Here is a 283,161-nt window from a genome sequence, read left to right as displayed (position 1 = left end):
CAAATGTAAAAAAAAAATTAATTTCAAAGATTACGTGTGTACCCAGAGGAGGCTGCCGAGACAGAAAAGTCTTATTTGGAAAGGCAGGCATCTGCCAGCTTCCTGGGCACTGCGAGGTCGGTGGGCTATGCCTGAAGGTCACCGGATAAGGGGAACTGAAATTCTCTGTGCCCTGTGTGCAGAGTCTCCCCGGTGAGGGTCAGGGAACACGTTTGTGGAGGTAGGCGCACATGCCCCCCAAGGCTTCCTAGGGAGAATGGAAGGGCACCAGGCAGGGTCCTGCCTCCTCTCCTCTGGTGGGCCGCGTCAGAGGGTGCAAAGCTCCTTTGGGACAGTGTGGGGCAGGGACGTATCTAGACCCAATCGTATCTAGACCCAATAAGTCCATTTTTGGAAATGTGCTGCTGGGGCTAATCCTATCCTGTGGGCCGTCCTGCTGTAGTGACCGGGACAGACCTCAGCCCGAGGCTCTATCCACCGTGCCCCAGGGGGTGGTCTTACAATGATCCCCGTTGAGGCTGAGCGCTGCGAGGCTTCCCCAGGTACCCCCTGCCTGCACGCACACCTGTCCCCTGCTGCGAGGCTTCCCCAGGTACCCCCTGCCTGCACGCACACCTGTCCCCTGCTGCGAGGCTTCCCCAGGCACCCCCTCCTGCACGCACACCTCAGGCACCCCCTCCTGCACGCACACCTCAGGTACCCCCTCCTGCACGCACACCTGTCCCCTGCTGCGAGGCTTCCCCAGGCACCCCCTGCCTGCATGCACACCTGTCCCCTGCTACGAGGCTTCCCCAGGCACCCCCTGCCTGCATGCACACCTGTCCCCTGCTGCGAGGCTTCCCCAGGTACCCCCTCCTGCACGCACCTGTCCCCTGCTGCGAGGCTTCCCCAGGCACCCCGTCCTGCACGCACACCTCAGGCACCCCCTCCTGCACGCACACCTCAGGTACCCCCTCCTGACGCACACCTGTCCCCTGCAGCCTGGCCTGGGCCGTGCTAGAGCAGGTCCAGGGATGGGCTTCGGCACCTGGAAAGGAGCGGCCCACGGCTCTGTCCCAGCAAGCTCCCTGGGGGTCTGGGCTGCGAGCCTCTACCTTCCACGTCCGGCCCGCCCGCCAGGGGCCGATCGAACCACCTCTCGAAGTTCTGCCGGAACCTGTGCGCCACCGCGCGGGCGCGGCCCGGTCTCGGGGCCTCGCTCCAGCTGCCCGCAGCTGTTCCGCACACGGCGGATTCCTCACCCGGACACGCGGGCACAGCTCAGGACGCAGCATGGTTGGCATTTACCGCAGCCGGGGCGAAGCGCTGCGGAGGCTGGCGGGTCTCCGTCGACCTTGTCGCCGAGAGCGTGGGAAAGACAAGGTCAGCGGGGTCGGCCGCGGGCAGCGGGACCGCACCCCGAGCGGGCGGCACCGGAGGCTTAGGGCGGGCGAGGGGGCTGCGGGAGGGCCGGGCATCCCTCCTGGTCTTCCTGCAAGGTGCTCCGGCCTCTTTCAAGGCTTTTGGGAGAACGAAGCCAGGTTCAGGTTCCTCTAAGTCGGACAAATTGGGTCGAGACAACGGTTTCCCCGCCCGGTTCCCAGGGGCGCGGTCGCGGGTCTGCATTGCCCTGCACGCGGCTGGCTTCCCGCCCCGGCCCCGCCCCTATCCTCGCCTAGGCCCCGCCCACACACCCTTCCAGCCCCGCCCACATCCTACTCACGAATCCGCCTTCTCCCCCGCCTAAGGCCCGCCCACACCTCCCCTTTCCGCACTAGTCCCCGCCCACGAGCTCTTCCAGCCCCGCCCCGTATGAGCCCCGCCCACACCACAGCCTATCACGAGTCCGCCTTCTCTCTCTCCGCCTAAGTCCCGCCCACGTTAGCCCCGCCCACACCTCCTTCCTGGCTCCGCGGGGCGGGCCGGCCTCACCCGGAATGAAAACCAACGGCGGCCGCCGCCGCATCCGGGGACTCGGCGGGTCGCGGTGGCGCAGCGGTGGCGCAGGTGAGGAGACCGCGGCCGAGCGGCCCGGCCCGGACCCTTCCTCAGCGCCGCCGCCCGGCGCCCCCGTCCGCGGGGCGACCCCGGCGCCTCCCCCGCCCGCGTCGGGCGCGGCCTCCGCGGCGGACGCCGCGCGTCCTGGGGGGAGGCCGGGCCGGGAGCCGGGGGCCGGGGGCCGGGGCCGGGAGCCGGGAGGCGGGGGCCGGGGGCCGGGCGGCGGCTGGGGCTCCGGGCGCTCCCGCCGCTCGCGGGGGCCCCGGGTTTGCGCGGCGCTGGGCGGGGCGGCGGGGCGTTTAAAAAAGATGGAGCGCTGCCCGGGGGCGGGGTGACGGGGCGATACGGATCCACGTGAAATTCGTCTGACTGAAGCCTGAAGGAGCTCGGGGCCCCTGGCTGGCGCTCCCGGGCGCCGTTTGGGATTTACCTGCAGCCGGAGCCAGGTGTCCTTCGCTAGCTGACGGGAGGGCGCGGCCGGTGTCCTCCGGCCTTCACCTCGCTCCTGTTAAATACCAGGAGTTGTTACTGTTATTATTACAGAGATACATAGACGCGTGTGTGTGTCTGAGAGGCTCAAAAGTTGCGCAGGTGAAAAGCGAAAGTGGAAATTTTAAGGGAGTTTCCCGGCGTTTCGCTTTCGTTTTTGAGCCGCCCCGCGAACGGGCCTCTGCTTTCGGGGGGCGGGGGCCGCAGCGGGGGACCTCGCTCGGCGCCCGCAGCGCCCGGGGCCGGGAGGGGCTGTCTCGGAGCCCCCGCCCCGGGCCGGGCTTGAGCCCTGCGCCCTCGCGTGTAACGGAAGCTTGGCTGAAGCTCCACCAAGCGGTTTCATCTTCCCCTGAACTTTGACGGGGGGCGGCCTGGGCCGTCCCTGGCTGCGTGTTTGCTCGTGGGTGGGGTGCGGGAAGGGAGAGGCCTTGGGCTTTGGGTCAGGCAGGCGGTGACCTGGGTGGGGTGGCCCTGGGCCCGGCGTTCAGTGCCTTCCGGAGGGCAGGAGGCGGCCGGGCTCCAGCGAGCAGCCCGCGGGATGACCCCTCCCCGGCGGCATGTTAGTCCCTGAGTTTCTGAAAGTGTTTCGAGTTAGGGAGCTGGCTCTTGGTCGGGTAAATCGTTGGCATTTGTAAAGCGAATGCACACGTGGGTGCTAATGCACGCTGCTTCCGTGGTGCGGGAGGCCTGGGGTCCTCTCCAGGTCACCTCGCTGGGCCCCACAGGGCCACCCCGGGGACCTGTCGGCTCCCCGCTCACCTGCCTCCTCCCTGTGCTGACCACCCTCCTTCTCGCCTCAGAACTGATACAAAGCCCATTTGCCGTTTCTTTGAAAATACTTGTTTATGGGATACGCTTAAAAATCAAACCTGATTGTAAAAATCAGGCACATTGGGGCCCTGGCCGGTGTGGCTCAGTGGGTTGGAGTGTCGCCCTGTGCACCAAAAGGTGGCGGGGTCGATTCCCACGCGCCTAGGCCGTGGGCTCCATCCGGGTTCTGAGGCCAGGGACTGAGGTTTCTCTCTCCCTTCCACCCTGCCCCTCCCTTCCACTTCCTCTCGCTCCCCCTTCTCCCCTCTCTAAAGTCGACAAAACAAATCGTTGGGTAAGGGTTAAATTAAAAAAAAAGAAATCAACCCTGGCCTGTGTGGCTCAGTTGGCTGGGCCTGGGGCTGGCCCTGGCCCTGGCCCTGGTCCTTGCCCTGGCCCTTGCCCTTGCCCTGGTCCTGGTCCCGGTCCTGGTCCTGGCCCTGGCCCTGGCCCTGTGCGTGGAGCGAGGAAAAGGAGAAGCTGCTGGTTCCGCCAGGCCAGGTGCCCAGATTGCAGGCTGACCCCCAGTAGGGGGTGCGGAGGAGGCAGCTGCTGATGTTCCGCTCTCACATCAGTGTTTCTCTTTTTCTCCCTCCTTCTCTAAAAATCAGTAAACTTAAAAAAAAAAAAAAAAAAAAATCAGGTGAATTGGGCTTTGGGGAGTGTGGGATACGGGCCGTGAACAGGAAAAAAAAGTTATTTATCTAGGTTACATTAACTCCTATTTTTTCACTCTGTGGAATTAGTCTTCATCCTCAGTACCTAATAGCTTTCTAGTTTCCTCACTGCTTTTCTTACCTGGCTGCACCACCCCTTTCAGCTGTCTCTCAGCCCCGGCAGCCTTGCCCACCCTCTGAACTGCCTTGTTCCTGAGGTCCCAGGAGCCAGCTCCCTTGCTGGCAGGTGCTTTGGGAGAGAGCAGGTTCGTACACAGGACAGAGAAGCAGCAAGGGATCTGCCCGATGTAGGCAGAAGTTCCGGTGCCAGCTGTGCTGCCTAGTTTTGTGGCGTTGGCTGGGCTGTTTTACAGACCTGGGGCCTGGGTTTTCTCAGTTGTAAAATGGTGGCCCAACCAGTCGGTGTTGACTGTGTAGATCTGCTATTATGTTGTCACAAAATATCGTGCCTTGCTTTTCCAGTATTGTAAGTACTGAATTTTTAATTTTTAATTCAGATATAGAGAATATTTATTATTGATAGTTCACAATTCAAGCTAATTTTTCTTTTTTTTTTCCCCTAAAATTAACCTTTTTAAAAAAAATTTTTTTTATATCTTCATTGATTTCAGAGAGAGGAAAGGAGAGGGAGAGAGAGAGAGAGAAACATCAATAATGAGAGAGTCACTGATGGGCTGCCTCCTGCACGCCCCCGACGGGATTGAGCCCGCAACCTGGGCATGTGCCCTGACCGAGAATCGAACCCCGATCGCCTGGATCCTAGGTCGATGCTCAACCACTGAGCCACGCCCAGCCAGGCCAAGCTAATTTTTCTTTATGTTTACCTACCAGGGTAGTTGGTATTTGTTTCGTGTTAAACTAGCCAAAATACAAGTGTCTTTTAAGTTCAGTGTTGAGTTTCTTAGAAAAGTTCACTACCTTGGGATTCATCTTTCTCTTATCTTTTTTCTTGGATCAGAGAATAATAGGTTAAATAGAAAAGTGTAATAAACCTTGCTACATATTAGCATCTTTGAAATACATATTTTAATGTAATACATAATATATAATTGACTATATAATATATATAACTATATGTGAATATATGGATACTGTTGTTGTTTTTAAGAGAAATCTGGAGCTAATTAAAACCTAAAAGTAATTTAGATTAAATTGGATTGGGGAAAGTGGAGAGGAGCTACCCTTGTGCTACAAAACACATCAGCACATTAGGTGGTTATAAAACTCTTGAGATATGGTGTGGGGTATCATTGCCGTACTGTTTTGCTTTCAAGGATGGCGCAAAAGAAGTATCTCCAAGCAAAACTGACCCAGTTTTTAAGGGAAGACAAAATTCAGCTTTGGAAACCTCCATATACAGATGACAATAAAGAAGTTGGTTTGGCATTGAAGGTATTTTTCTTTTAAGACATAGATAATTAGCAGTGTTATAAGTCTCCTTGGTGTCGACATACAAACGTCCAAACCTGTAGAAAATTAGAGTTTATTTGAGCCAAACAGAGGACAAGCCTGGAAGCAAGATCTCAACCGACTGAGAAAAAGGCTTCTCAGGAGGACAGTTTGCAGTTTCTTATGCACATTTGGAATTAAGGAGGGAATTTAAGGAAGATTACATGAAATCCAGGGAGAAAGCAGGTGGGGATGGAATTAATGGGTAGTTAACAAGAGTATGTGCTCCCTTGAGGGTGGTTGCATGCTCTCTTCTGAGGAGCCTGAAAGGGGCATTTCAAAAGGTGTGTTAACCTAGATGCATAGAAACAATGGACGAGGCTGGCGGAAGGCAAAGGGAACCTTTCAGTAAAGACATTTTATGCCTGGGGCGTGACTACTCAACATGACCTGTCCAGTTAGGAATTTATGATCAGATCACCCTGTGAGGTTACTTTTGGTTAAATTTTTTACAAAGTCCCTTTTTCGTCCACATTGGTAAGTAGAATTTCTGAAGTCACCAGAAATTGCCAGGCACAACCATGTTTGTAAACTTTGGGCATAACCAAAAGTCCTAGTGATAAGCAGGTGCCCACTTCTTACCAGGAGTTGACAAGCTTGCTTTTGTTTCATGAGATTTTATTCATATGAGAATGTTACCTGATTTCTGGGGCATATACTATTTTTAATACCTTCACGGCGTTAACCTGAAGTTACTAATCTGGAGACTACCTTTGACCTGCTAATGTGGCAGTACCAGTGCCCGTGAGTGTGTCATGTGTGCAGGGTGAGTGTCTTGGGTGGGCCTTAGCTCCCTTGCTAGCATTGTCTGCTAGAAAACACTTGTTCCCCTGTCCCAGTTTTTTTTGTTGTTGTTTTTTTTTTACACTATGGCTCTGTTCCTTTTTCCAAACTGCTGTGTTTCTAATAATTATGCCTCAGTTTTTCATGGCAGCAGAAATGGCCTTATTTTATATAAGTGAAGCCTCTAGAAATTGAAAATTTTCTGTTTTTCTAAGTTAATAGCTTTTGATAGGTATCTCTTCTATTGGAGTGTCCAGCACACACATGCTTTCTGCTTTCTCAGCGTGAGTATCTTGAGATAAATGATTAACATTTATCAGGGACCAAAGATTGTCATGAGGGCGTGAGACTGTCCCGTGTTGTGACACTGTTGCCCTTGGGAGGTGACAACTGTATCAGGGACCAAAGCAGAGTTTCCCTGTCTCTTGTTTCTGACAGGCCTGACTTTTTTTCTTTTTTTTTGCAGTCACCTTCTGACTTTTTTTCTGCATTTGCTGATTATAATCTCTTGGCTCCGAAGTTAGGTGTGGCGTCATAAGAAAGCTATTCAGTTCCTGGCACAGAACTCCTAAAGCCCTGGGAATTTCCCCCGTGGTGAGGGCCATAGGAGCATCTTTTGTTCTAAGGAGGCAGCTCTTGGCAACAGCTTCAGAATGGGGCTGGTCACCAAAAGTCCAAACTGATTAGAAGCTTGGGACTCCTAGCCCCACCCTACAACCTCTGGGAAGAGGGGAGGGGAGAGAGTTGGAGAGCCAGTTAATCACGGAGTGGCCAGTGATTTAATCAATCCTGCCCACATAATGGAACCTCCATAAAAACCCTTAAATGATGGGTTTTGGGGAGCTTCCAGATTGGCAAGCCTATCTACGTGCTGCACCCCAGACCCTTTCAGACTCTGCCTATGTTCCTCTTTATCTAGATGTTCACTTGTTTCCTTCATAATAAACCATAAAGGTAAGTGGAGCATTTCCTTGAGTTCTGTTGAGACATTCTAACAAATGATTATTTTACAAGCAGTTCCAGTGATTCAGAATTTTTTTTTTTTTATCCCCACCTGAGGATATTTTTTCCATTGATTTTCGGGGAGAGTGGAAGGGGGAGGGAGAGAGAGAAACATTGATGTGAAAGAGACACATCGATTGGTTGCCTCCTGCACAAGCTTCAACCAGGGCCAGGGATCGAGCCTGCAACCAAGGTATATGCCCTTGGCTGGAATCGAACCTGGGACTCTTCGGTCCCCGGGCCGACGCTTTAATCACTGAGCCCAACCGGCTTAGGCTGATTGAGAATTTTCCATTAAGAAAGTCATTTATGTCTACCCTGACTCGTTCTCACAAGTTAGAAACTTAGAGTGTTTTCTATGTTTTTCTTTTTCCCCCTCCAGTGGAGTTGATCAGTTTACTATTTCTTTTCTTTTTTTTAAACTTTTTATTTATTGATTTCAGAGAGGGAGAGGGAGAGAGAGAGAGAAACATTAATTTGCTGTTACACTTATTTATGATTCATTGGTTGCTTCTTGTATGTGCCCTGATCGAGGATCGAACCCGAACCTTGGCGTATGGGGATGACACTCCAACCAACTGAGCTACCCGACCAGGGCCATTGCTTAAAATAATTTTTATATATTACAGTCACATAAGTTATAGTCCACTTGTCTTTGCTCCCTAGAATAATCTGAATTATTTTCACTTTTTCTGTTGGATCTGTTTTCCTCTCCTTTATTTGTTTCTGTACCTCTCAAGATAGCAGGCCGGCCTGGATTTCACTATCGTGGGATGACCACCTCTCAGAGATTTTTGCCTTAGAGTCCTGCATGTGCTGTTCCGCATTTTGACCCCTCCCTGCCTTGTTTGGGGTTGCTACTACATGGATCTGTGTTCTCTGGTTTCGCTTCGTAGGACCTTGCTAAGAAGTACTCCAACAAGCTGGAGTGTTGTGAAAATGAAATAGAGAAGATAATAGAAGAAATACGTTGCAAAGCAATCGAGCGTGGCACAGGAAATGAAAAATACAGGACAACGGGGATTGCCACGATTGAGGTGTTTCTACCTGCACGACAAAGAAAAGTGAGTAATTTCCTCATTTACAGATGTACTAATGCCTAGTTAGCTTAGGTGATCAAATAAATTATTATTTTTTTTAAAAGCTCTAATCCAAAGTTATTTTCACTGTCTGATTTTTAAATAGGACAGGAAGAACCTCTTGGAAACCCGATTGCACATCACTGGCAGAGAACTGAGGTCTAAGTAAGTATCAGAGAGCCTGGTGCCCTGTGCCCCCAGCCCTTCTGCGTCGTGTCATTGGAGTCTGGTGGCCATCCTGGAAGAGAGAGCAGGCAGGTCTTAGTCTCCTCACTTTATGGAAGGGGAAACAGGCTCTGAGCCTGCAGGCCTTATTCAGGCTCACACTGGTAGTGAAGGACAAGTGAGAACTCCACTCGCATCACTCTCCTTCATTCCTGGTCAAACTTGAGCTCAGGTGGGAACTCCAGGTCCACCACCTAACAGTTACCTGGTACATGTGTGAATCAATGAATGAATGATAGAAATGGGAGACAGCCCGGTGGTCACCAGGTCACTGGCTTTGAGTTTTGTTCGTTAGTGCACTGATAACGTGCTGAGACGTTCAGCAAAGTGTTCTAGCTGATTTCAGGTCGTTGGCCCATCTGTAAAAAGGAAAAACACCTGCCTGTCCCATACTAGTGAAGCCCTAACTTCGGAGGCTGGCCGGTTGTTCCATTCACTGCTGTGTTTTGAGTGGTAGGTGTTTTGAGCACCTCCAGGGCCGGCCGGCCCTGTTTCTGGAGCTGATTTTCCTCATTGTCTTCTTTGGTCTGCAGCAGGGCTTTAGGGACGGGTTCAGGAGGCACCACTCGTTCAGCACACAGGGCAGGAGAGTGTGTGGAGCAGCCCCCATTGCAGCTCCTCCAGGAGGCCCGGGAGGTAGAATGAGCGGATTTTCTCCTGATGCACAGCTGGGGCCCCGCACACACGGCTCTCCCGCCCCAGAGGCCTCCACTTCATTTGGAAACAAGTAGCAAGACAGCTAGTTTAAAAAGGGACGTTGTCTCTTACACACTGTGAAGCGATGTTTGTGAGTCAGTAGATTGTAATACTGGGTGTTTCCAAGTCAAATGTATAAAATAGCCACCATGGTTAAACTCAGTTTAATGGAAAATAACCAGTTTGATTACTTACAGTTTTCACTGCTTTATTTTACAGAATAGCGGAAACGTTTGGATTTCAAGAAAATTATATCAAAATTGTCATAAATAAGAAACAACTTCAACTAGGTATGTTACGGCAGAGAAAGCAGAATTTCAAAATCAAGTCAGTATGGAAATAGTGACTTTCATCTTTGTTTCTTTCCCTGTTCACAAATTTCTAGTGATTTTATTGGGTATGACTCAGAACCAATTATTTTAGAGTTTACTAAGATAAAAAGGTGTAGCAGCAGGCAGCTTTTCTAGTAAATGCTTATTGTCTGCCCTGTGGTGGTGGTTTATTGGCATCTGTGACTTAGTCTTTGTTAGATTTGTATATTTGATTAATTTTCATAGAGCCGGCTTACGTGGGAGGAACCTGGGTCCTAGCAGATAAGTAGCTTCCTCAGGGCCTCCGAGTTAGGGGGGGGACAGAAGCCAAGGTCTCCGCCCTTAACCGCAACAGCGCGTGCCTTGGCCCGGCCAGGAATCGGGGTCACTCCCCTGCCAGGGCCAGGCAAACCCCTGTGTCATGCTTTCCGCTTTCCTTTCTGCTGCCTCGCGTAGTGCGCTCCCTTGGTGGCCTCGGGTATGTGTGGCTTCTGCTCGATCTCACAAGGAGAGTAAAGACCATGGGAAGGATGCGTTAGCTGTTCTCAGGGGTTGATCGACCCCTGACCCCTGCCCTGCACCCGGGTGGGCCTGGGGCTGGCAGGCGCCGAGGGGGCCATTACCCCGGGGAGGGCTCCTTCCACAGCCCTTCCCACTCACGCAGGGAAGACCCTGGAAGAGCAGGGGGTGACGCACAACGTGAAAGCCATGGTGCTGGAGCTGAAGCAGTCAGAGGAGGACGCCCGGAGGAGCTTCCAGGTCGAGGAGGAAGAACAGAGCGAGGCCGACCAGAAGGAGAAGAAGATCCAGAGGACCAAGAGGGGCCTGGAGATCCTGGCCGAGAGAGGTGCGGGCTCGGCTTCCCCGCGGAGCATCGCCTTTCTCACTGGCTCTTATCTCCCTTTCTTCCCCTCCCTCCCTCCCTCCCTCCCTCCTTCCTCCCTTCCTTTCTTGCTAAAAATATTTTTATTGATTTTTAGAAAGAGAGGAAGGGAGAGAGAGAGAGAAACATTGAGCCCACAACCGGGCCATGTGTCCTGACTGGGAATCGAACCTGCAGCCTTTCAATGCTGGGGATGACACCCAACCTCCTGAGCCGCATTGGCCAAGGCTCTCATTGGCCCTTCTTCCCAACAGTCTAGCGTTGTAAATGTCACGGTCATTGCTCTTTAACACTGATTTCATAAAGTTCCCTTTGGCCTTCTTGCAGGTGAGATGGTGGATTCAGAAACCACACCATACCTAGATATAGCTAACCAGACGGGCAGATCCATCAAAATTCCTCCAGCGGAACGAAAAGTGAGTACTTGAGAAATTTACAGCTTGTTCTTGGATTTGCTGTCGAAACAGAGCTGGTTTCCCAGTCATTTATCTTGGAATGCTACAAAGGATCAGAAACAGTTTTCTGTCTCCAGCTTCTAAACAGAGGCTGTAACCACACAATGCACGGTGCATACAGCAGGCTCACCCTGTGATTCCAGGGCAGTGCTGCAAACAGCATGGCCTCACTGTCCTGCAGCAGGGACTGTGAACATTCCTGAGGAATGGGACGCCCTGCCTTTGGCATTGGTTGTTCAGTGTAGTTTATTTTACTAGAGGGCCATGTCCCCTAAGGGATGTCTCAGAATGGGGGCTGGGGGAACTGTGTAGTTTGGGAAAAGAATGACAGGGGATTCCCTGTTCTAGAATTTGGAATAGGTAGGAGGTGGTTTTACCTTGGGACAGGTCCAAGGGGTTCTCTGTGTAGTGGTGCTGTGCAACCTGGACCCTGAGCCAGCCTCTGAGCTGGAGTGCAGTAGCTTTTTACAGCAAAGAGCTCTGGTGACTGTGGGTCCAGATAATTTTAACTTTTCTATCTTTAAAGGACAGTTTTGAGTAGGTTCATGATATAAATTCTTCTGTTAAAATTGAGGATTAAAGTTAAGCCTTATAAGAGAACTATGTAGTTGCCAGTGGATTGATGTTTGCTTTGTTTTTGTTTTTTAATGTTCGAATTATTTGTCCAGTGCTCTCTTATAGTAAATGATGACATCCAGGTCATTTTGGAAAACCTTTGCAAGACTGAATTATATAAAAATTCAGACCTAAAAATATTAGTGAACTTTAAAAATTTTTGGATCATCTTTTAAAAATTGGAAATATTAAAGTTGACAGATACTTCAGAAAAAACTTGATAAAGAATAGAAAGTAAAATGAATGTTCCTTTTTATTTTTCTTTTTTTCTTTTCGGTGTTTCCTCATTTTACTTTATTATTTTTTTAAATGGATCTTTATAGTGGAAAGTATTGCAGATGCCCCCCTTTTTCCCCCCATTGATCCCCTCCACCCTGCACCCCCCATCACTCCCAGGCCTTCACCGCACTATTTCTGTGTCCATGGGCTGTGCATATCTGCATAGAAGTTGAATGCTCCTTTTTTAAAAAGCTACAAAGGGCACGAGGATTATGGCTACTTTTTTGTATCTTGAGTCTTAGAGGACACTAGAAATGGATCTAGGTCAGCAGGTACTAAAATAAACTGATGAAAACAAAGGGGGACAGGTGCCAGTTGTGACCATATCAGCCACATTAAATTGAGTACTTGGTTTCAGAGTTTAAATGAAATAAAGCTTTAATTATATTTTCCTTAATTTGGGCTTTTAAATTAGTAGTGATCTTTTTTTTCCTACTTTGATTTCTTTAGACTTAATGTGCTTTTAATATAATATTTTATTATAGTATAAAGTGATGTTTTTAAGTCCCTATTTCTTTCCTAGGCCCTTATGTTAGCTATGGGGTATCATGAGAAGGGCAGAGCTTTCCTGAAAAGAAAAGAATACGAAATAGCCTTGCCTTGTCTTCTGGATGCTGACAGATATTTCTGGTAGGTATCTTTGCATTTGGTGAACATCAGGTTTAAGGAAGATTCCCCCCCCCCTTTTTTTAACTATCAATATATGAACTTACAGATTTTAACACATTTGATGTGTCTCTCCCCAGTGAGTGCTGCAGAGAGCTGCTGGACACGGTGGACAACTATGCTGTGCTCCAGCTGGACATAGTGTGGTGTTACTACCACTTGGGGCAGCTGGACTGCCTCGAAGATGCAGAAAAAAAACTAAACCTGGCCCAGAAATGCTTTAAAAATTGCTACGGAGAAAATCATCAGAGACTGGTTCACATAAAAGTATGTTACTGTAACTTGTTAGAGGTGTTATTGAGCCCTGTCCTAGAACTCAAGAGTTCACTCCTGTTACAGTGTTTAGGCTGCTCCCCAAAGGCAATTGGCTGTTACTTTGGTCTGTCCAGCGTCTAGCCCAGAGGAACATGGTTACCTAGTCGTAGAACCCACTGATCACCTGACCTAGGTAGGGGCAGGTGACTATTCATTCTAGTCTCCTGGGAGATTAAAATGCAGAAAATAGACGTTTTGAAGACTAAAAGTTCCTAAGAGTGAGTCACGGCTCAAGTGCTATGACTTGAATAAGGATTTTTGAACTCCGTTTGGGGCTGACAGGGCAGCGTCAGATATTCCTGGCTCGGGTTTTGTGTACTTCCCACTGCCCAGAGGGGCCACTGCCCTGGAGAGCTGGAGACAGGTGTCCTGACACCATTTTTGTGGGACAGAGGGTGTCACTGTCCTCTGGGGTCTTTACCTCGGCCATCAGCAATAGTGAAGATGCAGGCATTTTAGTAATTCTGTATTACCCCTGTGGAGATGGAGGGGTCACATGTGACTAACCCTGACCTGTAATTAGAAATAAGACAGTTTTATCTTTCCCCCCAATAATTTTAGGGAAACTGTGGGAAAGAGAAGGTGTTGTTTTTACGACTCTACTTGCTTCAAGGTGTCCGAAATTATCACAGTGGAAACGGCGAAGAGGCTCGTGAGTATCTCAATAAGGTAAGAAAATGAACCTCCAGGTTGTAACCATTTCACTTACTTTTTTTAGACCCTCACCTGAGGACAGGCTTTTTTTGATTTTAGAGAGAGAGGAAGGGAGGGAAACATTGATCAATCACCTCCCATACGTGTCCCGGTGCCCCAACTGGGGTTAAACCCACAACCTAGGTATGCGCCCTGATTAGGAATCGAACCCACAACCTCTTGGTGTCTGGACGACAGTCCAACCAACTGAGCCTGGGCCACCTACATTTTTTTTAAAATCCCTAGAAATTAAGTATTTTGTAAACTCAGTAGTTTGTGACTTGTGAGGATCATCTTTCTCTCCCCCACCCCCCGTCTCACATATACCATAAACATATTTGTATTTGTTAGGGCTCAGGTCAGATGTCACAATAAGGAAACCTTTAAAAGGCGCTGACTTTCATTGGCTAGAAGTTTCTGTGCGGCATCCAGTCGCCTGGAGGCGAGCAGGCTAGGGCAGGCAGGCCCTGCTGTGGCGTCCAAGGCTGCTCCCTGCAGTGCTTCTTCCAGCCAGCAGAGGGGGCAAGAGAGTCTTTAGAGAGGATCAGAAGTTGTGCCCCTCAATTCTGCTGCATGCTATGGCCTGGACTTAACCTGGTGGCTACTACCCCCAGCTCAGGAGAGGGTGAGAAATACCTGTGCACAGCCCAGATTCAGGGATTTATTGCAAAAAGGAGAGGATTTTAGTAATTCCATTTTACCCTTGTGGAGTAAAATGCCCCTCCCACACTACTTGTCCTATTTTCTCATGTTATGGATAAGTCTTGTGAGCAGAGTGTTTGTTGTCTGTCTGTATTTGTGTAGTTAATAACAGGTCGAGAGTTTTAATCTAAAACCCGACACACCCTAATTCGCAGTCTAATCTCCTCCTGGCTTAGCTCTGTGTTGAGCATTAATGTTGTGTTGGTTACATGACTCTTCTATTTTCCTGTCTCTAGGCTCATCAGCTCTTTAAAGAGCTCTCTATTGATCCATCAAAAGTTCACAATTTGCTGCAGTTGGGGTTCACTGCCCAGGAAGCCCGGCTTGGCCTCAGGGCCAGCGACGGGAACGTGGACCACGCAGCCATCCACATTACCAGCCGCAGAGAGGTACCTGCCCGTGGTGTCGGGACCCTGGGTCGCCACCTGTGCCTGTTAGGTGTGAAGCCTGAGGCATAGCCAGCTCACTGCTGAAGTGCCGTAGCTCTCGGATTGAAAGAGCAGGAAGAGATAATTCCCCAGTAGACATGAACAAGGAACCTCCGCCACTGTAGGCTGGAGTCTGAGGAGCTTGTCTTTTACCTGCTTTCCGTTTCAGACAGTGGTGTCCTTATTATTCCCAGCTGTGGTGGCAGGTGGCTCATAGGGACAGTTATCCAAACAACTTTCTCTCTCTCTTATTTTTATCATAGTATACTTCTGGAAACCATTGTAAGGGGGTCGTATTTTGCCATAGGGCCGTTGCTGTGGTTCGAGGTGGCATTACTGCCTAGAAACATGAGTCAGATCATAGGAATAATCAGTACTATGCTATGAAAGCCAAGGCACAAAATTATAATCACTTAAAATGGGTAGAAATAAGCACAGTAAAAGAACTGCAGGACTTTGGGTCGGAAGGAACATTGCACGTCTGATAAGCTAGTTTCACAGTAAAGGAGCTGAGGTCCAGAGAGCTAATGATGGGTCAGTGAGAAGTGGGGCCTTCTCTCTAAATCATGAAGTTGGCGCAGATGATCTTAGGTCGTTCCTAGCTCTACCCCCAACCACAGAAGCCTCTAGGTGATGGTGGAGACTCTGAAGAGCCCGGCTCTGTGTGTGCGCACTTTACGCAGTCTAGTTCAGTACTAATGGAAAGCAAACCCCGCAGATGCTGTCTTTATTACTATACTGTTACTCGATTATCTGTAAGATTTATTAGCATTTGGAAAGCCAATGTTTTAATGAGATCATTTGAAAAGTAATTCTCACTATTCTTCACACCTTATATACCCAGAGTGTAGTAGGGGGGTCAGCAGCTCTGGTGTCACCCACGACCCCCTCCCCCTTCAGAATCCACATTTTACTAGGAGCTAGTGATTCATCAAAACTGAGCACTCCCCTATCCCCCATGCAGAATGTTCTTCCAGCTCCTCCCTAGAAGGGAGTCCATCTACCTCTCTGGCACCCAGCAGTGAGCTTGCTGGTTCTGCATGGCCAGTTCTGGTGGTAACTGTGGGTGCTCCCTCCCTCCTGAGACTGAGGTCTCTAGCTCCTGCTGGCTGCACTAGGAGCCCCTTCATGGTCTCTGCCCTGGAGCCCTCATGCTGTTGACCCTCTGAGACCTGCAGAGGGTCACCTGCCCGTCACCTGCCCGTCAGTCCCACAGACCCTGCAGAGTATAGACTGAGAAGCCTTCTACAACACCTCAATCCCCAACTCAGAGAGATTCTGCTGTTTTCCTAAAGGAACTGGCCCAGATAAGGAGAGAGGAAAAAGACAAGAAAAGACGCCGCCTGGAGAATATCAACTCTTTGAAAGGAATGGGCTTCTCCACGCACGCAGCCAAGCAGGCCCTCCATCAGGCCAGCGGGGACCTAGACTCGGCCCTGAAGGTGACACCTCCCACCCCGCCGGCCCCATGGCCTGCCCCAGCAGCGAGATACTTGGCCCAGGCACCGCTTCCTCTACTTTTCCATTTGGGCTCCTCTCCAGTGTCCTTCCCCCTGCACAGAGCTCCCTCCTGTGGGCCCCTCATTCCTGTTTGGATTTGAGGGTCAGCACTCTTGTTCTCAAACCCGAGACAGATGGCATGAGGGGCCTTACCTCGTCCCTACCTTTGGCAGGATGCCTTTGAACTCCTGCCTGCCTGCCCAGCCCAGCCTGGATTGGGTCCCTTTCTCTGCTTCCACAGTACCTTTGCATAGTTCACACAACATCCCCCGTGTGTGTGAGCCCCGCGGAGTAGCCGCTCGGGCTGCATCAGTGCGCAGGAGTCCGCGCTGACTCAGGGCTGTTCCCGATGTGCTTTAGATTCTTTTCAGTAACCCTCACGTGTGGCTTAGTCACTCCGATCCTGAAACCCACAACCATCAAGAAAGCCCTTCCCAGGAAAACATTGACCAAGTGAGTGAGAGTCATCTGTCCCCTTCCACCTGTCCGGCCTTGGGTGGGATGGGCGGGGCTGAGTCCATCTTGGCTCCCTGGGCTCCTGGTGTGACGTAGGCCCGTCCCAGGGCCCAGCCACACACCGGCAGTTGCTGAAGGTGGAAGGGGAGCAGGAGGAACAAAGCACTGGAGCTTCTTGGTCCACATTTGTTCCCTTCACATGAGGACACCTAGTACCTTGTGGCCGTGTGGTCAGTGGCTCTGGTAACGAGGTTGGGAGAGCACTTTGCTGAGCCCAGGAGCCTGTCCCTTTCTGAGATGATGGGGCACTGGCACATTGGTGCCAGCCTTCCTCCGTGCTTCCCAGGCTAGTCATCTGCACATTGGTGCTGGCCAGTGGCGTGTACAGGAGGCCAGTGGTACATGAGTGCGGGGTTTTATAAACATGTTTCCTCGATGACGAGGCGTCCCTGCTGCTCACGGGGGGACAGGAGTGTTGAGTGTGTGCCAGCTCCGCAGCCCAGGCCTCTGCAGTGGCCGCCACCTCCCTGTGTTCTCCCCCAGCTGGTGTACATGGGCTTTGACCTGGTAGCAGCGGAAGCTGCCCTGAGAGTGTTTAAGGGAAACGTGCAGCTGGCAGCTCAGACCCTTGCTCACAACGGAGGCAGTCTCCCCCCTGACCTGCAGCCCGCGGCAGAAGACTCACCGACGCCAACCACGTCCCCTTCCGATTCTGCAGGTGGGTCTGCGGCCTTGGACACTGAGGAAGGAAGCTGACTGGGGGGGGGTGTGACTTCCATAGGCGTGGACATCCTCTGGGGCTCGGTGTGGCTGAGGCTGGTGAGGATCAGTGTGGTCTCTGTGGGTCTTTCTCCCTTGACTCACTTGTCACTACGTCACTGTTGCAGGTACCTCTAGTGTCTCCACAGATGAAGATATGGAGACAGAGGCCATCAATGAAATACTGGAAGACATTCCAGAACACGAAGAGGATTATCTGGACTCAACCCTGGAAGACGAAGAAATTATTATTGCAAAGTATTTATCCTATGTAGAAAACATAAAGTCAGACACAAAGAGAAACTAGTAATGAACAGAAGGCAGCACTGAGTTTCTGCTTATAAACCCTATTCTGAAAGTGTAACGCAGGCCTTCCTTTTTCCTTCTTACTGTCCATCTGATTTGCTCCTGGTGCTTCCTACTGGGTGGAGGGGGGTGGGCAGGGGACAGGGACGGGTAAGGGGGGTGGGCAGGGGACTTGGGGTGGGGGTGGGGTGCTGGTCCCTCCTGGTGACTTGGGGCAGGAGCTCCCTGCTGGGTTTCTCTCCGCCCAGGACTAGAATAGGGTGCCCTGGGGATGGTCTCAGGAGATGGTGGGGGGGTGCTCCACCTGTCTCCTCACTTGCCCTACTCTTGCCTCCTAAGCCCGCTGCTCCTCTCCTCCTTCCCATGATGCAGCTCTGCCTTCCTGCTTCACCCTCTCTGTCCCCCCTCCCCCCCGAATGTCTTTTAATCTCCAACCATTCCAAGTGCTTTGGGGGCATAAAGATGAGGTGTCGGCTTTAGCAGCCACCCCAAATTGTGCCAGACGCCTTCAGCCTGCAACATCAGTGTTTATGCTCTTAGTTTAGTAACATATGCTCTTAAAGTTCAAGGCTGAAATTCAGAATTTATATGTGTTCAAAATCCTTTACAAAAACAAAATCTTTTATTAAATAGAAAAGTCTTAAATGCTAACAAAATCCACTTATTTTTAATTAGCATTTTCAGAGCCTGCACTGCCACATTGAACTCACTGCTGGCTATGTTACCTGCAGAGATGAAGGTACATCTCTGCAGGTCTCACGGGATTTGGGGGGATATCTATTATAGAGGCCTATCGAAAGGTACATAGCCTCTTACAGCTCAGATGACCATTCTCATTGCGCCATGCGATCCTCTGTAAGTGGACAGTAAATGAAAACTCATTCCAGTACCAGGACACAGCTGGCGGCGGCCGGGCACTGAGTCAATGGCCAGATGTGTCCCCAGGTTGCCGGCAGCTCCCTGACTGTGGCAGGTGAGCGTTGCCACGTCCAGTCTAGAGGCTGGCAGAAATGCCGTCCCACTCACTCACCGTTCTCATAAAGCTTGGACAGTTGTCCAGTTGGAATGGGTGGAGATCTTTTCTTGTCATTCTTTTAAAATGGATGGTACAGAGGAAATAAAAGGTGGAAAATATATTCAAAGCTCATCAGCTGACTGCAGTAAGTTACTCAAACTCCTAAGCTGTTCTGAGTGTTGAAAACGCCCTGGTGGTCTCAAGCGACATTTACATTCTAGGCTTTTGCTTCCACTGAGTTCTGTAGGAAATCAAAACATCAGTGTCTGTTATGAAAAGCTGGATGTGAAGAGCAGGCCAGGGGTTGACGGTGGGGAGGACGACTAAGCGAGGGGAGAGGGGGCCGTGCGGGCGGCCAGGTGGGGACAGGTGATGCGACATCAGACTGCCAGGTCTTGGGCCCGAGTTGCAGCTTTGGGCTGACCGGCTGCTGTCCGGGGCTTGGGCGGGCAGGGCTGCAGCTTCCCCAGTGCTTTGTTAATGACCCTGGGAAAGGTGGGGGAAGCAGAGCCGCCAGCAGGTCTCTGACTTGGCTCCACTTTCTTGTGAAGAGACGCAGCGAAGCCGGTTCTCCAGTGAGGGACAGACCCAGGTTTACACTGTCCCCCCGAGGGGCTGCCACCCCTATGACCTGGGAGAGGGGTTCTGGTCCTGCCTCTGGCTGGCTGTGTGAAGCTGGACAGGCAGCGACCGCATGCCACGTCCTGCTCTGGTGGGCGAGGGAAGAGGCCAAGGACGTTTGTGATGGAAATGCTGTTAAACAGGAGGGAGCAGCCTGGAGGTCACAGAGGAGATGGCCTTGGAGGGGCTCTCCTTGGATAGGAGGAAAGAACATTCCAGACCTGGGACAAATGTCAGAGTGGGGGTGGGCCGAGCGTGCCATGTTCGGGGGTCGTGTGGCTGTTCTACACCCACCAGAGGGTGCGTGTTGGGGGAAGAGCGCGGTGGGAAGGGTCGCTGAGTCCCACTACAGAGCACCCTGGAAGGCAGGTGGGGTTCAGATTTGAGTGGCAGCAGACGGGGGCCATCCCAGGACTCCCAGCAGGAGGGCCCAGGTGTCTGTAAGGTGCGTCGGTCAGCACGAGGCTGTGGGAGGCTGTGGAGGGGCTGAGGGGCTGTGGGAGGCTGTGGGGGGCTGTGGGGGGCTGTGGGAGGCTGTGGGGGGCTGTGGGGGGCTGTGGAGGGGCTGTGAGAGGCTGTGGGGGCTGTGGCGGGCATGCCCACTCCATCAGACCTTATGCCCATCACTTTTCGTGTGAAGTCCGTCTGCTCTTGGCTCTGGTGACACTGCCATGTCCTGTCCTGTTTCCCTGCGCCTATGTCTTTTACTTCCTGCCCCTGTTCCCTTACCCAACTGAATATATTTATCAAAGGCAAGAAGATGTTATCCAAGGCAAAGGAACAGCGTCTGGCTGTCTGGTCTTTACATGTTCAGCCCGTAGCAAAGGCCTTGTGATGCTGAGGTGCCAGGTTCCCCAGCGCTAGGCTACATACAGGCCAAGTGCGGTTTTCCGGTCCCTCCTTGCTCTGGGAGGGGCGGCTGGAGACGCCAATGCACTAGCCCGACAGGACCTGCACCCGTGGGTGTCCCCAGGGTATGTGTAGCCTGTGTTGTGCGTGGATTATTCTCTGTTGTGCGTGGATGTGATGGGTGATCTAAGGTGACGTAAGAGCTGGGGAGGCAGGAACACAGCACCAGCTGGTAGCGTCCCCAGCGTCTGGTACTCAAGCTGTCCCCCTCTGCAAAGCAGTCTGAGGAGGTGGGTAAACATGGGGGCAGGTAGTCAAGGTGGTGCTCGCCTGCCCTCCCTGACGGGAACTCTGGCATCCTGGGAAGCCCCCTGGGGGGGTACGCCCAGACACAGCAGGTGGCACCTAGGGAACCCCAACCTGGACCCTGTGTTTGAGTCTCACCCACAGGATGCCGAGTGTGATGTGGCTTCTGCAGGTTCTCACCTGCAAGCCTGTTTTCCTGGGGAGGCCCCTGGGCTCCCAGCGTTGGGGGAGCGGCACCCCTTCCTACCACATGTGGTGCCAATACCACCCTGCTCATCCGGCCTGGACCTGGGCACCCGGGAGCAGGTGAGGCCTGTCCAGCAGTGCATCTTGCTAAGGAAACACCTGCATTAAGACTACGGAGCTCCCACGTCTCTGCATCAAGGGCCGCCTCTGGGCGGGGAGGCTTGGCCTTGGCCAGAGGCTGAGCTCTCCAGGGCAGACACTGCACCAGGCGCCGGCCAGGGCCCTGGCACTCGGGGCACCACCGGTGCAGAAAGCGCCACCTTCCGGTGATGGGAGGAGCTGCTGGGGAGGCGGCCTTCCAGCCTCTCCAGAGCCCAGCGCCCTTTCCCCACGAAGCCCCTCCCGCTGGGAGTCCCCGGCTGCTCCCGAGTGGGCGTCCCGCCTCGCCCACGCGGAGGGCAGGGCTGGGACCTGTGGTGGGGCCCGGGGGCTCCCTCCCCCGCCGAGATAAGAGGCCCTCCCCCATCCATGCAGAAATGGAGCTCCACAGCAGGGGTGAGGGGTCCCCGCTGTCACGGAGCAGGCTGGAGAGTCCAGGCTCCCTGGCTGCGCCCACGGCCACTCCCCGCACCGAGTGACACTGGAGGGGTGCTCAGGCCGCAGCCCCTCACTTCGCCCACCGGGAAGGGCAGGCGTGGGAGGCCCGGGTCCCCGGCACCCTCGCCCCTCATCCCTCAGAGCAGAAACTGAGGCTCAGTTTGCAGAACAAAAGAAACCCCAGGGCTCGTTTAAGGGCGTTTATTTCGCTTCTTTCACCAGTTTCCTCTGGACAATTTGCAAAAATAGTAACGATCTGCCGGCCGGGCGGTTCCTCTCGGCTCCGGGGCTCAGGGGCCTCCCCCTGGGGCCGCGGCTCTGCAGGGTCCCGGGTGGGCCGGTGCGGGGGCGGGCCTGGGGCGCAGGGGCGGGGCCGGGGCCCCGCGGGCGAGGACAGCCCCTCCCGTGGGCGGGTCCGCAGCGTCCACGAACACGCAGTTCAGGCAAAACCGCCGCCTCGCCCCCTCCGGCCACGGGGCGGCGGGCGCGCTCCCTCCGTGGGCCCCTGGGCTCAGGCGGGCTGCAGGGGCGCGGCGGCGGCGCACCCCACCTTGTTGCTGAAGAGGCGGGAGAGGCTGCGCGGCGGGGCGGCGGGGCGCGGCGGCGGGGCGCGCGGGAGCCCACGCACGTCCCAGAGGCGCAGCGCGCCGTCGTGCGAGGCGGTGTACAGCACCTGGCCGTGCACCTGCGGGCGCGGCGGGGGCGTGGCGTGGGGCGGGCGCTGCGGGATGGCCAGCTGCCCCGCCCCGCCCCCGCGCGTCACCGCCGCAGCCGCGACAGCTGCGGACCCACCGCGCACAGGCCCTGCCCTCCCGCAGGCCCGGGCATCCGCGCGACCGTCAACCACCGGACCTGCCAGCCCAGGGGGGCTCGGCCCGGGGAGGAGGTCCTGCGGGGGCGTGGGGACGCGCGCTCCCTCCCCTCCGCCCCCCGCGGGGCAGGGGCGCCCTGGCTCCGCCGTCGAGCCGGGCCCGGGGGCGCCTACCTGGATGCAGTTGATGACGAAGGCGTGGCCGCGGAACACCCTCTGCAGCGCCCCGGACTGGGCGTCGAAGGCGCGCGCGCGGGCGTCCCCGCTGCCCGTGAACACTGTGGACACACGTGCCACTGGGCCCCCCGCAGGGAACCACCTGCCCCTCCCCACGCCCCGCCCGCCCGCCTGCCTCGCAAGCACGTCGTAAGGTCCACCGTGGGGACAGAGGGCGCCCCGTGGCAGGAAGGGGGCAGCACCTCGGTTATCTGACTACACCCCGGCATCGGGGGGCGGGGCCGCCAGGGCCCGGGAGGCGCCCTCTGCCGGCTGCGGCGGGCTCTGCAGGACGGTGGCTCCTGAGCCGGCTTCCTCGGGCTCCGCTCGGCCTGCGCGGCCCTTCCAGGGGCTTCCACCCCCCGGCGCACCTGGGCCCACCCAGGCCGTGGGGTGCAGGCCGCTGGCGAAGCCTGGCTCCTCTGCCCAGTGTTCCCGCAGCTCTGAAGCCCCGGACTCAGGGGGCATCAGCCCCTCCCGCACCATCTGCGCCAGGCCAGCCAGCAAGGCGCCTGCCCTGGGTAATGACCTTGGCCTTCCCAGCAGAGCCCAACCCTCAGGGGCTCCCTAGAGCGCCCCCGCCCGACCTCTTGCAGGGGGGAAGCCAGTTTCCTTCGTGGAGAGAGGGACACTCAAAGCCCAGTGTCATTAGAATCACCTGCTGGTCTTGTGAAGCAGCCGATTGCCGGGCCCACTTGCATTTCTAACCAGTTCCAGGTGGTGCTGACACTGCCGGTCAGCGACCACACTGAGCACACTGACCCTCTGGTGCACTTATGGTCTAAGCCTGGGTTGGCCCAGAAGCCGCCCCCAACACCAAGATTTTAGTGCCAACAGTTCATCTGGCAGGACATTCTGGGAAGTGGGAGCGAAAAAGGCCTGGAGACGCCCATACAGGTGGGCTCGTGAGCCCCTGGGAGAAGGTGCCGGCCGCAGGTCAGAGCTGTCCCACCAGAGGGCAGCAATGCTGGGCTATTTATTCAGCAACTAGTCACCGGCCCAGGGCCTCTCCTGCGGGTGTCCACCCCCGGCCCTCCTCTGCCCTGCCCCTCACAGGAACACATATGCGCCCGAGGACTTCAGGTGCTGCCGCAAGAAGCACCGCTGAACATGGTACCCCCATATCCGCCACACCCACCCTGCGGCCCCAGCGAGGGAGCCACAGCAAGCACCCCCAGGGGGCTCCCTTCCTGACCGCACTGCCTGCCTATTCCCAGCCTGGCTGCTAAAGCTACCAGTGAATGTGGCCCCAGAGGGGTAGTTTCATATCTGGGTCTTCTCATCTCCTTTCCTGCTGGCCCCTCCCCACCAACTCAGCCAGGCTGCTGCACATCTCATGGGCGGGAGGGGGGGTCAGGAATTAAGTCTAATCATCTTGAAGCCTGCTGGCAAAGACCAAGGGCCAAGTTCTTTAACCACTGGCAACATCAGGTAGGGCGCCTGGGGATCAGATACAGTGGCAGCTTCCGACCCAGCTGCTGCCAGGGGGAGGCGCTCTAGGTGACATTCTTTTTAAATTAGAGGTAAGGACTTGGGAGCAGACCATAATCGCACTTACAGGTTTGGACACAGGAAGAAAAAAATAACTTGTCCGTGTCCTAAATCCCAAGGGCATCTCAGGCTCTATTTTTAGAGATCCGCATTCCGCCTTCATCTAACACCTATGCTGGGAAGCCAACGTGGATTTTCCACTGTGACTCTTCCCCCACCCAGCCTGCTCCCGGTCACTGCAGTGCTGGGAAGATGCCACTCAGGCTCAGTGCCGTGTGTGTGTGTGTGTGTGTGTACATGGCAGGAATGGCAAAACACAGCATTGGGGATCACTTTGGGAGAGACGTTCGGAACCTGGGGGCCCCCCTGCCCTGTAGATGTGGTAAGGTTGGGGGGTTGCTTCCCCAGAACAGTGTCTGTCTTCTGGGTGTGTCTGGGGTGTGAACACACGGCAAGCCAGTTGGACAGAGCCAGCAAAGCCCAGCTATGTGACAATTTGAGACCTGTGGGATAAGCCTACCCAATAAGCCATTCTGCTGTTCTTCCTTTACAAAATAACCCTGATTAATCCTGGGAGCTATGTCCCCAGATAGGAGATGTCAGTATTCAGCCTCTCCTGCAGGCAGTGGTCTAAGGAATGTACGCACAAGTCTTTGGGTGGGGCTTCCAGGGGAGAGCTTTAGAAGGGGCCTAGTCAGCTGGGAGACATTTCTTTCGCCCTTCCCTCATCTCCCTGCCTGCCTAAAACATGATGAGATGGCTGGAGCTTCAGCAGCTGCCTTGAACCATGAGTCCCCCCTTAAAGACCCTTAAAGACAGAAGATACTACGGATGCTAAGGATGATGAAGTGAAGTGACAGAAGGAATTGGGGTGCTGATAAAATTGACAGCCCCTAAAATTATTCTATCTGAGAGAAAAAAAACACACCACTGTCTCATTTAATTTAAGCCATTGCTCTCTGGGTTTTCTCTTATCTGTAGTCAAATCTAAATGCCAAGTGAAGCTGAACTCAGGTGGCCCTCAAGCCCAGCTGGACTAAGTGGTGTCACTTTGAGAATTAGAATGTGTCTTTGAGGCGTGCTCTTGACCCTAGGACCTCTGAACATTCAGGTCGATGGACCTTCTTGTGGGTAAAGTTAGGGAGGAGGGCCCCCCTTCTTCGGGCTTTCTTTGTAAATAACGCTGGAGGGACATGGGCATGGAGGTGGCCCGGTTGCTGTCCCTGGGCACTGACCATCCTGAATGGCAGCTGAGGCTCAAGGGGGGAACCTCAAGGGAGAAGCGGAGAAGCAGAGAGGAGGCGCTGAGCAGGGAGGACTTGGTGGGGGCGAGGAGTGATGGGGACAGGAGGTAACAAGGCGGGCGCGGCAGCTGGGGGGGCAGGGAGGGTCACTTACGGGTGCCCGCGTGGTACTTCAGGGCGCTCACGCTGTGTCTGTGGGCCGTGAACGTGCGCACTCGCTCCCCCGTGTCCGCCAGCCAGCACTTGACGGTCCTGTCGGCGCTGCCCGAGTACACGTGCCGGTTCGCGAGCTGAGGAGGAGGGACACGGGTACTGCTGGCCGCAGGAGGGACACAGGTGTCACTGGCCGCAGAGGGTGGCTCAGAGGCCCTCCCAGCCTCTCTGAGTGGAAGGGGAGGGGCACGGGCTGGTCTCAGTGCAGAAAGAAATGCCCCTGCCTGTGGGTCCCACCCGACCGCTGGCACCCAGGATCTCGCTGCTCCTCCCTGCTCCCCAGGAGTGTGGGGCCCGGCAGGCAGGCAGGCTCAGGCAGGCCCAGATTTGGGTCTTTTTTAAAAAATCCTCACTTGAGGATATTTTCCCATTGCTTTTCAGAGACAGTGGAAGGGTGAGAAGAGAGAGAGAAACACTGATGTGAGAGAGACTCATCGACTGGTTGCCTCCCGCATGTGCCCCAACTGGGGCCAGGGATCAAGTCTGCAACTGAGGTACGAATTCTTAGCTAGAATCGAACCCAGGACCTTTCAGTCCACAGGCAGACACTCTAACCACGGATCCAGACTGGCAAGGGCCCAGTTTCAGGTCTTGACTGTCACTTTGCCCTTGGCCAAGTCACTGGCTCTACCCCTCAGTAGCTTCACGGCAGACAAGGATGGTGCCAGCCCCTCCTCCCTCCTGGGGGGTCAGATATGACCCCTATGGTGCCAGCACCGGAAGAGCAAGGACCACCAATGTTCACGAGCACAGTGACTACTACTGCCAGGTGTCAATGGGGTGATTACTGCCCAATCCAGTAGGACCGGTGTCCTCCTGAGTCCGGTGGGGACCATCGGGCCCTGACCTATGAAATCATTTGGTCTGACCCTGCCAAGGCAACCGCAGGTGGGACTCAAAATTCAATAAATCTAGGAGCTTTTTTCATAGCCAATTTTTAAGTTGATCATTTTGTATGGCCTGCGAATGATGTTATAAATATCCAAATGGCCCTTGGCAGAAAAAAGGTTCCCCACCCCTGTTCTAGGGAGAGGAAATGTGGACACGGAGGGAGGAGAGAGGCCTCAGAAGTAGCCAACCCTGCAGACACCTTGTTCTTGGACTCGAGCCTCTAGAGCTGCGAGAGGATGGCTCTCTGCTGTTTCACCCCCGCCTGCAGCACCCTGTCACTCGGCCCAGCTGACTGCACCCTGGGGCAGGGCTGCACAAAGGAGGGCCCAGGGACCTCCTGGCAGACGGGGGGGGGCGGGGCGGGTCTCACCTCCAGGCAGATGACTGAGCCCTGGTGCTCCCGAAACACCCGCAGCTGCTCCCCACTCAGGATGTCCCAGGCGCGGATGGTGGTGTCTGTGCTGCCGGTGAAGGCCGTGTGGCTGGGCGTGTCCAGCACCAGGCACAGCACGGCACCTGTGTGGCCCCGCAGTGTCTGGTGGCAGCAGCCGCTGGCCACCTGCCACACCTTGGCCGTTCCATCCGTGCTGCCGGTCACCAGCAGCCCCCCGGCCACAGCCTCCTCCTCAAAGGGCGCCCCAGGGAGGTCCCAGGGGGCAGAGTAGGCGAGCGTCAGCACGCAGTTGCGGTGGCCCCGGAACTCCCGGGACACCTGCCCCTTGTCCACACTCCAGGCGCGGGCCGTCCGGTCGTAGGAGCTGCTGAAGAGCTGGTTGTTGGTGACCAGGATCCTGGTGGCAGAAGGGAAAGGTCAAGGGTCAGACATGCAGGGTGGCCCGGCAGGCTGTCCCCGGATCCCTTCGGCTGGTGTCTTCGTGTTCAGGGAGCCCAGGCGATGGGAGGCGTGAAGTGTTCCAGGAGAAAACCACGGGCTGACATCTGCTGGCCAGACTCGAGCCAAAGGCCCCATGGGGAAGAGAGGCCCCCCCCACAGTAAAAATTACGATTCTTATCTTCCTTCTGACAAATGCTAAGAACTTCTCCCCAGAAAAACACACATTTGTCTTTAGTAGAGAGCTTTGGATATGACTTAAAAGGGTCCGTTTAGCCCTGGCCGGTTCGGCTCAGTGGTTAGAGTGTCAGCCCACAGACCGAAGGATGGCAGGTTCGATTCCCAGTCAAGGGCACGTACCTCAGTGGCAGGTTCGACCCCGGCCCCAGTCGGGGCGCGTGCGGGAGGCGACCAGTCAATGTGTCTCTCTCACATCGATGTTTCTCTCTCTCTCCCTTCCATTCCCTCTACAGATCAACGGGGAAAAAAATATTCTCGGGTGAGGATTTAAAAAAAAGGGGAGTCCGTTTACACACCCTTAAGAAGCCTGAGCCCCCTGGAGGGCAGACCACAAAGGGCAGAGGCCCAGGCTGAGGTTGGAATGTGGGGACCGAGAGGGTCACGTCAGAGACACCTTGTGTTCCCTCTGGCCTGGAGGCTGGCGCGGGTGGGAAGAGATATGGACGGCTAGAGAGAACAGATCTGCCTGCACTGCGCCCAGGGCCCTCACCCCAGCACGGTTCTCGCCTCCTGAAGTAACTAAGGAAACAGACCCACTAAAACAAGGACTGTTTCTGACCGGCTCCTTCCCTGGCAGAGGCAGTTCTCACGGCGCGTGTACTTCCAAAGGAAAATGACAACCTGCTGCCAGGCGGCACTCACAGGTGATGTTCTGGGGGCCTGCATGCTGCCAGGTGTGGCCTGGCATGAGAGGGCAGGGAAGCCAGGCCTGGTTGGTGCCCCTAGGAGCTCACACACCTGGCCTGGCTCTGAAAGCAAAGGGGGAGGGGGGTGAATTCCATATCCTTTCCTAGGGGGGTGACAAATATTTGTGAGCACCGTTACTTAGTAATGCAAATACCTTCCCAGAGCTACGGCTTAAAAGTAGTGAGTGTGTGTGTGTGCACATGGGCAAGTCTGGCCCTGGCAGAGCCTAATTTCTAGCCCAATTGCCCAGATTTCCTCTTGGGGAGCAGCTGATAGTTTCCGGGCACAACCTGAGAGCAAGTTGGTCACCTGAGGCGTGGCCTCCTCCCACCTGTCAGCACCTGCAGCCACTCAAGCCTCACAAAAGGAGACTCCCCCTGGCCCACACTTTACCTCAATCACAGACGTCTTTCTCAAGAAAGTGTGCTGGGCCCTGGCTGGGAACTCAGGTGGTTAGAGCGTCACCCTGATACACCGAGGTTGTGGGTTCCACCCCCAGTCAGGGCACATACAAGAATCAACCAATGAATCATAAGTGAGTGGAACAGCAAATAGATGTTTCTCTCTCTCTCCCTCTCAAAACAAAACAAAACAAACAAAAACAAAAAAGGAAAGAACGAAAGTGCTGGGCAGAGGCCAGCAGGAGCCATGGAGCCATGAGTCCAGAGCCCTAATTCTAGCCCCTTCCCTACCACCTGTCTGCTTGGCCCTGGCCTCCCAGGTCTCCCTCAGGGTGAGGGACAAAGGCTGGGCTGGGCTACTGGAAGGCGGGGGGCCTGCCGTCTCCACTCAGAACCACCCTAAGCCAACACAACTCTTTACTGTCTTTCTGCTTAGGGGTATCGTTGAGTCCCTGCCCGGTGCGTGCGCCGTTCCGACTGCAGGCAGCTGGCACTCGGTCAGTTCATGGTCAGTCTGGCCATTTCCAGGCGCTTGACCATTAGGCCAGTCAGGTGTCACCAGGACCTCGACCCAAGGATGACCCAGGCATGACCCTGGCATGTGTAAGCCTGTGCTGGCAGCGTCCCTTCTGGCCGGGAACATTCTTCTTCACCAGCCCAGCCCTCCAACCCCCAAACTCCCGCCTGCACTGGGCCTTTCCTTACACAGTTTACCTCCCAGGCAGGTGCCCCTCCTGGTCAGCGAGGCAGCAGGAAGCCAGAGGCCGGTGCCCAGACTCCCGCTTACTCGGGGCAGTCCCTCGGGAGTCTGAAACGGCCGCAGTTACATAAACGGTGTCAAACTGATCTGATCAGCAAAGGCATTTCCATGGCTCAGCTCAGACCCAAATTCAATACAGAACAATTCGAACCGAGGCCTGGGGGGGCGGTGGTAAAGAGGGGAGGAGAGTTTCAAGTGCAACATGGAAAGGAGAGGTTTAAAAATACCCTGGGCTCCATCTTCAGAGCCATCCCCACGGCCGCTCCTGCAAGGCCCTGGTCCACCATCAGGTGCCAATTAAGCCACTTCCTCTGGAACCCCTCCCATCCTAGGAGTTGTGGGCTCCAATGGCTTTCCCCGTGCCCAGCAGGGGGCAGTAAGCAGCCAGGTCAACCTGCTGCTGGTGCCTCCCTTCCCCAGCTGGGCCTCCCCACCCCCACCTGCAGTCCTGAGCGGTCAGCACTTGTCACACCTGCGGACACTTCGGCCCTGAGCCTTCCGCCACCGTGTGCTCCTGATGCCCAACCCTCACGTCCACGCGTGGGCTTCCTGGGAGAAGCTACGCTCCTGCAGGGCCCACATCTCCGCCCGCTGGGGCCCCGCAGCCCGGGCCCCCTGGCCGCGCTGACCTGTTCACAATGGACGTGTGTCCCCGGAACACCTGCAGGCACTGCCCCGTCAGCACGTCCCACTTCCTGATGGTGCGGTCGGCGCTGCACGTGAAGGCCGCCTCGTCCTCCAGCTGGCAGAAGGTCACGTAGCTTTCGTGTCCTGCGGACAAGGGGAGGCCGACGTGAGCCCACGGGGCACAGCAGCTCGGGGGCTTTTCCTGTGGGAAGGATGCTCCAGACGGCGAGGGAGGGAGGAAAGCAGGGGGTAGGGGGCGTTGGAGACAAGCCCAGGGCTGACTGGCCCTTTGTTCTATGTCTTTATTGATTTCAGAGAGAGGAAGGGGGGGAGGAGAGAGAAACATCAATGATGAGAGTTGTTGATCGGCTGCCTCCTGCAGGCCCCCCACTGGGAACGGAGCCCGTAACCCGGGCCTGTGCCCTGACGGGGAATCGAACCCCAATCTCCTGGATCCTAGGTCGATGCTCAACTGCTGAGCCACGCCCGGTCGGGCTTAACTTGTCATTTCAAAGGGCTAGTCAGGCCCGGCTGGTGTGGCTCAGCGGCTGAGCATCGACCTAGGATCCAGGAGATCGCGGTTCGATTCCCCGTCAGGGCACAGGCCCGGGTGGCGGGCTAGGCAGCCGATCAATGACTCTCTCATGGTTGAAGTTTCTGTCTTTCTCTCTTTCCCTCCTTTCCTGTCTGAAATCAATAAAGATATGTTAAAAAAAAAAAAAAAAAAGAAATGACAAGTTAAGTCTGGGAGAGTCTGTGGGGTACCAGGAGAGCTCAGGGGGCACTTACCCTGCCCCCCAAATCCTTTTATTCCCCCTTTACCACCACCTTTCGGTCTTTTACACACTTTTCAGCTACTGGTTGGTATTTACTCAGTCATTCAACAAACCCAGTGGTAAGGGGCCAGGAAGCAGAGAGGCCAAGGGCATGACCTTCGGGGCCAGCACCCCGGAGCTGCTCCTGACCGCCCACTGGCCAGTTACCTCGCCTCTCCTTGCCTCGGTTTCCCTTCTGACACGGGGAGGGTAACAGCGCCCACCTCGTGGGGCTGTGGTGCAGACAGGAAAAAGCGCTGGGTTTAGCTGTCCCCACGCTCGGGGAGAAACACGGGGGGTGGCGGGACACCAGGTCCCAACTCCTGGGCGCTGGAAACGTTACCTGCCTTGGAAAAAGGCACATCTGCAGGCGCAGTTAAGGGGAGGCTCTTGAGACGAGGGGAGTATCCCGGGTCATCGGGCCGGGACTGAGACGCAACCACAGGTGTCCCCACAGGGCGGAGGCAGAGCCCCGCCGGCGTGCCCGGTGGTCAGAGCGTCGGTGAGCACACCGGCGGGGCGGGGGGCTGATTCCCTGTCAAGGGCACGTACCTGGGTTGCAGGTTCGATCCCTGGCCCTGGTCAGGGTGTGTGTGTGCAGGAGGCAACCAATGGATGTCTCTCTCTCACATCAATGTTTCTCTCCCCCCCTTCCACTCTCTCTAAAAATCAATAGAGAAAATATCCTCACGTGAGGATTAAAAAAAAAAAAAAAAGGGGGGAACCAGAGCCCTGGCTGGGTCGCTCAGTTGGTTAGAGCGTCGTCCTGAAATGCTAAGGTCGAGGGTTTGATCCTTGGTCAGGAGGCAGCCAATCAATGTTTCTCACATCACTGTTTCTCTCTTTTCCTACCCCCGCTCCTCTCTCTCTCTCAAGCAAATTTTTTAAAATGTTTAAAAGAAAGAAATGTTTTTCAGTCTTCTTGGATAGACCTCTAAGAAAATAATGTTTGTGCGAATTAAATAAACACTCGAAGAAACTGCAGATTATGTTTCCCTTAAAAAAACATGTCAGTTTAAAAGTCGAGGGCAAAGTGTGTTTGGCAAAACACAGCCCGGCTTTTTGCCAACCCCAAAGAGTTTATAAAATATGTTAAGATTATCAACAAACTTTCCCTGAGACCAGATCTATGGGTCGGAGGGCTTAGCAGTGTGAGGGGCTGGCTGGAAGGCAGCTGGGTGTCCTGAAGGCAGGTAGGTGCCACCAGGCTGGCCCCACACAGGCTCACACCCGGCAGTCCTCCATGGACCCCGTGTGGACTCACCCCGGCCGCCCCAGACAGGCTACATTGGGGGGGGCACTGTCCCCATTCAGACTGCTTCCTCCCATCTCACAGAAAGGCCAAGTACAAGTGTAAATTAGGCCAAGAAAAACACTGAGAAACACTAGTACCCCAGGTCACTTGTAGCCATGAAACCCAGGATGCTGAAGACCAAGAGATATGGGACCACTTTTATGACACACAGAAGCCAAAAAAAAGATATAAATGTTGATTAAGAATCAATAAAAATAGGACACATAAACGAAGACTTAAGAGGTGATAATAAAATAAGTTTTTCAGCTCTGGCCAGTGTGGCCCAGTGGTTAGAGCATTGGCTGAGCACTAGAGGGTCTCGGGTTCAATTCTCTGACAAGGGCATGTACCTGGGTTGCAGGTTCGATCCCAGGCCCCCATCAGGGTGCGTGGGGGAGGCAACCAATGGATGTGTCTCTCTCACGTCAATGTCTCTCTCCCCCCCTCCCCCTCCACTCTCTAAAAATCAAGGGGAAAAAAATTCTCTGGTGAGAATTAACAACAACAAAAAGGTTTTCCTTAATGTGAAAAAAAAAACTCATCCCTGAAGCTGGGCCAGGCTGACCCTCCGCCCTCTCAGGGACCTGGTCCTGAGCTGGCTGAGGCTCCCTGCGGAGGTCAAGGCTCCCCAGCGGACAAGCCCCTTCCTCTGTGCGCCAAGTACCCACCTCGAATCTGAAAACACAAGCCAGCTGAGTCCTGGCTCGGAGCCCGGCCAGCAGAGGGGCTCTGGGGGCTGCAGAGTGCGTCCCTGACCCCTGACCCTGATCCACAGACCAGGGGCAGGGGCTCCACTGCCCCAAGGCCTGCGGGGGGCCGCCAGGGGAGCAAGGCCTCGCCCCACCCTGGGGATGGATGAGGGAGGGCGAGGGTAAGGGAGGGCAAGGGGGGAGGGCCCATCACGTCTCCAGGGACCACAGCGCCTTGGCAGCCAGCTGCTGGAATTGTGCAGAATAAGCAAAAAAAGCCAAACTGAAAATATTTTTGAAGGGATGAACAGTGCAGATAAGATGCAGTTATTATGTTCAAAAGAACATGCTGAGGCTCAGGGGTTCCTGCCAAGGTCATGGCCCTCCCCGCCTCCCTGTCCCTGCGCCCTTGGACTGGCTGCAAGGTCGGGGTCAAAGTGCACCCCCTCCACCCCGTACAGGAGGGGCTCCGTGCAGGCGGTGGAGGGTCTGCAGTTGACAGGTGGCCGGAGTGGACCAAGCTGGACACACCTTTGACTCAGCATGAAGAGTGGTGCCTCCTTGCCCTGTGCTGTCCCAGGCCTGTCTTCTGTCTGTCCCTCCGGACACCTCTTCTCCAGCCTGCTCTCTGTATGACCCCCCCACCCCACAGGCTTCGGACAGCTGGGAGTCCCCCTAGACTTGATATGACCCGACAGGGACCCACGGTAAGAACTACACCCACCTCCGGTGAGTAAGGACACAACTAGAAACCAAGAGGTATGCGTAAAACTTTCATAAAATTCCTGCTGTTTCATCCAGTTTCCAAATACCCTAAACTGCAGATGAAACAGGGCAGCAGAGAGCCGGGCAGGGGGGTCAGACTTCAACTCTATGCCCCACCAGCTGTTACTTAACTCGTGCCTCAGTTTCCCTGTCTGCAGAAGTGGGATAACAGCAGCCTGAGGGCTGCGCCCCTGCAGGGCTCAGCACCAGGCCCCGGCTGCTACCCTAATGGCCCGAGGGAGGAGATGCCCAGCCAAAGGTGGCCCGGCCAGGGGGAGGCCAGAGAAGCGCGGCTCACCTGAAGGCCCGGAGGTGCCATTTCTTTCTGTTCGCTCACTGTTGGAACGGAAATGGTTTCACGCAGAGGGGCCTTCGCCCCGCAGAGGGCGCCCCTCCCCTGACCCCGCGCCGCAGCCCGCGCTGGCGCCCGCCGCACCCAGCACCCCAGCGCTCGTGCGCCCCGGGCGGGCCGGCGGTGGCCCGGGAGGCGCGCTTCCAGCAGCGCCCGGGGAGGGTCGGGGCTGGGCCCGGGGACGGGTCCGAGGCCGGCGAGCGGACGGGGGGGCGCGCGGCGCGTACCTTGCAGGAGGGCGCAGCACTGGCCGTCCGCCGTGCTCCAGAGCCGGGCCGTGCCGTCCTCGCTGCCCGTCAGCAGGCGCTGCCCGTCCGGGCTCAGGCTGAGCCAGTTGATGCCCCCACGGTGCTCAGAGCAGACCCTCAGGGCCGATCCGCCGCCCCCCATCCTGCCGGCCGGGCGGGGGGCGAGGGGAGGCAGCGCCCGCTAGGGAAGGGCGCCCCGGCATCCGCGCTCCGGGCGGCTTCGTCCCGCGGCCATCCCGGGGGGGGGGGTGCTCCAGGCTCCTGCAGGGGGGGCACCGGGCGCGGCGAGGTAAGAGGAGGACCCTCGCTCCCGCGCCGCCCACTCGGCTCCCAGCCTCTGCGTGGGCCGCCCACCTGGGACCCCCGACGGGGCGGCGGCAGCCCCACGGGCGCAGGGCGCCTCCCCTCTCCACGCCCCCTGGGGAGACCTGCGCCCCACCTGAGCAGGCCCTTCCTCCTGCCCGGGCGAGCTGGGCAGAGGCGCCTCGGGGGCTCTGGGGAGCCCGGGTCTCCTCGCGGGGCGCGGGCGGCGGCGGGAACGCCGGGCAGGGGAGCGCCCCACGTCCCGCACGCCCTCCCCGGCCGGCGCCGCGCGCTCGGGGCGGCGGCGTGCGGAACAATACAGTCGGGCCTGGCTCCTCCTCAGAGACCACCCCTCAACCTGTCCCCTCCCACTTCTCGGGCCCGCGCTCCGGCCGCCACCCCCCGCCCCGGTCCCTCGGGACCGACCTCAGCCCCCGCCCCGGCACCCGGGGGGAGCGCTCCACGTGCGACCCTCCAGGCTGCCCCGGCGGTGCCTCTGGGCTCCCGCCCTCTGCCACCCCCGTGGGGACCAAAGCCCGGGACGCGGCGGGGGGGGTAGACGGAGAGCCCGGGTCGGGGAGGCGCGCGCCCGGGAGCTCGCCGGGGCAGGGACTCGGCTGCGCGCCCCCACCCGCGAGCTGGCCGCTCCCAGGCTCCCAGCCCGAAGGACCCTGCCCGCGGGGCGCTAGCGCGCTTGGGGCGCCCCCTTGTTGGAGGGCGCCCGAGCCCGCCCTCCTGGGAAGTCACACGCACCTCAGCTCTAAAGAAGTCCAGCCTGGGCAGGGGAGGGACGGAGGGAGGGAGGGAGGACCGGTGGACGGCGCGGGGGTGCTTCCCGCAGAGGTCGGGGTCACTCCCCGGAGCAGCCACGAGGTGGGGGTGGGGGTGGGTCCTGGGCGCTGGGCTCCAGCCGCTCCTGTGCCCCGCCCACCTCGCCAGCAGCTCTCGGAGGCCACCGCCCCCGCCCCGCCCGCGCGCCCACTTGGCTGGGGCGCACGCCTCGGAGGGTCCCCCGAGGTCTCGGCAGGAACCCCCACCCCGGAGCGTCCGGCTGCTGGTTCCTATTAGAGCAGTTCCGGTGCCGGCTTCGCGGGGGGCGGGGAGGGGTGATTCCCCCAACTCGGATCCTCCAGGTCCTAAAGGCAACAGGATTTCCCCGGGACCCTCCGGGGCTCTTTGGAGAAGCTCCCGGGGCGCAAACCTCGGGTGGCGCATTTTGGGGTGGTGTGTCGGGGGCGGGGGTCGAGGTTGGTGAACAGGGTGGCTTTGGGAAAAGGCCAGCCCACGTCACGACCAGGGGACCTTCTTCTCCCAATGGTTGACCATCTCCAGGCCCCGAAAGGAAACTCCATAATGGGGTCCCACTTGGTTTGCTCCCCAAGTGGCCCAACCCGAGCCGCTCAGACTTGTGCGTCAGCAGCTTGCAGCTCCGCTTAAGGAGCAGGACCCTACTTTGTGGGCAGAGGGTGGGGGGTGGGGGTGGGGGTAGGGGGGTAGGGGTGGGGGGTGGGGGTAGGGGTGGGGACAGTGGGCTTTGAACTCTCTGAAGACACCGGTGGAGGCGGGTTAGTTAAAAGGAGGCAGGAGACAGGAAGGCAGAAAGCGGAGCCGATGCCACCGTGGGCCCCAGACACTGGACGTGTGCAGGGGGGAAGGGAAGACTCCGAGTCTCCACCGGGCTGTATTTTTTTTAAATATATTTTTATTGATTTTTAGAGAGAGAGAGAGAGAGAGGAAGAGAGACGGATAGATAGAAACATGGGTGAGAGAGAAACATCCATCGGCTGCCTCCTGCGCGCCCCCTACTGGGGATGGAGCCTGCAACCCGGGCACCTGCCCTGACCTCCTGGTTCTTAGGTCCATGCTCAACCACTGGGCCACACCGGCTGCGCTGTGCTGTATTTTTTTTTTTTTAACCAGGCAAAAGCACAAAACATATTGTGCCATTAAAATAATAATAATAATAATAGAAGAAGCCCAGCTGAGCATCGATGGACCTAGGATCCAGGAGATCGCGGTTCGATTCCTGGTCAGGGCACTTGCCTGGGTTGCAGGCTCCATCCCCAGTAAGAGGTGAGTCGGAGGCAGCCGATGGATGTTTCTCTCTATCTCCCTCTCTCTGAAATCAATAAAAAAAAAAAAAAAAAAAAAAAAAGGAGGCATTGAGAAGTTTCAGTATTATTAGTACTATCATTAATGTTTGGAGGACAATTATCAGAGAATTAAAATTATTGTTGGGAGGATAATACATGGCCACATATCCTGAGAACCCTGTATATACACGTGTCCCACACTGTCGGTGTTGCCAGGGTCCAGAGAGGGATGGGACCAGCACTGGACGCCAGAGTCCCCTTGTCCCTGTGTGAGGGTCCAGAGCCCGGCTGAGCTGGGCCACTGGGCTCAGGTCGGCCCCCTTCCCCACATCCCTGCAATCCCAGGGTGACACTCAGTCTGCTCCAAGGGGTCACTGTGCATTCCAATCAGCTTCAAGATGAAAAAGGAAACAGGCTTGACAATCAAATCCCCCTCTCGTGCCAAGACAGGCTTTGTGCTGGCGGCTGCCTCTCGCCGCAGGCCTCGGAAGTCAGAGGTCAGGCCCCCTGAGCAGGAGGGTGTTTGCTCGGAGCCTGGCCCGGAGGGAAGTGGGGAGCTGGACATGCAGATGGCTCTCTAAGATCACCCCACACTGGGGACTGGAATGCGTGGGCCTTTTCTGGGTGTCTGACCAGGGCTGTGTCAGGAAAGATGTGTAGCGTGCAAGCCAGCTGGTAAGCGTCCCATCCGCCCAGATTTTCACTTTATCTCCCCCACAGCCGCTTCCTGGCAGCCTCAGGGAAATGTCAGAGGCTAACTGGACAAAGGGAAGGCGTTTGGAAACAGCGTTCGGAATTCACCAGCTTCGACTCCCATCTCAGGCCAAGATGGAGTCATCAGATTTGGTTTCCCCTACGGCTTCCTACCTGAAGCAATAAAAAAACCGAGGCACAGCCTGGCCGGGCGTGGCTCAGGGGTTAAGCATCAACCTAGGACCCTAGGAGATCGAGGTTTGATTCCCGATCGATCAATTGATCGGAGCACATGCCGGGGTTGTGGGCTCAATCCCCGGTAGGGGGCGTGCAGGAGGCCGCTGATGGATGACTTATCGCTGATGTTTCTGTCTCTTTCTCTCCCTCTCCCTTCCTCTCTCTCAAATCAATAAAGACATATTTATAAAAACAAACAAAAAACACAACACACAAAATATATGAAACAATAGTTTACTAGACGATGGATGTCAGGCACTGGAAGAGCAATTCCCGCCCTGGGCGGCGTGGCTCAGTGGTTGGAGTGTGGGCCTGCGAACCTAAGCGTCACGGGTTCGATTCCCGGTCAAGGGCAAGTACCTGGGTTGCAGGTTCAATCACCAGCCTGGGTAAACAATTGATGTGTGTCTCTCACGTCGGTGTTTCTTTCCCTCTCCCTCTCCCTCCCTTCTTCCATCCCTCCCTCTCCCTCCCTCTCCCTTTAAAAAACAACTTATGAGAAGTTTAAAAAAAAGAAAGTGAAAACTCAGTCTGAATGGGAGAAAATATTTGCAAATTACATCCCTGATAAGAAGGGTTTCATATCCAGAATATACTTCATTTTTTTATTTTATTTTTAAATACGTTTTTATTGATTTTAGAAAGAGGAAGGGAGAGAGAGAGAAACATCAATGATGAGAGTCATTGACCGGCTGCCTCCCGCACGCCCCCGACTGGGGATCGAGCCCGCAACCTGGGCCTGTGCCCTGTCGGGGAATCGAACCCCGACCTCCTGGTTCATAGACTGACGCTCAGCCGCTGAGCCGCGCTGGCTGGGCCAGCATGGACTTGAGAAAAAAACCTCAAAACTCTTCCAGCTTAACAATAAAAAGACAAATAACCCAATTTAAAAAACGGGCAAGAGATTTGAATAGGCATTTCCCCAAAGAAGACATACAAATAACCAATCAGCACATGAAAAGATGCTCAGCATCACTAGCCATGAGGGAAAAGCAAATTGAAACCACACCGAGATACCAGACACACCTACGAGAGCAGCGCAGCGGAGAGGCCGGCTGCCCCAGGAACTCGCGCTGGCAGGGAGCGCGAGCCGCTGGAGCTCCCACGTAGGGCCGACGAGGATATAGAACGGCCCGGGCGCTGGGGAGAGCAGCTTGGCAGTTTCCTAAAGACTTCAGCACACCTACCCGATGACTCATCCATTCCTCTTCGCCCCAGAGACCCGAAAGCATATGTCCATATGAAGACTTGCACATGCAGTTTCGTAACAGTTTTATTTCCAATAGTCACAGACTGGAAGCGGCCCAAGCAGCCTGCCGAGTGCAGCCGAGCCGCTGCTCCCCTCGGAGCTGCCTCGCCGCGGTGTATGGGCCACGTGGCCCGCGGAGACCTTTCCCCGGTGGCTGCTGCGGGGCTCTGATTTCCTCTTAATTACTCAGCTCCCATCTGCCGTGACGGGACAACCACCAAGCCGTCTCCCAGATTCCAGATTCCAGCCTTTCTGAGGCCGCGGGAGGGAGACCCGGGCAGAGAGACCTGCCCGAGCCCCCCAACTTTCAGCAGCCTGGTTGCTTTATGGTTTCAGGCCAACCCCACGAGCTCCTCTTACAAGTAATTACCTGAAGCTAAGCCGTCATGAGCACCTGTCACCGGCATCCTGCCTGCGACAGACAGTGGAGAAAGGTAAAGCCGGATCCCCGTCCGCTACCTGATGGGAACACGGCGATGCACAAGGCTGGCAGAAGCTTTTCTACATATATTGTGCCCCATACCCAAACCAAACCAAACGCCTACGCCATTGGACTATTTTTATCATTTCACGATAATCAGCTGACAACTATAAGACAGTCACTGTGGTCAGCACATTGTGTAATAACTTTTATTTTTTTTGTTAATCTTCACCTGAGGATATTTTTTCCCCACTGATTTTTAGAGAGCGTGGAAGGGAAGGAGGGAGGGAGGGAGGGAGAGGGAGAAACACGGATGTGAGAGAGACACATCCATTGGTTGCCTCCCACGGGCACCCCCGCTGGGGCCGGGGATTGAACCTGCAACCCAGGTACCTGCCCTAGACGGGGAATTGAACCCGCGACCCTTTGGTGCGACGAAGGACGGCCCTCTAACCACTCAGCCACACCGGCCAGGGCATGTAATAACTTTTGACTTTCGTGACGACGTCTCAGGATACAGAGTATCTTCCTGATTTTACTGCTGGGGAAACTGAGGCCCAAAGAGGTTAAGTACACAAAGCCACCCGGCTAGTGAGTGGGAGAGCTCAGGCATATCCCCATCCAGGCCTGCATGAGGCTCTGCCACACGACAGGGAGCCGCGGCGCGAGGGGAGCAGGCCCGCGTCTCCGTGCCTGAGACACAGAAGGCTCCGGTCCTTCCCTTTTCTCCAATCCCACTGAACTCTCCTAGAGAGAGATTCTGGGCACAGGTCTCCAAGAGTGCCTCTCCCTGAACTGCAAGAGGAGGGAGGCAGGGGCCACCCCTCAGTGCGGCTCCCCGAGGACTGGGACACGGGAATGACAGGCGGTCTCTCGGTGGCTGCGGTCCCGTCAGGGGTCCCAGCCAGCCCGCACGTCCGCATCTCTCTCGGGAGCCGTGTTCACTCTCGCCCGGCACCGCGAGGCATGCGGGGGGGTGCGTGTGTGCCCGTGTGCACGTGCATGCCTGCGCGTGTGCGTGTGCCTGGCGGGGGGTGGGGGCGAGGCGGGACCGTCGGGGAGCCTGATGTAGCAGCATCTGTTTCCACTCATCCTAGAAGATTTCCAGCTGCCCACAAAGCGATGCAGTCGCTCGCTCTCCGCGGGGCTCCTGAAGCCAAGTTTAATTCGTAGGGGGGCTGTTAATCCCGCGCGGGGCATTTTACAGGAGGCGAGGTCCTTCCGAAGGGAAGCCGGGGCCCGCGGCGCCCCCTCTACACCTGCCTTCACTTTGTTGGGAACAGAACGGGGCAGTTAGCGGGGTCAGTGGGGATCTTCGGTTGTGGGGAAAAGAAAGTGAGTTTGGTGAGTTTAATCAAGAAAAGGGGATTTGCCCGGCCGGGCGTGGCTCAGCGGTTGAGCGTCGACCTAGGATCCAGGTGATCAGGGTTCGATTCCCGGTCAGGGCACAGGCCCGGGTTGCGGGCTCGATCAATGACTCTCTCATCATTGATGTTTCTGTCTCTCTCTCTCTCCCCTCCTTTCCTCTCTCTGAAATCAATAAAGATATATTTAAAAAAATAATAATAATAAAAAATAAAATAAAAAGTGTGGGCGGGGGGATTTAGGCCTGGCCAGGGCGGCTGAGTTGGTTGGATGTCGTCCTGTGCACTGAAAGGTTGCTAACCCGATTCCCGGTGGAGGCACATGCCCAGCTTTGGGGCTCAGGCCCAGGTAGGGGGAGTGCAGGAGGCAACCAATTGATGCTTTGCTCTCCCATCAATGTTTCTCTCTCTCCCTTTCTCTCTAAAAATTAATTAAAATATCTTTATTTTATTATTATTTTTTAAATATGTTTTTATTGATTTGAGAGAGAGAGAAACATCGATTGGCTGCCTCCTGCACGTCCCCCCCCGGGTATCAGCCCGCAACCCTGGCCAGTGCCCTGACCAGGAGTCACACCGGTGACCTCTCGGTGCATGGATGTTGCTCAACCAACTGAACCACACCAGCCAGGGCAATACAAATATTTTTTTAAAAGAAAAGGGGATTCCTGGGAAGAACATCAACCGAAGGAAGACATGAGCATCCAGGCTTAAAGCAGAATGGGAAGTAGGGAAAGGCCAGGGGCCTCAGCAGCCAGAACTGGTGGAATTTGTCTCTAGGATGCTATGAGTTGACCTGGCTCCAGCCACCCTCTCTTGGGTGCAATGTGGCACCAGATTTCATTGCAAGGAGAGAGAATTTAATTGCTCTGCTTTGAGTTTAATTTGGTTGGGAGCAGGACCCTGTCGCTGACTCGTCACAGTCACAGCCATCGCGGTGGGTGTCGCTCACTGCCGGCCGCCCTCTGGCTCCCCAGGGCCCACGCACAGTCGCCCCCTTTCCGTGGCTACAGCTCCCACAGCTCCCTGGTCCAGGGGCTGCCGGTGCACCGCTCCATTCCCAAAGGCAGTTCCCCAAAGAAGGGGGCTCTGAGCGAACAAGGGCTGCCCTCAGTCTTGGAGACGGAACGGACGAGTAACCACAAGCGAACCCCTTCATCCCTCAGGGCCTCAGTGTCTTGATGTGTCACCTGCGAAACACAACCCTTGTCCTGCCCTCCTGACACCTGGATGTGTTGCCGCCGGACGCCCTGCGCCTGTCCTCTCTCATCTAAGCAGCTGAGGTGCCTCGGTAGTTTCCATGGACTCATTTTGCCTTAGCTTTGGAAACCTTTCCCATTTTTTCCCCACGAGGAGCCACATTGAAGGTATTTGAAGTTATATAATAACCTTTCCAGGATCGGGATGTTTTTTCCATTGTTTTTTTTTAGAGAGAGCGTGGGGGGGGGGGGAGAAAGAGAGAGAGAGAAACATGGATGTGAGAGAGACACTTCGATTGGTTGCCTCCCACACAAGCCCCGACCGCAGCTGGGGATTGAACCTGCAACCCAGGTCCACGCCCTTGACCAGAATCGAACCCACGACCCTTCTGTGTGCGGGCCGAGGCTCTAACCACTGAGTGCACCAGCCAGGGCATCTACAATAACCTTTTAAGTCTATTTCTTCAACTGTCAAAGAGAGGGAGTAACACCCCCCCCCATCGTCTGTAAAAGTGGTTTAACACCGTGTTTGGGGCACAGTGACTGTTCAATAGACGTTGGCTGTGTTGCTGTTGCTGTTTGTATTTACTGACGACCAACTATGGCCAGGTCCTGCTTTGACAGCCCAATTAGCTTTGCTTAGAATTAGCTAAATGTTCCTCTGTAAACAAGGGATGTTCAATCTTCTCCACAGAAAGTTTACCTTGGCGTAAGGCCATCAGCCTGGCCCTACGGGATGTTATTAACAAAATTCCCAGGAAGCCCGTGACTTTCTCCGCGGGAGGGATCCGTTGAGGACGCAGCTCGTGAAATTCAGCAGGGGTCTGAGGGCGCAAAGGAGAATTTCTCTGGCCCGAGTCCCAGGAATTGCAGTGCTCCTCTTGGGAAACTGGTTTCTTTTTATCTTGTGGGCTCTGCATCATGGAACCGACTCTGTTTCCCTGCTAGGGGTCCCATGCTAGCAAAGATCCAGGCCTTGGTGCTGCGTATAATATTGGGGATACTAACCTTACCCCGGCTTCACTGTTTTTTCTTTTACCTTTTTCAAAGATTTCTTCACATACCTTCTCTATCCTGTTCTTTTTCTGTTTTTCTTTTTCCAGAGAGAGGAAGGGCGGGGGGGAGAGAGAGAAACATCAATCAGTTGCCTCCTGTGTATGGGCCCTGACCAGGGATTGAACAGGTGACCTTTACGGTGCCTGGGACGCCGCTCAACCAACTGAGCCACACAGGCCAGGGCTCTACCTTGTTTTTTGAGTAAGAAGGATACCCTCCCTGGCCTTGGCATCCAGCCCCTCCATGAGGCATAAAGTGGCACTTGAGCGCCCCCTCTCTGCGTGGAGGGCTGCTGCCATCTCTGGAGACTCCTCAGGAAAGGATTCCCCCGCAGCAGCGCCACATTGCGGGTGGCGGCCCATTCCCGTTATGGTTCAGGACTCCCGGGGGCCAGGGTAGCCTGGGCCCAGTTGTGAAATGAATGCATCTTCCCTGCTCCCAGTGTCTGAAACCCAGGGGCAGCCTCCCCTATCTTCTGTGGGAGAGGGACCCAGGAGACAACCATCTCAGCCCCAACTGCGGGTGCTGGGGGCCAGGCAGCGTGCGTGCAGAGGGTGTTGTTCGGCCTTCCCGCTCACTGTCCTAACTCTGATCCACCAACCTGAGCAGTCCTACGCAATCGCCAATCCCTCTCCGGTTGAATATGGACCCTCCCGAATGGTCGATGGCTCCCCACTCCTGCTCCCCCCAAGGGTGTTCAGTCCTGGGGGTCCTGGGCACCTAAGGACCAGGAGCAGGGGTGTCACCTCTGACCGCTCAGCCTGCACCCCCACATGCTGAGTCAGGGGCTGGTCTCAGTTCCAGAGAAACCCCTCCAGGGACACACAGCCGGCGGCCTGGCCCCTCCCAGGCAGAGCTCACACCAAGAAGCCGTGTTAGCTGGACTCTGCGGGGTGTTTTCAATCACTGATTCCTAACTGGGGCTTCTCTAGGGCAGCAGGGAGGCCACAGCCTGTTTACAAAGATGCTGGTCTTACAGGTCCAGGCCTCACACCTGCGATGTGGTCACTCCTTCCCGTGTCACCAGGCTGCCCCCAGACATCTGCGTGGCTGAGCAGGGTGTGGGGCTCAGGAAACCGGGGTTCAGCCAGGTCCTTACCCCAGCTCCCTGAGCCACCCTGCAGAAGGATGTCACCCTGTGCACTTGCAATTTCCTCAGTTGTCACCTCATGGCATTCGATGGGGAACCAAATGAGGTCAGTAAAAAGGGGACAGGTTCTTCAGGCAAGGGGAGGCGCAGGTAATCTATCAGCTGCCTCCTGCACGCCCCCTACTGGGGATGGAGCCCACAACCCGACTGGGAATTGAACCGGTGACCTCCTGGTTCATGGGTTGACGCTCAACCACTGAGCCACACCGGCCAGGCACGCAGAACATAGATTTGCCATCTGGGCCATTCACACTGTTGTCCAACTGTCACTCCCAGAAGTTTCTCATCTTTCCAAAGTGAAACTCTAGAGCAAAATTTTTAAAACTCTCTCATTCATCAGGTTTTCACTGAAAATCCATGTGGTTCCTTCAGGGGAACAAAGATATGTCGGACTTCCAAGAGCTTTCACCTGGTGGAGTGAAAGTGGAGACAGGAGGCCTCCAGAAGAAAATGTGGGGAGCCCCCCGGGGAGCAGGGGGCCAGCTGGGCTCACCTGGAGTGGGGGGAGGGGAGCAGAACATTTCTGGGCCAGCCCTCTGCTGCCCGGGGAACCTCTGGGGGTACCAGGGGGATGTTTTTCCTGTGGTCAGGCTGGGCCTGATAAAATCACACACGGGGGCCTTGGTCAGCAGATGCCCAGCGGGCAGGGGAACCGGGGGCTGAGGACCCGGCTCTCTGAGAGCCCAGCTTCCCAAACCACAGAGCGTAGACAAATATGTGGAGCATGTGACTCCTCGGAGGGCCTGGCCCTGGGTCTCCGACCCCCTGGACAGACTTCAGACAAATTACAGGCTGCCCACAAGCATTCTGGTGGGAATCTTGTTTGCCTTCTTTCAGACAAAAGCAGATTTGCTGACAGATTAGGGAGCCGGGGGCTGGGGTGACAGGGAGGTCATGGGAGCACAAACCTATCGGTGGAGCATTAAATCAGGGCTTAATGAGGTGCCGCTCTGCTCAGCCCTGGGCGCTGGAGGACAAGTTCAGGGAAACCTCTGGAATGCTCCTCAGGGCCGGGAGCCTGGCTCCTCCCCTGGCTACCGCCGGAGGAGCTCCCTGGCCAGTGGGAGGGCTGCCTTTAGCCACAGCTCTCATTTAATCCCCTAGGAGGGAGTGCTGCTGTTATCTCCACTGTACAGCTGGGGAAACTGAGGCACAGAGCAGCGCGTCCAAGGTCCAGTCAGAACCCAGATCCAGTGGTCGCTTTTTTTAAAAAAAAAAAATCTTTATTGATTTCAGGGAGAGAGAGAGAAACATCAGTGAGAGAGTCACTGACCGGCTGCCTCCTGAGCGCCCCCTGCTGGGGCTCGAGCTGTGCCCTGACCGGGAATCGAACCCTGACCTCCTGGTTCATAAGTTGACGCTCAACCACTGAGCCACACTGACCAGGCAACCCAGCACTTCTCTTGTTCTTGCGCATGAGATTTGGTTGGAGGAAAGGGGTCTGTTCCTTTAAAAAGCCACAGAGCCCCTGAACCAGTCCTGTCTCCTCTGCCTACAGCCAGAGGTGGAGAGGGGCCAGACCCCCCAGGGGACTGTGGCCGCTCAGGCCATGGCCAGGGGCACTGGTTCCTCCTGGTGCTCAGGCTGGGGGAGTCCTGCCCCAGCCACACCGACACATTCCTCTGTCCCTCACCCCCGCCCTGGGCCATAGGCCTCTAGAAAGCCTTCAAACGACAACATTTTACAAACTATAATACAGTGGTACCTCGGTTTTCCAACGTCTCCGTGGAGGAACATTTCGGGTTACCAACGCCGTAAACCCCGGGAGGAAATGCTTCGGTTCTGGAACTCGCCTCGGGAGGCGAACACGCCCCGCGGCTCCCACTGAGGGCAAGGCCCTGAGGCCCAGCTGTGGGCTGCGGATCCCTCGGCTTTCCAGCGTTTCAGAGCTCGAACCGTCTCCCGGAACGGATCACATTCGAGAACCGAGGCGCCACCGTAGAACCTTTGGTTAAAACGCGAAGCCAGGAGTGTAAAGCAAACACAGGGCTCTCCTCTGCCGAGATGCCTGCCGGGTCCCTTCTAAGGGTACCCGGTTCTGAGGGACAGAGGCGGGCCAGCTCCTGATTGGCAGGGCCGGGTCTGCGGCACAGCTGCCCCAGGACAGCTCTCAGGAGAAGATCGTTGGAAAGATACCTAAGATGTTTCACATACAAATAGCATCACCGGAGCTCCAGGGCCAACCGTGTGAACTCCTCCCCCACGCCCATGGCCTGGTGCTGATACTGAAAAGCCTCCTTACAGAGTCAGCTGCCAGAGCCCAGCTGGTTTTGCAACTGTGTAGAAAAGAGAGGGAGCCCGGCTGGTGTGGCTCAGTGGCTGAGCGTGGGTCCAGGAACTAAGAGGTGACCCGTTCACTTCCCAGTCGGGGCACAGGCCTGGGTTGCGGGTTCCATCCCCACCCAGTAGGGGGCGTGCAGGAGGCAGCCGATGGATGTTTCTATCTCTCCCTCTTCCTTCCTCTCTCTCTATAATCAATAAAAACATATTTTTAAAAAGAGGGGGGAACTCCACACAGGAGGCCCCTTCCCTGGGTTCCTCAGATGTCCACCAGCACCCCCGGCCCCGCAGGCTGCTCACTCTGGTCTCAGGAATCAGCCATTTCCCACAGGGCCACCGGGAAACTCCCAGCAGGACGTTTGAGAACTGGGATTTGGGAGAATCCTAAAGAACAGGAGCACCCAGTCCCCAAATCCCACGGTGGGGACAACTAGACACACGCAGTCCTTCGTCACGGGGAGTGACGATCCTCATTTGCTCCCTGCACACACCGGGCCACACTGTGCGACCGTAGCCACCTGTAGGCTCCTGCCCCCAAGTTCCCGCTCACTGGCCAGGGATGGAGCACCCCCACCCTCTTTCCCACCACCCAGCACCCAAGGGTCCTGGAAAATGCTGTTCACAACGGGATTTGCCTGATGGACACACCAGGCCCACCGCAGCCTCACTTTATAGCTCAGAGCTCCCCCATCTGGTGGCAAAGCCAAATTTCTAGAATTTCCAGCAGCAATTTAAGTGGAAAATTCAAGCAAGATTTTGGGGTCAGAAATTGGAAGTGTTTTCCTGAAACACGCTTGAAAATACAGGTATAAAAAGGTCCAGGGGCTGTCCCACTGGGTCCCCACGCATCTCACGCACACGGGAGAGGCTGGGTCTGTGTGGGACATCTCTCTGCCTCTTAAAGCTGACAGGGCCATGCGCCCTCATTACTGCCCCAGGTCGGGCCATGCCCCGGGGTGGAGTGGCCCACTCACCATCCCCACCGGCTGGCAGGAGCCCAGGTGGTCGTGTGGCCACTCCAGCGGAGGAAATCCGGGTAGTCCCCGCGCTCCAGGACAAACTGCTGGCCCTGGAAGTCGGGGTGGGCGAAGCAGACCCAGGCTCGGCTCTCCAAGCGGATGGAGTTTCCCGGGTTCATGAAGCCTCGGTCCTGGAAGTTGTCGCAGGCCCCAAGGACCTCCAGTGTCCGCCCTGTGAAGTGCTGGCCCTTGTAGAGAGTGATCTAGAAAGGCTGGGGGGGGGGGAAGAGCGTGGGTCACCAGCTTCTCTACCGTTCAGTGTGGGGAGCAGTCACCTGGGACCCAGCACCCTCGACTGAACCCTGGCTCCCGGGCCGCTCACAGTAGGTGCTCAGCTCCGTTTGCTGGCTGGGTGAAGGATGCATGGATGGATGGTCTGGTCAGACCCAGCGCCCCTGCCTCCTGGTCCAGGAGCTCATGTTGAGCAAATTCCAGAAGGTACCTGGGGTAGGGATTTCCCTTTGCCCAGGGGCCTGGTTGAAAATGGACTCTTCCCAAACTCCCACTGCATTTCTTAAACTCAATTTTTGTTTATTATTAAAACATCGCATCCAAGGAAATGTTTTCAAAAGTGGACATTTCCCCCAAAACCCACCATCATAACCCAGCACTCGGTATTCAGAAAGTCAGGTTCTGGGGGACCCTTCCCTGGAGAGACTGAACCCCAGGCGCCAAGGTAGGGCCCGACTCGGGATTAATGGCTCGAAAGGGCTTTTCAGTGTAACTGTCCCTTTGCTCACCAGGCCACTCCTTTGGATGACAGGCGTGTGTCGGAGCCTCGCCAGCCGAGCAGGCAGTGCAGACAGTGTCCTACGGCAATGTAGCCTTGACGAGTTCTTCTTGTCCTCAAACTAAACATGAACCCTCTCAACCCCCAAACTCACTTTCTGCCCAGAACTGAAAATTCCAGCCATTTAATAACTCCTTGGGTTTCAAAGACTGTGCTCCTAGAAGGGCCCTGGCAATGGACACGTGATGTTACCTGGGGCCCCATAACCGTTGCAGACATGGTGCCGTTACCCATCACCCATGGTAGCACCGTCCTTCTGCACCCCTGGAGTTAGGTGAGGCCATACGCTTCCACCAAAGGGATGAGTTGGGCGTGGAAGCTTTGAGAGCCAGGGCCCCGTTTCCCAGCTCTCCCTAGGGACACAGGGCATGCAGGCCATGGTGGATGTGGGCTCTTGGGGCTGTTTGTCACTGAAGCACAGCCTAGCCCATGCAGACTGATGCGGCAACCTCGAATGTAGCCCCTGGCCACCAAAGGCTGCGTCAGTTTAGCTAGGATGGGGAGCTAGAGAAGGGGCAGGGATCCAAATTTGCCACCTTCCTGCACAAGACAGGTCTGGTCAAGGCCTTCCCATAGATATTCAGGGAGAACTGGTCACCCACAGGCCTCAGAGGTCCCTCGAATCTCAACATTTTGCAGATAACCAAGTAGGAGCAGCTACACAGCCCAGCCTCAGGCAGGGAAGCAGGGCCCAGGGCTGCAGGACTAGTCGTCTCCCCCACCCCAGCCAAGGCCCCTCTCAGGCCTGACCACCCTCCCAGCTCTTGACTTGTGGGGTGGGGATGGGGCCCCGGAGCCAGCGCAGGAGGGGCTGGGGGCGGAGACCCTCCCACCTCCCACCCCAGACAGGCCCCCAGCCAGGGCCAGGTAGCCCCTTTTGTTAAGAAATTTAGTCAACTTTGCTGGGGTTTGTCAGACGCAGAGAGTGCCTCAAGCAACATTTTGCCTCCACCCTTCACCTCTGCCCCCAACGTCTGAGTACAAAGAGCAGTGGGGACGGAGGGGGGAATCCAGGCCTCCCCTCTGCGCCCCTCAGTTATTCGGGTTGCACTCACCTTCCCCAGCACTGCGCCATGGCGGCTGGCCCATTCCTGCCCCTGCCCCAGCCCTCCAGATGCAGCAGGCGGCGCCCTGCAGGGTCAGCGCTCCCCAACAGAAGGTTTGCGTGGCCAGCGCGTTAGAGCTTTCTGGCGTGAGCCGGAGGGGGGCCACCCAGCCTGGGGTCCAACCCTCCACTCCGAGCCCAGGCCTGGAGTCAGTCCGGTGCTCACGGAGGTGACTGCGCTGGGGAGCCCCCCCCCCCCCAAGGCCTCCTCTCTCTGAGCCCAGCCTGCTGCTGCTGACCCTGCTGCGTCAGGACCTCACACTCAGGGCCACTCGGCCCCTCTGCCCTGGGGCGGGGGGTCCCTAGCCCTCCCTTTTCCCAGAGGGCTCCCCCTCCCCCTCCACAAAGCCGGCCCAGACCTCCCCCCTTTCTCACCTGTTTACCCCGAGGGCAAAGAAAACTGCCCTTGGTCGCCCCTGCCCGCTGCTCTAATCTTAGCTCCCAGCCCCGCCTTTAATTTTTCGCTCCTACAGCCCCTGACAACTAGACGACCCCCACATCTCTTGCCAGGTTGCCCTCACCTGCCAGGTCTGATCCTGCAGAAGGCCATCCCTGTCCCTCTCCCCTCCCCCCCAGGGGTCAGTGCTCACCCCTGACCAGTTTTGGTGCCACCGGCCTCTGACCAGGACACCCTCCTGGTGGGCCACAGTGCTCTGTGCCCAGACCACCTGGTTGATGACCACGATGGGTTCAGGGGAACACCCCCCCCACTCCAGAGTGAGACTTTCTCAGGCCACGGCAGTTCTTGGCACATAACCGAGGCTCAAAGATTGTTTGTGGAGTGAACAGTCAACATTGAGGCCGCAAGATGTACAGCCCCAAACTGTGGGGAGATGAGATGTGTACACACAAAACAGTGGCTCCGTTGTTTGCCTGGGGCTGGGGCCAGCTCTGAGATCAAAGGAGAGAGAGCCCTGTTCAGCAGGAGTGACCCCAGGGGCCTTCCTGCAAGCACCTCGGGAGCCCACATGCAATGAAAAAAAATATTCTTGGGTGAGTTAAAAAAAAAAACAGTGGAAAAAGAAAACTGGCACAGATATTAGTGCCTTTCTCAGACTCTAGGGGGCGACAGAGCAAACCTGGTGGGTCTGAGCATAAGGTCCCCGTGGCTCTAAACTCCCTTCAGCTACGTTACTTCTACACAGTGACGTTGAACGTAAAAAGGGCGTACAACTCAGGGTTAAATCGCACTGACGGGGCTGCAGGTGCTACACATTTAAGAAAAATGGTGGGGGAAAAAACTCTAAAATTGAAAAAAAAATTTGGGGGGAGGGTGTAAAAATTGGGAAATTAACATTTTTGCATTGGAGCACCTTAATCCAGCTTGAGAAACATGCATAATTGGGAACAACCAATTTAGTTCAAATGCTCTTTTATTTTGTCGATGGAAAACAAAGGTGAACCCAGAAATGCGACTGTGGACCCCGTGGCAGGGCAAGGGTGAGAACATGGCCCCGTCCTCCCCAGCAGTCAGCCCAAGATCTCTTCTTATTTATTCCAGGGGTTGCATCTTTGGAGGGGGTCACATAATCGAGGCGGAGTGCCCCCCATCCAGCAGCACTGGCATCAGCTTGCACTTGTCAGAAATGCAAATTCTAGGATCTGTGTGGCCCAGACAGGCTGAGCCTGACTCTGCACTAAGTGGCCCCCTCCGGGTTGAAGGGCCGCTCCCACGTGCATACAAGTGTGCACACGTGTCTGCATTCACATGTGTGCAAATCAGTTGGGGGTCATGGTCAGCTCGCAGAAAGTGGATCTTACTCTTGGTCTCACGTAAACCCGCCAGCCCGGCCGGGCCTGGCTCAGCGGTTGAGCGTCGACCTAGGATCCAGGCGATTGGGGTTTGATTCCCGGTCAGGGCACATGCCCGGGCTGTGGGCTCAACCCCCAGTTGGGGGCGTGCAGGAGGCAGCCGATCAATAACTCTCTCATCATTGACATTTCTCTCTTTTCCTCTCTCTGAAATCAATAAAGATATATTAAAAAATAAACCCACAACTCGCTAGGTGGCCCTTGGCAGTTGCCATAGACTGAATGTTTGTGCGCCCCAAGTTCGTATTGTTGAAATCCCCTCCTCCAATGTAGTATCACGAGGTGGTGGGACCTTTGGGGGTGGCTTAGGTCATCAGGATGGAGCCCTGATGAACGAAATTAGTGCCCTCATAAAGGACCCCCCGAGATTTCCCTCGGCCTCTCCGCGATGTGAGGACCGTGTCTATGACGCAGGAAGCAGGACCTCACCAGACACTGAATCTGCGCCGCCTTGACCTTGGACTTCCAGCCTCGGACTGTGAGAAATAACTTTCTCTTGTAAGCTGCCCAGCCCGTGGTCCTGAGACAGCGGGTCACAACTTCTCTGAGCGCTGGGCTCCTCTCCCGTAAACGCGAGTGCTGGCCACGGGTCACTTAGGATGACCAGCGCCTTCCGGCTTGTCAGGCACTGTCCCGGTTTTAAGAGTGAAAGTCCCACACTGCAGGACCTCCTTGCATGTGCTTCCTGTCACCACCATCTACGTTTTGGGGAGGCCCGAGTCCGAAGCCCAGGTGCTGGCAGGCTCCGCTGGCTTCTTTGGGGGCTTGCAGGGAGGATCTGCCCTGTGCCTCTCCTGGCTTCTGGGGTTGCTGTCAGTCCTTGGTGTTCCTGGGCGCGTAGTGGGGTCACTCCAATCTCTGCCTCCAGCGCCACATGGCCTCCCTGGGTGCAGCAGTCTCTCTGGGTCCCAGTTTCCTCTTCTTGAGAGGGCAGGTCACTGGATGGGGGCTCATCTGACCCCAGTATGACCTCATCTTAACTCAATCACATCTGCAGAGACCCCGTTTCCAAATGAGGCCACTTCGCAGGCACTGGGGACTAAGGCTTCCACACAGCATTTTGGAAAACACAGTTCAACCTGGAAGGCCGCTCAGTCCCAGGCAAGCGGGGCGGTGCCACCCTCCCATAGTTGTCGCGGGCCCCGCAGCGCCCCTCATTCTCAGTTCAGTGCCGGAGTCTGGTTCTCAGATGTGGTCCCCGAACCACAGGGGGTCAGGAGCTGACTCAGCGGTGCCCCCCCCCCCCAGTTCACACAAGGCTCTGGTTACGGGCACAGAAAAGGTGGCCGTGGGAGTGATGCCCGCGGTGGGGTGATGACCCCGCACGTCAGGGCGGGAGAGGGGCCCGTCCAGCCTCTCGCTCCCGCGGCGGGCGCCAGGCGGGCCACTTACGCCTTTTAGGGTAAAGTTCAGGACACATCACCCACAGCCGAGACACACATGGAAGTCAGAGTGGGTAACAGTGGGGTCAGCAGGGGGTAACAATGATAAAGTGACACCCGGGAAGCCTTGGCTGACACGGCGGCTCCGTGGAGCGCCCAGCCTGCGGGTTGTTTTGTTTTGGTCGGTAATAAATCAAGGGGGGGCTCCCCCCCTTTCCTTGGGCAGCAGGAAAAACTGGGTGAAAGGTCTCAATTGCTGAGGCCATAAAGTTTCCAGAATCCTCTGCCATTTCTTGAGAAACTTCACACCTTAAAAGTAGAAGCTGCCCGGCTGGCGTGGCTAAGTGGTTAAGCATCGACCCATGAACCAGATCGGGTTCGATTCCTGATCGGGGCACAGGCCCGGGTTGCGGGCTCCATCCCCAGGGGGGGGCCTGCAGGAGGCAGCCGATCCATGACTCTCTCCCCCCCTCTCCCTTCCTCTCTCTGAAATCAATAAAAATATATTTTAAAAAAATTAAAAAACATTAAAAAAAAAGCAGCAGCCAAGGCTGTTTCCTACGTTGTGATAGAGTGGAAGCTGGAGGGACCGTCAGAGTCGGGTGGCGTCCTCAGATGAAGGACTGCGGTCCCTGCTTGGAGTCTGGGGGAACAGGCCGTCTGTCCCCGGGCCTGGGCGCACTCCCCTGCTCTGCAGCGGGGCTTGATGAGCAGGTGTGGACTGAGCTCCGGGGGCCCGGCCGTGACCTTCGGAGCATCTGGTGTGTGACTGTGGCAGACCTGCATTTTTTACTATCACGGCAGATCATCATGACAGAATGAAATATTTTTTTTGGGTTTGGTAAACTTGCTCGGAGGGCTAATTCTTGAATATGTTTTTCTTGAATTTTAGAGAAAGAGTAAAGGAGAGGGGTAGAGAAATAGAAACATCCATTAGAGAAACATCACTGACTGGCTGCCCCCTGCCCGCCCCCCTACTGGGGACCGAGCCTGCAACCCGGGCGTGTGCCCTGACCCGGAATCAAGCTGTGACTTCTCAGTTCCTAGGTCGATGCTCAACCGCTGAGCCGTGGCAGCCAGGCCGGAGAAGGAATTCTTGCGTCTCCATCTCGCCCCTTGGAGGTGTGGCCCAGGAATAACAGTGGCACCGCGGGATTCCAGCAGCAGCTGGGGACACACTGCGGGAGGTTCACTCCAGGAAGCGGCAGGGACCCTGCAGTTTACAGGGCTCTGGGGACGGGCAAGGCTGTCATACTTGTGGCTGTTACAACCACCCCTGGCACAGGGATCTCAGGCACGGAGGCCAGACCCGAGTCCAAGGGAGTTGCCCCAAGACACGCATTAGCTGCAGAGCTGGGGCCACAGCGGCTACGTTCTGGGTCTTTTTTTTTGGTGTTTTCCCCAAGGATAGTGTTTCTACTGATCTTTAGAGAGAGTGGAAGGGAGGGAGGGAAGGACACATCGATGTGAGGGAGACACATCGATTGGTTGCCTTCAGCATGTGCCCCAACCGGGACCAGGGATTGAACCTGCAACCCAGGTACGTGCCCTTGACCAGGAATCAAACATGTGACCCTCCAGTGCCTGTGTCAATGCTCCAACCACTGAGCCACACTGGCCAGGGCTTATGTTCTGAGTCTTAATCCGAGGCTCCATTTATTTGGGGTTCCCTGTGGATACCAGGGTGTCAGGCTCATGGGTTGTGTTCGCACATGGTGTAAACAACAGGCTAAGAGTTGGTAGATCTCTCTGGCCTCAGGTCCTTCCCCTGAGAACAGGGACATGACGTCCACTCTCAGCTTCTTCCCAGTTCTAACTCTGGAGCAGATGTCCCCTGGTCACCCTGGGATGGGTCACAGAAACTTTGCTCAATGTAAACGTTTTTTGCTTAATGTAGAATTTCCTTTCCTGGGGGAGGTGAAGGAGCGAGAGTGGGGCTGGAACTTTCAGAGCAACGCCTGGGAAGGCGCCGTGGTTTCCTGCTGGTCCGGCCTGGTGGCAGCCTCAGCTGGGGTCACCACGGCAGCCACGGCCTCTGCAAGCTCCCACGGCTCCTGGAAGCTGCGGGCAGTCCCGATGGGGGCAGGGAGCAAGGTGGCCGCCTGCACTCTTCAGGCATTTTCATGGGAGCCCAGCCCTGTCCAAGAATTGTTAAGCCTGTTTCCATTTAGACGACAATATGGGGGGTGGCGGCACATTCTGGTAACTGAGCATTGTTGCTGAGTCCCAGGCAGCTGGCAGTGGTAAGGGCAGGGGGCACCCAGTATCGCCTTCCTTGTTGAGCCCAGGACGGGTGCTCAAGGGTAAGTACACTTATTTCTAACCCTAATCCAACAGTCTCCATCTTTTAAACTACTGGAGCTTTGGGGACGGTGACAGGCAGGTCTATGTTCTAAATCAGATCCTGTCTGCCACGGGATGCCAAGTACAGCACAGGAATACAGTCTATGACCACGAACGGTGTCAGATGGGTACAAGATTTATCGGGATGATCGCTCAGTAAGCAGTGTAATGGGCAGTCATCATGGTGCACACCTCAAACGTAATAACGTACGTCACCTGTAATTGAAAAATAAAAGTGATTTAAACAGAAATCAGATCCTGTCTGCCATGGACATCAAGCCAAGCACAAAGAGGGACAGTAGGTGTCTCAACATCTCTTTCCTCCAAGTGCTGAGCAGACAAGCAGGAGGGCGATGGGGAGGTTCTCCTGGTAACCCGCACCCCGTCTGCATGAAGCAGTCCAGGCGAAGCGGGGCTCTGAGGATGGAGAGAACAGTCATTATTGGGAGTGACTCCCTCAGCCCCCCAAGGCCACTCAGCTTTAGTGAGCAGAGATGCCCCCCAATTCTGGCCCTCTACCCCCCACTGCCACTGCCACTGCCACCTTGGTGGGCCCCAGAGGTGGTCCAGGGGCCCTGCTTGCCTCTGCCTGGGGCCACACCCTCCACCAGCTCCCGGGGCCCAACCCGAGCCTTCCTGAGGGCCGGGGAGCACCCTCTGCAGACAAGGTTTCCTTCTCTAAAAGCCACGGAGTAGCGAGCGCGAGGGGTTAAGGTTTGCAACTATTTTATTTACAAGTATACATTTAACACAATGAAATAAACACTGATATATGGAAGCCTAGTTAATAGTGTAACAATATGCATCTTTTGATGATTACATTATTTTAAACAACAGACTACACTTAAAAATTAATGCCGATAAAATTCTTGGTCATAATATTATTAAGAAATACAATATATAAATTGAAAATATGATTGCTTAAAATTGAAAGTGGAAGTGAACTCAGGTAGGCAGAGTCAGAGTTCAACATAATCTGAAAGGGTGCGGGCGGGAAAAAGCTCTGACCCAAATGAAATCGTTCAGGTTAACAGAAGAGAAACGAAGCAGTTTATCTTCAAGGGTGACGGGTAGTCTGTGTCCTCAGGCAGACGGGCCCCAGTGTCCTTGGGTCCTGCAGGGAATCACATCACCGAGCAGGATGACTTTCCTTGTGAAGAGGCCCCATCAATTTTTTCTGCCTCCAAAATTATCCTCCTGAAAACATCCACAGCAGTCTGAAAAAGAAAGGAACCCGTGACTGTGTTGGCTTCACGCTGGAAGCCTGAGAACCATGCTCACCACTGGCTGCGGGACTGAAGAGAGCAGCCGCCTGCCCCGCAGGTGCAGGTGCAGAGGCCAAAGTCAACCCAGAGCCACGGAGACTGGCCTTCCTCCCTCCCCACTCCCGCCCCGTCCACCACCACCCGACCTGAGCCAGAACCAACCTATCAAGCTCCTGATCTCCTTTCAGTCACCACAGGGAGCCCACGGAGTCCTGCTCCCTCCACTCCCACCGAGCCTCTGGATTCTCAGTCCAGTATAAGCACAACCCCCTCACCTGAGGGCTCTCATTTCCCTCAGAACACCCCTTCCTGGGGGCCACACTCCCCTCTGCTACCCTGCACAGTGGGGCCTAGGGCAGGGCAGGCTCTTACTCTCATCACCCCTCCTCCTACCCATTTTCCTCGCACTCCCTTAAAACTCTTGGTTTTGCTGCTTATGCGATGAGCAGATACATGTCACCTTCGAGCCCCACACAGACCGAGTCCCTCTCCCTTTCCCCTTCCTTCGGGAATTGGAGCGGCATCTCTGCAGCACCCAGCGCCCTGGCCTCTCAGCGCCCCCCACGGGCAGCCCTGCTGGCCTTCACAGGAGAAGCACTCTCTTAAGCTGAACAAGGGTTACAATCGTCAGTCTGTCCTTTAGATGTGCTCCTTGTGATAACAGAAGGTCACCCCTGCTCTCCAGCGCCTCACAGGCAGTCCTAGATCCTGTCATCACCAATAGCCACTCGATGCCAAGTCTCCCCCCAACCCCCACCTTCCTTCCCTCATCTCGTTCAACAGCCCAACTGGACAGTCCTCAGCCCCACAGGGACCTGCCTCCTCGATCTGACCACTGTTCCCTGTCCCTCAACCACTCCTTGTTCACTTTCCTCCTGGGCCAGCAGAGATCCCAGGGCCCACCATCGCAGTCACATGCTTTTAACTCCCCCATATAGCCACTGCAGCCGGGGGATGCTGCGACGGCTCTCACCTCACCTCCAGGACCCTGAACGAGTGGACGCCTGGTGCCACCCACAGCCCAGCTCCACTTCCCATGTCCAGTTATTCCCCCACGAAAGTTCCATGCCCTTTCCTTTCACCAGACTTTCTAAAGCCTCCCCAATCCTCACGCTCAGCTGGTCACTGTGTTGACATTGCACCAGGAAAACAGGATCAACATTCAAGGCCATGCTCTGTCCCCCAAATCAACCCTGCCCGAGTCTGGCTCGTATACTCTGGTGACTGCTCTCCAGCTGGTCTGAGGACCACCCCTAACCCAGCCAAAGCCAGCCCAGGCCCAGCCTCCTCTATCGAGGTTACGTTCTGCAATCTTTCCCTCTTTATACTCTGCTAATCCCTCTCTTGTCCCAGGGCTACACAAACAAGTTACTTATTTCATCCTAAAAATAATGCACAGAAAAATGTTTGGAATGACACGTACCAAACTCTTACCAAGAAAACATGCCTGGGACCTGGCTTTCTATTTGGAGGTACGTCTTAGCACCCTCCTTAGTAACCTGTGTGATCTGTCAAAGTACGTTCTCTCTCATCGAATCACTGAAACGAAGCTGAAGGCTCCACAGTAAATAAACCCAAACCGCAAACCACCGTAGGCCACTCTCAGAAACATAAGCTAACCCGGGCAATGCTCCCTGCTCAGCAATCCCTCTTAACGTGCTGGAGGTGGGGGCCAAGGTACCCGCACCTCCGAGGTCCTGCAGGGAACAGTAACTGCCAGACCCACACAAACAGTCAACATGTGGCCGATGCCCATTAACTAGGAGGTAAGAACCTCAGGTTTTCACCAGAGAAAAACACAGTGACGCCAGCAAACAGGAGCAAAGGCAGCTTGGGGCAGCCGCTCAGCTGCACTCCTCCACCTCGAATTTTTATTATGCAAATTTTCAAGCATAAAGGAGAACAGAAAGGCCTGTACAATAATCACCCAGCCCCAAGTCTGGATTCAGCAAGTGCCAGCGTCTTTACTGCCCTTGTGCTCTGTTCTCTTTTTTCTGTCTGTCCGTCTGTCCACCCCACCCATCTCATTTGAAAGCAAGCTGCCGACATTATGGAACTTGACCCCTGAACACTTTGGTTTGCATTTCTAGGAACAGGATACTTTTTCCATCAGCCCAATACCATCACAGCTCCTAACAGAATTAACACCATTTCCCTACTATATCCAAAACACAGTCAGATGCCCCCAGCTAACCAAGACTATCTCGGACACGAGGGACTTTAGAACCGGATTCCAATCAGGTCCTCAGCCTCTCACCCAGAACAGTCTGTCTCCCCTACGCAGACTCGAGCCTCCACTACACTGTGGTCATCACGCGGCCCCTCTTCCCACCCACGTAAGCCTGGACTTACCTCTGTACCAGCCTTTCATGTAAAACAAATACGAGAACGTATGTTCACAAAGGTAGTGCTTCCTTTACAATTATCCTACAAACGTTCCAGGTCCCAGCACAAGCAGAACACTGGCTGCATTAAAACACAGATGCTGCCTTCCTGAGGCAACCCAGAGGCTGGCGTAAGGAACGGGGGAAGGTTCGAGACTGGATAGGAGTTGACACAGACAGTGTTGAACTGTGGACTAAGAAACACAGGCCTGTGACTGATGGGACGCAGAGCAAAGTGAGTTTATAAAGACCTACTTGATTCTCTTTAGCAGAAGATTCCAAAAACGCTGCATTCCAAGATTCGGCCAACGCCTTCCCTTCTTCGTAACTGATCACCCTAAGGGAAAAAGCATTCGACATACAGAGCCTTGCTCTTCATGACATAAAACATCTGCGTGGATTTCTGAGACAGGCTCCGTTATTTTATGAAGTTTTTCTCATGGAGACACTTGCCCCGCTCAGTGTCATCAGCCTTGGGTCACACAGAGAGCGCTGTATTTTATTTTTTTACACTGTACAAGCCCCTTCAGTGCTCACAGCCCACAGGTAAGGAGGCTGGGCAATGGTTCGAGGCTCACTTTACTCTGGCATGGGTCCACTATGAGAGGCCCACACAGAAGGGCCCCACATAAATCACGACCATGCTCCACTCATGCCGAGCTGGGGAACAGAGCAGACACACTGCCTTATGGGGTGACCCACACTCCGCAGCCCTCACAGCTCAGAGAGCAGGACTGCATTTCCCAACACCCAACACACGCTGAATGCACCCGAGAACAGGGGTGAACCCCAAAAGGTCCCCAGTTCAATGCTGTGCACAGGCTGCTGGCATCGGCCAGTGTCTCCACCCGCTGGGGATGGGGCATTGCCCTAATCCTAACCCGCCGACTAAATGTGCCACCCCTGTCTTTTTTGGAGTCTACTTTGCACAAAATGGTAGACGGAACTAAAGATAATTCTCTGAAGCGTTGCTCTCTTTTCTAGAGGAAACATTTTTCAAGGCAGGTGAGAGTTCGCTCCTGCCAAGCAGCAGTGCGGCTGCATTTCTGAAGAGAAACTCAGACACACGACAGCTGACCACTCCCGCCGTCGGACAACGGAACCGGGAACGTTGGTGACTAATGCAACGCAGGCTCAGCTCTGTAAAGAAACCCGCCGTCACACGGCAGCCACACACCTTTCCATGTGCAGGTCCTTCTTATTTCCGACCAACATAATGGGTATCCTGTTAACACAAAAAAGGGAGAATTTGTCAGTGCCGGACGCGGCTGTCCCCAGGCACTGCTGGAACGAGCGCAGCCAAAAAGAAACAAAACACTCCTACTCACTGTACTTTCCCCACCATGTCCAGCAGCTTGCCGTGGATAACTTTAATCACCTCAAAGCTGTAAGAGAAAGTACGAAATCAGATGTCAATCCTGTGTTCATGTTTTAAATGTTTATTATGTGAAGTTTTGGTGAGAAAAGTAGAAAATGTCAGAGGTTCACCATTTTAATAAAGTAAACGGAACACATAGAATTCCTTCATTTTCCCACCAACAGTTCCCACGCACATGTGCCTGACTCAGTGACCCCGAGAACGTTCAAAATGACACGGTCTGACACGTAACGAGAAGAGCCCGAGCGCCACAGCAACACGGTGGGACCGCAGGAGGAGGGCCCGGCGTGTACGCTCCCCGCTTCGTGAGGGGACAGGCTCCGCCGTCTATCTAGAGCATCTATCAGGGTGTTTCCCCCTTAACCACCTGTGCGCCCCACAGAACACTTAGCTTAGTGATTAAGGCTAATGGTAGCTACCACGGATCCCAGCACAGTCCTTTATGAGGATCAATGCATCTCTGGGCGGAAAATAAGCTCACGCAAGGAAGAGGAGCTGTCTTACCTTTTGATTGATGTAACAGAATACACAAGGATATAACCATTAATGTCTATGGAGTACGTCTGCGGGAAGATGGAATATTCATCCTGTGGAAGCAAAAGGATCACATTTGGCAAAACAAGCGACCTTCACCCAAGTCCTCCACATATTTCCTGGCCAAAGAAATCAAAGCAAACAAAAAGGGGATGATAACGTTATTCTAGAAACATAGCCCACACAGATTTATTTACGGCTGATCTGGGGGTGATAATGTGCTTTAAGCCAAATTCAGAAATGATTCCGGCTGTTCCAAGACTCTGAAAAGGCCAATGACCTCTGTAAATGCCGGGACAGGAGGAGGAAGGAATGAGAAGCGGCTGGTTCGTGATCTCTGTTACGGATGAAAAGTCTAGAATCTCTTAGACCTCACAGAAAATTCACAAGTGCACTGGTTTACTCCATACACCTGTACTCTCCTATGTAAAACTGTCATATTATCACCTGACCTGCTTCCTGCACGTGAGTCATGGCCTGAGCACCAGTCTACAGCCGTTGGCGGGTGACCACCAGCACTCGAGAGAGGGTAAGAGGAGGAAGAGAACCGAGACCCTCCACTCAATCAGGGTGAGTGCCCAGGCCCAGGAATGAAAAGCAAAGGTACACAGCACGCAGCAGTGTACTGCACCCAGTTCTATGAGGCTTTACGAAACTCTGCTTTAGATCTGGAATCATCAAAACAGAGGGTCCAATGTCAGAGCAGTTTCACCAGTGCACAGCCCTGCCTGGAACAAACGCTTCCTCTCAGCTGAAACAGGGCGGTCCAACCCCGCACATGCCCAGCGCTGTCACGGAAAAATCACGGCGAGTCACTATTATATAAGGTAACCGCCTCTGTTAATGTTGCAGTTCCACAGCATGGTTATAACTAGTGTTCATGATGCCCTTGAATTCTGTCCTATGGTAAAGTGTCTTTTAAAAACAAAAAGAAACATTTAGGTTTCCTATCAACTCTTTGACATCACAGTGGTCATTCATCAGAAAATAGCATTTCTATATCACAGAGCTTTGTTTTTGTTATTAGTACAACTTTTATTAAGCTGACTTCATTTTAGTGTTGATTTTTAAAAACAAATTGTCAATGGAATGACAGATATTTCTACCCAGATTAAAAACAAAATTCCAAATGATTTTAGTCACCAGCTCAGCTACAGTCGCTCCAAAGTTCAAACTATGTTTCCCCTGAAGGGAACATGTGGAAATAAAGAGTAATCGTACGTAAGAAGCAGGGTACAAGTAACAACTATTAAGAAAGCATAATGGAGGAAAAAGACCTTCAGCTGTTGCAGCGACCAAAAAGACAAAATTCCCAGTAATAAACTGAGGGAAACAAAAATACACAATTCATTTGAAGAAAGTCTTAAAATACTCCCAAGAGATAAAAGACTTAAATGGAACAGCGCGGCAGTCTTTACCAAGAATATGCAGAATCATAAGATATCCACTGATTAACCCTAAGTTAACACATAAATGTAAAAAGATCCTGGGTAAAAAGCACTCTTTCTGACAAAGAAAATCAACTGCGGAGGCAGGTGGGTGGGAACCAGAGCGCCTCAGTAATTAAAACAGTGCAGTACTGGCTCATGAATGGAGCTGACTGGAATTCTACAAAGCGTCAAGCAGACATGGGAATTAGGTACATGGTAATGCTGGCATTTCAAGGCAGCAGGGACAGGAGGGAACGCGCAGAGCGAGAGCGAGCCATCTGCGCGAACGGCTGGGCTGGGCGCTAGCTCACACCTCAGCAAACGTTCTGGAGGAATCAGGCTGAAAGGTGAAAACTGAAACTGGGGGAGAATTTAAAGGGAAAATAAAACCTTGCCGCTCAGCTCAAACACAAGAGTTTTCTTCCAACCAGTTTTCTTCCATCATCTAATAGAAAGAGGGAAGTACATGAAGACGGGGCCGTTCACAGAAAGGGGCGATGTCCTCAAACACGGGACACCATGATCTAACTCCTTCATAAGAAAGCCACCGATTAGAACGGCAGATACTAATTCTCACCTGGCAGATGGATGGATATAAAATCTGGAGACACGCTGTGTTGGTGACTCGCTGCTGGTGGGAATGTAAACCGTGCCCCGCGGCCAGCACCCCGCACCCAGGCGCTCGAACGCACCATCTGTCTGAAATGGCACAGGGTCTATGGCGGCACTGACGGTGGGAGACACTGGAGACAACCTAACTGCAGACCAACACTTGAACGATGAGAGCGCCCCTTATGCAGCCGGGGAGAAAAAAGAGGCCACACGCACTGATGTGGAATCAAACTGGAGACACAGAGCTATGTTACTTTTTGGGTAAAAACAAATCTTAAAGGCACATCTGTGTGTTCCTGTACAAAGTATCTCGGAAGCATATACTAGAAACTGCCAATGGGGGCTGCTGCTGGGTGGGGAGCTAAGCTGGCTGGAGTGGGAAAGATTTAACTTTTACTATTTGCCTTTTTGTGCCGCTTTATTTCTGTAACATAGGCATGTATTACTATTTGAAAAAAATAAACTTAAGTAATACTTTTTTGAAGGGGAATCTGACATTATAAACTGAGTGTCACTGACTCACTTGTCATCAAGTTTATTGAAATTAGACCAAAACAAAATATTCATGCAAACTAAAAGTAACCAATTTCTATGAACTACGCTCATCATCACCCCTGGGGACAGTGACACCAGCTACAGCACAGACTATTAGTAAACAGCACTTGCTGTCATATATTGCTACACAGCAATTCATTATGTGTAATTAATTTTCGTCCTAAAATGTACAAGCTAGTAACCAAACTGACTAGGGTGCTTTCAGTGATTTATTTCCATTATTATTATTTTTAACCCTCACCCGAGGGTATTTTTTCCACTGCTTTTCAGAGAGAGTGGAAGGGGGAGGGGGGAAGGGGAGAGAGAGAAACAGCAATGTGAGACAGACACATCAACTGGTTGCCTCCTGCACGCGCCCCGACTGGGGCTGGGTACCAAGCCTGCAACCGAGGTGCGTGTCCTTGGTCGGAAATGAACCTGTGACCCTTCAGTCTGCAGGGTGACACTCTTAACCACTGAGCCAAACCGGCTAGGACTGACTAGGTTGCTTTTAAAGAATTTGCCCCCCACTCACCTTTCCCTACTACTGGCAGTCTTAACCCCACATGAATCCAAGTTAAACACAGCCCCTGGAGCAGTAATCTGTGTTGTCCCATCAGTTTTACAGAACCAGGGTGGACCACACAGAAAGAAACGCCCAAGTCACCATCATGAGTGGTAAATACCAGAATGGCCTTTTATTTTCTGGTCTCCTAACTGAATATATCCTTTAAGAACTGTTAGATGCAGTGAGAATTATTCCAAGTAGCTAAATTTGGATATATTTTGTGCAAAATTCTCTGAATATTCTTATCTGGTAGTAACAGAACCCAAAAACAGCAAGCCAAGCAGAGCTGGAAATGGACCTCACTCGGCCTCCCTCACTTCTACAACTCACTCCCTGAGATCTTGGATCCTTCTGGGGTTATTCTTTGTAATATTCTATTCATTACGACAGTCACAGAAGTGTGACTGGCCAAGTGTACACTTATGTTTTAGAGCAAAACAGAACCTCAGAGAACACACCTTCCTTGGTGGTCAGGAGAGTCAATATAAAGAAACGTTCTCTCCAGGCAAATGTTTCCAAGGAACAGCTCTCCTCTAAGCACAAGACTCCTGCATCTCTCAACTCCGGCTGCTAACGTCAACCGGGCTGCAACTCGGGGCCGTGGCTCTAGACTCAGCAGCATCCAAGATCCACAAATAAGGCTCAAATCTCCTTCAAGCTCACAATCTACTCTAAACCCCACGACGACACTGGGAAGGCACCACAATTGTCACCATCTTACAGGTGAAAAATCTGAGGCCCAGTGATGGCCAAGAACTTTCTCAAGGTCACTAGTTAGTAAGAACAGCGAGGGCTGAACCCAGGCACTGTGACTGCAGAGTCCACCTCCAACCCTGCAGGGTTGGTTCTCCTGGCCAACTACGAAATGTGCTCTCACAGTAACGTTACAGGGATGTGACTGATCAATTCACGCCCTCACCCCACTTCCCATGAACTTAATGAATATCCAAAGCAGAGATAAAGGCAGCCCTGGCCAGGCGGCTCAGTTGGTGGAGTGCTGTCCCATACACCAAAAGGTTCCGGTTTGATTCCTGGCCAGGGCACATACCTAGGTCATGGGTTTGATCCCTGGTTGGGGGGCATATGGAAAGCAACCAATTAATGTTTCTCTCTCACATCTCTCTCCCCCGACCCCCGTTTCTCTGTCTCTAAAAAATCAATAAAGATATATCCTCAGGTGAGGATTAAAAAAAATATATAAAGGCAAACTGAAATCTTGATAATGTCAGCTCCACTATAAACAGCATGGCCACTTTTCTTTGCCCAAGACCCTCAGTTATGCCTGTTGCCCCAGCAATAATAACACCAGTGTCCTTCATTCTTAAATGTGTGTCATTTTAGGCAATAATTACACAGTCACCTTCACTGTAAGAGATACAAACCCTAAGAATCCCACTCCAGGTCCCACCAGAGGCTCCTCTATACTAGTTTCCAGGATGAGCTGTGTCCCCGGGGCCACCCCCCCTCATGGTGACTTCCTTGCTCCCCCCATTTCCAAGAACCCCCAGACACCCATTCTGCCTGTGGATGGACCTTGCACAGTAGGCCAAGGATGGCTCTGCTCTAGAAAATCATGAGCTCTAACGCTGCGAGCCTCTCATTCCTCCAGCAGGCGGAGCGTGCGGGGGGAACGAGGGTCACATGTCACAGCTGTGACACACGCCTGAATTATTCTATTCAAAGCTTCCGGAACTGAAGCCTCAGGGCTCTCTTGTGCCAAAACGGCTAAGACCGCTCTCTTCCTGCCTCACTCGGGGCTACGCTTTCCTTCCGTGTTCACTTCAAAACATAAAGCAGAGGGAGTTTATTCCAAACCTGACAGGATGGTCCATTCCGCAGGTTCCAGGAAAAAGGCTCCCTCAGCACAGCAGAGCAGATCACACTGCCCCCCCCCCCCCCCCCCCAAAACCGGTCCTTCGTGGTTAAGATGCCAGGTGAGGAGTTAGAGACCTGCATTGCAGGCCCTTCCCACTCCCGCCCTGCAGTGAACTGTAATAACCTCAGCCTACGGGATGGTTTCTGGAAGCTGGACCGGGTGCCCTGGGAAGGGGGAAATTAAGCAACAAAAAGGGGCTTCTTTGTTCCCTTCAAGTTCTCTTCATTTCTCTCACCCTTGCTTCCAATCTGTTCCCTAGGCAATTCAGTCCCCACATTAACCTGTGAACATCAGTTTTTTGTGACTTAACCTTTGGCAACTACCTACTGTTCAGCAAATCACATGGACACCCCTTGATTAAGTAATCATATCATTGATCTGTGACCAGCTTGTCTGCCCCGTACCTCTTATACCTTTCCCCTAGAAAGACTCACTTCTGTTTTTAATGTTGGGAACACACACCACAGAGGGAGATGAACTAACATGAGTCTGATATAAAAAGTTTAGAAGATAGAAAACCCTCTCCTGTAATAAACATGAATCTCACAATGTTATGAATGTATTTAAAACTATTCTAAAGTAGAAAACCAAGCTGATTCTTTGAAAAACTGCCGTGACTTAGAAAATACCAAGCAGATGGCCTGTTGTATTTGATGACACAGAAGTCACGAGGGATCTCCCTGGCCTTGCTGCTGAGGAGCATCAGTGCCAGGACGGGGACTGTCACACGCACCGTAGGAGAGCCAAGGAGGAGAGATACTTACTTGTCCAGCTGTGTCTACAAGTTGAAGATGATATTCTTGTCCATTTACTGTGATCAATTTTGTGAAAGCTATAAGGGAAAAGGGAAGTAACTATTAGTTAGCTAAACAATTAACTTTAGGTCACTTAAAGCTTGAGCAATGACAACCAAGTAAGCAGAGTCCCCAATAATCTCCTAAAAAGGTTCCATGAAACAAAAAAGACAAATCTCTTGAGTGCAGATTCTCCCCTACTTCCATCATTTAACTAAAAATCACCATCTGACTAAAATCAGCATTGGGCAAACCTTGAACTTTTTCAAAGAAATTGGGGTTGGACAGTAATTCATATCCTGTCAAAGTAATTTGACGCTCTGCCTGTGGAGTTTCTTCTCATGGGAGAAAGTGAAATAAATTACATCAAACTCAATGTCCAGAATAAAGCAAAGCACAAACCTGCCACTCGTCTACAGGAAGCCTGGGGGGGAGGGGGGGAGCACACAGAGCGAGTGTTAACTGAAATGCTCCGAACCCCCAGAACGTAAAAACATCACCACCTCACTGGCAGACAGAACAGCAATGGAACAGATGTTCTGTGTGAAGCCATCAGCCCCACTCAGCTTAAGGTTCCAAGCAATTTGTCACAACTTCTTTTCCCTACTGAGGGGGGAGAAATCAGACTCAAATAACTTCTGGAAAAGTCAATTCAGAATTTTAAGGAGACAGACTTCAAGCAAATACAGACAAAAGAGGAAAGGCTATTAATAGCAACTGACTATTACAAAGAACCATCTGGAACCCTGACAACCAAACGGAACAGGTCGCTGCGCCCGTCCAGCCTTCTTGGCTCCCGAGGAGCCTACGTCTCCTGGCTGCCCGTTGGACTTGATCAGAGCTGCCCCGCAGAGTCTACCCCACGCACCTCTGGCCCTCAGCCAAAAGGGAAAAAAAACAGACAGGTGACAGTTCTGGGAGAAACTGTAAGTGCTGGAGAGGAGAGGAGCAGAGATCCCAGGGAACCACACTAGCACCCAGCTCTCCTGGTGCCAGAGGAGCAGTGCGTGGGAAGTCAGACCGCACTGCGAAGGCAGCTGCCTCACTTGACAGCGGGAGTCCACACAGAGCGGGCAGGGGGCAGCGACGGAGGAGTGGGACATGCTGGAATCCTGGACAGACTTCGAAGGTGGAGCCAAAGGATTTTCCCACTGACTGAGCTAGGGTGTGAACAGTGGACAGGCAGTTAGACTCCAAAGTTTCTGGCCTGAGCAACTGGAGGCATGAGGTGCCATTTACCAACACAGGAAAGCCTGCGAGAGGGGCCCCGGGGACAGCAGAGGAGTGACTGAAGGGCTGGTTTAGGCATGCTCAGTCTGAGAAGCCTGTTCAATAGCCGGGGGGACACGAGGCAGCTCAATGAAAAAGCCCAGGGTTCAGGGGGAGGTTGGGGCGGGGTGCGGGAAGACAGCTAAATTCTCGAGGGAAGGTGACTGGAGAGCAAGGGCAGGCAGCGCCTGAGCCCGACACGCACACATGGGCACCCCGTGCTGCCAGGTCAGAAACTTGGGGAGAGCCTGGCCGGGCGTGGCGCAGCGGCTGAGCATCGACCTGGGATCCAGGAGATGGCGGTTCGATTCCCGGTCAGGGCTCATGCCCGGGTTGCAGGCTGGATCCCCAGTCGGGGGCGTGCAGGAGGCAGCCGATCAATGACTCTCATCATGGATGTCTCTCTCTCTCCCCCTCTCCCTTCCTCTCTCTGACATCAATAAAGATATATTAAAAAAAAACAAACTTGGGGAGATCCGGCCACGGAGACTGGGATGTACTGGCTGGGGAGGTAGGAGTAAAAAGGCAGGAGATAGAATTATACATAAGGCAGAAAAGAAATAAAACATTAACAACCGTTTAGCATATCCTTCACATGAAAAGGGTGTAAACCCTCCCACACAAAGCAGGAAGACGGAACTGAGGATCTCCCATCTGTCCTGGGAGAAGTGCCTCCTGCTGCCACCACAGGAAAAGGGAAGTGTCCCAAGAGATCAGCCTGTCGGTCCCACAGACGGGGTAAAACTCCACCACCACCTCACGGAGGAGAGGGATTCTGGCCTTCTCCTGACACCACTTTCCCTGTACCCTTTTCTCCCTCCCTTTTCCAATCCCTGGAGAAATTAACCCAATTTCCAGCTTAAAATCCTGAAATTCCTCTAAGCAGGCTAATCGCTACTTAGTAAAATCTAATAAGCAAGGTTCAGATGGAAGGCTTCTTAGATTTGGCGTCCATGAAATGAGATCCGAGTTACTAATGCGTCCGGCCAGCTCTTCGCCCACCATGCAATGCCTGGTGAAACTGGATTCCCACTTCCCAAGCTGCCAAGCAGCTTCATGAATTCATCACCAGTCCTACCCTGAGATGGCAGAGCTGCGAGCCGCTGCCATTCCTCTTCAAATGATAAGCTACCACCCACGTCACTGTGCCACTCCAGTGTGAGTTAGGTCACATGACAGTACATAAGAAAGCACACTTGCACAGGCAGTATTATGGTCCAAATGTGTCCCAAACACAAAAATATGTGTTTTTATTGATGTTTTCTCCTATACGTTTTAAAAGATAATGACACAGTCCCAGAGTTTTTGCTTCTGCAGTGATACTGCATATAAATGTGTCACCACTGAATGTTTGCTACAAACGCCCTGTTCTACATTAGAGTTAAGTATAAAGTAATCACTGGATCATTTCCAGACTTAGAGTACTGTGTTTTCTGGATCCATAAAACCATCCATTCATTTATGTCTCTAGCAACAGCTTTATGACGACCATTCCGTTCCTCTGATTCCCTATCATCACCGAGCAATGTTTTTCTACTAAACAGTGGGAAGGGTGGAGGAAGGGCTTCTGCCCTGTGTTGCTGTCAGAAGCACGAGAAACAGAATCGGATGTCTGGATGCGCTCATGAACTTTTAAGGGATTCGTATACTTTGATACTCATTTCTGCTCGTGCCTGAAGACTTTAAATGAATTCACTTCTGAGACTGAAAAAAAGTGTTATTAAACACTAAGTATTAGATAGGAAAACATTAAAAAGCACTACTAAAGCTGATGTCAACAGCCTTCAAAGCTGGGTGATTTCATTCTGTTTCTGAGACAGTATCAAGGTGAGGTGGTTGGACTTTTGTCTGATCCATTACTTACATATAAAGAAAATGCACTTATATGTAACACCATGACTTCCTTCCCACTCAGTTTTAAATGGTACAAAGATGCACAATTATAAAGACCACTTTTACCAGCAGAGCTTACCACGAGAACTATCTTCTACTGTTCTATCAATAAAATCCCCAACGAGCCTGATCTCCTTGAGGACACCACATTCGAAATTGCTGTGCACAGCGAACACCGAGGCCAAGAGCACGGTTTCCTTGTTCCTATTCCAACGATACTTGAACTTGTTCGCTTAGCACTCAAGTAGATCTGCCCTCACATGCACACTGCCCGGGAAAGCTAAGGAAATCAACAGGATGCCATCAGCGCTCCTCCTTCCAGATAAGGCGGAGGTTACTTTCAAACACGTGTCTTCCCACTTAGTTTTGCAACCAACATGTTTCCTTTCCTGCTACCAGCATACGGGGCACAAAGGACAGCTGGATATTTTAAGCCAGAGGTCAGCAAACTTTTCCTGGAAAGGGCCAGACAGTAAATATTTTAGGCTCTATGGGCCATATGGTCTCTGCTGCAACTGTCCATCAACTCTGCTGTTGTAGAGGCAGCCGCAGCCAGTATGTCCATGAACAAGTATGGCCGTGTTCCAATAAAACTTTATTTATGGAGGCTGAAATTTGAATTTCATATAACTTTCACATGTCACAAACACTCTTCTTCTTTTGACTCTTTTCAAATATTAAAAATGTAAAAACCATCCTTAGCTCATAGGCTGATTTGGCCTGTGGGCCGAAATTTGTCAACAGCCATGTTGAAACTTTTTAAGTCTTTCTTACAAGCTTGGGGCAGGTGAAGCCTATGAATCTAGCTGTTCAAGCTTGTGAGCCTGGCTGTTAGGCAGGCTTCCTGTCTAATGTGCCGATCAGGTTTTGATGAATCCTGTGTTTAAATTTGGATGTTCCTGGTGACAAATCCCGGGTAAGCCCTGGTGTCAACAGTCTGAGAAGACTAGTTCCAAGTGAGTTGGGGTTTGATGGCGTGAAACAAGACCAGCTTCTAATAAGCAACTTCCCTGGATTGAAGTGCCTCAGATTCTCCCCATGATCCCCAGAATCGAGACATGGCTCAGGGTCCTAGAATCCTTCAGGGAGATTCTGAAACCTGTACTGAAACTGGACAAGGTAAAGGTCGTGGCCGGTCTGGTCTTTGGTGCTTTTGCTGCACACGGCCCAATAGGCCAACAGGCCTTGTTCTAAGGCTGCAGCTGCTCAGTCCGACCCCAGAACAGCTCACTTTTCCTTGCCTTCCCTCCTTAGTCCTCATGACTGAAGGGTCAGGTGGCTGGTAATTCCACAAGAGGAAGGTACAAGGTACCAGGAGTGTTTGCATCTTTTCTGCTCCAGCTTAGAATCCCTAAAAAGGGCTACTGTTGAGAGGAAGGAGAAAGAAAAAAAGAACTCTCTCTTTCTGTCTTCCTAAAGCAGGGTCTGGAAAACGGGTTCCAACACAGGACTCTGATTCCTACAGAGTTGAACAATTTCTAACGGCAGGATCTGGATGCGGCATAAAAAAACCACTCACGAAAGTGGGTCACAGTTTTGGAAGCTGTTCTGGACCCGTTAGTGATCCATAGGTCTAACCAAATACCCTGCAATCAGAGCCTCCACACACACAATGGCTGCTTGTGTGCAGGAGGCAGGCTCCTCAGTTTATAAATCCTTGAAAACAATACTCACTGTTCTCTATAGTTGGGTCGTAGGAGTCAACAAATTGGCCTTCAACAAACTGAATCGTCAACGAGGATTTCCCTGTAAAAGAAAGCAAGAGCTCAGAATGCATCGGCATTATCAAGGTGAAAAGTTATAATTCTATTATTTTACAAAAAAAAATCCCCACTGTAACACATGAAGAAACTGAGGGTATTGGGATCAGAAAACACTCCTTTAATTAGCATTTAGGCAATTTCAAAATTCCTGTCAAAATATGGCGGGAATTTAAGCAAATAAGCTATTATGAATCAAATGCTTTTGTGACATTAACAAATATACTGAACCGCAAGCACATCGCACGTTCTGTTAAAGGTAAACAACTCTTAAATAAGGTCTAAGCTAAGCCAATTCCTCTGGAGCCCTTGAAATCTGGCTATTAATATGGAAATTATCAAAACATGATTAGTTTCTTTGGGTGTTTTCACATATGGCTGTTTAGAGAGAGTAATCTGAAAAAATAACAAAGTCTTTATTTTAAAAACTCAGTGAAGGCAGAAACCCCGTGTCAAAGGCCTCGCAGTGTCCTGCACAGAGACAGCTAGGAAATGTCCCGGACTCACAAAATCACTGTGAGAATGGAGCTTGTGTGCTACTAAGGACCGAGCCTTACGTTCTCACCCTGCTGTGTCACGTAAAATGTCTATTGCAGGACATCGGAGCCTGGCTCCTTGGGAAGAAATAGGGCAAGAACACGGTCCACACTATTTTGTCACTAGGAAGCGGTTCTTCCCTAATTCCACCCCAAGTCCTTCCCTCTCTAGTCCACCCTCAGACATGCCTCCCATCTCAGAGCCGGGGAGAGTGGTTGGAGTCCTAGAGTCCTGGGTTTCCGGCCCACATGTGTCCCCAAAACCACAGAGACGCGCAGTTCACAGAGGGCACAAGGCTTTCACAATAAAGGCAGTCCCTTTATACTTAGAAATGTATCAGTTAATAAGCTGGCTTAAAAATGGGCGCTGCTGGGAGACAATTAGAAGATGCCCCAGTTGGCAGGATTATTTACTCCTCAGAGCAGCTAACACCAAGTTCACGGTGTCTCCAGAATTACTGACAACTGAGATCACTCTCCACCAAGCAGCCTCTAAGAGCTTTGGTAAATCACACATTACTTCCCTGCTTAAAATCCTCACTGTGATTTAGGATGAATTCCCAACTCGGAACTGTGGCCTGCAATAGCAGGCCCCTCTCACCCACCTCCCTAACCTTATCTGCTCCCACTTCCCCACAGGCTCCTCCCAGGCTCCCGTCACAGCCTTCTGTCCCAGCCAAGTTCCTACTGCTTTAGTGACTTTGTTCTAACCGTCCCCAGATCTCTGAAGGTATGAGTCACTTTTGTCATTATTCTGGTCTGTGCTCAAATGTCCCTTCTTCAGAGAAGCCACTGCTAACACCACCCCATCTAATAAGGTGGCACCTACTCCCTAACGTCACTGGATCACACCATCCTGTTTTATTTCTTTTAGTGCTTGAAGTTATCTGAAATTACCTTCATTAATTAGTCTTTGGAGGCCCTGCAGACTGAACAAATGAATGAAATTCAAACTCAAACCCCAAAGGTGGCACTCATACATTCATATACCACATAAGATCTCAATTTTATAAATGTGACTAGGAAACAGTTCAATTGAAATTAAGAAACAACTGTTTAGTACTGATTGGTGGCCAAGCATGGGCCTGCCTGTGACACCGGATACAGCAGTTGTCCAGAAACTGTGTGCATTTCAAAAGAATCCTGCTCAAAAGAAACATGTTATATAAGCCAGCTCATAGAGGCATTGAACTCAAAATACAGAAAACTTTTATGTGATGAAAACAGCAATAAAAAAATCCTTTTTTATGTTAGCAAAACTGAAAGAATTGTAAAGACTAAGAAAATTCTTATTTACATCGAATGCAATTGCTTGAAGCAAAATGTTTAATTAGGAAGAAAAGAACTTTCTTTAGGCTTCTGAAGTATTTCCAGGCACTCTGGGGGGCTTTCAATTCCCTGAGATAGGATAAGAGTTTTTTGTTTTTGTCCCTGGGGGGGTGCTTACAAATGAAAAGAAGGAGGAACATTTTTTTCCTAAAGATAAATGGGCAAGAGTTACAAAGGTAAAAAGGGATTAAAAAGATTTTATAACTTTTTTGGAAGCAGAACTGGACTGACACTAGTAAAAGAAGGGGTTAAGTATGATGTATGTGGTAAACTCCCCCAAAGAGGAGGGAAATCAGTAGGAAACACCGGACTAGACGGTTCTCTGCACTGGCCCCAGGTGAGTCTCAACAGCCTTACCTGCAGGGGTAAGAGAGGGGAGAACAGCCCCAGGAGTTAGCCCACAAAAATTAAGAAGCCACAGCCAAATTGGAGAGAAAGTTGTACACATTAAAAAACCAGCATGAGATAAATGGTTATAGCTAACAAGTGGACCACATTTCATAAATACAATTATTGTTCATTTGTATCATGAAGGGCAGAAGTTATTTGACGGGTTAACTTCACATTTAACTTGAAAACATAGGCAATCATTCTGGCAAAAGCAGACAATGTAATCTAACCGAATCACAATGGAGGGTACAGCAAAGTCTCCTCCCCAGCAACTGGGACACCAGAAGCAAAACCTTGGGCCTCAGGGAGCAGCTGGATTTCTCAATCAGACGGTCCTGGGAGAAAGCGCTAATTCATTAGCAGAAGTGGGACTGAGGAAAAGCAAGGTTTCCCTTAGGTCTCTTCCACTGGACTCTCCCCTACAGGGAGATCATTAATTATTTAAATTAAGCAGGGACAGGAAGGCTACATTTGCTGACATGACAGCAGTTTTCTGCTGTTTCCATTAAACATAGAATTATTAGGCAACTGGTGTTGAAATCTTTACAAGTCAGCACTAAATGATAATTAATCTTAGTAAATGAATCCCACTGCTCAGTGCTCTCAGCCCGAGTCCTAGTAATTTCTGTTTTTAAGGGACGTCACTGTCCTCTGAAGCAGTAACTCGGCTCCTCTGCCAAGTTTTCCAATGCAGTCTGCCTGCAGCAACAAAAGCCCTGGTTAATCTACAGCAAATTATATTTTTGACTTGATCTCCTGTTACCTTCCCCCCTCATGATAACCTCCTACATCGACGTGGGCCCTTGTCCTTGTCCAATTCTCATTCTGGACACCAGTTATTTCCTGAAGATGTTTCAGCTCCGATCATGCTCTTGGAGGCCCACAGGTTTGTGACACGGGAGAATCTCAACTCCTGACCAGCTCCTGGAGCAACGTTGTGAGAGCAACACTGAGGAGCTGAAGTAAACAGACGGCAGCACACCCCGACTGTGCGCATCAACAGAGAGGCCACTCATCTGACGACAGGACACATTACTATGCAAGGTTTGAAAAGAATACATCCAGCAGCCCACATTAACTTCCCAATATTCTTCCTCCAAACTAAAACACCTCGATTTAAAAAAATCATAAAAACTATTTGTAAAAAGCTCCACCTAAACTTTTCCCAGGTAAAAAGTGCATGTTACACATATTTCACAATGACCATAAGGCACAGTCAGTTTTTCTCTACAGACTGTCAAGGTTGTTGACTAAATCTTACTTCATGACCATTGCAAAACAGGTACTGTTTATATAAAACACTTAATAGTTTTCAGATGAATTCTGAACTCGTTTTCATGCTTATGCTCTTAAAAAAAAGAAAAATGACTTGTACATTACTGTCCCTCCCCCTCAAACCCACACTCCTGGGAACAGCCCACACGTTCCCTGCTCACTGCGATATAATGGGGAGGAGCAGGTTTCAACCTAGCAACTAGTCCATGAGGTCACTGGGCAGGAGGGTCCAGGAGGACCATGTGATGTATCTGGGACACAGCGCATTCCAAGGGCTGTTTCATGTTCACCTCACATTCTTCACGTGACCTTAGAGAATTCTCATGTCCGACGGGCAAGCTGTCTGAACAGTTCAGCTTCAAAGCTCACTGGTCTTGCCACCACTAACTGTCTCAGCGCCACCTCAGGAGCACACCATCACGTGGTGACCACCCAGGTGATGCCACCTCTGATATCTGCACTGGGACATGCACCAATCAGTAAGCAGGGCAGCATCCTGACGGCAGCCCTTCGTCAGAACCCTCCCATTTCCTCTCTCTGGACCCCAGTAAATCCTGTGGTTTAATCTAGCCACTTGCTTCGGCAAGCCAGCTGGGCTCAGCTGCAGGCCAGTCCTACAACCAACCATGTGGGTTGGCGACCATGCTCGAGCTATGGTGCGTGCTGACACCCTCACCTGGCCTGTCTCCTCAGGCATCCTCTCTGTGCTTCCTTTCCTCCAACAGCAGTAAAGTGCCCCAGCAGAGTCACAGGGTAACTTATTACAGATTCTTGAGTCTCACCCAAACCTACAGGAGGGGAGTAATAACCACCCTCCACCCATTCTGCTGCACACTAAAGTTTAAGATCCACTGCCCTCAAGCAAACGTTCAAATTTAGCTATCAGCCTAACCTCTCCAGCCTCCAGGGTGATCCCAAATCCTCCAGTTCCTCCCAGCAGCTCAGACCATAAGCAGTGAAAGAACAGCTCATCTGGGCCAGAAACTAGGATGCAGCCATGATTAAGGAACGGTGCCCAACCTCGGAGGTCACCTGCTGTGACCACCTCTACCTCCCTCGCACCCTTGTCCGGTCTCCTTGCAGATCAGGCAATGTCAGCGTCCCTGGGTGTGTAGTGCAGCTCCCTCGGCCTGGTCCTCTTCCCACAATCCCAAGTGTCAAAGGAAGAGGTCAGCACACCCATCTTCTCACAAAAGCTGCTCTAGCCCCATGTCCTAGAGATCTCCATTCCCTCCCAGTCTCCTCTAAACCCTCCGGCCACCTGAAATAGTTATGAACACAGTTTCCCCATTGGTTTACCCCATTCATTGTGCTTTGCTAACAGTGCCTCTGAAATAGTTAAATAGCTTCAAAGTCCAAGGTGGATATACTGACTTCCCTTCCTCCTCTGCTCTCTGCACTACAGACAGGTCTCACTAGGTGCTGCAGCTGCTGGGTTCCATGCTTGACCATGAACGTGAGTGAGTGGGCTTGACAGAAATGATCTCAGTCACTTAAAGCTCCAGTCTACTAACCCAAGTTAAACGCTCCCACAAAGACGTATCTGACCCATGTGGCCCACAGTACTCAGACCATTACACATGAAAAGTGTGCAGACTCTGGTTTGAGGAGCCTTCAAGGAAATGTCAGGTAAGTACAGGGTGCAGGATTTTCCATTTTGACCAAGCTCCCCAGTGCTGGTTCTCAAATTCAGCTGCACTCTGGTATCACCTAGAAAATTCCCAAAACCACTGCCTGTGTCTCACCCCAGTAATTCTGACTTGATGACGACTAAATGGAACCATAAAATAAGGCACAGCACCTGGCACCTATCACGTGCTCACCAAATGGTTATTAAACTCTAGGACTGCATTCCCAAGTCAATAAAGCTTTTCCCAAATCATGATCCACACAGTTCACCGAGTCCACAGACGCCGACCGAAATCCTTCTCCATGGATGATTCTGAAAGAGACGTCAGCACAATACACCCAAATGCCACCTAGAGGGACCCTGTCACATTAACAGGGAAAAAGGAACTCGTGAAAACTCAAGCTTCACTATATGTAAATTATACCTCAATAAAGAAGTATAAAAAAGGAAGACTAGACATTTACCACTTTTTACTAAGCAGAACAGGTCGGTGATGATTAGTTAGCTAGGTGACTGCAGGCAGTTTTGAGTCTGTTTCCTCACTTGGAAAATGGAGGTAATGATGGCATCTACCTTACAGGTGGTTGTGAGGATTAAATGAAAATACATGTAGAATATCTGGTATGTAATAAGTCCTCAATAAATATCGTCATTAGTAATGCTCTTAAAACAAATATAATCTGCTAAGGAGAAAAATGCATCCTAATAATTATACCTAATAAACTAATCTGAAATCTAAGAAAATGACATACAGTAACAACTCCTTCAGCTTAAGTCTCAAAATACAAAAATCAATAAATATAAAAACACAACTCCCAGCAGAAAATCACAGTGTCAGTTTCTCCACTGATGTGTAACAAACCGCCCCAGACTCGGGCTGAGACCAACAGCCTCTTCACCTGTTCACGATTCTACAGCCAGGGCTGCGCTCGGCTGGGCCAGCTGCTCTCACAGTCACTCCTCGGCAGCCTTGGCTGATGGTGGCCAGGGCGAGACAGCTGGGCCAGCTGGGCCTTCTCCCTTCCCAGGGTCCTCTCCCAAGGTTTCTCCCGCATGTCACTGGGGGCTCCAGACAACACAAAAGCGGAAGCTGCCGACTGTACAGAGAGCAGCCTGGCACTGGCATGAGCCCTGCAGCATGCTGCAGTCCGGGTGTACCAAGGGCTGGCACGAGTGCAGGAAGGCGCTTCTCTGGGAGCCACCAACAGAAGGGACATGGATCAATGGACCAGGTTTGCGAATAGCAGACAGACTGCAGCACTGCCTGGGTTCTACGTGGACTGCGCCCTGAATATATCATCACTGATAAAGAGGCAGAGTAACACTGAGCTGCACGAAGGTCTCCCAATGCGTCCCGTACGTGGCAGCAACACCGACCACACGCGGGCCAAGGGCTGCCTCCACTCCAGCGAAAGCGTGTGCGCTGTCGACAGCATCAGTGGCTGCTGCTTCTGTGAGGGGCGGGGTGCTATGGACACACAAGGACATACACCAGTCACCACGGAGCCTTTCAAAACACACACTCACCTCAGCATTCTTATATAAAAGGGGTGCAGCCCTGGCCAGTGTGGCTCAGTGGTTGGAGCACCGTCCCATGTACCAAAGGGTTAAGGGTTCGATTCCTGGTCAGGAAGCATGCGTGGAGGCAGCCAATCAATGCCCCCGCCCCTCCCTAGAATTAATGAGGAACATGCCCTAGGTGAGGATTAAAAAAAGGGGTGTGTGCGTGCATAAGGAGTTCCTGTGTGCTCTCCAACAGCGCCCCCCCCCCCCCCCCATTCTAATACGCAGACCCACCCGCATCTCCACCACATACAGGGTCAGGTGAGGGCACTTGAGGCAGGTGATCCAAATTGTAACTGTTCACCACAACCTACAAGCGAGACACTGTTTTAAGAGTTTACAAATCACTTCCGCAGGAGTTATCTCACCTGTGCCTATGAGGGAAGCAGGGCTGACATCATCTCATTCTTTTTCACACCCCCTTCCCAACTTTTTAAAAATAGATGCTAGGAGAGGAAAAAAACTAAGGTGCAATTATTATGACAAAGACAAGACAGAGAATAACCAAGTAAAACTGGCTCATAAAATTATTACTCACTCAAATACTCGCTGGGAGCTTACTAATTATTACACCAAGCACTATGCTCCCAGACATATCCTACTGGGAAGGAGACATAAGTTTATAGCGCGAAGATCTGAGCTATACAAATAAAAAAATTTACTGTCAGGGTTATTAAACTAAAAGGAAAAACGTGCCGCCAAGAAAGGCCGCGAAACTCTTTTCCCAAAGACGATTAAAATAGAGTACAGTGGTGCCTCAGTTTTTGAACGTCTCCATGGACGAACATTTCGGGTTACGAACGCCATACGCCATAAACCCAAAGTAAACGCTTCCACTTTCGAACTCGCCTCGGAGGCGAACATGCCCCAAGGCTCCCGCTGAGGGCAAGGTCCTGAGGCCCAGCTGTCGGCTGTGGATCCCTCGGTTTTGGAACGTGTCAGAGATCAGATGGTCTCTGGAACGGATCACATTAGAAAACCGAGGGACCACTGTACACATCTACAGGATGTAAGAGATAAAGCTGAGTTGGAAAGCAAGGGGACAGGCCTGGAAACCTACAGGAAATTAAATATTTGGCACCAATAAAGAATGAATTTTGTGCCCGGCCAGCGTGGCTCAGCGGTTGAGCATCAACAGGATCTAGGAGGCTGTGGTTCGATTCCTGGTCAGGGCACAGGCCCGGGTTGTGGGCTCGATTCCCAGTCGGGGGCGTTCAGGAGGCAGCCGATCAATGACTCATCACTGATGTTTCTTTCTCCCTCTCCCTTCCTCTCTCTGAAATCAATAAGAACATATTTTAAAAAAAGAATGAATTTTGCTAGATTGGGGCCAAAACTGGGGAGAAGGTTGGGGGTTAGGGTGGGAAAGAGTTGGAGAAAAGCAAACAAGAGATAAATACTCAAATTTTTACACAATCTTTAACATATTACAGAGGATGAAGTTTAAGACTGATCAAAACTAGCAATAACAAAAAATTAGGACAATAAAGTGGTAAAATAATGCATATGCATTAGCCAGCACAAATGGTTATTTATAAAGATTATTTCCTCAAGAGATCTTCCAAATCTGCGTCGAGCCCTCTTACTAACACCCGGCACTCCTCACTGCACTTGGGCTGCCCACCAGCCACATGTGGAGAGCAAACACTTGAGATGCGTCACAGTGTAAAATATATATAAGACTCGAAACTCAGCATAAAAATGTAAAAGTATCGATATCCATTACATATTGAAGTAATATTTTGGATATGTTGGGCTAAATTATATCATTAAGTTAATCTCTCCTGTTTCTTTTTACTTGTTTAATGTGGTTGCTAGAACACTTTAAATTCCACACGTGGCCTGCGTTCTATTTCTACTGGACAGTGCCGCTCTATACCACAGCTGAAGGAAACAGGAACAAACTACTTGTATAAACTTAGCTGCCTACGAGAGAGACTTCCACAGAGGGCTAAGAAATGGAAGGTATGTCCATTTTGTCCAGTTTCTTAGGATAATGCTCATCCAGAAACATGGTCAGAGTAAGAAAATTTACTTCATTAAATATAATCACACATTTTGGTAGCAGAATGAAAAGGTGCAGACATGGAGCCCCACTTCCCCCTCCCCCAGCAGGAAACGGAAATATCCTGTAGTTGGACAGGAATCCTCAGCAGCCCTTCCTGGCTCAGGGAGCACTGTGTGTGGGGCCAAGTAGGTCTTGCAACCTCCTTTGTTTCCAAGGCAACCGGCAAACAACCCTGCAGTATGAGGTATTTTGGGGCAGATTCTCAGGCAGCCTGAGAACCTGGGGGGCAGCCCCCCACCCCGAACCCAGGTGCAGGAACAGCCACCTGTCTCTAGGACCACGGAATGGCAAGGCAAGTGTGTGGACCATCCCCCAAAATCCTGGTCCTTTCCTACCATTTCTCATTTCAGCCAGTGGTACCATTACCCATGCAGGCACTTGTGCTAACCACCTAAAGGTGATCCTCAACATCTCCCACATCACAAAGTCGGAATCTTCCTCTAGTTCCATCTCAGCCTGTCTCCTCCTCTTTATCTCACCCGCACTCCACCAGTCCACGACACCCTGATGGTGAACTTCAATATGCGGCTGCCTTCCCACTTCCATTCCGACTGTCCCCATCCCCCCCAGAGCTGTGGGAGCCATCCTCTTGAGGATATAAAACAGGATCAGCAAAATACAGGCCAGGGGCCAAATTTGCACATCCTATGCGCTAAGAATAAGAATGCTTTTTACGTCTTTAAATAGCTGAAAAGAGTCAATAATATTTCACATCATGTGAAAATTAGATGAAATTCAAACATCAGTGTCCATAAATAAAGTTTTATGGGCACACAGCCACGTCCATTTATTTATGTATTGTCTGCAACTGCTATGTGCTACAAAAGGCAGAAGGGAGTAGTTGTGACAGAGGCTATGTGGCCACAAAGCCTGACATATTTACCATTTGGCTTTTTACAGAAAACGTTTGCCAATCCTCGTATAGACGACCACCTTATTGTTGCTTACAACCTGTCAGTGACTCTCCACTGTTTCTAAAGAAAAGTCTAAAACTTTCGACAGGGCCTACAAGGCTGCTGGCACACAGGTTAGTCCCGCGTGACCTCCGCGCCACTCCCATCTTACTCTTCTCATTCACCAGTGAACACGTGGCCTGCTCTTTACTCTTCCCTAGTGCCAAACTCTTTCTCAACCCCAGGAGGTCTGCACGTGCTGTTCTTTCTACTGGAAGGTTCTGCCCTTCTGCTGCCCCAAGCTCCTCGCCCACTGCCCAGCTAACTCCAGCTTTAAGGGCAGTTTGCTCATGGCAATTCTCCCACCCCACCTATGGTTATGTTAGCTCTCCCTGAATTATTTCTCTCAAAGCATTTATCCTGATTGTTCTAAAATAATAGTTTGTGTTATTATTTAAAGAGTGCTGGCTCTGGACCCACACTGCTTAAGTTCAAATCCTGGCTCAGCCACTTGATAACTGACCTTGGCCAATCATTTCACCTTTCTGTAGCTCAGTTTCCAGATCTGCAAAACAGGCATAATAACAGTACCTGCCTCACAGAGCTCAAGGTTGCCCCACATCAGTAAATACTTTAAAAACACCCACCATTATCATTATTATTATTAGCAGTAACTGTTTACAGTGGCTCTGCACAGACCGAAGCTCCCTGAAGACATGGATCAGTCAGTCGGTCCTGGCTTTTGTGACTAAGCACACAGGGCCTGGTGCACAGTAATGAACACAGTAATTGAATAACATGTGACATTCAATCCACACACTGTCCTCTTCAACCAGTCATTTTAGCAATCCAGCGTTTTGGGGACTGAAATCCTCTGGATAGATGATGATAAAAGCCCTGGACTCTTTCCCAGAAAACACGCACATATCTCAGGGAAGCCCGTGAACTGCCAGCAGAGAAACGACTTTGAGCTGGCACTGCCCGCAGCACGCACCACCAGATGAGAGAACGCGCTGCCAGTGGGTCAGTGTCCACAGTGAAAGCACAGCCAGCAAAAATGCTCAGAAACCTCACCCAGGACTCAGCCTGTGTGCACACCGATTTCTTCGGAAATGCAAACAGGCTTTACATCTGAGGCTTGCCTGTTTGTGGTCCTCCTGCCTGCCAGCAGCAAGCTCAGTATCTCAGGGTCAGGCACTCCTGCCCCCTGGTGTGCTCAAGGCCACACAAACCAGGTGGGAGATTCACCATCCCGCATCGAAGTACTTTCCCGCAGACAGACCAGAAAACCATAGTGTGTCCCCACTTCCGCTCATGCAGGGAGTCATATTTGACTGTGGTGTGCCCAGTCTGCCAAGGCCATTCTGCACCCTCTTCCTGCTTGCTGTTAAGGCACCATGGTTGAATCTTGCCATTTATGTTTTATTCAGTCACTCATACAAGTTGTGAACAAGAATGAGAACCTGTATTTTAAAACATTCTTTTAAAATACATTCAGAATGTGATTGAGGTTTGAAGAAAAGCAAACGATCAGCCAGATGCATTTATATTTGGCACAAGTCTTAGAAAAACATTTCCATTTCAGAAAACTATTAACTATAAGTGCCAGTATCTGTGTTCCTGTGTTCCCAAATTATTTACTGTGCCACCACAAAGTTACTTTTAATCTTGCTAAAAGCAAGATCACACATCTTGTTAAAAAAATACCAGTTTGTTTAAAAATCCACTCCCCCAAGTCTTTCTGCAAGCAAGTAGGCACAACAAGAGAAATGGGGGCGGCGGGGAAGTCAATTATATAAGTTCCAACACCAACCAAGGACAGGTAGCAGTGAACTTTGTCAGGATCCTTAAATCGCCTACTTCCGCTTGTCCACGAGCCCGAGGCAAGGTTGCTAGCACATTTTGGCTAAGCCAGCACCAACTTAGACTTCACATTCCCACATCCTCCATGGAGCTCTCCTTTTTATCAGGAGCCCAATATACATTTGAGAATATTAAAAGACTCAAATAGTATTCCAAGACCTTTGTGCTTTGAGATATTAAGTCATATTTCTAAATCAAACAATCCACGTTGAAGGTTTTCAGCAGTTTGAGTTGAAGACAGAGAGTTCTCCAGCAACTGTTAAGACGTAATTTGGTGCCTCAGGATAAACCAGAAATGAGAATAAAAGTTCTCTCAAGTGTGATCACTACAGATTTCATAATGCTTTAACTTGCACAATCATGTCCAAGTTCAATTCTGATTTAGTCCAATAACAAAGTACAACCTACTCATGAACAATATTAAAATCACTCGCTCCTATTCTAAACCTACATTAAGGGAGGTGGTGTGCATTCTGACTTCATAATCATAGGCCGAGACGGCTGTTTCTCATTCTGTGATAGTGCCTATTTTTACTTTCACCCTGATACCAGTATTTTAATGATGTTAGTGTTAGTATACAGGCCCTGGGTACGCTGCTACCTTTGGTGATTTTTATTATTTTGGGGGAAGCCTCGCCTTTCCTAGGTCAAAAACACACCCCATATTGCACCACAATCGGAGGCCAAGACAGCTGGTACTAAGATACCCTAACTCTCCCCAGGCCAGGCCTTAGTAACTCCCTGCTTACTGCTCAGAATGATTCCTTTACGTTCCTGCCAGGCCTTGCAAATCCAGCTCCTCACTACCTTTCCAACTCCAAGTCCTACTCCCACCTCATTATGCTTGAGCCACCCCCGCTTCCTTCCGTGCTCACGCGAGGCAAGTCCTGCCTGCCTCCCACCTCGTCTCCGGCGGTGCCGAGGCTGCAGCCCGCGCAGCAGCTAGGATGCAGGTCTTGATCCGACTGCACATCAGCGAGCAGTCGGCAGGATCCAGCACTCCCTAGTTCAATGGCTCTCAAAGGCAGTCTGCAAAACTCTGGGGGGGTGTCCGAGACCTTTTGGGGGGGCTCATGAGGTCAAAGCTATTTTCATAAAAATGCCAAGATATTACCTGCTTTTCTCACTATGTTCACATTTGCATTAATGGTGCAAAAGCAATGGCGGTAACACTGCTAGCTTGGTAGCACTCAGCACAAATCGGGACACTGAGAACAAACTGTAGAAAGTCGCTGTATTCCTCACTACCATGTACCCACATTAAAAAAAAAAAAAAAAAAAAGCCACTTTCACTTAACAGTGTCCTTGAGGAAGCAGCAAAATTGTTAGTTTTATTAAATCTTGACCCTTAAGAGCCTCTCTTTTTAGTATTCTGCACGGCAAAACGGGACGTGTGCATGGAGAGCCCTCTGCATGCTGAGGGTGATGGTTGTCTCCGTGTGAAGCGCGGGCTGGGAAGCAATCTGAAGCAGCCACCGTGATTACAGAACACCACTTTTACTTTCAAGACTGACCAACAAACAATCATTATTTCAAATGTGGGTATCAGGCAGACATTTTCTTGAAAATGAAAGAAACGAGACTGTCACTCCAAGTAAAACTGTTTGCACTTTACCAAGTTAAAATGGAACTCCCAAGAGGAAATTAGGTTTGGAAAACTTGCATTACTCACAGTGAGTCGAACAGCTGCCCAATATCTAGATTTTTCTGAGACTGGTAGCGATATTAAAAAATGTGACTTTAAAAATATTTACATACTGAATACTACATAACAGTGGACCAATATTTTCCAAATGGCCAATGTATGATGTGACAAAAATCAGGTAAGGGCAGAAGATCCACTGAAGATGCAAAACAAACCAACAGAGTTCAATGTAACGGCAGAAAATTCATCCATATGATCGCAGACTGCACACTACGACTAACCTCTAAGAAATGACCACCTATGGAGTTTTGGTGAGTATCAAAGAACATCCACAATTATCCAAGAAAGCTTTAAAGTACTCCCCCCTTCCCAACTATGTACCCGTGCAAGGCTAGACTCTCTCCATATACTTCATTAGAGTATCACACTGCAATGAAATGAACTCAGAGCAGATATGAGAATCCAACCATTTTTTAAAACCATACATTTAAAGATACTTGCAAATCTGTAAAACACCTTATAAAAATCCCAGTTGCTTTTTTGTAGAAATTGATAAGCTAGTCCTTTAGGAACTTTAATCCATATGGAAACACAAGGGCCTCAGAAGAGCCAAAACCATCTTGAAAAAGAATAAAGTTAGAGGGCGCACACTTCTCTATTCTGGAGCTTACCACAAAACTACAGTAATCAAGACAGTGTGATACTGGCATACGGACAGACATCAGACCACAGGAATAGCGTACAGAAGTAAATGTACCCTCACATTTCTGCTCACTCAGTTTCTGACAAGGATGTCAAGCCAATTCAGTGAAGGAAGAATAGTCTTTAACAAAAGGGGCTGGGACAACTTGAAATCCACATGCAAAAGAATGAGGCTGTATCCCTATTTTCCATCATATACAAAAATTAACTCTGAATATATCGTAAACCCAAACGTAAGAGCTAAAAGTATAAAACACTGAGGAGAAAACGCAGTAGTAAAATCACAGGGCCTTGGATAAAGCAATGGTTTCTTAGATATGACACCAAAAGCACAAAAGAAAAAATATTTGCAGGTCGTGTATGGGACCACTTTGCACCCATAGGATGGCTAGAATAAAACAGGTGGAGAGGATGTGGAGAAATCGAAAGCGGTTTCAATTGTTGATGGGAATATAAAAATGGTACACTGCTTTGGGAAACAATTCGACAGCTCCTCAAAACGTTCCACATCAAGTTACTTCGTGTCCCATCAAGTCCACTTCTAGAAATACACCCAAGACAGGCGAAAACACACGTTTAACACAAAAATGTGTACAGGAATGTTCACAACAGCATTATTCACAGCAGCCAAAATGTAGAAACAACCTACATGTCCATTAGTTGATGAATGTTGAAATAAAACGTTATATTCAAATAAAGGACTATTACTTGGCAACAAAAAGGAATGAATTACTGATAAATGCTACAACATGGGTGAACCTTGAAAATACTTGCGTCAAATGAAAGATGCCAGCCACAAAAGACTGTGTGCGTATGATTCCACCTCTATGAAATGGCCAGAACAGGTAAATTCACAGAAATGGGAAGTAGATTAGTGGATCCCAGGGGCTGAGGAGAGGATGGGGAGTGGCTGCTAATGGGCAGTTTCTTTTTGGGGCGATGAGGGCGAGTATAGAGAAGCATATCCTACGCGGACGGACATTCAGCAACATTCGGCACTGAGAAGTCGTATCCATGAATGAAAGCTCTGGTTATTCTTTCGTGCGGAACAGTGAGTGATCCCCCCCAAAAGTTTATTTCAAGCTTGGACACAAGGTGACCACTACAGGAATACCTCTCCCCCCCAACAAGTACACAACCTCAAAGTTATTAAGTACTTGAACATACAATTTCACATACTAATAGATTTTCTACATGTCAATGTTTTACCTTTAAATTTTTAAATAAAATGTGTCTGAAAAGGATAATTTAAAAATAGTCAATGAGAACACAATTGGCTTGTATTGTATCTGAAACAAATTTGATGGTTTCTTTATGAAGTATGCAAACCAAAGGGCACATCTCCCTACTACCTGAAACAGCTGACAAGGCAGGAGCTGGAGTTACTTTCCCGAATTGCCTTTTATCAAACCAGAGTTGTTTCATTTTCTCTCGTATGATTGTCCACATTCCTGTGATCCCATCTCTCCTTAACCTCAGAGGCTCACACATGGCAACACCTTTTGATTATGCTCTGATAGTAAGCCAAATTATCAAAGCCCCTGTAGAAAATTCCAGTGAAAGAGGCACCAGATTTTATTTGAAGATAGTTACCCGACACTACAATTTTAACTTAATTAAGCCGAGTTACCTCCTGGACTACTTGTTTGCATTAGCAACAATGGGTGTAAGGGAGCTGGGACACTTGGCCACCCCTGAAACAATTAACACAAAGCACTCTCTGAAAGTCAGCCTGTGCTACAGGTGACGTGTCCTTAAAGGCTTAACATTGTAAACAACAGGAAAAGTACTTCAGGGGGAAAAAAGTTGTATAAATTACCTGAGAATTGTCTTTTCCTTACTGGTAGTTTCATCAGTGTTTAAAAAACCCCCCACATAATTTGAAAGCCAAGTAGTAAAACAATCATGACATTCAGTAGTTTTATCTGAAGGCAAATTTTAAAATAAAGTCTGTGGCATGACAAGTATTCAGTAGTCAAAATGGCGTAAGATATTTAATCAAGAGAACATTCTAAAAAAGGTATGGTTTCTAGTTGGGTCTTTTTCTACCCCTCTACCCGACAATACCACACAGCAGCTTAACATCACAAAGTAACACACTCTAGAAACACAATACTCAAATTTCTCTAGTATGGCACCATCTGGCAAACATGCCAGTAAACTCCTGGAGTCTGAACACTGAATCGTTCTGGGAAGAGTGGCCAGGACACCGAGTCAGGGAATTACTTCCTTTCTGGTGCTGGCAAACCACACAGAAGACCCCACAAACTACAGTGTCCTGGCTCATAACAAAGGTCAACAACTTCAAAATCAAATGCAAAGACGGGGTGGGGGGATGGGGGTGGGTGGGGGTGATTTAACCTCTCCAAAATACCTTTACTTCAACCACCACTCCACATGAAAACAAACGTGGAGGAAATGGAGAGTACAGTAATAACATGCTATCAAGGGCATAGAAAATAAGACTAGAACTTAAGTCTGTGTCCCACTGGAGGCACCGAGTAAGTTTATCCTAACAGCAGTTTATTATAAATGCGAAGAGAAGGCTAATAAGGGGGTGTCATCTGGGCCTACGAGAGGGGGATGATTAGAAGGAAGACAAGGATCTCCGCCGAACATCAGGAACTTCTTTAGCAAAAGAGGCAAAACCCTCGACTTGCTTACTGAAGCCCAGAACCACCATCTCCAGAACCTCGCGGGGTAAAGTGAGCCGGGATCTTTGCGGGCATCCTCTGAAGTTGCAATCAGGGGCCCCAGGTGCCGGGCACCTGTGAGCCGACTGCTCAGAGACACCCCCCCCCTTCAGCGGGTGGGCGCTGCCTGCGGGCTAGAGCTGGGCTCCCGCAGGGCCGAGGGAGCGGAGCCGGGGAGGGCGAGGGCGGGGGCTCGGGCTGCACGCGGGCCCCCGGGGAGCTGCGCCCTCCCCCCCGCGCTCACCTGGGCTCCGGCGCCCCTAGGACCCCTGGAAGCGCCTTGCCCCCCGGCCGGCTCGGGGGCGATGGAGAAGAGCGAGCAGCCGCGGCCCGGCCCGGGCGAAGAGCACAGGTCCCGGCGCCCGCGGCGGAAAGCGGGGCCGTGCGCTCTCCCGGGGCGCTGCGGGCCGCCGCCCCCCCTCCCTCCCGGCGGCCGAGCGCGCCCAGCCCCGCAGACAGTCGCTCCTCCGGAGCAGCCCGGAGAGCCGCCCTCCTGCCTCCCGGCCTCTGGCCGCCGGGGAGACGACAACCAGGGCCTCGCCCCGAAGCGCGGTTCCGTCCGACGGCTCCGCTTCCTCACTTTTTTTTTGGGGGGGGAAGAGGGGGGGTACCCTACCCCCCCTCGCCCCCCCCCCGGACCACCCCCAACTGCTAGGAAGTTTCACACAGACACCAACCTCTCTCGGGGGAAAACAAAGCAAACTTCCGAGGCGCTCGGACGGCGCGCTCGCGGGCACCTGACCTTTATTCCAGGAGGAAACTAGGGCGCCGAGCGCTCGGCACTCGCTCCCCGGCCTCCCCGCCGGGGTCGCGGGCGGCGCCGGCCGCACTCAGGCGTCCTCCGCGGGAGGGAAACGTCCTCCGAGCGCCCGGGTGTCCTCCACTCCGGCCCAGGCAGGGCCGCCCCGAGGTGCCGTTTCCTTTGTTAAAACCCCACGGCCCTGATTTCACGGGGGGCGGAGAGGAGGCTGGCAGCGACCGCCACCGCGCGCCGCGGAAAGGCGGGGAGACAGGTGCGACTCCCGCCCCCAGCCCCGGGGGTGCCCGCGGCGGCCGGGCGGCAGCGGACCCCTCCGGGCGCCACCCCGGGCCCGGGCGAACCCGACTCCCCCGGCGCCCGAGGCCTCCCGGTCGCGCCGCCGCCTCCGCTCAAAAATGGATATGGCGGCGGCGGCGGCCGGCTGGGTGGTTACGAAACGCGCGGCCGCCACATGGCCGCGCCGGCCCCAAACTTGGCCGGGCCCGCCGAGTCCCGGCGCCCGGGCGAGGCCAGGCCGGGCCGGGGCGCCAGGAGGCCGCGCGGCGCCCGTCACTCACCCACAGACCGGTAGCCCAGGATGGCGATCTTCCGGGACTTGGACTGCGGCATCTTGGCGGCCTCCTCAGCCCCAGGCCAACCACATCAACCGCGGCGGCGGCGCGGCTCGTGTGCGGCGATCGGCGGCGGCGGCGGCGGCGCCGGGGCAGAGCGGCATCCAGGGGCGGGGCGGGCGGGCGCGGCTGCCTCCGCTCCTCGCTCGCGCGCCCAACCGCCCGGAACCGCCGCGCGGCCCCGCCCCCAAACACGCCCACGTGACCGCCCGCGGCCGCCGGCCCCCCGCGCGCCGCCCGCGTCAGCGCCGCCCTCCCCGCCGCGGCGGCCGCTCCCGCCCCCGGACCGCGCGGGGGGTGGGGTGGGTCGGACGACGTTGGACTTGAAACGGGAAAAGAGGGGACGCGGCCGGGCCTCGGGTCAAGTCACGACTGAAACTCGCTGCGTCATGACCCGCCCACCGTCTTCCGCCGCGTTTAAATGACGCCAGCTCTCCCGGTTACGCTGATTGGGCGACGCCTGCCCGCCCGCGCGATGACGCGGCGGAAACTCCGGCCCCTATTGGGCGGTGAGGCTGAGCCGGAGGGCGGGGCTGCGAGTCCGAAATCTAAAAATAAAAACGGGCTTGGACCGCGCGGCTCTGCGCCAGTGAGATTTGAAAGCTCGGAACCTCGCGCGATGGGGGGTGGAGGGCTGGGGCGGGGGAGCGGGAGGAAAAAAATAAAAGGGAGCTAGCTTCTCCGTGATTGGTTAGTGCCGGGTGTGGGGCGGGGAAAACTGTGGCGGGCGCGGTCATTGGCCAGACGCTGAGCGATTGGCAGACTGGCCCCCGCGGCCGAGCCCTTAAAAGGCGCCAGCCGGGAGGCGCGTGGTCGCTGCCTGCTGGCCTTTGGTTTCCTGGATTTTCCTTTTTTAGCCCCTTTGCTGTATCGGTGTAAGTCTGGGTTTGAGGATGTAGTTGGGGATTAAACGTCATCCGCTAGTGATGTAGAAAACAAAATAAAAAAAGACATCCGCAGCGAAGGGCCGTGGGAAGAATAAAATCTGCGTTAATTCCAAAGGATTTGCATTTCATTCAAAAAGTTGGCGCCCCATCAGTCTGGTCTCAACTCGGAGGCATGCGGACCCCCGCCCACCTCACTGAGCAACACATCTTTAATTTTCAACACTTGCCTGGCTAATTTTTCTTTTTTAAAATATATATCTTTATTGATTTCAGAGAGAGGAAGGGAGAGAGAGAAACATCAATGATGAGTCATTGATCAGCTGCCTCCTGCACGCCCCCTACTGGGGATCGAGCCCACAACCCGGGCATGTTTTGATTCCTGGTCAGGGCACGTGCTGGGGTTGCGGGCTCCATCCCCAGTCGGGGGCGTGCGGGAGACAGCCGATCAATGACTCTCTCATTATTGATGCTTCTCTCTGCCGCTCCCTTCCACTTTCTGAAATCAATAAGAACATATTAAAATAAGTAAATAAATAAATATGTGATGAAGACTGGAGGAGAACCAGACTCCCCTTAATCTTGGCACAAGCCAGATCAGACGGATCTGTTATGCGTCACGTAGGGTATTGTTCAAACCAAAGGATGCGGGTTGGGGAAACGTGCCAAGGTCGTTTCATTGTGTGGTTATCTTGCTGGAGCCAAGGGGACAGGTTCTGCTCTCGTGGATGGGGGCTTAGTTTTCTTAGCAGGATCTTAATGGGCCTGCCCTCAGCATCCTAGCAGGAGGCCATCCTGGGGAAGGCAAGTCCCCAACTTACACTGGGATGAAAGAAAATCCTCTTGGAAGCCAGGGATCAGTGTGGCCTGAATCCTGAGGGATGGAGTTGCACGGAATGCTCCCAGAAGAGCGGATTGGAGTAAGCCAGCTCTAAGTCCATGGATGTAAGCCACCCGTGAGGGAGGAGGTCAGCTCAGCAAGGAGCTCTCTGGACAAGTCTGGGCCTATGCAGTCGTTGTAAATTGTTCTTAACTGTTAGGGTTGAATGTCCCCCCCCTCCCAAGATATATTGAAGTACTATCCCACTCAGAATGTGATCTTATTTGGAAATAGGGCTGTTGCAGAGGTCATTGGTTAAGATGGGGTCCTACTGGAGTAGACTGGGCCCTGATCCTATATGACTGGTGTCCTCATAAGAAAAGAAGGGACTCAGGCACCCAGACACAGAGGGAAGGTAAGAGGCAAGCCACGTGATGACAGAGGCAGAGATCAGGGGGATGTGGCCACAAGCCAAGGAACACTTGAGCCCACCAGAAGCTGGAATAGGCAGGAAAGATTCTTTCCTAGAGACTTCAGAGGGAGCACGGCCTTGCTGACTCCTTGATTTTGAACTTCTGGCCTCCAGAGCTGTGAGACAATAAATGTATGTTGTATTAAGTCCCCATTTTGTGTTATTTTGTTACAGTGGTCTCAGGAAACTAATGTATCAGCTATAAAATCATCAAAAAAGTTTCATTAAAAGTACAAGTCTAGTTTCTGCTGGGCTGTGGGTGACACTGGCCTTCTCCCCAAGCCCCCAAGCCAGAGTGCTCCTGACAGGAGCTTTGGCCCACAGAGGGCTGGAGCAGAAAACCTGCTCCTGAGAGCCTGTGACACACCTGGGGGATGCTCAGGAAGAGCCAGGTGGCTGATTCCTTGCAATAAAACAGGTGGTGGCTTGTGCCAGTAAGGCTTGGATGACATACGGCCTTCAGATGTGGCATTTAGTCACAATATTCATAAACCACCGACAGATGTAATTACCATTTGAGGGACATATTCACTATTGGTCCCTCCCCGTGTGAAGAGTTGTCAGTGTTGGAGTTTCTTCTACTGGTGTGCAGAAAAAAATAGAACTTCTATTTTTAGAACATTTTAATTTCAAAAATCAGAGAATTGAGCTTTGGTAATATGCAGTGTATGGATTGACCATGGCACCCTCATGCCTGCACGATATTTTCTTCCACTGAATTTTTAGAGAGTGGAAGGGAGGGGGGAGAGAGAGAGAAAGAGAGAAACATCAATGTGAGAGAGACACACATCAATTGGTTGCCTCTCACAGGGCTGGGGATCGAACCTGCAACCCAGGTATGTGCCCTTGGCTGGGAATTGAACCTGCAACCCTTTGGCCCATGGACTGACGCTCTAACCACTAAGCGAAGCTGGCCAGGGTGCTGGAGCCTTTCTTGCAGTCTCCTGGCAACAAATTTACAATAGATTTATCTGAAAATTGTCTTTATGTCTCCACTTTTTATTTTGAAGTACTTATAGATTAGCAGGTATTCAGAAATAGTAGAGTTCCCATGTACTGTTCTCTGGATGGTAACATCTTACTTAAATACAGCACAGTATCAAAACCAAGAGACTGAAATTAGTATTACCCACAGAGCTTGCTCAGATTGCACGTTTTACATGCATTCGTGTGTGACTCTACTCAATTTTATGACGTGTGTAGAACTGTGTAACTAAAACTACTATCAAAACAGATCTGTTCCTTCACCAAAAAGATCTCTCTCATGCTACCTCTTTATTTCTCATTTTTGAAAAATTCGTTTTTGCTGGATATAGGATTTTAGGTAGACTGTGTATTTTAGTCCATAAAGATGTTCCACTTTCTTCTGACCACTGTTTATTTCTGATGAGAAATCAGCTATCCTGTTATTGTTTCCCTTATGAAATATATTCCCTGCTCTGTCTGCTTTCAGATTTCATATTTGGTGTTCAGAGTCTGACTATGATGTGTTTGTGTGGGTAGTTTTCTTTGCTTTTATGCTGTTTAAGGTTTACTGAGTTTCTTAGATTTGTGAGTTACTGGTTTTTTTTTACCCAGTTTGGAAAAGTTCCCAACCAATATTTCTTTAAGCGTTTTCCTCTCTCCACTCATTCTGGGACTCCAATTTCACATATATTAATTGGTTTGATAGCTTTATACCAAAAAAGCCTTTGTTTATTCTTGTCTCTGTTTTCCCCTTTCTAGTTTCATGATTTTTTTTTTTAAGAAAGGGTAACATATTTTATAGTTCTAGGATTTCTATTTGGTTCCCTTTTAGTTTCCATCTCTCTCCTGAAATTCTCCCATCTCTATCCAGCACACCCATGTTTTCTGTAGGCTCTGTAACATTCTTATCATAGTTATTTTTAAATCTTTTTTGTACCAATGGTAACATCTGGATCATTCATAAGTCTGCTTTTATTGAATGATTTTTCTCTTGATTATAGGTAATATATTTTTGTTTCGTTTCACATCTAGTACTTTATAGTGGACTAATTATGGGTATGTTATAAAAATCCTGGATGATGTACCTTCTGAAAACTGTTGAGCTCTGTTTTAATATTTGTATGTGGTTAAAGGTATGTATCAAAGTTCTTCTTCTGCATATGAATACAGTTAAGTCCTCACTTAATGTCCCTGATAGGTTCTTGGGAACTGCGACTTTAAGCAAAATGACGTATAATGAACTCAATTTTACCCTAGGCTAATTGACATAAACAAGAGTTAAGTTCCTGGGGCATATTTCTGGTCGTAAACACATCACCCAAACAAAAACATAAAGACCCAAAACACTTCTAATGTTGAACATTAAAATAAATGTGAGCTATGCATACATTCAAGAGAGATGAATAAAAACAAGATAATTACAGTATTTACCCAAGTTTTGGTGACTCAGTGAGTGACATGACTATAGTGGTGCACGTGCATACGTGTGTGTGTGCACACACATACTCAGACTGGGTCGCTTCAGACACAAAAGTTCACCTTGCTGCACACCTTTAGGATGTGGGAAAAAAACAGAATCCCCAGAAAAAAACCCATGCAGATATAAGAACATGCCAACTCCACACAGACAGTTGCCTCGGCCAGGAATCCCCCCCACCCCATCGATGTTATAATGAAACGATGTTATTTGAGGACCTGCTGTCTCCAATTGTTCCAGCACCATTTGTTGAAAAGATCCTTTCTACACTGAATTGCCTTTGCATGTTTGCCCAAATTCAGTTGCCCATATACGGGTGGGCCTATTTCTGGACACTTGTCTGGTTCCTTGATGTAGTTGTCTGTTTTTACATCAACAGTATAGCATCGTGATTACTGTAGCTTTATATAGAATACATCATGAAATCAGGTAGTTTTATCCCTCCAACCTGGTTCTTTTTCAGAGTCACAGAGAATCTAAGTCCTTTGCATTTTCATTCGAATTTTAGAATCTGCTTGTCACTTTCTACAAAAAAGCCTGCTGGGATTTTTTTAAATTTTTTTTTTATGTATCTTCATTGATTTCAGAGAGGGGGAGAGGGAGAGAGAAACATCAATGCTGAGAGAGTCATGGATCGGCTGCCTCCCGCACGCCCCCTGTTGGCGATCGAGCCCACAACCCGGGCCTGTGCCCTCACCGGGAATCCAACCGTGACCTCCTGGTTCATTCATGCGTCAACGAACTACTGAGCCACGCCGGCTGGGCTTACCATTCTTTTATTTTTGGTTGCTTATTAGCATATAGAAATACAATTGATTTCTGATGACCTCTTATTCTAAAACTTTGCTAACTCGTTAGTTTTAGTGTGTTTTTTTGTGTGGAGTCCACTGGCTTTATGTATATGTGACGACTAGGAATGGAAAAACCGACAGCTAAGCACAAGAAAACCTGCCCGGCAGTTTAAAATCAAGTATCTTCTGTTTAATAACGGAGCAACGTAAAGTTGAGGAATCGAATCGTTACGGGTAATTTTCCTGACGATCGAAAAAGGGTACGGAAATTCATGTTCTCCTTTATTTGGGGAGAAATATCCGAGTGGGAGACTGCAAACAGAATTTTAATTACTATGTGCTGAAACCCCCCATATTTTAAAGAACTCCTTTAACAAAACAGTAGATAGTTAAGATTTATTTTCATTTTTCAATCTGAAAAAACAACAACAGACAAACCCCCAAACAAAAAAAAAACAAACTACACTCATATGTACAGTGTCAACATGTTCAGCGCACTTACACCAGGAAACCGTGTTTCTCTTCCATCGCATGGCAATACCGCAGGTGCCACAGTGAGATTTACACAAACAGCGGCCTCGGCCGTCACCCGGACAGCGCGATTTCACATTTCCACGCAACAAGGCAAAAACGGACGCCTCCCCGGCTCTTCGCTCACGTCCCCAGAACCGGTGCCCAAAGCGGGCTCCCACGCGTGCTTTTAGCACTTGGGCTTTTAAAACCCGACGGCGGCTGCTGGAGAAGCCGCGTCGCTTTCCGGACCCACGCTTCACGAGAAATCCGCCGTTTAAACACGACCACCGGCGGTGCATCGATGGGCACGGCGGTGACGTTTACCCGCCAAAGGAGGTGTAAAAAAATCGCAGGAAAGGAAAAATAAATAGAGCTGTTGTAAGTAGTCTTGCTTGCGCGATAGTTTGGAACACTTGCACACGGGCGTGCCCTTAAAGTCGGAGGGTTATTTAGGTTCAGATTACAGCCGTCCGACAAATCTAAGGAAAACAAGCTGATCTGGTAAGAAGGTTCAAAGACTCACTCTCCGGCGGTGTCACCTCACACACGTCCCTGCTCCAGCCGCCTCCAGCAGCCGCGACGGCCCGCGGCCGCCCGCCGAGGTCGACATAAGGCACTAGGTCTGAGAGTGCCACACACCCGCCTTACGTCCCGTGACCTGCGCCACACCAGTGAATGCTTTGAAATGAAAAATAATAAACTTTTCAGGACACAGTGCACTTTAATGACAGACAGCATCGGGAATCTCTCAGAGTCTGAAAACAGCCTCTCAGCCCAAGCCTGGCTCTTCGAACGCACGTCAAGTCTTTCTCTTTTTTTTGTTCAATGCGTCGTTTCAACATCGCTGGAAAAAAACACACCCGTCGCTAAACCCTGATAGACATCCTTGGCCGTTTTCGTCTCTTCCATGGCGGTCAGTGTTCATGAGGCAAAGCGTGACCCAGAGTCTTAGTTCAAGTCCTCAAGGGCTCCGTTCGCAGCGGTCATTCCGTCTCCGGCTCCTTCTGTTTGGCACCTGTCAGTAGAGGGAAAATGAAGTTTCAGAGGGACATCGAAATCCGTGGCAGCCGAGCGTGCCCTCCCCGACAGCGCGCGGTCCTCCACGTCGGAGGTCCCTGCGGACTCGCAGTGCCGCCTCGGGGGCAGGTTCGAGGCTGCAGGGGGCCGAGCAGGAGGGCCCCAGGCTCCCCACTCCCGCCCCCCACAACTGCAGCAGGCTTTTAATCTGTATCACATATTGTAAATCTAAACACGCCAGATTTAATTCGGAAAAGAAAGGGGTTCCGCTGCTAAAGAATTTAAAAAGAAACGAGTGTTTACGTTCCAGTGATGGTGCAAAGCACTTCCACTGTGCACATAAAAGTGTTTTAAAAAAAGTCTTAAACATGTTTAAGGATAATTGCACGTAACACCAACTTGAACTGGCCAGGATATTTCAAAAAGGGTTGGTGGGCCCGGCCGGCGTGGCTCAGTGGCTGAGCATCCACCTAGGATCCAGGAGATTGTGGTTCGATTCCCGGTCAGGGCACAGGCCCGGGGTTGGGGCCTCGATCTCCAGTCAGGGGCGTGCAGGAGGCAGCCGATCAATGACTCTCATCATTGATGTTTCTCTCTCTCTCTCTCCCTCTCCCTTCCTCTATCTGAAATCAATAAAGACATATTTTTTAAAAAAAGGAACTTGACTGTTTACTCTGAGTTTGCGACGCACAAAGAATCTCGGCCACAGGGACAGCTGGGAGCCTGACCCCACTGGGGAAACTGTGGGCCTTGGCGCAGGGCCAGTGCCCGGAGGAGCGAGCCTTTCTCTGAAGGTGCCAGGTTACATGCCCGCGTGGCTGACTCTGCCGGCAGAGGAGGCCTCTTCCCTACGCAGGAAGGGCTGTCCAGCTGTCTATGTGCGTAACCACCCTCTGGGTGGGTCCTGCTCCTCGGCTGGACGCTGTCTGGGGGGGTGGTCCATGTCCACAGAGCTGTGGTTCATCGTCAATGCCTGTGGCATCCCATGGGATGAACAGAAGAAATCTCTCCCTTCTTCTGCTCAAGGATACCTGGGTTGTTTTCCAGTTTTAGGTTATTACAAATGCCATGACCACTCTCACATTCACATTGTCCTTTTATCAGCCTTTCATGATTATAAAGATTACCGTGCCCGGCCGGGCGTGGCTCAGCGGTTGAGCGTGGACCTAGGATCCAGGCGATCAGGGTTCAGTTCCCGGTCAGGGCACAGGCCCGGGTTGCGGGCTCGATCCCCAGTCAGGGGATGCAGGAGGCAGCCGATCAATGACTCTCCCATCTTTGATGTTTCTACCTGCCTCTCGCCCTCTCCTTTCCTCTCTCTGAAATCAATAAAGACATATTTAAAAAAAAAATAAAAATTACCGTTTCACATTCTCTAATATCTGAAAAATTTTTTTTTTTTAAATCTTCACCCAAGGATATTTTTTCCATTGATTTTTAGAGAGAGTGTAAGGGAAGGGGAGAGGGAGTGAGAGACAGAGGGAGGGAGAGAAACATTGACGTGTGAGACACACATCGACTGGTTGCCTCCCATGTGCGCCCTATTGGGGCCCGGGGATCAAGCCTGCAACTCAGGTACGCGCCCTTGACTGGCAATCGAACCCGTGACCCTTGGTTCTCAGGCGTACGCTCTAACCAACCACTGAGCCAAACCAGCCGGGGTTCCAATATCTGAAAATTGAAAGCGACCGCGCCAGGCCCCATGTCTAGAGTTTCTGATTCAGGAGATGCGGGCGGGGCCCTGGGTGCACGTTTCTGAGGAGTCCCAGGTGCTGCTGCTGGGCCCCTGGGTGTCCCTGCTCGACTGGAATCACAGCCTTGGGGTCCCCCTCGGTGAGTGCGATGCCTTCTCACGGGTGGCAGGGATTCCTGAAGGGCGGGCACCTTTAGGTGAAGGGTCAATTGCAAAAGAAACGAGTCTCGGCTAGTTTGATTTTTGGACCAAAGAAAAATCAATACCGTAGTACTCGCACTTTAATGTGTAACTCGCAGGAGTTCAAAGTGCACGTCGCTTGGCCTCTGTCTTGGCCCAGATCTTGGACTTGGCCTGCGCAGCCCAAGGCCGGGTTGTTTGTATTTACTGGGGGCAGGGAGGGGAGGAGAGGAAAGGAGAAGGGGGGGCTGGCGCTTTTAGGATGTCTTCAGCCCACCCCCCTATTGACGGTGGGACACAGGAGGCCCCCCGACTCTTCCCCGAGGCCCCTCCCCCCTGCACGCTCCCGGCTGTGACCCGAGGGCTGGCTCAGCGTGAATCTGGCAAAATGAGGTTCTGCGGCGGTGCCGTCTGCTCGCTAACGTGATTTCCACACCCCCCTCATGGAAAAATGTCTGCGCTTACGCCTTCTGTTTTATAGACTCAACGCGCTAGAAAGTTATTTTCTTTTTGAAGTGTAGATGAAGGTTTCAACAGTTAGAACCCAAAGAATTTCCCTCCTGTTTTTCCAGTTAGCAATCCGAAACATAAAGCAAAACTGAAGAGGTCTTAGCTCCCCCCCACCCATCCTCATTCGAGGATATTTTTCCCATTGCTTCAGAAAGAGTGGGAGGGAGAGAGAAACATCGGTGTGAGAGACACACAGCGATGGGCTGCCTCGCGCACGCGCCCCACCAGGGGCTGGGGATCTAACCTGCCACCAAAGTAGGTGCCCTTGACCGGGAATTGAACCTGCGACCCTCCAGTCCGCAGGCCAACGCTCTAACCACTGAGCCAATCGGGCTAGGGCAGGTCTTAGATTTTTTTTTAACAGAAAGGCTGTGATGAACTTGGCAATGAGTCTATTATTCGGGCACCGCCGGGCAGAGAGAGGCTAAATCAGGACGATTTCTATAAACTTTTCTCTCTCACCCCAAGGAGAGGAGTGCGACTTCATAACCACAAAGGAAGTGAGAATGGTTTACAGAGGAACGAACAGAAAGCCACGCGGGGGGAGCAGCAGGGCCCGCGCCCGCCCCTCCATCTCCCGGCGCTTCGTACCCGGGGGCGTGAGGATCAGGGCCTGCAGGATATCCGACAGGGAGATGATCCCCACGATACTATCCGCCTCGTTCACCACCACCAGCCGATGCACCTGCGAACGAGAACAGCAGGCCGCTGAGCAAGTTTAAAGCAAACGTTTTAAAGTGGAACGTAGGAGAAAAACACTCTCACAGACTCCACCATGAACCCGTCCCACAAATGAGAGGCAGGGACAGTGTACAGGCCACGGAAAGGTCTCTGGCTCTAACGTTCAAATGCGATGCTGATTTGCTTGATGACTTTTTTTTTTAAAGATTTTAAAATTTGTGTTGATTTTTAGAGAGAGAGGAAGGGAGAGTGGGAGAGAGAAACATCAACGTGAGAGCATAACACCCGTCGACTGTCTCCTGCATGCCCCCTACTGGGGAGCGAGCCTGGAAACCCAGGCATGTGCCCTGACCGGGAACTGAACCAGCAGGGGGTATTATTTCCATTGCTTTTCAGAGAGTAGAAGTGAGAGAGAGAAACATCGATTGGTTGCCTCCCCCTCAAGTGCTGACCAGGGCTGGGGACTGAGCCCTTGGCCAGAACTGAACTCAGGACCTTTCAGTCCTCGGGTACTTTCAGATTCTCTTAAACAGTTTTTTTAAAAAGTATATCTTTATTGATTTCAGAGAGAGGAAAGGAGAGGGAGAGAGAGAGAGAGAAACATCAGTGATGAGAGAGTCACTGATCGGCTGCAGCCCGCAACCTGGGCCTGTGCCCTGCCTGGGAATCAAACCCTGACCTCCTGGTTCATAGTTCGATGCTCAACCGCTGAGCAACACTGGCCAGGGCTGTATGTCTTTTTTTAAACCGTAGGAGTATCTTACCAGTTCGCTTGATTCAACTATGATATAGGGACTTATAAATTCCGTTCAATGAACATTTACAGATGCCCTACTATGTGCCAGGGAACATGCTAGGTTCCGGAACAGGGACTGAACTTGAAGGTGACTCCACGGCCTGGGTCCTGAGATTCCCGATTCCCGAGGCACCGTTCACTGGTTGGTGCTTGTATGGCCTGAGGTCGGGGTGGGGGTGGGGAGGTGGGGGGGGATGAAGGAATCTGGAACAGCCCTCTCACCTCCGCTCTTACGATCCTGTCCACAATGGTCTCCAGTATTTCCAGCTTACTGCACTTGACGACGCCCTCGAAATACTGGGAGCGGTGCTGGAGTGCCTGGGTCACCGTGATATCTAGGTTATTGTATGTTTTTTCAGCAGCAAGGTTCTGTAATAAAGTCACACAATGAATTAACTTTCACTTCAGTTCACACCAATGCCCCAAATTAGTAAGTCTAAAGCCACCCGATTTTAAACACACGGCTTATTCAGCGCCAGCACACCAGCCCGCAATGTGCCGTCAGACCTGCTGTCGTCGTCATCTCGGGGATAATGAGAACTCACAGGGTGGGACCTTAATCGGGGAGCAGCCTTGTTAATGTGACGGGGCGTCCTTCTAAGGACCCCTCCCCGTCCCACCCATCCTCACGTTCAAGGCTCCCTACCTGCATAAACAGCCTTTTGAGAGGTAGACTAACCTAGGGTGAGAAGTGTTGATAGGCCCTTCCTGGGAACCCGTCTTGGGGTTCTCATTAATCTTAGCAGGTCCCACTCAACTGCATGCCAATGAGCCCATTTTTTGGTGTCTAGTATGCTAACCGGGGCAGGGCGGACAGAAGGCCTTGAGACAGCTGCCCAGGGCATTCAACGCTGGGGTCAACGTGATGGCCCCCGAACGGTGTGCCCGCGTGGGGCCACCCAAGTTGCAGTTCCCTTTCTCAGCAGCGGCGGAAGGCTTTAAGGACGTGCGTTTAATGAAAAATGAGTGAGGAAGAAAAGCATCGAGGGGAAAGATGTAGCCCCGAAGTCAACCCGGCAGATTTAAACCAGGGATGCAAGTGGGACTTGATGAGACTATTCGGTCCCCTTGCTGTCTTCTTTAGAACAGTTGTCCCCGGTCATCCAACAACGGGATGCACATGACCACAAGTTCATGTGCGCCGAGCGCGTGTCTGTTGGACTAATGTCCCCACATGGAACCAGGGCCGTTTAAAATACACGCACATGCTGTAGCGATGCATAAACCGCACACGCGCTGAAAAGGGACAAGAAATGCTACTAATGTGCTACCCGTTGCTAAACTAGTGAACAGTGAAAGCGCAATTACTACAGGGAGTCTACGGGATTCCCTGGTAAGATCTTTACACTCCGAAAAGCTAGACACGCATTAAGTGACGGAAAACCACAAAAGCACGTTATTTACTACGTATTAAATGCAGTCTAGATGGTGGGTTTAACGAAATTGAAAAATACTTACAATTACATCAAACTTGGAATAAATATCTACAACTTTCCCTAAAAACGAAAACATATGTTAGAAAAGTGTCTTAGAAACAAAAAAAAAAACCCATTTAAAATGAATCTGAACTAGGCCATGGTTAAAGAATTACGTATTGCTAAATAAAATACACGCGTCTTTTCAGAGAGAGTGGAAGGGAGGGAGGGACACAGCCATTGGCTGCCTCCTGCATGCGCCCCCGGGATCGAACCTGCAACCCCGGTATGTGCCTTTGATGGGAAATCGAACCCGAGGCGCCTCCGTGCGAGGGCTGATGCTCTAAACCACTTAGCCACACAGGCCAGGGCTACAGGTGTCTATTTTTAAATGAACATGAAATTGTATCTTAGCGGAACATGTGAAAATGAAGCCAATTTAAGATTCTTATTATCCAGAGTGCTCCTCGGGGTTGAATTTATTCGCCGGGTCTGAATGTTCACTTCCCCCACTCATCTCCTGCGCAAGGCTATTTGGTAGGAACGTTACGGGGACAAGTGTTTCAGTTTAGGGCCAAACACGCACCCGACTCGTCCACGACAGGCAAGGCGGACACCCGTCTCTCCACAAAGACATTCAGGGCCTTGATGATGGGCGTGTCCGGGTGGATGAAGGCGATGTTGTGGTAGGTCCCGATTCCCAGCGCGTCCAGGTTCTGCTTCATGAAGGCGGGCTTTGGCATGTCGGACATCTGCGGGGGACAGCGCAAACACTCTAGGGCCCGCACAAAAAGCGAGTGGACAGATTCAAGCGGGTCTTTTCTGACAGTCTACCCGGGTGTCCGAATTAACACGAACAATGAAACGTCTTTTGTTCAAACCAGTTTACGGGTCTAGTGTATTTAACTCCTTAGTAAGATATTGCAAAGCATTAACAATGTATTTAACTCCTTAGTAAGATATTGCAAAGCATTAACAATGTATTTAACTCCTTAGTAAGATATTGCAAAGCATTAACAATGTATTTAACTCCTTAGTAAGACATTGCAAAGCATTAACAATGTATTTAACTCCTTAGTAAGATATTGCAAAGCATTAACAATGTATTTAACGCCTTAGTAAGATATTGCAAAGCGTTAACAATGTACTTAACTACTTAGTAAGTTATTGCAAAGCATTAACAATGTAACGCTTCCCCCTTCTCTTTGCCTGCTGACAGGATAGAAGGGAACACAGGTCTGTTTGGAAATTAAGACCCAGAAACCACCAAGAAACCTTCACTCTTAAGTATTCCCGTGAACTCCCTGCTCCCTCGGCCCTCGCCAGGGAATTCTCATCAAGACCCCGCACATTTCCACACCCCAGTGTTTGACAGTGGCTGTCGGAGCCGCTAAGCTCGTCCTCACACCATCCTGCCTCCGTTCACGCCCTGAACTCTCCTCTGGACAATTTCTGCCCACTAGGAATCACGGACAAGCCAATTGAACAGAATTAAAAGAACCTTTAAAAGTTAACTTCTTTTTTTTTTCTTCCCACGGCTGTTTCAGAGGAGGAGGGAGAGTCGGAAGAGGTCAGTCTAGGATTGATGTTTGTCTAACACATGAAATAGGGTCTACGGTTTCAAAAATCCACCTTTTATAAAGGGTGCAGCTGATTCCCTCCTCCTGGTGTAACTTATACTTATCAGGAAAAGATGAACAATTAGGAGAAACAAAATGTTCAAGTCAAAGAGTTCATCAATATTCAAACCATGAATTTCTCTAGAAATTTAGAGAGAGAGAGAAAAAAAAAAGAGAGACCTATTAGGTGATCTAGCCCGTGGCCATGCAGGATAAATCCACACCGTGCGCCCAGGCTAACTGTCCACTGTCCCCCACGGGGAACGCTCCCTTTTCTCAGCAAACGAGCTCACAGTTTGGTAAAAATCAGGTTCTGAAACTTCTTTGAAATTCTGGATTTTGATCTGAAAAGCTCTAGCCATTCAGCCATCCTACTAGCATGATTCTAATCACCGTATTGGCCCAAATAGGGGGCAACCTCCTCTACTTCTTACAGGAGAGAAAACCACCAAAGGCCCGTCTTCAACTGCTGCTTCGTCTCTCTGGGCCGGGGCCGGGGCCGGGGCCGGGGCCGCGGGGAGGCGCTGGGCCCGACCACCGCGCACCTGGGAGGGGGGCGAGCTCGGCCTCGAGCCACGGGCCTCCGGCAGGGTGGGCACGGGGTGGGGCGAAGGGAGGCCGCTGGCCAGCCTGCCAGCAGTGACCGTGGCAGTCACTCAGCCTCTCCTGGTTTCATCACTTATAAAACGGGATTAATAAAAACACCTACCTGAGAGGGTAGATTTATCATGGGAAGTGCTCAGGACAGCGCCTGGCTTACTGTAAATGCTTCATAGTATTTAGCTGTCGTGATGAGTGTTGCTTTAAAACGCTGTCTCTGAGGCTTAACGGGTTCGAGCCTGGCCCCGTGGGCCCTGCATGCCCACCCCGCCCCGTCCCGTGAAAGCTCAGTGCTAAGGCGACTGTGTTCCCAGCCCGAGCGATGTCAGGAGTGCCCAACAACAGCCCCCTGTCCCTAATTCTTCCCTGGACTGCCCTTCTACCAAACCTCATGCCTTTTTGTAAACGTCTCTTCTCTTTCCTACCTACTTCCTTAGCATGAATTTTAACACGAAGGCTGTTATTTTTCCACACAAACTATTAAAATATGGGACTGGTTTGAGGGACGGGTTTCTCCCTGTAACGAAACCCTCCGTGACCAGAATGCCATTTCATCGCCTTATTTGAGGCTGTGGGGTAGGCAATGGGAGAGCTGATCTGATGCATATTTTAAAAAAAACATTTTTATTGATTTCTGAGAGAGGAAGGGAGAGGGAGAAAGACAGAAACATCCATCGGCTGCCTCCTGCATGCGCCCTATTGGGGATCAAGCCCGCAAACCAGGGCACATGCCCCGACCGGGAATTGAACGGGTGACCTCCTGGTGCACGGGTTGATTGATGCTCAACCAACTGAGCCACATCGGCTGGGCCTGACGCACATTTTTAATGTCTAGTATCTTCTTTAAAAAACCCCACAACTCTTCAAATGGTGTCTTCTGAACCGTGAGTGAGGCCACCTACTGGTCCTAGCTGACCAATTACCTGGAACCTCAAATTCAGAGCATGCCCTTAAAAGAAAAAAATCCAATTCAGTGCCTGCCATTAAGAGCAAAAATTCAAGCCCTCTTGTGGACACTCCAGTCCCTCTGAGCCTCTTTGAAACCTGCCGACCAAAAGGGTCTAAGTTTTTCAATTATGAAATCATCTCCTTTCAAATGCCGTTGAGAAACCTGACAGATGACACAGCCAGAATTTGGACCAACATGGTACTCTCTTGCCCAAATTTTACCTGCTTTGGGTTTTCCTCTCACAGTCGCCATTACTATAAGAAGTTAATTCTTATAGTAATGAAGATATGTTTTTGAACATATATGTTTTTTAAAACATCTTTTTTGAAGATATGTTTCCAAACCCATGATCCCCATAAAGCATCGCAAGGCAATTTGCTGTAATGACTGGCTCCACTTATCTTGCGTAGCAGCAGTTCCTTAATTAGACTGACTCGCAAATTAGAATATTTTAGACGGTAAAATATTCTAATTTAAATAGAGAATTCCAAGTGTTTTCATTATTTTGATGATAATAAAATAATTATTATTTTTGCCCTGAAAGGCGACTGCTTTTTAATCAGAATCAACTTTCGAGAAAGTACAAACAGCAGTTAAGCGGAGGGAACTGAAGCTTAGCCACGGAGGCCTCAACACTAATGATTTCTGCGACGGAGGGAAACAGGACCCCGTTCACTTGAAATAAATTCATTGAGAAAGCAGATGCAACTACGTGTTTAGAAACACTAAAAACTACTTACAAAAAGCTGGAGGAACTTGAGGATTCTTTTGTGCGTAAGGATATAAAGTGCATTCCCACTGAGAGGGTCAATAACGGGCAATCTGTGGATTTTATTTTTGATCAACGAGTTTACAGCATCGAAGAGGCTGCGGGAAAAGCCAGTGAAGTTGTTAGGAGGCTTTCAGGACAAATTAGAAAGCTCTGGACCATCCCTGCTTTCAAATCCTAAGAGGCTGACCGACTTAAAACAGGGCCTTGGAAAAGTTTTAAATTGGAGAACTCAGTAAATATTCAGATTTTCCCCCCCACAATCTGTGTTACTAAATCTCAAACGCAAGTGTGAGCTACACATCTCTGGAGGTTCTGTAGTGGCACATTTAATGCTTTTATTTTAGAAATGACAGACGTCAACTCCTAGGAAAGCTAATGGGCAGCACCCCCAGGGGCAGAGGCGGCTGTGTGTGTGTGGGGGGGGGACCCCGACTGGCCCCTGGCTGCTCCCTTGCTGGGCCGGCCACTTCTGGGCCTCTCTGGCCTCTTCTATGACCACCAACCAGGAGGCGTGGTGGGTGTATCTGTTTGTTGGGACTTGGAAATAAAATACGAAAAAAATCAATATTCCACTTTTTCTCGCTGGGGTTCTAGAGCTAAGAATGCTTTCATGCAAACGTGGAAAAGTCCCAGAGCCAACGGCTAATAGAGGCGGACTCTTCAACTTCAGGGTACGTGGAACCGCTGGGGGAGCTGTTCTAATGCACATTCCCAGGCACTACTCTCCACAGAGATTTCACAGGTCGGGGAGAGCCCAGGATTATGTGGCTTTAACGAGCTCCCTACAGGGTTTCTGCAATAGGTGCTCTGGATTTCAAAACTGCTTCGGATGACCATCTTCCCAGTCCACTATCAACCCCCTGCACCAACAACGGCTGTGCTTTCTATTGTCTCTACACTTACTGAATTTAATATCTGGAATTAAGGAGGCTGGCCCTTATCTAGTTTACAAAAAAAAAAAAAAAATCTATCAACCAATCAATCATGCTAATGAAACAGAAGAATCTGAACAAATGTTTCAAAGGAGAGACAGGGCCCCAGTTTACCTTGCGTCTGGAGAGATATTCACTAAAGGCTTAAATGTTTCTTGTAAATAAAGCTCTGTGGTTATGGAAAGAAAAGATGTAATTAGTAACACATTTGCTGTTTGCAATTATTACATAAATTAAAATACGCTTCAGTTTATAGATGATAATTGGATTAAAAACCCAAATCGAATTTAACCTACTGAAACCTATCTTGTTCATGACAGTTATGGCTATTTTAAACAACTCCCAAACTGCTCTCAGGATGTCGCCTTTGTGGAAAAGTGAAATATTTAAAAATAGTATTGCAAGAGACACCGTAAAAATGAGAAGCCAGGGAATCTGATAAAAAGCAACAACGCCCGCCAGCAGAGGGCGCTAGGTGCCACCACGTTACTACCACCCTCAGGAGAGGGAGCATTAATGAAGCCCTTGGAAACTAATTTTTATAAGTTAAAAGAAATAAAAGTTGTAACCAACTTTGTTCTTGAAATGTTCTTATGTTTGATTTTACCAAACCAATGCTCAAAAGTCGCCGTATCCTGGGGAATCTTTCTAGTATGTGGAAATTATCTTTGTATACAGGTCCACTAATTGATTTACTGATGACGTTTCCCTACAGGAGGCATTCAAGGGTGTGCTGACGTTAGTAGTATTATTACTGCTGAACAACCACGTGATGCCAAAATGTAAATACACTTAAACCTGGTCTAACGACACTTATACAGTAGACGTTGGTAAGGGGTAAATGTCTTGTTAATTTACACGTATTTTCACGTCCCAATGGGCAGGGCTCAGATACAGACCCCACGCCGACTCTGTTTAGTTTGAACTGACAAAGCCATCGTAAATCAAGTCTATGGCCCCACGAAACTTCTAGATCGCACTGAACGAACGGTCCCCTAGCCCTTGAGGGAATTCTAATGGAGGTTCAGGTTTCACGGGCAGTCGCAAAGGCGGATTATCTCACCAAGCGGATTACGGGAAGTACAAAGTTAAACTTCGATTTTAAATTCAAAAGCTTCCTTCAGCTGGAAGGAAGATTCTCCGTTTCTCTCCAGCTCCCCCTCCCAACACCTGCAAAGGCCCCCTCCGCCGTGAAGCCCGCCAGGCCTGTGTGTGCGGGCTCCTGCTGACAGTCCCTGCCCCTCCCGCCCCCCAACCCAGGACGGTGGATGCAGCTCATCAACACAACCGTTTCGCAATCGAGCAACGTGAACTAAAAAAACCCGGCTCCAATAAAATGCATTGGTTTCATGTTTATCTCTCGGAAAAATAAAAATTAAATACTAATAAATAAAATAAAATAATAAAATAAAATTAAAAAAGGCTCCATTTCAGAAAGGCTACCGCGACTATAAAGGGGGAACTTTACTGTTACCAACAGAAGGGAGCAACGCTGACATTAATTTCATGTTATCTGATCCCATCTCATTCAAGGTTCACTTGTTTCTCCACAATAGGTAAAGAAATAATTATTAACTTTAAATAAGAACAGGGCCTTGCTTTTGCTAGTCTTAGGCACGTCTCTGGTGCATCTTCTATACAAAGGCAAAGTTTTTGGGGGGCAACACTTCATACTGAAGCGGGGGCTCCGGGCTCCCTGGGGGCAGAGCCCTGGGCGCTGGGCGCCTTACTCCCTCGCATTCCCCGCCTCTACAGGCTCTCGGTGCGTTTCCATTAAACAAAACGGGTAGTCCGCACAGCCGGGCGGCATACTATCAAAACGAAGACGGAAACAAACGTTTTAATCAATGTGCTTTGTCATTACGCGGAGAGGGAAGGGTCTCTGAAATGAAAACGTATTTCGTATGCCAAGTTTAACTTTTCTTCTGATGTTAGAAAATTTTAAACGCCCAAGAGGACTTACCCCTCCACGTTTCAATCTTATGTTCCTCTAATTCATAAATCTGTACCTGAAAGTCAGAAAAAATTCTGATTTACAAATGTTAATACAACAGGAGAAGAACTATTTTGTTGCTCCTGCTGACTCCTACAATTCAGCGGATGCAAACAATCAAGATAGTTCAACACTGGACATTTACACACACACACGCACACGCACACGTGTATGTACGTTAATGCTCACCTGAGGATATTTTTTTCATTGGTTTTTAGAGAGAGTGGAAGGGAGGGAGGGGAGAGAGAGAGAAACATCGACGAGAGAGACAGACATCGATTGGCTGCCTCCCACACGCACCCCAACCAGGGCCAGGATCAAACCTGCAACCCGGGGACGTGCCCTTGACCGGAACCGAACCGGAGGCCCTTCGGTCCGCGGGCCGACGCTCTAACCACTGAGCCACACAGGCAGGGCAGTATTGGAAATATAAATGCGAAACAGGACGCGCTAACATTTCTTTGAAGAGAAATATTCCATCAATTTTAAACGCAACAAACCAGCCTCATATATTTTCATTAAACACTTCTGGCACGCTTTCACACACACGGCCAGGCACACTCGTTCCTTCTTTCTGAGGCTACGGGAGGTCCCTAGCATCTCTCACTCGACTGGTTAGATCCTGAGCTGAGGCGTCGCTGTGAGATCGGCCGCTGTGTGGCCACCTCGGGCCACCCTGGCGAAGGCAGAGGGTGCGGGCCTGGGGGCCTCAAGGGCAGGCTGCAGTCACCCCGGAGCCCCCGGCTCTGTTTCAGATCCCCGCCTGCCTTACCACGTCGAGCGGCTGTTCCGGGCCCCACTATGTGGCCTCTGCGAATGCGCTTCCCCTCCCGAGCAGCCGGCCGGAGACGCCTCCCAGGGTCAGCGTCCGAGACCTCGGGAGCGGGCCCGCTCCTCGACGCCCGTGTCACCGCTTCCGCGGCCCCGTCCGGCTCAGCCTTGGACAAGACGACCAGGCCTCGCCCAGCACCCTATGGGGGCCGTGGGGCGCCTGCAGTAGGAACCTGGCCTCTTCCTGAAGCCTCCAACCTAGCGGGCGGCCAACAGTCCTATAGAAAAGTGCCACTGACCGAAGAAAGAATATACGGGGTGTCCCCCCAAAATGCATACACACTTGAACAGCTGAGAGCTCAATTTTGAAAATGAAATATATTTGCATAAACACTGCCTTTAATAATTATTCGAAGTGTGTGTATACATTTTTGGGGGGACACCCTATATATCAGGTCACACTCTAAGAGGCTCCGTATGGCCCGGCCAGTGTGGCTCAGTGGTTCAGCATCAACCTATGAACCAGGAGGTCAGGGTTCGATTCCCGGTCAGGGCACAGGCCTGGGTTGTGGGCTCGATCCCCAGGAGGGGGCGTGCAGAAGGCAGCTGATCAATAACTGTCATCATTGGTGTTTCTCTCTCTCTCCGTCTCCCTTCCTCTCTTTGGAATCAATGAAAACATTAAAAAAAATAAAAATAAAAGGCTCAGTACGGGGCTGCAGAGAGAGCAGAGGGGAAGAGAGGCCAGGTAAGGAACCCGTGGGCCCGGATTCCAGCCAGACCCCACGTGACGGGCGGGTTTCACAGAAACGGACGCTCGGCGAAGACTGGAGGGCGATAAGGCTTCCTCGCGACCCGGAGCACGGAAAGGGGACAGGAGCCGGGGATGCGGGGACCAAGGACACGCGTGGTGGGAGGGGCCTCAGCACAGGAACGAGCTGTTCAAGGTCATGCGCTTAGCGACACCTACGGACGTCTAGGCAGTAAGTAGGGACACGAACGCCACGGCCCGGGAGTTCCCCAAGCCGAATACAGAAGCTATTGCCTCTCATCTCTCCCGAGGCCGCCTTGAAGCTCCAAACATAAGAGCGATTCACACGGAGGTTCCCTGCACATTGTATATATTTCGAAAATTCAACCGCCAGCAGGGCCCCTGTACCCGAAAAAACAACCTCTCAGAGGATCTTAAAATGCACGCACACAACCCCTGTACACGTACATAGTACACGGCCCCAGTCACGGACGTAAGGGTTTCTGGTACTTACCATGGGCGATTTATAGTATCTATGTAGTATATTTATGAAATCTGTAATTGTGAGCATTCCTGCAACAGAGAATTACGCATGTTACACAGGGAACTGTGAAAACATAAAGAGAAAAATTTCAAATGACAGGCAAACCTGGAAGAGCGGCTCAGACAGCTTCTAAAGTATATATAGCAAGCACAGTTTAACGTGTTTATTTCCAGCTATTAATCCGTTAATTGTCCACAGCAAGCCGAGATACCCAAATTTAGCCGAAATTGAACCCGAAATTGGTCGCGGGAATGAATCGCAGTACTTGGCAAGTCCACGAGAGAAAACTCGACGACTGCGATAAAACATCACAGACGGCTTGCCGCCCCACGTAAATAATTTAAAATACTTTAGCATAAGATCAGGTATGGCAGAGCTCTAGAGACATGATGCTTCTGGGGGCACTTAGATGGTTTCCTGAGAAGCATCCTGGAAACAGTGGTTTTATCCGTCCGGTGTGTGGAAAGTGCCTACTATGGGCCAGATGCCAGGACCGCAAGAGGAACCGGTAACCTCTTCACAGCAGTGAGTCGGGCTCCGGCGGGGGCCACGCCCAGGGTCTGCTCTGACCTCCAGGATGTGACTTACGGAGTTTAGATATTGTAAGTGACACGAGGTGTTAATAGGATAACAGTGATTCAGCAAAGGCCCTGATCACTTTTATATGGTTTCGTTTGCCCTGTAAAGGTGCCCCCCCCCCCCCCCCTCCCGCGAGGAAGCTGGGAGGGGCCGCAGGCGTGGAAACCTGAGCCCGGGTGGCGGACAGACAGTCGTCTGCCCACAGCCTGCCCCTCAGGCCCTGTCCCCGGGCCCAAGGGACCAGGCACCTCGGATCCTCCAGACACACCAGGTGCTGAATCAAGGGAAACGCAGTAAAAGCAGGCGAGCGACTGTGAATTTACGAGCGGATGTCAAAGCGAGGAAGCCCTTCCATTTGCTGGCGTTTACAGGGTGCATTCCGCCGGCACCTCTGGAAACGCCGCGGGCCTCCGTGTGAGGGTCCCCACCACAGCTTCTCCCGGGCCCGGCCCCGCTTACCTACAAAACTTTGTTTTTTACTCTCCCACAGCGGCGCCGCTCGCACACCATTGGCTACTAGGGCGAAGAAGGCCTTTTTAACCTGAGCGAAAGCGGGAGAGACAAGAGTCAGAGGAGAAACGCTTCACCAGAAACACCCAACCAGAGCGCACCGGTCACCGGCGCCGTTAGGTTTTCTAAGCTTGAAAAATGAAAAAAACAACTGAATTAACTAACATCAGCAAAACCGATTGTGTGTTATATTTAAAGGCACATCGGGGTTGGAGATTATTTTTTGAAACAATACAATGAACTTCAAAAACAATTTTTCTTAATGCATCTAAAGGCTCTCGCATACAGGGACTTTATATAGTAATTAAAACCATAGAAAAGAATTAAACCGCAGAGTTTAATTCCTCCTAGATCTGGTTCTTGGTTTATTTGCAAACACCGACGTTACATCGAATTCCTTGAAATGAAAATTTTTCTGTGTGTTCAGTAATAAAACAAACAAGCACATGTTCTCGGGTCCCTGAGGGTGAGAAAGAAAAGGTCTGACCGACGGAATTTGTTGGCGCTTTTGTATCTTTTAGGGACACAGCGTCCCTGTGCCCGCTGTGGGTCGGCCCCTGTTCAGGCTACACTCCCACGTCGTATCTCGCTGAATCCTCACGACGACACCCTTGGGAACCAGGGCGGGTGAAGAAGGCACGAGAGGTGATGGTTTATGAAAAGCCAAAAGTCCAGCCGGTGTGGCTCAGTGGCTGAGCATCGGCCTATGACCCAGAGGTCCCTGGTTCGAATCCCGGTCAGGGCACAGGCCCGGGTGCCGGGCCGGATCCCCAGTCGGGGGCGGGCAGGAGGCAGCCGATGGATGTTTCTCTCTCATCGATGTTTCTCTCTCTCCCTCTCCCTTCCTCTCTCTACGCAATAAAAACATATTAAAAAAAAAACCAAAAAAAGGCAAAAGTCCAGGGCTGCAAATGATCCTGTAAATACACTCAGCAAACCGGAAAAATGGTTCAACTTCATTAATTGCCGAAAAACCAAAAATGAAATGAAAGCAAGTTGAAAGGATCACTCAGAGCTGCTAAACAAGCCAATGCCTTTTAGTCAGAGCGCCTCATCCAAGTGCAGCTGTAAAACTACCGGTGGCGCCAAAATTCGTTAGGTTTGGTTTTTTTGAGCCACAGCCTGTATCAGGGATCACTGAGATTTTCCCACTGTCTGAACGCTTGCTTTCCCTCTGCTGAGTTATTTACGCGGACTAAAATTTTAGGAGTAGGGTTCCTGAATCCAAGATGTTAATGTGGCCCTGGCCGGTGCTGTTCAGTGGTTAGAGCGTGGGCCTGGGCACCGGAGGGTCGCGGGTTCAATTCCTGGTCAAGGGCACAAGACCTGGGTTGCAGGTTTTATCCCCGGGCCCGGCTGGGGCCTGTGCAGGAGGCAACCAATCGATGTGTCTCCCTCACATCCATGTTTCTCCCCCCTGACCCCTTCCCTCTTTCCCCGCTCCCTCTAAAAAAAAAGGTCAATGGGAAAAATATCCTTGGGTGAAGATTAACAAAATACAAAATAAATAAAATAAAATAATAAAAAAAAATAAAAATAAAATAAAATAATAAAATAAATAAAACAAAATATTAAATTTGTAAAAAAAAACCCAAAACAGATGCTCGATGTGGCATTATTCCTAATACTGAAAACAGAAAATCTCCATCCCCCACGAAAGCTAACTTGTTTAATACTTTTACCAACGACTGCCCAACAATATGATGATGAAAGCTATGTTGCAGTAAAAAGAAAGGTTTATGGCAGTGAAAAAATGCAGACTATATATTATAATCATATAAAATATATGCTGAAATGGAAAAGATCAAAGAGAAATAAGCGAAATAATAAACTTCTATGTCAAGGAGCTGGGGCAGGGAAGAATATTCCTTTAAAAAGTTCTTTACGGTTTTCTTTTTAATTAAGAAAATGAGTCTTTTTCTCCCTTGCTGTTTTCTAAAACCCCTGTTAACTTAATAACAAAAAGAAATGAGCGAATTACAGGAACCTGCAGCTTCGAATCAGAGCCTCTCTGTACCTTTAACGTGACAGATTCTGCCCCGGCCCAGAGTGACTCATACAGGCGCCCGGCGGGTTCGGGAACCTCATTAACTCGCCTCCGCCCGGCCGGCACCGGCCCATCTATCAGCTGGGCGCACTGGCAGGGACCCGGGGAGCGGGCGGGACTCAGAGCCCATCCGTACCCTGGACAGAAACGGGACTGAGTGGCGCCGGAAACTGACGGCATCGCTGGGAACCGCGGCCGGCATCGAGAGCTGCAAAAATATCCATCTTGCTTGTGTAACCAGCAGTTACGGCACCCGGGGACAGCGTGCCAGTTCGAGTGGGCTGCTATTTCTTTTATTTTTATTTATTGATTTTAGAGAGAGGAAGGGAGACAGAGGTGGAGAGAGAGACAGAGAGAGACACAGAGAGACACAGAGAGACACAGAGAGAGACAGAGTCGTCGATTTGTTGCTCCACGTATTGATGATTCATTGGCTGATTCTTGCATGTGCCCCGACCAGGGATAGAACCCGCAACCTTGGCATATTGGACGACACTCTAACCAACTGAGCTACCCGGCCAGGGCACCGGGCTGCTATTTCTACCTGGATGCTACTCTGGGGACCCTTGATTGTGGTCCTAGGAAGTATAAGAAAAATATACACAGTGGAGAAGTTTTAAAACACACAGGTTTTAAAACACATGAGACAGTCCTGCCCGGTGTGGCTCAGTGGTTAGAGCGTCTGCCCTTGAACCGAAGGGTCATGGGTTCAACTCCCGGTCAAGGGCATGTACCTGGGTTGCAGGTTCGGTCTTGGCCAGGTCAGGGCTCGTGGGGGCGGCAACCAGTCCATGCGTCTCTCTCACATCCATGGTTCTCTCTCTGCCCCCCCAACACTCTCTCTCTGAAAAGCAATGGAAAAAATATCCTCAGGTGAGGGTTATAAAAATAAAATAAAAAATAAAACACATGAAATATCTACTTAGCTGGTCTTTCTAAACTGGCTGGAGTAGGAAGGGGGTAGGGGCATCTTCTAGCAGAGGAAACCAGCATTAAAACCATCCATCGGAATCACCCGTGAAAGCTCCTGCCGTGCCCAAAGCTGCGGAGAGGCCGCCCCCTGCGGGCTCTGAAGACCGATGTCGGCCACCAGGAAAAACCATGACACAAGGCGGGCGAGACGCGCGAGTCACTACCTGAAAGCACCGCACGCACGGCACAGGCAGGGTCAAGGAGCTACCACTCTTGAGAGAAAAATTAAAAAAATGACTCGAGCGCCACAGGGGCTGTGGGGGTTTTTTTCTGAGTAATTCTCCAAACCGTCTTCCAATAGGCGGAGGCCAACCGAAAACTGGGACCTATCAAAGGAGCCGAGTCCAAGGCCGGATAAACACAAAGCAAACTGCGCCTCCGCACGGCCCGGACCAGATGCTGAAAACCGGAGCCCAAGAGAGGATCAGCCCGAGGGGAAAAGACATCAGCTCTCCAAGGGGCAGCCACGGGACCGGCAGGGGCCCCAGCGGAAGCAGGGGGCTCGTGTTCACGTTCAAATACGACGACCCTGGCCACGCCGCTCGGCTGGTCGGAGCATCAGTCCCATACGCCAAGGCTGCAGGTTCGATCCCCGGTCAGGGCACATGCAAGAATCAACCAGTGAATTTATAAATAAGGGGAACAATAAATTGATGTCTCTCATAAAAAAATAAAAAATAAAAAATAAAAAATAAATGACTGTTTTTTCAGAAACCAAAAAAAATAAATAAAAAAATCCTGCTTCCCCACAAGCACGTCTCTAACCTGCTCCGTAAAAGCTCTCCGCAGCCCCGAAACGCTGCACTCAGTGAGTCCCACGGCCAGGGTACGAGACACGAAGCCAAGGTTCTCACTGAGGCAGAGGCACCCGCTGCGGGCACTAGGCCGGTAACCTGGGTGTTAGGCGCCGATCGCGAGCGTTGCCCGGTTATTTCCGAGACAGAAGCCCCCCGGGGAGGGGCCGTCGGAAGGCCAGGGACCTGTAAGCATTTAAGGCGAGACGTGCCCTCGCTTGGGCAGGAAAAGGTAAAACAGGCAAACGCCAAGGAGGACGCCTGGGGGCTCTCCCTGGCTCAGGCTCTAACCCCCTCCGGGCCTCGACGTTCTGAGGGATGCAACGGGACCGGCGGGCTTGGGCGAGGAGACGTGCAGCCTGGTGTCGGCACTCGGAGGCACAGAGGATGAATGCTCTCATTTTCTGCCCTGTGCCGACGCAACCGGGAGCAGGCAGGGGAAGATTGACCGCTTTAATTTCCCCCGCACGCGGCGCTGACACGAACACACATCACGGAGGGAGTCACGACTCCGCCCTCGAAAGACCTACTGGGATATTCCACAGTGGATGCGACACACGCGCACCGTCCAGGCTCAAGGACCAGCTGCCTGCTTTGGCGGCCCGGCCGTTTGCAAGAAGGAAGCCACCCCTGGCTTTTTAAACACTTGCATGGAGTTGTTTGAGGAGCAATTTAAAGCTATAATTACAGAGCTCTTCACAGCTACAGAAGGCCCGGGCTGTTACAATTCACCCATGGACAGGATTCATCAAAGGACTGAAGCCCTGGCCGGTTTGGCTCAGCGGTTAGAGCATCGGCCGGCGGGCTGAAGGGTCCCGGGTTCGATTCCAGACAAGGGCATGCACCTTGGTTGCAGGCCGGATCCCCAGCTCCCGTTGGCAAGATGCCTTCAAAATTCCAAATGAAAGTGACTTTCATTACGCCAGCGTCTACACGGGGTATAAGGCCAGGGGTTCAGCCCCACCGTCTTCGCCCCCAGTTTTATACTTTTCTGGAATATTGAGAGGTTATCATTTTATCTATTTTTTATTTTTTAAATCTTCACCAGATATTTTTTCCATTGCTTTTTAGAGAGAATGGGAGGGAGGGAGGAGGGGAGAGAGAGAGAGACATCGCTTGGTTGCCCTCCACAGGGATCGAACCTGCAACCCAGACAGGTGCCCTTGACCAGGAATCGAACCCACGAACCTTCTGCGCTGGGGCCGCCGCTCCAGCCACTGAACCACATCCTCCAGGGCCCAGTTTTATTTCATTTTTTGGAATATTGAGAGGCTGTCATTTCATCTACTTATTAATTGGTCCTAAGAACGATTTAGCTTGTGGGGGAATCTCTCTGGATATCGATTATCATCAGCTTTCTCTCCTGGTTTCAAGTCGCTTGTTAATTAGATGACCTGACAGTGAAAGACCCTGTGGCGTCCGACTGCGTCTCAGCTGGAGCCCCCGGGAGGCGAGCCTGGCCCGCGCACGGCTCCTTGGGAACCTGACCCCAGGAGCGGGCCTGGAGGGCGGAAGGGCTGACCCGCCGCAGGTGCCCGGGTGAGGGGGGCGACCGAGCCGGCCGCAGGTGCAGTGGGACGGACGCACTCCACTCGGGTCTCCCAGGGCTGCCCACCCGCCTGCGCCCTCCGCTGGTTAAGGCAGCCGGAGGCGCCCGTGCTGCGCTGAGGGCGGTGGCTGCAGGGACGGGTGACGGGAAATGCCCACAAGAGGCATCCGACCCGACCAGCAACCTCGAGCCAGGCTGACCGAGGTTTAATCGCCCTTCTCTTCGGGTCCAGATGAGCCGGTAATTCCCTCACTGGGCCGGGCACTCCGTATCCTACCCACCAGGCCATCGCGCAGGCTCTGCCAACCGTCTAGCTGGCACCCAGACACGCCTGGCCTGGCGTCCAGGGTGCACCTCCCGTGACTTTCATTTTCGGTCCCTTTGCGATACGTTCCGAGAGATGACCGCTTCTCTTATTTTTTTTTGGTTAATAATTCATTCAAATACCGTACCTGGCCGGATGCCACCTTTCCCGCCTGCTGCCTTGGGCACCGGACCTTTCTCCGCAACTGCTCCAACACCTAGGAGCCTGGCGACCCGCCCCATTATACTCAGGGAAACCTGATTCAGTGCAGGGGGCCTCCTGGGGTCGCCACCCGTCTCGGGCTTTCACTCCCTCGAATCGACACTTAGATGCTTTGTCCACGTTGAAGACCATTCGTCTTGAGAGGGAGCTGCAGAGGGTCAGTGCCCCCTGGTCAGCGCCTGCAGGGAGAATCCCGAGCCGCAGGCCCCGCCCCGCCCAGTGGGCCTTATCCAATCCCAAGCGAGGTCACCGGCGCCCCGCGCCCGGGTCAGCCCTTCTCTGAGGTCACCCTGGACTCTGCTCCCCATCTACATTTTCTACATTTTCTCCAAAACCCTGTGCTTGGCAAACAGGCCCTTATTTGGATAGTTGCCTGTGCTCCCTTTCACTGGCACAGCAAACAATCCTATATTTAAAAAAAAATTTTAAAATGCTTTTATTGATTTTTAGAGAGAGAGGGAGGAAGGGAGAGGGACGGACAGAAACATCAATGAGAGACATCACGGACCGTCCGCCTCCTGCACGCCCCCCGCTGGGGATCAGGCCCTCAACCCAGGCACGTGCCCTGACCGGGAATCGAACTCAAGACCCTTTGGTACATGGGCCGACACTCTAACCACTGAACCACACCGGCCAGGGCCAGGTTCTTATTTTCCGAGATACAGTTCCTGGTTTCCCGCTGGGCCCTGGCAGAGACTGAACGACTGACGGGGAGATGCCAAGTGACCGTGTGGCTGGAGTCCCCGTAAATGGGGTGTGACCTGACCCCCGAAGCCAAACGGCTGGGCACCACCACAGCCGCATGGTCAGGGGCCCGTGGTGTCAGGGGTGGGCAGAGCTGGCGCAGGCCCGGGGAGGAGGGACACTGCCCCGGCAACACCTCCCCTGCCTGCGGCCGGCGTCACCTCCTGTCCTGCCCACACCCACAGCCTGGGCGGGGGGGACGCCTGTGACCCGCTGACCAGCAAGGGAACGCGGGGCTTGCTGCGCAGACATTCCTCGGGGCAGGCTGGCCCCGCATTTTTCACGTATTACTCACTCCGGCTAAATTCTAAATTCAGAAGAAAATCCATTTCCTGGCCGAGGAGAAGCCGAGAGAGGGAGACCCGGGTGGCAGCAGCTGTCCTTCTCCGGCGGTGGGGAGCCGGCGGCCAGGGTGCCGGGTTCTTGAGACGTGAGCCTCGGGGGGGGGGGGGGGGGCTGCGGGGAGGTAGGCCGGACCCAGCAGCACGTTTGGGGAATTCAGACTTTCTAGTGCTTTCTTAAAAAATATGTTTTTATTGATTTCAGAGAGAAAGAGAGAAACATCAATGATGAGAGTCACTGATCGGCTGCCTCCTGCCCCCCCCGACTGGGGATCGAGCCCACAACCCGGGCATGAGCCCCGGCCGGGAATCGAACCCTGACCTCCTGGTTCGCTGGTCAAGGCCCAACCACCGAGCCACGCCAGCCGTGCTTTCTAGCTGTTTCACTACCGAAATCTGTAGTTACAGTGGCAAAGGCTGCATCTCTTAGTGTTACTATCTGTCACCTCCCTACTGTAACATTGTATTCGGAGGCTTCCCTCTCCTCTGTGTCGAAGGATCAGAGGCTCCTCGGGTTTCAGAGGGACCTTGAAGGGTACCTGGTCCGGAGTGAATTTAGCAAAGCTCTAAGATACAAATAACCTGCAAAACCCAGTTGCATTTCTTTTCTTCTTTTTTTTAATCGTCACCCAAGGAGTGAGGATATTTTTTTCCCCATTGATTTTTAGAGGAAGTGGAAGGGAGGGAGGAAAGGGGGAGAGGGAGAGGGGGAGGGAGAGAGAAACACTGATGTGAGAGACACACTGACTGGCTGCCTCCCGCACGCACCCCGATCAGAGCCGGGAATTGAACCTGCAACCCAGGTACGTGCCGCTGACCGGAACTGAACCCGCAACCCTCTGGGGTGGAGGCCGACGCTCTAACCACGAAGGCACACCGGCCAGGCCAGCTGTATTTTCTGCACGCTAACGAAACACTGGACAATAAAACTGGAAATGAACAAGACTTGTTTTTACATTCCTGAGAAATGCAGGCAGAGTGGCCCTCAGGGCCCAGGTGTCATCCTCCGAAGAGCTATGGGGCGGGGCAGGCTGCTGGGAGCGACACAGGCCAGGCTGGGGGAGGGCGGGGAACGGTCCCAGAGCACTGGGCAGGGCTGGCAGGGCCGGGGCACCTCTCCCAGGGTGGCTGAGGGCACCTGACCCCCACCCTTCACCTTCTGCGGAGCGATGGGCACAGCCGCCCTCCGTGGGCCTTGGTCAGATCCGAACCCGCAGGGCTCCTGCCCTTCTGAGTCCCTCCCAGTCCCTCAGGGGTTCTCCTGGGAACGACCCTAAGAAAGTGCTGATTCCCATAAATACCTGGCTCTGCCACTACTTCTGGGGAGAACACAACTGAGGACAATCCTGCTTGGCGAAGACTTATGTATAAGACGCTAAACGCAGACACGCACATACGGGTGACACTTGCTGTCACACTGAATGTGTTATTTAGCACTTTTTACATACAATTATAAGTCATATCGGTATAAAATGAGCTGCAGTAAGCACGGGTTTAATCCCAAAAGGGTCAGGTTCAAATTTTCTGCTAAAATTTAAGATCAATAAAGTTCTCTCAAGAGATTATCCACCGTAGTAATTTTTTTTTTTTCTTTGTAACCGGTGTTATTTCAGATTAGTTTATGACATATTCTACTAAATAAAACAAAACAAAATAAAACAAAACAGCAGGACCCACCGAGGGAGGGAGCAGTTTCATGTTAATAGCTCAGACTTCGGTCTGGACCCCACCTCTCACCCACTCTGTGGATTAAGACCTTAAGTTCTAGAATCTGTGGTTTCGGCTCCGTGATTTAAGCTCCTTAACACTAGGCGTTGAGTTTTTTTATCTGTAGAAAGAGGACAGTGATAGCACGTTCCCCATAGGCTGCCACAAAGATCATGAATTCGGACAAGACCTCGGCGCAGTGCCTGCTGCGTGGACAGGCCCCGATACGCGTCCGCTGGTATTTCCGGACTGGTCTGACCTCGCCAGGTAGCCATCCAAATAACACACTGAGGATACACAAGAACCCGGCACGCTTACTTGTAATGTTGTATCGAAGACGACAAGCTTGGAGCTGGTTGGCACGATGTCGTAACACTTGTGTGACCTCATGAATCGCATGTAAACGCCACTTTCTGAGTCTTCTGCTAAGAAGAGAAAAAAAAAAAAAAGGCAAATATCAGTAATAACGGAGAACTCCCTCAACTGAAGTATACGTATGAAAAACCTACCGCCGACGGACTTAACCGAAAATATGAAATGTTTTCTCTGCACGCACGAGGAGAAGACACAGGCATCTACTCTTGCTAACGCAACACTGGGCTACAGGTCGTCGCTGGTGCAATAAGGCAAGAAAAAAAAATGAAGCAGACAGGTTGAAAAAGAAAAAGCGAAACTTTGTATCTGCAGACTACATGATTTCCTACATAGAAAATACCAAAGGATCTACAAAAAAGTTTCCAGATCTAAAAAAAAAAAAAAGGTTAGCAAGGTCACAGAAGGCAGAGTTAATAAACTAAAAACATGCTACTGTATCTCTATACACTGTTGATGAACAACCGGGCAGTAAAATTTTTTTAACATGAAGGTTTTGTTGGGAGCAGAGACGCCGATCACGTTCTGTTGACCGTGATTGTTAGCTAGTTAGAAGAAATAGTGATCATGTTCTGTTAACTGTGATTGTTCTGTTCTCATTAGAAAAATCGCTTTCTAACCTGGCTGGGAGTTGTACTCCCCGGGACATGGGAGTTGACCTTGGAGCTCGGTCCATTCTCTTTATCATGGAAAGATAACACACTTGTTCCCGAAACAAAGGGGTACCAGGGGCGCCCCGCCCTTTTGCAAACCCCCAGCCTGCGTTTCCTGTAACCTGTAAACCATTCTATCCGTGCTTATTCCTTTTTGCCCCCTTCTACCCAGGATAAGCAACGGGCTTATGGGGGGGGGGGCGGTAGAGCTGATTTTATGTGGACAAATCCTGCTGCTCTCCCATGTTGCTGGCATTATTGCAATAAACGCTCATATATGATTCAACCTTTTCTCTGCTTAATTGGCTGAAGCAGCGACAGGCAGTCTGGACCCGCTGTGCCCGGTTCCAGCACCGTTTACATAAATATCTTTAGGAAATAATAGACCTACACAAAAGCACACCCAAACGGTAACCACGTGGACAAGTGTACGTCTTTCTGATCGTTTAAATCTCTGTAAGAATTAACTGACAATTGGCAAAACTGACAATTAACTGACAGTGCACAGTGGGGTTTGGAGCACGTTTACTAGTAGGCTGAGTGGCACCACCGTCCGACCAATGATACAGAAATCCAGGAATCCTCCTTGTCACGTCGCCTCCTTCGTCCTAACCAATTTATCACAACGCGCTATTGAGTTTACACCCAATTCTCTCTTAAACCCATCCGTTCCCCTCTGCCTCCGGGGTCACCGCCCGCGATCTAATAAACACCCTGACTTCCTAACTGGCCTCTTGCTTCCCACCCTGTTCCCTTTCCAGCTGCCCACGTGGCATCCAGAATGGTGTTGCCAGACATAAATCTAACCCCGTCACCCCTCTGCAGCCAACACTCAATGGCTTCTAAGGACTTTAGAAAAGAAAAAAATGACAAAATCCTTGACCCTGCCTTGAAAGGTCTGGTTCCCCCTCTGGCCTCCCCGGGGCTTCCTCCAGTCACCACGTCTTCTCTTAGTCCCTCCGAAATGCTATGGTCTCTCTTCCCACAGAGCCTTCGACGGCTGGGTCCTCGGCCTGGAATACCTTCTCCATCTCTTCTTGGCCCAGTTAATTCCTCCCTCCTTCGCTAGGCCAGCTCATGGACGTGACTGAGAAGTTGTGGAACCAAGAATTTGAACCCAGATGCCTTTTTTAATCTTAATCTTCCCCTGAGGATATTTTCCCGTTGATTTTAGATAAGAGTGAAAGGGAGGGAGAGGGAGAGAGAAACATCAATGATGAGAGGTCACTGATCGGCTGCCTCCTGACTGGGGATTGAGCCCAAACCCGGGCATGGGCCCTGACCCGGAGTTGAACTGTCAACCTTTTAGTGCATGGGACTGGAACCACCTGAGCCACACCAGCCAGGGCTGTTGGACCTTGTTTTTGACGACCTTGACCGTTTGGAGGGGGTGCTGGGCAGGCAGCCTGTAGAATGGCTCTCAGCTCAGATGTGTATGATGTTTCTCTCGTGATCTTAACCTTGGGGCTGTGTTCCGGGAGGAAGACCGTAAGGTAAGACGCCGCCTCGTCCCACCACATCGAGGGTACCTTCTGGCCCACCTGGCTCAGGGGGCAGCTGTCAGTTGCCCCACTGTACTCTCTCCCTCCTTCTCGAGGAGGTCACCCCGTGGGGTCCACGCCTGAAGGGTCCGGGGTGACGCTCCACCTCCTCGAGGGCGGAGCAGCGACGGAAGAATTCGGAACGGGAGAGCTGTCTGTCTGTCTGCCTCTCTCAGTACAGACTCCGGACGTCTACGTCATACTCGGAGTTCCACTCCAATGCTACGTTAGGACTGGTCAGAGCTTGTGCCCGGGCCGGCAGGGTGCTCCCCGGCGTGAAGGGTCTGGGTGTAAGTGTGGAGCACACTCCAAGGTCCCTCAAGTCTGCCCTGACCCTGACTCCTCCCCGGACTCCCCCACTCACACCTGCAGCCTCCACATCGGCGGGGACCTGAGGGGAGCTGGATGGGCCTCTGGGGTCCTCTGTGTGCGTGTCCTCAGGAGGCAGTGACAGTGAGGGCGCCGTGGGGCTCCCTGGGTTCTTTCCGGAGCACCCGCCAGCCCCCCCGACAATGACAGCCGGGTTCCCTCCATCACCGACGACTCGCATTGTACACGTGTTACAACCAATGGACCGAAAAAATGGTAATGAACAAATTATTCACAGAAATCCATGGGTTACTCAGATTCCCTTAGTTTTTCTCTCTCCGGGATAGTGTGTTAAGTTCGACCATGTCTCCCCTGAGCAGCTCCTCGTGGGCGGGACGGTTTCTCAGACGGTCCTGGTTCTGGTGGCCTGGGTCGCTCTGAAGAGGGCTGGGGGGACGCCCCTCGACTGGAATGTCTGATGTTTTTCTCCTGATTAGACTGGGGTTTGAGGAAGATAGAGAATGCTTTTTTTTTTTTAAAATTCTCATCTGAGGATATTTTTTCCATTGCTTTTGTGAGAGAGTGGAAAAGAGAGAGAGAAAGAGAGGGGGAGAGAAACACCAATGTGAAAGAGACACATCGACTGGTTGCCTCCTGCACGCACCCCAACTGGGGCCAGGGATCGAGCCTGCAACCGAGGTGCACCCCCCTTGGCCAGAATTGAACCTGGGGGGCCCTTTAGTCCACGCAGGCCGATGCTCTAACCACCGAGCCAAACCAGCCAGGGCTAGACAATGTTTTTTTTTGTTTTTGTTAAATGTAAAAAGCCTGACCCAAGAAAGCAAACAAATTGCGACAAAATTCATTTTGGTTCGCCGTAGAAACAGATGACTATTGATGGAATAAAATAACATCAACAATGCAAGTGTCTGCACTTAAGTTAGGAAAAGAAAGTAAAATGTTCTAAAATGTCATCGCTTCTCCACACGCAGGGTAAAGCTTCCTGACGTCAGGTGGCCTCACCTGCGTTACTGACATTAAGATGAAACCTCAAAAGGCACTTGCAGGGAAAAATGCACCAAAACAGAGAAAACTAGAGCGATCTGGAGTTAAACCCAAAAGAAAAAAAAACAAAACCACAAAAAACAACAAAACCACCCGACACTAACAGGGTGCTTGGAATGCATTATTAAAATTCCTGAGCACGCATGAGGTTCAAACTCTCATTACCGCCCAGGTAGCTGGGGTTAGATAGTATCGCAGTGTTCCATTCTTTTGTTATTTTGTATCTCCCTGCGTAGCCGCATAGTTACAGTGTTACACTGGCACCCGAGCTACTGCTCAACCAGAGGAGGCCGTTTGTGGACGGACGGGAAACCTCAGCGCCCTCCCAGTGATACGCTAACCCAGCATCGTCGTCCCAGGGAGTTGCCGGAATGCTGCCGGGAAGCAGAAAGCACACGGTCAAGTGTTTAATTTGTGATGGTCAACGAAACAATTCGAAAACGCCGCATCTATGTTTCAAAGGGAAGCGATCAGACACACCAACCAGGAAACCCGAGGAAGCAAGCATTTCTCTTCCTAAAAGGTCTGACTACAGTTCTAGCCAGTCTGGCTCCATGGTTAGAGTGTCGGCCTTTGGACTGAAGGGTCCCAGGCTGATTCGGGCCAAGGGCACGTGCCTCGGTTGCGGGCTCGATACCCGGCCAGGTCGGTTGGGGTATGAGTGGGAGGCAACCAACGGATGTCTCTCACACATTGATGTTTCTCTCTCCTTCCCACTCTTTCCGAAAAGCCATGGAAAAATATCTTCCAGTGAGGGTTAAAATAAAAAATAAATAAAAGATCTGACTACATACCACCCTTGGCTCAATACCCCACCCCCCATCTTTCCACATTTCTAGCCATAGGACTCTAGCTCACCACATCCCCTAGGGACCTGACACTCGAGGGTCCCACAGATGCTTCCTTTGGGAACGTGATCCTTGTTTCCGCGTCTTCTCTGTGCATGTTCTCTGTTCCAAATGGTGCCTTCCCATCGCCCCTCCCTTTCTGTAACGGGTTGAATAGCGGGCCCCCCAAAGATACCCTTCCTGGCACAATGGAAGACCTTATTTGGAATAAAGGTCTTCTCTGATGTAATGAAAGGAAGGATCTTGAGATGAGATCATCCTGGATTAGGGTGGGCCCTCAATCCAATGACCAGGAGAGAGAATTGGAGACACATAGATGACCATGGGAAGACGGAGGCAGAGATCAGAGCGACACAGCCACAAGCCCAGGACACCAAGGGCGGTGGCAAACCACGAACGCTGAGGGCGAGGGGCCTGGGGGAGACTCTCCCTCAGAGCCTCCAGAAGGAGCCAGCCCTGCCGACACCTGGATTTCAGACTTCGGGCCTCCAGGCTGCGAGAGAACAAAGCTCCGTCGTTCTAAGGCACCAAGTGTGTGAGAGGAGGCCTCAGGAAACGAAGGCACCTTCAAAGTTCAGTTCAAAGGCCCGTAACACCTTCCCGAAGACCCTCAAGTCAGAAGGAATCGCTCCAGCTTCGACACTCCCATTCGAGTTTTGTCACTTTTTTTTTTTAATCCTCAGAGAAATTAAAATATTTTTTAAGTATCAGAGGATATTTTTTCCATTGTTTTTCAGAGAGAGACTGGAAGAGGGCAGGGGGAGGTGAGAGAGAGAAACATGGATCTGCAGGAGACACACTGATTGGTTGCCTCCTGCCCACGCCCCAACCGGGGGTCGAGCCTGCAACCCAGGGACGTGCCCTTGGCTGGAATCGAACCCGGGATCCTTCAGGCCTCCGCCAACACGCTAACCGCTGAACCAACTGGCCAGGGCGGTCACTCGCTTTTGGAGCTGCACGCCTTGCACCGTTAGGCGTCTGCATTTCCCTTAGACCGTAGCTTTCTGAGGCCGTGGACACGCGCCCGGCAAGTTCCTCTGGGTGTCAGGACAGGCCTCGGGCCTGCTGAATTACATGTCACCAGCAGACACACCAGTAAAACGCAGACGACCAAGGAGGAGTCTGAGGTTACGACGTGACATTTCTAACCTCAGAGAGAAAACCAACAACATACGTGAGTTTAAAAGACTACTGTTGATTCCAGATTTAGTGATCAGTAAGGTAACTTGATTTACAGGCCTTTATAAGATCGAGGGGTTGAAAAGGGATGTTTTCAGTCGCAGAAATAATGCACCTATGGAAATGCCCCATGGAACTTTTTTTTAAAGCAAAACTGGGTTGATCTAAAGCTTAAAAGTGTTTGCAGGGATATTTTACACTGAAGCTATTTTCTACGTGTATTGGACAAAAAAAAAAGCAATAGAATTGAGTAAAACTGCTGAAGCCCTGAAAACGTTCACAGTATCGTAAACATTTAAAAAAAAACCCAAAATACAGCAAAACAACTTTACAGTCATAAACGACTTTTTCTCAAAACTATTTACACAGGATTTTAATTTAGAATGTGTAAAAAAAGCATATCCTACGATGGTGTGAATTTATGACATTTCCAGCCTCAACTGTATGAAAATGAACAGACTGCACTGTCATCGGTCATTTGTTCGCCTGAGAAAGACGAGGCCGAGGGAGGGGACAGAGAGGACGAGAGGAGGAGGTGACGGTGGGTGCCGCCCCCAAGCACCGGCCGAGGCAAGTGTCCCCCAGGACGCCGAGGGACACAACTCACCCAAGGGAGGTGACAAAAAATATCAAAGGCCGGTTTCAATGAACTTGACTCGGGAACGGTATCGCCAAACCTTGGGCAGCACAGAGAATTAATTCCGCTCGCTCTGGGCCACACGCTCCAGTGAACTGCTCGGACCCCGGAGACTTCGAGTCAAAGAACATAACGAAAGCCTTTGAGTACGGAACAGTAACTGCTCACTGTGACCAGCTCCTGTCGCTCTGCTGCTGTTGCTAAATCCACAACTAGAAACACCGGCTCGCCGCGGGGCCTAAATTTCTTTTCTTTTTTTTTTTTTTTATAGTTTATTTTGATGGAGAGAGGAAGGAGAGGGAGAGAGAGAGAAACACTGATGTGAGAGTGAAACGCCGATCGGCCGCCTCCCGCACGCCCCCTGCTGGGGACCGAGCCAGCAACCAGGCGCGTGCCCTGACCGGGAATCGAACCGGCGACCTCTTGGTGCCAGGATGACACCCAACCAACCGAGCCACACTGGCCAGGGCCACAGGGTTTAATTTTAAAGTTAAAAAATGTTTACGATGATCAATGTTAGTTATTTTTAAATTTATCTTTTATATTTCTTCCCACATTTAGAAACTCAAGTTTACTACACGCCTATGGTATCTCTTCTCTTTAGAAAACCATTTCAGAGAGTCGAGCAAGAAATAGGCAAAAAAGGGGGGACACGGATGTTAAAAGCATACAGACAAGATTAAACTCATGTAAATTTCCCTCAAGTGCTTAGAAACAGGAATATGAACAAAGTCAAAGCTCAGATATAATTTTAAAGGACTTATCAGGTAGCAGAATAAATGAAACGAATTAGATTTTTTTTTTTCCTTTCCGTGCTTTTTGCGTTTGGTTTCGTATGTGTTGGGGGCCAAGCGTCCACTGAAGAGGGCAATGCGTGTACTTTTCTAGATTAGGGGCGAAGAGCTGTGAGGAAAGAAGGAACCTGTAGGCGCGTAAAGGCACAGAGTTTCCCTGATCAGGAACTTCGAGGAGCTCCAACAAACGCTCAGGGAATGTCTCAGAAGGACAAAGCAGTGACCTTGAAACTGTACGTGACTCCCGTCAGAGGTTTCAGATGGCTTCGTGGGGCCCGGCCGGAGTGGCTCAGCGACGGAGCCTCACCCCAAGAACCAGGGGGTCACCGGCTCGATTCCCGGTCGGGGCGCAGGGTCGGGGGGCAAGGTTGGGGCGCAGGGTCGGGGGGCAGGGTCGGGGCGCGTGCCCAGGCTGCGGGCTCCATCCCTGGGGGGGGCGTGCAGGAGGCAGCCCGGGGATGTTTCTCTCTCTCTCTCCCTCTCCCTTCCTCTCTCTCTCAAACCAATAAAAGACATATATATATAAAAATAAATAAAATGGCTTCGTGTGGAATTCTAGGAACCACGGCACTGAAGCATCTATCCCAGCCTGTTTCCTCTTTTTCAGGAAACAGACCCAATCACTGAGCTGCAACAACAGTGAGGACAAGGTCAGCCCACGGGGATGGAGCTCCCAGCACCCGACAGGTCAGGAGAGTAACCAGCACCTGGACCCGGACAATGCCCGGAACCGCCCGCCCCGCCCGGCACGCCCAACGGGCTTTCGGCGTTGGGAAGAAGCCGCCCCCTCTCGCCAGCTGATGAAGGACCGTTTTAAAGCAGCTACTCCAACGTCTCCTGGGATGCCCGCAGGTTTCTCTCCTCTCACCCGCTGGCATTACGTCCTCGGTGGGCGCCCGGGCACAATGCAGTCTTCTTGCGCTTCCAGGGCGAGCCTGGCTTGCTCGCGGCACATGACTCACGGCGCTGATGTTTACGTAGGAGCCCGGCCCATTATTTCAAATGCCAGGTTGATCATTTGTTTTCCTCTCTGGGCGCTGTCATCTGGTTCTGATGTCGGGGTCAAGCCAGCCTCGCGGGAGGCGCTGGGAAGCTCCATCCTCTCCCGCGCCCTAAAGCAATCCAAGCCACGGCCGCAGGAACCGGTCCTCGAAGGGCTGAGAGGACTCGCCCACCAACAGGCTGAGAATCAGGCCTCTGCGCAGGCAGAGCAAGGGTGAGGACTTTTTATTATTTTTATTTTTAAAAATTCTCATCTGAGGATGTGTTTTTATTGAGGTTAGAGGGAGAGGAAAGGAGAGCGGGAGAGAGAGAAAAAACGTCGATCGGTTGCCTCCTGTATATGCGCCATCTGGGGATCAAACCCGCAACCTGCGTATGGGGCGATGCTCTGAACACCCGAGCCACCGGCCAGGGCTGGGGGAGGCCTTTGAATTACTTTTGGTAAAAAGCAGCTTTATTAGCCCTGGTCGGGCAGCTCAGCTGGTCAGAGTCGTCCCGATGCGCCAAGGTCGCAGGATTGATCCCCGGTCAGGGCCCAGGCAAGAAGCATCACTAAATGGAACAAGAAATCCAGGTTTCTCTCTGTCCCACCCCTCAAATCAGTACATGAAACTACTTTTATTGAGATAGAGTCACATCCATACCGTTCACCCATTTCAAGTGTACAATTCAATTAAACACTTTTTAAATTCCTTTTATGCTGATTGACCAGAGAGATAATCCACTAACGAGAGAAAAAAAAATAATATTTATTCAAAAGTGATTGAAGGAAAAAGGTGATTTTAAAATTTATTGGTCAAGTTTGATACATACAGGTTTCTTTCAATGTTATTTTCTACATCTCCGCACTTGCGATGAAGAAGCCCCTTATTTCGAACGTGTCGCATTTTAACGCGAGCAGGCCCGGCCGCGGTTTATCCGCTGTACTGGTCTTTCCCGAGAACGAACCTTCCGTTTCCGTTGAGCGGGAGTACGCCTGGATTTGGTTTCACTGGCTGCCGTCAGGTCAGGACTTGGGGAGGGAAGGGAAATAAACTGATATATTCAGCAAACCATCCTGAGTCACACGTGGGGCGGCCCACAGCGGGCAGCCACCGGGGGCACCACCCAAGCCCCTACTGTGCCTTCGGATCCCGACGGGACACGCTCGCTCCCTCAGACGGACGCATCACAGGTGACCAGAGCCTAAACTCAGGCCCGTCATCGCCTGCGCATCTTTGGGGCTTAGCGATATGATAAAACCCTTCTGCTGTGGGCCCCTGGCTACCCAAAACACAGCACGTCACGGCCCTCCAATACGGGCACGCATGACGTGAGGAATGACGATTTGAGCCTGGCCAGGGCGGCTCAGTCGGTTGAGCGTCGACCTAGGATCCAGGAGACGCGGTTCGACTCCCACATCCCCGTCGCGGGCTTGCTCCCCGGTCGGGTGCATGCAGGAGGCAGCTGACCGACGCTTCCTTCTCGCCGGACGTCTCTCCCCCCCCAAAAAAAATCAATAAAAACATGAAAAAAAGAAATATAATATCAAGTCAAATTATGATAAAAGGGCCTGCAGAGTATAAGGCTCCGACGACTGGAGCTTCCTTTCCGCCCGAGGGCCTCGGGTCCTTTCCTCGGGCTGCAGGCAGGAGCCAGGCCCCTCCGGCGGGGACTCGGGCATCCAGGTTCCCGGGGGAGCGAGTGCAGAAGGAAAGCAGGCAGATCTAGACCGGACCTGCATCAGAGCCGCCACCGCCTTCTGTGACCGTGAGCCGGTTACGTAACCCCTTGGAGCCTGAAACGCATTTGTCAAGTGGGGATAACACCATCTTTCCTGCAGGTGATGCTGAGGAACAGGGACGGATAAACAGCTCATCACAAATGCTGCCGACTGGCCCAGGCGCCCGATGCTCACGTGGGCAAGTCCAGCCGTACAGACGGGGAACCTACCCCTGGATGGGCGGCTGTCGCCCGACGGGGGCACTAATGGTGACGTTGATTTTTAAAAAAATCCTCTCCCAAGGATATTTTTCCCATTGTTTTTCAGAGAGAGTGGAATGGAGAGAGAGAGAGAAACATCCATGTGAGAGAGACGCGTCGACTGGTTGCCTCCTGCATGCACCCTGACCAGGGCCGGGGGCTTGAGCCTGCAACTGAGGCACGTGCCCTTGGCCTGAATCGAACCCGGGACCCCACAATCCGTGGGCCAACGCTCTAGCCTCTGAGCAAAACCCGCCAGGGCTCTCACAGCTTTTAAGTGGAAGCAACGGGACTCCGGCCTGGGTCTGACTCACGATGGCTCTAATTATATACGCGACTTAAAGGGGGGGTGGGGGGGGCGCCCCAAAGTTGGAGACGTCAAGGTGGAAAGCGACAGCCACTCGGAGGGCATAAGCCGGCGCCCCGGGACGCGGGCGTGGGCGTCGCTGACGGGCCAGTGGCCTGAGTAAACACTGCATTTCAAGGAAAACCAGCCTGTGATCTACAAGATAACAGTTTCCTGGTAGCAGCCTCCTGTTTGTTACAAAGTTACAAAGGGCCAGGCGCGCACATGGAGCCAGGCCTGCGGGAACTCCGCGACCCTACCCGGGTTCAGGTACCCGGAAACAGCTCAGAGCGCCAGAGAGGCCGATGAAACAGACGAAAGAAGTGACCAAATTTAACCCAAGGGCTCCCAAGTCAGTTTCCTCCCCCAAAAGGCTCCCCCCCCCTTATTATCAGAGGCACCTTACGTTCTCTCCCCCCAACATCGGCATGAACGCAACCAGAGGAGGGAGACCCAAGGCTTCCCTGGGGTCCCAGGTTACCTAGGCCACTCGACACGCTTCCCCTGCTGTTCCTGCCTTTCAGGTGTCCCCTCCTGGGAGCAATAAACATATTCGGACTCCTATTTATAGGATATATATATATATATAATTTTTATATATAATATATATAAATATATATATATTTAGGTGGGAGACACACGAGCCATTGTCCTTCCCTCAGTCCCTCCACCGAGACACTGCTCTGTGATTACGACACGGTAACTCGGCGAATGGATGTCCTCCCAGCGCCTCTGACAGAAAGTCCTCCTTTTCTTAAATTATTATTAATATGTTTTCATTGATTTTTAGAGAGAGAGGAAGGGACAGGGAGAGAGAGACAGAAACAGCATTGAGAGAGAAACATTCATCGGCTGCCTCTGACTGGGGACGGAGCCCGCAACCCAGGCCTGTGCCCTGGCCGGGAATCGAACCCTGACCTCTTGGTTCCTGGGTCGACCCTCGACCGCTGAGCCACACCGGCCGGGCAAAGGCCTTAATTCTTCTTAAGGCGTGACCCGGACCCCTCGAAGTGCACTAAGTCTAACCGGCAGAGTAAAAGTTAAAGCTCATATATATATATATATATACACACACACACATACTCCAAACATTTACTAAAAACTAAGTCCCGCTCATCACAGGATCTCCGAGAGCGGGTAAATGTTAAGTTGTCGGTCCCTGCCCTCCTGGAGCTTACAAATCAATGGCAAAGAAACGTGGGTAACGCGTGTCTCCCTCCCAGCCCAGATCGACTGTGGGGCATCGTGAGACCCTGCGAGACGGTCAGATGTCCGGGGAGCGCAATATTTAGGCAGGAAAATTGGGAGGACCTGGTCGCTTGGGTGTGGGAGAGCGAGCGAGCCACGGCTAAGCACCATGCCTGTTAACAGGAAACACACTCAGCGGATGGGGTGCCACTTACTGACTCGGGCTCGCTTTAGAAAAAGGGGGGGAGGGGGCAGGAGGCTGAAGCAGACAGGCTGTGACGTGCACCAGGCAGAGACGCGAGCAGGTAACCAAATCCGCAGGTGAGGCCTGGCTGCAGGGATCTACCTGGGATCGCCCGTTACTAAAGCATCGGGGTAACTAAATCCATGGGATTAAGACACTGGGCAACAGGTGTCACGGTAACCGGAGCCCGGGAAGGACATCGGAGGGTCTCGGATGAGGGTGTGGAAAGAGAAGGGACCTAGGACAGGGCCGCGAGGATGCCCAGCGTCTGATGCTCGAGAAAGAAGAGCGACGTGAGGTACGCAATGACCTCACCAAGCCTGTTACCAAACCGGGAAAAAAAAGTAAGAAACGAACAGGCAGACACGTCGGAGGAATGCTGTGTGGGAGACGGGACAGACATTTCTGCGGACTGTTACTCAGAGGCCTGGGGCGTGTCCCCTGGCGTCTGCAAAAAGGAGCCACGGGCGAGCACCTCAGGGAGCTTGGGCGGAGCCGTGAAAATGGGCCAAAGAAAGAAGAGGGGAGAAGACAGAACGAGGGCTTCCCAGTAAAGGATTATTTCCTATCGGTTATGCAGACAGGCTCGGGGCTCGGACTTGCAAAGTCTGTGCTTGTAACCTGCTCCCCCCATGTTCCCCCGAAGTAATTTATTTAACCTCTTCTTTTTTTTTTTTAAAGCGTGTTTTTAAAAAAACAAATTTTTATTGATTTCAGAGAGAGGAAGGGAGAGGGAGAGACAGACAGAAACATCAATGACAGAGAAACATCGATCGGCTGCCCTCTGCACGGCCCCTGCTGGGGATCGAGCCTGCGACCCGGGCACCTGCCCCGACCTGGATCGAACCTCGACCTCCTGGTTCATGGGGTCGACGCTCAACCGCTGAGCCACACTGGCTGGGCTAACCTCTCACTTTCAGGACATCTTCTTCTATAAAACGGGGGACGCTAAACATATGTCCCCCTTAAGGCTGTCCTGAGGATTAGAGGAGATACACGTAAGGGGCTTGGAACAGGGCCAGCTATTACCATCATCATAAAAAATATAAAAATCCTCCAATTTTTTTTCAAGTAAACGCCAAATGCTTTGTAGCACCAACTGTTTTCCGACTTTAAAATTCACAGGTAAGCCTGGCCAGGCGTGGCTCAGTGGTTGAGCGTCGACCTAGGATCCAGGCGATCGGGGTTCGATTCCCGGTCGGGCCACATGCCCGGGTTGCGGGCTCGATCAGTGACTCATCATTGATGTTTCTATCTCTCTCTCCCTCTCCTTTCCTCTCACTGAAATCAATGGAGATATATTAAAAAAATAATAATAATAAATAAAATAAAATTCACAGGGAAGATGGGAAGTCACAGGGGCGCTGGTTTAACAACCTTCCAGGGTTTGCCCGCCCTGCACAGAGTTGCAGGCGGGGACCACCCAGGCCACTGGACAGGCGTCTGGACCCCCGGGGTCCACAAGACAACTCCTGTCGGACGTAAGCTCATCAATGCGCAGCTGGGTCCTGACTTCAGAGACAGGGAAAGCGCACCTGGGAAATGACTGCATGTGGTAAGCTAGAGGAGAAACAGTTCGTTAGAAACGTTTGGTAAAACTGCAACAATGTCTACAATCGGAAACAATGTCTCCTGTGTAAGGGGAGTGTGCGAACTCAGACGGGAAGGTGGAGGCCGGGGACAGACGACCAGAGCGGCCTCTGCTCCGTCACGTGGCCGAGGAGCCCCCCAGCTGTGCTGTCCCCGCAAACCTGACACTTGACGTCTCTGCCACCAGAGGTCAGCACCTGTCACACTATCGTCAAGAAGCCTCCAAGTGCACTCGGGAGCCTCCAGCAGCTGCTCCGAGCTCAGGGGTCCTTTCTCGGGTCACCACAAACGGGCAGAGATAATTCGTCCTTAAGCAAGTCCGAGTAGCGTTTCTCAACCTTCTTGTCACTGCCCATCTCCCCTCTTTTTGTACACTTCCCCTTAACTGTCCTATCCCCGTGAAGCTAAAACCACAGACACACAGGGTGTCCCCCAAAATGTATATGTGCTTTGAACGGTCATAAAGTCCGTGTTTATTGACATACAGCTCAATTTCAAAATTCAAAAGAATCTATAGAAATGAATGATTTATTTTTATTTTTTTTTTTTGGTCAGCGCCTGTTTTCAAACTGATGACCGTTCCGGTGCAGGCCCTGCTGGTCACGGGAAGCAGTGGACTCGCAAACATCAAGATCATTTTGTGCTGTATTTGTGGGCCCTCGATGCCTCGACTGTTGCTGGGTTTGCACCGTGAACTTTATCTTTTACGTGTCCCCATTAAAAAAAAGTCTAGTGGCCCTTTAGGATAAGTTTTCTTTGGTCAGAGCTTAGTCTGGTTTCACCCATTCTTTCGAATCAGTTAAACCTGAAAAGGAGTGAAAATTAAGTGAGTTACCAGCTGTGAAAGTGCGTGTACATTTTTGGGGGGACGCCCTGTATGTATACCGCCTACCTGTCCGCGTCCCGTGGCCCTCTGGATGGCCACAGACCCCTCTGAATGACCAGGCTGACCAGTCTTGCTATGAATCTGAGTTTGGGGGCATGTTCTGAACAGGCTACGCCTGGGAAAATGTCCTGCAGGTGGCGGAGGAACAGCCCGGACAGAGGGACCCGCCGCCTGGGGGGAAGGAAGGAGGCGGGCGGGCGGGTGGGGGGAGGCCGCTGGCGGGGCGGGGAGCCGAACTGACCACAGCGCGGCAGGGAAAACCTGCTCGCCGGAGTCCCTGCCGGCTGACACAGCAGGAGGGCAGCCAGGGCCCACGACAGAGGAGATTCTCCAAGTGCCGGGATGACAGAGTATTCATCACGAGGACCTGCCGGGGCCTCACCTCCTTCACGGAGCGCGCACGGGTCATGTTTCGGCAATAGAAGTGCTCGCGCCCGGTCCTGCCGCTAAGCACGTTCCAGACACTCAGTCCTGACACACACGCACACAGATGTGACCGGCCGGACCCGAAAAGACTTGAAAAGCAAACACACAACCACGGGCACTGTTCTGGCCAGTGTGCATGTCGCGAACCCAACGTTCTCCCAGAGTAACCACAGCTGTCTCCCCCCTATCCGTGGGTCTGCTTTCCGCGGTTTCAGTCACCCGCGGTCAACTGCGGCCCGAAAATACGAAATGGAAAATCCCTGAGCTAAATAACTCGCACGTTTTTAACCTGCGCGTCGCCCCGAGCGGAGAGCGTGGCGGAGCCTCGCGCGTCCTGCCCCGTCCTGCCCGGGATGGGCCCCTCCCCGGCCAGTGTCCCCCTTCCCCGGACGCTCCCGCCCGTCAGTCACTTAGACGCCTCCGTTATCAGGTTCACTGGGGCGGGGTCGCAGTGCTCGGGTTCCAGTCACCCTCACTTCACTTCATAATGACCCCAAAGCGCAAGCAATTCGGATCCGCCAAAGACAAGCCATAAAGTGCTTCTTTTAAGTGAAAAGAAAAACAGGAAAAAACAGCACACACAGGGCCCGGGCCTGTCCACGGTTTCAGGCATCCACCGGGGGGGTGTGTGTCTTGGAACGTATTCCCTGTGGATGAGGGACGAATGTATAAACATCCACTGTATGCACTGAGCACCTACTATGTGCCAGCCACATCAGACGTTGGGAAGAGAAAGATGAATTGTTAGAGAAGAACAGGAGGGATCTGGGGCCCGGCCTCAGGCAGAGAGAGACTGGGGTGAGCCATGATGTGCTGGTAAGACTGGCAGGGTGCAGGAAGGGAACAGAGAAGGTCTTACCCTCAAAGGATGTGACATCTGAAGGCACAGAGACACGAGGGCCCCACTGAGACCGTGAGGGACACACAGAGCAAACCACGCCCGTGGGCCTAATCCGGCCCGTTTTTGTAAATACAGCTTCTGGAACAGCCGCCCGCTGGACGGGCTTGGCCGCCGGCCGCCTCCCGCCGTGCCTCGGGGCAGGCAAGCCCAGTGGTCGCCGCGGAGAGGGAGGCCGGCTGGCCCTTCCCAGAAGCTGGGGGCCGCCTGCTCTAGGGCCTGTTACTCAGAGAGGGGTCTGTGAGCCAGGGGCACCTGGGGGTTTGGCAGAAAATGCAGGCGCTCGGGCCCCATCGCAGACTCACGGAACTAGAACCTGCCTCCTAAAAAGATCTCTGGCGACTCTCGGGCCCAGAAAGCTCTCCTGTCACTGGCGTGTGTGGCCGGGAGGAGGTGAGGCTGCAGGTGAAGGACATGCACCCGTCCTATAGATAGTCGGAGGAAAGCGGTCAAGGTTTCCCCATAAAGGAGGGGTGCCATCAGTCCATGCTGCAGACAGGTCCCCCCGTCAGCGTGTGACGGTCGGAGGAGCTGATAGCAGAAAGCAGGTGGGCAGCGGGTGTCAGAACCCAGGCAAAGCGCCGGGTGACGCGGGGTCTTCTTCCTTCCCAGCTGAAAATGACATTCTGAGGGATTACTCCCATTTCGCCAGTGCCTCCGACCTGCTTCTGACAAATATAGCATCAGTTATAATTTATTAGGAAACAGAAAAATACTTAGTAACAGAATATTAGTAATCATGTGTTCCCCTGTACACCAAATGTATCTCCATCTAAGTAATGCTTCCGGACCGCGATGCATAAATTATGACATTAGCTGGAGAGGGAGGAAGTTTCAAGATGAAACGAGGCTCACTCATCAGCTATTATGCAGGCTGCTAACACATCAGTTCACAGGATATTTAGGGGTGTAATGTCTTACGGGAGGAATTCCCTCCCCCCGAAAAATAAATGCATGATTCTGGCTTGATATTCAGTTTTTCCATTTTTTGGATAAATAAGCAATCTAAAGTTAAAAAAAAAAAAAAAAACCCGACAAAAAACCAAAGCAGCATTTTAGAGGGCACGCCAACACCACTCCTTCTAGCTCAGCTAACGGCTTCCGAGCAACTGCTTAACATTCAGCCTCCTTAGAGATCTAGAGACGTTTGACAGGGTTATTTGTGGGACTCGGCGCGCTCGAACCTAGCGCGAGCAATCCGGATAAAAATAGGTGAGCGAAAATGGGAAACTCCCCTCCTTAGGTGCTTAGGTTTCATAGTTTACATGCATTCCATGGGCAGAAACGACGCAAAGGAAATAGGGCTTGTATGTCTGCTCTGAGAAATGAAACATAATTAAATCAATAAATCTCAGATAAGAAAAGAACCCATCAGACTGGCGTTGAGAAGAATCTCTATGTTAAGGTTCATTGATGAGGGCCGTAGGGAAGTCCACGAATTCAGTACCGCGGTTAATGGCACTTAAGAGATTTTTAATTAACATTATTATTAACGTTGACGATTAGTTAACAATGTTATTAACTATGTCTTTCCTCTGGGTTTACACTCTACCAACTACCAAGGCATGGACTAATTCATTTCATCCTCAAAATTCCCTGATGTTAGCTGCATCTTATACATGGGGAAACTAAGGCACAGAGAGGTTAAGTTACTTGCCCAAGGTCACACAGCTCAATCAAAAGTGGAGCTAAGATCTGAGGCTGTGCCTGTGTGCTTGACCGTAACCATGGTACCTCTCTAACGGCATCTGCCCTCCACTCTCCTCTTGCCCCCGGGGTGGATCTGCAAAAAGTCTCAAGCCAGTGGACTGTCATTACCAATATCAGGGACAAAGAAAGCCCCTAGAATTCAGACATTCGGAGTCTTAATGGGAAGGGGGGGGGCCCACCAAGCCCTGTGGCCAGTGGCCAGAACCCGACTGGTGATATAATAAAACCCAAGAATAATGTAGATTCCTTCACCAGGGTAAAATGCAAAGGAAGTCCCAGTAAAAAACTCTGAAATGCATCCCGTAACCGCGCGTTAGTAATAAATGCGGATGCGGACTTTTAACGGTCGTTACTGTGAACGCATTATCTGGTAGCTGTTTTAATGATGTTTGTGAAATGCTGCAGAGACCCTAAGCCACACGGCAGACGCAGGCCACTGGCCCGGGGACCACCGGGGGACATTCTCACACCTGGGCTGTGCCTGTGTGTCACTTAAGGAACGGCCTGGCTGCGAGTGAACAGAAGTACATTGAAGCAAACTTGGCGCAAGGTGCAGCACCCACACGGCACATTCTTTGTTCCGGGAGCCTCACTCGATCAATACTCTTGGGGGAAAAAAGAGAAGCCGCTGAATAAATCATGCAGGTCCGCCGGGCAGTGCGCAGGGCTTTCCAATTCCTCAAACTGTCCAGCGTCTTAGACCGAGTTCTTTCCCCACTGTGAGCTCATTATATGCCGTTTAAAATACTAATTCTGCCCCCAAACCAAGCTACTCCCCCTTCACGTTTTAACAGTTTCCAAAGAAGACCCATCGCATCCCATTTCAAACGTCAATTGGGCTGAAGAACAAACTCATTCCCTTCACGTCTTAACAGCTTTAAAATAAGATCCAGGTAAGGAAGGAAAAAACAGAGCGGGGGGGGGGGACCCACAAAAATATCCCACGTGAGAGGACAAGAGGCGACAGGCACGACGGAGCGACAGTCACCTTAACTCCCCACCGATGCGCTCCGCCGGCCGCTCTTCCCATTTAACTTTCCCTATTTAGGACGAGAAGACACACCCTGGCGGTGGTTATTTTCACAAATACAAATAAGGGGACCGTCTGCGCTATTCACGCGGATGGACAGACGCACAGTTGGGGGGTTACCCCCGCGCGCGCGGCGTGGCCCGCAGCCGCCCCTGCCCGACCCCCGCGCTCCTGCGGGCTCGGCCGGTTCGGACAAAAGGAGGGACCGGCCTCGGCCCCGGCTCGGCTTCCCCGGCGGAGGCTCCGCGGGGCCACTGCAGACGCGCTCCGCTGGCCCCGCGCCCCAGCGCCCGCCGCCGGGCAGCCGGGCAGCCGGGGAGCCGGGGAGCCGGGCGCGCGGCGGGGCTGCGCGGCCTCCGGGGCGCGGGGACCCGGCTGCGGGTACCCCGGGGCGCCGGGGCGGAGGCGCGTCCCAGCGGGGGGCACTCACCTTCTTCCAACTCGAATTTCTCCAGCATGCCGGCTTCCGCGGGTCCCGGGGCCGCCGCCAGCGCCGCCTGAGGAGCAGGAGGACAGGGATCAGCATGCGCTCGGCGGCGCTCGTCCCCGCGCGGGGCGGGGGCGCGGGGACGCGGGAGCCGGGGCGGGGACGGGGCTGGGCTCCGCGGCCCCGCCGAGCCGAGCGCAGGGGCCTCGCTCCGCGCCGCCGCCGGGAGGAGGGGCCTCGGCGCGCACACCCGACGGAACGGAACGCGGCGCGGCCCAGCCCCCGGCCCGCCCCCGCCCCCGCCCCCGCCCCGCGCCGGCCCCGCGCGCCTCCCCGAGTGGAACGCTCCGCCTCCCCCCTCGCCGGCGGCTTTGGTACGGGCCGGCGGAGAAAGCGCGTGGGATGAGGGCCCCGGGGCGCCAGCGGCCGGCGCGCCCCCCTCCGGCCTGGTGCCCGGTCCCCGCCGGGCCGCGGGCGGCCACTAGCGGAGGAGGCCCGCGTGCCCATCGCCGCCGCGCCCTCGCCCCGCCCCGCCCCGCGCGCGCCTCCCCCGCACCCACTTCCCGCGCGTTCCCGCGGGGTAACCTGCGCAGGTGTGGTCTGAGCCAGCCCGGGGGTGGGGCCCAGCGGAGACGCCACCCTGGGCCAGGGGGACTGCATTTCTTAAATTTTAGGTTGAACTGCCCCTCCCCCTCCCGCGTTAAAGAGAATGGTTCCTGGGGTCACACGTTTTGCGCCTGCACGGGGTGGCTGTCGCTTTCCCCCAGCCACGGAAGACTTCACTCGCTTCCTCTCTTCACCCACGATTTCCCTTCTTCGGGCGAGCCGCTGCCAAAAGCTCACACAAATCTAAACCTGGCCCTGGCCGCTCCGTCGCCCTGGATCTGGGCATCTGAGACTCTCCTATCGCCAACTCGGGTTGGCAGGCGGCGCGGCTGGCAGCTCAGAGCAGCGCGGCCGCAGCCGGGGAGGGTGCAGGCGCCGCGCTCCGGGAGGCTCCCCGGTGCGACAGCCAGTTTCTGCACCATCTGCAGGGGGCCCCTTAGCTCACTCCCCAAGTGCCAGGGCCCTGATGATGAGCTCAGCCCTGCAGCGCTGGTTAGGGCTGCAGAGGGGCCCCAGCCTCTGGGTTTTATCACGCTTGGGAGCTTCGCCTCTAGGAGGAAGTACTGAAATCTCCTTTGCGCTTTCTTTTTGCTCTGTCATCTCAGCTGGGCCAGTCCCTAAGTCTTAAGCTTTTTCTCAAAAAAGGGGGGGGAGGGGGAGGGGGAAAAAAGACAAAATACATTTTGTAAGAGGATTGGGAGTAAAACACTGCAGCTGTGTCATGCTTAACAGCGGAAGACTAAATGTGTTCCCCCAAGTTCAGGAACAAAGCAAGGATGCCTACTTTCACACTATTCTTTTTCTTTTTTTTTAAATCGTCACCGGAGGATATTGTTCCCATTGCTTTTTCAGAGAGAGAGGAATGGGGGGGGGGGAGACAGAGAGAGAGAGAGACACACACACACACACACATCAGTGTGAGAGAGACACATCAATTGGTTGCTCCCAAGCCTGCGAATGAGGTACATTCCCTTGACTGGAATCAAACCTGAGGGCCGATGCTCTAACTACTGAGCAAAACCGGCTAGGGCCACACTATTCTTATTCAACACATTACTGAAAGTTCCAGCCACTGCAATAAGGCAAGAAAAATTATTAAAAAGCATACAAAATTGCAAAGAAAGACACAAAACCCATCCCTGTTTGCAGATGACATGCTTGTCTGCATGGAAGGTCCCAAGGAATCTGAAAACAAAGGAACAATCGCCCCCCCCAAAAAACACACACTAGAACTAGTGAGTTCAGCAAAGTCATAGGATATAAGATCGACAGGCAAATATCAACCTCATTTCTATATACTAACAATGAACACGTAGAAACTGACATTCAAAACACTATTTACAATCACTCTAGAGGCAATGAAATACTTAGGTATTCACCTAAGGAAACAGACAAGATCTGTATGCTGAAAATTACAAAATGTGGATGAGATGGGAGGAAACCTAAATAAGTGGAGAGGCATCCCGTGTTTGTGGACTGGAAGAACCAACATAATAAAGAGATGTCAGATCTCCACCAAACTGATCTGGAGGTTTAATGCAATTCCTATAAAAATTCCAGTACCCAGGGGAGGGGGACTGGGGGGCTGGGTGAAAAAGGTGAAGGGATTAAGAAGTACAGATTGGTAGTTACAAAGTAGTCATGGGGATGTAAAACAGAGCATAGGGAATGCAGTCAGTAATATTGTAACAATTATGTATGCTGCCAGGTGGGTACTGGAAATATTGTAACAACTATGGATGCTTCCAGGTAGGTACTGGAAATATTGTAACAACTATGTATGCTGCCAGGTGGGTACTGGGAACACTTTGTAAAGTATATGATTGTCTAACCACTATGCTGTACACCTGAAACTAATACAAAGTAATACTGAATGTCAACTGTAATTGAAATTTTTTTTTTTTTTTTAAAAAAGGACTGTAGTATTGGAGGCAGAGGGACAGATGCATAATCAATAGAAAGAGACTCTGACCCACATAAATGTGTCAAACTGATGTTTGATAAAGGTGCAAAAGCAATGGTGCCCCAGCAACTGGACATGGATAGGCAAAAAGTTAGCCTCACACCCCATACAAATGAGCTCATGGACTTAAAATGTAAAACATGAAGCTTTTAGGGGAAAAAAAAATAGGATAAAATCTTCAGGACCTATTGTTAGGAAAGGGTTAAACCTGACCTCAAAAGCATGACCCATAAAAGGAAAAATAAATAAATTGGACCTCATTAATATTAAAATGTTTGTTCTGTGACAGACACCGTTCAGGATGAAAAGATAAGCTACCGAGTGCAAGGAAATACTTGCAAACCACATAGTCGGCAAAGGCTAGTATCTGGAATCGCTAAAGAACTCTCAAAACTCAAGAGTAGAAAAAAGAAGATCCAGCTGGAATGCAGGCAAAAGGTATGAAGAGACGTTTCACTGAAAAAAAGATGTATAGATAGCAAACAAGCACCGGCAAAGATGCTCAGCATCCTTAGCCAGCGGGGACATGCAAGTTAAAGTCACACAAAGCGGTCACTGTACACCTGTGAGAATGGCCAAACTACAAACAGCAAATGCTGGCGAGGATGAAGGAAAACAATGAATTCTGCACCGCTGTGGGGACGCAAAATCGTACCGCCGCTCTGGAAAACAATTCCCCAGTTTCTTAAAAAACGACGCTTGCAACTGCCCCATGACACAGCAACCGCACTCTTGGGCATTTATCCCAGATAAACGAAAACTACGTTTACTCGAAAACCTGCGTACGAATGTTCACGGGAGTTTCATTTGTAACAGCCCAAACTGGAAGTGACAGATGTCATTCAGCGGGTCACTGATGAAACAAACCACAGTCATGCTCCGCTTAACCGTGGGGATGTGCTTTGAGAGATGTGTTCTAAGGCGATTTCATCGTTGCGTGAACATCGTAGCGGCCGCTTACACAGACCTAGATGGTGTCGCCTACTACGCGCCGAGGCTATACGGCACAGCCTTTTGCCCCTGAGCGACACGCCTGTACAGTAGGTTGCTGTACTGAATACTGTAAGTATTTGTGTATCTAAACAGAGAAAAGGTATAGTAAAAATATGGCACGAAAGGTAAAACATGGGACACTTGTATAGGGCACTTAGCATGAATGGAGCTTAACATTTGTTTTTTAAAAAAATATGATTTTATTGATTTCGGAGAGAGGAAGGGAGAGGAAAAGAGAGATAGAAACATCAATAATGAGAGAATCATTGATCGGCTGCCTCCCGCACACCCCTTTCTGGGGATCGAGCCCGAAACCCAGGCATGTGCCTTGACCGGGAATCGAACCCTGACCTCCTGGTTTGTGGGTTGAAACTCAACCACTGAGCCACGCCGGCTGGGCTGGAGCATACATTTTTGAAAGCTGCTCTAGGTGTCAGGGAGTGAGTGGTGAGTGAATGTGAAGGCCTAGGACATTACTGTCCACTACTGTAGACTTTATAAACATTGTAACTTAGGCTACACTAAATTTATAAAATAATATTTTTTTTCTTTCTTCAATAACAAATTAACCTTAGTTTACTGTAGCTTTTTTTACTTAATAAAAAATTTTTAAGACTTTTTGACTCTTGAAATAACACTTAGCTTAAAACACAAACATATTGTACAGCTGTACAAAAATATTTTTTCCTTTATATCCTTACAATAGGTTGTTTTCTATTTAAGATTTTCAACTTTTTTTGTTGTTTAATTTTTTAAAAATACGGTGGTACACAGTGGAAGTGTCAATCATTTTCATTTTTGAAAAGTCTACATTTTTAATTCCTTGCAGTAATTTTAGTATAATTTTAAAAAGAAATTCCCCATTGCTGTCTATTCATAGCACCATCCATTTCACGTGCAATCCTGATGAGCTGGTTTTTGGGAGCAGAAACCGGCTGCAGTCAGGCGTATGTATTTAGGGAGGCTGCCAAGTCTGCAAAAGTGGTCCTCACACTAAAAAGTCCCATTTCCATTATTGCAGAAGTTGGTAGTGAATAGAAATGGAAACGAGCCCAGGAGGTCACGGTTCGACTCCCCATCAGGGCACACGCCCGGGTTTCCCGCTGGATCCCCACTTGGGGGCCTGCAGGAGGCAGCCAATCAATGACTCTCTCATCAATGATGTTTCCATCTCCCTCTCCCTTCCTCTCTCTGAAATCAATAAAAACATTAAAAAAAAAAAAGGAAACAAAATCAGGTTAGTCTCTTTGGTTTGATTTCACTTGATAACAGGCACACAGGAGGCTAAGATAAAAACGTTTCTATGTCATGCTACTGAGGCCGAATTTATGTCCCTGGGTTGTTTTCACTTAGAAATCTCATGTCATCTTCCTTAGAAAGGAGCACAGCCCAGGACACTAGAAAAGGGCAGAAGGAACTTCTCCATAACCCACGAGGTCTGTTGCAGGAATCTGAGGCCCGCAAAGCTTAAAGTTGCGCACACAAATGCTGACAGGGTCGCGGGAGTGACGGATTGCTTAGTGCAAACCATTTAAAGTCGGTGGTGGTCGTCTGTTCCCCTTTCATGGGGATGTTTTCTTGAAGCCTCAGCAGACCTCTATGCCTCTCTTAATTTTAGCTCCTTCAGGTAGGCGGCAGGCCAGGAGAGGCCAGGGAAGGGCGGGGCCCGTTCTGCATGTGTGATGCCCACCTCGGGTGTCTCGGGTACTCCATGGGTTCTGAGTTGAACTTTATTGAGAGAATGCCTGAGAAACACGGAGCCATTGCAACTGTGACCTTCTGGTTGGTGAAAATGCTACGTGATTACGGTCTGTCTCACCCCATTTTGCCCGGGTGCCACAAAGTACGGTATTTTGAAGGCCTCTCGGGAGGGAAAAGTTCAGTCTGAAAACTTCATCACAAAACACCACCACAAAAGCTTTTCTTTGTTCCTTTGTGCACTGGGGTCGGATATGAGTTCGCTTGGCCTTTTGTAAAAAAAAAATCTTAAATAGCTATTGCAAGAAATATTCAACTTTTAAAAGGGGTTAATGGGGAAAAAAGGAGGCTTCTGTAATTCTTTCAACAATAAAGATAAATTAAAAAAAAAAAGAAATACAGTGGTACCTTGGTTTTTGAACGTCTCCTTTGCTGCACATTTCGGTTACCAACACCGTAAACCAGGAAAGAAAATGCTTCGGTTTTCGAACACGCCTCGGAAGTCGAACATACCCTACCGCTTCTGCTGAGGGCAAGATCCTGAGGCCTAGCTGTCGGCTGTGGATCCCTCAGGTTTTCCAGCGTTTCAGAGCTCGAACGGTCTCCCTGCACAGATCACGTTCGAAAACCGAGGTGCCACTGGATTCAACTTTAAATACTGGATGGGCGGCTCCTGAATGATTTAGGGATTGGAACCCACAGCTTTGATGCTTCCCCCGCTGTCTCTGAGCTCTGGCTCTGCTAAGACGTCCTCTGTGAGGTGAAGGCAGGCTGGGGACCTGCCACCAGGGCGAGGGCAGGAGCTGAGTGCGCTCTAAGCAGCTCTCACCCCCAGCTTGGGCAGGCCACGCCCACCTCTGGGACAGACACGCCCACCCTGTGCCAACCACGCCCCTTCTGTGTCGGCCACGCCCGCCCCGCCCCGACCACGCCCCCTTTGCCCGACCACGCCCAAGCCTCAATGTCAAGCTGACAGCTCTCTTGATCCAAGGCCATCTGCTGGTCATCGCCATGAGCTTTCTACAGACCCTTCAAGCTCATCCACCTATCTCAGTCCCCGCATCCTCTCACTTTGTCACCTGAGTGTCCCCTGAGGCAGCCCCTGTGTCTGCGCCTCCACCACAGCTCCTCCGGGAGGCTCCCCCCATCTCATGCTTGGGTTGCTGCATCAGCTCCGAGCCCTGTCTCGCCCTTTTCCACCCTGGAGTCAGGGTGACCTTTTAGAAACACAGGCTCATTCTTGCTTCTCCCCACGTGCAACCTCCCGACGGCTCTCAGGAGCCTGTAGGGGTGTCGGGCCAGCCCCCGGCTCGGCCGGGCTGGAGCATTTCCAGTCCCCACCTTCTCCCCGCTCTGTGTGCCCTGCACTTGAGCCTCAGGGTGGTCCCTGCTCACTGCGCTCAGGGCTTCCAACACTCTGGCCTGTCTCCCCACTGCCCCCCACGCTCGGCTGGTTCCTGTTCACTCCTTAAGGAGTCTTACACCCGGGCCGGTGTGGCCCAGTGGTTAGAGCTGCTGCCCACACACCAGAGGGTTGTGGGTTCGATTCCCAGTCAAAGGCATGCACCTGGGTTGCAGGTTCGATCCCTGGCCCTGGTTGGGGCACGTGCGGGGAGGTGACCCATCCATGTGTCTCCCTCACATCCATGTGTCTCTCCCCCTCCCTCCCACTCTCTCTAAAAATCAATGGGAAAAAATATCTTCTGGTGAGAATTAGCAACAACAGAATGAGTCTTACAAAGAAGGCTCGGTCTTCCCGATGCTCGGCCTCTTCCCACAACTTACCCGGTTAATCCCTCCTCTAACCCACACGCTTTTTCTGCTTTTGCAGGTATTTAGACTGAATTGCATGCCCTTATCAGCAACGTGGTCCCCTCTGGGTGTGTCATGTTGCACTCAGTTGTTGGGGATACTGTTGGTGACCCACTTGGCAGAATTTCTTCTCACCTTCTTTCCTAGAATAACCACCTTCTTTCCTAGAATAACCCCCTAATTTTGTCGCAGTGTACACCCTTTCCTTACGTGAGTCATGAGGGGGACAATCATTGTCAAGCTATCTAGGATTAAAGAGGAGGACTCTGGTTGGAGAGAGCCAGCGCCCACACGCCTGTGTGCACATCCCCTCCCCATCCTCTGTTCCTGCCATGGACAACACGGATCCCTGCTAGTGAGGACCAGCTCCCAGACGAAGCCAGTGTAGAGACAGACAGAGAGAATTGGGGTCCTCGCTGACATCACTGACCAGGCCTGGGGCCCGTCCTACCTCTGGACCTGTGATGTGAGACAATACCTGTCTTTGAGCCACTTGTAATTGGGAGTTTCCTGTTAGTTTGCAGCCCAAAACATCCCAAATGATATTTGGGCATTAATATTAGACGCAGGAGGTGATATTCTAAGTAGATGAAGGCCATATTTTAATTGGGGATATTGCTGCACATGTCACAATGCAAAAAGTTACAAGGTTTAAGTAAACAGCAACTGTAGCAACTGCACAGTGGACTCGATGCTAAGGGACCCTCAGAGGGACGCTCCCGTAGGAGACGCGACGAGGCCGATCCTGAAGGAAGGGAGGGAAGGAAGCGTTTCGGTGATGGCGAGGGCAGAGGAAGGGCGCCGGAGGCAAAGGTGTCTGCATGGTCTTTATCCGAGAGCGCGGTGGGTTTATTTGATTTTTAAAATTTTTACTTATTGATCAACTTTTAGAGAGAGAGAGAAACATTCTGCCCAGCCAGGGCGGAGTGGAGTGTTCCTGGGGAGAAGTTAAAGAAAGATAGTTAGAGTCTGGCCGGCGTGGCTCAGTGGGTGAGCATTGACCTGTGATGCAGGAGATCGGGGTTCGATTCCCGGTCAGGGCACATGCCCGGGTCTCAGGCTCGATCCCCAGTCGGGGGCCTGCAGGAGGCAGCTGATCGATGACTCTCTCATCACTGATGTTTCTCTCTCTCTCCCCCTCTCCCTCCTCTCTCTGAAATCAATAAATATATATATTAAAAAAAAGAAACATACAGAAAAGAAACGAGAGTAATAATTAGAAACAGGCGCATCAAAGGAGCCTTTAACTACAGCAAGGAAGACTTTGTGGAAGCAAAGAAAAGCCAATAAAGGGAAACGGGCGGGATCACAAAAGCTGCGCAGTGCGGCTGAAGTGTCACCCGCGAGCTCCTTGAAGTTACCGCTCATTTCTCGAAGGCCTCTGCCAACACCTTTTTATTGCCCTGGCTTCAAAAACGGTGGCTCGGTCTTAGCAGACTAGTACGTTTCATAACTCTCCTGACACGAACACAACTGGAAAATCAAGTTTAGATCAGTACGGCTTTCCTGCAGCGGTTCTAAATAGTGTATAAAGTTTTGTTTTGTTTTAAACAATCAATTATAAGAATTTATTTTAAAATATACTTTTTATTTATTTTATTTTAATTTTATTTTAAATATATCTTTATTGACTTCACAGAGAGAAAAGGAGAGGGAGACAGAGAGATAGAAACATCAATGATGAGAGAGTCATTGATCGGCTGCAGCCCACAACCCGGGCATGTGCCCTGACCGGGAATCGAACCCTAATCTCCTGGATCCTAGGTCGACGCTCAACCGCTGAGCCACGCCCGGCCGGGCTTTATTTATTTTAGAGAGAGGGAGAGAGAGAAACATCAATGTCGAGAGAGAATCATCGATCGGCTGCCTCCTGCACGCCCCCTACTGGGGACCCAGCCCACAACCCGGGCATGCGCCCTGACCGGGGACTGAACCGGCGACCTTTAGGTGCGTGGGCCGATGCTCACCCGCTGAGCCACACTGGCCAGACAGTGAGCCGGGAGGTTTACTTTTCTGCCGATCTGTTGTTTCCTTGGGCAATTCTGTCCGTAAAGAAGCCACGACAACTGGAAACATCATCTAAACCTGTCGCCTCAGCAGCACCACACGGCTGCGGTTAAATTAAAAAAGTTACAAGCACGCGGTTTCCCACGGCTCCACAGAGAAATACCAATGGGTCGTCCGGTGAGTCAAGAAAAACTGGAAATAACCCCACGTTGAAACACAAGCTACGCAAGACCACAGTTCATTTCCTGGGCAAGAATCTTAGTCCAACAGTGCATTTTGCTCGGCATCGATTTCTGCAGGATCCATTTATAGGGTCTGAGCAGAGGCCAGTGTCTGGGGCAGCACCTGGGAACAAGGCCAGTGTCGGTCTTTTCTTCCTGACTGAGGAAGGGCCGGTGGCTCGATTGTATTGGAGGATTGTGCTTTGATTCAAGTGACATCACGGAATTAAAAAGCCTACAGGGGTCAAAATCTCAAAGGGGTGTCATCAGTTGCTACTTTTTTTGTTGGTTTTTTTTTTGGTTAATTCTCACCTGAGGATATTTTTTTCCATTGATTTTTTAATTTTATTATTTTATTATTATTTTTAAAAATATATCTTTATTGATTTCAGAGAGAGGAAAGGAGGGGGAGAGAGAGAGATAGAAACACCAATGATGAGAGAGTCATTGATCGAGCCCACAACCCCGGCACGTGCCCTGACCGGGAATCGAACCCCAATAGCCTGGATCCTAGGTCGACGCTCAGCCGCTGAGCCACGCCCGGCCGGGCTCCATTGATTTTTTTAGAGAGAGAATGGAAGGGAGGGAGGGGGAGAGAGAGACACACTGACTGTTTGCCTCCTGCACGTGCCCAGACCAGGGTCAGGGATCGAACCCACAACCCTTCAGGGTGCAGGCCGATGCTCTAACCACGGAGATCACTGGCCAGGGCAGCTGCTCCCTCTTTTTATTAAGATCTCGGAGCGTAATCTCAAAGTCAACACGTGTGACTGGAGCACAGAAAAAAACGGAAAAAAACCAACAGTGCCGCTGAGAACAGGGCCTGTTCTGACTTCGTGGCTCAGACCCTTCCGCCCTCGACGGTCCTGGTTCTGAGTCCAGCTCGGCCACACGGGGCTGTGCGCCGGGCACGTGGCCTCTGAGCCTCATGCCCGTGTGTGCTGGGCGCCTGGCACCGTCCCCTGCTCAGGCCTGGTGCCCATAAACCATCGCCGCTCTCGACGTGGGGGCTGCCCTTCGGCAACATGGAAAGAACTCGGGGTTCAAAGGTAGGCCTTCGAATCATGTGTGTGCCTTTTACCAGCCATAGCCTCCAGCACACAAGCAAGTTTCTCTAAACCTGGATTCTTAACCAGCAAAACAGAGATAATAACATCTCCTGTGCAGGCCTGGCATGCAAAGTAAGAGAGGAACATCGACGCGAGAGAGAAACCAGTATTCTGGGGATCGAACCCACAACTCGGGTAGGCGCCCTGACTGGGAACCGGACCTGTGACCCCTCGGCGCATGGAACGATGCTCTAACCACCGGGCCACACCGGCCAGGGCTCAACCCAAAGAGTTTTAATCGAGTCCCTAATTTCATCACTTGGCAGCGAGGCAGGAGAGACTGGCAGCCTCCAATCGGGAGGACAGGATGTCCAAGAACCCGCGACTGCTGCAGGAAACGAAAAGTGCTGAAAGCTTGTTCTTCCTGGTAGGGAAAAAATGACAACTATATTCTATTCAAAGAATGGTGGGCAGGTTTGTTCCACAGACCCCGAAGCCTATTGTCCACCGCCTTCTCCGAGTCCACTGACGGTCACTTTAAGACTGGCAGTGACATTGTCATAAGTTACCTGGCACCAAGTGTACCCGATCTAAGTCAGTACTGGGCTGAGAGCAGACACAGGAACAGTGTCAAACAGGACTGTCCCAAACACATCGGCGAGGGGCATGTCACAAGAATATATATTTTTAAAAGCTCTCCCTTTTTTATTTTATTGTATTGACTTGAGAGAGAGGAAGGGAGAGAGAGAGAGAGAGAAACATTGATGTGAGAGAGAAGCATCCACCAAGGATTGAACCCGAAACCTACGCACGTGCCCTGATGGGAATCAAACCCGCGACCTTTTGGGGCCCAGGATGAGGCTCCAGCCAACGGGGCCACCCGGCCGGGGCTAATTTACCTTCTTCGCCACCCACGCGCAGGTCATTGGAAGCCAGCGCATTCACGCTGTCCCGCAACCGGTTTCCAAGACGCTCTCGTCTTAGAGAGACGCCGTCTTTATAGGAGGCGATCGAACATCTCTCCAGGTGAACCTAATTTTTAAAATCAAATAAATGCAAAGGCGGTAAGCGGGTCGGCTGTCAGGCTAGACCGAGAGAGCGGAGCAGGCCGCCCGGCTTGTGAACGCGCCCGTTACAAGCAACCGGGCCCAGAAACCGTGTCCTCTACGTGTGGGTCCCTAGAGCCGCCTGCCTCAAATTCCCTTTTCTGAATAAAATACACCTCTTCTTCAACCGTGCCCAAGATCACCAGGTGCCGTTCTTAAAACTCAGGACCCAGCCGGCCGGCGTGGCTCAGTGGTTGATAGTCCACCTGGGAACCTGGAGGTCACGGCTCGATTCCCGGTCGGGGCACAGGCCCGGGTTGTGGGCTCGATCCCCAGCAGGGGGCACACGGGAGGGAGCCGATCCGTGACTCTGTCACCGCTGATGTTTCTCTCTCTCCCTCTCCCTTCCTCGTTCTGAAATCAATAAAAATACTAAAAACAAACAAACAAACTCAGGACCCCAAATCACATCGGTCTCGGGGTCCGCGCCAAGCCTCCGAAATAGCGGGGAAAGCGCATAACCCCTCGCGGGCCCTGGAAACAGGCGCCCGGGCCGCCCGAGAAGCCGGCCGGCGGTCACTCATTAACAGGTCAGGCAGCTGTTCCCAGGCCGCCCCCGAGCGGGCTGGTTCTAAACTTTTCCACGGCTCCGACGGCTCATTCCTACCGAGTCGTTAACGCCGCTGTTAGGGTGTGTGTCGCACTTGTACCGGCGATACCCACGAGCTCCGGTTAATGCTTTTCTAAGGGCCGTGAGTGAGGGGGAGTCCCGGTTTGGAGCCGAAGGAATTTCCATCTAAATGCAAATCAGGACCAGCCCGGCCAGAACGAACGCATGAGTAGGTACAGTGATTTTTCCACCCTCCAACGGCCGCCCCCCCGGCCCCCCAGGTGCACTTTCGTACAACTGTGTTGGTGGGTAAATATTCCTTATGAGGTAAACCAGGCTTTTCCCGTCCCTGCGCCCGCAGGGACACAGGTGAAGGTGCTCAGAGTCTTGATTTCTTTGACTTAATATGTGGTCAGTGCAATGGGCAGAGAGGCCCTGCCGGGTGGCTCCGTCGGTTAGAGCGTCGCCCCCGATCCGCCAAGGCCGTGGGCTCCATCCCCGGTCAGGGCCCACATAAGAAGCAACCGATGGATCATAAATAAGTGGGGCAGCAAATAACGTTCCTCTCTTCCTCTCGCTTTCAAATCAATACCAAAAAAAATAAAAATGGGCGGAGAATCCTTATTCTAATGTCAGCTTTTCCACTCCGGGCTGATGTATCCGGGCCCCGTAAGTCTCTGTTCGATGTCCGGAGAGAACCGAAGAAAGTGTGCCCCAGATGGAACTTACCTGTCGTCCCCAGATCTACGGCCCCTCCCTAACCTAGTGACACTGCCATCCATCCTTTCGCACCCGAAACGGGTGGGCCACCCTAGAGTCCCCCTGCCACGGGCCACATCGCCAGGCTCACGCCGGGCCCATCCTCTAGCAGACGCGCCCTCTGCAGGGCCTCGCGGCCCGCCTCGCGCCCGGCCTCCTGGTGAAGCTGTCCCCTGTCCACACCTCACCTCGCACCCCCGCGGCGGCTTCCGCAAGCCGGCTTCTGCCCCCGCTTATCCAAGTCACGCTCACTTCCCGGGACAGAGACGCCTTCGGCCCGTGACATGCCTAATGACATCATTCACACCCCCGCCGCCTGCCCAAGTGGGGGGAAGGGATCCCCGCGGTGAGTCCCGCCTCCCACCGGGACCAACTCCCATGACCATCCCAATGCCAGGGGACACCAGCATTTTTTTTTTCCTGTTAAGCTTCACCCGAGGATATTTTTTCTGTTGATTTTTTTAGAGAGAGCGGAAGGGAGGGAGGGAGGGGGCCAGAGAGAGAGAGAGAAACATCGATGTGAGAGAGACACTTTGATTGGCTGCCTCCTGCATGTGCCCCGACTGGGGGCGGGGAGGGAACCTGCCAGCCAGGTGGGTGACCTTGCCCGGGAATGGAACCCACGGCCCTCCGTGCACAGCCTACGCTCTAGCCTGGGCCGCGCCGGCCAGGGCTCACACCAATACTTTAACCACGGCCTCTCCCAGGTGAAGGCAGGGCTGCTCCCCTCGGGGGAAAACATTCAGGTGAACCCTGACGTGGCCACTGTCCTGACGGCAGATTCAACCGCGAGAAGCAGTGGCTCCGTCACCCGAGACAGCACCGGAAACCGAGGTTTTTCCTGGAGTTTGTGTCCCTGTGATCCCAGCAATGCTGAGCCCATGGCCCTGGGACCTGCAGACCTTCAGAAGCGGGTCCCCCGTCTGTCAGGGTGGGATCTAGAAGTGACAAGGCGGACAGTGCACCTTGCCACGTAAACCCTGGGTCCTGGGGGGCTCTGGGGGGGGGGATTATCCCAATCCTGACTACTGAGGGCCTGGACAGTGCCAGGCACATAACAGGGTCTTAGGAAACTGCTGAACGACTGATTTCCCGGGAGGGGACAGAGGCAGGGCATTTAACGAGTTAAAAAAAAAGCCCGGCCGGGCGTGGCTCAGCGGTTGAGCGTCGACCTAGGATCCGGGCGATCGGGGTTTGATTCCCGGTCAGGGCACAGGCCCGGGTTGCGGGCTCGATCAATGACTCTCTCATCATTGATGTTTCTATCTCTCTCTCTCCCTCTCCTTTCCTCTCTCTGAAATCAATAAAGATATATTCAAAAAAAAACAAGTTAAAAAAAAAATAAAATCTTGAGCCCTGGCCAGTGTGGCTCAGTGATTGAGCGTCAACCCATTTACCAAGAGGTTCCCGGTTCGATTCCCAGTCGGGGCACATGCCCGGGTTGTGGGCTCGATCCCCAGCAGGGGCCGTGCAGGAGGCGCATCATCGATGCTTCTGTCTCTCTCTCCCTCTCTCTAAGATCAGTAAAAATGTATTTTTTTAAAAGAAAACAAAACAAAAATCTTGAGGCAAAAAGACCCAAGCCCCTTTCCCTGGAGCTCAGCTACCCGGGGAGCTGAATGAACAAGAGGCCTGAAAGGACACAGGCCCAGCTCTCAGGCCAGGACGCCTCTTGATTTGGGCTCTGCCTTCTCTCGGCCACCGAGTGACTCCTCCAGCAGGGCAGCAACACCGGAGAAACGCCAAATGTCATCCGTCTTCCTGACGGCGAGGAGCGCGGAGCCCCTCCGCCCGCCTCCTCCACTCGCGGGCAGCACTTGTCTGCGCCCGGCTGTCGCGATAACCAAGCCCCGCCGCTCCCACTCCCGGGCCCAATGCGAATCTCACCCCCCAAACTATTTTTAAAATATCTAATCTGCGGCAAGGAACAGGGTATGGGACTGTTACTTTGCCATTTCTGGGCAGACGGTGTGAGCGTCGAGACCTTATTAGGCTGTGACTTGATGTTTAAGACGCCGAGATGGAAACACAAAAACACAGTCGTGCGTGTGAGATCGTCAGCTGCTCCTTCACGTCAAGCAGCCTGAAATACGTTTCGACGTTTAAAGTGCTTTCCTGTGTTTATAAAAAGGTAAAAATTATTCCTAATAACAATCTGGAAAGATTGATTAGTGATTTCCTTCCAAATAGTCATACGAGGAAGCCTCGGAGTCTCGGAGGCGGAGTCAGGTTTAAGGAAAAACCAAAGTTCATGAATTTACCGAGTTACGTTACCTCCCCACGTATGTGATGAAACAAGTGTTAGTTACTATTATTTTTTACAGGTTTTTAAAAATATATGTTTTTATTGGTTTTGAGAGAGAGAGGAAGGGAGAGGAAGAGAGAAATAGAAACATCTGATGACGAGAGAGAAACGTCATCGATCGGCTGCCCCCCGCATGCTCCCTACGGGGGGTCGAGCCCGCAACCTGGGCGTGTGCCCTGACCGACCGGGAATTGAAACCACCACCTTTTGGCGTACAGGGGGCGATGCTCCAACAACTGAGCCACAACAGCCAGGGCAAGTGTTAGTTATTTTTTGATACATCACAAATCACCCCAAAACTTAAGATGACAATAATAATTTATAATCTATTATGGGCTGAATTGGATCCTTCCCCCAAATTTATATGTTGAAGCCTGAACCCCCAACGGGACTATATTTGGAGTAAAGAAGTTACTGAGGTTAAATGAGGTCATGAGGGGGGCCCTAAGCCAACAGGGCTGGCGTCCTAGTAAGAGGCGGAAGGGACACCGGGGATGGGTGGGGACACGGGGAGAGATGGCCGCCTGCGGCCCAGGAGAGCGGCCTCAGCAGAAACCGAGCCTGCCAGCACCTTGGGCTTGGACTTCCAGCCTCCAGGCCCATGAGAAATAAATACCTGGCCCGAGGTGTTTGCTCTTTGGACACTTCTGCTTGGATGCCCCACAGACACCTTAGTGCACCATCACCCCCTACACATACGTACAGCCACACACACACGCTCAAGCTCACATGCACACACACAAACACACACATGGAAGCGTCCACACACATATGTACATGCACACACATATGCACCCCCCACATGTACAACACACACATGCACCCCCCACATGTTCGATACACACAGGCACACATAAACACATGCATACACACATGCACACATGCACACATGCACACACACACATGCACACATAAACACATGCACACACACATGCATACACATAAATGTATAACACACCAACCCATGCAACACACACGCACATGCACATGTGCACAGCCCGCTCCTTATCCCAGGAAATGCAATGACATCCGTCTAGCTCCCAAGGCAAGGCCTCTGGAGCCCTCCTCTGATTCTGCTCTTTCCCCTGCAACTGGTCAGTCACTACCTTCCAGGTCCCTTCCACGCAACCTCTCGAATGGCTCTTTACTTGCGAACACCAGGCCGCTCCTTCCCCCTTCAGCTGCCACCAGACCCGCATCATTTCAGGCCGCCTCTCACTGAGCTCCCAAATGCCATCCGATTTCCATGCCCAGCCCCTGAGGGATCATCCTAACATGCAAAGCTGATTATTGCTTGCTGCTGCTGCTGGGAAAAAAAATTCCACATCCTTCCTCTGCGGTTGGCTCCTCCCCTCACGGAGACCAGGCTGGGCATTTTCTCCCATGATAACGACACGGGTTCCATAAAGCCCCACTGGACTTACTCACCTGTCTGTTCCTCCCAATGGACAAGAGCTCCCTTTGTTCAATTAGCTATTAGCTCTTTCTCGAAATCCTCCCATGTACAACGTGACACTAACCGAGTGGATAGAATGGACACCGTCCCTGCCTCATGCGGGTGATTCATTTGTCACCCATCACCCTTTCCTAGCACTGGCTCTGGCAAATAAATGATAAAATGAGAGCTGTCTGTTACATACTAATTAATTACTCTCACCCCTTTTCCAATTTTAGAACAACATTCATGGGAACAAGTTTTATGAGCATGATCTTCATGGTCAATGTTTACGGAAAGTATTTTTTGATTCCAAAAGGCAGGGATACATTATATTGAAATATTGTGTGGCAGACGGATGCCTGTAAGCAACTGACATTCCTCCATGAAGATTACGCCGGTAGCCAAATGAATTAAATCAACCAAGCTCTTAAGAAACGTAGCGCATAAATTAAAGACGTTCAACATGATGCAATTATTAAGAAAACCACTTTATGTGATCTTGAAACTATCGAGAAGGAAGGGAGAAGGCAGCCCCCGGAGGCCTTGGGTGATAAAATTTACAAATGGGATTAAGGCCTTGTTTCATGTCAGGGAGCCAGTGGCAACACTGTCTTCCAATTTTGAAACATATAATTTCACAACCTAAGGATTATCTGATGCCCAGACTATATGAACATTGTAGCTTTGACCATTTAAAAAATTGTGGTAAAATATACATAGGTTACCATTCTAACCATTTTTTTTTTTTAAAGAGGAAAACTCAGTGGCATTAAGTACACTCACGTTGTATAACCATCACCACCATCATCTCCAGAACTTTCGAAAATCTTGCAAAACTGAAACTCTATCCCTATTAAACAATAACCCCCATTCCTCCCCACCCAGCCCCTGGCACCCACCATCCTGCTATCTGTCTCTGTAAACCCGGGCATGTACCCTGACCGGGGATCGAACCATGATCTCTCCTGGTTCATAGGTCGATGCTCAACCACTGAGCCACACTGGCTGGGCCATCCCTCAGCACTTTAAACAAACAACACTCTGCGAAGCATGCAGCTGACACAGTCACCACCAAGGGGGCAAGAAGGGTCATAGGATGTTCTCCGCATGACAAACGACAAGCACATCTTCTTTCCCCCCAAAATAACAACTGTTCTGGTTGGACTGTGTCGTCCCCCCCCCCACCCCCCCCCACCCCCACCCCCCACCCCCCCCCCCGCGCAAAATGACGCTGAAGTCCTAACCTCCGACACCTGTGAATGTGACCGTATTTGGAAATCAAGTCTTTGGAGATGTCATCAGGTTGAGATGGGGTCACTCTGGACCGGGCTGGGCCCGAACCCAGGAGGACTGGCGTCCTGATAAGAAGAGGGAAATCCAGACACAGACAGACACACAGGGAAGACACACGGGAGAGGGAGGCAGAGGCGGGAGCGATGCAGCCCCAAGCCAAGGACAGCCTGGGGGCCCCGGGAGCCGGAGGAGACAAGGAAGGGTCCCTCCCCCGGAGACTTCGGAGGGCGCTCAGTCCTGCCAGCGCCCCGATCTCAGAGCTGAGAGACGCGGCTCCCTGCTGCTCTAAGGCCCCCAGTTGGTGCCACTCTGTTCCGCCAGCCCCAGGAAATGGGAACAGTGGAATCAAGTAGCTACATGCACATCGATCACTCTGGGCGATATGTCTTATGTCCTTGCTGGGCACAGACCTAATACTGAGGATCTGCGCGCCGTACAGAACACGGGCCAGGCGGGCAATGAGGGATAGAGTCCACGGGTCCACGCGTCCACGCGCAGGGCCCACCGCACGGAACAGTGGCCGGCTTCCCCCGTGAACCCTCCCCAGTCCTCGGACGGAGCAAGGACAGCTGCCCCACCCCCTCCACCGCAAGGCCCCCTCCTCCAGGACGCTTCCCAACTCAACCGATGCCAAGCTTCAAATCGGAAAACTCTAGAATCAAATTCCTATTTTTAAAAAGCTGTTTTCCTTTCTTTCTTTTTGTTTTGTTTTGCCTGTGACCTGTTCCTTTAGTCTCCCACTCAAGACAAATTCAAACAAAACTTTTAATGACTGATTTTTTTTCAATAGAAGCTGAGGGAACAAAAACCTGTTTCTGGTCGTGTTCCAGGTGTTAGCACTTGCCATGGGATTTCCACCTGCCCACCGGGCCCTCCCACTTTCTCTCGCAGCCCGAGATTCCCGATGAAATATCCCATGCACGTGGGGAGTGGACAGCCTCAGCTTTGAGGGAACACAATCAGACCCGGCCTGCCCTCGACGCCTGGTGGCGGCCCCCAGGTCAAGGCCCCCAGGTCAAGGCCCCCAGGTCAAGGGCCCCAGGTCAAGGCTCCCAGGTCAAGGCCCCCAGGTCAAGGCTTCCAGGTCAAGGCTCCCAGGTCAAGGCCCCCAGGTCAAGGCTCCCAGGTCAAGGCCCCCAGGTCAAGGCCCCCAGGTCAAGGCTCCCAGGTCAAGGCCCCCAGGTCAAGGCTCCCAGGTCAAGGCCCCCAGGTCAGGGCCCCCAGGTCAAGGCCCCCAGGTCAAGGCCCCCAGGTCAAAGCTCCCAAGCCACGGCCTCCAAGTCAAGGCTCCCAGGTCAGGGCCCCCAGGTCAAGGCCCCCAGGTCAGTGCCCCGACTTACGGTTCTAGAGGGAGCGAGGTACGTGGGGGACGCTGCTGGAGGCCTGGCGGGGCCCTGGAAGGCGGAGGGGCAGAACCTCTGTCCCGCATCCACAGGCGAAGAGGAGGCATAGATGCGGTTCTCCAGCCGCTCGGGCTCCTGCTTGTAGGCTTCCAGGGGGAAGGAGTGCTGCTTGGCCACCGGGGTGGGCGTGGACGGCGAGGAGGAGAGGCCGGAGGCTGAGGGGGAAACCACAGCTGTTAGGAGGCTGGGGGGGGGTTGTCGAGGCTCCCCCACTTCCAAGGGCCGAAATCTCAAATAGCAGCAATCAAAGGATTAAACTCTGAACACTGGGACAGGCCTTTATAAACCGCTCTCTAATCCCTCAGCGTGGGCCGAGTCCAGAAATCCCCTCGGCACCCAGCCCGAGCTGCGGGCGGGGTCCCCCTGCAGTGAGGGGGGTCTCGGGCAGTTCAGGAGTCGTCTGGGTGGACGGTTTCTCCCGTGTGCCCGGCAGACACCGTTTCCTCCCATTCGGTCAAATACCGTTCGACCCCTGTCCGCCCCACGAAGCCCTGCGCCGGGAGCGCGCCCGGAGCCTCACGGGGAGGGGGGCCCTGCAGGCACCTCAGGGCCAGAGTCCACCCCCAGAGCTGGGGGAGCAAACGCCTGCCGTCAAGCCACCAGGGCGCGGTGCTCGGGCACAGCAGCCCCCGGACACTAATACACAGTAATGCTGCCTAACACTGATTTGTTTTCCGACAGAAGCAGAATTGGGATTTGGGTCTGGTCTCATCTAGGTAACTGAACGACATTTTAATTTCATTTTTAAATATGTTTTTGTTTTATGTATTATTTTTTTTTAGAGAAAGGAAGGGAGAGGGGGAGAGAGATAGAAACATCCATTGGCTGCCTCCTGCACGCCCCCTACTGGGGATCGAGCCCACAACCCACACGTGTGCCCTGACCCGGAATCGAACGGGTGACCTCTTGGTGCCTGGGACGGAGCTCAATCCACTGAGCCACGCCGGCCAGGTGAAATTTTTTATTTTAAATGTGCTACTGGAAATACTTAAAGTACGTGAGTCAAAGCAAAGATGCCAGCGGACACGGCCAAGGCCACCCACTTGCTGCTTCTGACCTAGACCCAGACTAGTCAGCCCGCTAGGCCGCAGCGGGTCTCCCTCACTGCTCCTCCATCCCACGTTCCTGACTCCCGTCCCTAGGCCTTGTGTGCACAGGTGTCCCCTCTCCTCCTCCTGTTCTCACGCCCACAGCCGCCTCCCACTCAGGCATGACTTCCTCCGCCCCCTTCTCCTGCCCTCGGGCCTGCGAGCCCGCCCTCTCTGGAAGTCACAGAGCACGTTTCCCCTGCACTGCACGCCACCTGTCACCGATGAGCCAACACTGACACCAAATGTGAGGACGTAGGTCTTGCCAGGCTGGCGTGGCTCAATGGTTAGAGCGTTGACCTATGAACCGGGAGGTCGCGGCTCGATTCCCGGTCAGGGCACAGGCCCGGGTTGCGGGCTCGATCCCCGGCAGAGGGCGTGCAGGAGGCGGCCCGTCAATGAATGACTCTATCTTATCGATGTTTCTCTCTCTCCCTCTCCCTTCCTCTCTCCAAAATCAATTAAAAATAAATAAATAGGTTTAAAGGATGTGCATCTCCTTTCCCAACCAAACCCACCCCTGGGCTTTGGGGCAGGGATGCCGCCCCCGCCCTCCGGGTCCCCAGTGCTGCCCGGGGCCAGGGGAAGACGCTGGGTAAATGCCCACCAGCCAACGGGGCAGGAGACAGGAGGGAGAGAGAGGGGTGAGGCTCAGGCTCAGTTCCCGCCTTCTCTCCCTCGGTGCCTGGAGGGTGGGGGCTGTGTGTTTCCGGGGTGGCAGTTCCAGAAGCAGCCAGTGAAGGAGTGTCATTCCCAGGGAGCCCCTACACGCCATGTGTCCGTGGGTCACAGAACTTCAGGCTCAGGCCTCCACCCGCACAGCCCCGAAAGCTTTGAAGACAGAAGTTCCCCCCAAAGGTCTTGAGAAGCGAGGTCGGCTTGGAGGTGGGGCTGGGGCTGGGGCTGGGGCCCAAGAGCAGGAAGAAAGCTGCCGGCTTAGCAGCTATTCAGGGGGAGCTGGCGTCTGGCAGGCAGGGCGACAGAGGAGGCACCTGGCCCAGGTCCCAGTCCTCCCCCCACCGGCCAGGCCCCGGCTTCGTGGCACCAGTGCTGCCCAGAGATGCCCACAGCAGAGAGAGGGGCGAGGATGGCAGCCAGGCTTGGGGGGTGGCCGGGCTGCCAGAGGGCTGTGCTGGGACCGGGGGAAGGAACCCCTGTGCTGTGCTGTTTGTGGGGCCTGGCACCTCACTGGGGCACGTCTGTCCGTGATCCTTCCAGTGGGAGGGTCCTCCGCTGGGGCACCAGCCGGGCTCCTCATGGTGACGCTGAGGACGGGCTAGTTCCCAGCGTCACAGTCCAGTGAAAAATTTCGTGGTTCACGCTCCCAACCCTGGCTCCGGCCCCTGGACACAGCCTCTCCTGGGGCCTGCTCAGCATTCCAGAGGGGGTTAGAGATCACGGAGGGGTGGGTGGGGCCAGTTTAGGGGCAATCACATCCTAAGAGCCTGCAAGAGCCCCCTGGGCAGAGCACGCCTGGGGGCCTCGGCTCTTCATGTAAAGGGGGACCTGGCCCCGTGATCTCTAGCATCCCTTGGTGACAGCGAAAAGCACCCTCTCTGTCCTTACTTAGGGCACAATCTAAACCAGCCCCTCCCCTGTGCCTGTCGCCTCACTTTCTGGCTCAGACCAGGCCCAGGAATGGATTGTCAGTGGTAGCCACATTTAGGCTAATTTACAGTGTGTGTGTGTGGGGGGGGGGGGGGCTTGTCTTATGAAAGGAAGTGGGGCAGGTAAGAATATCACTTACTCTTTTTTAGGTTATTGGTGTCATAATTCACAAATGCAGAGGGAAATAGGACAGTGCAGACACAATCCCCCAGCACTTTTTAAAAAATTCTTACCCAAGTATATGTTTTTATTGATTTGAGAGGGAGAGAGACAGAGACAGAGACAGAGACATGAGACATGAGAGAGAAACATCGATCGGTTGCCTCCCGTATGGGCCTCGACCGGGAATTGAACCCACAACCGTCTGGTGCATGGGCCGACGCTCTAACCACTGAGCCACCCCGCCAGGGCCCCCACTGCTTTCAAGTAGACCAATTTCTTTCTACCCGTGTTGTCTGATCAGCAAGCACAGGCGTCGAGCGGGGAGCATGTTACGATGGTGCAGAGAGCCCCACGTTATGATCGGGTTGCGGAAAACAGGACAAAAACAGAACCCGAACCCCCAATGGACGAAACCTTGCAATAAGCGTCCCGAGTCGCGTGCGCGGAGCCGCAGGCGGGAGGCGCTCGGAGGCGAGCTCTGCAGCCGAGGGCGGGAAAGCCCCGGGGACCCAGACGCGGGGAGGCCCCGGGCCTCCGCTTCAGGGAGCAGGGAGCGTCCGCCCCAGGTAGGGGCCTTCCCGCCCCCGAGGACCGGCAGGTCCCGCTGTGTCCTCCCGAGGAGGCTTCCCCTCCCTCCTCTGCTTCTTACAGACTCTGTCCAGGGCGGCCGTCGCCTCCGAGAGGGACAATGCCGCTGATTCTTCCCGGGCAGCGGCCAGGACAAGGGAATAGGCCCTAGTGAGGGAACAGGACCAGCTCCTGGCAGCCACACAAGACACCAGGCAAGTGGCCCCAGACACCAGGGAGCCAGGAGCCGGCGACTTCACAGGGCGGGCGGGCCGTGCCGGCGTGACCCGCGCCTGGAGAGGGGCCCGGAGGTGCCGCGGGAGCTGCGGGAGGACCATGCGCAGTGGCTGCCGGTCCACCACTAGGGGCCATGGCCCTGAGCGAGCCAGCCCCTCGCCTTGGTGAAACCACCCGGTAGACCAGGCGGCCGAGCGGGGCACTTGCTCAGGTCCCTCCCCTCCCTGCCCGCCTGGGCAGTGCCAGCCTGTTCAAGCGTTTGGTCTAAAGCTACAAGAGGGAAGGACGGGTTCATTCTGTTTCTGATCTCAAAATGTCTTATATGCACAGATGCACAACCAGCAGACACAGACCATAGTGCGGTGAAGGCCGGGGGGTGGGGCAGGGGCTGGGAGGGGGGATTAAAGGGGAGATTGTCAACAATATTTTATTATTCTATTCTATTCTATTCTATTCTATTCTATTCTATTCTATTCTATTCTTATTTTATTCTATTCTATTTTCAAAATAAAAATTTTTAAAACATCCTTGCAGACCGTTGTTCCAGGAGGCGCGGGGTGAGAAAGGCACATTTTCAGTTTCCAAGGGATGAGGGGTTTGCTTTTTTATATGTGTGTTTTTTTTTAAAACAACTGCTGGTCCAGGACACAAGGGGGCCTGTGCTGGTCCTAGCTTTGGAGGGATGGTGACAATGGGCAGAGGGGGTGGTGGCACGGGGGGGGGGGGGGGGGAGGGTCAGACAGAAGCGCACAGCCAGGGGGCGGCAGGATCCTGCTGCTAAGGACCCATGGCCTAAAGGAGGACCTCAGAAGGGACAGAAAGCCCGGGCAATGCAAGAGACAGTTTGGAGCATCCACATGGGGCAGGGGTGGGAGGCCGACTCGCCCGCCATGCGCTGTTCTGCTGAGGATGCACTTTCCCAAGGAGTAATTCCCTGCTTCAGTTTATAACCTTTTTTTAACAAAAAAATCCTCACCCAAGGATGTTTTTCCCATTGCTTTTCAAAGAGAGGGGAAGGGAGACAGAGAGACAGAGAGAGACAGAGACAGAGAGAGAGACATCGATTGGTTGCCTCCCCCACCCCCCCCGACTGGAGCCCGAGATCGAACCTGCATCCCAGGTATGTGCCCTTGACCAGCAGTCACCCCGAGACCCTTCAGTCTGTGGGCCGACGCTCTAACCACTGGGCCACACCGGCCAGGGCTAGTAACCCCTTCTTTCTCAGCTTCCCCATGCTAATGCTGCTCCTCCCTGCATTGAGCTGGGTCCCTGGACACCAGGGTTCACACAGCCGTGGGTGGTAGGGGGGTCCCCACAGCTCGGAGACTTTGTTCCAAAAGCCCCAGAACCGCCCATCTCCTGAACGACGCTGTCCTGGGGTCCCCCCACCCCACCTACCCCACCAGGCCCCCTCGCTCTCAGGGGCGGAGCTTCTTGCCTCCTGCCTCAGGACTGGCCTGGGCGACCTTACAATCCAACGGCATGAGCTGTGGCCAACGCCTGAGATTACTCCCGATTCACACATGAACTTGGAGCAAGGCTTCGGGGCTACGAGTGTAGCTTGTGGACTCCTTTTCACAATCTGCTTTATGATCTTTTAGAATTTAAACTATTCAGACTATGTTGGAGGAGGTCCAGAGTCTTCTCAGTCTTGTGGGAATGCGGTGGGTGAGAAAAGTCTATTAAAAAGCAAACCAAACTTCTTTTCGGGTATTTTCTAAGGTCTTTAGTCTTCTAGAAGGAATCCAGGCAAAAACACCTTTTCATAGGGCTCTCTGTGGCTAGTCATTACGCGGTTGGCTCCAGCAAATGGGCCTTCGCACAAGAGAAGGCAACGAGGCCCCGGCTGGCGTGGCTCAGTGGTCAGAGTGTCAGCCTGAGTACCGAAGGGTGGCAGGTCCCATTCCCGGTCAAGGCCATGTACCTCGGTTGCAGGTTCCATCCCTGGCCTCAGTCGGGGACCCTGCAGGAGGCAACCGATCAATGTCTCTCTCTCACATCGATGTTTCTCTCTCTCTCTCCCCCTTCCACTCTCTCTAAAGATCAATGGAAAAAATATCCTCCGGTGAGGCTTAACAAGGAAAAAAAGTAAAGAGAGGGAAGGCAGTGAGGCTCCGGGCCGGACCCCGGCTCACACGCTTTCTCAGACCCGAAGCTGTGCCTTGAGTTTTTGCTATATTCCTGCAAAGGGGGGCTACTCGAATCACCGAGAGCCCCGCCACCCTCCAGGAAGGACTCTGAGCCTCTGTCCCCTCCCCGAGCTGGGCCCTGGGTCCTTCGCAGCATGAGGGTCCCTGGCCCGTCAGGATCCACGATTCCACCAGGCACGTGGGCCCTGGGAGCAGTTCCCAAACCTCCACTTGGGAAGCAGGAGGGGGAGGCAGGGCTGGGAGACGGCCTGCGGTGACTATGATCCCCACCCGCACCCGGCGCCCGCCTTCCCGCTGGGTGCCCGCCGGCCAGGTGGTGGCTGGCAGCCAGTCCCGGGCATTCCCTGCCCAGGGCGCCGGCTGCAGCCAGCTGCCACGGGACTCCGACCAGGGCTGTCCTGTGGGTCTGTTGACTCAACACATCACCTGACATCCCCCCCTCCAGCCAGGCGCTCTGGGTGTGAGGTGCCCCGGAGGCTGGGCCTCTGCCCCAGCGCTGGTTTCTACGGGGCTGTTCTCCTCCCTCACCTCCCAGAGAATAGTAAGAGATGACAGGCTCATATCTGGACTTTTTGTTGTGCTTTGGGGAGAGGGGACTGGGGATAGAACCGTCTTTCTGGGGAGCTTGGCATCCCTTACACTCCAGGGTCTGACCTACAGCACCCACTACCTGAGCTTATTTTATGCTCAGGGAGGAGGCAGCCCCCTATTAGCATAATTTTAGGGTCTGGAGAGCCCGCTGCCCCTTCCAAGCCCCTCACCTGCCGGATCAGTCTCTTTGGTGACCCCGTCTCCCCTTTCCACACACTGTGACCTGAAAGGCCCCATGCCCCAGTCACCTTGCCAACCTGCTGCAGGCTGGTCACGACAACAGGTCCCCGCACGTGACACCGCGGAGGGACCGTCACTGGGGAGGAAGGACGGGGGCGGGATCCCGAACTCAGCAGTACACAGTCAGCACCCTCTGCCCCCAGAGAATTTAACTTTCTCTCTGGTCTCCCTCACTGGGTTTCCAGGATGCTGTGCTCAGGGGGGCAGGCTTCTTCCCATTTGCCTCTGGTCGCCCCACCCCTTCTGGCATTTATTGTTGGCCAAGTTCATCTTTTGTAAAGTCTGCTCTGGTTTCTACAGCTAATGATTCCTGCTCTGCCCGGGCCTGGTACATTGGATACGATATAGTTACAGCATCTGCAACCGCTTCTTTATTACAGGCCCGGTCTCCTCCGTGAGCATGAGCTGCAGTGGGTCCCACTTCCCGCCCGGCGCCCAGCACGCAGGTGCTGGGCACGCGGTCCCCACCCGAGCGTATTCGAGGCACCGCGCTTACGAGGCACACACCTTTGTTCAACAACTGCCCAACAAGCACCGTCCACAAAAGAACAAACGGAAAAATCGGATTCCATCAAAACTGAACACTTAAGGTCTTCAAATGACACTATTAAGAAAATGAAAAATGACAAGCGATGGAGAAAATATTTGCAGAACAACTGTGTGATACAGGATGGATAGCCGGAATTTATACACAATTTTCAACACTCAGCAATGAGAGAACAGGTAATTCAATACAACAAGTGAACAGAAGATGAAGCGGAGACGTCACCGAAGTAGATGCGCCAATGACAAGTGCAATTAGAAGACGCTCCACACGTCAGTCATGAGGGAAGCGGAATCCAAACTATGGTGAGACACCACGCCCACCCGTTAGACCAGCTAAAATTTTAAAACTGACAATACCAAGTGTTGGCAGGGATGAGACCAGCTAAAATTTAAAAACCGACAATAGCGAGTGTTGGCAAGGATGCAGAGCAGCAGAAACTCTCATATGCTGCTGTTGGAAACACAGAAGGAATAGCAGGTTTGGAAAATAGTTTTGAGGGTTTCCTCTGAAGGTAAACGTACATTCCCTGGCAATGCCACTCGGAAAGGAAAGGAAAGGAAACGTACCTTCCCAGAAATGCCTGGTGCAAATGTTTATAGCGGCTTCATTCATAGTTGCCCCCAAACTGGAAATGACCCAAGTGTCCGTAGGCCGGTGAGTTAATAAGCAAACTAGTACGTCCGTCCGGTCAGGAACTGCTCAGTAAGGAAGGGGGAAAAACTGAAGACGCAGCAATGCGGGTGAATCTCAAAGGCATTGTGCTGAGTGAAAGAAGCCAGACCCGAAAGGCTATCTATGGTATTTGTCCATGTATAGGACACTCTGGGAAAAGCAAAATGATAGGGGAGAGAAAAGTTATAGGTTGCCAGGGGCTGAGGGTTGAGGGAGAGGTTGATTGTGAAAGGGCATGAAGGAAATTTGGGGGGGATGATGGATACGTTTGTCAAAACTCACAGAACCAGCCCCGGCCCGTGTGGCTCAGTTCCTTGGGTGGCATCCCGGGCACCAAAGAGTTGTCTGTTTGACTTCCAGTTAAAGGCACGTGCCCAGGTTGTGGGCCTGATCCCCAGCAGGGGGTGGGGCATGCAGGAGGCAGCTAATTGATGATGAGCTCTCACATCGACGTTTCTCTCCCGCTCTCCCTCTCCCTTCCCCTCTTTAAAAATCAATAAACTAAAAAAAAAATTTTTTTTAAATGGTATGCAGCAAGGAGAATGTATAAACTGCTCTTAAATAGCAGCTGCAATAGTAATTATTATTATTACTTTTTTAAAAAACACACCTCACAGAACCAGATGCTAAAACAGGTGAACTTTACAGCATATGAACTCTGTGCCAATAACCTTGACTTTCCAGAAACTGCTCGAAGGTGAGTCTGGGACTGTCCATGTGGCCCTAACCAGCCTGGTATGTGTCCCCTGGGCCTTGGGGATGGAGGGAGGGGCAGGGCGGGGCCTTGAGACTCTGACTCCTGGGCTTTGGGGCCCTAAACTTGCTCAATTAAAAATAGCAACTGGCATCCCTACCTTCTGGCCCCAAGGTCATCTCAGGCCACAGGATGGAGCCACCACTGCTGACCAGGGAGGAGGGAGGCCTTGGCTCCGGGGGCCTCTGAGGCTCAGGCACCCTCCTCCTGCCCTGAGGACAGGCAGACTGTGCCCTCCGGGCTGCTGGGAAGGGAGAGGGTTGGAGGGAGTTTGAAGGCCAGGCTGGGGAAAGGAAGCAGGTCCCTGCAGAGTGGGCCAAAGGAACAGGTGCAGGGAGGCCCCCGGACAGGGTCACCAACCCCTGGCCTTGTCCTGTCTTCTCCACAGGCTCCTGGCACAGGGGTGAGCACAGGAAGGCCCCACCATGTCCGGCTGCCCAAGGGCAGGGCAGGGGCCCAGGCCCAGGCTACCAGGAGATCATGGACTCTCCTCGGGGTGCACGGGGGTTCCAGAGCAAAGGAGCGAGGGCAAGGCCCCCCCGAGTGGCCGCTGTCCCAGAGCAGCTCTGCAGGTGGGACGATGCCTGCCCCTGCCCCCAGGCTCCCTTCCCTGGGGCCCTCCTTGGCCTGCTCTGTCCCTGAAGCCACCCAGGCCCCGCAGAGGGGTCTGTGCCACTGCTCAGGGGCAGTGCCTTCTCCGTTTTAACACATTGTGGCAAAATATGGCATTTGTTTGGTGTTTTAGGAAAAAACTATACGCTGAATGCTCATGAATATCCGAGAAATACGTTAGTTAAAATTTCTGAATAACCGGCGACTGGCTGATCAGAACTGTCTCTCTTTTTATTTTCTTTTGTTAGTCGTCACCCGAGGATATTTTTTCCATTGATTTTGAGAGAGAGTGGAAGGGAGGGAGAGAGAAACATCGATGTTAGAGACGCATCACACTGATGGGTTGCCTCCCACGCGCTCCCCGAACGGGACTGAGGATCGGAGCTGCAACCCAGGTACGAGCCCTTGACTGGGAATCAAACTCGAGCCCCTTCGGTGCTTGGCTGGCGCTCTAACCACTGAGCTACACTGGCCAGGGCCTCTCTTTTTTTTTAAAAAAAAAATTTTAATTGTGATAAAATGCATAGAACATAAATTTCACCATCCTAAGCATTTTAGGCGCACAATTCAGCGCCATTAAATGCGCGCACACTGCGGTGCAGCCACCACCGCCATCTCCAGAATTTTTCTTCTCCCTAAGCCGAAGCTGTCCCCTCCCCCCCCCCCAGCCTGCCCCCAGCGTCCCACGTCTGCCTCTGAGAATCTGAGGACCGTAGGGACCTCGGGTAAGTGGGATCACACCGCGTCCGTCCTTCTGTGTCTGTTATTTCTCTCGGCACGATGCCCTCCAGGCTCATCCACGCTATAACTTCTATCAAAATTTATTCCTTCCGAGGCTGCATGGTACCCCGTTGTATGAATGGACCACACAGCTTTCGTTTAAAACTCCCTCCCAGCTTTGCGGCGGCTGTGTCCCCTCAATTGCCCTTCCCCGCAGCCCCCTGGCCTGGCTCCCACGCGCCCAGGACACGGAGCCAGGTGCTGGGCGCACACCCCGCTTCAAAGGCTCCCGGGGACACCCGCTGTCCCTCTTGGCCAGAACCCATCCTCCTTAGCTCGAGCCACTGCTGTCCCTTCTCCCGGGCTCTGGGCGGGCGTGGGATGCCGAGCCACTGTCACAGGCCCCTGGATGGGTCCCCAGGCCTCCCGTGGGCAGGGAGTCTGGGAGGAGTCCCAAATTCCTTGCCTTCCTGAAGCCAAGTTTCCGACAGGCTATCTGAGAAGCCCTGTCAAGGGGAATGTGACATTTGCATGACACCCGGTGAGGCTGCCGGCGGTGACATAACCGGGGGTGTGTCCCCTGGGCACAAGGCCTGCAGCTGGGCACAGTCGGATGACTCGGTGTTGTGTAAATGAAAGCCACAGTCACCTGTCCCTCTGCGTCTCCGCTCAGCCTGCTCCCTCTGACGTGAGCCCAGTGTCACGAAGCTGGTCAGCCCCACCGCCACCCTCTGGCCTTCCTCCCCCCACAAAAGTCGCTGAGCAAACACCTATCTGCTCCCTGGGGGGGTGCAGGCCAGCGCCCCGTCCTGAATTACTGCGAGGGGCTCCCAGAGGGGACAAGCCCCTCACCGCAGGCGCCTGCGACAGGCCGTCTGTGGGCTTGTTCACAATGAGCTCGCTCAGGGGTTGCTCTGGTGGCCTGGGGTAGGTGGAAAAGCGGGGGGCTTTGGGGGACAAAGCTGGGCACGGTGTGGTCACCTACTCTACGGGCCCAGTCCCTACGGGGAGATGCCACCCGGCTGGCCAGGCGCCTCGGTGGTTACGGTCAAGGTGATGGTCTCAGCCCCCTGCTCAGAGAGAGGAGCTGGGGTCACCAAGGGGACCCGGGGTGGGGCCGGCAGTGCCCCAGATTCACGGGAGCTCCCTTCCCACTGGACATGTTTATTTCTTGATTAAGAAACGGCGAAGGGGCTTTTGAGAGCGTTTTTGCTTTGAAAGAATCAATGAGCGGGACAGTGGGTATTTCCTGGGTGCCCACTGCACACTGAAGTGTTTGGAGGGGCTATAAACAGACATGAGCCCTGGCCAGCGTGGCTCAGTGGTTGGCGCGTTGGCCCGAGGACTGAAGGGTCCTGGGTTCGATTCCCGGTCAAGGGCACGTGCAGGAGGCAACCAATCGATGTGTCTCTCTCGCATCGATGTTTTTCTCTCTCTCCCCCTTCCACTCTCTCTGAGAAGCAATGGAAAAAATATCCTCGGGTGAGGATTTTTTTAAAAAAAGGCACAAGACACAGACCCTGTGCTGGGGACAGAGGAGATCAGGATGGGCAAGGAGACAGACAGAGAGAGGTACATGAGCCCGTTACGCCTCCGCGCAGGGGAGCTGTGGTGAAGTGCGCAGAAATCCTTTTCGGAAAGAAAAGCTGTTCACAAATAAATGAGCGCCCGGAGGATCAGGAGCCGGGATGCGGGAGAGTGAAGTGCGCAGGCTTCAGTGGAGGCCCCTGGGAGTGGGCAGAAGTACATTAACCAGGGAGCTAGGGGTAGGGAAGCCAGGGGGTGGCGGGGGGCAGGGGCCTGCTGCCACAGACGGTCCCAAATCAGTGCCCCCAAATTCAGAAAAGAGTGCTCCTCGGTCGGAGACGGCTACGCCTGCCAACCTTGGCCGCATCCGAGATGAATGACAGTCCCCTGAGCACTGCGGCTTTTGTCTTAATGTTTGGTAGGAGGTCGCTGAATAAATCACCGCTAATGTTTTCTCCCCCCCCCCAAAGGGGATGGGAGGTGACGCTCAGCAGCCCCCTCTGCGGCACCCGAATATTTCACGTGGAATGAATGGGGCATATTACTTGCGAGGCTCTGTTCTGGGTGCTGGAAACAGAGAAGAGGCCCAGCCCTCGGGGAGCTACGTTTTTAGACCTCGGCCGCTCAAGTAGGCAGAGGACCAGCAGCCTGGAGTCCCTAGGAGCTTGCTGGACAGGTGGACACCCAGGTTCCACGCAGACCCACGGACTCTGTATTGGTCCTTCGGTGGCTCTCACGCAGGTTAGAGTGAGAACCGGCTCCGGGCCAGCCGAGCAGAGCGAGAGCAGGCCTGAGATCACCTGGAGGGCCCTGGGCCTCACCCCCAGAGGGGGTGTGGTAGCTGGGGCAGAGGCCTGGTACCCCGCATTTCTAACGATCCCCAGGGGGTAAGCTGGTCTGGGACCCACTGTGAGAGCCAGCTGCCTGGGTTCAGGGGAGCCTGGACTATCCTGGCCCCATGCCTGAGCCGAGGCCTGATGCTGGCTTCCCAGTGTGGCCAGGATCCCGTCCCTCGCTCTCCACACCTTTTCCCTCCATCCAGGAGCAGTCTGGTTTGTGCCCAGCTCCAGCCGATCCTCAGCACACGTCCTGCCCACTTACAGAGCAAACATCCCCACAGAACCCAATGAGCCTGCCTGGGAATCGGAGGCGGGTCATGCAGGAGGCGCCACGTTCCACGCAGACGAGGCGACAGGGAATTAAGACGCAGCCTTGCTGTGTCAACTAAGTCACGAAGTACATGTACAATCACTCATCAGAGCGCCAGTCCTTCTCTCCCTCACCTGTCAGAGGTTAGTGGTGTCCCCTCCTGCCTCCCAGTCCCTAAGGGCTGCAAGCAGGTGACACCTGCTGGGAACAGTCACTGGGCCCAGGGTGGCTCTGAACCGAAACACTGAATTTTCCCCCCCAATTGAATTTAGAGAGAGAGGGAGGGAGGGAGAGAAAGGGGGTGGGAGTGGGTGGGAGAGAAAGTTCAATTTGTTGTGACACTTATTTACAAACTCACTGGTTGATTCTTATGTGTCCTGACTGGGGATTGAGCCTGCCACCTTGGCGTACCTTGATGCTCTTACCAACTGAGCTACCTGGTCAGGGCCCCAAAACACTGAATTATCCAAAATTTCCCTGCATTGTCTGCAGCTGTGCAATCGAGGAGCCAGTTACTAGCTACGTGTGGCCATTTCTATTTAAGATATAATAAAATGAAACTTCAGTTCCTCGTTGTTATGGGGTGAATTGTGCTCCCCAAAAGGATAATGTTGAAACCCTACCCCCCCAAAACCCCTGTGAATGTAACTTTATTTGGAAATAGGGTCTTTACAGAGGTAATCCAGTTATATGAGGTCATTAGGGTAGGCCTCATCCAAAATGACCGTGTCCTTATACAAAGAGGGAAATTCGGACACAGGGGAAAATGCCATGTGAGGACGGAGGCAGAGATGGGAGTGGTGTATCTATAAGCCAAGCATGGCCAGCAACCACCAGAAGCTGGGAGACAGGCCTGGGAAAGTTCTCCCTTGGAGCCCCCAGTAGGAACCAACCCTTATTTTATTTTATTTTATTTTATTTTATTTTAATTTTATTTTATTATTTTATTTTATTTTATTTTATTTTATTTTATTTTATTATTATTTTTTTTTGTTAATCCTCTCCTGAGGATATTTTTTCCATTTCTTTTTGGAGAGAGTGGAAGGAAGGGGGGGAGGGGAGAGAGAGAGAGAGAGAGAAAGAAACGCTGATGTGAGAGACACACTGAGTGGTTGCCTCCCACACATGCCCCGACCAGAGCCAAGGGTCAAACCTGCAACCCAGGTACATGCCCTTGACCGGGAATTGAGCCCCCGACCCTGTGGTGTGTGGATAGAAGCTCGAACCACTCGGTCACACCGGCCAGGGTGACACCTTGATTTTAGACCCCCAGCCTCCAGAACTGCAAGGCAGAACTTTCTGCTGTTACCAGCCACCTGGCTGGTGGTGCCCAGTAACCAACGCAGGTGCACTGTCCATAGTTCTGGTGCACGGTAGCCATACGTGGCTAGTGGACACCCTAGGGGACAGCACAGAGGACACTGCCCAGTTCTGGACAGTGCTGTCTCACAGTCCGCCCTTCTAAGAAAGAAGCAGAGATGAACAGTCGAATTTTCAGAAAGAAACGAATTCTGTTGGGTCAGCCCAATCTCGTCCTCTATGTTTTCCATGTCCCTCGTCCCTGGCCTTCAAAAGGAAGAGACACCCTCACTGTCATAGAGAGATCAAAGGCCCTGATGGGCTCTCCTCCCCAACACCAGAAAGTAACCTTGACATTTAGGTCAGAGTCCTCATATATGCTGGCAGCAAACAGCTGGGGTGTGGGTCCACTTGGAACCAAGACCCAGTCCCCAGCAGGAGCCCACGCCTGCAGTCCTTCCAGGAGTGTCCCCATCTGCTGTCTGACTTATCTCTTATCTGTCTTCTCTCCTCACCTGCCAGTAAGCCTGTCAGGGGCCCAGCCTCGCCGCTGTGTGCATAGACATATGCCGCTTTGAAGTCTGACACTCCCGTTAATAATTTATTCCTTAGGATGACGCACTCACAGTCCCTAGAATCTCAAGTTAACAAATCCAAATTATCGAATCAGACTGTAGCATGAATTAATGATCATAGGAAGGCAGGAGTAGCTCGGCCCCCGAGGACAGCAGAGTTGACTGGGGTTGTGGGGTGATGGCAAGGAGTGGGGACCAGAGTCCAGAGGTCTCCCAGGAGGGTCCCAAGTTCAGGACTGCATGCACGCCCCCAAGGCCAGAGCTGCAGGCAACAGCCTGAGAACTAAAACAAAACCCGGTTGACACTGAACTGTCAATGGCACCCGTTTGCCTCTGGGCATCCTCCCACCCTTGTTACTTAGCTCTCCCTGGACCGTTCCCTTCCTTTCGCCAGGCACAGCACACACCGGCGCACCCAGGAGAAAAGGGAAGCCTGGCAGAAAGTCACCCCCATCCCGCCCTCCCTCCAGCCTTTGGAATCATCCGCTGCTGAGCAAGGCTCATCTTTCTTTAATGCCACTTCGCGTCCTCGGACTTACTCATTGGCGGAACCAGAGGCAAAGAAGGGAAAAAGAAAGTCAGCCCTTTGCCACCATAATGAATAAGCTCTGCAAAGAGATGGCAGCTGCTCCACACAAGAAAACATGTTTGATGAACTCCTCTGGCTGGTGTTCCAGGGTGTCTCCAATTTACTCTACCAAAGGGCAAATAAACTGGTGTTTCACGCCCACTAGCGTCTCCCGCCTGGATGGCAGCAATTCCGCTCTCAGCTCTGGCCCTGGATGGCAGCAATTCCGCTCTCGGCTCTGGCCCCCGTTCCTGCCGGATCCTGTTTCCATTATTGATACAATGACTCTAATCGTGCCCCTCCCCCACGTCTTCTTGCCGCTCAGGTTTGTAAGAATGTTTTATGGGGGAAAAGTGCGCACATTCCAGTGTACGCAGACTCCATAATGGTTCTACCACCACCTGCGAGTTCTGCCTGTTTTGTGCCACACCAGTGGAACCAGATACTGTGTATCCTGCTCATACTGTGTGTGAGGTTCAGCTGCCGGAGACACTCCTTTACCATGGTGCCTGGTCATTTCCAGCGAGGATGGCATCTGGGTGGTCTCTGCACCGGGGCTGTTACCAACAATGCCGCCTGACACTGCATGCATGCCTTCACCAAGAGGCACGTCAGTGTTCTCTGGGGATCCTGCTTGCTTTGACATATTTATTCAATGCAAAAATCTCTGGGGAGAGGCCTAAGGTTGGGTGATTCGTGGACATCAACAGGGTGCTGGGCCTACAGGTCTCATCGGATGGAACCATGTACCACCTATAAGGTAGGATTTATCCCTCTGTATCTGGGATGTGAAGACGGGGTGGGGGGGAAAGGGAGAGAGGGAGAGAGAGGAATTGTATTGCTTAGGGACGCACAGTAGGAGTAAGGCTGGGAAGTGATGGACTCAAATCTGAACAACCCTCAACCTACGATTTAGTGGACAGAGCAGGCCCCCAAATGCTAGTGCCCAGCAGTTCTACCCCGGGCAGCCTTGGCCACAGGCCACAGGAAGCCCTGAGTGGACTGAGGTTTCTTGGTGGGTCTGAAACTGTAAGACACAGCAGTGTACGGAGCAGCCAGATGCTGAGCACAGTGGTGACCATCCGCGGGTTAACGAAACTTTTGCAACGTCCTGATACAGTGCAAAGGCAATGAGGTGGCACTGCCCTGGCTGGAGGTGCTGGCGTCTGAAACCCACGCTGAAACGTGCTATTATGAGCTGCTCTGGAAACCCCTCTGGTATCAGAGTTGGCTGAGGTCAGGTTTCCCTTTCATTCCTGCTGATAAAGAGAAAAGCGTTCTGCCTCTGAGCAGCACCAAGAAAGCGGAGAATTGTCGAGTTTGTTACCTTACATGCACACGCGCACACACACACGCGAATCGGAAATTAATCCTGCTGGGAAAGTTGGTCAGCGAGCGCTAAGCCCCAAACAGGATTACCCCAGAAGGCTGAACACAGCCAACATCCGCCTGTCCCATGCGCCCCTCACACAGAGCCGGCCTCGGGGACCACTGCAGCCCAGCTGCCTGTGACAGACACGCCTTAGGGAGGCAGACGGCGGCCCCTGCGTGTCTGCACGCGTCGGGACGGAATAAATGTTAGGGACACACGCGGGACTGTTTTTCAGCTGTCCGTGTGGTGCCACCATCGGGCAGGGCGGTGTCTCCGTGCAGCGGGGCCTGGGGGAGCTGTGATGACTCCTACACGCAGCCCATCGGGAAGCCTGGCTTAGGAGCCACGTGTTCCCGTCAGGCTGACTCCTGATGAGCTTTCTTTCTTTTTTTTAAACATGTGTTTACTGATTTTAGAGAGAGAGGGGAAGGGAGAGGGAGGGAGAGAGAGCGAGAGAAACATCAGTGTGAGAGTGAAACATGAATTGGCTGCCTCCTGCACGCCCGCTACTGGGGATCAAGCCTGCAAAGCAGGCCTGTCCCAACCGGAATCAAACCTGGGACCTCTGGGTGCATGGGTGACGCTCAACCAACTGAGCCACACCAGCCGGGCAGATTTGCTTTCTTACGTAAGGGGACATAGGAGGTGGCCGTGTCTGGCCAACTGGGCAGCGATAAGGGAAACTTGGACTTTCTGGAGAGAAGGGAACCTGAGAGTCAGTACACTTGGTGCTCACCAAGGCCCAGAAAGAAAACAATCCTTTTCGTCCAACCGATCAGCACCCTAACTGCCTTGTGGAGCTGCCATCTAGGATTTAAATGCATTTCCGTCTCTCTGCCGAGCGCCCAGGCCGTGCCCCCCCCCTTAAGTTAAAGCAGCAGCCGCAGGTCTGCCTTTTCTCCCGGTGCACGTGGGAGCCTCAGGCACAAGGGCCGGCCTCAGACTGGCCCTTCTCAGCCAACACCTCTTTATTTTGGTTTCGTTGATCTTTACCCGAGCATAGTTTCTCCATTGATTTTGAGAGAGAGTGGAAGGGAGGGGAGGAGAGAGAAAGGGGGGGGACACAAACATTGATGGGAGAGAAACGCATCAACTGGTTGCCTCCCTCACATGCCCTGACCATGGCCGGGGAAGGAACCTGCAGCCCAGGTACATGCCCTTGACCGGGAATCAAACCCAAGGCCCCTTGGTGCCCAGGCTGACGCTCTAACCAGTGAACCACACTCGCCAGGGCTGACCAACACCTCTCTACCTGTCACCTTTTCCTTGCTATGTCCCACACCAGCTCCATGACCTCGCCCCCCTAACTGCAGGGTTTCAAGCCTGCAGCCCGAGTGTTCCTAGTCTCGCTTATCGGGGTGTGTGGACCTGCCTTGTCCTCAGCGGGCAGGGTGGAAATAGTGGCATCATTCCCCGAGGTGAGCAGTTAGATACCGATGATTTATATGCTTCGTGTGACCCAGCAGGGCAGACACACTGGTCACAGGGAAAGCCGGCCCAAAGGGGCCTGCGTTGTAGCACCTGTTCGGTGGATGAGTTCCACCTGCCTCAGGACACACAGGGGCGGTCCCTCCATCGGCGGAGGATCGGGGAGCTCCAGCCTTACCCCAAACCCCAGGCCCTGTAGCACCTGCTTGCAGGACAAGCTCGCACACCTGGGAACAACTCGGTCATGTCGCTAACACCCAATCCTGCCTCTCAGGTGCTTCCCAAACTTGAGGAGTCTCTGTCCAGGAGAGACAGCACTTTGCCGCCCGAGACCTAACGCTCTGTGCACCCATTTGACAGCCAGGCTGGGGACCCTGCCGAGGCAGATCCTCACAGGTGGCCGCACAGAGCTGTAGGGCAGAGCCACTGAGGTGCAGCTGCTCCGTTTTCGGGGTCCCTCCCTCCACTAACCAGGGCTTCAGAGGCCTCTGCTGCTTTATGGACCCTTGAGGGGCCTCCAGAGAAACTCCCATGCCCTTTAGCCGGTGTGTCAGCTTCCCCGGGACCTCTCAGTTCAGGGGATCGGTGTTGCCTCTGGGGGGAGGAATGAAAATTCAAAGGCCAAAGGCTCTCTTCCCGAAATAACTGTCTGTCCTCTGCGGGGACACCGAGAAGGTGAGCCGATCACTCAACCACCCCACCTAATCCAGTCATCCAGCTCCGTGAAAGGAGCCCTGGGGGCCAGGCCCCGGAGCAGGTCACGCTCCCCTGCAGAGCAAACACGGGACATGCCAAGGACCGAGCCTGACCCAGAGCCGAGTTAAACAGGACCCGCCGGGCTGCGGCCACCACTCAGCACGGGGCGGGTGCTGCCTCCATGGCAAAGCGCAGAAGCCCAAGCAGCAGGAGGCGGTGTCACCTGCCCGAGGTCACTCGGCTGAGCAGGACTCGAACCCAGGACTGTCTGGCTGCAAAGCCTAAACGGTTCATCTCAAGCTCTCCCAGCAGGCGCTGCTGTTCAGCATGGTGAAGGAAAAACATGACGATCCTTTCCTTTCCTCCTCCCCTCCCTCCCTGGGCTCGGAGAGGCCTCATCACAGGGCTCAGAACGGCAGTAACTACGGCGGGCGTTCGGACCTGCCCTCAGCAAGGCTGCTCCGGTGTCAACGGCGACCTCCCTGCCACCGCGGGGCGCAGGAACGGAGCCTCTTCTGTAAGGAGCGCGGGCGGCGTTTGAATTCCGCCACCCTCTCCTTGAGCGAAGGGTGCACTGTAATGACGGGCGCTAAGGCGGTGAGTCGTCGGAGGACCTTGGCAGGGGGCTCACTGTGGCCCCGATGTCACATTCAGGCAGCTCTGGCTGACGGCCGTTAGGAGGAAGACTCCGTTCGTGCTGACTCCGCTCTCTTCTTCGACACCGGCTGTCGCTCGGGTCACGCTGGCAGTGACTGGGAGATGGCGCACTGTCCAGGCACCCCGGCAAGTTCTACAGGGAACTTGAACGCAAAAAAGGAACTGGCCACTGAAGGGGCTTGGGTTCGATTCCCGGTCAAGGGCACGTCCCTGGGTGGCAGGTAAGATCCCCAGCCCAGGTCGGGGCGCGTGTGGGAGGAAGCCAAGTGACCTGTCCCTCTCACATCCATGAGTCTCTCTCTCCCTCCCTTCCACTCTCTCTAAAAATCAATGGGAAAAATATCCTTGGGTAACGATTAACAACAACAAAATAAAAAAAAATAAAAATAAAGTAACTGGCCAAGTACAGGACAGCGAAGCCGGTAGCCACACCATGGGAAGCCCTCAGCGATGAGCTCCCCGAGGTGCCAGGGCAGCCCTGGGGTGCGCTGATTAAACCAAGCGCCCAAGGGGAGAGCTCCCCGCAGCTACACTCAATCCCGGGCGCCGGGGACTGGGGCGCGGGACGCTGAGTGTGCGGGGGACGCGGCGGCTGCTTCACACGTCAGAGCAGCTTTGAGAAGTAAAAGCGATTAACATCCATTTCCCAGTTAGAAATTACTGATCACGTGAGTATACGAAACTTCAGAAAATATCTGCGTTCATTCAGTGGGTTAATACATTTAAACACTTTAAGTCTATTTGGTTAACCTTCTAAAGTGATGGGGCAGATGTTATGATCCCCATTTTATAGATGATGAAACTGAGGCACAGGAAGGGTGAGTCACCCACAGATAGAAAATCCAACTTTGTGGGGTGAACAAGTAAGCGAACCAGTTACCCATCATGAGAAATATTTAAAGCTTTTTTATAAAAATACGTTTTTGTTGATTTTAGAGAGAGAGGAAGGGAGAGGGGTAGCGAGACAGAAACATCGACGACAGAGAAACATCATCGATCGGCTGCGTCCTGCCTGCCCCCTCCCTGGGATCGAGCTGGAAACCCTGGGCATGTGCCCCAATGGGAAATCGAACCCGTGACTTCTTGGTGCCTGGGTTGACGCTCAACCACTGAGCCACACCAGCTGGGCGAAAAGTGTTTAAACAGAAACCCGGGACTACCTGTTAGGGTGGCTGAGAAGAGGCTAGACCGTCAGGTGCAGTTTTCGTCAGAGCCGCGGCCTGTCTGTGAATTCTCCTACACTCGGAAATCCTCAGGCCCAAGGACTCTTCCCCCCCTTAGCCCAGCGGTGACACAGCGACTATGGGATGCGGGCCAAGTGCTGGTGGAGAGCCTCGGGCTGGGTCTGGCATCATCAGCCCAGAGGCCCCACCTTCCCCGAGGGGACCCAGGCCTGGCGGCAGCCTTGAGACTTCCTGGTGCTGCCTCTGGGGTGACATTCGCCCCACCTAGTGGCTGGGCCACCTCTCAGGTGACAAGCAGCCAGGAAGATCCAGTGTCAGGGTGTGACTGGCCACCTGGGACATAGCCTTCCTCCGGCAGCCTGCCTGTCACATGGTGCAATAGGACTGGGCAGCTCCGTGTGACCCCCTCACCCTCAGGTGCCCCCCATGGCCCCCTGCTCTGCCAGCTCTGCCGTGAATGGACAGGAAGGGGCCGGGACCCTGTGAGCTGGCTCCAGGGACCAGAGGCGGCCACATCGGGATGTCACTCCCTGGTAATAACTGTTCTCAGGCCCCAGAGTCCTCAAAAGGCCACCACAGGGATGGCCCTGCCAGGTCCCTTATTCTGGGCCACTGGGAGGGAGAGAGCGAGCCCCTGTCCCCACTGGTGAAACCAAACAAGCAGCTCCTCTCGGCTCTGACGCCCCGACACCCACCTGGAACCAACCCTGGTGAGGGTGGGGGTCCTGCTGGCCTGGCCAGGAGACAGTTCCCAGGGCTGCCGGCTGCAGGGGGGCAGTCGGGCAAAATTGGGCTCCTGCCACCAAAACAGGGAGTTGATCCTGGGTTTACGACTCAGAGCGCAGTCGCTGGGGCCCCATTTACTGAGGGGAGATGGGGAGACGTGACGGGCCCCATCCTCGAGCTTTATCTTTCATGGAGATTTACGTATCCTGACCTTTGAGAGGAGGGAAATGGCCTCTAGTCACGCAAATCCACGCGACGGGCACCCACACTTCCCATCACTCACGGGGAGTCCAGGGTATTTTGAGAAGACTCCCAGCACCCAAAGCAAATCATGTTTAGGGGGTGCCCCTGTGGACTTGGGGCAAGTGGCCGAGCCGCGGAGGAGAGGGGTGCCAGCTGGCCTGGGGTGTCCTCCCTGCTCCTTCTGCAAACACTCTTCGCCCTGCTGGTGGCCCTCCCTTGGGAGCTGAGGCAGTCCCCCAATTCCTTTCCCTGGTCTGAATAATTAAATGAGGCTGGACGGCAGAATCCGAATCCGTTGCAGGCCCATTGGCGAGCGAGTCCCAGGAGGGGAGGAGGTCAGGGAGGAGAGAGCAGAGCCTAAGGGCTCAGAACCCCAGAACCCCCATAGGCTCTCCACAGACCCCCGCCCGTCTGTCTCGGGGAGCGCAGGGACGCCCACATTTGTTATCTTTCCCGCTGATCCCTCCGAGGAAGACTCTGCGTTTCACTGCGGTTTCCAGACACGCCCTCGAGGGCCGGCCAGGCTGTGAGTCAGCGGTTTCTACACAGGACGCGGTGCCAGGCCACATCCTCGTGGGGCTGCAGGGCTGCTTTTTTCGCTTCGCGTGTTGAAGTCGAACAGGTTCCCGCACCTCCACTTCCCCAGCGCCCGGCTTCAACAGCCACCCGCTCAGGAAGCCAGCGCGCCACTCAGGAGCCCCGCGAAAGGCGCAGACCCCTGGACCCCCCGCCCCAGACCAACATATCACAATTTAGGGGGCAATGTCCCAGAGTGTGCGCTTTTCCCATAACCCCCGCCCCCAAGGACTCTCACAGGCAGTGTGTGCGGGGTTACGGTGGGGGCAGGACCCCAGGCTTGGGTCCATTTACCAGCTGGGTAACGCGAACAAGCGTCTTATGTTTTCTTAGCAACACCTCCGTCTGAGTACAGACGTCACAGGCTCGTTGTGAGGGAGAAAGGAGATGGTGCAAGAAAAGTGCTGGCCAGGCCTGGCCAGTGTGGTTCAGCCGGTTAAGCATCGACCCAGGCACCCAGAGGTCGCTGGTTCGATTCCCGGTCAGGGCGCATGCCCGGGGTTCGGGCTGATCTCCAGTAGGGGGCGTGCGGGAGGCGGCCCATCGATGTTTCCCTCTCTCTCTAAAAATCAATAAACACATATTTTTAGCCCTAGACAGTTTTTCTCAGTGGTTAGGGCTTCGGCCCACAGAATGAAAGGTCCCGGGTTCGATCTCAGCCAAGGCCACATGCCTCAGTTGCAGGGCTGGATCCCCGGCCCTGGTCGGGGTGTGTGCTGGAGGCAGCCCATGGATGTGTCTCTCTCACATCGATGTTTCTCTCTCTCTCTCTCATTCTCACTCTCTAAAGAGCAATGGAAAAAATATCCTCACGTGAATATTAAAACAAAACAAAACGTATTTTTTTAAAATAAGAGCCGGACACAGCTCATGACACACCCAGTGCTGTCACTCGCCGGCTCCCCTGGGACTGGCTTCCAGGCTCTGAGGAAAACGCTCCCCCGGACCCGGCTTCCGAGGTGGCTTCCAGAGGGCGCGCCTCCGTCCAGACCCGGGAGCCCTGCCATCTGTGCGGCGCAGGCCCAGCGCCCGCGCTTCTGTTTGGGACCAACGGGGAAAAACAACGCACAGGCCGGGAGTTCGCATCGGGGACCAGAAGGGGCTCTGCGGATAAATGGGGCCCCGTACCCTCAGGGGTGAGCTGATGGGCAGTGCCCGGCTGGGCAGGTCGCGGTGCCTAGTTGGCCCCAGGCCCCTGCCGTCTTTACAAAAGGCTACCTCTGCCTTGACTTAGCCGGCCCTGCGCACGGTTCTGGGGCACCGAGGGTCACACGCCTTCCAGATGCCTCTTTCCCAGACGCCCGACGCCCGGTCACCTCGGGGAGCCCGTAGCCTCGTTACCCGTCCTGTAGTTCGACCCCCACCTTGCTTTCTCCCACCTCCGCCTCCCCTTCCTCTCACCCGCCTTCATTCCAAGCGCATAAGAGAAACTTCCAGCTGTTATTACCCAAACTATCATTTTCCGGAGCATCTGAGAGCCTGCTTGGCTCAAAAAAACTCATAAAAATTCTCTACAGGTGCCGATGTTTCTTACGTCAACAAGGCGTTGATATTAGCGCCCAGCCCCCCCGGGTCAGATATCAGAGGATGAGCGTGGGGCTCTTACAATGAAATGTGAGTGTGTCGCCAAGGAAATGGATGGAGGCTTCTATCCTGTCATTCTGCCCCCTCTGTGGTCGTGGGGGTTCACGAAAGAGCAGGGGTGGGGGAGGGGCGCGGCAAGCCCACCTCGTCCAGGCAGGGACTGAATCCGCCCCTCCCTCCTGGTCACAGCCACTCAGGGCCCTAACCGCCGGAGCCCCCCAAGTCACGCACCTTGTTGCAGTGTTTGGGGCCCAGGGAGCTCGGCCCAGTCTTGCACATAATAGGTGCACAATAAACACTCACAAGTCAGATGGAGAACATGTCTCCCCATTCTGTTGACGTGAAAACTGAGGCTGAGACAATGGCTCCACAGACATTCATTGCGTAAAGCATAGGGATTAAGACAGTTCTTTCAGGTAGTGGTTCGAATTCCTCCAAGGAAAACAGTTTCTAGAACACACAGCCCAGGGGGAAGGGACCGCTGTCTCATCTTCAGCTTCTATAAGTTGTTAGAGAAATGAGTGTTGGCAGCGGCAAGGGGAGCAGAAATGTGCCCCATAAGAATCTGGAAGAACAAAGGGAGGAAAGAGGTTGCCCTTATAAAGTCAGGTTTTGAAAAACACACATTAAAAAAAAAAAAAAGACATTATTAGGCATCGATGAGAGTTACCCAAGAGATGGTGATTATATAGCTAAAGAATTTGGGAACACCCATCACTCCACTCAGGGTGACCTGGGTCACCTGCAGGGAGGCAGAAATAATATTTTACTCTCATTTTGTAAGCAGACACTTTCTGGAGAAACTCCAAGAGCAGAACAGTGGGCGGATGGTCATTTAAGGGCACAGAACAGGAAGCTCCAGGGCCTTCGACACACGGTCCAAGGGGAGGGTGGCCGAGCGCCAGCCCCCGCCCAGGTCACACTCCTGATCACAGCGGCTGTTGGTCTGGCTCCCGGTGGCGCTCAGCCGCAGGGTGCCGGTGTGTGCAGGCTGGTCCCCACGTGCGCACACCGTCGGTGCCGCTTAGATGAGAAAATGCTAGATGTGGATAGTTTCTATGGGCCGAGAAAGAGGTCTGTTCTTGGCGTGTCGAAAAGGGTGAGGTTTTTGTTGTTTTTAAAGATGTTTTTATTGATATTTAGAGAGAGGAAGGGAGAGGGAGAAATAGAAACGTCGATGAGAGAGAAACATCACCCATTGGCGGCCTCCAGTACGCCCCTTACTGGGGATCGAGCCCGAAGCCCAGGCATGTGCCCTGACTGGGAACTGAACTGGGTCGATGCTCAACCACTGAGCCACATCGGCGGGGCAAGAATGGGCTTTTTTGAGCCTACAAAGCTGGTGACCTATCCTGAGGCTTGGGAAGTGTCACCACGTAGGAGAGGCCTCTTGGTAACTGGTTTCAACCTTGTGCCAGGACCTCCCTTGAAGTCACAGTCCCTGTGTTGAGAGGACGTCTGTCATTCCGTGGGCCCACCAGCATCTTTGCATCCCCTATGCCTGGCCTTGACAGTGGGAGAGAGGCGGCTCCAATGTGGGGGATTCCCTCAAGACTCTTTCCAGCTCCGCTGCTGTGCAGCATGTCACCACGGGCCCTGGACGGACCGGTGGACGTCCTGGGCCAGACTCAGCTTCCACTGCACAGGAGCAGGTGCATTTGTTTTTTTTTTAGAGCAAAGAACTGAGAATGGCTCCATCCATAGAGGACGGGTTCGGTTATTCCTGGGCTCTCCATAGAACGGAGTACTATACAGCCATGAAAAAGAATGCCTGCCAGCACAGTTAAGGGGTTACAGAGCACGCAGTAGAACAGTATGCCACCATTTGTACAAAAGAGAGCTTGGAAATGCAAAGAATATCTTTGGAAGGATATGAGATAAGAGTTGCTGAAAAAGGAGGCCCGGGGCCCAGGTGGAAAAATGTCTTACGGTGTACATTTCGAATGTTTTAACAGGCACGTGCATCACCTACGCAGTTGTGTATGTATTTAAACGGAACAGTATTATTCCGGGATTGGAGCTGATCTGTGAACTTCTAGCACAGGCAGCTATGGGCTGTTGTGTAAACCACTTACTCTGAGCCCCAGGTGCCTCGTTTGTGAACAGGTGCAGGGATATTTCACCTTCGTGAACGCAGGAGGCTGGGACGGGGCCTTTTAGATCCTTTCACTCTAAGATACGATCCCCTGTGGATGGAGCACGGAGATGGTGAATCCTAGCGAAGGGACCCCAGGACTGCCCTGGGCATGATTCTCTTTGAGCAAAGCTAAATACTACTGACTCCCTTGCAGCTTGTGGGCCCCGAATGACCGGGCTGGGCGATGCTGCGAAGGGCGGAGGGCGGTCTGAAGGCTCCTTCCTTCACCCTCTGCCCCGCCCGCCCCGCCAATCCTTCCCTCCCCTGACACAAGGACACACTGCCCTTGGCTTCCTCTCCTCCCCTTGGCACTAAACCTGCCCCAGGAAAGGGATCTGCTCTCAGTCACTTGTACCTTCTGCCTGCCCCGGGGCTCCTCCTGGGGCTTATCTCTCTCCGGGAAGGAAGGCTTTGCTTTGATCCAGGAAAGCTGGTCACTCCCAGGCGCGGAGCCGGGGCCAGGCCTGAATCCCGCAAGGTCCTGGCAGGACAAACGGAGCCGGCGGCCCTGACGCTCCGGGGCTCGACCCTGGACTCGAGAGGGCGCTTCTGCCTTGTCAGCCAACAGCTCAACACCAGTCCCCGCTCACAGGGTGGCCTGTCACCCGGCACTTTCTTATTATGGATGTGCTGCTAACACACACCACCCCGATTAGATAGAAGCCGCTGGCAGGTTTTCATTCAGTGACATTCCTCACTTCCCCCGAGGCCTTGGTATCTTCTCCCTGGCTCCCCACATCCGAGCCTCTATCAGCCCCACGCCCTCGCCCGCCCTCTCCTCCCCCCTGAGGTCTCTGCCTCCAGAAACAGGGAAACTGGACTGGAGCTGGAGAGACTCCGTGCGGGACTCACCGGCTCTCTCCCTCCACAAGCTCCTGCTGGACGGCGGACCACAGCCAGGTGCTGGGTCTCCTGAGACTAGTGTCAGGAATCTCTGAGAGTCTAATTATTACCCCCCCCCATGCAGTCACCCTGGGAAAGGCCGCAGCTCCCCCTGGGGAAGGGCAGGAGAAAGACTAGAGGGTTACGTTGTTGGCAGGGAACAGGGTCCTTCCTCGGGGGACCCGGCCTTCTCTTCACTTGGGGGCTCTGGGTCTGTAAATGGCTTGAGTCTGGGCATCGAGGGGACACAACTCTTGGTTTTCCTTTTGTTAATTCTCCCCTAAGGATATTTTTTTCATTGATTTTGAGAGAGAGAGGAAGGGGGGGAGAGAGAGAGAGAGAAACATCGATGTGAGAGACACACACAGATTGGTTGCCTCCCACATGCACCCCGACAGGGCCAGGGATCAAACCTGCAACCCAGGCATGTGCCCTTGACCAGGAATCGAACCTGGGACTCTGGTCTGAAGGCTGAAGCTGTAACCACTGAGCCACACCGGCCAGGGCATGACTCTGTTTTTTTGGATCCAATTAGACTTTGGTTCACCTGCCCTGGAACGTTTCTGCGCACACGGATCGCGGAAGAATTGAGTCCGCTCCTAGGAACACCGCAGGCAGGCAGCCGACGCCGCAGGTCTGACTGTTCGCCCCGCTGCTCTGACCCTGCCGTCCCTCGCCCACCTCATCTCAGGCGATGACGTGTTGGCACTTGGCCCCTGCCACCTGGATCCAATGATCCCCGTCGAAGTCAGGATTTCAGCTCAGGGCCAGCAGTCCCAGGCATTTCTGCCCTACAGAGAAGAGTGACCCCAGCGCTACAAGGAGGCTGGGGCCTCCCTTACAAACTATTTGTCACGGTCCCATCAGTGTGTTCCCTGGACCCTCCTGGGTGGGGGCGGGTGAGCAGATCTCCCACGGTAATCGATGCCCACGTTCCAACCTCCCTAAGCTTTGGGACACCTCCCTCGGAGTGTCCCAAGGCAGGCCTGGCACATCGACTCCCTTCCGTGCAGGCCACCTTTGGGGCCATGTGTCAGCCAAACACACCAAACAAACTCCAGGGCCCTTCCGGCCCCCAGAGCCCTTCTTGGCGAGCCCAGGAGCGAGCGTCTCCGCAGGGAGTCAGCTCTGCCCCTCCCCTGGGCATCGGACCCAAGGAAGCAGGTGACTCTCAGAAGGCAGGGCTGGTCCTCACTCACCTGTGACAAATGCCAGGCAAGCCTCCAAGTTCAGGGCTTCCTGGGCCCTCTCCACAGACTCTTCTAAGGACACCGCCCCAGGCCACCGCCCCAGTCAAAGCCCGCCGCTCCAGCCCCACACATCTCACCCACAGTCACTAGTCCTCTCATTCCCGGCCCCCCGCTCCGTGTCACAGGCTGTCGAGCTCAGCTGTGAAGTGCCGAGTCCTATAGTCTTAGAGAGGTACAGGGGCCCCTGCGAGGGACAGTGCAGCAGAGGACGGTGCCGGGACTCCAGGACACGCCGCCCGAGCTGTGCATCTTTAGAAAACTCAGACTGTGGGGACTTGGGGGTGCTCACTGTGCCCCTCAATCACACTGCAGGTGGCTGCGACCTCAGATTCCCGCCGGGCCTAATGCGCTGGCAATCGGGACGGAGCGGGGCTCGGGGCTCATAGCACCTTCTCCTTAGCACAGCAACGGGCATCCCAAGGCCACCCCGGCCCACAGGCGCACGGCGTCGCCCGGGAAGCAGCGGGGCCACTCGTTTGACCGGCACGAGGTGGGCGCCGCGGGTGAGGTCCAGCCCTGCCCCAGGCGCTTGCGGTCCAGGTGGCGGGCTGACCGCGTCCACCCACGAATGGCTGGGTGAGTAGGTGCGGGGTCTACGCACAGCGGGTAGTGTTCTGCCCCAGGGAGGAAGGAAATCCTGACACTCGCTCCGACGAGAACGAACCCTGCCCGGCAGGTGCGGCTCAGTGGTTGAGCGTCGGCCCACGAACCAAGGTTCCTGGTTCGATTCCCGGTCGGGGCACATGCCTGGTTGGGGGTTTGACCCCCAGGAGGGGGCGTGCGGGAGGCAGCTGACGGATGCTGTTTCTCTCTCGCCTTTATCTCTCTCCCTTCCTCTCTCTCTAAAAATGAAAAACATAAAGAACAAACCCTAAGGACAAGACGCTAAGCGAAAGACGCCAGACAGAAAAAGACAAGCACTGTGTGATTCCTCTTACATTCGGTCCTAGGCCTGCCACGTTCACAGGGGCAGAAAGTGGGGCCACAGGTGCCAAGGGCTTGGGGAGGGGGTGGGGAGGCGGCATCTAATGGGCGCAGAGTGTCGGTTTGGGAAGACGACGAACGGACGCCGGCGATGGTTACGCAGCAATGTGAACGTGCTCAGAGCCGCTGGACTGACCCTTCTGGTTAAACAGTACATTTTATGTTGTGTATATTCTACCATAATTAACGCAAAAAATAAAAAGGGTGGGCGTGTCACTAACGGCCGCCGCGTGTGACCCACAGGCAGCGAGGGCTCCGCTGGGGCGGAGCGGGGGGCTCCCGAGGACGGGCCGAATCCAAGGACCCCAGCGACCCCTGCCTGCCCGCGGCCGGGCTCAGAGGGCTGCGTCCTAGGCCGCTGGCTCCGACCGTGGCCATGCCAAGCTCCTTTCTCACCCTAACCCACACCTGTGTCCTACTCGGGCCTGAGCCTCAGAGCCGGGACCTCACAGGCACAGGAAACCTACCACCTGATGCTCACAAACTCACCCTCGGCTGTGATAACACCCCCGAGGGCCTACTGGGTGCAGGGCCAGGAGCTCAGGGCGTCGCCTTCACGGCCGCCTTTGGAGGACCCGCCCCAGCCCGGCTCAGCGGACGCAGAGGCCCTGACCTTCCCCGCAAGGCACCCCTTTCCCGACGCAGCCACCTCCAAACCCTGCACCCTTCAGAGGTTCACAGAGATATCGGGGGGTCGTGGACCCCGTGACTCTTTTTTTTCTTTTAATCCTCACCTGAGGATATTTTTCTCCATTTCTTTTTAGAGAGAGTAGAAGGGAGGGAGGGGGAGAGAGAGACACAGAGAGAAACGTCGACGTGAGGGAGACACATCTACCGGTCGCCTCCCGCACATGCTCCAGCCGGAGCCGGGGATTGAACCCGCCACCCAGGTGCTCGCCCTTGGCCGGGAATCGAACCCACGACCCTTCACCGTGTGCACGCTGGCGCTCTAACCCCTGGGCCACGCCAGCCAGGGCTCTAGGCGACTTTTTACAGCTTTCAAACATTTCGGAGCCTCATTTTACTTTACGATTTTAAAAAGGCAGTGGCATGCATTGAAAATAAACACATATATTTTGGGGGCAGGGGGCGGGGGGGCGACTTCCCCTTCGCTTCGGGGCAGGGCAGCCCATCAGGTCTGAGCTCGCTCCCGTCCCCGCCCGGGTCTCCAGTTCTTTCAACTCCTCTTCATAGGCCGGGATTTGTTCTCCTACCACCCTGATTAAGTCCTCGACCTTGAAAAACACCGACCATCTCGCAGAAGAATTAAGATGAAAGACGAAGAAATTGAGTAAGGTCCAAACGCATTAAGGCTGTTTATAACGAGGTATTAAATTTGAGGGTTTGGACTATAGCAGAGAAGACAGTGGAGGTTCAAGGCCAGGGGACACTTCAGCGTCCCTGCAGCCCGGGGTGGCCCCCGCCCGGCCCTGTCTGCTTTTGGGGGGGGGGGTAAAAAGGGCCGGAGCAGCTTCGTGGTGACACCTGGAAATGCACCTGGGGCTTGCAGCTGGGTGGCCCCGGCCCTCCCCCACCGAGATTTCTCTGATTTTTTCTGTCGGGGGATGAAGGTGATCTATTTTTAGCGCAGAGGCTGGTGTGAGAGGAGTTGCTATAGCGACAGCTGGCGGTTACAAACCAGGTCCGGCTACAGTTCCCAGTCATAAATAAACCCCAAATGCCCAAGCCCAGGGAGATGCCGCCTGGGAGACGGGAGCTCCTCTCCGCCCCTCTGCCCGCCGGGGTCCCCGCCAGCTGTCCGCAGGGTGTGCAATCAACAGGCCCGGGGACGCCGGACGCCGCCACTCAGGGGAGCCCCGGGGACTGACGCTAACGCCCCAGCTCCCAGGTGGGGGAGCACCTGCGCCCGCTCGGCGCTGGATGCCCGGCAGGAGGTTGCACCCGCTCACGGCCCAGCGGGGACGCGTGCGGCACCCCGACGCCGAAATATCTCCCCGGGGGGCACGTCTGTGCACCTGCAGCCAGCAGCCCTCACACGTGTCCGACAGAAATGCCTCCACGGGCACAGGGACGTCCCCAGAGCGGTCAGAGCCCCCGCCTGGAAACCAGAGTCCAGCGGGGGACCGACGGAGCTGTGGTCCCTGCAGACGGCGGAGCCCGCGTCACCAGCAACCACGTGAGCGGACTCCAGCCACCGCCTCGGCCCGGCTGCAGGTCCCAAAGTTCAAGTGAAAGAAGCCAGACAACAATAAATCTCGCAGGGACCCACCCTGTGGCGTGCAAGGCCAGACGAGGCTGACCTGGGGGAAGTGCCTGGAAGGGGGAGTGGGGAGCGTCTGTGCGGGAGACACTCGGCTTCCTCTCCGCGTGGAGGTTACGAGAGCGAGTCCGCGTCGTGCAAATTCACCACCGTGGGGCGCGCGTACCTGTGAGCACCTGCTCAGTAAAATGCACACGAACGAGGTTTTAAAAGTTAGCGCTACAGTCCTGGCCGGGTGGCTCCGTGGGTTGGAGTGTCACCCCGTTCACCAAAAAGGTTGCGGGTTCGATCCCCAGTCTGGGTGCACGTGGGAGGCAACTGATGTTTCTCTCTCTCTCTCCCCCCCCCTTCCCCTCTCTCTAAAATCAATAAAAAACACGTCCTCGGGGAAGGATTAAAAAAACGTTAGCTCTGTGTGGTTAAGCCAACGTCAAAGGCATTGGATGCTGGGAGAGTTAGTTCAAAGTAGTCTGTTCACGATGCATTGGGACGTCCCGGGAGGAGTGGACCCGAACCCCACGTGGCTGCAGCGAGTCCAGAGGCAGAGGGGCCCAGGCCTGGTCATCAGCACAGTGGATTCTGAGAGACCCACCGTAGCTTGGGGACCCCAGCTGCGGGGGTGACTCTGGAGAAGAGAAGCTGGTGGAGCAGAGACCCCTGAGAAGGGGACCCTGGAGGGGCTGTGGAAGGCGAGGGGTGACCCCCGAGGCTTAAGCGTGCTTGGGGGGTGGGGGGCCGGCCCACAGGCGCCGGCCTGAAGGCACAGCAATGTGCCATCTGGGCTGCTCCTCGGAGTCATGGGCACAGCTGCTCAGAGGTCACCTCCAGGCCACAGCCACCTCTGTTGTCTGGGCTGAGTCACCAGGAATGGGAAGCAGCGAGGACCTCGGGGACCTCGGACTCAGTATCCCCTGTGACTCACGGCCAGCCCGGGGTAGCAGCGGAGCGTGGGGAAGAATGTGGCAGAGGAGTGACAGTTTTCTGTGGCCGCAGGAAAGGGAGTGAGCGTGGTCCGCCTCGCCCCAGGAGAGAGCAGCGGGCCCGGTGCCACCCGGGACAGGGGCCGATGCCAGGGCTCTTCCTTAGCAGGTGCCACGTGTCCCTGACCCGTCTCCTGGCCTCTCTGGGCCTCAGCTTCCCTCTCTGTACAAAGGGGCCACCGCCTCCTGCACCTGCTCTACCTGCCTTAACAGAATCATCGAATGTAAAACAGCAGCACGCCGGGGACATCATTAGTGATGACTAATGGTGACGTCCCAACCACCAGGCCAGTGCCCGAGGTCCCTCCCCTTCCCACGCTGGCCGCCTCGGCTCGCCAGTGACGCTCTCCTGGTCCTGGTCGGCTCCCACCTCTCATGTCTGCCTCTCAGGGCTGGTGACATGGGCCCCACACGTGGCCGGCACTGGGGGACATCTGCACAGGAGTGAGGGTGACGGGGCTGCCACCGGCAGTGGCAGGAGGTGGGGGGAGAAGCTGCCACCACCCATCTGGACCTTGTAGGCCGACCAAAGGTCCGAGCAGGGGCCTAGCCGGGAGGGGACACGCTCCCTCCTGCCCTCTCTCCCGGGGCCTATGCCCTGGGCCACCACTGTCACGGGGACCTGTGGAGGTCGACGGTGCCAGGGCCAAGGCCTGGGCCACGGGGCGTCGGTGCACAGGTGGGAAACTGAGACACCGAGCAGTGAGCAAACTTCCTGAGGAAACACACCCCAAGCTGCTCTGCCTCCTCCTGCCCGTCAGGAGCTGATGGCTGCACTTGCTGAGTGACGCGGAGAGTCCTTGGGGACAGTGTAAGTCAGGAGTGCTTAACTGAGAGGTTCCCAGGAAGCCTTGTCCCCGCCACGCTTCCACCTGTTGTCTACGGGAGGCCCTTGTCCAGGGGCCACCACACAGCGTGGCCATAGAGGAAACAGGGCAGAGGGACCATGAGCTCTTCCAGCACGGCTCAGAGGGGACAGACAGGGCTCAAGGGGGACAGACAGGGTTCGGGGGGACAGATGGGGCTTGAGGGGACAGAAGGGGCTCAGGGGGGACAGACAGGGCTCAAGGGGGACAGACAGGGTTTGGGGGGACAGATGGGGCTTGAGGGGACAGAAGGGGCTCAGGGGGGACAGACAGGGCTCAGGGGGGACAGACAGGGCTCGGGGGGGCAGTCAGGGCTCAGGGGGGCAGATGGGGCTCAGGGGGGACAGGCGGGGCTCAGGGGGACAGACGGGCCTCCTGTGATTTCCAGCTGAGACCAGTGGTCCTAAATCCTGTGCTGCCCCTCGGAGCACCGGGGAACCCTCCCACGCTGGTCCCAAACACCCACCATGACTGTTACAGAGTCTGCCCCCCAAAGCCCCATCCTTGCCAACGAGACGCAGCACCTCCAGAGTCGCCTGTGTGAGCAGACACTCGGCAGAGAGGATGGGGTGCCCAGCGCCCCCCTCACTGCACCAGGGCCCCACAGCCCATCAGTGCTCGTCCCCGGACCCCAGCCTCCTCTGAAGCAGGCACTGCCGCATGAAAATGCCACCCACGGGCGAGTACAAATGGACCTAGAAGCTGCTCAAAGAGGATGCGTCTCCTGGTCTGAGGAGCTGCAGGGAACCCCCCCGGGAAGCGAAGGGTACATCTTGTCCCCCGAGGAAGGGCCTGCCTCCCGTTAGAGCCGAGGAGCCGGGGACTGGCCCCTGGAAGAGACCGAACCAGCCACAGAAAGAGCTAAAGGGCCCCAGGAACCCTCGCTGACCACCCAAGCATCCCTGGTTTGGGGCAAATGGAGGACATGGGGAAGACAGGCACTTTCTCGACCCTCCTGGAAGCATCTTAGGGGCAGGAAGAGGCCTCCTCTGCAGTTCCTTCGGCTACAGAAATGACTGCAGGAGGGAGAGGGAGGGGCTGGAAGGGAATTAAAACCGCAAACCCCCGGAGCGGTGCTTACTGGAGAAGCGGGTGACCTCGGAGCGGCCCCCTTTACACCTGTCCCCTAACCAGCGATTGTTCCTGTGACAGCCTGTGATGCTACAAGGTGTTGGGATCAGAATGACGGTGAAACACTCCTTCGGGGACCTGGTCCCCGACAGGCCAGGAGGCCCCGGCAAGGGCGATGGGGATGGATGGCGTCAGGGGCAGGGATGGGTAAACTGGGTCTTGGAAGGTGGGCGAGGTTTGGAGAGGCCGGGAGGGAGCGCTCGGTCCACCGTCTCCTTTGTCCCTTCGCTCGGTGTATCCATGCGGGACACTGTCAGAGGGGCCAACACCGGCCACCTGGCCTGGCTCCTGGCTCCGCTCACTCTGAGAGCCGGGAAAAGCAGGACCACACCTGGATCCCCGGGCCCGGTGACCTCAGGTGGCCTCAGCCTGCTTCCTGAATCCCGGAGGCAGGTTCCGGAGGGAGCCCTGATTTCCCTGGCCTTGCGGTTGGTGCTGGCATTTGCATGCGAGGACTTGCAAAACTTGGTCGACACGCAAATATTATTTTTGCTCTCAGACGTGTAGGAGACTGGATGACAGCCAGATGTAACACGCAGGGGGAGAGACCGCCGTCTGGCGAGAACGAAGACGATTTTAATAATGGGCCCGGCCGTCCCCATGAGCAAAACCCGGCGTTTAGTTAAACAGCAGGTCCAGGTGGAATTCTGGAGTAAATGAGGGTTTATTACTTTATTATCTAAGGTAAGTCTTCTTTTTTAAACCACATTTATGAATGCAGTCGGGGACGGCTGTGATTCCTGCCCCGCCCCGGTCAGGGCACCGGCCGTGTTCCTATGAAAATTCGCCTTTGTATCTACTTAGGAATATTCTCTAGTCCCCCCCAAACTGAGAACTCCCTGAGTTCCAGAGCTGCCCGGGCCCCCCAGCATCCCACAGGGCCCACTGAATGGAAGTAACTGGAAAAACTGGCAAGTTTTCTAATTACCTTTTTCTTTAAAAATATTTTTAATTGATTTTTTTTTTAGACAGAGAGGAAGGGAGAGGGAGAGAGAGAGAGGCAGAAACATCAATGATGAGAGTCATTGATCGGCTGCCTCCTGCAAGCCCCCCACTGGGGATCGAGCCCACAACCCGGGCATGTGCCCTGACCGGGCATCGAACCAGCGACCTCCAGGTTCACGGGTCAACGCTCAATCCCTGAGCCACACCGGCCAAGCTAATTTCCCTTTTTTCGTCTTACCATCCTACTTTCAATGCCCTGCCCAGACATTTTGCCAAAGTCATTTCCTTTACAACATCTATATTAAATCACATTCTGCTCCAAGGACACCAGATTTGACGCACCCCTCGGCTCGCCGTTCCCATCTCTCCCACCCCCGGGCGTGTGAGCCTGTCCCACCGGACAGCGGGGACCTCGGGAATATCTGTGTCCCACCAGCAGCGTGGCCGGAGAGGGCGGCTCCCATTCCCACAAGACGAAGGCTCTGGTCTAATTCGAGTGGGCGGGTCTCCAGGCCCCGGGACGCTAAGGATGCTTCGGGTCCCCTTGCCCCGTGCCAGCCACACTGGCCCCAACCCCCTGCCCGTGGAGAAGCTGGAGGGGGTCCCACAAGCCAGGGAGACCACCAAGCAAGCTTCTCCGCCAGGGACACAAGTCAGGCAGGTGTGGGTCCCTCTCACAGGAGCCCAGCTGCCCAGCCACGGGGTGGAGGCCGCCGCGGAACCGCGCCTCCCTGGCCCCTAACGCTAGGCTCCTCTGCACACACACTTCACTTCCAGCGGCCGGAAACAACGCTTCCCCTCCGTTCTTACTTCCCCCAGCTGCTGGGTTCGCCCGAATGAATGACAGTGCCACGGATCGCGAACCTCAGCAGGACAGGTGGGTAAGAGGGAGGAAGTGGCTGCAGAGAAAGGCACCTCGGACAGCTCGCCACAGCGGCACCGCCACCCATCAGGAAACACCCCAAACACGCCCATCTGCTCCTCTCGCCGCTGCCCAGTTGCAGGGAGCGGCTGCACCCGCTCTCGCTCAGGAATCCACACGCACACGCACACACACGCACACGCACACACACGCACGCACACACGCACACACACGCACACGCACACACACACACACGCACACACATGCGCACGCACGCACACGCGCGCGCACACACGCACACGCACACACGCGCGCACGCACACACGCGCACGCACACACACCCACGCACACACACACACGCACACACATGCATATACACATGCACGCACACACACACGCACGCACACGCACGCACACACACGCACACGCGCGCACGCACACGCACACACATGCGCACGCAGGCCCTGGGGCCCCCTCCCCCGGCTCAGCCAGCAGAGAGCGGGGCCCAGGCAGTGTCCTACCGAACAGGCCATGGGGCTCCGACTGGCGCCTCTCGGTGCTCCGGTGCGTCTCCTTGTGTTTCTTCTTCCCCCTGAGGCTGCCAAAGCGCTTCATCAGGAGCTGTGGCCGCAGGAGGGGCGACAGGTGACCATACCAGAACCCTCGGCCCCGCCGTCAGCCCCGGGCGGCAGGGAGCCAGGAGAGGCGCAGCATCGGCCAGCAGGTGCGGGGGGGCCCGGCAGCCGGGGCCCCCGGGGGGCTCAGAGGCCCGGCCTGGGGGTCTGGGCGAAGCCCCCGGGGGGCCCTGAGGCTGAGGCAGGACCGGTCACCCTCGGGGCCAGCAGAGTGGGGATCCCCCTGCAGCCGTTCCTCCAGCCAGCTCCGGCCCAGCGGCTGGGGCAGCCCTGCGGCTGAGCCTCGCCCGTGGGTTTGTTTATGGAGTTACGGTCAGCCCCGAACTCAGGCGCCCCAGGGTTTTTCCCCCCCGGCTTGGCCTTAAAAAGGGAGGGAAGGCCAAACAGGCGAGCGGAGCCGAGGCCCGGTCATGTGCGGGTCTGCAGATGTCTCTTTAAAAAGACTGTAAAAGGAAGCCAGGCCGGGCAGACAATCCTTGGCACCAATTGGCCGGAGCGCACTCCCATTATGACATGACATCACACAGCTATTTTGATTCATGGGTTCCAGGGGCCAGAAGGCGCCGGCGGCTTCCCAGAGGAGAAGTCACACGTCCCTGGAAACCGCCGCACCCACTTGAGCTCCGGGCTCCTCGAGGAGGAAACCGAACCACCTGTAAGGGGGGGCGGGGCGCGTGGGGTCCCCTGGGATTCACCGGGAGGATCGGCAAAGGCAAACCTGAGCCCTGGACTGGCTACGAACGGTAGGGTGACAGGACCCCCAAGAGATTTCAGAGAGGGTCTGGTCCAACCCCCTTCCAGTGCGGATGGGGAAACTGAGGCCTGGGAAGGGGATGCGACTGTCAGGTAACCTCGGAACCAGGACTAACAAACCCCTAATGAAACAAACCGAAACACTTCCAGGCTGTGTTCTGCAGCCATGAAACGAAGTGTAAACCCACAAGGCCAGGAAACAGTTTCCTCTTTCTGCTTCCTGGTCTCCTCACTGGACTACAGGGAAGACCGGGGATCCGCCGACTAGGTGCATGACCTTGGGGCCATCTCTTCCCACCCACGGGCCTCCGTTTCCCCTTCTGCCGACCAAGACGCGACGTGGGCGTATTAGGATCTAGTCTGACGTCTCAGGGTCCCAGCTTCTGGTGGCCATTCAGTGTCCCGGCCCTTCCTCTCCCGCTGGGACCGACGGGCAGATAGCTGGTCCGATGTTAGCGGCAAGGACGCCGGAACCGACACCCCAAATAGGCGTCGCCCTCAAGGAGTCGCTCAGCGACTTGGAGGGACAAAGGCGAACTGTTAAACGACACCAACCCATAAAGACGCCGTAGGCGACGGGCGTCCAGTGGCCAGGATGGACGCGTGTCGTCAGCACGGACAGACAGAGGGGCGGTCCCCTGGCCTGGCGTGGAGAGCGGGGAGTGAGTGGGCCCTGAGGGTTGGGGGGGGTCTGGAGAAAAGGGGGGAGACCCGCCAGGCCAACCCTACCTGCGGAGGAGCCGGACCTCCTCAAATAAGCTGTAAACCCCACTTCCAGCTGGGCCTCCAGTACACTAGTGGGTTATCCCTGTGGTTAAACATCTCAGCCCAAACTTATGGTGATAAACTCTGAAAAAGACCACGTAGGTCGGTTTTGGAGTTCCACATTGAGATTTCCTTTAAAAAAAACAAAAAAACACTTCGGCTCTTCATGGAAATTGAATGTTTGATTTAAAAATAAAGCCAGCCCAGCCGGCGTGGCTCAGCGGTTGAGCGTCGACCTAGGATCCAGGCGATCGGGGTTCGATTCCAGGTCAGGGCACAGGCCCGGGTTGTGGGCTCGATCCCCAGTCGGGGGCGTGCAGGAGGCCGCCGATCAATGACTCTCTCATCATTGATGTTTCTCTCTCTCTCTCTGCCTCTCCTTTCCTCTCTCTGAAATCAATTAAGATATATTTAAAAAAAATAAATAAATAAATAAAGCCAAACTTCTTTAGGAAAGGACCGCTCAACAGATGTCCAAGCCAGAAAAAGAAGGGGCTTGCCCGGCCAGTGTGGCTCAGTTGGTCGAGCGTCGCCCCGTACCCCAGGAGGTTGCGGGTTCAATTCCCGCTCAGGGCACACGCCCGGGGGGCTGGCTCTGACCTCCAGCAGGGGGCGTGCAGGAGGCGGCCGATCCACGTTTCTCTCTCATCATGGATGTTTCTCTTTCTCTCTTTGCCTCCCTCTGAAATCAATAAAAACATATTAAAATATGAAAAAATACAGTCACGCACCCCTTAGCCTGGGGAGTGCATCTTAGACAATAAAAAATTTTTTTAAATATGGTGTATTAAACGGGAAAACGGCTGATTGAAAGGGAAATGAGCAGTTTTTGTCTAAGCCAACGTAATATTCTCGCCCCCGAGCGCAGCGACGCTCAGCGAAGCGGCCGGCCGGGTGGTCACGCCCGGTGCCCTGTGCCAGGCTCACGCGGCCACTCACTCATCGCGCGGTTATTAACCCTGCCCCAGAGGTACAGGGCGCTGGATGACGGAGGGGATTAGCGTCATGAATAATGCGAAGGCCTTCGTGTCCTCTAAGAAACTCCATTTTAATTACTAAAAAGAATAACCGCCATCTGCTGAGTGCCTACCACGGGCCAGTTGGAGCGCTGGTCCCCTCACAATTATTCTCTCATACTCCCTACAACCCGGGGGGCGGGTACCAGGAACCCCATTTTATTTAAAGACTAGTCAGGGAAGCGGCCTGACCGGGGTCACACGCCTAGCAAGTGGGAGAACATGGACTTGACTTACTTAGCCGATCCCCAAGTTCACATCTCCCCCCCCCCCCCGCCACTTTCCCACACACGAGCTTAGAAAAATCCACCAACAGTGAGGCACGAACCTGGGCAGTGCCCTGGGGTGAACCCTGAAGGATGTTCGTCGGGGGGCCACGGGGGCCGGAGTGATTTGGAAAGTTCCTCTCTCTCCACTCCCACTTGTAATTTTTAAAAAATACATTTATGGGTTGATCTGAGAGACGGAGGGAGGGGGAGAGAAACATCCATTTGTTGTTCCATGAACTTGTCAGTCGTTGGTTGATTCCTTGTTGCTGTTAATCGTCGCCTGAGGACCACCTGAGGCTGTTTCTCCATTGATTTTTAGAGAGCGTGGGAGGGGGGGAGACAGACAGACAGACGGACAGGCAGAGAGAAGCATCGATGTGAGAGAGACGCACTGATTGGCCGCCTCCTGCACGCGACCCGACCGGGGCCACGGATGGAACCTGCGGCCCAGGTGAGTGCCCTGGACCGGGAGTCGAACCCGAGACCCTTCGGTTAATGGGCCGACGCTCTGACCACTGAGCCACACCAGGCCGGGTGGGGAACAGAACATCCAGAAAAGAGAAGGCCGCACTGGGAACAGCGGGGACAAGCTCTCGGCGGGAGGACTCGGGAGCGGTGTGAAGGGCGGCTGCTTTGAGAAAAGCTAGGTGACCAGAGTGACAGCCTTGAGAGCGGACGCGACCCCAAGGAGACCCCAGCGTGTACTTTTGACCTCACTCAGGATGTTCTCCCCGGGGGTCGGCGTCGCCCACGAGCGGAAAACAGGCTGCTGCGACCTGGCTGGGACAGGCAGACGGCCTCACGTGCTGGGAAGCTCAGGGGCAGCTGCTCCCCGGGAGGCCTGGCTCGCAGCCCTGCCACCCTCCGGGGCGCAGACGCTCCAGCCGTGGCCCACTCCTGGGTCCGACGCGGCAGGGACGGGCTTGCAGAGTCCCTGAAAATGTTACCATGGGCGCTCTCGCCACTGGCGCTCCCGTGACTCACGCACACCCGGGGTGCCTTAGCTTGGGGATGTCCCTGACGCTGCTCTTCATTCCACCGGAGACCTGATGCTGAGGCACGGGGGAGGGGGGGCGGTGACACACGGCAGGACAAGCGAGCCACGGGGGCCGAACCCTTCCCGTCTTCGCCGTTTCCACCAGCGGATGGTCCCGGGTGAATGCGAGGGGCCTCCGCCCGGCTGTGACTCGCCGGCTGGGGGCTGGGTTCCAGTGGGGCGCTCTTCGCACTCGGGGATTTTTTTTGAAGGGTTTAAAAAGGAGGAACCAGTGGCTCCCAAGACGGAACTGTATTTGCAAGTGTCTTTCAAAGGCCCAGGGCCTTTCTGGATCAGGCCCTACAGCTCTCCCGGTTGGAACAGGACCAGGTCCTTGGGGCAGCAGACGCTCTCCTGCCTTAGTGTGCCCCCCCCCACCCCGGGGCCGAGGGGCAGCCCCATCGCCGCTCTGACTGGTTCCACCAGGTCCGGGAGGGGCGGACTCCAGGTCATTTGATCTGCAGCCTGTGTTGTTTGTTTCTGTTGCTGTAGCTTTTCTAGGTTTTGTTTTTTTTACTATAAACCTACAACTGACAGAAAAACAAAGTGGCATCGGGATGTCCTTTCTGGAGACGTTTCACGCGGGACCTCGCACTGTTATTCTGTCCCGTGTGTGACTTCTGTCCCCAGGCGGGCGGACAGCTCCCGCCGAGTGGGGACTGGCCCTCCGGGAGCTCCCACTGCTTCAGCCACAGCTCTGCACTTACCCCAAGGCAGGCCCGCCGAGCGCAGGCCCAGGGCAGGACAGGGCGATGGGTCCGGGGACCCTGATGCTTGCATTTTACGAGGTGGTGGCCCCCGCACATCTGGATACGCAAACCACTCAGCGGTCAGAGTGCAGAGGGGACAAAGGGCAGGGCCGGGGTGGGAGGGGCAGAGGAGGAGGGAGGTCGGGGGCTGCCGACGGGCTGGGAGGGGGCGCTCGCGATGCCGGCCGTGGGAAGCTGCCTCCCTCCGTGAGCAGCAGGTTGCACCTCTGTGCTCTGGGCATAAGGAGCCGTTACGGCTCTGGCATGAGACCCTGGTGACCCCAAAACACGGGTGAACCGGGTCAATTGTTGGGATTCCTCAGGGGTGACCCAGGAGGCCTGTCCCGCAGCCTAAGATACGGGCGTGTGGTGCCCTGGTCACCGGATTCTAATTCCAGGCTTCCGGCTGTAGCCCCAACCAGGACTTGCCACCTCTGTGGCCCAGCGTCCGTGTGTCACCCCACTGTGTACACCCACCTGTCAGCTGCAGGAGGCCCACTAGCGAGGGAGCCCTCATGGGGCCACGCGGGTCACGAGACAGTGCCACCCTCTCCCGTCAGCCGCCCAGCCCGGCCGAGCATGGACTGCCCCCGGCAGCAGCGACCCCGGGCACCCAGGCTGCCTCCGATGCCAATTATAGCAAAGGGAAAAGTGTGAAAGGCCCCCAACCTTTCTTACCCTTGAAGCTGCTCTGGGTGTCATGTTATGGGCAGAGCTGCCGGGAGCCCCGTGCAGACATACAGACGGGCGCAGCTGGCAAAGCGGAGCTGGGCGGCCTCGGAGCAGCGCAAGCTCACGATGCCTTGGCTTGTGCCAGCTCACACACTTTCCCCAAGCACTGTCCTCCCTCCTCCTGTGCCCAGCGGAGCGGCAGGGAGGCCAGTCATCGCTGCTCAACCTGAGAAAAAGAAAGGAACAGAGGCCCTGGCTGGTGTGGCTCAGCGGTTGAGCGTGGGCCCATGAACCTGGAGGTCAGGGTTTGATTCCCGGTCAGGGCACATGCCCGGGTTGCAGGCTCGATCCCCAGTCGGGGGCGTGCAGGAGGCAGCCGGTCAATGACTCTCATCATCGATGTTTCTCTCTCTCCCTCTCCCTTCCTCTCTCTGAAATCAGTAAAAAACATATCTTAAAAATAAAAAAAAAGAAATAAAAATAGAGGTTCAGAGAAAGAAAGCAATTTGGCCAAGGTCCCCAGTGGGAGAGGCGGGTGAGATCCCAGGCCCACCGTCCCGCAGGCGGGGGCGCCGAGGACCAGGTGCCTCCTCTCGGCTGGGAAGCTGACAGAGGAAATGAAGACACGTCGGCGGAACCCTTTGAGGGTCACGTGATGGTACCTGAAAAGCACCCAGATCTCCGCAGGGCCGGCCGCGGGCCAAACACAGCCCGTTACGCAAGAGGGCAGCGGGGGGCGCCCGCCCGCCCGAGTGGTGACACTCATTAGCACATATTTGCCGGCTCTCCTGCCGGTTGCAAAACCCCGTGTCGGGTTTCATGGAAAGTTCTAAAGGTCGGGGCGGCACTTGACTCTGAGTGAGACGCCGTGTCGCCTCCTTGGGGCCTTCCGAGTCCCTTTGCCAGAGCGGTTTCTGAGCTTGTGGCTCTGGACGGCGCCCCCCGGCCCTGACTCAGGCACCCATGTCCACCGGCACTTTCCACGTCACCTGACACGCTCATGGTGACACACAGCCTCGTGGTTCCCCCGGGAGCTGGGCTGTGGAGACACTTTGAGTGACAAGAGGGTGGTTTTGGGGGGGCAAAGACAAAATAGCTCAACTTACAAGCTCATACGAGTGACATCCAAACCCGGGGACAATAGGGGTGCCTTCATTTTAAGAATATAGAAAAAGTGAAAAACCACGGCAGTAGTTGTTTTTAGCAAACAAAGTGCAGGCCCCCTTCTCCCCCCATAAATGTGAAATCCCAAAGAAATATCCTTCCCATCTGACGGGCACCATAGGCCCATGGAAGGGCTCAGCGGGGGTCCTATTTAACCCCTCCACCTGGGCCTGCAGTCCCTGGGGGTCTCTAGGCCAGGCCAAGGGCTCCAAAGACAAGGACCTGCCACTAACTGCGGCTTCCGAGCGGCCCCCAGGTGAGACCTGGCCTCAGGACTCACACAGCAGAGGATTTCGAAGGCGCCAAGCACCTGGATTCCCTTGTTTTGTTCTCTAAGTTGTGTCTTGGAAAGATCAAGTGATACAGGAAAATGCAGAACCCTTGGCAAAGGTCAAGGCCGTGACAAGTCACCTGCTCAGCAGGAAGCCGGAGTGCGGCCCACCCGGGCCCTCACCTCCCAGCAACCTAGCTCGGCCGGCTCCCGTCTCCCGCATCCAGGGCTCCTGGGGGGGGGGGAACCCCAGCTGCTTTCATCTGCAAACAGCTGGCTTAGACTCTGAGGCCTGAGCCGACCTTTGCCGTTGACCCGTTTCTTCTGACACATCGAACACAATGATAACAGTGGCGTTTAAAATACTTAGGTCAAGTTCAGCACCTTAAAGCCATTCAGGCTCACGTCTCGGGCATGCGGCTTGGAGCCATTTACTTTATGTGTCCACGTTTCTCCCATAAAAGAGACCAGAACACAGCCCGAGTCCATTTCTCGGGGGGGTAAGGAAATCACGCGAGATAAAATAACAAAATTACCCTGTGAGCCGCAGAGTATTTTACATGGGATGACGTCGTGTGTCCCGAGAGACACCTCAGGGGAAGCCAGAGGGAAGCCTCAGTTCTGGACACTCACGTGGCTGCCCCAGGCTGGCCGGCTGGGCGCCTGGACTTGCACCGGGAGCTCCACCGACCCCCCCGGCTCCAGACCCCAGATCCAAGAAGTCAGGAGTCAACAGACAAAACCCTGCTCACCAGCCAAAGTCCTCCAGCCCCAACCTTTTATTTCTTGAATGAGGAGCCCAGGGCCTCTCCTACTAATAATTTACCCTTCGTAGCCACACGCACAAAGAACACTGTTTTTTTTTAGTAGTGATGTGGGGAGGGGAGGGTGCTGCTCAAGGCAAGAGCACTGATGTCCAAGAGAAGGTCTCCGCACAGAATGGGATAGGAGCAGAAGGGGGTGTCGGGGTCCTTAAGTCCTGAATTTGGTCTTTGTAGCTCAGTGGTGACTGGATATGCCGATGGCTGTCACACGGCAAACTAGTTAGGACCCTATAGCATCTATAAAGGGTGAAATTATATTTAGTATCTTTCGAGCAAGAAAACTGCAAAGCGTCTAATGCATGTAAGTGGGGGCCAAGTGGCGTAAGTTGCAGACATGTAGAAAGTTCACTTGCGTGGCCGGCTCATTCCCGGAGGCTGACAGCAGATGAAAAAGATATTCTAGGCAGGCCGGGGTGGCTCAGGGGTTGAGCGTCGACCTAGGATCCAGGCGATTGGGGTTCAATTCCCGGTCAGGGCGCATTCCCGGGTTTTGGGCTCGATCCCCAGTCGGGGGCATGCGGGAGGCAGCCGATCAATGGCTCTCTCATCATTGATGTTTCTCTCTCTCTCCTTTCCCCTCTCTGAAATCAATAAAGATATATTTAAAAAAAAAAAAAAAGATATTCTAGCCCAGCCAGGGTGGCTCAGTGGTTGAGCGTAGACCTAGGATCCAGGCGATCGGGGTTTGATTCCCAGTCAGGGCACAGGCCCGGGTTTTGGGCTCGATCCCCAGTCGGGGGCGTGCACGAGGCAGCCGATGTTCCCCTCATTGATGTTTCTATTTCTCTCTCCCTCTCCCTTCCCCTCTCTCTAAAATCAATTTAAAAGAAAAATATACTCTATAGCTCAGATTGTGCACTAAATCAGTGTTACTATTCTCGCTGACATTCCTCACCTCAAATTCTTTCCTGTTTAAGGGCATCATTCTTGGGGGGGCGATATTGCCCCTAAGGGGGTGAAACCGGCCCTTTTAAAATGCGAAACACAGATACACACACGGCATATAGATCATATACAGGACACCTGTTTTGATTAAAATTGCAGGGGAGCGATTAGAAAAAAATGCCTAAGGAGGCTGTTTACGAGAAGAAAAGGTTAATTCGTAAAGAGAGGGCAGAAGGGAAACCATGGAAGGCGTGGGAAGCGAGGACACGTCGTGGGTCATAATTAGACAACAGGCGAGGTTTAACGCCGATAGGCCGTAAAGCAGCCGAATGTGTGAATATTTTAAAAAGGCCCCTTTGGGGTTTTGCTGGAGGGGGGCGGGCGCCTCCTGCTGCACGGAATATACCATTTCGTCGGGTCTGATTTCGCACAAGGGGAATGAGGCAGTCCCCGCGTCCGTCCGCCTGTCCCGGCGTCCCGTCTTCTGAGGCGCCCTTGCTCGGAATCAGTGGGCTGGGGTCCCCAGTATCCACCTCCCCACCTCCCGCCCTTCCCGTCGGCAAGTCTAGGTGTCTCCGTGGGCCCCTCAAGGGAGCAGCACCTTCAGGTATCTTTGTCATGGGAACCTTTGTCCCCGAGAGGACGCTGTTCAGAGCCCGAGACGGTAACCCACAGAAAGGGGGACGAGACCCGAGCATCACGCACCCGACAAGCGTCTCGCGTCCTGAGCGCACAGGGAATTCCTGCAACTCGATGACAAAAAGACCCGGTTAAGCAGCGAACAGACGTCCCTCCAGAGGAGGTGCCCAGGCGGCCAACAAGCGCGTGAAAGACGCCCCGTCGTCAGCCAACGGCGAAGGAACTGCGGCGAGAGCCCGCCGTGCCCCCGGGGCCCCCGGAGGGCTCCTGCCCGCCAGGCGCGCAGCTGGTGCAGCGAAGTATGAAAGCGACAGGCGGAGGCCACTGAGTCACGCGGGAGTCCCGAGCCTGTATGTGACACGGAGGAGGGGCCATGCCTCCTTAGCAGGTAGAATGCCACGAATCCGTGTAGAATTAAGGACAGAAATCAGGAAAAATATCACCGTGTGGCTGCCCCCATACTCACAGTTCAGGCAGACGAACTGACCGATGCTAAAAGGACCACGGGAAAGCCCGGCAAGAGAGAAGAAATTTACACAATACACAAGTTGGTGCCATGAAAAAAAAAAAAAAAAAAAAATATATATATATATATATATATATACACACACACACACACATAAATATCCTTGGGTAAGGATTACCAAAAAGAAAAGATTAAATATATATATAAAAATATATATATAATTAATATTATATATATATACATAATCTTTTCTTTTTGGTAATCCTTACCCAAGGATATTTTTTCCATTGCTTTTGAGAGAGAGCGGAAGGGGGGGGAGAGAGAGAGGGAGAGAAACATCGATGTGAGAGAGAAACATCGGTCGAACCTGTAACCCAGGTTATGTGCCTTTGACCGGGAATCGAACCCACAGCCCTTCAGTGCATGGGCTGGCGCTCTAACCACTGAGCCACCCCAGCTCGGGCGGTGCCCACAAACGACTGCTCCTCACCAAGGGGAAAGTGACACCTTTCTCGGCCTGGAAAACGTTCCCGTGGCGGACGCCTCCCTTAACCAAGCCCCGGGGACGGCACGTGCTCCCCGCGGTGACGCCGGGACAGGGCGCCCGGCCTGTGGCACTGCCCCCGGGCCAGCAAACCTGAATCTAATCAGGAGGAAGCGTCGGGCTAACCCGGAGTGAAGGTCGGGCTGCGCAGTAACTGCCCGTGGGGTCTAGAAAAATGTCCAGGTCATGAGAGGAACCAGGGGCTGTTCAGGATTGAGGGGGACTGAGAAGGAGAGAGTCCTCCCAGTGCCACGCAGGACCAGGGGTCACTCCCTCCGGGGAAAAGAGCTCCCCAGGCGATCTGTGAATTGCAAATCAATCCTGGGGCGTGGCGCACACCTCACGCTGACGTTAATTTCCTGGGATTGATAATTAAACCGCGGGGAGGAGAGTGTCCCAGTTTGCATGAAATACATACACGGAAGGGATTTAGGAATAAAGGAACATTATGCCGGCAACTTACTCTTGATGGTCTGGATTTCCTATTCGCACACACAGACGTTTGTATTGAGGGCGAGCGAGGGCCCTGGCTGGTGTGGCTCAGCGGTGAGAGCGTCGGCCTGAGCACCCCAGGGTTTTGGGTGTGAATCCCGGTCAAGAGCACGTACCTGGGTTATGGGTTCGCTCCCAGGAGGGGCTGGTGTGGGAGGCAACCACGCGAGTGTCTCTCTTATCGATGTTTCTCTCTCCCTCCCTCCCACTCCCTCTGAAAAGCAATGGAAAAAATATCCTCGGGGGCAGATGAACGAAGGGAGAGAGAGTCCGTAAGCAAATGCGGTCAAACGCAAACGCTGGGAAACCTGGATGAAAGGCGTATGGGAATTCTTTGCACTATTTTTTGGCAACATTTCTGCAGGTTTAAAATTGTCAAAATAAAATGTGATTTTTTTAAAAAAAAAGGAATTAAGAGATAAAGTGGGCAGGGCAAGAACGCAGCGTCGGTCAGCGTCTCCTCCGACCGTGTCCTGCGGCCCCTTTCAGGGACGGCTGCGTGGCAGCCACCAGAGGGCGCTCTCCGAGGGCCCGCGCCGGGTGCCAGGCCACATAGCTCTGCCGAGTGTTGGCTGGACTTTTCAGGAAACTCAGATGCCATGCATGCTTTTCCTTTCTTTGTGGGCAGGCAAGATGAGTCACGTTTTTCTGAAGTCTGCGCGGGGCCCCAGGAGTCAGACCTCACCAGCTGCCCGGATCCAGAAGGCTCCAGCCACGGCGGGCGAGCGCAGGGCCCAAGGCCCCGGCTGCGGCTGAGCCGGGGCGGCTCGGGGAGCGTCTGCGGATGGTGGGGCACGCTCTCGGCTCCGGGACCGAGCCACGGAGCACAGCCGAGCCAGGGGAAATCCTATGTAGCCAGGCACCAGGTAGAAGTCACATAACTCTGGATTCTGACATGTGGGGACAAACCCAGGGCACTGGGACAACTTCCCACGAGCAGGGCGAAGTGTCCCTCCCCAGACCTAACTAGTGCCAGCCAGTGCTCAGGCCTGGCTTAATCCTGCCTCATTCATTCATTCACCCACTCCTTCCTTCCTTCCTTCCTTCCTTCCTTCCTTCCTTCCTTCCTTCCTTCCTTCCTTCCTTCCTTCCTTCCTTCCTTCCTTCCCTCCCTCCCTCCCTCCCTCCCTCATCGGTCCCTCTGACCTCGGGACACTGGACCAGAGGACTGAGTGAGTGAGGGGCACCCGCTGGCCTGAAGAAGGGTCACAGGTCCCCCGAGGGGCAGGCTCTGAGGCGTAAACTGACGTTCAGGGCACGTGTGAGGAATGCTCTTGAGATCAGCCCTGGAGACAAGGGAAGGAAGGAGGCCGGGTGGGGCTCGGGGCCAAGCTGAGGGGCAAGCAGGCTCCACGGGACCCTTACGGAAAGTTCCGGAGCCGGGAGGTCCCTCCCCTCAGAGCCGCTCTGCTCGGTGCCAGGGGCTAACCTTGCAGCCCCGGCCTCCAGGCTCCCTTTCTCGCTGGCTCGCAGCCTGGGGGAGGGAGAGGCCCTGGGGGCATCTCGGGCTGCGGCCGCGGCCCCTCCGTCTCTGGATCTTGCCACACGGACCAATGCCAGCCTCTGCCAGGCCATGACTCCTGCGTGGCTGCCACCCCCTCCTTGCCCCCTCCCAGGGAGGGAGAAGCTTCGTCACTAATCTCCGGCTGGCTTCTCGGCTCCTCCCTCACCTTTACAGACAGGGTCTGTTTTTTGTTTTTTTGTGTGTTTTTTTTAAAGTATGTCTTTACTGATTTCAGAGAGAGGAAGGGAGAGGGAGAGAGAGAGACAGAAACATCAATGATGAGAGTCATTGATCGGCTGCCCCCTGCACGCCCCTGCTGGGGATCGAGCCTGCAACCCGGGCATGTGCCCTGACGGGGAATCGAACCATGACCTCCAGGTTCATAGGTCAACACTCAACCACTGAGCCACGCCGGCCGGGCCAGCCACGGTCTGTTTTAACCACAGGTGGGACCCTGACTGGCATGTAAGGTAAATGGGTTCCTTGAAAGAAGACAGGGCAGGGTGCCAGCCCCAAACCCTGGGGGACTGAAACCGCCCGAGTGTGACCCTGCTCTGCCTTTGAGCAAAGAGGCCGTGGCACTCACGAGCCGGCTGGCTGTGGGCAGGGGGAGGCAGGAGGTTCCCGCGCCAGGAGCCCCTGGCAGGTGGAGCAGAGCCCTGGAGGCTCCAAATTAAAGTTTTCAAAGCCCGAGTTCACTCCTCCACACACAGTATAAAACCTTTGGCATTTTGTGGGAAAACAGACTCTTATTTGAAAAATAAACTCGGGAGAGAAAGGAAGAGCCGTTTGTCTACGATCCAACACAGGGGTGGGCGAAAGGGCCGGACGCGTTACAAGTTAAACACATTTCTCTGGAGAGCTCATTCCAAGGGTCCTCACGACGCCCTCGGAGGCAGAGCCACAGACAGGAGCTGGGTTTAAAGAGCCGAGGGCCCGGCCGGTGTGGCTCAGCGGTTGAGCATCGACTTATGATCCAGGAGATTGGGGTTCGATTCCCGGTCAGGGCACAGGCCCGGGTTGTGGGCTCGATCCTCAGTCGGGGGCGTGCAGGGGACAGCCGATCAATGACTCTCTCATCATTGATGTTTCTCTCTCTCCCTCTCCCTTCCTCTCTCTGAAATCAATAAAAATATATTTAAAAAAAATATTTAAGAGCTGAGGTGCAGCTGACCCACTCCAGGAGCACAGCCACCCACGGGGAGTCTTTCTATCCTAATTTAACCATGGACAGAAAATGAAATCTACTTGGGCGTCCACCGCGCCCCTGACCTCGGTCACGGCTGTGAGCTGCTCTTGGAAACCGATCCTTCCAGCGCCTGCCATCCCACGTCGCCGGCCAAACCCCGACACTTCCTCCCGCCCGGCTCCCTGGGCCCGGCCCGCTCCCAGCCTTTCCCACCCATCCTGCCGCTCAGGGCCACGCAGGGCTGCGTTTCCTACATGCGACCGTCCCCCTGCCCCGTGGAGAACCCAACTGCGCGGGTCGGGGGCCGGGCCCTGAAAACGAACCGGAGGCCAGTGGGAAACAGAAAGCCGGGCCGGGGCAAATACTGTTCCAAGGGAAATGGCTTTCGTTCCCGCGCGTGGGATGGATTCCGACATAAGTTGTGTTTCCCACTGGGGGCCGCAGTCAAAAACGTCCCAAACTGCAGCTGTGCTCAGCTGGCTGACGGGGCCTCCCTGGGCCCCAGGGCGGGTCGTCACCTTTCCCTTCCTGCCTGTCCCACAGGTACCCTGGCCGTGACCTAGAGTCCCCGCGGTGTAATCAGAGTAGCTGGCTGCCCGGGTCAGCAATTTTCAATGCCCTTTTCCTCGTGGGACATAGATGATGTCCCCGTGCCCAGTGGGGCCGACTTCTGTCCGTAGCGATCTCTCAGGGTGGACTGAGAGACCCATCGATCGGCTGCCTCCCACACGCAACGCGACCAGGGCTGGGGACTGAACCAGCAACCCAGATACATGCCCTTGACCAGGAATCGAACCCTCGACCCTTCAGCTAATGGGGCAATGCCCTAACCACTGAGAAACACCGCCAAGGTGTGATGCCCCTTCTTGCTCAGTGGGAGGCCAACTGGCAAAACGCCACCTTGTCTCGGCCCCTCAGAGCCATCGCCACAGGCCCGCGGGGTTCTGGGAAGAAAACTGCTTCCAAAAAGTATCTGTCCCATCTAGTTTTGTTTTTTTTAACCTGAGAATATGTTTTTATTGATTTTAGAGAGAGGAAGAGAGAGAGAGGGAGAGAAACATCGATGTGGGAGGGAAACATCAATCAGTTGCCTCCGGCACATGCCCTGACCAAGGATTGAACCCGCAACCTGGGTACGTGTCCTGACCAACCAACCAGGCCACCCAGCCAGGGCCGTCTCATCAAGGTTTTTATTATTATTATTAATTTTAGAGAAAGATCGAAACATCCATAAGAGAGAATCATCGATCGGCTGCCTCCTGCACATCCCCTACTGGGGATCGAGCCGAAAACCTGACAAGGAATCGAACTGGTGACCTTTTGGATGGTGGGACTCAACCACTGAGCCACACGGGCAGGCCTATCACATCTAGTTTTGATGCTAGAAGCCCCTTCTCAGTTACGAATGTGTCATCTACACCCCGAGTGTGCGGCCTTGACCTTCCATCAGCACATCTCAGTTTGAATACCTCTGAGCACCTTCCCCGGACGCGGGTGTTGGTCTGAGAGGGGAGGGAGCAAGGTGAGGGGGCTGCAGCTCTCAGAGCCAGGAGCCCACAGGAGGGAGGCAGAGGGGGCTCCAGGGTCCCCGCCGCAGCTCCGCCCCCATTACAATGGGGGTGACGAGGCCCAGCCCTTTCTTCACAAGTTCCAATCGCTGTCATCTTCATCTAGACACACACGCACCTCCAGACGCACCTCCGCCCAGACCCCGGGGCTCCCCCATGGATGGGCCACACTCAGGCCTCGGGCTTGTGTTGTGTGGGGCTCTGGCTGGCACTGGGGAGGACCTCGGAGCGCTTGGGGGGGGAGGGGCAGGCCCATGAAACCTTAGGGACACCAGCTTGCAAAAGACAGAAGGAACAGAAGCATGTCACAGGGGGGAGGAGGGGGACACACAAACTGCACAGATGCTTAAAATAACAGCCATATTTCAGAGCTCGGGCGGACGGCTCACGGCAGGTATAACCAGGGAAGGCTCCCTGGAGAAGGCGGGGCGCGAGGAGATCTCACAGGAGGCTGCAGACCATCACGGTTGACCTCCAGGTCCCTCCGGGGGCCCCCGATGGTTCCCCCCTCCCTCCATCCCACCACCTGGCGCTGCGCAGTGGCCACACCAAGCCCTCCGGGTGCAAGTCCCTCCCTCAGTAACACCATCCCACGGCTTCCCGATCACTCCATGAAAACACAGCGCCCTGCCCTGGCCTGCGAGGCCCCCCTGCACCCCCCTGACCTGCCCCCTTCAGGCCCAGGGGTGTCCCTGCTGTGCCCCCAGAGCCTGGCACCCTGGACATCTGAATGGATTCAATGTGCGGTGACTCCCCTTGGAAAGGCCTCGGCAGGCCGGTCAGGTGTGAGGTGGACATGTCCCCTCCGTGGCATCAGCTTTCTCCTGTTTGCACCTGAAGGCAAACATCCCCAGCGGGAGGAACTATCCAGGGACGGTGACGGTCACCTTTGTCCCCTGGGCAGGGCCAGCCTGTGGCCAGCGTTAGGCTCAGCAGTGGGGCTATGCCGCCCCCTAGCGGTCACTCAGCCACAACACCGGAGAAAACCAGAGGTTTGCTGAGCCCGGCGGCCCTGCCCCCTGTGGCACCTGCAGGGGAGTCGGTCCTGGTCTCTCCTAGCTTCTGGTGGCTGCTGGCACCGCCTGGCGTCCCTTGGCTTGTAGACGCATCACTCTAATCCCCATCTTTGTTGTCACACGGCATTCTCCCTGCGTCTCTGTCTTTACAGTGCCGTCTTCTTACTAAACACCAGTCACGCCCCATCAGGCCCCAACCCCGCCCCGGTTTGACTTTATCTCAACCAATTACATCGGCAATGGCTTCGCTTCCAGGTCACATCACCCTCGGAGACGCTGGGGGCTAGGACTTCGACATATCTTATTTGTTGTTAATCTTCACCTAAGGATATTTTTTTCCATTGAATTTTTTTTTTTTTTTAGAGAGAGTGGAAGGGGGGGGGGCGAAAGAGAGGGAAACATCGATGTGAAAGAGACACATCAGTTGGTTGCCTCTCGCAGGGACCTGCAACCCAGGTATGTGCCCTTGTGAGTGTTCTGCACTCAGATCACAAATATTTAGGATCCATCCTAAAGAACTCGCTCTCAAACACACTCCATCTGTCAGAAAGAGAGACGCTCGGATCTCCCAATACCGGACCACAGGCACCGGGGCCCTGGGCAGACCGGAGCAAGGGCTGAGCCCCTGGCCCTGGGCAGGGGGCAAACCTTAGCTTCACGCCACAACTGTTTCTCAGAAAAGGCTGGAGGCCACGGCCTCACTGAGCATCTTATAGGTCGGCCCACAGGCCGGGCCACACCGAATGGATCGGTGCAGTGAGGAGCCCACAGGCGCAAACCGACATTGTTCTGGAGAGAGATCTGCTCCCGGGGACAGACACAGGTGTAGGCACCTGCTCCCGGGGACAGACAGACACCGATGTAGGCGCTCAGCACCCACGGGAGCCACCCGGCCGTGCCCCTGCAGGTGGCACCCTGGCCACGTGGCCGGAGGGAGGTCCCCGGCGGCCGGGCACGCACCTGAAACAGAGCATGAGTGTCTTACTTTTTCTGGAGCGGGAAAAGAAGCGGATGCCCCCCGGCGAGGTGGAGGAGCTGGACGAGGGGGACGACTCCTTGGACGAGGAGCGGAAGATGCCGCTGAAGCTCATGCGCCGGGGCGAGCGTGGCGGGGACTCCTGGTAGAACGGGAACACGGTCTTGGGAGAGCCGGGGCTGGTCTTGGGCCTCACGGGCGCAGACACGGGGCTGGAGGGCCGGGGCTGGGGGCCCCTGGAGAAGAAACCTTTGGAGGGGCTGCCCGAGCTGAAGGGGCTGTCCACCTGCGGAGACAGGCGCACGGATGAGCCACGGGGACTCGGGCACTCAGACCTCGGCCCTGCCCTGGGCCTGTCCCTGTCACCCCTGCCCCTCCGGGGTCTTCTGTCACCGAGCTGCTCCTCCACAGCACCCCGTCTGAGAAACAACCCCAAGCTCTTCTACAAACAGTGGTGACCTGGGAAAAGCACCTGACCCCAGAACAGCCCATCCATGGGCCGGTCAGCATCACCCAGAGGCCCACCTGCCTCTGTCCAGCTCTCAGAAGGGCTTCCTGGAGGAGGGGACAGGCAGGCAGAGAACCTGGCTCGAAATGATGTATCTTTGCCCTTTAACCTGCTCGCGGGTCTGTCTTCTGGCCTCTATTTCCCAAGACCTCATGTTTGTCGTCCTCGAGGTCTGGCCACCCAGGGACAGTGTTCTCCTGCCCCCTTCAAAGGAGGGAACGAGCCTTTATTGTCTGCACACAGTGGGCCTGGGGCTCTGTCCCAAGGGCCCCGGTGCGGGGAAGGGATGCATGTATCACCTCCTAGCTGCTGTGGTTGCTGGGATGACAGTCAGGAAGAAAGTGACAAGGCCGAAAGCCTCTGGGGCTCGCTGCATCGGTCACTTGTCACAGGGCTCCCTGGGCAAGGACCAGGCCTGGCGGGGAAACCCCCAGCTCGCTGAGACCCCGGTGGCCACAGGTGTGCCGGGAAGGTGGGTGGACTGTGCCCACTGGGCCTCTGCCCACTTGGGGTGCCCGTTGGACACATGACTCCTGTGAGTTCCTCCACCACCAGAGGGCGCCCCAAACTGGGCTCGAGCGAGGCTCCTTATAGGATGCGATGCCCGCGGGGACGCCACCCTCAGTGACCCCCAGCCTCGGGCCCACCTCTCTGCCGCTCCCTGCCCTGCGCTGAAGGGCCAGGGTGGCCAGGGGAGAGGCGGAGGCCGAGGCCGTGCCGACGGGAACCGCAGAGCTCAAGCCCGCGGCCTCGGGGAGGGCCGGGCCTTCCTTCCCTAACCGGTCCGCGCGAGCTGCACCCAGATTCTCCGTCTGCCTCCAGCTTCACCGCCTGCCGGCGGGGCTCGGGCTGTCGGAGGCTTTTCTGAATCCTTAGGATAACTGATGAGGGGGCTCTGCGTGGCGGGCGGCGTGGGCCCGCGGCCGTGGCGGGGCAGGGGGAACGGAGAGGACCCGGCGGCAGGTGGTACGAGCAAGGGTTCCAGAGGCAGAGGCTGGGGTGTGATCCCGGCTCGGCGTCCAGCAGGGTGACAGGTGGCCTAAGCTTCGGTGTCCTCTATCCAGCGAGGACACTCGGCCGAAGCAGGGGTGTAAAGGTGACAGGACACGCTAAAGGGACGCAGCTGGCACAGTCCTGGCCCACAGGTAACTCGAGGTCCCCGGAGGCTCGTGGGAAGCAGACCTGCCGAGGCTCTAGAGTCGGGGGGAGGCCGTGCCTGCTCTCGGGGGACGCGGCATGGGCGGGAGGGCGGGGGCCGAGGAAAGGGCCTGGGCGACGGAGTCCACAGTCCTCCTCCCTCCAGCCCTCCGCCTGCCACCCACACAGACACCTTTCACCCCAGGCCCTGCCTCCAGGCTGTACCAGGAGGCCACCCGACGCTGGGGGCGGGCCTGCAGGTGGGAACACAGGTGGGAGCAGGGGGGTGCAGGTAGAAGTGTGTGTGGGGCCCCTGCTGAGGAAGTCCTGCCTCGGTGGCACCTCGGGTGAGCTGCGAGGAAGGTGACCTTACCTTACGAGAAGAGTGCTTTTCCGAACTGTCCAGGTCTCCATCCAGGAAGGGCATGGCAAAGGAGCTCAGGTCCTAGGATGGAAGCGGAGCACGTGGTCAATGGCAGTGGCCCTCAGGTGCCCACCTGCCCCATCCAGGGGCTGCACCTGGCTCCACGTGTGTGTCCTCCCCCCCCTTCCTGGTCGTCCTTGAAAATCAACCATTAGGGAGGGACCTGGATGGCGAACCGGTGGAAGAACGGGGGTGATGACACCCTAACACCCCCCCGGAGATCCTGACCAGGGTCCACGTGGCTTCCAGAACAGGAAGTGGCTGCCCGGTCGCCTGTCACCAGGTCACCTGTCACCCAGGGGGAAGGAGCAAGAAAGGAGAGGCGGGGACTCGGGCAGGTGGGGAGGAGCCAGCGGGGAGCGGGAGTGGAGGGAAAAGGCCCATCTTTGGGGCACCGGCGACGGACAGCACTGAGCTCAGGCCTGGGTGCGCCCTGAAATCTCCTGCGGGGCTTGGGTCTCAGGGGGACGCGAGTTGACTGGTCTACGGTGTGGTGCACGCATCCCAGTGATCCAGCCGGCAGCCCAGGTGGACAGCCACCCGCGTCCCACAGTGACTGTCGGGATGAGCCACCCGGCCTCGCCCTGCAGGCTCCAGTCCAGGCCCCGTGGACTTGCTGATCCCACAGCCTTACTTTTTCACATGCTCTGCGCCCCGGCTCCTTCTTTTAGCAACAGCCCAGGACGACCTTTTGTGGTTTTTCCAAACACGGCTCGTCTGGAACACTCTCCTTAACTGCTCAGACACCTCAGTTCAAGGCCACTCGACTCCTTCCCAGAACACCCCCCGCCCCCCGACAGCGCCAGCCTCGGCACGGAGCCTGGCCCAGGGCTGTGCATGACTAGCAGCCGGCTGCCACCCTCCAACCACCCCGAGCCCTTTCCCCCTCTGTGCTGTGCTGCTCCTCCAGCCCTCCACGCCCAGCCCCCAAATCCTGGTTCAGAGCGAACTCCTACACATCCTGCAAAGCCCAATTCAAATATTATCCCTGGCTGGTCCCCATCCTCGGGCAGAATCAATTCTTCTCTTATCTGTGTTCCCACAGCCCTTCAGTCGTACCTGCAGGGCCACGGGCTGCATTCCACCCCCTATCAGTCTGTTTCTCTAACAAGACCCTACACCAAGGGCAGGAGGAGCTATTCATCTTGCTATTCCCGGCTGGTCTGCCTGGCATACAGCAGGTGTGCAAAAGCGTTTGAATGAACTCCTGAAAAAGGCACCCCCCACCCCCGGCCCCAGCACGAGAGGCGCGCCGTGCGCACTGACGGCCCCGCAATCAAGCAGGCGCCGAGCGGCTCCGTTCCCGGGGAGCGAGGGGCAGCCAGGCGTGGGGCGCTTATCTCCCTTTCTAACGAGAACATTCCTCTCCAGCCTCCGATAATCATCACCCTCGGACGTCTGTTCAGCACGTCGGTTTCCACACGCGGAAGCCCTTTTACAGATGCTCTAATGTTCCTCCCCTAAGGACCGGCTGCCGGGGCCCCGGTGGTTCACCGGCTCATGTCAAGATGGTCCTGAAAGAGCCGAGACCGGGACGTGGCCCGGCTCCTGTCACTGGCGGCCTGGGGCGGCCCCACGCAGCTGTTTCCAACCCGAGCGAGAGTGTCCAGCCCACCGCCCGCCCGCTGCCTGGCGCTGCGTGTTTGCCCAGCCAAGCGTCCCCACGGGCAAGTCCCTTGGCACAAGTGGTGGCCTGTGCTGGAAGTCTCCCCCGCCCCGCATTCCGCGATCTGAATCTCCCGGAGCTCACCAGGAAATGGCGCGCCTAGGAGGCCGGTGGGGGAAAATCTCCAGTGAGGGCCACGGGGCCATCTGCTGGCCCAGTGACGGGGACCTGGCCTCTCCGGCCGGCTGACGTTCCAGAGGGCCCGGGCGGCGGAGCTCATCCTGTCGGCATGATTTCGTGACTTTAAACTCCCACCAGAGCCTCACGCTCTCCTCGCTGCTTCATCTACCCCTTGCCCCCCTCCACGGTCCCGTCGGCCTCCCTGGGTGCTGGGTGGGCATTTTATTGGGCGATGTTGAGGCACCAAGAGACAGCTTTATACTCTGGGCTTGTCAGACCGTGGCCACATGCCCTGGAGAGGAGCATGTAGGAGGGCGTTTGGGGACGTGAATCATCAGGATTGGGGCTGATGATGTCACCTGTCGGGGAAGCACCGGATGAAAGAGAAAAGCCCCACGTTTGGGAAAATTCCCGATATGCGATCTGACCTTGAAAGCGGATCATTTACCCCCCCATCCCTACCCCTCTACAGAAATCCAGACAGAAGTCAGAAGTCGCTCGCAAAAAAGCAAGGCGTCGATGGCGGGGCCGTCACTTGTCTGCCACCGGCATGTCCTTAAATCTTCCCATCGTCGCCTCACTTAGAGCAGCCCCTGCAACTAGGAAAGGCCGGTGGTATCCTCCCAGCGTGCAGATGAAGACACTGAGGGTCGGGGAGGCTACTTAGGCCTCTTGCTCAAAGCCAGACAAGCAGACCGCGGCAAGCAGGCCCTGCGACCCGGGTCCACCCACTCCCAGCTCAGAGCTCTTTCTGTTCAACTCCGCCACCTCCCCGGGGTGGCCCGGCGCCAGGAACAAACACCCGCTCGGCGTCCGAGGCTGCGAAGACCGAGGGCTCTTCCGTGAAAAACGAGAATCCCCGGCACGGCGAGGCCTCGGGGGAAGGGGAAGGTGGGTGAGGGTTTGCACAGCTCAGCGAGTCACCCCCCCGAGGCAGCGGCGATACTAACTTTCTCTCCAAGGGTTACTTTTTTTCTTTTTAATTTTTTTAAAAAAAATGTATCTTTATTGATTTCAGAGAGAGGAAAGGAGAGGGAGAGAGAGAGAAACATCAATGATGAGAGTCATCGATCGGCTGCCTCCTGCACGCCCCCGACTGGGGATCGAGCCTGCAACCCGGGCCTGTGCCCCGACCGGGAATCGAACCCCGATCGCCTGGATCCCAGGTCGACGCTCAACCGCTGAGCCACGCCGGCCGGGCGAAGGGTTACTTTTTAATTAGAAACAATTCGGACACAGATGTTGCCAAGGACAGGGAGTGTGGAGCGTCCCACCGCCCGGCGGGCACGGCTACACTCTGCAGAGTTGGGGCTTGTTGCTTACAGCTCCCTGCACCCCTGATATTCAGCCCGCGTTTCTCCATAAGGTAACGGCTCTGTCCTGTTACGGCCGAGGGATGCGTGGGTCCCCGCAGGACGGGGCTGCCTCACTCGCGCCTCGGCCTCGGCCGAAGGTGCCGGCGGGTCCGACGCGGTCCTGCCCGGTCAGCGTTTCCGACGCTCGGCCTTACGAAACCTCTTTGTTGATGCAGCTGGGGTACCCCAGAAAGCAGCCCGCCGAGCGCGCAAATGAAGGACAAACAGAGCGGCTGCCAATGTCAGGGGCACAGCCGGCACCCGAGGGCCAACGGGGGGGGGGCGGTTCAGATGTCGGGGTCACGATCGAACATTCCTGCAAAATGACCGGCCGGCCGTTTGATTCCCGCCGAGGAAGGAACACATGGAGCGAGGTTTTCGCTCCGCGCCATGCTGAGCAGACCCGAGGACGCCGCGTGCCGGGGACATCTGGAGCCAGCCAGCCACCCGGGCACACCCCAGTCCCGGGTCCCTCGGCAGGTAGGGACACGACCTGCTCAGAGCGAGCGAGACAGAGGCCGGGCACCAGCCCCTGCTGTTTGCCCCGGGGGTCCCCGGGCACGTCCGGATTCAGTCTCACATCTGTCAAATGAGAGGGTTTAGCCGGGTAATTTCAGAAAATGCCTTTAAGCTCCCAGGTCCTCTGTTCTTATCTGTTGAGCTAAACAGCAGGTGGGGTCTGGAGTCCTTTAGAGGGGTGCTGCTCCGTCGAGAATAAAACGCACTCTCCCCTCTACGGCCAGTCAGGAAAATAAGCTTTTCTGCTCCCGAGCCTTCAAATCCTCTCCCTGGCCCTCGGCGCTCGGGGCCTTCGGGCCGAGTCTTCATGAACTCAGGCGGCACCAAGGGCAGGAGAAGGCCGTGCCCTTCGAGCCCCTGGTGATGCTTCACAGAGGTGGTTACGACCCAGCGGCATTTGTCACTTTCCCCCTGACGTACGTCTTGATCAGCTTCCGAGTGCTGAGCCTCGGTTCTCGATCCATTTCTAAGGCCCCTCAAATTTTTTAAAAAAATGCATTTTTATTGATTTGAGAGAGAAGAGGAAGGGAGAGGGAGGGACAGAGGCATCGATGAGGGAGAAACACCGATCGGCTGCCTCCTGCACGCCCCCTGCTGGGGATCGAGCCCGCGACCCGGGCACGCGCCGACCGGGAATCGCACGGCGACCTCTTGGCGCCCAGGCCGATGCTCTAACCACTGAGCCGCGCCCACCGGGCTAAGGTCCCTCAACCTTAAGCATGTGGGTGGTCAGGACAGATGCAGGGGGGTCCTAGCAGGCGCTCGGTGTGATTCCAGGAAAGCCATGAGTGGCATCCCCTAAACTGTGGGTCACTCAGGTTCCCAGGCGGAACCCCCTGCCCTGCCCATCTCCCCTGCTCGCCCACTCCCCGTCTGACACGGAGGGAGCGGCCCACACAGCTCAGCCTTGTCTGCGTCTGGCCTGTTGGGACCATGGCTTGAAGCTGGCCTCTCGGTGGCGAGGGCCTTGGCGAGACCTCGGGGGGGGGCACAGGGAGGTGTCTCCAGGTGGACCGGCTGCACAAAACCTCGACTCCGCCACACGGACAATTCCTGGTACCACGGCGGGGGGGCGGTGACCAGAGCCGAGGTCAACTGGAGCCTTTGAAAAACACTCACGTTATATAACCGCTCTCAGAAAAAAATAAGGAACCAACCCTGAATCCCTGGAACTCGGCAACGGGGGTGGGACCGGAGCCAAACGAGGGGAAGGCCTAAACTTAACTCTCGGAGAGGTGCCAGCATTCTGTTTTCCACAGAGGACATCGTGGCTCCTGACTGCAGTCGGAGAGGCTTCCTGATGTAAGAAAGAAAAGAAAACCACGATTTTTCACTCCGGCGCCACCCCCCCCACCTCCCTCCGCCTGGTGGTCCTGACTGGTCCACACGGCTGGCTCGCCTCCTCGGCCTGGCCCCCGGCCGATGACCTGGGTCTTCCGCCGGGCAATGAGCTGGCCCTTCTTCAGAGAAAGAAGCCCTGGGCCATGCAACCGGCCCTCCCCTGTCCCGTCACTATCCCTGACCCTCACTAGGGGGGGCTGGGCTGGCTCCAAATGGACAGTAAGCTCTTCTCTCAGAACCAAGTAGCCACAGAATTCCTAGACCAGAGAGGTCCAGAGGCCTCCACTGTCCCCTCCGCTCTCCTGCGCGCAACAAGTCACCTTAGCATCCAAGGGCCTCAGGTTTCCAATCTGCTAAATGGGCCCACGGTGCCGTAGGGTGGAGGGTCGTGAAAACCAGACCGGCTGATACACACCGACCGAGGCCCCTCCACAGTGAGGGTCCTCGCACCGCGGGGGTCGTGAAGGCCACCGTCAAGGACACGCTCGCCAAAATCAAGGCTGTGGAGGGGGACACGGGGTGTCACCCAGGGCACTGCCCTGAGTCCCGGGTCAACCGACTCCGGCTGAAATTTGGCTGGAAAGGTTCTGCAGCGACGTGAGCTGCCTCCTGAGACCCAGAGCGGCCTCCATCCCCTCCCCGGCGGGAGGCGGGGTGACTCACGGCCCGAGCAGGGGTATTCCGGAGAGACGGCTGCTCTGGAGACACCGCTGTCTCCCTGTGAAGGGGCAGCTGGGCCTGTCCCGCCTGTGGGCAGCCTGGGCTCGACCAGAGCGAAAGGAAACCTCAGAAGGTCGCCGTGGGGGGCTCTCTCTAAATCCCGTCCTCGCTCAGGCCCCCAAAGCGACCCCTTAAGGCGACTGCCCCAGGCAGGCTAAGCCCAGCCCCTGCTAACCCCGAAGCTTAGGAACCGGATTCTACCCAGCGCCCTGTCTTCTTCCAGCCCCAGTTCCTCCTGCGGGAAGGGAGTCGGGTGGAGGCGACAGGGGACTGGGTCAGCTCCCAGCCAGGACAGAGGCAAGTACCTGGGGAGGCCCCAGAAGACACAGGCGGGAGCCACCCTGCACCGTCTGCGGCAACCACCCCCCCACAGGCCACCCACAGGTGTCTGTCCAGCTCCCACGGCAGGTGGGAGTCAGGCCCGTCGGTGATGGGAGGAGGGAGACGTTACAGACGCGGGAGCTCTGGACGCCCCTGACCGGAGCCGCCATCGAGTCTGTGACGGTTAAGTCCTGTTCCCCTTGGCCCGGCCGCGGCACCCGCGCTTTAACCGAGCCCGACCCCAGGGGCCGCGGTGCCGGCATCTGTAGGTGAGGTCAGGGTCTGTGCTCACTGCCCTTCAGTAAAGCGGACGGCCCCCCATAAGGTGCAGGGGTTCCCCCAATCGGCTGCGGGCCTCACGGCGAAAAGGGAGCTTTCCCAAAGAAGGAGAATCCCGCGCCAGACGCCAGCACCGACTCCTGCCCGAGTGTCCACCCGCTGGCCTGTCCCATCAGTGAGGACTTGTCACTTAAATCCCTCAATATATGGACACATTATATAACAATGTATTTATACACTAATTATATGCTATGTATACTTACTACATTAACTTGTAGTCACACACATTAAGATACATATGTCTAAAGTATACGTAATATACATATATATATGGGGGTTCCCCAAAAATGTATACACACACCCTGAAGAATTATAAAGGCAGTGTTTATCAAAATACATTTCATTTTCAAAATTGAGCTATCAGCTGTTAAAAGTGTGCATACATTTTTGGGGACGCCCTATACATATATTATTGCACATTGGTATTTAATGTATGGGTGCTTAGGGTCTATAACATGTATATTCATATTAATGCCCATATATTAAGGCTATATATGGGTGATCTCTCTCCTCTCGGTTCTGTTTCTCGGGTGAGCCCTGACTGGTAGAACCCTGGACCCCTCACCCAGAGCCAGTGGGTGCTGACCTCAGGTGGGAGGCCGGGAGGCTGTCCCCAAGAAGGTAAGTGGGCCCACTCAGTCACCGGGGGGGGGGTCTCTGTACACAGAGCGGGACCTTCACTCTGCCAAGGGCCGTGAGAAACCCCCAAAGCAAACAGCTGGACGAGAGGACAGCGACGGGAGTGAGGAAGGCAGCCCATCCCGGCACTTGGGGAAAAACAGGACACAGCCCCAACAGGCCGCGGAAGGACACTAGGCACAGGAGGACAGCAGGTGTAGAGAAGTCCCACAGCCTCACCTGGGACCCCGGGGCGGTCACTGTGACGTCACCGTGACATCACTCGCGGGGTAAGCGCGTGCGTTTCCGCCAGACATCCACGGGCTGAGTTGGAAGTAAGCGCCCTTCCCCTCGGCACGCCGGCCAGGCCCTGTCCCACTCACCGGAGTGACTGGCTCCTCTACAGTCCCGGGCACATGGCGGCACTCAAATGACAGACTGTCTGTCCCTGAACAACACTGATCCTGGGAAAGGCGCTAACGAGCTCACTCGTCCTGATGTATGAATAACTGGGGATGGGTCTGAGTGCGGCAAAGAGCGAGGCCCAGCGATAAGAGAATGGCATTGACGCTGGGTATCTCGGTCACTCCGGCCTCTGAAGGCAAGGACGGGCTGAACACGGGCCATCCTTGAGACGGGGGCCGGCCCTTCCTCCCTCGGGCTGTTTGCAGCTCTGACGCTCTGTGGTTTTGCTGAGACAAACCTTACGTTACGACGGGGCCTGAAAAGACCAGCTCTGTGTCTCCGGAGAGGGTTTATTTACTGGGAAAGAAAATGCCAAACCGCCAACGAGACTGTGGTAGCCTTGGGACTGGCCCCTCTGTGGGTCTGTCCCACGAACCCAGTGGCCCTGGGTCAGACCTGAGGCCCCCCCCGATAGCCGGCCTCCCTGTCTGCCCTGCCTGGAGCCCCGCAGGCAGCATGGTCACCACGGGGCGGGGAGGGGGGGGAATCAAGTGGTTTTGGTCTGTGTTTGAAGACAAACTGCAGAAGGGAACCCACAAGTGAAGATTAAATTGGCACCCAGGGGACGCGTTCGTAAGGCCACAGGGCTCCGAGACACACCCTCCCCCATGCAGGAGGCTCTTGCGTGAGTCAGGGCTTGGAGGCCTCGTCCGGCTCCTATCCGCCTACCCCGGCTGGCTCGGGACTGGGCCCGGGAGCCGAAGCCCACAACAGCTTTCGGCTCAGAATTTCAGAATATCCAGTGTCCATGTTTATAAAACCATATGTGGGAAGATTCTTCCTAACAGGTGCCCGAGGGGCCTTCCATCCGTACCTGCTGACCCCCCGCCCCCCCGCTCTGTCCCAGCACAGACAGGGTAGGCTGAGGAATACACGGAGCTCAGAGGAAGCAGCGACACCAGGGCTCTGAAATCGTGCCGGGGCTGAGCCAACAACGCGTCACGAAGAGCAGAGCCATCACCTGCGCCCAGGCGCGTTCGTCCCTCAGCGAGCTGGCTGCCCCAGACGCGCTGGGCCAACCGTGGTTTGAACAAACAGCCCCCACCCACCAGTGGATCACGACTGAGTGGGTGACGCAGCCCCCAAAACAGTATGAATTAGAGTAAAATAAGGGTGCCTCTCGGGGTGTCGTGAAGTTTTTGTTTGGGTGACACGCGCCCACGCACGTGGACGTGGAATAAAAGGACGTACCTGTCGGGACAGTGCTGCCCCGGGTGGGCTTTGCAGCGGTGCAGGTGACCTCAGAGGTGAGCTGACGTCTGTCCCTCCAGGTGTCCCGAGAGGGGACAGTGACGAGCCCCGTCTGTTTCCCTCTGGCCTGGCGGGAGCCCTCTGACCCCTCTTTGTACTTCGTGCCCAGAAATAGGCAGGAAATGGAGAGAGAGAGTCCCGTCTCTGCACTGTCATGGGGAGGTGGGGAACTCCTTACCTCCTCCCTGGTCACCCCACCCCACCTGTCCCTCCCTGGTCCTCTGGGCACTGCTGTCCCGGCCAATCTCGGCAGCCCCGGGGCTACCAGCAGTTACACCCTGGGCGTGGGGTGGGGGGGGATCACCCCCCCAGGGCCCTGCAGAGTGGTGTCTGTCAGCACCTGGACCCCCTGACCCAGGCCGGCTGCAGCCCCTTGGTCTCCTGACGCCCAAACCCAGGGAAACAATGCAGCCACCGGATGTTACGGTGGGAAGAGCTCAGAAATCTTCCAAATCAACCCCCTTCTATTCCGGGGGGTGTTGGGGGGGGTGACTGGGGTTAACGGATGTCCAGGGAGATTCGAGCGAGCTGGTCAGAGCCACGGGGTAGAGTCACCACCCAGCCGGACCCAATCCTGGTCTTGCTGCTTCTCGCAGCTTCTCTCCCACAGTGCTCTTTCTAGCCGGTTTCAACTCTCTAGTGCACGTTTCTATGACATAAGATGACCACTGTCTTACAGAGCCCCAGTGCAGGTGGACCCCGGCACAGGCCGGCGGTGCTGGGTACGCTGAATGTCACTCACACTTAATATACGAGGCTGTTCTAGTTGGCGTCTTTGCATCTTTCCTCCAAACAGCAAAGCTCTTGGTCCAAATCTCCCTTCTTTGTCATTTGTGAGACGGCACCTGTTCATTTCCCCTTCTTTCCAGGGCAGGGCCCGCCGAGGGCCACGCCAGGCAAGTTCGGGCAGCCCCACGAGGGGAGAGCAGGGATGCACCAGGGGCCTGCAATGTGGCTGCAGGGCCTGCCCAAAGCCCCCCCGAGAGACCCGTGGTGACCCGTGGTGCCCCTGGGGACAGGAGCTGGAGCAGACACTTATCCCATGTCCACAGCTCTGAGTCCTTCCAGAAGGCAGAGGAGCGGTGCACCGCCGAAGCCCAGACTCAGGGCCCTGAGCCGCGGGGACCTTACCTGAGGCCTGGCCTTCAGGCAGGAAAGGTCTCCGGGCCAGTGCAGCTCACGGGGGCGGCAGGCGGCCCCGGGAGGCCTGAGAGCCCAGGCCCAGCGGCTGGGGTGGGCCCTGGACCCTGCGGCCTCCTTGCTCCAGGTGGAAGCAGGTGCCGACCGCAGCCCCCTGGCAGCCTCGGCCTGTCTGGAGCGGTGGACACACCCCACGGTCAGTGAGGACACAAAGCCACAAACCACGGCACTAACGACTCCAAACGAGGAATCTGCTAGGCTTTTATTGTTTGTTTTTTAACCGCCAACAAATCCATTCCGTCCTGGGGAAAGGGGGGCTCGTTATATAAGGAGGGGAGGGGAGAAACATGGTGCACGTGAGGCCAGAGCCAGGACAGCAGAAACTTCTAGACCAGCGGCTGCCACGGCGGGGAGTCAGGTACAAGACGCAGGGGTTGTTTTCCTAGGCAGGGAAAATAAAGGCCTGTTTCTCACACCCTAGGAACTGGGTTAGAAGCCGTCCCCTCTCAGGAGGCCCTGGGCACTGAGATGTCCTCGTGGGCAGGACGTGGCCCAGGCCACGTGCCTCCCTTTGGGCCAGGATGAGGCCAGGGGGAAACTTCTCCCTGAGCCAGTCAGACCTCAGCATTTCTCATCTCCTTCCTCTGGGACCTTTATTTTTTTGCTGAAAAAGCCCAGAAGGCTCGGGGCCAGTTCCTGGGGGGACATTTCTAGAGCCAGGGGACCCTTGGGATTGTCCATCCCCTGGTACCTCCAGCCCTTTCTTCCCCATTCTTGATCACACGTGTCCTGGAAGCCTCCAGACCACATACCTCTGCCCTTTGCACCTACAAGGTCCTGGGGACACCTCCCCCAACTTGCAAAACATGAGGCTCCAGATCCCAGGTCCTTGCACCCAGAGTGAGTGGACTCTGGCCTTCGAGGACCACCATGGGGCTGACATTCCCCAAAGACCCGTTCTGCTCAGACCTGGGAGACCAGCACGTCCCCGGGGAGGTCCCTGGAGAAGAAAGAGAGCCAACCCCACAGGTCCCATCCCGAGGAGGCCATGTGACAACGTCCGTCAGGAATCATAACCGCTTTGCCCTTGAGCAGCCATGGCCCCTTGGGGACGTACCCCAGAAACATGAAGAATAGACAACGTTTGCATTGCAGCCCCATGACTCCCCAGGGCCCTCTCTCCAGGCAGCCTGGAGGAGGAGACGTCTTCCTGGGGACAGCCACAAGGTGGCCACTAATGAGATCGCCAGGGGTCTGGCAAGGCCTGGGGTGGGGGGGCGTCCTGACACTATCCCAAGGGACCAAGAACAAAGGGGTTCCCAGGCCCCCAAGCCAGGTACTCAAAGCCCCTTTCCCCACCCCCAGGCCTGATTGAAACATGTCCCTCCGCCTGGCCCAGGACCCACCCTCCTTTCCAAGTGTCCCCCTGGGTCTGTGTTGGATTTCAAGGCTCTGTGATTCGAGCAGATAAGTGTGGGATGACTCAGAGCGAGTGGGTGGTGACAGATGCCTGCCGCCAGCTCCGAGCCAGGCCTGGCGGTTCTGGGTAGACACCTGGCTGGGGTCTTGGCCTAACATGAAGGACAAATCCCTCCAGGGGGCAGAGGGCTCTGTGAACCTGAGCAGAAATCTGTCCAAAACAGAAGAATCTCCAGCACAGCCCCCCTCCCCCATTCCACCCCTTCCAGCCTCATGACAGCCCAGTACCAGCAGCGGGGTCACCAGGAAGCCCTGGCACTAGTGGCAGGAGTGTCACCAGCCTCCCCTATAAGGAGGGGTGCTGCCCTGCCCGGGGCTGGAGGGGGCTGCACGGGGCTGTGCCAGGCTCCCCAGCATCTGGCACCGGAAGCTTTGTCTTTCCTCTCATCACCGAAGCATCTCATTTCTGCTCCCCCCAAAAAAGCAGACGCCCCTCCAAGGACACATCCAGCTCACTCCTGACCCTGAAGTAGGGAAGCTCACCTGGCTGCTGAGCCGCCTGGTACCCCTTCTGGGGGGTGAGGGGGGCGTTATCCAGAAAACCAGCCTTTGTAGAAACACAGATTTCCTGCCCAGGCTGGTGGGAAGGGGTATAGTTAGCTTGATTTTTTTTTAATGTTTTTATTGATTTCAGAGAGAGTGAGACACATCGATGAGAGAGAAACATCATCAGTGGGCCGCCTCCTGCCCACCCCCTACTGGTGACCGGGCCTGCAAATGGGCCTGCACCCTGCTGGGAATCGAACCTCGACCTCCCGGTTCACAGGTCGATGCCCAGCTGCTGAGCCACCCCAACTGGGCCCGATCCTTCCGGGCGAAAATATTTCTAACTATGTCCTCATGCGTCTCCCAACGTGGACAAGCAGCACGTGGGACCAGGGTCTCAACCTCAACCGCCCCGGAGCTGCAGGGCGGTGTCCCAGGGCCGCTGTCACTCTCACCCAAAGAAGCCTTCGCCCTGATCCATTATCCCGCATGTTCTGTCACCTTTTTCCTTCCTGAGAAAGGACATCTCATGCCCAATATGGTTCATGGAAGATCCCGCTCGTTGGTCCTGGTCATCGGAGGGCTGAGCACCTGTCCCCACACTAAGCGAGTGTCACGTGCCGTTTCCTCCTGACCTTTTCCCGAACACAGGTCACCCTTCCCCTTGGAGGCCTCGGGACACCCCAAATGCTCACCAGCATCAGCCCCACTTTTACACACACACACCCCCACCGTCATGGAAAAGTGACTCAGCCCACTCAGCCTGCAAACCAAGCAGCGAGTCTGACTGCAAGGTCAAAACACAGGAGCTGTTCGGGCTACAAGGAAACAAAAGGTTCACAAAGTCTCCGGGGCCCGGCGTGGCATGTGCCCGGGCTCCACGCCTGACCCGCACCTGGTTCCCTCTCCAAGGCGCCGTGCAACCCTGCGTGAGCAGCTCCAGTCCACGGCGGCCCCGCGCCCCCGAAGGGAGACCAGCAGGGAGAGAATGTGCTCCCCCAGCGTGGCCGCCTGGGCCGGGCCCCCACCACGACGGCAGCCCCCCAGGCCGTGGGGCCTCGGAGGCGGGGCCTGCTCCCTGATGCACTGAATCCGCACGGCGAAGCTCTGCCTCGCGGTGACTGAGGAGCTGGAGCCGTTACTACCGGGCAGATGGAGGCTCCCTTAAAGGCAGACATTAAACCGCGCAATGCCACCGCAAAGTGAAATCAAAACAGAACCCGAGGCCGGCTCTGCTTTTCCTCTACTCCCTCCCGCCCCCCCCCACGCCCTGTCTCGGGGTGAAGGGTGCCAAAGGCGATCGGGAAAGGGATTGCGACGACAGGTGGGGGGGGGCGGCTTGACTGTCACCAAGGACAGAGAGAGAACCGGCGGGTGAGAGCGGCAAGGGAACTCTGTGAACCCCACAGAAGCCCAAGCCCTCCTGCTTCGATTTCCCAGCAAATAATCAAAGTACTAAGACCCAGGGGGTCCCATCAGAAAACAGCCGAGTCCAGCACAGCTGTGAGAGGCATTCTCCTGGGCTCCCCCGGGGGCGCCCCACCAACTGACCGCTCGCCTAAAGGGACGGGCCTTTTACTGGGCATCTATTATGTGCCGGGACCTGGCCCTTGGTCCACTGGTCTCCACCCCAACCCTGTGAGGCCTCACTGTTATCGCTGCATCTTTAGGAGAAAAAAAAACCAGGCTCGGAAAGATGACACAATTTGCCCGTGGTCCCCGCACAGTAGAGAGTAAGACAGAGACTCAAACTCAAGTCCAACACCCACGCCCAGGGCAGAGGGTCTCTGAGCTCGAGGGGGGGATGTCGCAGGCTTCCTGGGCACCTGGGCTTCCAGGCGACTGGCTTACACTCTTTTCATAACTCAGATTTTAGTAATTGAGGTTAGGGCCCTGTAGTCTGTCATTAAACCACTTTAGGGCTCTAAGGTTTAAGCCGTGCTCATGGGAGAGGTTTCTCCCAGGCAGACGCAGGTTTGCTGGGGAGCCCGCAGAGTCCACGGGTCGGGGTGCTGAGACTGTGGGCCGGGGGGTGCCAGTGTCCACCGCCAGAGGTTTGTCACTCGTCCGAAGGGTGCAGCGGGGGGGGGGGGGACGACACTGAAACTCAGGGCCCGAGACTGGACCCCCGTCTGCCATTTCCTGTCTGCACAGCCTCAGTCAATGATTCAAGTTCTCAGAGCCTCCAGCTCCTCGTGTGTAAAATGAGGCCCCCCCCCCCCAGGGTTGTCACGGGCATGAAAATAGTGAATGTCCATGAAAATGTCAGACATGCTGCCTCATACATCAGTAAACATTTACCGAAACACAAACGGCTGGCGGCGTCCTAAGAGGGGCCCCGGAGACAAATCCTAAGAAATGAAAACCCCGCTGGCCGCCCACAGGGAGCTACCAACGGAATCAATGGACAGGAACTAACTGAACATAACCGGACAGAGAACAGTACACGGAACAAAGGTACATGAGTCCACGGGCCGAGCTCGAGGGAACACGGGAAGGGGTGGGCAAGAAGCGGAGCAGCGACAGGGTTGGTGAAAACCCAAGAAGGATTCCACTAGTTAACAGCTGAGCGGGCACAGGGACCCCACGTTAGCACCTCCACGGCGGGGGCGCCCCGGCTACCCAGCAGCATCGGGCGTTGAGGTCAAGACCAAGCGTCTTACTAACCTTGGAACGGCCAGTGCCCGGCACACGGGACTCAAGAGTCTGTTTCAGTAAAGACTTGGTTTTAATGCCGTCCTGGGGCCCACCCCACGGCCCTCAGCCTGCCCCGCCCTCCTCCCCACCCCTCGCTTCGTCCCACTGCAGCCCTGGGACCGCAGGGGAGGCAGGAACATGACCGGCCTTCAATAGCCTAGATTATCAATGATCTTTGCTGAAAGAATTAAATCTTTGGTTTCCTCTTCTATAAAAAGGAGTTTGCACCTGTCTCATAGGCCTAATGTTGGGCTAAACAAACAAAAACAAACAATCAAACTCAAAAACCCCACTTTAGATGTACCTGGCCCTCGGGACTGACCATGCAAACTGGGGAAGCAGCCGGAAAGGCGAGAAGCCCCAGACCTAAGTGGCCGTGTTACCTGCCTCGAGGGTCAGTGCGCGAGCCGGGCTGTTCTGATCAGAAGGCAGCCTGGCCCGGAGCCCATGGGGCCCACGGGGCCCACAGAGCCCACGGAGCCCACGGAATCCACGGAGCCCATGGAGCCCACGGAGCCCATGGGCCCTGATTCAGTTTCTGAGGAAGATTTGTGGGCTCAACCCTCCACCGCCCTCCCCTCTGTGCCCACACTTCTCTGACCCAGTCCCCCTAACAGCACTGAAAGTCCCCTCCACGTGTGTTGTGGGGTCCCCCTGGCCTCAGGCATAAGGCTCCTGGTGGCACCATTCTGACCATGTCCCGCTGTCCCAGGTGCAGGGGGATGGCCTGTGGAGCCCCCGCCCCCGAGGAGCCCTCTCCCAGCAGCTCCAGGTCCCCGGCTGCCACAGTCTGGTGCTTGACCCTCTACGGCCACGAGCGTCGCGTTGCCCAATGCCCCCTTTCCTCCAGCTGCCCCCTGGGGGGGAAGTTCAGAAGCACAAAAATCAAGCCTCTCTTCCATTATAATCCCCACCCCTGGGTGCCTCCAATCACCAGGACTCAAACACCAGCCATCAAGGACTCCAAGCCCCAGTTCCCCTCACTTAGCCTCCGGCTTATGAAAGGGATTGGAGGGCAGCCCCCCCAAAACCAAGACTACGTGGCTTGCTCCGTGTCCGCGGGGCGAGGCAGAGCCCGCTGTCTGAGTCCAGCCCTGTCCAGGCTCGTCAAGAGTTCAGGCTGCTGGTCTCCGCCCGCCCGAGGACAGGCAAGTGGCGGCTCCCACGCGAGGCCGTCTCCCACCCTGGGCCCCCCCCATTTCTTCAGTGCATCCCCATAAAAGCAGCAAGTACGCTTCCTAGAGCTGGCCCTGCTCCGGCAGGAGGCCGGGGGACTCCTGGGTGTGGTCAGGAGCCTCCCAGGGGACAGCACCGGCCAGGTCCCAAGGCTCCTCCACGATCCCAGTGCTTTCCGTTCGGGTCCCGTTTCATACACCACGACTCGGGCCGGGAGGGGAAAGGCAGAGCCCGTCGCCTCCGCTAAGACTCCGCGAGGGGGCCTGACGCCGGGGTCTCGGGGTGGGGCGACCCCACATGCAGGAGCTGCAGCCCCGGCCCCCCCGCCCCCTCCTGCAGCTGGCGGGGAAGGAGGGACAGGGCTGGGAGCGGGAGCAGAGGCGAGCACGCCCACGGACGCGGGCACACACGCACGCACACCCGCGCCTTCCCCAGTCACGCTCCGTGAGCCACCAGGAAAAGTTACGTAAGGAGAAAACCAGGGCTCCGAGGCAGCAAGGGAACACGCGGCGCCTCCGGGGGTGCTTCATCGAATACGTGGCCCCCGCAGGCCCACACGGCAAGCCGCCATCACCGGTCGCGCCCACGGAGGGGACAGAGCCACGGACAGGAAAACGCCTCAGGCGCGCACACGGGCGGGCGCCAGTCCCCACGCACGCGACACCCAGCTCGGAGGGTCTGCTTACTCAGCCCGAGCGGTCCTCTCCCAGGCGCTCAGCGGCAGTGCGGGGCCGCGTGCCCCCCGCGAGACAGCGCTCCCAGCGCCCAGGCCCATGAGCCCCGGCGGGGCCCGTCCGGCCGTCGGCCCAGCCAACGCTGGGGCTCAGCCGCTCTCCCAGCCGCCGCTGCTCCGTCTGCAACAGATGGGGACCAGGCTGGGCACGTTCCCAGCTCCCGGAGCCGAGCGACACGCGGCCGGCGGGCAGACGGCAGGAGCTGGCCTGAGCGCGCGCGGGCGACGGCCCCGCCGGCTGGGGCTAGCGAGCGGCTCCTAGGCAGGCGGGCAGAGCCCCGGCAGGAGCGCTCGCGGATGGGCCGCGCTCTGTCATCGCCATCTGCGGCCCGGCTGCCGGGAGGCACCTCCTTACTCCACAGGCAGGTCTGCAGGAGGGGGGGCTGAGCCCGGTCTTTTAAAAAGACAGGCGGCCGGGCGAGGGAAGGCAGGAGGGGAGGGTGATGAGGCGGCTGCTGGCATCTGGGCTCCAGGTCCTCCGGCGGCACAGCCCCCTGCGCTGTCCCCAGGTCCCGTCGGGCAAAGGCCGGTTAGCTTTGGAGGAAACCCGGACACTCCCTGCAGCTCCCTGACCTCGGCCTAGAGAGAAAGAAGTTCTCTCTCTGCCAAGGATGGTGGCTTAGGTCCTTCCAAGAGGTTCTGCGAGTGAAATCTCCATTTGAAACCTGGTCCCCCAGCCCCACCCGGACAACCTATAAACGTCTGGAAGGCGACACGGCCCCTGCCTGTAGTAACCATGTCCTATCCCCCGTAACTCTGAAGCTCTGGCATCTGGGGCCCTGCGGACTCTGGAGGGACTGCCCACCCCTCCCAGGGTCAGCCAGTCCCTGGAGAGAGTCAAGTGCTCACCTGGGACCCCCCCCATGTGCAAACCGGCCGACCTAGAGCCCACGCCCCTCACCTCCTCCATCAGCGCTCACTCCCTGGGCCGCGATCCCCCTGCCCTAATCACCTCAGGGCTGATCCTGGACAACCAGGGGTAGTCCCTGCACCCAGAACACCCCAGAAATTTTTCATACTTGCCAGTCCTGAGCCCGCTCACCCAGCTGCACCTGGTCCTTCCTGAGGGAACCACAGTAAAGGCCCCGCACGCATCTCCCCCTGGTCACCCTGCCTCCTGACCCACCCCGGTGCTGCTCCGTGTGGCCTTCGGCGGCCTGCTGAGCCTGTTTCTAGGGGTCTGTGAGTACAATGAGCTCCTTTCTTAGGACAGGCATTCTAGTGTCTGGGTGTCTCACCACATCTGATTAAAATGAATCCCGGGTAAGCCCTTAACACCCTGCCCTACGGGGTGTGCGAGCCGGCCGGGAACAAAGCGGATTTGAGTCGTTAGGAGACAACGGTGAGGGTCCCCTTTCAGAATCCTGCGACGTCCACCCCGAAACAGAACTGGCTAATAATAACTCTGTCTTTTTAGCAATGAGGAGTTGCTTCCAAAGACACCGAGTGACCTGCCCTGGCCGGCGCTGCCCAGTGGTTAGAGCGCTGGCCCGTGGACTGAAGGGTCGGGGGGCAGTCCCTGTCCCTCCAAAGGCTGATTCTGAGGCAGGAGGGAGCAGAGGCAGGGCAGGGTGGCAACGTCTCTCTGGGCGCCAGGTTCTGGCTCCGAGAAGAGCCATGTGTCACCTGAAGCAACTCCGGGTCCTCTCAGACCTAAACATGAACGTTCCCTGACAACAGCCCGGGCCCAAGTCCCGGCTCCGTCATTTCTCGGAGCCTTGGTAGCTCCTTTGAGACAAGAATCGGAGTGAGACCACTTGCTCTGTACATGTCGCAGGGACGTCAGACAAGCAAGCATTTGGACGACAAAAGGCACCCGCCTGCGACCTGTGAGATGACTCTACAGCCAGGGCCAGCGCTGGCGTCAACTCACGGCGTAGCCGAGAGCGGCGCCGGTTAGGGATGAGCGAGGGGGCGCCACCCCCGGGCAGCTCCTGCGGGCATCCGCCAGAGACCCGGCCAAGGAAAATATTTTCTCCGGCTGGCCCTGGCACTCGCCTGGCTGGCTGAGCCGGGCTTGTGTTAGTAACGTGCCCTTCCTTCCAAAGCACACAGACGAGCGGGCGGATCGGCCGGGACGCCAGGACAATGGGCCGCACTGTCCAAAGCGCTCTGAGGCTCGGACTCGAGGAGGGGACCAGAGCCTGGAAACGAGCGAGGGGGTGAGAGCGGCTTCCCGGGGCTGAGCGCCCGCGAGCTCACGTCTCGGGTGCCTGGTAGCACCCGTCGGAGCCTCGGCAGCATGAACAGCTCTGCTCCGGCCTGCAAGCTCCCGGCCACAGATATGGCTATTGTTTCACCGGCGTGTACTCTCGCCTCCAAGCTCCCCGCGGGCCCTGGGTGCCCGCTTCATCTTCAGGCTCAGGGCTGTTCCACCCGCCCATTTTGGAGAGTGGCGGGCAGAAGCCCTCTTTTCTATTCTAAAATGATTTTATTTTTAATTTTTATTTTTTTTAGAGGGAAAGGGAGAGGGAGAGAGAGAAACATCAATGATGAGAGAGTCATTGATCGGCTGCTTCCTGCACGCCCCCGACTGGGGACCGAGCCTGAAACCCGGGCATGTGCCCAAACTAGGAATTAAACCCTGATGCGTAACCACTGAGCCACACCAGCCGGGCAAGGTCAGCCCACTTGAAGGAGAAACCCTTATGAATCAAAGACGTTAGGAAAGCCGGGCCATTGCTGGCCTAACTCGCAGGTCTCGGGGACATTCCTGCCTGAGGCGCGTGCCTCTGAGTCACCCTCCTCCCACGCACATTAATTAATGTTCCTAAACACTGTTTTCCAAGCGCATTCCTCTCCGCACTCTCGGCAGACCAGGAAAGACAAAGCAAAGCCAAAATGAGACAACCACCAAAACACCAGCTCGGTGCTACCTACGGGACACACCCAGGCTCTGCAGGGCGTACACCACGCCCAGAGGGCCTGGCCTCGGCCACCTGACCTTCTGACCTCTCCTGCTTGCACAAAGCTGCGGCCCGGAGTCCTCGCGGGTCCCCCTCCACCTCCGATCAGCTTCCCTGGCATCTGCTGGTGATTACCCTGCCTCTGCCCTGGAATTGACTTTTTTAAGTTTTTATTGATTTCAGAGAGAGGAAAGGAGACGGAGAGAGAGAAACATCAGTGATGAGAGAGAATCGCCGATCAGCCGCCTCCTGCACGCCCCCGATTGGGGATCGAGCCCGCAACCTGGGCCTGGGCCCTGACCGGGAATCGAACCCTGACCTCCTGGTTCATGGGTCAACGATCAATCACTGAGCCAGGCCAGCAGGGCTGAAATTGATTTTTTTAGTGTATTTTTAGCACTGGGTGTTGACATAAGCTATCTCGACCTGCACCAGAGAGAAATGGGTAAGGTTTTGCACAAAGAGCCCCCTGCAGCCCTAGGGAAGGACCAGACGGCACCCGGGGGGCCCAATGGGAGTGTTGCCGACTACGCTCCGATGGAGCCCCGCGTGGTGGTCTTGGGAACCACGGCCAACCAAGCAGTGACTTCAAAGAACTGCAGGTGACCTGGGAATTGTGGCACAGTGTCACCTCGGCTGTGCATGTGACACAGGAGACTAGAAGCACAAGTCACACAAGCGTGAAAGGGGACCCCACCCCCTGCACCCATGTAACAGACCTGGGCTGCAGCTCTCAGCATCCCAGGAATCCAGCACAAACCCATCCTGCTGACCCTTAGGGCCGCCCCATGGCTCGGTGGAGCACGCGATGTACTGAATGCTGCCCGGGGTCTCACCAAATGTCTCATCCGAGCTCACGGGCCAATCGGGGAGAAAGCTCCTGGGACAGAGGGGGAGGAGCCTGCCTTCTGGGAGGCCAGTGTCCCTACCTCCAGCGGGAAGCGTTTGGCACTTGGGAAGTCGACATGGTCAATGAAAACAAGACAGGCCGCTCCCTTAACACCATGCTCCCCTTCTGCGGCCGCCTTGGCGCTGGCTGGAAGGGTCCTCGAACTCTGGTCCCTGGACAGGCCACGAGGGCCCTGGACGGCTCTGGAAGGCTCTGGAAGGCTCAGAGCACTAGATCTTCCATTTAAGCCACACGCCAGGCTTGGCTCACCCACAGCTGAGTGCCGAGGGGCTGAGCCTGGCCAGTCTCAAGCAGGTGCTTCAGTTCCGACCGTCTGTGACCTAAAACCGCCTCAAAGGCACCGCCGAGAAGAAGGTTCTGGGCCACCCAGGTGGCAGGAGCCCAGGCTGCTGCTTAACACGCACCAGCCTTCCCGACTTAATTGAAACCAACACAGATCACACGGGGTACCGGGCGATTCTCCCTCCAGACTGCCATCTATAACAACAGTGAAGCGAAAGAGAAGGGTCTTCACTTGTCCTTTTAAACCAAGGCTACTTTTCTGTGGGTGCAAAAAAAAGAAAATTGGCAGCTCGTAGGGGTGGCTGACAGACCCCAGGGATGCCCCCGACAGCCACATGTCACCTGCACCCCAAAAGTTTCCCCAAAGATCTACTGGGCCTCAGAAGAGAGGCAGAGCAGTGGTCAATAATTATACACAAACACCCCATATCGAACGGACATGCATAGAAATAAAGTAAATATTTTTTAAAGATAAGAAGCCGTGCTGGGAAAGGGGGGACCGTAAAGTTGAGGGGGAAAGAGGAACGATTGCTTAGAAGGTCCCAAGGGCTGACCGGCAATCCCACCTCCTCAGCTGCCAGAGAGCTTTCAAGCTTTAACACCTTCCCAGTTTCTCTTTACGATGCTAATGATCATTAGTCGCTATGTCCAGCTAAAGTTCCTTTATGGGCCTGTCCGCCTGACTTTGAAAGGTCCAAGGTCTGTCTCCGAGCCCCCTCCCCCCCCCCAGGGGGCCTGGGCAAGGAGGAATATTTTTCTGGACTAGGGGAGCAGGGCTGTGGGCTCATGTGAACCCCAAGCCCTTGGTTCCTCACCCCCCAAAACAAAACCACAGGGCGCTTCACGGTGTGCATGGCGAGCTCCTCTGGCAGAGTGGATTTGGGAGAAGAGAGACACTCAGGAGAGCAGTGCAGGAGTAGGAACGGGGGTGCTGCGGAGCCTGGGACTCTGGGCATACCTGCGGGCCCAGGGGAGGGCACGAGCCCCAGGAAACACTAGAAAATTAATTTTCTCTTCCCTGCCCTCTCTCTCCAGGCAGTTCCTCTATTTCTAGAAGCAACTGTGGTGACACAGGAGACCCAGCCCCGGGAGAGGAAGGCGAGCTGGGCGGGGGTCAGCGGGGCCACCACATTGCACAACCCCAGAGGCGGCGTTTCCTAGACTGCAGAGGGCCTGGCGTCCCCCGCGCTCGGGCAACACAGCAACTCTGCCCGGCTCGGCCCTCTGGCCTCGGTCTGTCCCCTTGAGCCCACCTGCCTGGGCAGCCTGAGGCCGTCATCCTGGTCTCCCGGAAACAGTTTTCCCGGTACCAGGCCTGTAGACTTGCAGCCACCAAATATGTTAACCAGGTCATTTCCTAACCTTCCGGGAGTGAACATGTGCTTAAATGCCACCCCCTAGCCCCCAGCCCCTGGTGGCCACTGGGGAAAAACCTACCTAGAAAAATAATTTAAAAAAAAATAAACAAATGCATCTCTGGCCGGTGTGGCTCAGTGGTTGAGTGTTGACCTATGAACCTAGAAATCACAGTTCGCTTCCCGATCAGGGCACAGGCCCGGGTTGTGGGCTCGATCCCCAGCAGGGGGCATGCAGGAGGCTGCCGATCAATGACTCTCATCATTGATGTTTCTCTCTCCCTCTCCCTTTTTCTCTCTCTAAAAAAATCAATAAAAACATATATTTTTTTATTTTATTTTTTTAAACTATCTTTTATACTTTATTTTTTTATTATTTTTTTAATTAAATATATCTATTGATTTCAGAGAGAGGAAAGGAGAGGGAGAGAGGGAGATAGAAACATCAATGAGGAGAGAGTCATTGATCGAGCCCGCAACCCGGGCATGTGCCCTGACCGGGAATCGAACCCCGATCGCCTGGATCCTAGGTCGACGCTCAACCGCTGAGCCACGCCCGGCCGGGCAACATATATTTTTTTAAAAAGAATAAACAGATGTAGTGATTTTTTTTTCCAGCCATGAGCCAAATAAAGGGACGAAGGAGGGGAAAGAACAGCACAGCATAAAGAAACACGAAACCGGACGACACGCGACAGGTGGTGCGGCCCGGAGATGCCATCGGGTGGGAATTCTCCCGCTGGTCTGCAGCTCTGGAGCCGTCCGCACCCCTGTGCCCAAGTCCCCTGCCTCCCCTGCCCCTTGGGGCCTCAGTTTCCCCAACTAGAAAGTGATGAGCCTGACACTCCGCACTTTCCGCTCAGCCGTCTCGCACTCGGTACCTGGTGCGCGTAAGACAAGGGCGTTTGCAACTTGGGACGCTTCGACACGCCTCGCTCACGTGTTACGTTTTAACCCCACTTCGTGGTTAACCGAGCCCTCCGCCCACACGCTGTTTCCCTTCTACCAGGGAAACGTGGAAAGGCCTGCTGCCTCCTGCCTGGTAACCACCAGGGAGGGAAGGCGGTGGTCGGACAGGCACCCCCGCAGGGCTCCGTCCCGGGCCCCAGGGTGCTGAGCCCCAAGGGCCACACCTGCAAGGCCGCTGAGAACGGGGGAGTCGCTGGGCCTCCAGGGAGATCCCCACAGGGACCCGGCTGGTGACTCCCTCCCTGGTGACACCATGTGGCCCAGAAAGCCACAACAGAGGGGGCTGTGTGGGTGCTCCCTGGAGCTCTGGGCCTGAGGATTCTTGCACGATTGGAGGCGGGGGGGGGGGCTCAAGAGGGAGACTTGGCTTCCCCCTATGAGGCCTATGGAGGCTGGATGCCCACCCTCTCTCCGAGCATCAGGTTCCCCTCGTGTCAAATGTGAAAAGTTAGTTAGTGGGAGAGTGGGAGGTGCCGAGTAAATGCACAGCGACTGCCGGGTGGTTGAGAGATTTCAGGGCAGAGCCGGGAGCATGGCCCCTGAACCCCGAGAATAGGGGGATGCACAGGAGCGCGGGGTGATGAACCACCGGCAGGGGGTGCGGGGTGGGCTGGGGGAAGAGCAAAGACGAAGGGCAGCCTGTCCCTGCTACCCTGAAGCATGCCTACAGCTCACTTCCAGCGCTCCGTGTGCAATTTCCCTCTCCTCCCTCCCTTTATTTTTGGTTACTCCTTACCTGAGGATATTTTTTCCATTGATTTTTAGAGAGAGTGGAGGGGGGGAGAGAGAGAAACATCAATGTTAGAGAGAGAGAGAGAGAGAGAGGAACACTGATGTGAGAGACACATGGATTGGCTGCCTCCACGCTGATGGGGGCCAGGGATGGAACCTGCAACCCAGGTACGTGCCCTTGACCTGCAACCGAACCCGTGACCCTTCGGTGCGCAGGCCAACGCTCTAACCACTGAGCCACACCGGCCACGGCTGCAATTTCCCTCTTCAGTGACTCCCTGATCCTAAGGATCCCGGGGGAGCGTGTCGTCACGACAGAGAACAGGTCACGGGTGGGGCGGCCTCCAAGGTCTTGAGGCGGCTGCTGAACTGGCCCCACCTCGGTTTACAAGTCTGGGTGCAGGTCGACGGGCCCACGCGGCGGGCATGGAAAATACGTACACACGCGTGGGCCAGGGTTTGCACATTCACGCGAACACACACGTGTCTGTTCCTTCGAGGGGGCACAGGCTCGTGTGCAGGGAGGTAAGTGTGCAACGCCTACGTGTTTCCACGCAGGCCACACACAGGCGCAGCGCGCAGGCGGAACCGATGAGCCGCACGTTTGGAATAAGTCGTAATGTGGGCATATAAAGCCAAATGGTTGAGTGATTAAAAGCGCACAAAGATAACCTGCTTTATTAGGCACCTATCTTTTTTATTTTTATTTTTTTAGTATGTCTGTATTGATTTCAGAGAGAGGGAGAGAGAGAAACATCATTGATGAGAGTCATTGACTGGCTGCCTCCTGCACCCCCCCAACTGGGGATCGAGCCCGCAACCCGGGCCTGTGCCCTGACCGGGAATCGGACCACGATCTCCTGGATCTTAGGTTGACGCTCAACGGCAACGTACCTTTTTAAAAAAATTATAAATTAAATGAAATGCAACAGGAAAGATATTACCTGGTTACTATCAGAGATCCGATTTTATAGCACGTGACTTACATAGTTCAAATATCCAAGGCACCATATAACTGTTTACTCAAATTTTATTTCTAATTGTGATTAAAACCTACATTAATCATTGCTCGATGTGGTGGTTTTCTTCTTTCTTCTTATTTTCAATAAAATATATCATTACTTAAAAAACTTTTTAAAAGCAGCCTGGCCGGGCGTGGCTCAGGGGTTAACTGTCGACCTAGGATCCAGGTGATCAGGGTTCGATTCCCGGTCAGGGCACATGCCCGGGTTGCGGGCTCGATCAATGACTCTCTCATCATTGATGTTTCTATCTCTCTCTCTCCCTCTCCTTTCCTCTCTCTGAAATCAATAAAGATATATTTTTAAAAAAAAAAATTTTTTTTTAAAAGCAGACGGAAGCCAGCAGCAGGGCCGTGTTTGATTGCGTACGTTCTGAGCACCGTGCTCCTGGCCTGTGGTTTCCGAAGGGAGCTGCTGGCCGGCCGGCCCGGGGACTGTGGCCTTGAACAGGTCGAGCCATCACACGGCTGTAGCTGCTGCTATGTTTCTGGAATGCGTGGCCCTCTTGATGTTTTCCCAAAAGTTTAATAACTCATGTCGCCCCCCAAAATACTACTTTCTGGAGCAGAGCTGAAGAGCTATCTTACTGGGGTGCTTCCAAAGAGAACAAGCGTGTTTCTGCATCTTTTCTCCTTCAGATTGAGAACCGCGCGGCCTCTCTCCATCCACGCTAGGGCGGGCCTCCCACGGAGGCTCGGACTGGAGCTGGAGACCACTGATTGCCAAACAAACCCACAAAATAAACTCACTGGGAGTCGGCAGGCTCAAGGTCAGGAAGACCTGGACCCCGTTCAAACATCTGGGCCGAAGCCGACACTCTGGTTAGGAGCAGATGGGAACTCACCCTCTTCCCATCTCCCATCGGGGGAGGAGTCCTGACCCAAGGTGCCCACGCCCTAGAGGGTGCCAAGTGACCAGACACTAAGGGCGGGAGGCGGTGGCGGAGGCATTTGCCAAAAAATCACTGCTGTGGGAACAAGGGCCCACCTAAGAGGCCAGAGTCCTTCCAAAACCCCAATGTCAGGGCCCCAAGCTCTCCTGCTCCTGGGAACCCCCAGCACCTCCAGAGTCTACTGCTCAGGGCCCCTGTCCCTTCATCCTGGGGCCAGATTCTCCCACAGCCACGTGTGTGGCCACCAGAGCAAGGAAGTCAGTGGTCATCCTGTCAGAGGGCCGGCAGCTGGCTCTGGAGAGAAGCCCCGCCCCTCGGGTCACGGAGGTGAGTTCAGGTGGCTCCCTGATGGACACGACTCCCCCAGTGTTGTATCTGTTTCTACAGTTCCTACTGAGCCATGTCTGTTTTTGACGTCTGCCAGTCTTAGGATGTTTCGAAGAATAGATTTGGGTTAAAAAGTAGTACTTGGGATAAAAATTGTGCAGGTGTGAATGGTTGAATTTGGGGTTACCCTATGCATCCCACAGTGTGCTGTTCCTCGATCCCTGCGTGGCGAGGAACTTAGGACATTTCAGTCCATGTGCAAATGCACACATGTATATGTGTATGTGTACACACATGTATGTGCGTGTGTACATATATGCAAATGTGTGTACTTGTGTATATGTGTATGTGTGTAGCTAAGTGAGCTATGAATCGTCTTACGATCACCCCAGGATTCAATAAATAGCACGTGCTACTTGCTACATATTTACACTTAGGATGTGAACATGTAACAAATGTGGCCCTTGGATGTTTCCACAACTGTTTCATAAAGCAGGTCACAGGTGAGGGAGGCCCACCCGAGCTCACAGCTGGGAATGGGACCCAGGTGATCTGCAAGGGGATCTGTGTTTTAGTGACATGACTGTGCATCCCCACCTGTTTGTTCAATTGCTCTCAGCAAAACCACCAAGGCTCTTCATAATCAACGTGGGCGTGGGGGTGAAAGGCTGCCGATGAGGCTGACCATGCAGAGCCTGTGCCTGCGGGGACACCTGTGAGGGAGAAATGGATACAGGACTCCCCAGTGAAACCACGGGCGCCGTGCAGGAAGACCGCAGCCCCGAGCGGGGGCCCTTGTACCTCAGGTGTCACGCTGGGTACACAGCAGCATCCCACGCTCCAGACACCAGCCTCGCTCTGCGGCTGAGCAGGCCTGGCAGAAACGTTCCTTCTTGGCAAAGTCCCCAAAGGGAGGCCCTGGGCTGCTGGTAACATCCCTCCGGCCAGGGGAGAGGTGTGGTTAACTGGCTGGGGAAGGGAGGGGAGCTACAGGTAAAGATGGGAATTAGGCTAGTAGGTGTTAGGTGACTCTCCCTCCCATTATCAGCTCTGTTCCTTTCTTCAAGCCACATCCTCAAGGGACCACAGCCTCTCAGATGCTTCTCCCAGCCTCTCTGTCTAGGAACTGCTCCTTCCCACGGGCGCCTGAAGCCTGAGGCCCCGGCAGAGCACTCTGCCAGGCTTTGCCCCCACACTGGTGCCTCCCCCTCTCCATCCCCATGCTGGGGCCTCGCAGACTCACATCCCTTTATCTTCCAGAGCGATACAGGGCCATCTGGTAAACACAAGTGGCAAGGTGCCCACATGCTTCGTGAGGGCTGGGCCGGCCTGCTCTCCGCTCCCAGCTGAGCATGTCCTCCTGGCTCTGTATATTCTACACGCCTCCATCCTCTGGGGATCCAGGTCAAGAGACAAGGAGGTGCACCCCTGTGATGCCGGCACGTGGAAGGGGCTCATGCAGGCTCCTGGAGTGCACTGGGAGCATCTCTTCCCAGCTCCACTGAGTGACAACTGCTGTGGGAGGAGTATTTACACCACCGCCATTGGCAAGCATCACAACTCACAGCTGCTTTTATAGACAGTTGTTATCTCTTTGCCACTAGCCCAGTGCCTGCAGCCCAGCAGCCCTTAGACCAGGCTGTGTGGGGTTCACCCTGTGCCCCATCCCAGGCTGTAGAACCAAACTGCAAAGGGCAGGCTGAGGAAGGTAGTATCTGTGCACTGACTGGTCAGATCCAATCTCAGACAAACACCTGACATTTCCTGATCCATCTCAACACGAGAGAAAACAAAACTAAAGACAATTAATAGCTTTAAAGAGCCTGTTCCAGTTCAGTTTGCACACATCTTCTGGTTTGACCTTCAGAGCCGGCGAGGACCTGCCCATCCTGGGGCAGGTGAGGAAGGAAGGGGGTGGGGCTGGTGGAGCACGGAGCTGGCCCAGGCAGGTCCTGGCCCAGGCTTCCTGCTCCCACGGGCCTCTTCCCAGCAGTGGCTGCAGAGCTCTGAATAAAAATTAATTACTGTTTAGGAAGCTGTCTGTGAGCTGTGATGGGAAGGAGAGGTGTAGCCGTGCTGGAGGAAGGAGCAGGCTCGGGCACACCCCGCCCCCCTGGCGCGCTCAGGCCCGGAGACGGAGGCGCAGCTGCCCAGGGAGAAGGTTTCCTGGAGAAAGCTCCTGGCTGCCCAGTGCTCCGCTCTCTCCCACACAGACTCAGGCAGTGCTGGCAACCACCCGCGTCCCTGCATGTGGCCCCTGCTGTGGCCAGAGTCCCGGGGATCTCCGGATACCAGGAGCCTGGTGGGGAAGTTTGTGGTCAAGGCTCTCTGTGCCTCAGTTTCTCCCTGTCTCTATTTGTCTCTGTCTAGAAGGCCAGGAGGGCAAAAAGACAGAGGGTAAAAATAAAACAAACACACACACACAAAACCTGTAATATTCGCTTCCCGGCTGCCGTAACAAAGAACACAAACTGGGTGGCTTCAAACCACAGGAAAAAAAAAAAAATTTTTTTAACCCTCACTTGAGGATATTTTTTTCATTGCTTTTCAGAGAGAGTGGAAGGGGGAGAGAGAGAGAGAAACATCGATGTGAGAGAGACACATCCATTGGTTGCCTCCCACACACCCCGGAGCAGGCCGGGGATCGAGCCTGCAACCGAGGCACATGCCCTTGGCCGGATTCAAACCCGGGTCCCTGAGCCAAACTGGCCAGGGCCAAATACAGAAATGTATTCTCTCCTGGTTCTGGAGTCTAAACGTCTGAAACAAAGGCGTCGGCAGGGCTCCGTCTGAAACCTGGAGGGAGGAGCCTCCCTCATTTTTCCAGCGTCCGGTGGGTGCAGGTCACCCCGGAATTGTGGCAGAACCTCTGCGGCCTCTGCCTCTGTCCCCGCGTGGCCTGTGTCTGCGTCTCTCCTTATAAGGACGCAGTCATATTGGACCAGGGTCCACTCTGTTCTATGACCTCATCTTAGCCAATTCCATCCCCGTTACCGGGGGTTAAACTCGGACACATTCTGGGGGGCACAACTCAGCCCCTCACCTCCACTATTGCTGAGTGTGTCCCTGCCCATCCCCCAGCACGCTGTCATTTTCTAGAGGAGAGCGTAGCTGTCACAGAGCGGGGCACCGCTGGGCCGCAAGGCAGGGGCAGGCCCCAGGCGGCGGTGCCCACGGAGCTGAGAACCCTGTCCCCACAGGCCAAGGGGGCCTGGGTGCTGGCGGCCAGTGGCTGCAGAGTGGGCAGGAGAGGCACCGGGACCTGTGCCACAGATGGTCCAGGCCTGGCGATCGTTACCTATTCTGAATTGTTCCCCCGAGATGATGGGTGTAAGCCAGGCAGGCCCGGGACAAGCCAGACCCCCTGCCTGGGGAGTTCCCTGAGTATTTCATTGAAACTGCCCCTCCCAAACTTTCTCCTGGAAGGAGGGATAAGATCTGTCTGATTATTAAAACAGCAGAGGAACTCATCCGCGAACACAAAATCACTTCATCTTAGAAAGAAAGACAAAAGGTCACTTGTGCTGTGCCCGACCCCAGAGGAACCGAATCGGTGGGAAACGGACGCTCAGAGGCGCAGTCGGCCTGGCCAGGTAGACCAGTGGGAGCTCGGTCAGCGGAGGCGCCTGAGCCTGGACTTGAACTCGGCGGTCGGATCCCAGGACCCCTAGGTTTCCCGAGCTCCTCAGACCCACCGGCCCCCACTGTTCCCCACCATCAGCCTCGCCTGGTCGTCTGCCAGCCAAGCGCAGAGGGAAGGTCAACCAGGAGTTTCATCCCGTGTCTACTTTGGTGCCCAAGAGAAAAGGAAAGATGCCCGAGGTCCGACCCTCCCGCCCAGCTGCTGACGGTCTTACTGGAAGCCGGGTATGAGAGCAGAGAATCAGGGGGCCTGGGTGAGCTGCACCCTACGACCTCAGGCCAGCTTCTCAGCCCCCAAGGCCATGACCCCCACCTGCTTCCCCCAGAAGTGAGTGGGGACCAGATCGACTGTCCCCTCCAGCAAATTCTGTTCAGCGCTGTCTTCTCTGAAAAACGAGTTGGTGGCTTACTTCTTCCCTCCTGAGACAACTCTCATCCACCAGATTCCCCCCCCCCCCCATTTTTACTGATTTTTAGAGAGAGAGGGAGGGAGAGAAAGAGAGAAACACCTATGGGAGAGCGAGACCTCAATCAGTGCCTCCTGCACGCCCCCTACTGGGGACTGAGCCTGCAACCTGGGCGTGTGCCCTGACCGGGCATCAAGCGGGCGACCTTTTGGTGCACAGGGCGATGCCCAACTGACTGAGCCACACCAGCCAGGGCTACCAGATTTTAACGGCCCGGTAAGGAAATACTGAAAAACACAAAGCCAAGGAACTTGGCGCATATCAGAGTCCAGCCTGGTTATGACCATAGCTGGGGCCTCATCCTGCAAAAAGCCAAACCCACAGCTTTCCGGAGCTGGAGAGAGTTTTCCGGCTCCTGCACCGCCCTTGGGCAGTTTGCTAAGAGCTAGTTTCTCCCCCCCCCCACCACCACCACCGTGAGGCCCTCGGGTTGGGGCCTCTGGCAAACAAGGCGCTTCTGCTTTTGACCGGCAGCTTCCCCTTTTCTGGAACCTGTTGGACCCCCACCCCCACCCCACCCCACCCCTGCCCTGCTGTCCCCGCCTCGGCCAGTGAAGCTGCTCCAGCAACCTCAGTCCTGGGCTCTGAGACCCGGGCTCCGAGCTCCGCTGTGGGCACGCTGCTTTCTGACACCGTTAGGTTTCTCTCCGGGGCTCGGTGCACAGAGAAATGTCTGTATTCCCGTCCAGCAAAAATGACAGGCTTCTGGTTTCCTGCCGTTCACTGTCAAACCGAGAACCGTTAACCCCTGACGTCCTGCGGGGCCCTAGAGGACACGGCCTGGGGGGTCTCCCGGGCCAGGAGGACCAGAGCGAACGTTTCCACCCCACCCGGCCGCAGGTCTTACTCTGTGTTGTCATCTCCTGTGACCTGAGGGCACCGCCAAGCCCGTGCTGCCCCGGGGCACAGACGAGAAGGGGAGCAGAGGCCGTGCCCTGTCTCTGCGCAGATGAGGGGCTCCCCTATGCTCCCCTGGGCTGGAGGGCAGGAGGCGGCAGAGGCAGCTTCAACGAGCCCCATGGAGAGCGAGATCGAAAAGGAGAGGTGAGGCCTGGCCGCCCCCCCCATCCCCGCCTCGGGTCTCGAATACCAGCCGAGAGCACACTGGCTGTAAGTGTCGCTCACTGAGGAGCAGGAGTCGGGAGAAGGGAAGAGGCGCTTGGTTTCAGCAGAGGGGGGTCAAACCCACAGATTGACAATAAAATAATTTGCATCTTTGAAACGTGGCTGTTCTTAGATACATTTTTATAGGATGATTTCGGCAATTTCATATGGTGAATGGGTCAGACTTTAGGTTGAACTCTGTAAGATTATTAATTTTTTTTTTTTTTAGGTTAAGAAAATGGGAAAATACTGGGTATTTCCTACAGTTTAACCTAATATTACCAGCTGCGTTTCGCTGCTGAGGAAACGGGACGCAAGCAGAGGGACAATGAATGTGACAAACTGAGACCGACGCTTCTTGCCCCCAAACCACAGCCCCCCTCACGTCACAGACGCAGAAACGGGGGCCTCCCCGCCAGGCCAGTGGCCTGCCTGAGGACACCGGGGATGAGCCCCAAACCCAAAGCCAAAACCCACTCGTTTTTACCCAGGTTGGCTTTTCATCCCACGACATCACCATGATGCCCGCTGGGACCATAAGGAAGAGCCCTCCTGGCCCCCGGCCACTGCCACTCACTTTTCTACAGATCACATGAAAAACGAACCTCCGAGGAGCTTGGTTCAAGGTGCAAATTTTAGAAAACTGATGGTGGGATGCACCGCCCGGGAAGGGGGAGGGGAGGAAAGGAAGGGAAATTCTAGAAAACTGAACCCAGTGCATTTGTCATTTCCTAGTCTCTCTCTCTCTCTCAGTCCCTCTCTCTACATACATGCACATGCACACGCATGCACAGACACTCATGCATGTAACCTCTAGTGCTTAAGCAGCACGTACTCCCAGGGGCCTGGGTGGTGTGGTCACCAACTCCATCGGGGGCCCCATGGGAGGCCTGGCCCAGAGCCCCAGACCAAAGGGCAGCCCCCCTCGAGCACCCGTGGGTGTCCCCTGGCACATCATGGACACCTGGAGACAGATTCCGGTCCCCTGGGAGGAAGAACCGCGTGATAACTGTGCAGCCCCCAGCCCAGCAAGGGTCGGGCCAGGGGGATCTGGCCTCTGCCAGGGGATGAAAGGCAACCGCCTCACATTTCACGGGGCCTTAAAGTCCTGCTAGATGAGGCCACGGGGCTGGGTGACCCCGCCCCAGTTTGCACAGCTGAGCTGGGACTAGACGCGGCTCTCCTGGCTCCCTTGCACTCAGTCCACGAGGACCACCAGTAACCAGGGTCCCTGTCCTCTGTGCCACCTCCTCGGATCCCCAAACCTGCGTCAAGAAAGAGACGAGAGCACAGGAGCCCCCAGAGCCAGGGACACGCAGGGGCCCAGATTCCGGGCAGGGACAGCTTCCCTGCGCCGCTCGTGACCCCGCTCCTCCAGGCCTGAGGCTGAGCTCCAGGATCCCAGCCACCCCACCACGCACACCCCTCTGTCCGCACCCACCGTCTGCATCCCACTGTCCTCACACCTGCTGCCCACACCCCGCCCCGCCCTCCACAGCCCACCGCGCACCCCGACTGCGAGGCAGCCGGGGGATCAGGTGCGCGTGGGATGCGCCAGCAGGGACGGGGGAGGGAGGAGGGGCGGGAAAAGTGAGGGCAGAAGAGGCCGGGAACGGAGCCCAGCTCCACGCCCCCACCCCACGGACCGAGGAGACCTGCCGGTCCGCCTGCCTAACTCACACCGTGTTCCTTACAGAGGACGGGGCACTAAGGGAAGACGCACTGCAGGGAGGGCACGGCCGCAGGACAGCCCTGGAGCCGCAGCCCCGTCCTCTCGGCGCTCCTGCAACATTGTAGCCAAGCAGGAAGGCGGCGACACTTTAATAATTACACCTCACTCAAGTTTGCTACATGCTCAAGTTTGCTACATGCCGGGCCCCTCGCCCGATGCCATTTCCGCCTCCTGCCAGCCCTCGGGTAGCTATTCTCATTGTGCGTTTACGAATGAGGTGACTTGGGCTCAGCGATGCCGAGGAGCTCGGCTGGTTAGGGACGCCGCAGGCGGGGAAACCCAGGTCCCCAAAGCCCCCCCCCATCATCCTCAGGGTCTTTACAATGAAGGGTCCTCAGGGGCGCACACGTGGGTGACAGGCCACACCCGTCCTGCGGCGGTCCCAGCACCCCATCCGGATTCGAGGGGAGAGTGAGAAGGACTCTCGCCAGGGAAAGAGCACGGACTTGGGAGATGACCTCGCCTGCTTCAAACGCTGGCCCGGCCCCTCGCGAGCGACTCAGTCTGCCTGAGCCTCGGTTTCCCCAACTGTAAACGTGGGGCCGATCATAGGAACCAGGCAGAGTGGGGCAAAGGTTAAATGACAAGCCCTGGCTGGTGTGGCTCAGTGGTTAGAGCGTCGGCCCGTAAACCGCAGGCCGGAGGGTTCAATTCCAGTCAAGGGCACATACCTGGGGTCTAGGTTTGACCCCCAGCCCTGGTTGGGGCGTGTGCGGGAGGCAGCCAATCAGTGTGTCTCTCTCACATCCATGTTTCTCTCTGTCTCTCTCCCCCCCTCTCCCTTCCACTCGCTCTAAAAATCATTGGAAAAAATATCCTTAGGTGAAGGTTAACCAAAAAAAATGTAAAAATAAAGAGTTAAATGACAAAGTATGTGAAAGGGGCTGTCGCGGTGCCGAGCACCGAGCACAGTGCCCGATAACAGAGTATTTCACGACTTTGCTCAGAGGTGACCTAATAATAGTCTGAGAAAGGAGCGGATCAGCCCCGAGCACCAGGGACAGCGTCCCCACGGGAACTCGCCCTGCCAGGGCCTCCTGGCCTGTGTGGCAACCACGGGGAACAGAACTGGGTCAGAAGGCAGGTTTTTCAAGCTCGGTGAAATCTAGCTGTAAGGAAACAAAGGACGGGAAGAGATACAGGGCAGGGACAGGAAAAGTGGATGACAAGAGAAGCTACTGGCTTGCGGTTGTCTTTTTATTTCGGCTTTCTGCATAAGCTGGTATTCCGTTAGGGATCTGAAGACAAACCGGTACAATTTTTGGAAAGCGGCATTAAAAAAACCCGTAAGGCCCGTCAGTTCCCCATTAGCCAAGGACTGATCACTGCTGTTAAGGAATGTCTGCTGGGAACGGAGGGCTGTGAAGGTGAGTCAGGGTCCTGGTGACACTCGGGACCTTCCTTCTCTTGCCATATGGACCCCCGAGGCACACAGAGCTAGGCGGGGGAGGTCCGCCTGGCGCCAGGCGGCTGTGCCCAAGGGAGAGCCATCAGCAGCTGGACTTCAGACGTAAGGATCTGTAATCAGCCCGGACCAGTGGTTGGAGGTAGACACCCTCGCCCCTTCCACGCATGTCCTTCGGGCTATAGGGCTCCGTGGTTTGGTGCGGGGGGGGGGGTCAGTTGCTAGACAGCTGGGGCTTGGAGCCTGCCGAGATCCCCACCTGCCCGGCCGGCGTGGCTCCGTGGTTGAGCGTTGGACCCATGAACCAAGAAGTTACGGTTCAATTCCCGGTCGGGACACAGGCCCGGGTTGCGGGCTGGATCCCCACCAGCAGGGGGCGGGCAGGAGGCAGCCCATCAGTGACTCTCATCATTGATGTTTCGCTCTCTCTCCCTCTCCCTTCCTCTCTCTGAAATCAATAAAGACATATTTTTAAAGAAAAATTTTTACTATCTCCTGCCATCTCTATGAGGCTCTTACCGGTCAATGAGTCTAAGCAAAAAGCCGAAATAACTTTCCCAGGTAGGAGATGCAGGAGTAAAAAGCAACAAACACAACAACGTTCCTAAAAAAGTGGCCCCAACGGACCGCACGGTCTGCCTGAAAATTGTCCCTCTGCCGTCAGCGGCTCCCGCAAGATCTGCCCATGTAATGGATCTGCTCGGGTTTCTCGGAATCAGCTCACAGAGTGAACCGAGCACTTGGATTCCCGAAGGCCCCGCGTTTCCCTTCCTTCCCACGACGCCGCCTGGCTTCTGCTTCGCTCGCTATCAGCGTCAGCATCCATGATCCGGTCGGCGCTGGGGAGGCGGTCTCCTGGGGGCTGGGACGTGAGGAGCTGCGTGCGTCCCATCCGTCCTCAGAGGGGTGTTCAGGCTAATTCGGGAGACGACTCGGAAGGGCCACCCCGGCTCCGGAATGTTCCAGGGGGTCAGCGGGACCTCTGCTGTGACTGCGGGGTCCCCCCTCTCCCTCTGCCCCATCCGGCTCACCTTCCTTCCCCCGCGGCTCAGGGGCCGAAACTGCAGGCACAGAATCATTGGCCCAGGTTATTTTGTTATTAATTCTCACCCGAGGATATTTTTTCCATTGCTTTTTAGAGAGAGTGGAAGGGAGGGAGAGAGAGAGAGAGAGAGACATCGATGTGAGAGAGACACACCGCGTGGTTGCCTCGCCCACACGCCCTGACCAGCGCCGGCGATCGAACCTGCAACCCAGGTACCTGACCTTGACCGGGAACTCATTGAACCCGGGACCCTCCGGTGCTCAGGCTGACGCTCTAACCGCCGGGCCGCACTGCCCGGGGCCCTTCGTTCATTATTAAACTAGGACTACGACCAGATATGTCCACCTCACTTTCGTCGCTTTATATCGTAAACCGCAGGCCCGCAGAACTCTGCTTGGAGTCTGACGTCGCCCTGTGCAGAGGAGGAGAGAGATGCACGCAGGAGGGACAGACGGACGGCGCAAGCCTGCAGCCTGGCTCTGCGTGCAGAAGGCTGGACGCTCCCAAGCCGCCCGTGGCCCTGGCTTCTGAGCCGGCGGAAAACAGACGTGCTTTGAAGTCGTCTTCCCGCCTGAGCGGGGGAGCGGGTACCCCTGGCAGAGGGCTGGGGGGGCGGTGGCACCAAGCTTCCCCCACCTGAGACCACGGATGCCCGCGCCAGAGGGGGCCCCCCCAACGCTCCTCGAGGAGAAGCCCCGAGGTTTCCTCCCCGCTTTGCCACCGGCCGATCATGGGACCCCGGGCAGGCTGCCGAGCCTCTCGGGCTGTGTCCCCACGCGAAGTGGCCCCGGGCGCAGCCTCCGTCCGGCCTCCGCGCTCCAGGCCGTTTCCGCACCTGGCGGGGAGGCCGCCTGGCCGAGCGCCTCCCTTAGGCCCATTTGGCCCCGCGGCCCAGCATTTTCCTGCCTTTGAGCTGAGACTATTCTGTTACCTGTGGCCCAAGGTCATTTCGGAAGTCTCAAAGGACACCCGAACAAGCAGAGAGGAGCAGTGAAGGGAAGTCACCTCTTTTCTGACTCTGGCCTCTCTCCAGGGCCAAAGGGCTCCTGGGACACTCACCGTCGGGGGGGAGACGGTGCAGGTCGGGGGCTATCGAATGCCCGGCGCGGGAGGACCAGCTCCACGGGGCCTCCGCACACTTCACCCCTCACCCTCACTCGCAGGCCCTGGGAGCCCACCTGTCCCTGGGAAGGCGCTGCTTCCACAGTCAGGTGCTTGCTGGAGACCTCAGAGAGCATCCTCATATATATGTGTGCATGTAAAAATATAAAAATATTGCAAATAGTACAGACTGCTACATATTAACTATAGAATTAGAGAATATATTAACTATTAAATAGTATTAATTACATAACAGATTAACCTGTTTGTGACCTTAATATATTATCATATTATCATTGAGTAATATGGATTATAATTATGTATTTATAGATTACAAATCTAGATTATGATGATATATTAATAGGTTATAATTACATATTAATATTACATATTAATACAATTACATAGTAATGTAATTAACGTATTATCATGTATGATATTGTCATATATCAATTATTATATATTCTATATATACTTGAGAAAGAATAAATGTTTGTTGTTTAACTACCTTGGGGATGTTTCGATAGCAGCAAAAGTGAACTGATATGTGTCACGTGCCCAAGGTCCCCCTGGAGACTCTAAGCCTTGTGAGGGCCGGGGCCATGCCAGTCTCGGCCACAGTTACACCCTCTGAGTTTTGCCCGGTGCCCGGCACACAATAGGCTTTCGGTAACTGTTCACTAACTCGGTAAGAAAGCACCAGCATGAGATTTTCCAATTCCTAGTTCAGTGTTTATCCTAATATTGTTATTTAAAAAACCAAAAAATTATAAAGAATCAGAGACTAAGGCCTGTGAAATTATAGAAGGTGAGTTATGTACTTTTGAGACGAAAGATTAAAGAATAGCCTTTAATGACCTTCATCTAAAAAAACAAAAAGTAAAGAGTCCAGAGAACTGGTCAACCTCAAGGGCAAAGCACTGGACCTGGTCATCCCCGAGGGCAAACAGCTTGCCAGGCCACATATTTCACCCTCCGTGTGCCCCTCCTGTGGGTGGGAACTGCCTACCCAGCAGTTCTGCTCCCATCCTCAGGTGCCTGGACCAGTCACAGGGCATCAAAAGCCTGGGGCTGGGGCTGGGCGGGGCTGGGCTGGGCTGGGGCTGGGGCTGGGCTGGGCTGGGGCTGGGGCTGGGGCTGGGCTGGGGCTGGGCTGGGGCTGGGGCTGGGGCTGGGGCTGGGCCGAGCGGAGCCATCAAAAACCCAATTAAGGGTTTCGAAACACAACAGAGTTTTGCTGGCGGGCTGGGCTGGAATGGCCGTGAGCCGTGAAGAGCCGACACTGTTCCTCCACGGTAAGGATCACACTGATGACCACAGCAACGCCACCTCACGGGGTTATTTACAGATAGAGCAGACGGCTGATGTGAACGCAGGTGCCTGGCACACAGCAAGTGCTCCGTCAGCGTTAGCTAAGTCTGCTGACAACCGTGCCATCCCAGGCGATATGGGATGATCACTAATATTGATCAGTCACGGCCACCATAAGCAGAACACCCACTGAGCGGCGCCTACATTTCAAGGAGGAAGACAGTTCTCTGGGGTGCTTTTTAAAAAAACTTTTTTTTTTAAATCTTCACCCAAGGGTATTTTTTTCCATTGCTTTTCAGAGAGAGTGGGAGGAAGGGGGAGAGAGAGAGAGAGAAACGAGAGACACCGGTTGGTTGCTTTCCATATGCACCGTTACCAGGCCAGGGATCGAGCCCGCAACCCGGGTATGTGCCCTTGACCAGAATCGAACCCCAGACCCTTCAGTCTGCGGGTGGATGCTCTGACTAGAGCCAAACCGGCCAGGGCCAGCTCTCCATTTCTTTACGGACTGAGAAATCGGTGCATCGCTTTCTATTTTAATTTTTGTTCATCTTCACCTACGGATATTTTTTTCCATTGACTTTTAGAGAAAGTGGAAAGGAGGGAGGGAGGGAGAGAGAGAAACATCGATGTGAGTGACACATCAATCGGTCGCCTCCCGCACGTGCCCCAACCGGGGCTGGGGATGGAACCTGTGACCCGGGTACATGCCCTTGACTGGGAATCGAACCCGCCACCCCATGGGGCGCAGGCTGACGCTCTAACCGCTCAGCACACAGGCCAGGGCGGTGCCTCGCTTCCTAAAGTTCTCCCCTGGCCCTGCTGCATCCTTTCTCCTGCCCCGGCCTTTCCCAGAACAAGTGGAGGTCACTTCAGCGGTGCCCCGAGCCACACTCAGCACCAGGGGGGGCGAGTCCCCTCCGCACTCCCACTCCCACCGGGGGCTGGCAGAGCCGCAGGGCTACCCGCAGCGGGCTCCCGGCCTCTGCCTCGGGGATCAAAGGCTGGACTCCCGGGGTTCCCAGGAGCAAATTGGTCTTTGTTGAACACTCCTCAGCGACCCTGTGCCAGGTCAGGGAATATCAAAACACAGAGGCCCTGGCAGAAGCCAGGAGGGTATCTGATTGGTCTGGGACAAGGCAGGAGTTGGCAGAGAAGGGCTTCCTGTCCACAGGAAGGAAAGGATGGGGTCATATTATTTTCAAAGCGCGTAGGACAGGAGCGATGAGAGATGTGGGTTAACTGTTCCAGTGCAGGGCCGGAGCAATGGCAGGGGGGTGCCACCTTCTGCTGGGGGGAGCACGGCCGGTGGGGGGCCACCGTTTCCTCCGGTCCAGCTGCACGGTCTCCAAGGATTCCCTGCGGCCAACACAGGGCCGCAGCCTCGCTCCCGCACGGTTCCTCTGCCGTCTTTCCATGAGGCCACGGCGAATGAGCCAAGCAAATGGAAGGCTCTGCTTCAACTGGGCCACTCACTTCATTGGCTTTTGTGTGCTCCACATTTTAAAAAATATGTTTTTATTGATTGAAGGGAGAGAGAGAGAGACAGAAACATCAATGATGAGAGTCATGGATCGGCTGCCTCCTGCACGCCCCCTGCTGGGGATCGAGCCCGCAACCCGGGCCTGTGCCCTGACCGGGACTCGAACTGTGACCTCCTGGCTCGTGGGTCAACGCTCGACCACTGAGCCGCGCCAGCCGGGCTGTTTGTTCCACATTTTAAAAGATGCTGACAGCCGTGCTCAGTGGTTAGAGAGTCAACCCACGCACTGAAGGGTCACGTGTTAGATTCCCGGTCAAGGGCACGTACCTGGGATGCAGGTCGGTCCCAGGCCCTGGTTGGGGGGCCGAGTGTGGGAGGCAACCAATTGACGTGTCTCTCTCACATCGATGTTTCTCTCTCTCCCCCTCCCTCCCTTCCACTCTCTTTAAAAATCAATGGGGGAAAAAATATCCTCAGGTGAAGATGAACAAGTAAATAAATAAAAGACGCTGATGACATTTTGACATGTGGTTCTGTGTCCTGGGTTATCGGCTGGGGCCACCATCCTGCAAGAAGTGGGAGATGCGGGCATTTCACCAGCGCCCACACTCAGGGCTCCGGGTCCCAGGGAGGGTGGATGGAGGTGAACGGGGGGGAAAGGGATGGGATCCTAACCCAACCCAGGAGAGTGCCTGCAGCCTGCTCGGTGACCACAGAAGCGCCACGGTGCCCAGGAACAGGCCGTCACTGGCAGCGAGCTGAGTCCATCAAAACAGGAAAAGTAAAAGAAAGCAAACAGGCGAGAAGCTGCACCGTTTAAGGGCACGTCTGTCATGGCTCCGGAGGGTGCAGGCGGGTCTAGAAGGCCGGGGGGGGGGGGGGGGGGGGGGCGGTCTGGGCGGGCGCGGAGCCACCTGGGCAGGCGAGACGGCCCTGACAAGGGAAAAGCGCTCCCGGCGGGCTCTTTCTTTGGCCCACCTTGTGTTGAGCAAGGTCCACGTGCAACTCCGGGTGGCCACAGCAATAGGAGACAGTGTCCCGGGTGCCGCTGGGCGAGGCCGGCTCAGAGAAAACAAGCGGAGGGAGAGACCTGCCAAGCACCGGGAACCCCGACGAGTTGGTGACGTGTGCAAGACGCAAGGCCGAACCCACAAACCACACTGGGCTGCCGCTGCCGTCTGTTTCTTCGTTCGAGAGACGTCCTTTGGCGAGAGAATCGTCCAGACTGTCAATAGCTGCATTTATCACTCGACCACTATGCAGTATTCGGAGTCGGCCCCGCGGGGTAGAGTCTTCCTAATCCCATTCTCCGCCTGCCCAGTCCTTCCAGAGGCCCAGCGCCGGGCTCTGCTTAAGCGGCATCCAGCCAGCGGGCAATGGGAGCCCGCTCTCCTCTCCTGCTGGCCACGGGCACCCCCTGCGAGCTGTGGGGGGGCACCCCGGCCTCGAGTATGCGCCCTGGAGCCACGGGACAGCGCTGGGGGCTCCAACACCAAGTAGCCTGACTGCTGAAGGTCCTGATATCATATTCTGGGCCCTGTAAGAGCCTATGCTCAGGGCACCCGAGACGCACTAAGCCACGGAGATGCCAAATCCAGAAATATTCCAGTGTGGACGAGCAGACTGGCCACCCTGGGCTCTCTGGCTGGGGCGGATCTGGGGGTCTGCCTTTACTCAAAAGCAAGAAATATCCTACCCAGGCTGAACAGCACTAGTGGAGGAGATCTCTTCTCACTGACAGCTAATAAAGTACAGATGACAGGCAGGTAGATGGGTGGACAGGCAGGTAGACACATAGGTGGGCGGGTGGGTGGGTGGATGGATGGACAGACAGGTAGATACATAGGTGGGCGGGTGGGTGGGTGGATGCATGGATGGATGGACGGATGGACAGACAGGTAGATACACAGGTAGATGGATGGATAGACAGGGGAAAAAAGAAAGGAAGGAGGGAAGGGAGGGAGGGAGGGAGGGAGGGAGGGAGGGAGGGAGGGAGGGAGGGAGGGAAAGACTCATGGGGGCAGAAGAAACAGATCAGTATTACACTACGGAAGTTGGAAACCAATTGTTTTTAAACCCCGCAGGCTTAAGAACCAATCACCTGCAGAACTTGTCAGAAACACAGAACCACAGGCTCCTCTCCTCAGAGATTCTGACTCAGGAGGTCCGGGCTGAGACCTGGGGTTTTTCTATTTTAAACATGGTTCTGCTTACGCCGGTCCAGGAACCACAGTTGGAAAAATACTGCCCTAAACCCTAACCCAACAAATCTCGCCAAGGTGGTACACACCGACCAAGGGCAAGGCCAAGGTCAAACCTGGCCCACTCCCTGTGCTGCACGGGGTCCCATTTCCCTTGCCAAAGGCCTCAGCCCAGGGTGTCTGGGTGGGTGGTGGGATGGGCACTCGGTCCCCCAGCCCTGGGAACGGAAGGGCAGGTCCCGTTGCCACCCACCTCCGGGCCACACCCCCTGCTCTAGCAGATGCGGTTGGAGGGAGGCCTCGGGTCAAAGGCCCGTCACCAACGCAGAACGCGTGAGGCTTCCCTCTGGACGCACCACAGGCATCACTTGGCACAGGCCCACCCACACCCGGCCTCATCTCCACAACCTTCTGTGACCAGCCAGCTGTCCTTGCTCTATTTTTAGTCTGTCTCCAGCGACTGTGAAGGATTTCTCCAGCGCCCCTCCCAAGAGGCCGGGGGACATGTGCCGTAATAATGTCAGCAGAAAATACTGGGCCACCGGCTCCGTGTCCCCACAGGCTCCTGGGTGGGTCCCTTCTCTCTGAAGCCCTCCCTCTCTTCCCCCGTTGTCACCTGCCCTGTCACTGGCTTGCACACAGCTCCAAGGACCCACGCCAGGCGGGCCGCGGGCCGTCAATTAAAATACGTCTGCGATACGTGGAGTTCAGCATCCACAGGGAAGCAGCTTTTCCTCGGACGGAAAGGGAGACACCAGCAGATCTGTTCCCAGCAACAGCTTCTCCTGCAGGTTCCTGGCCGGATGCCACGCACAGCCAGGCTCCTAATGAGTTATTTTCCAAAGCCCTCCCGTCCACCTCATTACTGTCCCTACTTTACACGAGCAACGAAGGCGCAGGGAGGGGAGCTGAGGCAAGGCGCCAGCTCCGCGCACCCGGGCTCCCTAAACGCCGCACCAACCTTGCTACTTTTTTATTTTATTTTTTAAATATGTCTTTATTGATTTCAGAGAAGGAGAGAGAGGCAGAAACATCAATGATGAGGGTCACTGACTGGCTGCCTCCTGCACGCCCCCTACTGGGGGTGGAGCCTGCACCCCAGGCCTGCGCCCTGGCCCTGGTTCGTGGGTCGAAGCTCAACCACTGAGCCACGCTGGCCGGGCCACCTTGCTACTTTTAAAGGCCCACCACGGCCCCCCAAAAATCTGCACTCAGCCTTCCCCCTGCCTCTCCTCTCTCTCTCTCTCTCTCTCTCTCTCTCTCGCATCTTCTCTTTCCCCTGACAAGGTCCCAGAGGATTTCCCCCGAAAGGTGATCCAAACGGCCTACAACAGAGGCTACAATCAAGCACAGGCTACATCTCCCATTAGGCCGAGGGCCGTTCTCCCATCAATCGAATTTAACCTATGAATTACTTTACTTAGCGATTCCAGGTCTCCATTACCCATTATAACCCGTAGGCCTGAGGGCATCTCCTGAAATGAACTCCTCCCTCCTGGTGTCTCAGGCAGGTGGGCGCTGCCGGTAGGAGGCAGGGTGAGATGGTGAAAGACAGTCAGGGCCTGGGTGGGAGGTCGGCGGGGATGCCCCTCCAACCCCTCAGGCCATGCCCGTGTTCGTGCGTGGGACAGGAGGGTGCAGGCTGAGGCCGACTGTGTCCAAAAGGGACTCAATCCAATTCAGTGAAGGGACAAGCTGCTTGGACACTGGAGGCCCCGGAAGGCCTGGCCACTAGGAGTGCCACTGGACGTGACCAGATGACGCCACCCACGGGACTGCCAAAGCCACACTGCCCTTCAGGAGCCACTCCTGAGAACCCCAAACGCCCTTGGAAACGGCATTCTCTGGGCCCCAGCGGTCACCTGGCGCCGGGGACTGAGGAAGCGGAGGCGGCTCCCCTTCAATTCGCTGCTGTCAGCTCCAGTCCACCGTGGCTGCGACTGAGCTCATCATTTCCCACCCAGAACCGGCTCCTTCTACCAAATACCCTGAAACCCAATGTCAAACCCAAGGTCAACCCGATTCCCGTCCCCCCGCCATTCACCAGACTCTGCGGCTCACCCAGACTTCCTTCTAACATCTCACACCCCCCCTCTACTTGGTCCCTCCTGTCCTCACTGTCATTCAGCCCCTCAGAGCCTTATCTCTGATGTTTACGGGAACGTTTGCCTCCGTTTACCTGACACCCGCCCCTCCTTCCACGTCTCCACTTTGCACGCTGCTATCAGGCTCACTCTCGTAAAGCATGTTATTTATCACCTTTAATTGCTTCTTAGTTAAGATTCCCCCCAAAACAGGCAACAAGACGTCTAAGGTTCACTAATTTATCCCAGGGACTGGGGGAAGTGAGCAGGGAAGCCGGACAAGCCAGCAAGGACACCAGACTGGACTGTCACAGCGGGCAACCGGGCTGTGCCTGCGGGGACCCTCTGGGCCTCCCACGGAGCACCTGCATCCCTCCTTGGCTGAGGGCCACCCCTTAGAGCATAACCCCGACCCCAGCAGGCCCAGCCCAGCCTGCACCACCCAGGAGGCGCCCTTCAGGACCAGGACCCAGAAAGACTCAGGGAGAGGCCGTGGCGTGGCGTGGAGCTGTCCAGCAAGGCTGCAGTGGGCTCCGGGTGGGCCGTGGCCACACGAGACGGGCATCCACAGCGACGTCACAGCTCCTCAGCCCCCGCGGGATAAAGTCCTCACTCCGGGCTGCCTTCCAGGTGGGGCTGCAGGATGCCCAGGTAAAGCAGGATGTCAGTTAGCAATGGACAGGAGTATATATTTTTAAAATTTATTTATATTATTATTATTACCCTCACCCAGGGATATTTTTTCCATGGCTTTTTAGAAAGAGTGGAAGGGAGAGAGAAATAGAGAAACATCTATGTGAGAGACACACATCGATGCGTTGCCTCCTGCACGTGCCCCAAACGGACTGGGGACAGAACCTGCAACCGAGGTACATGCCCTTTGGCCAAATCAAACCCAGCACCCTTCAGTCTGCGGGTCAGTGCTCTAACCACTGAGCAAAACCAGCTAGGGCTGGGCAGGCTTTCTAGTATAAGTTGATCCCAAATGGTGCACAGATCATTCATCTACTAAAAAGTTGTTTGTTGTGTATCCAAAATTCTAATTTAACTGGGCACTTTACATTTTTATTTGCTAAACCTGGCAACCCCACTTCAAGGCCCTCCTTGATCTTGCCTCAGGCCCTTTCTGACTTCTCTGAATCTGAAACCCTTTCCTCCACGAGAAGGGGCTCCTCACTGTACCCAGAAGCAGTCAGCCAACCCCTGAGTCCATGGGGGGGGGGCTTGAGCTGTTCCCCTGCCAGGAGTAGCCCCTGGCGTCTCTCATGTCTCGCCTGCCCACCATCTCTGGGTCTAATGTCTGTCACCTCTCTCTCCCCTGCACCTGTCATCTTATGCCCTTGGGTCACCTGCTAGCACCTGTCTTATTTGCCCAGTGAGACGGTAACTCTCACCTAGCCCAGCACAAGTATCAGGGTCCTACCAGCAAATGCAGGCCCCGTGAGGGTGGAGACAGAACACCCTCGCTCACCCCTGAATCTCACCCCACCAGAGCCCTGGACATGTGTCACGGAATAACTGAGTGGACAGTACTTTAGGTCGGGGCCGGCTCGAGTCAAGAATACCGTCTAAAGCAGCCGAAGTCATTGCCGGTGGCAGGAAGGGCGGTCAGAGTATCCCAACTACATGGTGGCTTTTCCACGGTCACGGTCTGGCCTCTCAGTCCTTTCCCGGGTCTGGGTCTTGCCCTGTACCAGTGCCACCAGCACCTGCCAGTGCCCCCCACACACGCTCCACGCCGCACCTGGGACAGGGCTCCCGTCAGCCTCAACGCAACGCGGCCTGGACGCTGGACAGCGTCCGTTCTCCTCCCCCCGCCCCGGCTCGGGTCCAGTGCTGGGAGGTAGGTCCGAGGGCCATACGTTTACACAGCCCTTGGAAGTGGTGCGAGCTTCCCGGTGAATTATTTCACCCAAACACCCCTGTGAAGTAGGCCAAGAATGAACACCTCAGCTTGACACTGGTTGACACCTGGGGGAGGTTTGTAGCACTAATGTCTAACTTTCCATTTACAAATGCGGTTCAAATGTAAACACGACGTTTCATTTTCAGGTAGAACGTTCATTCAAGGGAAAGCTTATGTCTGCCTAGTTGGGGTCCAGTGTCCTGCTCTGTGAGGGTCCCCCTGCCAGGGAGGGCTGGCCACCGCAGCGCCTCAACTTCAAGCTGCTCCCCAGGCCCCCCTCCAATGTCTGGGGCCACCGCCCCTGGACTCTACGCTCCCTCATCCAAGCCTTAGGCACACAGGGATGGGAAAGGAGGGGCTGTGCTCAACAATCGGGGGGAAGTGCCTAAGGGGGGTTGGCCTGGGAAAGTGGATGGCCAGCCGCCCCCCTCGCCCCAGCCCCACCCTGTCGCTGTCCTTAAGGAGACGTCAGAGGCAGGTCGGGGCGCACTCTCACCCTGTGCCCAGGACAGGTCACTCCGGAGAAAACAAAGTCACATTCTCCCTGGAGCCTTATGCGTGTGTGCGCGCGCGCGTGTGTGAACAAACATTTTCTTGGCTGGTGGAGGCCAGGGATGTGGCCCAGTTGGGGGTTTCCTTGGGTGAAGATATGGATTGCCCGGCACATCCCACCCCTGGGTCCCCTCCGGGGAGGCCAGGGAGGGCTTCGGGGGTCGGGGGAAGGACCAGCGGCCACGGCTACCTGGGCAGGCAAACCTCCTGGGGGGCGGGGCAGGGCGGGGCACACACCCCAACCGCCTTCCCTCCAGCTGGACAAAGTCAAGCCGCAGACCGATCGATGTCGCCAAAGTCCGGGGCCAGGCTGCCCACGTGGTTGGGGCTGAAGTGCACGCTTTTAGGGATCCGGGAACCTCCCAAACGTCCAAAATGTACTGGGGGGGGGGGAGGGAAGGGCTGGCAAAGGGAACGGCCGCAGAGAAGGCCCCCGCCCCAGGCCCAGAGACACCCAGAGGGAAATGGGGGAGGAAAAGAGGTCCGCGTGCGGGCGCGGCTACACAGCCACCCTCTCCTCCGCTGTCCCCACCCACTGCCCCTCCCCTCTGTCCCCGGCGGCCGCGCGGCTCCACCTCCCGGAGCGTAGTCCACACGGTGCTTTTCCAGCAAAACAACACTACGCACCGCCCCCCGCCCCCCCACCCCGCACCCCGCACCGGGAGGGACAACGCCCAGCCCGGGCGCAGGCGGGTGGGGAGAGCGATGGAGCCGGGGCGCGGGGCTCGGGGGCCCTTGCGCCTCCACGCTCCCCGCGGGCCGCCCCAAGGGGCAGGAGGGGCACGCACGGCGCGCGCGCGGGGCGCCCCGCGTTAACCGCCTCGGCGCCGGGCGGGCGGCCGCGCGGGGGCGGGGACCCGGGGCGCGGCGCGGGGACTCACCGGGATGAGCACTCGCAGCGACAGCCTCTTCTGGTTGGGGTTTTTCCTGCCGCTGCCCCCGCCGGGGCTGGAGACATCTCTCTTCTTCTTAGTGTCCATGGCCGCGCTTCCCATAACTTTAACCAGAAGTTAATTCCGGGTGACTCGCGCCTGGAACGCGGTCCCCTCTTTCCGCGTGGGGACCCGCGCGCGGGACCGCGGGCTGCAGCAGGTACCCCGGCGGCCGCCCGCGCCCCGGGAGGGGACGACCGGGCGGCGTGAGCGCCGAGCTCGGTTCCTCTTCCTCCTACGGGCCCGTCAGATGCCAAATCAAAGCCACAGGCTGTCCCAGGTCTGGTCTCCCTCCGGGTCACGCGTGGCAGACGTCTCCAGCTGGGTGGCAAAGTTTCCTTCCTTTTGCAAAGCGAAGCGACATTTCCACCCGCTGGGCTCCTCCCCTCCCCGATCCCCAGAGGCGGTGCCGGGGCAGGTGCGGGGAGCCCGGGCCGGGAGCCGGCCTCCTGGCGCGCGCCCAGGCGCAGGGAGACGCCGTGCCCGCCAGCGGGGTGCGGGGATGGGGGCCCCACGCCGAGGCCGCCAGCAGAGCCCGGAACGGGGCGGCCTCCCGGCGCTGGGAGGGGGGAGGGAGGGAGGAGGGGGGGCGGGGAGGCGGCGCCACGCGGCTCCTCGCGTGGGGCGCGGGCTCGCTGCGAGCACAAGGTGCAGCCCGGCGGGCGCGGCCCCGCGGGGACGGGGACCCCGCCCCCTGTTCCCCCCATCCCACCACCCGCCGCGGTCCCGGGGACGGAGGGGGCGGCGCGGACGCGGGCGGGAGGCGGCGGAGGCCACACGCGCCCAACAGGAAGTGCGCGCAGGGGGCCGGGCGCGTGCCGGGCGGGCGGGGGTCCCCCTCCTGCGGCCGCGGCGGCGCGGGGCCGGCTCCGGCCGCTCCCTGACCCGTGGGGCGCGGTCCCTCGCGTCTCTGTGCGCGCCGGAGCCCCTGAAACGCGCCCACGCGCCACGCGCCCCGCAGACCCGGCCGCGGCGGAAGCGCCGGCTTTCGGCGTGATGCGCACTGACCCGCACGGGCTGCGCGCCGCGCTGCAGGCGGCCAACCGCAGGCGCGCGTGGGCTGCGGGGGTCGCGGGGCGCTGCGGGGGTGGCCGGGGGCTGCGGCTTTTCACGGCCCGCCCCGCCCCGCCCCGCGCGCTCTCTCGGGCTCGCCAGGAGCTGCGCGGCGGATCCGCGGTGAGTGTCCCGGTGCCGCGCCGCCACCCGGGGCCCCGGGAAACGCGGGGTGCCCCAGACTGCGGCGAGAAGTGGGTGCGGAGAGGCCTCCGCGTGCCGCCGCGGGCTTGGAGAGCCACCGCCCCGCCGTTGGGCCAGGGCCCGGGGGGGGGTGTCCCCTGGGGTGGCGGGCGGCTCCCCAGGACGCCGCGACCTTGGCCCCGGCTGGAGGTAGGGTGAGCGCTGGGCCGTGGCCCCCAAAGTCACTCGAGCGCCCTGAGTGCTGACGTCAGCCCGCTGCGCCCCGTAATCAGTAACGCGGGGAGGCCACCCGGAGAAAACGCGGCACAGGTCGCTTTGGGAACGCGCGGGGGGCCGGTGAGGGGACGGTCCGCAGAGTGTCCTCGGGGGAGGAGGAGGGTTAGGCCGCCCCAGGGACCCCTTTAGGTGGCGCCTCCCACGCAGCCAGGAGCACCCCTGTGTCAGCCATCGCTCCCGCCCCCCCTTCCAGCCCAGGTCCCCTCGTCCCGCGTGGAGGCCCCTGCAGTCTGCGCGGCCCCTCGGCTCCCGGGGCGGCCTCAGGTGTGTGGGGGCCCCTCCCGCTGCCCCCCTGGGGCCCAGAAGGAGGCGGGGCTGGAACGCGGGCGTGGCCTGGACGGCGGGGGCTCGGAGCCGCGGGTCGGGGCTGCGCGGGGCCACAGCTGCGGGGGTGGGGGGGGGTCTTGCTTTTGGGTTTTGTTTTTTGGTTTTTTTCTGACTGCTGGCCGCGTGGAGGGAGCTGGATCCCCCGTGATCCCATTAGATGCTGGAAACCCTGGCAGGAGGAGAGGGGGGCTGGCCCCCAGCCGTGCCGCGGGGTGCAAAGGGGGGCAGAGCCCACCCTGCGCGCCCCACTCAAGACGGCTCCCCAGGCCCCCGTTCCAGTTCCATCCATTGCGCTTGAGTCCCGGCGACCAGGAGCCGGGGTGTGCAACTCACTCCGCGCGATGAGAACTGGCTTTGAAAGGGGGGAGGGGGAAAGATGCAGGAATTCAGGAAGGGGGTCCCCCCACCCCACCCCACCCCGGGGGCATCCAGAGGAAGCCACCCTGTTATTTCCCCTACAAAGTGCTTGGCCTGGGGCCCGGCTGGGGCCTGTGGGGCCTGGGGCCTGGGCGATGGGCTGTTAGAATATGGACTTTGGTCCGCCGGCTGGTGTCCACATGCCCGAGCATTCGGTAATAAACTGGCCTGTTCTCTGAGTGTATTATGTTGGGGTGCTGGTTTTAGTGCCTGGGAACCCTAAGCCAAAACCTTTCTCCAAATTGCCTGCATTTTAAGTCTTTCTGTTTGTTTGTTTCCACCTGTTAATACAGGATGTGTCCCCCCCCCAAAAAAACATATCACCCTTTAACAGCTGACAGCTCAATTTTGGAAACGAGAGGTATTTTAATAAACGCTGCCTATTTATCATTATTCCAAGTATGTGTGCGTGTATTTTTGAGATAACCTATATTTCTGAAATGTGGGTGTTGCTTATAAATGTCGCCCAAGGACGCTGACCAGCCTTTTTCTTTTTTTTTCTTTCTGAAAGAAATGAACACACGGATCATATATCTTCCTAATCAGTGGAGTCTTACAAGGGAGGGGCACAGTGATTGTCTTGCTTTGGGGGTTCCCTCTGAACCCCACCCTCACCTCCACCTTGAGGCCCACACTGCTTTTTTTTTTTTTTTTAAATATGTCTTTACTGATTTCAGAGAGAGGAAGGGAGAAGGAGGGAGATAGAAACATCAAGGATGAGAGTCATTGATCGGCTGCCTCCTGCACACCCCCGACTGGAGATCGAGGCCGCAACCCGGGCATGTGCCCTGACCGGGAACTGAACCCCCATCGCCTGGATCCTAGGTGCACACTTAACCGCTGAGCCACACCCGGCCGGGCCCCCCCACTGCTATTGTAGCTAGTAGCAATCACCCCCACCATTGTTAAAGAGCACCCTGACCTGCGACTTCCTTCTCAAAAAATAATGCAATAAAATCTACGCTGGACGAATGTCAACGTGTCAGATAAAGACAGCATTACTGATTTTGACTCTTGCCTCAGGCTCCCGTATTGCTCAGCTCAACATTGTTACTGATCCTGTTTTTATGAAAAAAAATAAAAATCTGATTTGGGGGAGTGTAAAGTTAATATGCAAATATTTGTTTTCCCCCCAAGAATAAAGCAGAGGCTCTTAGTGGTCGCCAGATATCTACGTGACCCCCTCCGTTTCCCAGTGCCCTGGCCGATAGGAATAAACAGTTAATTCCGGAGACTGGGATGTGAGTAGACTTAGCGCGTTGTTGCTTCTGGGCGGCGCTGTGAAGAACCCGCCTGTCTCCTCACCGGCCCTGCTCCGCCGCCTCAGTCTCGGAGGCCACGTGTCCCGCGTGGCATTCGGTGAGAGCGTGCAGGGCAACTCACGTGGCGTTGGACCTGGGTTGGGCTACGCCGCTGAGATTTCGATAATTATTTATTACAGCAAAACCTTGCCTATCAGATAGTGCTTATCTTGATGCCTGAGATTTCTGGCCCTCCCTTAAATTCACACCCAGGGCCGGTGCCTCACTTGCCTCGCCCTGGTGTGCGGCTCTGGGAGGGTGAGGAACGCAGGTGGGCCGGGACTGTGGGCTGTCCTGGGAGCCAGCTGGCATACTTTAGAAGTATGACTTAAGTCTCACCCTGGCACTGCCACCAGGCTGCCGTGGGACCGTGAGCAAGTCACTTTGTTTTCCCATCTGTAAGAGGAGTGAGATGGCCTTTAGAAGATTTCCAAGGCCCGTGTAATGGGGGATGTGTTTTGTCCTGATATATTTAGTATGTCTTTGTTCATTTTATTGGTTTTTTTGCTGTTGTTGTTAATCCTAATCGGAGGATGGTTTTTTCCATTGATTTTTAGAGGGGGGGGGGAGAGGGAGAGAGAGAGAGAAACATCGATGTGAGAGAGACACGTCAAGTGGTTGCCTCCTGCATGCGCCCTGACCAGGGCCGGGAATTGAACCTGCACCCCAGGCGTGCGCCCTCAACTGGCAATCAAACCCGCAGCCCCTCAGTGTGCTGGCCGACACTCGAACCACTGAGCAACACTGGCCAGGGCTAGTAATCCCTTCTGTACTGAACTTTAAAAAGTCTGTGAATTGAAAATTTAAAACACACAAGCAAACCAAAGATTCCCCGGCCTCCACCAGGGGTGGTTTGGGATGGTGCTTCTCAGAGAAAGATGATTCCATTTGGGGCATTGTTTGTCTACACTGACAGTGATGAAATGCCAGGCATCATATTAGGTCATTTATATGAATTATCTTACCTAATTTCTATACAAATCCCCTAAGAGAGCTACCATGCACATTTTACAGATGGGGAAAACTGAGACCCAGCTGTTACAGTTTATTAGTATCCATTTAACTTCTGTCCATTGATCTTAATTCACTGTACCCCCTGGAAAGACATTTTAAAATGGGTCCCTCCCCCCCCCATCCATACAAGCTTTGCACAAGGCTAACAACACTGTTTAGGAAACTCCTTTAGGGTGACCTTGGACAAATTATTCAGCATCCTGGCTGCCTTGGTCCCTGCCTGTGACGTGGAGCTGGGGGAGAGCAACGATCTGCACGGTCAGGAACCGAGCGACTGAGTTCTGTGCAAAAAGCAACTCCTGGAAAAATGAAACAATGAGAGTCTGGACTGAGGGCTCAGCCGACGCTTGGCTAGCGCGCTGGATGCCTGGTTGCCAAGCAAAGGGAGTGTTATCTAATCGTGAAAACCAGGACTAAGAGTCACATTCCAGTTTTTATTTTCCTCTAAGTTGGGCATGGGTTACGTAACCTCGTGGGGCGTTTGCTCCCCGGTGCACACGGTATGAGTACCATCGATCCCAGGGGAGACGCGGAGGCAGGCGGTCAGGACCGGCGGGGAGGGCCGCCTGGGACAGCGCGGTCTCAACAGTTCTCCCCCAGGTCCCTTTGGATTTTCTGGGGGACCGCGCCAGCCACCTCCCCTGTCTGTGTTTCAGACTGTTCCTTACCCGTAACGCCTGTTAACCGTAGGCGTCCTGGTCATGGACTCCAAGAAGTGCTCTGGATTAAGGAAAAGGTAACTCTGGCAATAACCTCCCAAGGGACAGGCCTGCTGTTGACATCTTTTCTCTAGAGGACAGCCCGGTGTGTTGACCAGCTCTGTGCTCAACGCACACCCAGCTGGTCTGCAGAGTGACAGACTCGGCAGGCAGGACGCGTGGGACCACAGGACGCTGTGCCGTGGGGGCGAGGGGGGTGTCTGTTGCTGAACAAAAGAGGCAACCCCAGCAATATGCCCCCTCCCTTGACTGAAGGTAACTCCCTTGTCACGGCGACAGCCTCCGGTTCTGCCGACAGCAGCCTGCATGATTGACAGCCTCCCGTGTGACCTTTGTCCTGGTGATCTGGCATCACCCCCCCTCCGGTTAGGGGTTCAGGCCCCCTAAGGTGCGGACTTTCACCTGAAGGCCTGCGTGTGGGCCCTCCACGCGTTTCTAAGCACACAGGTGAACCCGGGGCATTTCTAACACCACCACGGCCCCAACAGGACTCGGGACTCACTGCTGACCTCTTGCTCCCCCGTATATTTGGGACATGATTAAATAATGCAAGCTGCCCGGCTGGCGTGGCTCAGCGGTTGAGCGTCGACCCCGTGAACCAGGAGACCACAGTTCGATCCCCAGTCAGGGCACAGGCCCGGGTTACGGGCTCGATCCCCAGCAAGGGGCATGCAGGGGGCAGCCGATCAATGATTCTCGTCATTGATGTTTCTCTCTCTCTCCCCCTCCCTTCTCAACCTGAGATCAATAAAAATAATAATAGTAATAAGCCCTGGCTGGTTTGGCTCAGTGGTTAGAGCGTCGGCCCACGGACTGAAGGGTCCCGGGTTCAATTCCAGCTGAGGGCATGTACCTGGGTTGCAGGCTCGATCCCCGGCCCCAGTCAGGGTGAGCGTGGGAGGCAACCAGTTGATTTGTCTCCCTCACATCAACGTTTCTCTCTCTCTCTCTCTTCCGCTCTCTCTAAAAAGCAATGGAAAAAATACCCTTGGGGGAGGGTTAAAAATAATAATAATAAATAATACAAGTTGATTATGATAATTTCCCAAACAAACAATATCACTTTGGTAATTACACCGGCCCCACAATTCACGTGGTGCAGCACACACCCGAGCACAACTGCCCAGACCTGGCCTCCAGGATGCCAGTCACAGCTCCTCACCAGGCCTCCGGAAAGACGTCTATTGAGGATGCCCCTCGATGGCAGCATTAGGAGCGCAGAGCGCAGGCCGCACCTGGGGTCCTCAGGTGCGTACAGACTTAGACCTGCTGACCTCCAGCCGCCTTGCGGAGGCCCGTCAGCTCCCGGCTCTCAGAGAAGGCTGCCTCCCGCCCGGAGGGGCCCAGCCGCACCCAGAGTTCGACGTGTGCACGGCCTTGCTGGCGTCTGTCCCTGTTCTTGTACCTTCACCCTTTACACCCTAATCAGCAAATGCCGTTTGGTACACAGGTGGCCCCACAGGAGACTCAGGTCAAGGACTCTGGACCTCCAGGGAGGCCCTCAAGGACACAGCAGCGCTTCACAACCCTCCTTGTGCCACGTGGGCCAAAAGGTATCTCGTAAAATGTTCCTAAATATAACTCCTCAGAGTTGCGTGAGGCCTCGGGGGAGAGAGATGTTCTGAGCACAGCTCTGCGCATGGGCCTTTGCGTAAGGCCGGTTCAGAGCATTGCAACACCCGCCCTCCCCGTAGCACCACTGTGCTAAAGGCCTAGCCCTGTTTTCCCCAGCCCCGCTCATGGTGGCTTTTAACCCTCTAGGTGAAAAAATAAAACAATTACAAAGTGCGTTGATCTTTGACTAGCCCAAGGGAGCATCTTCCTGTGGACTCCAGGGACCCCCAGCCTCTTATGGGGATGGATGCCGGCGATTCTCTGGGCAACCAAAGGCGCCCGCGTGTAGGGCAGGGAGGCGGTGTGGGCTCCCGGCTGGTCCGCAGCACTGGCTGTGACTCCGGGGTTCACCCAGGTCCCTAAACCTTGCGGTCAGGGCACATACAGGGAGCAAAGCTGTTTCCAGTGGAGCTTCGAGGAGAGTCCGCATCTCCGTGGGATTGTCGGCTCCAAGTCTTTATCTTCGCAGGTTTTAAGAGCCTGACGTCATTTGATCAGCGGGAACAGATACAGCTGGAGCGTGATGTCATTCTGACCGCTCCCAGTAAGACCCGTGTCCCTCGGCACGGCCTCCGCTCTGTGTGCGTCTGGCAGCGAGGCCTTGGGCGGTAACGTCGGCAGGAGGGGCGAGATGTGCCAGCGGAGTGGCCAGCCTGACATGAGACGTGGGGACAGCCCATCGTGGGACGGGGGGGGGGGGGGCACATGCAGGCGCAGACAGGGGGCATGGGGGGCTCTTTCCTCGTGACTAGGAAACGGTGCCCCGAGGTGTGGGAGGCTTGAGGCTCAGAGAGCAGGGGCGTGAGAGCCTCACGCAGGAGCGGGAGGGAGGCGCCCCTGGGACACCAGCCCCCCCACGTGGAAACATGCCGTAGGCAATGGGCTGTTTTTCTTTTCAGCTCAGCGGCACGTCCTGTCGTTCCTGCCAGTTTATAGGGAGCTGCTTTGTCCGTGGGAATGGCCGCGTCGCCTTCCCTTGTAGAAACATTACATGATTTATGACGGCTTCGGCTTATGACCTGTTGCCTTGTCTCTCTCTGGGCCGTTCCCCGCAGCTGAAGCGAGCGCGTGGGCGGCTTCCCACGCCGGCCTGCACACCCGCGGGTCGCCACACACTCTGCAGGGCTCCGCTCGCTCGCTCGCTCGCCCCGATGCCCAGTTGCTGGAGCGGAGCGTGTGTCCCCGATTCATTTCAATGCACGGGGACTCATCCCTCCCCGAGGTGACCGATTCCTGCTCCCACCAGGGGGTCGGCAGACGCCTGCTCTCGGCGCCCTCAATCCGTTTCGTAACCTTTTGATACTTGACAGTTTGTTAGGCGGAAAGAGTGTCTTATTGTATTTTTTAAAATATTTTTTTAGCCCGGCCGGGCGTGGCTCAGCGGTGGAGCGTCGACCTAGGATCCAGGCGATTGGGGTTCGATTCCCGGTCAGGGCATATGCCCGGGTTGCGGGCTCGATCAATGACTCTCTCATCATTGATGTTTCTCTCTCTCTCTCCCTCTCCTTTCCTCTCTCTGAAATCAATATATATTTTTTTTAAAATTAAATAAAAATCATTTAAAAAAATATTTTTTTACTAATCTTTAGAGAGAGGAAGGGAGAGGGAGGGAGAGAGAAACATCAATGATGAGAGTCACTGATCGGCTGCCTCCTGCAGGCCCCCTGCTGGGGGTCGAGCCTGCAACCCGGGCATGTGCCCTGACCGGGGATCGAACCCCGATCTCCTGGATCCCAGGTCGATGCTCAATCCCTGGGCCACACCAGCTGGGCTCAGTGTGTTTTTACTGTGTGTTTTCCTGGTCATGAATGAGAATGAACGCCTTTTTGTGCATTTGCACTTCCTTTACGGTGACCTTCCTGTGAATTATCTCTCTGTGCTTTGGGCCCGCTCTCCTCTCAGGCAGCAGGTCTTTCTCTTATCTACGACAGGAGCTTTTTATATATTGAAAAACATGGGCCCCCTGTCAGTGCCGGGGGTGGCAAATATTTCTTCCCAACCTGTCTTTTGACTTTGTTTACATTTATCTTGCTATTTTTTTCACGCAGGATTTTTCGCTTCTTATAGAGTTTGTTTCATTAACGAACCTGTGATGGCCCCTGAGGTTTTCTGCTGTATGTAGGGAGGTGGTGGGAGGAGCTGGGCGCGGGTGGGCCTGCCTCTGCCACTCCCCGTGGTGCTGCTGCGGGCAGGTGGGAAGGAGAGGCTGGGCGCATGAGCGCCTGTGCCCGGGGGATGCTCAGGAAACGCTAGGTCCTTTCCTTTCTTTCCTTTTTCAATGCTCACCCAAGGACAGTTTTCCACTGCTATTTTTTAGAGAGAGTGGAAGGGAGGAAGGGGCGAAAGGGGGGGGAAGAGAGAGAGAGACATCGATGGGAGAGAGACACGTCCCTTGTTTGCCTCCTGCATGCGCCCTGGCTGGGGCCGGGGGTTGAGCCTGCAACCCTGGTCTTTGCCCTTGACCGGGAATCGAACCGAGACCCTTCGGTGTGCGGGCCGATGCTCTAACCACTGGGCAACACGGGCCAGGGTGGTCCTTTCTCTTCTTCATTGTCAGTCCCAAAATCGGAGCACACAGCAGGGGCAGGGTCAGTCCTGTTTGCTTTCCAGAATTCTTCCGGAAAATTGCAGAAAGCCTATCATTTGCTGGGCACATGCCCTGCGGCCTTCTGACCTCCGTGCAGCCTGCACTCCGAGGCGACATTTACCCCAGAGGAGAGGGATTTCCTAGAAGTGCTGGTCCCAAGTTCCGTGGCTCCAGGGACAGCCCGGGCCTGGCCCAGGCAGAGCAGCGCGTCTCCTGGCACGGCCCTCAGGCGGGCGCTTGCTTCAGAGCCACCCGGGAGCATCCTGGCCTCCTTCCCAGGCTCCGCGTGGGCACTCTCGGGGGCGGGCCACACGCCCGGGGAGGCCTGGGACCCACCGCAGAGACCCTTCCTCTGATCCTTCTTCTGGGAAGTACTTTGGGAACCAGACACAAAATGGCTGTGTGCCCGGCTCTGGCTTCCCTGCCAAGAGCCCACCAGAAGGTGCGTGGCTCTGGAGGGTGGCCCTGGAGAACAGCCCGTCCCCGGGACTGCCGGGCAGGATGGCGTGGCTGGGTCCCACGGTGCGGGGCTGGAGGCCCATCCGAGTTTGCCCTCCCTGAGTGTGTATGTTGTCTGAGATGCAAGTGTGGGTTTAGGGTTACAATTGATTTTTTTTTTTAATGTTTTTTATTGATTTTAGAGAGAGAGGAAGGGAGAGGGAGAGATAGAAACATCGATGATGAGAGTCATTGATCGGCTGCCTCCTGCACGCCCCTGACTGGGGATCAAACCCGGAACCCGGGCCTGTGCCCTGACCGGGAATCGAACCTCCCGGTTCATAGGTCGATGTTCGACCACTGAGCCACACCGGCCAGGCTACTATTGATTTTACAAGTCCTTCTCAAGTGGCCTTTAGATTATCGAATGAGGGGAATGAGTGAGAGGCCTGAACATGGGATACTGCTCACGGGCCAGGTGGAAAGAGAGGGGGTTTTTTGTTTGTTTTTGGCAAATGAAAATTTATGACTGTGTTTTCACCATCAAAACCTATGATCTTGGTCTTTCCTTCTTGGCTTTGCATGTGGCCAAAAGAGAGACATTGGTCACCTTGACAACCCTAAAGCAAACCCCAGGAACGTCACTAACAGCAACGACCTCTGCGGCCAGATCCAGCCGCCATAACGTAACCGTTTTCCTCCGTAACTTTCAAACCACCATCATCGGGCACAACGGCTGTTATTTCTTTTTTTCTTTTTTTGCCACTGTTGATCAGCCGGACCCTGACACACTTCCCGATGGCAGGATTTGGCTGTTTGGCTTCAACCCCTACTTTTTCCAGCACAATCCCCTCTGCGGGGGCAGTGCCTCCAAGAAGGGTCAGGGCTGTGCCCAGCGCTCAGAGCTCCCGGCTGGCTCCCTGCAGGGCCAGCATCTCCCGGGCTGTCCCCCCCTCCGGATGGGTTGTCCAGTCGTATCTCCCGTCCTTATTTTAATGGCTCTGTTGCATTTGTGCCATTTATTGTACGTGACCTTTTATTGTGTGTGCCTTTTATTGTATTTCTAACTTCTCAGTAGAAGGTAACAGATCGTGCATTGGGCTTATAACTCTGCAGCGGAGACCTGAACGTTTAAAATGAGGAAGAGTCGTAGCCCTGGCCGGGTTTCTCAGTGGTTAGAGCGTCAGCCCGAGGACCAAGGGGTCCCGGGTTCGATTCCAGTCAAGGGCACGTGCCTCGGTTGCAGGCCCGATTCTCAGCCGGGTCGGGGCGAGTGAGGGAGGCAGCCAATCGCGGTGTCTCTCACATTGATGTCTCTCTGTCTCTCTTCCACTCTCTCTAAAAAGCAATGGAAAAAAACACCCTCCGGTGGGGATTTAAAAAAACAGGGAGAAGGATCGTAGGGGAAAGACTGCTAGCAAGGCAGGTTGATCTTTGCCCCCGGCTGTTGCCCTTTTCCCGGTTTCAATGATCTCGCAGCTCACACCGAGACAGATGCTCCTGAAGTAGTTAATTATTCAGCCAAAGGCATTTTACTGACCATGTACTTTCCGGGTGGCCCAACACGCACCCTGTTCTCTGCAAGACACTAAGCAGCGCCCGGCCCAAAGCACAGAGACAGAATTCGGCCCGTCTAACCGACCGGTAGTTATAACAGCAGCGAACATTTACCACGCGCTGGGTGCTTCCTGCCCCCCACCCCCCGACCTTGAACATGGTCTTTGGTGGCAGGTCTTGCCACTGACTCACAAGGAAGAAATCGTGACTCGGGAAGATCAATAACACGGTCAAGATCCCACAGCAACACGTGGCAGAGTCAGGACTTCCCCCTGGTCTGCCGGCCCCAGAGCAGGCGCCCGGGACTGGGGAGCCGCGGGGAGAGGGTGGCCGGGCTCGGCGGACTCGCTTTAACTGACTGACCCGAGCCTCAGGGGCCCATGTGCTGCCTGGGCCGCAGGACACTTTCAGAAACCTCCTGTCTCCCCCCCCCATGGCCATTCTGCTCCCTCGAGCCTCCGACGCTCCCCCGACCCTCACTCCCAGCTGATAACCCTTCGTCTTATTTCTCCGACAAAGGGACAGTCCCAGGGGCCGTCCACCCAGCCCTGCCCCACAGCCCCTTCCAGCGTGACCCCCCGCGGGGCTCTCCCTGCTCGCAGAGGCGGCCTGCACCCTGCCCTCGAGGACACCAGGCGCCTCCCCTCCTCCCTGCTCACCCGCGTTTCTTTCTCGCACCCAGTGGTCCTCAATCTCGCCTACACATTGCAGTCACCTGGCGAGCTGTTTGTTTTGTGTTTGTGAACCCTCACCTGAGGATATTTTTCCCATTGCTTTTCAGAGAGAGTGGAAAGGAGGGAGAAACATGGATGTGAGAGAGACACAACCACCGGTTGCTCCCCACGTGCGCCCAGGGATCAAGCCTGCCACCCAGGTGCATGCCCTTGACGGGGAAGGGAACCCGGGACCCTTCGGTGCGTGGGCCGGGCTCCAACCACTGAGCACACCGGCCAGGGCACCTGGCGAACTTTAAAGAAACACAAAACACGGGGGTCCCGCCCCTCCAAGATTCTGACTTAATCCCCCTGGAGTTCCACCCAGACATCCGGAGACTTAAAGTGCCCCAGAGACTCCAATGTGCAGCCTCAGCCAAGAGCAAGCGCTCGCGATGGACGGAGGACGCTCCCGCCAGCCGCCAGCCCCCAGATGTGCTTCCTTCCCTGCCCCCCGCCCCCCCCCCCCCCCCCCGCCCCTCCGGCTGCTGCCCAGCGCTCTGCTCCCCTTCACAATCCAGCTCCTACCAAGAGCTGGGTGGCCCAGCTGCTTCTCCTTCCCCCGGATTTCTCTCTCCAGACCCTCCTCGGACGGGCCCGGAGCCACCGCGCCTTGCGGCCGCCGTCACAGGACCACTGAACTTCCTCAGCTCCCAGCGGCGCCGTGGGTGGGTGGGTGGGCCTCTCCGTCTGTCCCTGAGCGGGTCCTCCGCCTGCGACCCCGCCGTGGCCTTCCTCCGCCCTCGCCCTCGGCTGGCTTTCCCTCCTGATCTCCTATTGGCAGCGCCGGCCTCCTGGGTCCTGGAGCCTCCCCCTCGCCTGGGCGCACGCCCTCCCTCACGGTGCTCACCCAGGAAATGGAGACCGCCGGTTCCCAGCGACCCCAAGGTGACCCCCCTGGCCTGGACCCCTGTCCGTGATCTCCAGGCTCGCGTCTCCAAACTCCTGCCCGCCGTCTCCCCGGGGGTGCCTCGTAGGCCCAGATCTCAAACTGAACACACCCCACACGGACACCGGCCATCCCACCCCACCTGCAGCTGCTTCCTCGTAGCCCCCGCCCCGGCCCGCGGTCTCACCAGCCTCCGTGTCCCAAGCCAGAATCCGAGCTGTCCGATTGCTTTTTTCCACCCATGCTTCCGGGCCCGCCACCTAATCCAGGGAATCCTCCCGTCACCGCCTCTCCAGAACCCCCACTTCTCGCCACCTCCTAAGTGCCAGTCAGGCCCGCGCTGGTCGTCTGTCACCTGGTTACCGGTTTCTGTGTCCACCGCGGTCCCCACGGCCTGTTCTCAAAACAACAGCTAGAGCCCTGGCTGGTGTGGCTCAGACCCGTCTGTCTGAGCACCGAAGGGTCTCGGGTTCGATTCCCGGTCAAGGATACGTACCTGGGTTGCAGGTTCGACCCCCAGCCGGGCAGGGCGCGTGCAGGAGGCAACCAATCGAGTCATAATCAAATGTTATTTCCTTAACATAATAAAAAATCCGTGACCAAGTCATTAAAACCAGGGAGGTATTCTCATCAAATTCTGACCAGACCAGGAACTGTAAATATTAAAAAGGAGACAGGAATTTGTTTGCTGATATTAATCACTTAACCTGGAAAACAAATTAAAACTGACTGAAAAACCACTTCGAACTAGTAAGGTAATTCCACAGAGTGACTGGGAAATAAGTAGAACTTAATGTTTTTCTTTTCTGTTTTAAAATATGTCTGATTTTATTGATTTCAGAGAGAGGGAGAGAGAGAGAAACATCAGTGATGAGAGTCACTGATCGGCTGCCTCTGGCAGGCCCCCTGCTGGGGCTCGAACCCACAACCCGGGCCTGTACCCTGACCGGGAACCGAACCCTGACCTCCTGGTTCATGGGTTGACGCTCAACCACTGAGCCACGCTGGCCGGGCACATTTCTTATATAATAACAACAGCCGGCTGGAACATTAAAGGGAAGAAATAACGTGATTCACAAAAATGAAATGTGCAGCTCCCACATCAAGAAAACGCCAAAACCTCGCTCGGGGTGAGACTTGAAGAAACCGGAGTGAATGGAGGATGGAGCTTCGGGGCAGGGAGATTTCACTTAGTAAAACCACCGCTACTGGGAGTGGGTGCGGGCAGAAAGGGGCATCTGTAATATTTTCAACAATAAAGATAAATTAAAAGAAAACAACAACAGACCACCATTACTTCCCAAAGTACTATGTTAAGTGAACAGAATCAAATCCTACCCCCCCAATCCCCCCCACACATATGATTTTAAAAAATTGAAATGTGTACTTTTAACGTCCCCCCTAAAATATAGTAGAAAAGTCATTAATGGTTTTGGGGGAAATGTGCAATGAGAAGAGACTTTCTTTATCGGATTCCACATATTACCGAGTGTAATAATTTAAAAAACCCAAAGGACTTATTTGCATAAATGCGTGACCCATGGACACAGACAATAGTGTGGTGAAGGCCCTGGGGGGGGGGCGGATCCCGGGTGGAGGGGATCAATGGGGGGGGAAGGCCGCATCTTTGATATGTTCAACGATAAAGATACATTTTTTAAAAATATAAATTAAAAAAGACATTCATCTAATGCACACACACAAAAATGAAAACATATCCTTGGGTGAAGATTTGAAGAGTAAAAATAAAAATAAGAAGACGTAGCAGTGGTACAATAGGAAACACGCAGGACAGTAGAAGCCCGGACGACCGTGTGATAGACGACGGCTGTGACTTTTAAATCGGGGACAATGACACTGATAGAATAACGTGGTTGAGAAGGGGCAGGACACTTGGGGGGCGAGGCTGTGCCTCTACACCCCATGCCTCCCTTCGCTCGCCAGTGGAGCTGGATTCCCGAGGCGGCCTCACCGAGGTGCCCTCAGGCCAACACTCCGGCAGGGAGCAGAGTAAGTCTGCGGAAAGGCAACTTCTTCAGGAAAAGTTTTAAAGCCACATTTCCCGGAAATCGCCTCTAGTGTTTCAGGCCTGCCCCAGACACCTGCTATGAGGGCTTTGAGTGTCGGGCCATCGACGCCGAAATAGATGCCGAGCACCTTGCTGCTGTGAGGTGGCCGGTCCCCGCATCCGGCGCGTTCAAGCGGCAACGCCAGCCCCTTTTCTCTGCGCGCAGTCGCTGACCAGCAAACCTTGTGAGCTGGACAGGTTGTAAAACACAGGGGCTCGTAACCTTGCAAAGCCCATCGATCGGCGATATGGGGGTAAATTCCTAGGAATCAGCTAAAAAACATTTTTAAGTGGTGCCTCTCTAGGGGAAGCTGGGAGCCGACAGATTTTTTGCTTTGTGTGTGTGTTTTTTAAATAAGCCTTTGTCTGGCCCTGGCCAGCTTGGCTCCGTGGCTCGAGTGTCGGCCTGCGGACTGAAGGGCCCCAGGTTTGATTCTGGCTGAGGCCACGCACCTCGGTTGCAGGCTCGGTCCCGGTCGGGGCCCGTGCGGGAGGCAACCACTCGATGCGTCTCTCTCACATCGATGGCTCTCTCTCTGTCTCCCTCCCTCTCTCTCTTTCTCTCTCTCTAAAATCAATCAAACAAATAAACATGAAGTCATTTTCCAATTTTTAAGTTCTTTAAACTATTGGACCTTTCCGCAGATTTGACTCCTGAAGTTTTATTTGTGTATAATTATGGTAAAAATAAAAACCCCACAGAGCTTCGTTTCCCCACTTCTGGCCTCCCGCTTCCCATTTTCCAGTTGCCTTTACGGTCACTGTCGCCAAAAGTCGGCGGTGCCCGGCTCTTAGCTCTGCTGCCCGGCGCTGCCTCCCAGCCCGCCCCGTCACAGGGACTAAAGGGGACGGGGAAAGCCTCAGCCAGAGACGGGCGGCTGGGTGTGGCTGCTCCGGTTTGGCCCAGGGCTCGGGAGGATACAATGTTGCACCCGTGAGTGAGTAAAATGAGAACAGGCCCGGGCCCTTGAAAGATTGTAACGCCCGAGATGGGCATTAGCAGTGTCGCAGGCGAGGGCGCCCGGCGATGTTTTCTAAGCTGAGTCTTCCCCAAGCCCCCGAAAGGTCACCGCGGCGCAGGGTCAGCCTGTGGCCGCCCCTCGTTTGTCTGGGTGCGGGTCCCCTCCTTCCCTTCTTTCTCTGGACTAGGTAACGTTGTGCACGATTTGACCTCGATGTTTCCTGCTGTTGATCTTTACGTGAAGTTAGTTTTCCTGAACTTTTATGAGAAGGCTTCGTTCTAACCGCCTCTTTTTTTTTTCTTTTTTTTTAACGCAAGCGATCCTTCTGCTGTTTTTGTGGAGCAGCTTGCTTCCTGCCGTTTATTGGCTTGGATTTGTCATCTGGACGTTCTGTCTTCGCCACTTCTGTAATTCCTTGTCTGGGTCTTGATTTCCCGCCAAGCCCTTTCTCCGTGGGGGCGGGAGGGGGGGTCCAGGAAGGAGCCTGGGCAGTTCCCGGAGCTCGGAGAGTTGGGCTGACCCAGCCCTTGGAGGTTTTCCTGCAGGACGTTCGCTGTCCCGGAAACGGGCGAACGTTGCCCCGTCTGAGCCACTGGCCGCAAACTGGTCGGCCAGGTTCCACCGCCTGCGGGCCGCCCGCTCCCCTGGGTTCCACCGGCTGCGGGCCGCCCGCTCCCCTGGGTTCTCCAGGTTCCACCGGCTGCGGGCCGCCCGCTCCCCTGGGTTCTCCAGGTTCCACCGCCTGCGGGCCGCCCGCTCCCCTGGGTTCTCCAGGTTCCACCGCCTGCGGGCCGCCCGCTCCCCTGGGTTCCACCGCCTGCGGGCCGCCCGCTCCCCTGGGTTCCACCGGCTGTGGGCCGCCCGCTCCCCTGGGTTCTCCGGGTTCCACCGGCTGCGGGCCGCCCGCTCCCCTGGGTTCTGGGGCCGGGGGCTGAGACGGGCAGGCCTTCCCATTTGAGTGGTTTGCCTACCTGCGTGTATTTTGGAGTTTAGGGAGAGGCCTCACACCTGGTAACCTGGTCAATGTTGTGCATTGGTTTTGCTTTTTCTACCTAATTGCTTTGTGCTTTCCCTCGGGGATTTGGAAAGATCCACAGACTATGCGGCTACTCCTGCTGTGTGCCTCCCGGGAATTGTCCTGCGATCTCTCTGTCTTTTTTTTTTTTTTTTTATGGTCTGAGAAAACATAATTCCCAGAGAGGTTCACTAACTTGGTCTAAGTCACTCAGCTAGTGGGCAGGCAAGCAAGCCAGCATTCGGAACTGGTTCAAATTTTACAGCCCTTATGACCCCTCCCCACTCCCACTACATTTTGTTTTAAAAGCTGCTCTTGCTGTTCCCACCTTTAAATCCTCGCTCGGCTTCTCGTTACCTGTCCAGACCGCCCGCGCTCCAGACCCCACCTGCGTGTCCAGCCCCAGCACCTCGGCTCCCCACACGCCCCTGCTCTGCCCAAAAGCCGTCTCCAGCCCCTCCCTGATCCCTGATCCCTGATCCCTGATCCCTGATCCCTGATCCCTGGCTGCTCTTTTACTCACCTTTTACCTGTTCTTCAAAGTCCCAATCATTTCCCCCTCTGATCAATTACTAGTAACTGTAGCGAATTTAAGACTGTTACTCATGACGGTGGGGGGGAAACTGCTCTCCTTTACCTCCCCCTGTTTCCCGGGGCTGCTGTAACAAAGTATCACGACGGAGCAGTAATTTGAAACAGTAGAAACTCACTGTCCAGGAGCCCTGAAGCCTAGAAGTCCCCAGTCAGCAGTTAGCAGGGCTCCGCTCCCCCTGAAACCGAGAAGGGGATCAGTCCTTCATCTCGCCCTCCTGGCCTCGGGTGCCTTGCCAGCAATCTTTGGCGCATCCGGCTTTGAGACCCATCACCCCAATCCCCTGTAGTCACATAGCTGTCACCTCATGAGGACACCAGTCATATTGGATCAGGGGCCACCCTGCTCCGGTGTGGCCTCATCTGCACTAAGTACATCTGTAATGACCCTGTTTCCAAACAAGGTCACATTCAGAGGCCCTGGGGGGTAGGACATTGACATATCTTCTTGGGGGACACAGTTCACAATACTCTCCTTCCCCCTTCCTTTCTCCATCCAAGCAGGCAGTCTGTCTTCTTACTTTTTTTCTTCAGGGAAGGAATGGGACAGAACGGAAGGATCCAGCAAGCCCTTTGGCTTCTGTGTTTTCTAGAAACCCAAAGACAGTCGGTACAGGGACATGAGATCTCGGCCAGAAGCAGAGAACACATAAGGGCTTCCCTCCAGATTTGAAAAATATAGGGTGTCCCCCAAAATGTATACATACACTTTGAATAATTATAAAGGCAGTGTTTATTAAAATACATTTCATGTTCATTTAGCAGCTCTCAGCTGTTCAAGTGGGTATACATTTTGGGGGGCACCCTGTATATTCCTCCCAGCAGTATGGCAGGGAGGCAGCAGGGTCCCAGAAAGGGAGGGGCCTCTTGGTATTTGGAGATGGACGGGATCACTCTCACCTGACGCCCTGGTCCCACACGGAGCCAGGAAGCCACAGAGGGCGCCGGGCCTGAGGGCTGTGCCCACCAGCCAGGGAGCACGTCTCCCCCAAACCCCCCCCCCTTTTTTTTTTAGTGTCTTGTGTGTCCTTGGAACAAGTATATGGAGCCCAGTATGTTAGTGGTAGAAGCAGAAATCTGAAGCCGTCTGAAGTGGACCAGGGTACAGGCCCTCTTACCACCATGAAGCCGAGGCAAATAATTAAACCACCTGATCTCAGCACCCTCCTAGACACCATGGAGATAAGAAGCATCGAAAATCGCTTCTTGTGCCCTGGCTGGTGTGCTCAGTGGTTAGAGCATCGGCCCGCGGACTGGAGGGTCACAGGTTCAGTTCTGGTCAAGGGCACGTCCCTGGGCTGCAGGCTCCATGCCCGGCCCCGGTTGGGGCCCTTGCGGGAGGCAACCAATCAGTGTATCTCTCTCATATCTGTGTTTCTCTCTCTCCTTTCTTCCCCCCCCCCTCTAAAATCAATAAACATATCCTCAGATGAGAATTAAAATTTTTAAAAATAAAGAGCAAAGGAAAGAAAGCCAACACCCATTACCAGGACGAGAGGGGCCAAGAGCCCAGAGAAAGGTGCTCATAGGGAAGCGAGCCTGACGCGGCTCATCCTTTCAGGTTTCAGGACGTTTGTGAATCTCCCTGCCCCGGGGCGAGAGACCCGGTGGCCCAGCAGAGCAGAGGGTGGGCGGGAGGCGGGAGGAAGGAGGAGGCCAGCAGCCTGGCCAGCAGCCGCACAGACTGAGGGACAGAGCAGGAGCCTGTGCCAGCCCGGGGGAGGGCCAGGCACCACGGGAGCCTACCTGGAGGGCGGCCCCTGGAAATAGGCCAACCCCCCTGGCCCCCTAAGCTTGAAACGCAATTCCAGATGGGAAAGAGATTAGGAGTAAAGGAGCGGGAGGCCAACAGAAGGCAACGGTCAACAGAAACAGGAGTTCCCATCACCCACTCACTGCCCTGGGAAGGCCAGGGAGAATTTCCTCCCGGCTCAAAGTTTCTGAGCCCCTGCCAAGCCCTTCATTTGAGGCTGGGAGCAGATATTTCTTATTTATTTATTTATTTATTGATTTTTATTGATTTCAGAGAGAGGAAGGGAGAGGGAGAGAAAGGGAGAGAGAGAAACATCAATGATGAGAGTCACTGATCGGCTGCCTCCTGCACGCCCCCGACTGGGGATGGAGCTTAAAACCCAGGCATGTGCCCTGACCGGGAATCTAACCACCATCTCTTGGATCCTAGGTCGATGCTCAACCGCTGAGCCACACCAGCCGGGCCCATCATCTTCTTTGATCCGTAAGCTCGCGATACAACATTTCACTGGATGAGATTCCCTCAGGTGAGCCAGGGCTCTTCCAAGAAGTGGATTTGTTCAATGTCGAACAATAAAGTATTTGTAGAAATGAAAAGTGACAGTGGCAGGTGTGTTTGTCTTGGCAAAGGGGAGTCTTCCGTCACGGCGCCACCCTCCCAGCCCTGCCTGCCGCTGACTGGGCTTTGGGCTCTTTGCCCTGCAATCTTAGACTTTCCTTGATTCCGCTCTTTTTTTCTACCTCTATGCAGTTGCCTAACAGATCCTCAGGTAATAATGATACTGAGAAAGGGGAGAGGCGAATAATTACAGTGTTCCGAGGATTAGAAACGTTCACGAAGCCCTCCACCCCCCACCCCCCGGGCAGGGAACCCCGGAAGTTTCCGTTTTGCAAAGAGGGACCTGAGACAGAGACATTGCGTGACGTGTCCTTAGAACCTGGCAGGTGTGGGAGGTAAGAGCCAAATTCAAGTCTGTGGACGCTCCAGCCACACTGCCTCCCGCACAGCTGCCTCCTCGCCCAGGACGAGCGGAATTCAGGACATTCTGCTGAATCCAGTGTGACCGCTGGCTGGCTGTCCACCTCCTTCCTGGACTGTGACCTCCACGAGTCCCTTCCCTCTAAAGGCCGAGCTGCCCGATAAGTATCTGCTGGACAAAGAAATGAATGAACAGCAGGCCAGCCCGCCAGCAGGCCGCTTGTCTCTATAGGCGGCTGTGCCTCTGGCGCTGAATTGTTCTAGGGCTCCCCCTTGTGGGCCGTCTGTGAAATAAAACACACCAGTTACTTTGACTACATAAAACGAAACATTGTAAGCGATTGATGTCTGAATCCTGTCAGTTAAATAGGACCCTTCATTGACTTTATTATGAAATATTACAAACTTATAAAACGTATCTAGGGAATGCTATATAAAAATGACCGCATGGACCACACACCAGCTGTATCAAATCTTGACATCTGGCCCCATATTTACTTCAGATCTTTTAATAAATGAAACAGACACAGTTGAGGGCCCCTGTGGAGGCTCCCTTTCTGCCCCCTCCCCAAGGTAACCTTTATTCTGAATTGTATTTGATGCTCCCGTAGGTATTTTCATAGCGTTCCGCATATATGGCTATCAATACAATGCGCACGGTGGTTCTGCATTTTTTAGACTTTCTGAAGATGTTGGGTGCGTTCTTTGGCAAACTGCTTTTCTTGCTCAGGACTGTACTGTAGAAGTTTATCCTGGGGGCCCCCATTCATTCGGGTTCCTCCTGTATCCTATTGATCAGACGAAGACCACTATATATGTACAGGTTCTCCTACTCTGGGATATGGACGGGGATTTGAATTTCCTCGCAATGAACGACACCATACCCAACATTCTTCCATTGGTGTGGACACGGGGAAGTTCCCCTGGGATGTAGCCTCAGGGCAGATCCCTGGGTCGTTGTGTTTGGTTTCCCCAACGTTTCTGGTCTTGTCTAATTGCTCGCAGAGGATTGGCCTACTGGACACCCTACTGTCACTTGGAGCTCGGCCTTGGCCTGAATTTTCTCAGTTAATAATGATGACGACCTTGGGAGGCCGGCGTCTGCATGCCCCGTTTACGTTTACGGGGGGGGGGGACACAGAGGTCCAGGAAACCTCCTGAGGTCACGCCAACAACCACGACAACCGGCAGCCCCGCAGCCTGACCCCAACACAGCCTCGCCTGTCTGCCCCCGGAGCTGTGCTGCCAGGATCCCTAAAGACTCCACATCTTGGGCCCCAGAGGGACCGTGAGGAGACACCTTCCACAGGAGCCTGTCAGCCAGGTTGCTGGGAGCTAAGGAAAGATGAAAGAAAGGATAAGCCATTCATCTTATTTTTATTTATTTATAATCTTCACCCGAGGATATTTTCTCCATTGCTTTTCTGAGAGAGTGGAAGGGAGGGAGGGGGAGAGAGAGAGAAACATCGACGTGAGAGAGATGCATCCACTGGTTGCCTCCTGCACGCGTCCTGACCGGGGCCGGGGATGGAGCCCGCAACCCAGGTACGTGCCCTTGTCCAGAAATCGAACCCGGGACCCTTCAGTCTGAGGGCCGACGCTCTAATCACCGAGCCAGATGGCTGGGCCCACACACACTTTCTAATAAAACTTCCCCTCTTATCTCTCAGTAGGAGGAGGCGGTCAGTAATCCAAAAGCCTACAGTGCCCGGCAATTCTAATACTGGACGTCTCCTTGAATTAAAAGACGAAAATGCTAAGGCGCTCATTTGCTTATTTGTTCCTAAGACAAAAAATACGTAGGCGACATATTAGAGTTGTAGGGGATCGCCTCACTTCAGAGCTGACATCCCAAATAGCGCGGCCAGAGGCAGAGGCAGCCAGAAGCGAAAGTCATAACATCAGGGGGACAGGAAGCCGGCAGGAAGCCAGAGTGTGGGCTGGGGAAGTGAAACCGCCTTTTAATACGCACGGCAAGAAGCATAGCGGGGGGGGCGGGGGGTCTTAGCAGGAGTCAGAGGATATAAACCACCTTACGAACTCCCTCGTCCGTTTTTTAATATGTTTTTATTGATTTCAGAGAGAGGAAGGGAGAGGGAGATGGAAACATTGATGAGAGTCAATGATCGGCTGCCTCCCGCACGCCCCCTGCTGGGGATCAGGCCCGAAACCCGGGCATGTGCCCCGACCCGGAATCGAACCCTGACCTCCAGGTTCATGTGTCGACGCTCAACCCCTGAGCCACGCCGGCATTTTTAATGGTAAAATACACAGAATGTAAAATTTATCATCTTACCCATTTCGAAGTGTACAGTTCAGGGCTGTGAAATGCTGCGTTCAGAGTGCTGTGGAACCGTCACCACCAGTCATCTGCACAGCCCTTGTCTTCTTGTAAACTTGAGCCCGGACGCCGGTGCTCCCGTCCCTTCCCCACCTCAGCAGCGCCGTTCCACTTCCTGCCCCTGTGATTTTCGCTGCTCTAAAAACCTCATCACGCCCTCGGGTCCCCCTGCTGTAGCCTGCGTGGGAACGTCCCTCCTTTCCGAGGCTGAGCGATGTCCCGTCGACGTGGATACACTTTGCTCACCCGCTGACCCGCTCATGAACACTGGGGCTGCTTCTGCGGACTCGCCTGCGCCAAGATGCGGCCCGAAAAGATCATAATTTGACGTGTGAACCAAGCTGCCAACATCGAAAGTCTCCAAATAGACTATTTCTCATTAAATCATTAATATTTTTAATAACTAACCGAGAGTTTGGGTAACTCTTATCTTTAGAGCAGCTTCGTCCAACAGATGTTCTTGACATTCCCAGAACCAAAGTGGTTTTGTGTGTGTGCGTGTGTGCGCGTGTGCGTCTGTCTGTGCGTGTGCGTGTGTCTGTGCGTGTGCATGTGTTTATGCGTGTGTTTGTTTTCTTTTGGTTAATCCTCAGCTGAGGATATTTTTCCCCATTGCTTTTCAGAGCGAGTGGAAGGGGGCAAGAG

At 54.7% G+C, this 283,161-nt stretch overlaps 5 protein-coding genes and 1 non-coding gene across 10 annotated transcripts; 1 reads left to right on the top strand and 5 right to left on the bottom strand.

Annotated features, from left to right (window-relative positions):
- The first annotated feature begins 3,758 nt into the window (after window positions 1-3,758).
- On the top strand, window positions 3,759-17,613 carry NUB1 (negative regulator of ubiquitin like proteins 1). Of its 2 annotated transcripts, XM_087820919.1 has the most exons (15): window positions 3,759-4,198; window positions 5,228-5,345; window positions 8,084-8,251; window positions 8,373-8,431; window positions 9,407-9,477; window positions 10,163-10,345; window positions 10,709-10,797; window positions 12,254-12,360; window positions 12,477-12,663; window positions 13,273-13,380; window positions 14,343-14,495; window positions 15,830-15,976; window positions 16,395-16,487; window positions 17,034-17,208; window positions 17,378-17,613. In XM_087820919.1, the coding sequence occupies exons 2-15, from the start codon at window positions 5,229-5,231 to the stop codon at window positions 17,554-17,556; spliced, it is 1,836 nt and encodes a 611-aa protein (XP_087677045.1). In that variant the 5' UTR covers window positions 3,759-4,198; window position 5,228; the 3' UTR covers window positions 17,557-17,613. The 2 variants fall into 2 exon arrangements, with proteins under 2 accessions (XP_087677045.1, XP_016052448.1); XM_016196962.2 differs by lacking the exon at window positions 3,759-4,198 and having other exon boundaries at window positions 4,596-5,345.
- A 4,027-nt stretch (window positions 17,614-21,640) lies between these two features.
- Window positions 21,641-33,946, bottom strand: WDR86 (WD repeat domain 86). The gene is made up of 6 exons (XM_087820918.1): window positions 33,685-33,946; window positions 29,545-29,686; window positions 26,366-26,786; window positions 25,046-25,181; window positions 22,115-22,218; window positions 21,641-21,814 (listed from the first exon to the last, which is right to left on the bottom strand). The coding sequence occupies exons 1-6, from the start codon at window positions 33,845-33,847 to the stop codon at window positions 21,641-21,643; spliced, it is 1,140 nt and encodes a 379-aa protein (XP_087677044.1). The 5' UTR covers window positions 33,848-33,946.
- Window positions 33,947-46,676: 12,730 nt separating this feature from the next.
- Window positions 46,677-48,634, bottom strand: CRYGN (crystallin gamma N). Its single transcript, XM_087821307.1, is given in 3 exon segments — window positions 46,677-46,759; window positions 46,762-46,972; window positions 48,611-48,634. Coding segments are annotated over 3 exon segments (318 nt in total).
- A 6,276-nt stretch (window positions 48,635-54,910) lies between these two features.
- Window positions 54,911-88,510, bottom strand: RHEB (Ras homolog, mTORC1 binding). The gene is made up of 8 exons (XM_087820917.1): window positions 88,403-88,510; window positions 70,413-70,484; window positions 65,547-65,614; window positions 59,733-59,815; window positions 59,179-59,235; window positions 59,028-59,075; window positions 58,106-58,187; window positions 54,911-55,418 (listed from the first exon to the last, which is right to left on the bottom strand). Exons 1-8 carry the CDS (start codon window positions 88,452-88,454, stop codon window positions 55,326-55,328), a joined length of 555 nt encoding a protein of 184 aa, XP_087677043.1. The 5' UTR covers window positions 88,455-88,510; the 3' UTR covers window positions 54,911-55,325.
- LOC148092142 (small nucleolar RNA SNORA42/SNORA80 family) lies at window positions 58,361-58,495 on the bottom strand. Its single transcript, XR_015715217.1, has one exon. It is a non-coding gene; the product is annotated as a small nucleolar RNA SNORA42/SNORA80 family (small nucleolar RNA).
- A 5,738-nt stretch (window positions 88,511-94,248) lies between the features above and the next one.
- Window positions 94,249-259,822, bottom strand: PRKAG2 (protein kinase AMP-activated non-catalytic subunit gamma 2). 4 transcript variants are annotated; one of them, XM_087820914.1, is made up of 17 exons: window positions 259,709-259,822; window positions 212,923-212,994; window positions 210,914-211,190; window positions 157,619-157,836; window positions 138,482-138,548; window positions 133,440-133,442; window positions 119,690-119,796; window positions 110,641-110,722; window positions 109,573-109,631; window positions 107,507-107,552; window positions 105,658-105,712; window positions 104,580-104,706; window positions 101,258-101,423; window positions 100,715-100,752; window positions 99,479-99,625; window positions 98,371-98,464; window positions 94,249-95,394 (listed from the first exon to the last, which is right to left on the bottom strand). In XM_087820914.1, the coding sequence occupies exons 1-17, from the start codon at window positions 259,820-259,822 to the stop codon at window positions 95,363-95,365; spliced, it is 1,704 nt and encodes a 567-aa protein (XP_087677040.1). In that variant the 3' UTR covers window positions 94,249-95,362. The 4 variants fall into 4 exon arrangements, with proteins under 4 accessions (XP_087677040.1, XP_087677039.1, XP_087677038.1 ...); XM_087820913.1 differs by lacking the exon at window positions 133,440-133,442 and adding an exon at window positions 121,124-121,129; XM_087820912.1 differs by lacking the exon at window positions 133,440-133,442.
- Window positions 259,823-283,161: the final 23,339 nt, after the last annotated feature.

Source organism: Miniopterus natalensis, chromosome 10, assembly GCF_054644295.1.
Source record: "Miniopterus natalensis isolate mMinNat1 chromosome 10, mMinNat1.hap1, whole genome shotgun sequence".
Taxonomy (NCBI): Eukaryota; Metazoa; Chordata; class Mammalia; order Chiroptera; family Miniopteridae; genus Miniopterus; species Miniopterus natalensis.
Note: the sequence above shows the minus strand (reverse complement) of the source record. Positions and strands in the feature narration are given on the sequence as shown.

Coding starts and splice junctions, on each gene's coding strand:
- RHEB (XM_087820917.1), bottom strand. CDS start 88,454: ATGCCGCAGTCCAAGTCCCGGAAGATCGCCATCCTGGGCTACCGGTCT. Junction 59,076..59,178: donor GACATGGTGGGGAAAGTACA/GTGAGTAGGAGT, acceptor TTGTGTTAACAG/GATACCCATTATGTTGGTCG. Junction 58,188..59,027: donor AAGGACCTGCACATGGAAAG/GTGTGTGGCTGC, acceptor TTTTTCCCTTAG/GGTGATCAGTTACGAAGAAG.
- WDR86 (XM_087820918.1), bottom strand. CDS start 33,847: ATGGGGGGCGGCGGATCGGCCCTGAGGGTCTGCTCTGAGCACCGTGGG. Junction 26,787..29,544: donor CACACGTCCATTGTGAACAG/GTCAGCGCGGCC, acceptor TTCTGCCACCAG/GATCCTGGTCACCAACAACC. Junction 21,815..22,114: donor TCGTCATCAACTGCATCCAG/GTAGGCGCCCCC, acceptor CCGCGCCCGCAG/GTGCACGGCCAGGTGCTGTA.
- PRKAG2 (XM_087820913.1), bottom strand. CDS start 259,822: ATGGGAAGCGCGGCCATGGACACTAAGAAGAAGAGAGATGTCTCCAGC. Junction 212,995..259,708: donor CGCTGCGAGTGCTCATCCCG/GTGAGTCCCCGC, acceptor CTTCCATCCTAG/GACCTGAGCTCCTTTGCCAT. Junction 99,626..100,714: donor ATTCCAAGTTTGATGTAATT/GTAAGTATTTTT, acceptor ACTTTATTACAG/AACCTTGCTGCTGAAAAAAC.
- NUB1 (XM_087820919.1), top strand. CDS start 5,229: ATGGCGCAAAAGAAGTATCTCCAAGCAAAACTGACCCAGTTTTTAAGG. Junction 12,664..13,272: donor AGAGACTGGTTCACATAAAA/GTATGTTACTGT, acceptor CAATAATTTTAG/GGAAACTGTGGGAAAGAGAA. Junction 17,209..17,377: donor GTCCCCTTCCGATTCTGCAG/GTGGGTCTGCGG, acceptor TCACTGTTGCAG/GTACCTCTAGTGTCTCCACA.